Genomic DNA, 288,358 nt, shown 5'->3' with positions numbered 1-288,358 from the left:
TTAAGAGGGCTTCAAATCCACTATTGGGAGATTTGCCGTACATCTGAGCTCCTCTATGGTCAGCCCTATTGTTGACTTCAAGTGTTGTATTAATCTCACTCCCAGAGGTCCCCTTGGAGCCAAGTGCCCTCCCCCTCATACTCACACACACACTCGCACACACCCCCACACACACACACGCACGATGACGAAATTGTGTTAATTTAGCCAGCCAGTGGTATTAACCATATTATATCAAATAAGTGCCACAGACAATTGGGCAGCCAGCTCGCTGACTTCGTTTTAATTGATTTTTTTACATGCTCTCAGCCACCCGTGATTTGGTTTCCCTCTGACACTATGTTTATTAAAGGCATATTGCATAAAGGAATACATAGATATTGTTGGCGGGCTTCATATGAGCTCTGAGACGGGGTTTTAATATTAGGGCAGGAGTTTATTTTGATTGGAGTCGATGTGTACGTTTCACCTCCGAAAAAGGGGGTGCACCTTCACCCTATCTTTAATAGTCCGTCTCACTAGACCTCCTTTCAGCTCGCATCAGGAAGAACTCCCATCTAAAGCAGAAAAGCCAATCCAATTACTTTTGAGTGGTTTAGTGTCACGATTACCAATCTTCATGTGGCGGTTTAAGCACCTTTTTTTTTTTTTTCTGAAGAAAAGGACTTTGATTTGGATATTGTGCAACCGCCGAGCGGACATCCGAGTTGTCTGTTGGTGCTGTTTGACGAGAGTTAAAATAGGATTAAGATGTAGACTACTGTATTAGCTTTTCGTGTAATGTTCCTAACTCAGGTACGGGGAACGAGGCCACATTTTGTTTTTGCTGAGGAGGAATTGAACTAAAACATTTCTTTATAATAATAATATGTTAAATACACTCCAGCCAGTCAAAACAATATAAATTTTATGTTTGCGGACTATTATTCAAGCAGCAAAACACATCCATTTTTATGAATCTCAGGGGGCTGCCATTTGCCATAGAAGGGCACTTTATCCTACGGTCCGTCTTACGTCCTCCTTCAGCGACCTCGGCATTCCACCTTCATGACCCCGTCCTTATTCTTAAAATGAATCATCCTCCGTCCATGTCCATCTTTGTCCGCAAGTTGATGAAGTGGGAGGGATGCTAACGGCATAATTCATTCATAACCATGATTTACAGCTCATTAGCTGGCTAATCTTATAATCAAATCTTCTCATTGTAATTTCCGAACTACAAAACATACCTGATTAAAAACCAAAATAGCTAAATTTAGCCATTAAAATCAGACAAATAGCAACATTATTACAAGGGGTAGTTTCTTTACTTTAGGCAACAGCAGACGCTTATTAATTACCTAAAAATGACAATGGAGTCTTTCTTAGACTGTTGTTGTCACACAAGGCAAATTCACAGACGAGCTCGGACTGGGGTCACAATGTAGAGATGGCAGTATTAATTGCAATTTGTCCCTTTTATCAAATTAAACACAATTTATGATGTCTATTTTGGCTCTCAATTGCTTCTTCACACAGGCGTGCATTTCGCTTCCATGTTTTTGCCATTCTCTCTCTGTCCGTCTCATTGTCTCACTCGCTCACTCACTCACTCACACACTCACTCGCTTGCTCAATTGGATTCTCAGTTAAAGGGCCAGTACACGCAACAACATTTTAAGATTTCATTCTGCTCCAAGTGAAAATATTTTAAATCTATACACGCGGGACTTGATCCATTTAGGGACGATTAAAGGGACGGACGAAAACCCACTTTCGCACTTGCTTCTTCCGTCCCTTTTAAAAAAAAAAAACTTCTCATCCTCCATCGTCCATCCCCAAAATGGCGTCAGTCCGTCTGGACAAAATGCCTTTCCCTGCCATTTGCTGTTGACTGAAAATGACATCACAGAGCCTAAGGGTTCATCTTGCGAATGTCACATGAACAAACCCCGAAAACAAGAGAGTCTTGATGGTGGCTCCCTGAGCCCTTAGGCACTGTGATGTCATTTTCAGTCGACAGAAAGTGCAAAATAGTTAAAAACAGGTGTGTTTTCTTCTTAATTCATGTTAAACAAATATTTTAGATATATTCTGTATTTCCGTTCACTTTACGGGGTTTTTAACGATTTAATGTGAACAACAGTTTGGACGCTGGGTTATTACATAGTTTTTCTTGATGGACTATGTCGCACAGCTGTTTCTGTAGCCTTGGCAAACTGTTCCTTTTTTTTTTTTAATATTTATTCTATTTCCTTCAAGTGTATAATGTCCCTTTCTTCTTGAACATCTTTTACCAGCTGTCTAGGTCTTAAAGGCATGCTGTTCAGCCCTGGAGAAAATCCCCCCTAATCATCTTTTTTGTGTTGGAGGGCCACAATATGCTGAAGCAGGCAGGGTACATGCACCCCCACACACACTCGAACGTTGCTAGCTCGCCGCTCTCTTGTCGCCCTCCCCGAGGGTGAAAAGAAGGCGGGAGATGAGGTAGTGCGGAGTGTTGGCTATAATCACTTGTTAGAAGGTCTGCCTGAAAGATCGTTACCACTTCTTTTGCCTTCTAACTGGTGCCCAGACCTACTCTTTGAAGTGTCTTAGGGTTATTTGGAACAAATCTGTTTTGATATAGATCAGATAACAAATTGAAAGTGAGCTCAATATGTCATCAGCTTTGTCATCAATCACCCTCATTATTGCCATCTTTTTGGAAATAAATGAGCCTCACACTCACGGCTTAGCTGGTTTTCATTCGATCATAGAAATCAACAATTAATAAAACATGCAAATTAATGAAAAGAACAATGAAAATTTTAGGTTTCATGAAAATTGTAATTAATTACATGACAACAATGTTGTAAATTATAAAAATGTAAAATAGAATTTTAAATGAATGAAAAATCAAATTCATTTCAAAATACTATTGAAACATTTTAACATTTTAAAAAACATAAATGTCAATGAATAGAAATTTCATTGCTGAGAATTTTTTGAATGAATATAAATCTTTATTTAATTTATACATGCATCCACAAATGTCATTTGATTTTAATGAGCAAACCATTTTCAATAAGTTTCGATTCATACCATTCTCTGCGTAGTGCTTGGTAACGTATTATTTTATCAGCTCCTCTTGTTTCCGTGATGATCATATCTGCATTAACTGTTTTGTAAAAAGGGGGGGGGGTGGAATACCACGACCTAGGCTACGCTTTAAGAGAAAAGCTCAGGTACCGACAGACGGACGCGCTCGTCGTCGTCCTGTATTATTTTCATCCCTCACATCACGCCTGGAATGAAAACTGGCGTGGGTATGTTGTTATCCAATGTTCTCTCTCCCGGGCTGTATATCACATCATAAAGAATACATAAAACTCCTTCTAAAAGAGAAAAAAAAAAGTGGGGAGGGAAAAAAAAAGCCTCCCCAGTCTCCAAGGCATCAGCGCTGAGCAGCAGCCCCTTTTCTCAAACTCTGAACAGAAACAAAAGAAGTTTCCTCGGAAGGAGCAGCAAAAAAACAACCTCGCTCGCTGTGACAGAAAAAAATAGATGCAAAGATAACGCTAATAATAATAATAATAAAAGTGTAGAATGCAGCTTGTGATGAAATTGCGTGTGGATTGATGAGCAGCTGACACTGAACTGAAATGCTGAAATGTAGAATGTGTATCTGGTAGGTGAGAATCGGTCAAAAATGTCAAAGGGGGCGGGAAATGTGTAAAATATCTTTCAGTTTGAGAGTTGTATTTTGAAAATTTGAGAATTTTGTGAATGGGATTTGTTCATAAAATGTCCTAAATGAGCTGAACAGTGTGAAGTTGGAATGGTTTGAATCGGAAAAAGAAATGTCGAAGGGAGTCGGCAATCATCTCAAATAAATACTCATTTGGAATCAAATTTGGAAAATTTGGAAAATTCGGTGAATGGAATAGTTCCGAAAATTTCTGAAATAAAATACACATTTTCAAGTTGGAATGATATCAATCAGTCAAGAAATGTGAAAGGAGGAGGTAAATATATGAAGTATTTTTTAAATTTGGACATTTTATTGTTAAAAGTATGGAATGTGGGAATTCTTGGAATATGGAAACTAGTTCCAAAGATATTCTGAATGAGATTTGAGAGTTTTTGAATTTTTTCAATATGTGAAAAAATGGAATGCTTTGGATCAGTAAAGAAATGTAAAAGGAGTAGAACATCAATATATAATCCATAATAATATAATAATTATCATTTGAATTTGTTTTACTTTTATTTTTATCATTATATTGACAATGATCAATTGAAATGTTGAATATGAGACAGAATGGTTGGAATTGGCCAAGAAGGAAGAGATAAATATTGAAACAATCTCTTAGTTTGGGAATTTGGGGAATGCAATCATTCCTACGACAGCTCGAATAAAGTGAATATATTTGAAGATAGCATCGGTCAAGAAATGCGGAAGAAGAACTGATGTCTTGACATATGAACACATGCGCTGAGAGGCATCCTCCAAAAAGAAAAGGCGCCATTAGATGCGGAGTGGAAGCTGTGGACAGAAGGCGTCTTTGCTTGCCAAGCCGAGTGCGCTCGCCGCCCGCAGCACGCCCGGAGCTTGTCTTTGACTCAAAGCCTGCGTTTCACTTCTTTTAGCCTCATTCGCATGTGGCGCGCTACACAGAAACCCGGCGCGCTCGCAGCCTGCCTCCTGTGCGTGCGTGCGCCTGCGTGTGTGTTTCCGGTGTTTGTGTGAACTGGTGAGTGGCTGTTTTCGTGCCGGGACAGCATGTTTATCGACATTTGCAAATTCACCTGAGGCACACCTGTGCAATAATCATGCAGTCTAATCAGTAGCTTGCCACACCTGTGAGCTGGATGGATTATCTTGGCAAAGGAGACGGTATCACAATCACATATTATGTCAGATTTGTGAACAATATTTGAGAGAAATGGGCCTCCCTTGTGTCTTGAAAATGTCTAATTGGATCTTTGAGCTGAGTTCATAAAAAATGGGAGAGTCCGGAGTTTATATTTTTGTTCAAAGGTGTTTTCCCATTTGATCGCAATCGGAAAAAAATATGACGACTTCAAACCCAAACTCCGGACTGCTGTCTTTCTGAGCATGCAATTTTGAGATTTCTTTTGAGGGTCAACTCAGGATAAATATTTCTCCTAAATCAACCAACATGTCTCCAAACACAACCCGCGACATTTGTTTTGTTGTTGAAAAGAGGCAAGAGTTGAGGCAGCACAACTCCCTCTTTACAATCCCCCTGAGCATCTGACAGTTCCTGTCCAAGAAAATAGTTACTGTGCAAAAGCAACCTTTTTAATCACAGGATATTTCCTCTTTGTCAAGCTCATGGAGAGGTCATCAAGGGGACCTGTTTTGAAGAAGCGGATGAACTCTGCACTCAAAAAACAATTGGTTCGAAAAATAACCTAATTTGGGTAAAAAAAAGGACCGACCAACTACTTGGGTCAAATTGACCCAACTTTCTGTGTTTGTACAAAACGACCAGAAAATTGGTCAAATTGAGACAAGTAATGGAACAGACCATTTTGGATTCAACTCTTCTTATACTGTATGAAGCGAAAGTGCATTAGATTCTTGGGTGATTATTTCCATAGGATCTGCAATATACACTCTTCAAAATGCTTGGTCAAAGTAACCCAAAGTAACCCAGCGCTGGGTCCAAAAGTGACTGCATTATTAATAACCTGTGCATTGGGTTGAGGATTTAAATCAGTATATTTAAAACCAAGTATATTGGGTCAAGATTTAAATCAAACAAGAGGTGAAATCTATACATGGGAGTTACAGGTGTATATATGGTTTACTGGGTTATCAGTGTAGCTGCGATTATAAGCAATTCAAATTTTAAAACCAACATTTTTTAAGAAGGAAAAGCAATTTAGCTCCCTCAGGACTTACCCCACCAAGCCACTTTCGCAATATGTTTGGTTTAACACTCGATGCCCTTCCAGATGCAACCCAACCACTTCACAAGGGTGGGCCATACATTCTGATCAATATTTGAACCCAGATCCCTGGGCCCAAAGTCAGCAGCATTACCCACTGAGCAAGCCAGCTGCCAACATTTTCTGTTACATTTACTTCAACTTCAGTACACTGATCAGTTTCTGCACTTCAGCCTGTCTAAATCATGCCTTCAACTCCAGATCCAGATGCTCGGTCAATATAATGAATCCAAACCAAGGTAAAAGTAACCCAATTTGCTCAAACCCCACAGCTAGTCAGTTAGTGTCTTAGTAAAACCACCCATCATTTTTTAGTGTGAAGCTTTAGTGGCATCAGTCCTGGGACTTTTCTGACAATCCTTGTTTATAGTCTCCTTGACGTGACTTGGCATGTGGTTGGGGTGGGGGAGTGGGGGGGGGGGGGGTCAGGCGGAGTTGCCGCGTGGCCGTCCTCTGGCCACTGGCTTCTCGCAGCCTGGTGCTCTGAGCAGTGAAGTGGAAGTGGAAAAGGGCCATTTGAACGTAATCGCTTTTGACTGGCACGCGTTACACGCTCGGGCGCGTCATTGATTAGGCGCTTGTTTGCTCAATCACGGCCCGGTCCCGCCCGTCTGCTCGGTTCCGGCGGTCACTTCACGTCCGGTTTGCCGAAAGCAAACATGATGAGTGAAAATGACGGGTGGATGATGACGATGAAGATGAAACAACCAGCTTGAATCATTCGCTAATCTTAGCACTTTGGCTTTTCCTCCACGGACACTCAGCATAACACCCTTCCTCCTCTTCCCCTCTTCCATTTCACTCTCCCCATCGCCGCCCCCCCCCACCCATCCACCCCCACACCCACTCGCCGGTGTTCCAGACATGCTTTTTACAGCTTGGAGGATATGGAAGAGCTTGGTGTCATGGGTCAATGTCACTCAGCCAGATGTTTCCTCAGGCACACAAACATTCAACGACAGAAGAGATGGAATGTCCAGATGTGCTTCAAACCTGGAACTTCAGAGATAAATTAATTGATAATGATACTGATCATAATTGTCCCAATGGTGGACAGTTTGGTGATTTTCCTATTTTTATCCCAAGGACAGCGGCGTCACTTCAACCAGTTATTTTCCTAACAAAATGTTTCAATTTTATCCAGCATAAATAAAAATATGTATTTCGTTGAACCTCAACATAAGGTATTTTATTTTATAGAGTTTTTTTTGCATTTCAATTCAAAATACCAAAAAAGTCATTATAGCCTTTTGCTAAAATTAGGGTTTTTATTTATAATTACACACTTACACAAGGAAATGTCATAATAGTCAGTTATTCTGTCACACCTGGTCCAGACACAAAAGGTAGAAGGGAGCTGATTGGTTAACACAAGGGACACAAGCACAGGTGGCCCCAATAACGTAATGAGACAAACAGCAAAAGGTATGTAAGAAAACATGAAACTGAATACTAAACCTCATTTCATTTAATTATTAATCCATGACGGGTCTCCCCAAAAAAATCATGTGTGCTGTGTTTTTAAATGAAAAAAAATTCTAATTCTGTACTTGAATAAAAAGTCGCAGTGAGAATACAACCATTTTTGTTACATTTCTACTTCAATGGCTATTGCTCTACAGGCAGTATGAAGACATGGTCACTCCTCAAAAGGCTGCAGTCATTTTAGTTGTTCTTCACAGAGGATAAAGAATATATGTCTGTGAGTATTTTGATATCTTTCTACATGTTTGTTGCACCATTGTTTGAGACCAAATATCGTATCTGTTGCTTGAAGGGTCATAAACCAGAAAATCATATGCCATTCTTTAACCTGTTTTACGTGTCTTTACATCGTGTGTTAGCATTAAGCATTAAGCAAGAAAATGTTCCCAAGACCAAGTTACGTGGTGGCTTTATGTGCAATTTTCTTCATTTTATGTGGAGTGACTTTATGGAAACTTCTACTGAGAGTGTCAATAAAGCCTCGACATTAAAAGGCAGATTAATCAGTTTGACCCCAAAATTCTTTTTATTCTTTGTTGTTTTACATCTTTTTTCAAAATGTTGACAACTTTTGTTTGAATGGCGTTTTGATTTCCGATCTTACAGTATTACACTTTTTTCAATCGACACGTAATACCGTGGCTTTTGTTACTTTTCTCCCCTTCACAACATTTCGCAATCAAAACGCTGAACCTTTTCCACAGGAAGAAGATCCAAAGACAGAAAGGCAACAAGTGCAGGCCAAGACACCACAAAGAGCTGCGGTGGCTGTGATGTATTATTATTTTAATCCTTTATTTGGGATGATAACTCCTCTTGACAATGGCCGGTAAACAACGGTGTCTCTCTCTCTGCAGTGAGGTGAGCTATTACACTTTGATCTGATATTGATTGCCTCCCCCTCCTCTTGCTCCCGCCTTCTTCAATCACTCCCCCGTTAAAACACTGGCGGCGGCCTGAGGCGTTGAAGCGAAGCAACCAGGTTAATTGATACTCTCTATGCGCTGTAAAAATAAAATCAAATCATAAATAGCTAAGGATATGCACCAGTTGGCATTGAATCATTTGAATTGATTTTATTTTAATCTTAAAAATGCCGCATTCAAATTAAAGGTGAGGTCCGTAACTTTTTTGACGGATTGACACATAAAGTGACCAAGATGAAATGTCTTGCCTGTCAAAAAAAAAATAGCTCATTGGTGTGTTTTGATGCTTTTATTGTGACAGTTATGCAACAGGAAGTACAGTAATAAAATTAAAACTCTGGAGTGTTGCTGTTTCAAAAAAAAAAAAAAAAGATTACACAAGTGGTTGTCAAATATTTAAAACCACGCACCAAGTACTAAAAATTACTTTGCCTCAAGTACCACCGTAATGACCAACATTAAAATACAGTAATGTAGTAGTCGTAGCCGTTTCTTATTTTTAGAAACCTGGGGGATCCAAAATAGTACTTAATATGATATAAAACAATGAATGCTCGAATAATGAATACATGAAGATTAATGCATACGACATTGAGCCATAAAATAAACACAACTGAATCAAATGTAACAAAATGAACAATCACAAGAATCAATAAATAAATATAATCCCAATTAATGAATATGATTAAGCGATACAACACTGGTCACTAAAATCAAAAGGACATAATCACTGAATACATGTGTGCATAAGTATTCAAATAAAAGAAATAGACAAATGCATGGTGCAATATTGATCGTTACATAAAAAAATATATACATTAAAAAAAAAAGCTAAAATTGGAAGCAAGATGATTGTGTAGATGGTAAAAAAATAAAGCACAATTAATTAACTAATTAATCCACACAGTGATGCAGCATTACATCTTAAAATAATTATTAATAAAACATATAAACATACATGCATGCATATATGTACACATGCAGACACACAAACTCAGGTCACAAATCCCCACATTGATAGTACGACGTTAATAATTAAAGTAATAAACTAAAATCCAATGAAATTAAAAGCTATTTAAATAAACGGAATTATTAATCAGCCAATGCTAATCATTCAAACATGACACAATCACCATAATGAAATTCATTAGGGGATGATTCAGCACTCACAATTCTTTTATTGCAATTTAACATAAAAAAAAATATATTTAACATGTTCGCAAACTTGAGTGCAAAATTTCCGTCATTGGACATTCATTGATGATGATTTTGAGGAAATATAATATCTAAATCAATATGCTTGCTTGTTCTCTTATTGATTGACATGTGAACATCAAATTAAGGACTTCATTATGTTTTCACATTTTCATCACTTTTTATTTTAATGGGAAAAAAGTTTGCATGTGTTGGATTTTCTTATTTGTGAGTTTCATTTCTCTCTTGGCAGGAGCGGTGTGGGGGTGTGTGTGGGGGGGGGGTGCAGGTGTGTAAGGGGTGAGATGATGAAGTTTCAGCATTCAGGTGGATGTGTCATCCATTACAGCGGGCAGAAAGACGGCAGATAAATCACCTTATCAGGCCCCGGCCTTCTCCCCGCTGAGCTGAGGCGGGCGGGCGAGGGGGGGAAATCCATCACGCTCCACAAATAGGACATGACTCAGACATCAACGTGCTTGTGTACACGCTTAGGTGCGGCTTTAACGCCGCACTGCACCTCCTCTCCGGGGCGTCGTCCCGGAAATCTGGGGTTACCATGTATTTACATCCTGGTATCTGGACCTTACAATTTTTCTTCAATTCTGATGCGTGGGAATTGTTTCAAAACCAATTTAAAGTGCAAAAATGACATTATTTTCCTAGTTATGCCGGACTGCTGCTTCTACTGGGATGAGGGAACTCTTTCCTGAGTGACTGGGATCATACCCATCACCAGAGAAATTAAGGGGGGGGGGACATGAAATACATGGGAGGGGGAGGGCTAATTAATATTATTGTTCCATTGAGCACTGCTGCTCTATTGAATGACAACCTTTACCACAAACTCGAGCAATTATTATCATAGACAACATTTACAATGCATATGCAAAGACACTTTCTTGAGTATGTCAACACCGCAGCAACATTGGATGTGGCAAAGTGAAGCAAATTTTTACAAAGCCTCATTCAGTTGCTCCTTAGAGAGGTATCTTCAAGAAAGAACTCAGTGGATTGATACTGAATTATTGCTTTTGAATGCATTATGTCATTCTAACTAACGTTTACGACTATTATTTGCCAATTTTATGGCTAATAAAATAGCCACATCCAATATGGCGGATGCGCTTACATATCACTTCATATGCACAGCATATTGCAGCTTTCTTCAGGCAGTAGACGGGGTACATCCTGGACTGGTTGCCAGCCGATCGCCGGGCACACATAGACAAACAACCACTCGCACGCGCACTCACGCACACACCTAGGACCAATTTAGAGTGTCCCATTAACCTAGCATGCATGTCTTCGGAATGTGGGAGGGTACCGGAGCACTCAGAGGAAACCCACGGAGGCAAGGGGACAGCATGCAAAATCCACACAGGAAGGCCGGAGCCGGAATTGAACCCGCAACCTCTGCACTGTGAGGCCATCGTGCTAACCAATCACCCACATATATCTAAAACACAGGTGTCAAACTCAAGGCCCGAGGGCCAAATCTGCCCCTCAACTTCATTTTGTGTGGCCCGCGCAGGGAAAATCATGTGCGTCAACTTCCTGTTTTAAGCACATTTTCTTCATGTCCATTTTCTTCAATCTAAGGCGCAGGTGTCAAACTCAAGGCCCGAGGGCCAGATCTGGCCCTCAACTTCATTTTGTTGCCCGACCACCAAAATGACTCTGACACCCCTGATCTAAAACGTGACATCTAAGTGCCAGTCTAACTCAATGTCCCCGGCTTCCATTCTTTACAAATCCGTCCATTTTTTTTTTTACAGTCATGGTGTGTCCCACACTCAACATGGACTAGAGGAAACAAAGAAATGCTCTCAGGAGATTAGAAAGAAAATTATCATGTGAAGGTAGAGGCTGCTTTTTAAAATAATCGCCAAGTTGTTTGATGTTCCCGTGACCACAGTTGCACAGATTCCACTGAATTCTTCCTTTACAAATGTTGGGGTTTAGTTCCCCTTTAAACACAAATTTCCCAAATGTACAATAACAAATCTTAACACGCACACACACACACATACACGCACACCCAAACATACAGAGTTACTGTACATCTATGGCTTCCCATGGCCGGTTGCCAGGCAACAATAATGACAGTGACCTTTTAGAAATCAGTGGGATACATCTCACTTGTGGGGCCTTGCCGCTTATCACAGCGCTCACACGCACACACACTCACACATACACGTTTTTACACAACACCGCACAAAGACATTTTTTTTTTTATTTAAGCGCATTTTTGCCCTTGAGGAAACCCGGAGGAGTTAGCGTTCCCCCCGCTAGCTGCTTGTCACCATACCCCCCTCCCCTTGCTTCTTCCTCATCCTCTTAGCGTAAGAGCAGCCTATTGGTATTCAGCAGCACAGGTATGTTAAGACAGCAGAGGGCTTTTTAAACATCTTAGCCGCTGTTTGTTCTGACTCCGGCGGGGGGCCCTGGTGTCGTACACCGGGGTGCTTTGGGAATAAGACAAGGAGAATTGCAAATTTGTTTTTCGCCGGCGACACGTGCTATGTAACTCAACTCGAGTGTTTTGTACATAAACACGCTCAAAGGAGGAGTCTTTTGTTTAATTTTTTTGCGTTTTATTTTTTTCTTCCAGCACAACCGGGTGGTTCACTGTTTTGATTAATGACTTGTCTACAAGGCATGTTTGATGCTGTTGTTGTTGTTTTGTGGAACAAAATGGCATGATATGCGGTATATGCATCGTTAAAAGGGACGTATTATAAATAATTGACTTTTTAATCGCTCGTATACAAATAGTTATAAGGCGCCCTTACATCCATCAAGGCTGAAATGAACCAACCAGGTAAATCTTGTTTTCTGACTGTTTCTGTGTTTGGTTGTAAGTCCTGTAAACAGGCCTCTACAGATTAGACGGTATCATTGTTTGAAGTTAAAAATGGAAGAAAATGTGGTGTGTCTATAAGTTTGGGCCTGTGCTTTTCCCCCTGGTTATCCAGCAGAACATTTGTGACACTGCTGCAAGACCATTGAGCATGTTGATTGATAGTCTTCTTATTGTTTAAAGGATGAGCTCTACATTTCTAGAAGATATACGGATCTAGTACAGTTCCGTGAGGAACTCCACTCAAAATTGAAAGATTAATTGATTGGTTGATTGATTTGTGACTCCTCATCGCGCAAAATCATTTATGCAAGCTACACTATATGACAATAGTTTTGAGACAATTAAAAATTTCATTTGTGCAAAGAAAAAACAAAATTAAATAGATTTTCCCACAACCTTTCGAGTAGACCTACAAAATGTTGGAGTGGAGTATATGTATGCGGATTAACACTGGGCCCTAATGGTTTTTGAGATAATATTCCACAATTTTTTAATTTGGCTGTGGATTTTTTGTTTAACCTTAATAGAAAATGAAAGGCTCTATTACATTGCCTTGTGCAACTCCTGTCAAAATTCTTTCTGGCTGATGGACAGTGAAGCTGTCATCTGCTAAAATTATGAAGGAAGCATTGTGACAAGTGAAGATTCCACAAACAGGAATAGAAAACGGATTGAAATAAAACAAAATATGAAGATGGTTACATTATTTGGGTTAAAACGTTTGGACTTGAGATTCCATGTTTTTGAAATGTGTCTGTGAGAATTTTAGTTTCAAAATTCATCAAAAATGAATGGATTTAGCACATTTCTTTGAGGGACTCCACTCAAAATATTTCTGATACATTTCTGTTACTTCATTGACAGAAAGATTCAGTCAATAAAAACAATCACTCACAGGATGTGAAAATCAAAATTTGAATATTTTTGTGGTCATTTTATGTCTGTTCATCTACAATAACATCTGTGGTACTGATGCATTTTGAATTAAAATTAAGGAATAAGAATGACCTAAAACCTTTAATGATAATGAATGGATCTATTACATTTCCCTGAGGGACGCCACTAAATATTCTTCCAAACTGTTTGTTGATTCTTTGAAATGAATGTTGGAGTCATTGCCGCGCAAAAAAAAAAAAAAGAAAAAAAGAAAAACCACATCTCTCACAGAGTCCCACCACTTGTGCCCAACAGAATATGTTAGTGTCCGATTTAAGCCGGACACAACAGGGGAGCAGTTGGAACGAAAGCAAGAGAAAGTTTCCCCGGGCGTAGATCATGTACAGAATCGTGAGAACCTTCTGAGGTTGTCTCTTAAGTCCACCTGGCTTGCATGTGAATGACAAAAACCCGTGTCTGTCGCCACTTTTATGAAATCCTTTACAAGTGCCCTGACACTGGGGCCTCTGCCTTCTGCAGGCTGTATATTTCTATTCATAATTGATGGCCGGGACCCAGACAGACAGAGCGCTACACATGTAATATGGATTCGCTCTCGGTTACAGATGCATGCCCTCATCTGGACTTGACTCTCAGCTGTCATTGTGTGTGCCCAAACAGGGAACACGGTGTGGGAGTGCGAGATGGGCTTTTGCTTGGCAATTACTGCTGTTTTTTTAATGCCTAGTTGGTTTGTTCCTCCCAAATATAACGGGGTACCTTTGTGAGTTCTTGGGTACTCTTTGACTTAGTCATCCAAGGCCAGTCAATACTACGCAAGAAAGGGTGGAACAACGTGGACACTCCGCTAGCTACCACCTGGGGGGGAAGTGTTTGATAAACGGGATTGTACTGCAATTTATAAAATACATACAACTAAAAGAATTAACAACACTACGGAGATTTTTGTAAGCAAAACTATACACTAGGCCAGTCAAGAGAGAACTGGCATCCACATGTGTTTATTTATTCATTTGTCTGTTTGGATGCCGCCAAAATGGAAAAAAAAAAGAAAAAAGACTTAAGTGACATTTTGGCCTCAGTGGAGGTCTGCGCCCTCGAGCACTCACTAGCTTGAGGGCGCAGATCTCAGTTGTGGATTTGAAATTTCATTTGGATTTGTCACGAATGTCAAAGTTCTCTCTTGTTTCATATTGAAGTTTGTTGGAAATTGGTTAAGTAGTCTTTAGATGGCAAAAAAGGGTTGCAAATGTGTCTTTTTTTCTGGCTACTTTTACTGGTTCCTGTTGGGGCTGACTGTATTTTGCGGACTACAAGTCGCTCCAGTGTATCAGTCGAACAGCGCAAAAATGCAGAATGAGGGAGGAAAAAATACATACATAGGTCGCACTGGAGTATTAGTCCGATTTTTTGCATGTAAATTATTTGACAAAATACTAGATCAAAAACAGACATTTCATCCTGGAAGGCAAGAATAAAGATCTGGCTGAATCGATTTAAGATATGATAACACAATCAAGGTTATTTAGCCACACGAAAATAAACATGAACAGAAAAGATGTCCAGTGTTAATTTCAATGTTTTCGATACACCGCTGTCCGTCCTCTTGGTAACTAACTGAGCATGAAGACGTAGCGTAAGCCTGTCCTGCAGCACGTTGTTCAAGCAGCCACTGGCGAACTCGTTACTTTCACTGGGGCCAACTCTTTCGGGTTTTTTTTTGGTTTGTTTTTTTCATCGCAGTAGGAGTAGTTTGCCTTTTTGTCGTGACTTTCTAATTCACTCTAAACTTTCTCTCTCCTGCTCAATCGGATTTCAGCTGCGTACACAATATGATTCTTCTGAGGGGCGTTTGGTCCAGTCGTTCTCCGTTGTCTGTGTATGGAGTTGGAGATATCGGTGCATAAGACTAGAGAGCCCTCTTGTGACTGACGGTGGAATTGAGGTTTTTTTCCATGAATAAATCATTCCAGAATATAAATTGCAGGAGCAGCCAACCTATGTAAAAAAGTGCAACTTATACGGAACTTGGGCAAATCACCTAATATGAGTTCCACAGAGTACATAAACCAAGAAATTCCTCCAAAATATTAAGTAACCAACTGGTTTCCACTTGGGACTTTTTCATGCATTCTGTTATGATAGACATGTCCACCCAGTTTTGTGAAACTGGTAACAGGGCTGAATAACTTTCCAGGCCTCACTTTTCATGATCTCTCGAAATATTTTGATGCCACATTTACGCTGTGTAAATAAAGTTGTATTGCATTGTATTACATCAGTTGGCCAAAGCTGAACAAATCTTCACACCTTCCTTCTAGAATACCTGCTACTACCAGGGACTAGTAGTAGTCGTAGTTTGTCCAAACATAAGCCTTGAAATTTTTTTCCCAAAGTAGTTGCTTCAAACCAAATTGACTGATTTCCTGTTCATTTTGAGGCTTGAGTTCTTTCGGCTTTTTCGTACATCCTGCTTACCGTCATCTCCACCGATTTTTGTGTTAAGCTGTGTTTGATTTTTAAGGAGATGCATTTTCCATAAATGTAATTCCTTGCCATTGTTGGCTGTGATGCAACATGTTCTGGCAGAATTTTGGTTGGGTCTTGGCAAGACTATGTGAACTCTGTATTGTGGTGACAACTGACTGGGTTTGTCTTGTCCTCCTCACGCATTAGCTGCTTTTGTGCCAATTGATTGAATGCTTCAATAGCTCCTTGCAGTAGCCACCACCAACCCAAGAGTCCCGCTCTCCCTCGGTCTTCCAATCTCGGCTGGAGTTTACAGAGACCAGAGTTCATAGTCCGTGTTCCCATAGCAACACACGACATGTCACCCATCAAAACAGACACTCTCTCAAGCCTCAGTAATGGGTTTGACCTTTGAACCCTGTCGCTCTAGCAGACCGGCATACAGCTTTGAGAGCTCTAAGTCTGTGGCGTCGGAGTGTGCGTGTGCGTGTGTGTTCGTGTTGATTCTGAGTGTTAAATTGATACATACACACAGTTACTAGATACCTGTTAGAAAAAAATTGTAATTTAGTAATGTCATCAAAGTGGCGTAATATTAAGGTCATGTAATTTAAATAAATTTTATTACTTTTGGATTGCTCCAATACCAGATATGTGGAAAGAAATGAATCCAAGAACAAAATTAAATAAATATATAAATATGATGTTTATTTTTATTTATATTTTTTCTCATCTTATGGCTGTATAATATGCATAGTTTTGGAATAACAGGGCATGCCTGAGCTCCCACAGTTCAAATCCAAAGCACAAGAAATGTTTCGAAGACATACTAACCGCTTGTGCACCATGCTGCAGGGTCAGAACGTGAGGGAAAGTAGATTTTGGAGCTCCGTGAAGTAAAAGGTAGAATAGAGAAGTTTACTTTACCTTTTGTTTGGGTAGTAAGTTTCGAGCGAGACGTGGACTCGACCGTGATCTCTCTCCCCTACATTAAAAAACCTAATTCCGGAAAAATTATCCACATTTGTATTAAATGTACCTGTAATCTGATCAGTGGTGGGACATCAAGGCCTTTAAGGCCTTCTCTGCTGGCCTAACATAATCAAGAAATCATGAACATATTCTTCCCATTGATGTCTTATTATACCCTAGTGTTGTATTTTTGGTGAGAGTTTTTATCCAATCAGAATTCAGCTAGCTCGTGTTGCCAGGCCGATTTCACAAGACCAGTAGCACGCACTGTTCGGCCGAGGCCTTCAGATACAATCGTGCAGGCGTCTTTCTGTCAAAGCCGATACGCTTTCAGAGTTGATAGACACTTGCGATTGCCAATCAGATCACGAATTGGTTACAGTGAGCCTTCTCGCTGGCCTTATGCTGAAGACGATGAACGCGTTTTGTGATTGGATACTCACTCGTGAGGGGGCAGCGCTAAGCAGGATCAACACATCCGGAAGTCGTAACTGACGACCGTTCAAAAATGTAAAATACATTCTTGCATTTTTAACTACAATGGCCGAAGGAGGGAAAAGTGTGGTTTTAATTGCAGATACACTTGCGAGGCTATTTTCAAGACGACCTTTCACGAGAAGCTAGGTCGTCCAACACTCAGTTGTGTGTAAGTGTCTTTCTATACATTATTTCTCCAGCGGTAGTGTCATGAAACAGGAGGGGGATTTATTCAAGTCGGACTAAGTACGACTTCACTGAAGGCTCACGTGTGAAATGCACGGCCCGACACTGAATCTGATTGTTTTTTCTGCAATAGTAAAGGAATACTGTTCCATGTTTTTTGTGTCCTGAATACATACCGCCGTTATATTTATTTCCTTACCCCACGAGCTTGTACACTCGTCTTACCCACCAGATGGACCAGATGGTGCCCTCCATGGATGATGGTGCCCTTCGCATTGTGCGTTCTCTGCGTATAGGGAGCGCTGGTCATGCCGGCATACCTGGTGCAAAAAGAGCACCTTATAACGGTAGACTGCAGCCACGCAAGGGTTAATGATCCATGAGACGCTGTCATGTCTTCTCAGAATGCACAGGTGAGGCTAAAGCTCGAGGCTATAGGAGGGAGTCAAGGAATAACATCTGATACATTTCTTTTCCAAAGTTGTCTACTATTGTTTTATCAGCTCCCTTCTTGACAGTTTTGAGAGTCTTTGCTTAAAATCCAAAAACTAACAACACAATCTGTGAGGTGAGAAGCAGAGCAGAACAAAACATTCATTTCACAAAGTTGCGAGAACTTGTATTATGAACACAAAGTAACAACTGTCAGCTCCATTATTGATGAAAATATGTGTTCACTATCCATCCAGAAAAATAAGTATCAGGAAGGGGGATCAGCCAAATGTTAAAAACAATAACGGTCTTTAAACAAAGCTCAGCTCAATTAATGACAATGATAATGAGTCTTATCTCATCCATTATCTGTACCTCTTCTCCTCACAACGGTCGCCGGGGGTGGCGGAGCCTATCCCAGCTGTCTTCGGGCAGTAGGCGGGGGACACCCCGAACTGGTTCCAGCCAATCGCAGGTCTTATACTATATGTTCATTAAAAAAAAAAAAATCAAAGGCTAAGCAAGTCCAGGAGCAGCCAAATGTCCAAAACTTAAATGTTCTTTTCCCAAGAGTATCAGAACTACTTGGTTATGCATCATAAAATAGTACTGGTCAGGTTTTTTGATTGACTTAAAAGTTGCGACCTCACACAGGTCCCCCGTATCAACACTCCACCGTACCCATCCAATGAGCTTCTCCCGCTAGCGAGGCCCGCTGCATTATTTATGTGCACTAATCAGGAACCCCCAGCTCCGGTCTGCTAGCTACCCTACAGCTAACATCACTTCCCTGACCCGACCCTCCCTGTTTCCCCACAGCGGCAGTGAGTGTTTACGCTAACGTCTGCTCATTAAGGGCTAGCCATACTAGGCTAGCACTGGCTTGCTTTTTAATACTCTCTTAACCAGCCAAGTCATCCGGTGTAGTCCAGGTCAGGGTACTGCTTTGAGAGGATCTGAAACAACAGGGGTAATACATATCAGTAGCCAGCACGCATCTATGCCTACATGCAGATGTGGCCCACGTGGACCCGCGATCCAGCTATTGTCGTAATTAGCGCTGCCCGGTGTGGTCCACGCCGCCAGCCATGTGAGCCGTGACCTCCTCCTAGAAAACAGACTGAGGGCAGAGGGCTCTGAGTCTCTGCAAGCAACACAGCTGTTTGCTCATTTGAAGCCTGGGTTTTCAAAGCATTTCATTTTGCACATCGCGGGTGTTTAGTCATGCCAAATGCAAGCATGCAGGAGCAAAAACGGATCATCTAAATGCTAACATGTAGCCACATAACAATCGTGACATTAAGTTGAAGGACAGACATTTGACATGGCTTTTGAAGTTGCCAGTGTTAGGTCAGGTTTTAGGAATGTTTATATGTAGCCACCTAGCATAAGCGTGGGAACACACATCTAGCTCGACTAGCAATCTTTGGAGTTCACTCATATAAGTAAACCAGATTTCCATTCTTAATGTTAACACATAGCCACCTAGCATTGTGGCTAAAAGGTCCGTGAGAACGCAGGCATGGTTGGTGTTAGCAAAGCTAACATGTAGCCACCAAGTATTGTAGCGTAAAAGTCGGCATGTATACAATTTTCACTAAGGCAAAATTGTCCCATTTCTGTAGAGCTTAGTAATGCTAAACATATTTTGAGAAAGGCTTGGTTGTCCCATTCAATGAGAGTTGGTGTGGTTTTACGAGTTTCCCAAAGTTGAAAGCTCGTGTCCGTGTTTGAAATGTTAACACGTATCCACTTCGTATTGTGATGTAAAGGTAAAGGGTGAAAACACAAATTTATCCGACGGTTAGGTCATTTTGGAATGATTTTACAGAGTTTTCCAAAGCGTAAAACATGTCGGTGTGGAACATAAATACTGTAAGTTGTGGTGATCACTTCTGACTCACAGTCGAGGCATTCTGGGTTCGAATCCCAGGACTTTCTTCGTGGTATGCATGTCTCCCTGTGCTTGAAACGGTTTACCCCAAGTTTTCCGTCTTCCTCCCTCATTCCCTAAAATAAGCACTCTAAGTTCAGTGAACACTTTGAACTGTAACAATTTCAGACACGAGAAATACATTGACCATTCATGATGCTTTGATCTGTGCTGAAAACACATAAAACTGAGGCGAATGACATTTTTGTGCCGTGAATTGCATGTGTGATTTGGGAAATCTAGTTTCGTGTTAGTCCAAATTTCAAACACATTGGAGAAGTTCTCTGATTTAATCTGAAACATAAAAAAGTGAAAAGTCTTTGGTACCATGATTTGTTTGTGGATTGAGGAAACCAAAATATTTTTGGGAGAAATCAAGTTACTACTTCATTTCAATTTTCGCAGAAGTTTCTGACAGACATTTATACCACTATCATCGCCAATTCATCCGATCAGTCGCAGTCCCCAATCGCTCCACCGATCCCCTCCACAACAAACCGCACCCAACTAGACTTGAAATGCCTTGAAACACGTTTGCTTGCGACTCCTTCCTTGTGCCTTGTTCCTGTTCCTGTGCTCATCAAGGCAGGTAGCAAAAGGCGCTAACAGGGCAGTTCGAGGTGGAGGTCCCGTGAAGGACACGGCTCCCTCGGGGTAGCCTAGCAATGAGCGCGCGAGCGTGAAGGGCTGCAGCGGTGGGCTTCACTAGCGACGTTCTATTTGTTTGCGTAGCAGCTTCGGCATTTTGCACCGAGATGGCACAAGTACTCACACGCTGTACTTAACTAGAAAGCAAGGCAACATTATTTGTATAGCTTATTTTTCACAGAAGGCAAATTAATGTTTCACACAATCAAAAGAACATTTAAAAGCATTCACAAGCAAAACAAAAGACATTCAAAAGCGAAGTAAAGACGTATAAAAGATCGAAAGGAACGTACGGTGAAAATTCTTTAAAAGACTGTAAACTTGGGTCTTTTGTGTGCAGCCTAACAGTTAACGGACCGCAGTTAAGTGCAGCTTCACCATGTTTGCTTTGAACTTTGGGCCCCACTGAAAGGAAATGGAGATGCACTCATTCAAGTATTTCACTTTTACTCACTTAAGTAAAAATACAAAGGTCCAAATTATTCCACCCAACAACTAGGCCCATTTTGGGTATGTGTGACACACTAGTAGCCTCCTTATCAAGGATATCGATACTCGTACCACTTACTTTCCGTTAATTTTGCTGCACATATTATTTAGTATGTTCTTGGTCAGTTTAGACCTTGGCCAAATATATGCTCAAGTTATTTATTTTACACCCCCTGTTCTTGTTTTTGGATAAAAACATCTGTAATCCCTTGTTTTTAATGTTTAATGGGGAACAGTACATCGTGCCAAAAGGTAAAATTTTATTTGGAGAGATTTACGCCTCTTGTACGCCATTGTGATAATGTGAAAAAAGAACTTTGACTAAATTGCAACTCGGTATTGTCATTAAGTTAAGCCGTTCTAAGACAAACTTTTACAAACATTTTCACTTGTCCAATGTTTCGTCGTGCTGAGCGAGGGCAGTGCATGTCGGGTGGCTGAACGGGCCCCGCTCACAGCTTCTGAACACAACTGTTTTCTATCTGGCTCCACTCTGACTAACGGAACAACACATTTGAATAACATAATGAGTTTCCGAACAGAATGTTCAAAAGTGCCGTTCGTTTGTTCAAGTGGACGACGAGACTGGCTAGATAGAACAAGTGAAGATGCCAGCTCATCGCAGCCAGTCAGCTCACTGGATAAATCCACTTTGATCCATCTCACGCCGGGAACCAGAGGTGGTGGGCACAAAGGCAGGTCTCAAGACTGTTTCAAGCTTCCTCTTGAAAACTTTTACTACTGTCCTGTAAAAAATACACAAATTTATGGCATGGGCGTTATCACAGATAGGCACTATAACCACCGATTTATTTAATTTAGCACGCAGATAAATGGAAAATCCATTTTACTTCACGCAGCTCAAATGCGGCCTGCAAGAATCTCAGTGTACACAAACTAAAAAATTTAATTTTAAAATTAGTTTGTGTATTTTTGTCCGCTTTAGGAGAAGTCGTGAAATTTCAGAATTAATAACGTTTAGGTAATTTTTAGATCTAGGCACTTGACCCTTTTTTTGCCAGTCAGTCCCCCACCCTCCGGCTGGTGTCTCAATACGGTTCCGGCCTCGACTCTCCGGCCTTTTCATAAAAATTGTCGGGCCCCGACCCCGTCACCACCTCGCCAACAAAAAAAAAAAAACGTGTCCGTGCGTGATGGCGCCGTGGTAAAGATGCTAACGGCAGATGTTTATTTCAACATCATTAGCTGGCTAATTTAATATTCAAGTCCGCTTACCTTATTATGGGCCTATTATTGTCTCATTCGTCTCCTTCTTCTTCTTTCTTCTCCTCCACGAACATGCCCAATGCAAGTAAGTAAGTTGGTGTTATAGGTGTTGTGGTATTGTAGCCCCCCTCCCCCCGCATCTTGTAGTGGTATGCCCCATTTGCAGGTGGGAGGCGCGGGTTACGTGATGTCAGAATAAGAAAACACAGGCACGCTCGAACGCACACAGCTGTCTCATGTCTCTTCACACGCAAACAGTTGGTAGTGGGACCTTTGACGCGTTCTGAAGCAATTTTTGTTGTTTGCCCATTTTGCAAGTAGGTTCTGTGCCACCCACCCTCTACATCAAAGGCGTGTGTGTGGAGAGGGTCCACACATTCGGGTTCCTGGGAGTGCAGATTTCCGATGACCTCCCCTGGACACACAACACCACAGCAGTGATAAAGAAGGTCCACCAGCGTCTGCACTTCTTGAGGGTCCTCGGGAAATTCAACCTGGACAAGAAGCTGCTGCTGGCCTTCTACCACTCGTTCATCGAGAGCCTGCTGACCTACTGTGTCTCCACCTGGTACAGAGGCTGCACTGAGGACGGTCAAAACGTCGGACATCTACACCAACCGGTGCCTCAGCAATACTCACTCGAGCTCACACCCGACCTGTTACACTCTGGCAGGCGCTACAGGTGCATCAAGACAAAGACTAACAGACTGAAAAACAGTTTCTTCCCGAGAGCCATCTCCATGCTGAACTCTCATACACGCCTACACTTACCTTGCAGAACAGAAACAAAATGTTTTTATTTATCCAATTTCATATTTATTTTCTATTGAATTATTTAATATTTAATTAATCTATTTTATATATATAATTAAATTATTGTTGTATTGCATTGGAGCAGGGAGCTCTCTAATGTCGTTGCACACTTAGTACAATGGCAATAAAGGGCATTCTGATTCTGATTCCGATCACACACATGAGGGCCGATTCGTGGGCCGGACTAACATCAACAGCCTTTGTTAATGGAACCCTTTTTTTTTTTTTTTTTTTTAATTTGTCACCGCCAGCCCCCCCTCCCCAAAAATAGGTGTCTGGCTGGGTTGGAGGGCCGGACCGTTCCGGACTGCCCAGCTCTGGTTATTTTTATTGCTGCTAAATATGGCCCAAGCAGTATAGTAAGAAAGTTTTTGTCGTTGGTTACTTCTCACCACTGGTTGTAGCCTGCGATAACGGCCTATCAGTATGAGCACAAGTAATGAAGTGTTAAAGACCACCACCACTGGGAGCCTGAGCCCCCCCACACAATGACGAGAAGCAGCGATTTCCACGGCGCTTCCTTGATCCTTGCTCTCTGTGTGCACCCGATACACCAGAAAACAAATGCTTTACATTCAAACGGCTAACAAGGATGCTATCGAAATGTATATATTTTGACTGGAGAGTTTGCCAGTGTCAACCCACACGCTCCATTAAAGCAGACAAATGCATAATTCACGCACGACAGCAAAAGGCTACAGCGCGTCGGATGAATAAACTATAATGCTAAATATTTGACAGAATGCTAATAATTGCAGAAAGAATTCATTAGCATCCACCAGGCATCCTTATGAATAATGGACCTCGAGGAGTCCGGGAACATCACGCTGGATCTTCCCATATGGGCCTGATACCTGATCACTTCATTCATGGCACTGCTGCTCTGCATGGGCACCATGTGAAGGGCAAAAGCACCATCTGGTGGTGATGTGGAAGGCTAAATGTGGGGGATTTTCTTCCAATCGTGCACTTAGTGGGGATCCGGGATCATGATATACACAGGATAGGTGAGTCTCAATGCAATTATGGACTATGTCATTTGTTTAAGTAGTTCAATGCAAAATAGTTCAGAATATATAGATACAGTGAACATAGTGACATGGTTCCCAATTTTGATTAATTTCATTTTCAGCATACGAAAACCCCCAATACGCCATTTCAGGAATATCAACCAGGAAATAGTCAAAAATGATTTTGTAGTAATTGATAATACTAGTAATTTATTATTACTTTAGTGAGATTTTCGGAATATTTTTCATCAATGGAAATGGAAGAATTCGACTGTAAAATTCAGTTACCCAACTGAGTCATTGACAACAACAATATGACAAGTATGAGGCAAGAGGTTGTTTTAATTGCTCTTTAGTTTATGTTAGAATTAAGTCAAATGTATATAGCACATTGTCATGTAATTTTGTTGAAAGATGGGGTTATGGTTAGGATAAAGACATTTGAGGAAAATAATAATTAAATTAAAGATATTTGCGAGTCAGCTAAGTATTTAGCTAGCTAGTTAATTAGCTAGTTTAGAAAATGTTTGTTCATTAATTCAGGTCTTTTTTTGTTTCAAGTCTCAATTCTACAAAGTTCTTTGGAAAACAGAATTTTACTGTAATATTGTTAACTAATTGGACAAAAAAACACATTTTTAATTTCGGTTTAGTTAGTGTATTTATTGTTAGTTCATCATTACACTTTCAACCAAGCCACTCACTTTTTTCTTTTTTGTGGAAATGGTTTTGTTCTCCGTGTGTAATTCTACAAACCGACCGACTAACAAACTCGTGCCACCCATCTACAACGTTCTATGGAATTCAATTGCAGCGTTACTCAGTCGTTCTAGTGTAACTAACTGACGGACTAACTAATTAACTAGCTAACAGATCAATGAACTTCCTGACAAATGAACAACTCAACTAAGAATCTTGCGAGGATATACTTACCTTGATAGTTAGGAAGACTTCTATTTTTTTCTGATAAATTTGCAGGATTAAGCAAAAGGTACAAAACTGATTTCCACATAATCTTATGGAAAGGTGACACAATTTTATTTTCATGTTTCACAGTTCCAGTCTGTATTTGCAGGGGCCAAATGGGGACGCGACCCAGTTCCAGGTGATGGTTAGTGAATCCCCGGTTAAAAGACATCACCGCATGTGGCAATATAATTCTCCCACCCAGTCAAGATTTTTCAATTTGACATATTTAGGGTTGTGTTGCTTTGGTGCACGTTTGCTTCCTATTGAGTGTTACACTACGACATTTACGTCTTCACAAAACGTGAGAAAGAAAGAATGTGCAACAAGCACGGAAGCTCATTTGTTTGCGTCGTCCATCACTTTTCTAATTTTTTGGCACGGCTGGTCTCCGTCTGTGTCCTTATTAATTGGAGCTGTCAGGTGTCCCTCGGCTGGCTTTGCAAGAAGAAGAAGCTAGCGTGTGAAGCAGGTTTGATGGAAGCATCTCTTTTATAAGTAAATGCTCGTATATCAGCAAACAACGGTGTGATCAGAGGTGTGTGTGTGATAGAGAGGGTGGGCTGGGTTCCAATGCAACTTGACAAAACTATCACTTTGATCAGGCGTGGGCAAACTACGGCCCGGGGGCCACATGCGGCCCGGTAAATGTTTTAATCCGGCCCGCCAAACTTGAAAAAATGAATAAACCTTGTTAATTTTCTAAATACTGTGGTTTTTCAAAGACATATATATATATATTGTTGTAATGCTTTTGTTCACTCTCATTTAAAATTAAATGTATTTTCTTTTCTCCGATGAGGTGAGATGACCAAAACACTCCATCCATCTGATCCTGGTCCGACCCCTCTGTCAAATTTTAGAACCCATTGTGGCCCGCCAATCAAAAAGGTTGCCCACCCCTGACTTTGATGGAACTGATACGTTTGCCCCTTCCTGCTTAGGAGGTAAATGCCTGCGATGAGATGGAATGAGGAAGTAGGCAAGCAGCTTTCAGGCACCAGCTGGCAACAAAATGACTAATAAGGCAACCCCTTTTATTTTTCCTTTACTCTTGATTTTCTTTTATTTTCATATGTTTGAAGCAGCAAGTAGGTTTGCATAAATTGACTGTTGTTGTTTTTCCGCTCACTGGACATAATATTAGGTACACCTGTGCAACCTTAAGAGTAGTGTTTGGAAAATAAAATACTTAGCCCAAAACAATGTGCACAAAACAGTGAGTTAGTTTGTTGGTTATTAAAGATGATTATTTGATCATTATATGTTTCTTAACAGGATAGCAAAAAAAAAAAAATAAATTTCCATGAAATTTGGTTTGTTGGTCGGTCATGTTAGAATTACGGTAAATCTATAAAACTTTGTAGATGGGTGGCCAGTTAGAAGGTTTGTTGGTGAGGAAGAAGATCAGTTAGTCAGTCAGTTAGTAGGATTACGTGCTTGAACGACAAAACCATTTCCGCAGAAAGGAAGTTAGTTAATTAGTGAGTGAGTTAAATGCGACAGAATGACATTGCCAGGTTTATTTATATGTTTGAGCGGAGATGCCAACAAAGTATGTGGTCTTGGTTGAGGTGATCAAAGGTGACTTGTGTGCTCGTCCAGCTTTGTTTTCCTGTGGAAAAAAAACCTGATGTATATTTCAAAAGAATTGACTCCCATTTTCTATTCCTCCCCATCTTGTGAAGACTGCCCTTTTTTTGGATGAATGCATTTGCAGATTATTTATATCCGGGAATGCCGTGAAAAGCCGCTCCTGTCACAAGGAGATGGGAACGGCCCACTTCCGTCTGCGAGGTGCAAATGTTAGGAAAAAGGCTTCGGCCAAGGCCGGGAAAGCCGGGGAACACTTAGACGTTGTCATCAAGTCTCCAGTTTGTTGAGAGAAAACAAGGAGTCGCTCATTTCGATCCCGCTATACATTCAATGGTTTATGGCTTGAAACAGATTCCAGCATTCTGTTCTCAGTTTGGTTATTAGTTAGTAGAAGATTTGAACAAATAGAATGAATTAAATGTATTTATTAATTCTGTCCATGGAAGGAAAAGAAGGAAGTCCCAAAATGAGGAGCTAAGTGCTTTTCATTGATGATTAAGACACAGTATGCGGCACAAGGCAGCACAATGCTGTTAATTAATATGATTACATCACGGGGGACCTCGTCTTATGAATAGTCGGTGTATAATTAAAAACCTGGGAAGACCACATGGTCCACTCGGGACTTTGTGGGACGTCCAGGCATGGGAATTGGAACATAATGCAACCTTCTACTGTTAAATAATCACGTTAAGTCGAAAATTTGTGCCACAATTTGAAGAGAAAGCGCATGAGGCCTTGTAATTTTTTACTGCTTGGCCCCCGAAGAGCAAGCAGCGTAAATAGAATAAAAGAATGTGTGTAAATGAATATTAAAAGCAATGTTCTCGTCATCATTGCTGTTTTCACATCCCCATTACCCTCTTCTCTTCTCTCTCCCCTACCTTTCACTCTCTTCCCCGAGGCTACGAAACACTACTTTTACATATATTACCTTTTGATTAATGGAGCCGTATTCATTATTCCGCCCCGTCGCTAATTAGAAAACGCACTCCCGCTAATGATATACAGTCGGAATAATACTTGCCCACGAGGCATTGCCATCGCGTCGGGTTTCATGCTCGCGCGAGCTCTCAGTCCGGGGCGGCAACGCAACTTTTGCAACTCCATTAGCACGAGAGTCACGGTGTCATTGTTGTCTGCCGTAATGAGGCCGTCTCATCTCCTGAGAGGGGACGCTTGATGAGGTGCGAGTCAGTCTTAATCAGTGTGTGACCATTTCTGTGTGACTTTCTGTATGTGTGTGTGTGGTCGCAGCCGCTGCCTTGTTGCGCATATTTATTTTTTCCTCCAGGGTTTTGTTCCATTCAAGCCATTGTCGTCATATATATATATATATAGATATATAGATAGATAGATAGATAGATAATAGATATAGATATGGATATAGATAGATAGACATTTATTAGGGCTGTCAAAATTAAAGCATTAACTCTCGATTGATTTTTAAAGAAATTACCCGATTAAATATGTTAACTCAGTTTAGATCGCATTGAAGGATGACGCGCTTCATATTTGGCGATTTTGCATTAATTCCAATATATTATTCAAGTAAATACCTGTTAAAATCCTCCCAAAAAAGTAGTCAAAACAAATCCGATTAATCGCAATTAATTACGGATTTTTTTTGCGATTAATTAGTTAAAAATTTAATCGCTTGACAGCACTTATATATATTATCTTTAGACTCCAACAACTACTCAAACTGATGACCGATTTCTTGCATGGCTGAATTATGATACAGGATTTCGAGATGATGGACAGTGACATTTTACATGTCCCCACCTTTCTTGGACTATGAGCTGATATAAGCAATGTTTTGAAGTAGAATTTTAACATAATGGTAAAGATAATTTAACCCGTTAATATGTCGACTAAAAAAAGAAAACAATAGAACACTCTTAACATTTATGAGGTGAATACAAAATAACCAAAACAGGCGACGAAAAGCTAAAGAAAAAGCAAATATTTGCATTGCACGTTGTCCAATCACCCTCATGTGGGTTTTCTGGCCCTCTCTGCTCTAAAAGTGAGGACCATCCATATCACACCTACACACTTCTTCCCCCTACTAATGCAGCCTATTCCCCGCGGCTGCACCACGACAGAGGTAATGGCTGGAGGGGTGTGATGGAGGCAATGGGTCACAGCATGTTAGCGACAAGGTTACAACAACTTTGGGACCGAGGGGGGGGGGTTGGTGTAGTAGGGGGAAACAACCTTGCGGCAGAACATCAGCAACAAAGCCACTACAAATTCTGCCAAAACGCTCAGAAACAGACTCCATGAACGCGGTATTGCACCCTGGCATCCACAAGTGCTCGCTCCGTAGCCAAAGATCGCTCCCAGCGATTAGGATATATTTTAATCGAATGTATATGACAGAAATGTTAGTCATATCATTATCTAGTGGTGTCTCTGACTATGTGGCGGTTTAGTGTGAAACAGATTTAGTCGTCCATGGGATTCTAGTCAAGCGGTTTGCTCACTTGTCTCCCACATGGTCAAAGTAGATTTGAATCCAGGGTTGTTGTGTATTTTCCACCCCCATTTTTTAAAAATGTTTTATCCCCATGGGTCTCTCAGACAATTTCTTTGGGCAAAGAAGTATGCATGAGGACAAGCGGTTTAAAAAAATGGATGACTGGATTGATGTTGTCTGAATGTCTCCTGTGATTGGCTCGTGACAATTTCAGGCCTTATCGTGTTTCTCTTTCCAAAGATCCACTAGAATTGACTCCAACTGGCTTCCCTTGAACCCTGAAGAGGTGAAAATCATAGAAAATGACATACCGCCTATTTTTCGGCACTCAGGGGTCAGCATTTTTTTTAGATTACGTCGACTTATTTTCTCCTTTCCACTCCGTCCAAACGCCATTAGAGACTGGTGCGTTGCCATAAGGCCATACAGTATTGTAATGGAACCTTCTTGTGTAGCTCAGGTCTCTCTCTGCTGACTGGGCTCTCTTGTCAAATAATAATGGCCACCTGATTGTGGCATTGATTCTCATCGGAAATCACATATTCCTCTAAAGTTTGCAAAATGTGTGCTCAGTGTTCTTGACAAGTGTATGTGAATTTTTGGGTGATTCAATTTCATTATATTAACTACACGTTCAATCTGTAACTCACGCTGAAATCGATGCCTGGATATCATATTTGATTTGTAGGCCTAACTATGACATTGCGGAAATGTACGAAAATGATCCAACAAGTCTGCCGCACCTGCAATGTAAAAAGTTTTAGCCAGTTGGATTGCACTGAACGTCTGCATAGATTCACAAAACTGGTGGGTAGATCCAGATATGCGAGGTGCAAAAAGGCCCCGATTGATAGATGTTCACAGCCGTCCTGGATGATGGTTTGTTTTGACAAAAGGTGCAGGGTAGGTCTCATTTTTCCGAGGTCCACACAGCTGTAAGCATGAATCGTCTGAGGTTCCAGATGAAGAGTAAATTGGCAAAGATTATTATAGAGGTGTTATTGGCATTGATTGTGCATGATGGAACAGGTGGCGATTGTTTTTGGACAACATTGCGTGGGTGCTTGCGTGGTTTTCCTCCAACACAAAGGTGGTAGGTTCGGTTCTCTTGTGATCATGTCGAAGTGCCCTTGAGCAAGATGCTGCACCTTTACTTATATAGCACATTTCACAACAGCTGGAGCTGTAATAAATCACTTTCCATATGTGAAATATTAATTAAATTAGAACACAAATTAAAACATTTAAACACATATATAACCGATACCAGAAGAACAGCAGAACAGTGAAAGTCTCATGTTGAGTCGAAAGCTAAAGAAAAAAAAAGTTTTTTCAAACTTTTTGGTATGCTTCATTTTTGCACCTGTGAACATAAAGCTGATGTGCCGTGCTTTGAAATTCCACATTTTTCCCGTCTGTCCAAATAGGACATTCTCCCAGCAGCTTTTTGGCTTGCCAACATCCAATTTGGCAAATTGCAGTCTCTTTTTTTATGAATTATTTTCAGGGTAGGCACCGACTCTCCCCGGTTTTGGGTCCACATGCATATTGGCACAGATTGTTGAAGCCGGGTACGCACGGATGTTGGCTGATTGTCTCGGTATGGGACGGGCACAGATTGTGGGTAATGGTGGGGCAGGCGCAAATGTTAACAAGCATCCGTGGGAGCAGCTGACGGATAATAAATCACAAGCAATGTCTTCCTGCGCCACTTGTCGGCTTCGTGTGCCTCCCCTCCGCCTCCCGTGGCTCCTGTCAACCAAAAGTTCTGTGATGGCAAAACCACTTTTTCCTTTTTTTTTCCCGCTCCGCCCCACCACCATCACACAAGTGTTTGAAAGCTGCCACATTTCCTAACAGCGTCGACTTAAAGGCAAACACGGGCAAAGTGACAACCCGAAAGAGGCGGTGAGAGCGCCACAGTTGACATATTCCCCATCCTTTCAGCGTGTCATCTCACTTTCTCTGGACACCTGATGGATTGTGACAGCCTATATTGCCTCTTTCATATGAAAGAGAATTTGGCCATGAAATGTTAATGAGCTGGAATTTCTTGCCGCACTTTTATTACAGGCCGCCAGTTTTTGAACATTATTCAAAGCAACACGCACAAATTCCACAGTTTGCAATCAATTAATCATGCTGACTTGTCACTGAAGCAGCGCGCATTCTTTAATCAAGCCCGTCGCGAGCTTCTTGAGAAGTGTTTCTTTATGATCACAACAATTACAAACTTAAAGACGATTATTTTATTACTTTTATTTGTTTCTGTCGTGCCAGGGGCAGAGGGAGACACACCGGGGCCGATGTGAGGGGAGGGGGAGGAGGCAGTGCATTTGAGAAGACGGGCTAAAGGCTGCGCCGACACCACAACAGAACCAATGTCTTTCTTCTTCTCAAAACTTTTCAAATAAACATCCCCAAGTTTAACTTTTGATCCAGATATCACTCAAAATCGATTGCTCTGACTGACAAAAATCCATCCATCCATTTTCCGAGAACCAGAGTACCCACAAAACTCACGCACATGGGAGAACATGCAAACTCCACACAGGAAGGAATCGAATTACGCACCTCTTTACTGAGAGGCAGACGTGCTAATTGGCCCCTCTACATTGGACAAATAAATTGTCAAAGTGCCATAATAGAGCAGGCATTTGTTCTGAGCTACCAGGTCCACATGGGGCTGGATAGACTTGAACTGAAAAATACATGCATGAAAAAAATCCCTGAGAGTTTGAAACAGAGACTTTTTCTTTTCTCTTTGCTCCCTCAGTACCTTTGAGCCACATATTACCCATAAACAGAGATCCTGTTTTCATAACAGGGCAACAGCACAAATTCAAGATCAGTGGAATAGTTTCGTACTGTTTTGAGAGTTGAACCGCACTGCCTTGTCTATCTGGGGCAAAAAATTTAAAATCATTTCAAAATTCAAACTTCCAAAAATTATCTAGATCTTTGAAATAAAAACAAAACAAAAATCACGAGTCAGATGTTTTCTGGTATAAATATAGTTATTGGTTCAATTGATGGGCAGTCATCTGAAGAATATGATTTAAAATCATAAATGACTCTTTCGTGATTGGATTCTCGTCAGCCATTTTCTGCCAAATATAAATTAAAAATCAGTACTGTTCCTTCTGCGGTATTGTGAAATTATACCCAAGGACGGGACCTTGCACTGGCTTGGAAAAATCTGCAGTCTTTCTCAGCATGCTAGTTGCTCTGTGCAGAAAAAGCCTCATAATTTCGCATTGTCCATCTGTCCCGAATGGCTACATCCAACTGGTGCTCATTTGGCCCAATTTTAATTGGAGTTTGTCAAAGTAGGTGCTCCGCAGTCTTCACCCAAAACAGCTCCTTCAAGCCAAAATTGCTGACTTCCTCTTTCAATTCATGTATGCGTCATTGACAATTTTTTTGTGATTTCAAACTCTCTCTGCCTCTTTTTTAATGGTTAACTTTCTAACTTTCCAATTCCATTTTTAGGGTGATATTTAACTCATTTAAATATAAATTTAGATAATATTTAAGTAATACGTGACCCATTTGTTCAGGAGACTGCTCATAAACACAACAATTCCGGGGAAGAGCAAACTTTTTTCTGCCTCTATTTACTACTGCTGCATAGCACACTGGCGGCCAGGGAAGAACAGCCAGCGCCCTTCAATAAGTGATGGGCACAGGAAGACGCAACAGTCTGGAGGAATTTCAGGGTCCGTCTAATTAGTTCCTATCAAAAATGTAATTCCTTTTTTTTTTTGCAGGAATAACGCCGCCGGGACCGAGTAGCCCAAAGCGAACATACCTGGCCGAGGACAAAATATATATAATTATATATAAAATAATGAATGAAAATCTTGTAACCCGGAGCTATGAGTACATTTATATGCCTGACACGAACACGCCATCAATGCTGGCTCCCGTTCTAATTGAATCCCTCCGACGTATGTGTAATTTTGCCATTAATATGAATGCCGGCCGCGCTTAATATTTCACGCTTCTCGCAGATATTGTGAGCGTCTCATACATCCTTCAAGGGTATATTAATTAATAAACTTTTTTTCTGATACTTTTTGGAGACTTAATAAGCAGGTAAGGAGGATGATGTACTGCGTTGGAACATAGTTTGTCTGGCACCTCATTAACACATACACACGCATCATCTTTTTTATAATGTGATAAAGGAGAGTAGGCTTTCTGTTCAGCTACTTTCCAAATTAATATACACTACATATGACTAGTTACCGTCATTTGAGTTTTTACTTAAATTTCTGTGATGTAAAATCAAGGGCACGGTGGATGACTGGTTAGCAAGTCACTGTACGGAGGTGCAGGGTTCGATTCCAGGCTCCGGCCTTCCTGTGTGGGGTTTGCATGTTCTCCCCATGTCTGAGTGGGTTTTCTCCGGGTACTCCGGTTTCATCCCACATTCCAAAAACATGCATGGCAGGTCGATTGAACACTCTAAATTGCCCCCAGGTATGAGAGTGAGCGTGAATGGTTGTTCGTCTCTGTGTGCCCTGCAATTGGCTGGCAACCAGTTCAGGGTGTCCCCCGCCTAACGAAGACAACTGGGATTGGCTCCAGCACGCCTGCGACCCTCGTGAGGAGAAGCGGCTCGGACAATGATGGATAAATGGATGGATGGATAAAATCCACGCTCCTATTATAAGTTAGGACCAAAGATGGGCATTCTGTCCTCTTACGGAATGTTTTTTTAAGGCTAATTTTAGCGAATATTGTGGCTTTTATTCAGGTGTGTTTTGTCGTCTGAAAATTGGCCAGTTAATCAGCTTTCAATTATGTTTATGTATAAATTATGAAACCTCTGCCATTAGCTTCTCTCCCATGCATAGATGTTTTTTTTTTTGGACCGAGTGCATTTCTTTTGACAATCAGTGATATTTTTTTCCATACAATAAACACATTACGAATATATAAAAAAATAGTCGACAAACAATATTATGAAAAAAAAATGTGCAAAGTTTTAAAACATTTTAGCCACTGTGGCTTTGGTTTCATCAGAACATTTAGGGACTAAATAATACAATAAACAAAACCTTAAATTGATATACCCCCAAAATATTGATGACAATAATATGAATATTAAATAATAAATCCACCACTTGGGCATTTTTCCATTAAAAAAAGTAATATAATAAAAGCAAAAACATCTTAGGCATACAACTTGAATAAAATCTAAAAAGAATTATTTAAAATTAAACAAATATTAATGCATATATGAATATAATTACATATAATTTTTATTGACATGATCAATATGTCTTAATATAGAAGAACTATTATTTATCCGACTGAATCATCAAAATTAGCGCATTATTTTCTTATAACTAGCTATTTTTTCCAAATTAAAAAGTTTGAAATGATAAAAAGTATACATGTTTTATATAAACGAATGAAACATTTAAACCAAATGCATTCTTGTAACTTTTTAGCGACTCCACCCATTGTCATCATTTTATACCATGCCAATATAATCTTATTAATGATGGCTCAGATCACCAAATATTTACATAATAATTGCATAATTGTTGTCATATATTTCAATGAATGAACTCCCATAAGCAATGGCTTGTTTTCCATTTCATTTTTTACCTTTTGATTTTTAAATTAGCAAAAATATGCACGTCATATACTGTACAATATCTAAACATATTTATAATAATAAAAAAAAAAACTCAAGACACATTGTAAATACTACCCACTACTTTATTGCCTCATCCTTCTTATTTTCCATCTTTTTTGTTTTGTCATTTTTAAATGACATTCCAGAGATTGGGATTGCAAGTCCCTTACACTACTATAGTTACTGTAATTACATTTATAGAATTGCTGTTCAATAATGAATCAATTAAGTACACAGCATTAATTCCTTGCTTGTTCAGTCATGAGGCCAGTCCGTTGGGATTTGGGCCCTGATGGTTGAGCCCTCCCACTTTAACAAGGCTGCCTTGCTCTTGTTTCTGACAGTTCAAGACAAACACACACACACACACACACACTCTATACACAGATAGAGGGAGCGAGAGATCTAAAAAGCCCGCTCGCAAGTGCCATTTGTCTGCAGGTTAACAGAAAGACGAGATATAGGGCGGGCGTGAATAATTCAGGCTCCCACAACACATGCACTTTTGCTTTTCAAGCATGAGTTATAATTTAATTAGCAACTTCTGGTGCCTCTGCTGGCCTATTTAAATATTAAAATCTTCCGCCGATCACATTGGATTAGCTGGCACCGTGAAATTCCCTGAGATGTCAGTTGTTGTCTCAGCCACTGACTACTACACCCCCCAACCACCCCACCATCACTTTAACTTCTCCTCGTCTTATCACTCTCGTCACCTTTTGTTGTCGTCGTCGCAGTCGACTACTCATTCGAGACATAAGGGGGATGTGTGTTGCGGACCTTTGGGGGAGGCCTTAATGCAGTGGTGTTGCGTGTTAACACGCGTTGGACCAGATGTGATTGCGAAAAAAGCTGAAGAGGCTACGCTCATTAGGAATGTGTAAGGTTCCTTGCCTTAATTTATATTTCAACAACAAGGGTTGCGTTCTCGCCTCTTTTCATCACTTGTTGGAGGTAAAGGACTCTTGGTATTTTTTTAATCACGACACGCAATGCAAAATGCCATAGATGGGCTAATAAACAAACGCACACGATGGCAGACGATATAACCATGCTCACAGGCATGAATTGTTTATCCTCTGCAAAAAATAATTATATGAACATTATAAATACAGTTGACCCTTGGTATTCGTGGGGGATTAAGTAGTGGCCGGTCCGCAACTCGCAAAAATCCACTTATAATTGACACAAAGTGAAATGCATTGGGAAAAATAAAAAATAAAAAGTCTTCCGAAAACGCTGACAAACATTGAATATGCATTTCCCATGAAAAACAATGGGGGGAATTCTTCCTCCAAAAATGAAAAAGGGCAAAAAAAAAAATGCGAAGTTTTAAATCTACTGGTGCCAAACTGCAAATTGTGAAGATCTCTGTGGAGATTTCTCTTCTTCATGTGTGTGTATCGGTATCTATGTGTTATACTGACCTCTGTTGGCCGAGGCACATACATGAGATAATGGTACAAAATAATGTCATGCCCACCCATTTCAATGAGGAAAGTTTCTTTTTCTTTAAATTACAAAAGTGCTGACGGATCCAATTAAACTTAAACATAAATCAAGCCACCACTGTTTATTACAGATATGTAAAAGATGATGTATCCATTTTCATACAAATGTACAAAAATATAATCAGAATAAAATGTACACCAGTTCGACCCTTTGTTCATAAAAGAAAAAAGAACTAAATAAATACAATTTTAAATAACGGTTTGATTCAGTGTTACCAATATTAATAGTAACTATTAAGGCTAAACCATAATAATTCTCCAATATATGACCCCAAAACACAATATAATTTCAAACTCATCCTACATCATAAGCATTAAAAATAGATGGCCTCCTGATTTTTTGGTTTTGAAGAATGAGCATGAAAAAGCAGCAAAGTCTCGCCGAAACTTAGTTCCTCCCAGACATATAAAGATGTTAGAGTGTCCAATCAACCTGCCATGCATGTTTTGGGAATGTGGGAGGAAACCGGAGTACCCGGAGGAAACCCAGGCAGGCACGGGGAGAACATGCAAACTCCACACAGGATGGCCGGAGCCGGGATTGATGCTGTCTCTCACTGTGAGGCCATCGTGCAGCCCCCTTTCTGCAACTTAATATATATATATATATATCTTTTCATTTTAAAGTGATTTGGGTGTTCGGGCTACTTTTTTTTTTACACTTCTCCATTCAGACCCCACTCCCATTTGCCACCTTGTCTCTGTCTGCGGGTAATGAGCTCATCCCCAAGATAACAGTTGAAATACGTCAAAAGGAGCGTCGGGTCACCGCAACGATTAATACGGCTTCGGAGGCGAATGAGCCCGGCTTGAATTATTAACCCCTGCGTTCCGTTTTGAAAAATGCTGGGTGGGCGTGAGATTTAAAGGGAGCTAATGTTTCACCATCAAACCATTTTAGGCTAATCTTGCCAGCTCGATATGTGTGATGAAAATGCACTCGCTCATCATCTGGGGCTGGTGACTGTGGCTCTTGAGGGGGTCTCAGAGTGTCTCCTTGTGACTGGCCATTGCTTTTAAGTGGCTGGTGCATTTTTCATGCCCGAGCGGTCGCCGGGAATGTCTCAATTAAAGGCCTATTCAAAATGGTGGCAGCGTGGGGGGCCTGAAATATTCATTGGGTATTGCAACGCTACACCACAGAGTGAGTGTTAATTAAGGAAAGAAGCTATACTGTATGCCGCACATGGGATGGCAGGGGGGCGGCGGCGGGGCTTTCAACGCGGCCTCATGGCGGAAGATGACTTAAAGGAGAATGACATTCGGCTTTGCCCACGCGTCCCGCCGGACGGCCATGTGTTGGGTTTTATTTTGGGCCCTGCTTTTAGCTCAGAAAGAGGAAATCATCGTTTTATTTGGTGGGTTGGCAATAGCACAGTGTATGACTATTCAAGTGTTCAAATTACAATACTGGAATAAAATTCAAATTTATATTATACCGATGGGAAAAAAATTAAAAAAAGATGACTTGGAATGGATTTCTGGTTCTATTTTTTTTTTCTATTATGTATGTTTGTATTGTATTTGCACTATATATTTCTTTTAGAATTTCTTAGTTTTTTTGCTGCCAATATTTTTTTTATTTCATTGATATACACAATAGATTATCACATTTTTGCAAGCTTTGCCATATTTATTGAGCGTCGTAATTTATTCTGTTACATGACTTGGTGAAAAATTACTTTTTACTTTAGTTATGGCTGCAATTTTGTGTCAATAATCAATTATGTCTTTGGGTGTTTTCCACAAAAAAACTGAAAATAAAATACTAATCTGATCAAACGTGATCATTTTTGTAGCATTAGTTTTACCTGCCTTGGTCAAAAGCCCAACAGAACCCAAGCCCGAACTCTAACTAACCCCAACCCTCAACCCTAACGACGTTCCAAAAGAAACCTGCGAAACAAAAACACAACCTGAAGTCTGACACAGCTTTCCTTTTTTTTATTTTTCAGGTAAACTGATTAAATGGGGAGCATACTTTGTGCATTCCTGATTCTGTTTGATTGGTCAAATTGAGTCGGACATTGCTAGTCGCTACATTGTACTGGCAAACCATCTAAGACAAGCAAAAAATAATTTTTAATTCGTAACAAAAACATGCAAGCAAAAATAATAAGTATGTTGCGTCAAAACGACTCTGAGAAGTACAGGCTAGCCAAAATGGTACTAAAATAAATTTAGTGCCTGTCTTACCACCTTTACGACAAACCCCTAACCTTTACTCTAAATTTAACAGTCTTAGGTGGCACTGAACCTATTTGAACATTTTTTTAAAACTTTTGTTATGCCTGTTCAAGCCTCCATCGCAGATACCCATTATTGCCCGGCCCCCAACAACCGCCGCAACTTGTGCGCGTTGACACGCAGGTGTAAGCGCCCGCAGGTATCCTTCCTTAACTGTCGGCTCGGCACGCAAAACCGCCGAAAGAATCAAAGCGACACCTCTCTCGTTTGATATGCCATCAGAGTGAGCAGGAAAGGGGGTGGGGGAGGTGATTTTCTTGAGACAGCAGCGACACGTTTAAGTGCCCAAAAGTCTAAAAATGTCATCAGCGAGCAGCCAGGCGGAACTACCGTGAGCATTATACTGTGACTATACCTTTAAATTATTGAAAACCACTTTTGAAATGCCAGAGTGTTGTGGATCAACTACACCTATGGAGGGGTCACGATAGCTGCCATTTTTAATATATTCATAAAACCCGATGCAGCTGCGGCTGATAATTAGGAATCTGTATTTCCGCAGGCAACGCGCATTGCTAAGTTTGCACCTTGTATGAAAAGCATAATTCTACGACAAAGCCAGTTTAAGGGGGAAAACCTAATGTTATATTAAAGCTGAGTTAATCAATGCGAGACGAGATGCATTATTATGCCGCGCAAACGCTTTAATGTGCAAAAAAGACACAAGCACAGATTATTATTAGTAGTAGTATGACGACAGGTTAATAAAACTTTGGCTTTCTTAATTTTTCAGACGGGTGAGTGTGTGTGTAAATGTTTAATGAGCCCTTTATGCTCCAGATATTCCAACAAAAAGGTTAATAAGCCCTAAGATGGAGGAGCGGGTATATGATAATCGACCCGCAAAAAAAAAAAGGGAAAAAAAGGAGCACTGTGGGGAGAAAGAAAAAGACACTTAAAATGCAGAATAATTCCATAAATATATAGAATTGTGTTCTTTAAATGTTTTATACAAAAGATGAATTCTGAGTGGTGCAAAAATAAATTAAGAATGAAGGTTTTTCTTTGAAGGACTTAATGATTTGCCCTCAAAATAAAATAAAAGGTGTCTGATTGGGGTGCTACAACAACCATGTGTGTAGCCCTCACACCCTTGTGGAGCGTCAGTGTTGAGACCGAAGGTTGTGAACACACGGGAAGCAGGGTTGTCATAGTTTGAGACTTCTTGGCACAGACTGCGTGGTGGAAGACTCAAAAGCATGGAGACAAAAATGGAGTGCAATCAAACGTATTTCATTTAAGGAAAACAAAAAGATACTGCGATAATAATTAAAAGCAAAAGAACAAGTATTACAAGAAATGAAACAAACACTAGGGCTGAGGACGGAGACTTGACATTGATTTGACAACTGACAATGAAGCCATCAGGACTGAAAGGAAGCAGAGAACTAAATACAGACAAACTGACGAGACAACGGGGAACACCTGGGCAACTAACTAACACTAGAGTCCAGGTTGAGCACAGGTGGACACAATAAGATAATGAGACTAACATACAAAGGAACACGTGGAAAAACAAAAAAAATGGGAAAAAAAAGTCACAAACCAAAATTAAGACAGGCCATGACATTTTATTTCATTTTGACTTTTGCTTTTTATATTTAGTTGGTTTTCGTTAGTTTTTAGAGCAAGTTTATTTTTGTTTTTAATAGTTTTTATTTTTGGCCAAAATGCTTTGTTTGGTGTTCATTTTTTTGTTTTGTTTTAGTATTAATTTTAGTAGTTTTTTAATATATGGCATATTTGTCAAGTCCAAAATACAAAAAAAAAAGGAAAAAACTACAAACTACAGTTGTCAAACCAATGAACTTATTGCTTCAGTATACAGCAATACCAAAATCGATATTCAGTATTGTAGATTAAAAAAAGAATATAAAATATAATAGCTTTAAAATTAACCCGAAAGCTCAAGTATGATTTTAAAACAAAGGATATTTTCATTGTTTTAAACCAGTCATTTTTTTATCATTTCCTAAAATGTTTGTTCAATATTAGTATTTGTGAACTATAATTGAGGCTGTTGCTGATAACCTTGTTGAGCAGCTGTAGCCGACTTCAGGCATGGTGGGATGAGGGATTTGGACAGTGACGACCACGACCAGTTGGTCGGTGCATTCTTTGAGGACCCGTCCACTCACTCAATCTGGTCAGCAGCTTTCGTTGGGTACAATGACTTCAGTTTGCATCTCATCTTGTGCTCCTGCACTGTGAGACTGGAGCTGTTCTAGTGTTGGGTAGTCTGTGACCAATATGGTAATTAAGGTAAGACGGGCAAACAAGTCAATGTTAGAGTTTGGATTAGCGGTAGCTTTGCGTTTGGTTTGGTTATATTGGGTTAGGATTTAGCGTTTGGGTTTGGTTTAGCTCAATTCTAGGTAAACTGGGACCCCCTTCCCCTGTGAGTGTATTTCACTGGACAGCATACACTCCGCTTTAGCATAAAAGTTGTGTGTTATTTGGCAGCAAAGTTAAGAATAAAAAATGGAATTGCACCGCATGATGAAAATCGCAGACAGACAATCCGAACTCTACGCAATGCGACAGAACTGCGCCGAGTTGTCGGTGTAAAACTTTGATGCCTCTTTGCAAGCGGTGGAGTAAGAGTAACAATTGCATGGCGTAGCGGTAATAGGCACAGCAGAAGGAAGCGAGGAATACGGGGTTGGAAAAATGAGACGAGGGGAGGGGGATCGACGTTATAAGATAGCGGGGAGATAGGTTATCCATGATTTAACGCCGATGAGATGAGCCGTGCCGGTTCAAGCTGCTGTGATTCTAGTCAGCGCTTGGGCCTTTCAGCTCGTTTCATCATGGTGCTCCTAATGAGGCCCGGGCCTACTCCCCAATGTACATTGGAAGATAGTGAGAGCGGGTGCATCGGTAACAACAGGTTCTGGAGTAAGTGAGGTTGGGTCGGATCGTGGGGGGAGGGTAAGAAGTGGTGGTTGTCGCTCCAGGGCAAGCCACTTTGTCCTGAGGCTGTGTGAAAAGGTCACTGCCCCTGAAGACTCACCGCAGGCAGGCGCTGTAGGGCGTCTGCAGGGGGCGACGGTGGGGGGTGACTTGTTTTGGTTCAAACAGGAAGTGGCAGGTTAATGGGAGCATGTCCGCCAAAATGGGTTTTGCCGAAGCAAATGGCATAGAACGCTAACTCTGCGAACTGGTTTCCTTGCAAAGTTTACTTGTGGGATAATAAAAGCCAGATAGAACTAGCTATCTCATTCGCTAGCTGTCCTGCTACCTATGTTAGCCATGCATCTTTCTGCTGTAGCGAGTTCCCCACTTATGTGGCTACGATAGCTATGCATCTAATTAATTTATTATGTTATTCAACAAACCCTCTATTGCTCTCTCTAGATAGAGCAGCTTACCTCCCTATCTAGCTAACAATTTAGCGGTGTTGCTAGCTTACTTGTGGCCTATCTAGCTGGTTTTCAAGATATGTAGAGCTATTTTGACCATAGCTAACTACCTACAATCAAACTTTTTATGTCTTTAGGTTGATGTCCTTCACCATTTTCCTCTCTCTGGCTAGCTATCTGGATATCCCTCAAACTAGCATATGTGGGGTGTATATCAGGCTAACTTTCTACTGCTTTTATTTCTATTGCTACCCAGGTACGTAGCTAGCTATGTATCTTAGTAATTTGCTACCAATTTAATCGCTATCATCCCAAGTAGCTATCCGCTTATATCATTACCTGGTTACAGCTCTAGAATGCATTTTTTGTCTCATCACTCTCACTATTTGTCTTTTCAGCTAGTTAGTACACTCTCTCTTTGGCTGGTTATCTAGCTTCATTTTTTCTGAGCTAAGGTTTCCATAGTTATAATTAAACATGTCATGCAAGCCGCAAACGCCTTAGATCTCAGTCAAATCCATCCGCGGGACACAGTCAAACTGGTCCCCCTAATGAAGGGTGGCTCCAGGGGATATGAAAGAAAAGAGCGCTCGGAGTGGGTGGCAGGAGGGTGGGGCAGGGGGCCTGCTGGTGGGGCGACCTGTCTATTGGCCTTTGTGCAGAGTTAATGATGCTGCTAATATGTTCTTTTAAAAAGAGCACACGGTGGTGATTCATGGCTTTCATTAGCGCCCGTGTGCCAGGGTAGGCGTCCCAGCCTCGCTTTCTCTTCCCTGTCGCCTATCCACCCCTTGTCCAGCCCACCCCACTTTTTTTAATGAGGGCTTGGAGATGAGGTGGCACACTTGACCCTTAATCATACGAGGAGGCTGTGGGGGGGAGTCCGGAGGTTTTTCAGGGGAGACGATGGAGGAAATCGGATGGTTGTTCGTCATCATTCCAGTTGGCCAGGGGCTGGCTAAGAAAGGGTTGGGTAGCATGAGCATTCATTTCAAAACAAAAAAGCTCGGGTGTTCCCAAACATGTATATCTTAAGCCCTGAATTACATATTTCAACAAGATGTTTAACATACTAGCAAAAGCATCTCGCTAGTTATGATGTCCACTAGTGAGAGGCTGAGCAGCACTGTATTTGTTTATAGAGTAGACCTGTGGTTAGAGCGCACGGTAGTTGCACTTTATGTCCCCTACCCAGTCCGTGTTCAAACTCGTCATGTTTCTGTCGAGTATTGAATGTTCCGCATGAGAAAAAAAAATGTTTTACTGTGTTTTAACAATTTTAAAAATGTTTAAAGAGTGTGGTAATGGTAAAACTACGAGAGGAATGCCCTTTATATCGTCTCCCTATATCACAAATATGGACATTGGTCCTAAATTGGAATTGGGCGTATGGATCTACAGCATACAATCCAGCCTAGAATATCTCTCACCTCAGTCAGCCCATGGGTAGGCGACCAAATAAATAAATGAAAATGATGTCTAATTTACACACGGACATGCGGTTTTTGCGCTCACCGTGCACCGAATTACTCTTGTTTACAAGAGCTAGACAGGTTTTAGACAAGAAATATTCAATAATTTACACAGCATGTGTTGTGTGCGTTGCTTTTTAAAAATGTAAAGCAGACTGTGATAAACCGCAAACACATCATGTAAGCATCCCATAAAGAAAAACCTTTTCTATTCTTTTTCCTATCTGTCAATTTTTCAGAGACTTAAATGCACAAGTTCGGGCCTAAATCTCGCACACTTTGGGTGGTGGCCTTTTATTTTGAGAAATGAGAAGCACAAAGTAGGCTAAGGAGGATGTAGATAAAAATAAAGCCAGAAACGAAGCGACTATACTGAAGGAGGTAAATGTGATTTTGTGTCCTATCGGGCATAAAATGTTGAATAATTTAACTTGACTGCTGGGATGACCTCAGGTAAAACGTGTTTACTGGTTGTAGGTGAAACACTGCTCGCTTTCCTGCAAACCAGCATGATATTTGCTTTTTTAATAGATAAAATGTCATTAAATTAATTAATAATACACTGGCTTTTTATTGCTTGAACTGATCAAGCGTCTATCTCCCTTGTGAGCTGTCCAGCTACTTATCGAGCTATTTAGCTATCAAGAGAGCTACTTTATCTAGTTCTTCCTTGTTATACAACTATTTCCCTAGTGAACTCCTATGCTAAACCTCTCTTTCTATCTGTTAACATATCTTTACGAGCTATCAAATAATCTTAATTATCAATGCTGCAATTTCTGTTTTTTCTTTTGTTTTATTTGCTTCTTGCTATATGCGTAGCTGCTAGCGAGCACAACCTGGCTGAAGATTTATCTCCCTAGCCTGCTGTGTTGATCTCTTTAGTGAGTTAATATAGTGTTTCCATTCATCGTTCTCGTTATCTATGTAGTTCTCCTGCTTCCTCATTAGAGAGTTATTAGTTAAGCTAATTACTCACCCACCAATAAGTTGTACGACTACCGTACTCATCTCTCTAGCTTGTCAACTATTTATCTCGCAAACTAATGTCCAGCTAGCTAGCCTTTTATCATACCAGCTAACTTGCTATCTCTTTAGTTTAGTGAGAGTTGTTTATGGAAAAAGAAAATCTTGAAAATCAGTTAATTTCTCTACTTTCTGGTGAAACTTGCATCTCCACCGCCTTCCTGGAACACTCGTCGTAAACAGGATGTGAGAAAACGGTAGCGTGGCTCGTCAATCCGCCGTAGCGCCTCTCTTGCGGCCTCGTCTCCAGTTCAAAGCGCCATGATGCTAATGAAGATTCACGATTACAAAGGGGAGCTTATGTAAATGTTACCTCTCTCCAGATGTGCGGTATAGCTCTCGCACAGTGCTTGCCCCAAGCCGCTACTAATGTTAGTTAGCATGGAGACAAACCTTTGTGCCTACGGGGCCTACTGCGGTGCCGTCGCCCGAAAATCAATGTGTCTAATGAAGTTTCGCCACACGTTATAATGAAGCCGCAGCCAATTTGCATTTAAAAGTAAAAAGCAAGGGAAATGGGTTCATTTTACAGCAATGTGTTATTTATTGTCCTTTTCAATAGAAATCAATGCCGCTGTTTGTTGCTTGTACTACTATTGGACACAATAGTCAAGTGTCTTGTTACAATTGTAATATAAATACACTGGAAAAATAACAGAAAAACATGTGTATAGTAGGATCGATATTCTCCTCACCATGATGCCAAAAATGTCAAATCAATGTTGAATTAGTGTGAAACTGTTGATTTTTGGTATTTGGGGGTTTTAGTTGAAGACTGATGGTCAATCAACGTTGGGTCATCAACATTTTGTCAGCATTGAAGTTTGTGATTCAAAATCTACATTGACTCTACATTGTATTTTGTTTGAATTCAGCTCAATGTTTAGTTTCAGCGTAGATTCAACACTTAAGCCGAACCATATTGCAACGTTGATTCACCATATTTTGCATCAGGGAAAGCAATTTTCAAACTCTACATTTTCTTTAAAAAATATGTGGCTTACAGAGCATTTGATTTTGAAAAATGTCCCAGTAAGCCAAGGACGCTGGTATGTATTTTGTCACTTTGCAACCCCTAAATTAGAATGTTCGTGCATAATCGCAATTTGCTACTAGAGCGATTATTATTACTACTATATTTTATTATTTTTTTTTTTCGGGTGAGTGGGATCCTGTTCTCCTTTGTTTGCTAAAATTGTTGTTTTTGTTCTCAGGCCAAAGCCCTGTCTAATATCAAAGTTTTGCTTTTCTACTGTTGTGGAGCATCTTGGTGTCGAGGAAGAGCGATTATTAAAATGCACGCTACAAATTAGCATCCCTTGAGCTTCCGTTGCCGTCTTATCCAATATCGGTACACAGAACTCAGGTTCTGGTCTGCGGTTTTATCAACATTGTAAAAAGTTATTAGATATGTATAATTTAAATATAAAAAATATAATAGATGAAAAGTGACCCTCATACCGTGAACATCAGCTAACCTTAGCAGTGGAAACACAACTCTCCGTGTTCTTGACACCAATAAACGGGTTATCACCGCACTGATGTACGCTTCCAACACTCGATGTTAAACATCCCATCCCCGGAGGTCTTGATTGTTTCATGTACTGTAAATACCGCAAACTCGCTCACTAGGAGGAGATCTTCATGTTCCGGGCATATGTAAGGCAGGCAAACCTCGCCTCCAGCAAGACTAAAAGTGTGCATCAGAGTAAAACAGTTGTTGACTTTGTTTGAACGTCGGCGTGTCAAAACCCGCCCTGGGGAACGCATCGCTCCCTCTCGACATGTGACAAAGACTCGCATGAATAACAATGTCATTTTCTCACATACACTTCTCCTATTCGTCTTCAACGCAGCCCCGCCGACAACCTCTCGTCCCCCTTTTCCTTCTTTTCTTTCTTTTTTTTTTTACAGCTCCTCTCCAATTATTCATACGCGCTTTGAAAGTTTGGGCGTCATGCCCCGGATCGACGGTGACACACAAACTGCATTATCCTCGCCATAAACTAACTAGCGCCTGGTTCATGTGTTTTTAATTGAGCACCAGTTGGGGACGCAGATGCGCGCACAGATGCGAGCGAGAGTGGCAGAGATCGGTGGTCCTGAGTGGCTGTTACGTGGACACGAAAAGACTTGCTCAAGTTCTGTTGTCATTTGTTAGCAAGGTGACGCCCTAAAAAAAAAAACTGTTCCATAAAACGTAGTAGACCGGTGGTGGCAAGTAAAATTTTTTTGGCGATTTTTTTTCAATTTTGCGAGGTTTTATATAATGAAGTGTATATGAAAGCACATTTTCTCTTTATGTTACGGTTACAGTCAACTTATATTGGGGCCCAAGTAGTTGTTTGATTGTTTGAAGTTAGAGTACAGACCTGTTTGTCTATAAGCATAAATGTTTAGTTGATGTGTTTATTTCAAATTATGAGTTTGTTGACATTAGGTCAAATGTTAGGTCAGTTCAAAGTACAACTTTTAGACCAAGTCTTTCTAAGAATTTCAGGTCAAAATTCGCCAATTTTGCCCTTTTTTGGGAGGTCAGAATTCCAAATTGTTTGACTTTTGGATAGAATTGTTGTTGAAATTCAACATCGGAATTTGGAACTATTTGACTTTTTAAATTTCAAGTTGAAATTCAACATTATTTGAATTTTTGGACCAAATTTTAGGTCAGAACTCTGATTTATTGGACATGTATGGGCCACATTTTTCTTCAGATTCCTGATTGGAGTAGTTGGTTGACCAAATTTCAAGTTAGAATTCTGGCACTTTTGACTTATGGACCAACATATTGCTGAAAGTTCAGGTTGAAACTCTAAGTTGATGTACTTTGGAGCAGATTTTGGGTGAGAATGCCTGGTGTTCGACTTTTGGAATATTTTGTTTTCTTAAAATTATTTGGTAATACCCAATTTAGGGTAGATTTTGGATTTTTTTTTTATTCTTTTGGGTTGGTTTAAATTTTAGGTTGGATTTCCCAATTGCTTGGTGCTTGGAAGAAATTCAAAATTTTAATCTTCAATTGTTTGACTTTTGGACCAAATTTGCTGTCATATTTCCCAGTTAATATTACTGTTGCTTTTTGAAAGATTTAGTTCAGATTTACCGGTTGCTTCATATTTCTGTTAAAATTTTCCATCAAAATTTGTATTATTATATTATTTTATCAATTTTGGGATGGATTCCAGAGTTTGTACCAACATTTTGAATATGTTTGTTTAAGTAATATCTCTCTGTCAATCAAATGTTTTCGTATTTGTATTATCATTCTGCTACATTACTTTTAAACATGAACATTTTCCTATTGTTGTGGGGGCCACCTTTGCTGTGATTTATTTTCTTTTTTTTTTTTGCGACATCACTTCCACGAAGGAATGAATAAATCATACGTGATATGGAATGCGATTGAGGGGGCACGAATAGGGAGTAGAAAGGCGTGATTATTCTTTGCTCCACTGAGGTCTTATCTTCCAAAGTGCCACTAAAAGCACGAGAGACTTTGTGTCACTTTGCTGCGGGAAGTTGGCGGCTGATTTCGATGTGAAATGAAAGGCGGCGCGCGGACCTTCCGTCTCAAATTCTGTATCCTCCAGCAGAGAATGGGTGATATTGATGGCCAGGTGCTCGCAGCCAAAGCTAACATTATAAACCATCCATATTGTTTTACCTATCGTTGCCCGCGGTGGCCAATAAACGGGCGAGCGTCACCAAGCGGGCTCAACTATCATTGCGGTACGCAAAGATGTGAAAGAGCTGAGCGCTTACTCGGCTATACAGCGGGAACAACTACACTTTGTGTCTGTGGATTATAAATCACACAAAGTAAAAAAATACATATATATATATAAAATATCTGAGCCACCTTTCTTCACAAGGGTGGCGGGGGGTGCTGGAGACTACCCCAGCCGTCTTCGAGCAGTAGGCAGGGTACACCCTGTACTAGTTGGCAGCCAATCACAGGGCACACAAAGGTGAACAACCATTCGGGCTCACACTCATACCTTAGGGCAATTTCGAGTGTCCAATCAACCTGCCCTACATGTTTTTGGAATGTGGGAGGAAGCAGTGAAAACCCACGCGGGCACAGGGAGAACATGCAAACTTCACACAGGAAGGCCGAAGCCGGAATCGATACTTACTTGATTCACTTAGAGGAGAAGAAGCTTCACAATTAATTGGGTTGCAGCATTAAATCATGATGCGGAGTTTCTTTACACTTGATTTCATTACTTTTCCTTCCATCCATCCATTTTCTACCACTTATCCAGGGTCGTTGTCACATGGGTAGCAGCTTTAATAGAGGAGCCCAGATTTCTGACTCCCCAGCTACTTCTTTCAACTCCTCTGTGGATTCTGTTTTTGTCACCTAAAATGAGCCAAAAATATGTCATGTCATTATCCACACCGCTCATCCTGTACAGGGTCGCGGGAGGGTGCTGGAGCCTATCCCAGCTGACTACAGGCAAAAGGCGCACTACACCCTGAACTGGTCGCCAACCAGTCACAGGGCAGACATAGACACCATCACTGAGTGGGAACTGAACCCAAGCTGCCCGCATACAACTCGGGCGAGTGTACCACTACACCATCAATGACTGCCAAAAATATTGACAATATTTTTTCTTATCTAAATTTTACCCCCAATTTTACTCAAAAATGATCAAAACTTAGATTTCTGCCCCAAAATTCAGTTAAATAAAAACAGGAACAAAAGATTCACATTGTGACAAACCTTTGAGTACTGCCCTAATATTTTGCCCATAAGTTAAAAACTTGAATCGTCAACCTAAATTTCCAAAAAGAGTTGGTTCCAAAATGTTTTTATGTAGCCTACATTTCAACAAAATGATCCAAGTGTATAAATTATTTAATCTCAAATGTCAACCTAATTTAAAATGACAAAAATTGAAATTCTGTTCCCACCTGAGATTTCATTCTAAAAAATTAAATCCAATTTTTTTTCCTACTTCAATTTTCAAACTCAGAGTACCAACCTAAAATTTCAGCCAAAATTAGGTCAAAAAGTCATGGTAATTTTGAATTTTCTGCTAAAATTCCAACCAACGTTTGCGTCAATACTTGAACAACTAGCATTTGATGAACTACTTTGGATTAATTACAATCTTATTTTCAAGAAGGATCTACCACCTAGATTGGATGGGGCACCACGCCCCCACCAAGTGGGAGTGTGGCCAGCTCGTACATTAGCAAGGATGCGCTTGGGGACGCGACGTCGGATAATGCGGAGTCCGTCCTGACGCTGAGTGCTGCTCATCTGCTCGCACTTGTCTTCCGTCAACCCCCCCCCCCTAGTCCCCCGTTGTCGCGGTTAACCGCCCCCCCCCCTCCACCACCACATCCCTTTCCCACATCACGTTTCTGCGCTGAAATGACTTTAGTCAGTGAGGGAAGAATCCATTTACAATGTGTGCTTTATAACATCTTCTTGACAATGCAGTAGTGGATTAGAGACATTTGTGATGAATCTTTTATAAAGAAGCCCGACCCCCGCCCTACTCTCATCCTCCTCTTCCTCCATCATCTTTCTTTCTTCTCCGTGTGTACAGGCCACATGTGTCTGTTTGGATGTCACTGCAGAAGAAGACAAAGAAAAGAGGAAGAAGGGTGATAAAGAATTGTCAAGAGTCGGGCGGGGGGCATTAAAATTCATCCGCGCCGAACTTCTTTTTCCTTTTTGAACAGCGCTCGTCCTCTCAGACGCCCAAAGACGCGCTCTGTCCTCATCAATTCTTCACCGCCATTTTGACACCCGCGCCGCTTCATGTCTTTCGTGCGTTTCTTTTCAGAGACGTTCGCCTTTTTCCCCTCTGCTTAAGAAAAAAAAAAAAAAACACTCCCCCCCCAAAAAAAAAACACTCCCTTTCAAAATTAATGTCAGCCCGAAAGGAAATATAGAAGTGCGTTTCAAAGCTGACATGATGTTGTTCTACGTCATTCCCTTTGAAAAGCCATTTTGTTCAGCGAGCTCTTTGGCGAACAAACACGCACACGCTTGTCTGGTCCGACCACACGGCCCGTCTTTCGACTCTGCCGCTTACATGTAATGTGGACCAACACGCAGACCTCCACTTGTTAATTGATGACTTTTGAAAAGTACCTTTAAAGAGCAAGGGACCATATTTGGGAACATACATTTGAAGAATTTCACGAGGTTTGCCTCACATTTTAGTGCGTCCGGATATGCTTCCTTTTTTTCACATTTTGTTACCTTACAGCTATCTCACTTATATTCTTTTCTTTGATGTTTTATCAAAATAAACTATTTTGATATATATTTACATGTTTGCGTGTCATGCCAGAATTTTTTTTTCCATGTAATTCATTTATCAGAAAGTTTTCAGAGTTGTGAGACTGTATAAAAATGTTCTCAAAATTTTTGATGGAATTAAAAAGTTTCTGCACAAAATTTGTGTCAAGTCTGAGGTCAAGATTAACATTTTTACAACTTCTGAACCTTCTTTTAGGATGTAATTCCGAGCAGTTTAACTTTTAGACCAACTTTTCTGTGAGGTTTAGGGACATGGGATTTTATTTTTAACTAATTTCGTTGCAATACTTTGGACATTTGAACAAAATGGTTATTGAAATTTTGGACAATTTTAGTATTTTATTTAAATTTTTATGAATTATTATTATTATGTATTATTTTTTTATTTTATTCACGAGTCCAAACATGGAATTATGATTAATATTGTGCTTGTGGAACATGAGTTTAGCAGTAAAATCAACGCCGTCTTAGCCATCTCAGGGCCAGAAATGGAAAAATTTCGCCAAACTTCTCCAATACATTTAGTTCTGCCCGTAAGCAGCATACTCCAGCAGTGTTGGTTTGCAAGGCCCAGTGGTAACTTGAGCAGGGTGTTTTGTTCTGAGAAGATCTGATAAAGATATACAGCTAATATGGTACAGTATTTGAATTTGGCTTTGCAAAGTATATAAAGTAAATAAAACTGAGTTAACTGTGTTACTTTTTTTTTTTTTAGATTAATCTCCAGAGTTAACGCTTTAACTTTGACAGCCTTAGTCTTCTTCTTTCCTGTCGGCTTTTCCCTTCAGGGGTCGCCACAGCGAATCAGTTGTCTCCATCTAACCCTGTCCCAACTACTTTCATGTCCTCTTTAACTACATCCATAAACCTCCTCTTTGGTCTTTCTCTAGATCTCTTGCCTAGCATATATATTAACTTGGCATAAAAGTTGAAAAACCAAAAATTCTGACCGATAAAAAATTCCAATCAAATTTGGCTCCAATAGTTAAATTCAAAACAGTTTAAGAAGGTTGTTCAAAGCACAACTTCATATGTCCCAAATGTAGTCCCAATGTAAAAAAAATAATTAAAAGCAAAAAAAAAAAAAAAAACCTCGAAAGCCAGAACTAAAATTTGGTCCCAAAGTCAAATAAATTCAAAGAAATGTAATCAAAAAAACCTCAAATTTGAACCAAAGTTCAGTACAAAAGTAAAGAACCTGAACCTAAAGCGGAATAGAACTCAAATAAAATGCTAATGACGATAATTGTTGTGGAGGCTATTACGCACTACAAAAAGGAACTCGTGAATGAAGTGTTCATTATTAAAGCTAAGCTTAAGCACACATTTTTTCACCCAAGTTTTACTTTCAACTCCTGTTGACGGATCAAAAAAAGTCAGATGATTTCATTGAAAAACTATTTCCTACCGGAATACGCTCATCCCTGATAAATTACACACAACTCAATTTAAACATTTCCTGTTTAGTTTTTAGAACGTCACTCAAATCTGGAGAAAAAAATATTTTTCAAATATATTTCTTTCTTTATTTGTGGCCTTTCCAGCTCACCTCCCGTCCTCTATTGTCCGGATTTGGGGAAAGAAAAAAAAAGGATGCAAAATAGAGAGAGCAGAGCGCAGTACCGCGCGACGACGCAAACGTCGCACGGGAGAGGAGGATGAAAAATTGATGGGCTTTCCATTTGAATTCAAGGTAGGCATCACTCTGCGTAAGTAGGCCTGTCTCTTTAAATCAGAGGAACTGTCGCCTGTGTGACTGCCTGTTTACAAAATAGCAGCCTGAAAATGAGACCTGCTCCCCGTGGACAAGCCAACTTGTCTAAATATAAATAATGAACATCGGATAAATAATTCCCACCGCTTGAATAATACACACAGCGACGGAAATTCACTTAGAACGATGAAACGGGAGGACTCCAGGTAGTTCATGCGCCCAAGTACGATCGGGGTGCTGTGAGTTGACCCCACGGTCACCGCTGAGACTTTCGACTGTTCGTTGTCTCACCTGTCGAACCACCCCCTTTGCTCCCAGGCAAAATGTGGTCCACAGATTTAGTGTAAAAATTTAGAAATTTGACCTAAATATTTCCAGACAAATTTAATCCAAAAAAAGAAAGTTGGAATCCAAACCTTAAATTTGGTCAAAAAGTAAAATATAAAATACAATAAAAATGTGTAATGGCAGCTAAAAATTCAACTAAAATACGAAAACAAAAAGATCTTGAAACGCGGTCGTAAACATTTCTAAAAAAATATATAAAATAATTACACAAAAATGGTTAAAAAAAAATAACTATAATAGTCAGGATCTCAACCTAAAATCAGGTCCAACGGTTAAAATAGAAGAAATCTAGAATTTGGTCCAAAAGTCACTAATTCAGAATTCTGAGCTAAAAGTAGAAAAGGTAGGAATCTTTCCTTTAATCAAAAAGGTAAAAAATTTGAAAGCCAATCTAAAATTTGGTCCAGTTGTCAAAAACCTCAACTTCTGATTTCAGAAAATTTCAACAGAAATGTATTCCAAACGTTTTAATGTTTCAACATGAAGCTCACTCAAACAACGTCAACGATATTTGGTCCCTATGTAATAAAACTCCTAATTCTGACCCAAGATTTTGTCTAAAACGATCAAATATTTTGTCAAAAAGTTGTTCAACTTTTTTTTTAATGTGAACTAAAATGTAAATTAAATTTTAGTCACTTAACTCTGGCATGACTAATCACAAGGACACTGATTTCTATTAATATTACTATCACAATTCAGCTTGTTTTATTCCACTTCCCCCAAAAAATATTTGATGTGCCGATGACCCTCGCCTCAGGCCCCGCCCACTCACTCTTCCACTTTTAAAGAGAAATTTAGAGGACATCAAAGGTGGGAGTTTGCCGTCCTTTTCTCTCGTGCCTGGGTGTCCTCTGCAGAATAAGCCTTGTGATAAATGGATCATTACGGGAAGTGCCAAACGCTCAAACTGTAATTAGCCTTAATTGGCTAATTGGATGGAGTTGTTGGATGGCGTCAGCTTAATTGTCGCCCACCCCTCCCTTTCCCATCTCCTTTAGTTTCCATGCTTCCCTCTCAAAATGAAGTTGAACCGCGGCTCCGTTTGCCAGAAAAAAAGGCCCACAGAGGCTTTTTTTTTTTGTCTGCCGATCCGAGTGACGACGGATCGTGCGAAGATCCTCCGCACGCGTCGCTGAGCATACAAGCTGGAGGTGCTCCGAGTTTTCCGCTAATAACACCATCACAAATTCACGCCCTCCAAATAGGTTAATGTGTTTTTGCCCAGAGGGGCCGATCTACCTGCACGGCCATTAAGCAACAGCACTGTTAGCAGACTGCTCGTGAAAACTAGTGGAGACCATCTTATGTGGGAGGCACAAAGGGGCTTTGTTGGTGCACTGGAAGGTGTCACTACTAAGGGAGGGCAACCTGCGGCCCGTGGGCCATTTAGACAACACAAGAAGCCCTAAAATGGCCCCTCGATTGGTCAAAAGGCGACCTATAGAGAAGCAATGCACTTTTTGAGAGGTATTAGTTTAGCAGTGCTTCATTTTGTAGTTAGCAAAATATTACAAACAACTAAGCTAAACTTGATCATCATGATATTAAAACTAAAAAGCATTTACCCTACCATTTGGAAAATAAAGTTGTTCCTGGAATGAAATGTCTGGATTCTTAGAGGACAAAAAAAATGTCATTGAGTTAAGTATGATCTTGATCTATGATTTTTAAGAAATGTGATGTCTGTGCAGTGAGTAAGTGCATGATGAAGAAATTGCATGTTAGACTATTTCATTCAAATAAATATTTTGAATAAGTCAATCTCACAAAATGTCTCCAAAACAAACCTAATGAATTGAATACGTTTAAAAAAGAAAATGCTGTTCAAAAACACGTTTTAACGTTTACATGTGGATTTAACAAAAATGCCTGTTTGTAATGGAAAAACTATATAAAACTTTGTGTATAATTATTGATTTATTTGTAGAAAACAATACTTAAACTATTATTTCAAAGTAAAAATCTTAATTTAATGAATTGTGCTGCTTATAAAAGAAACAGTTATCATGTTTGATTCTGAACATCTGAGAAATATTTTTTTTTGTCTAAAATGGAGTTAAAAAGACGTTAGTAGAATATTTTACTTTAAAAAATATGATTTCAAAAATGTTTTTAGACTGGTAAAAATATTTTTAATTAACACAAAAACGTTGAAAAAGGGCTTTTTCTTGAAAAAAAATCTTACAAATATTTGTGCTGATTTATTCATCAACTTCACATCTACATGGATAACTTGACCTGTATGCATTACAAAATGACTGCCAACATATTAATTTAATCATCGAATCTCCAAAACCGTGTTCTATTGTTACTTTTTACATTTTAAAACCAAATTTTACAATATCCTGAGCTTTACTAGGGATATTTTCTCTGTCACCTTGCTCATAAGCGCTGCTGCATTTGATGATAGTTGGTGTCAGTCTGACCCCTTGTGGTGCCAAAATGCACCGCATCCATCACAGACCTAAAATAATAATAATAATAATAAAACAGTAAAAACCCCCAAAAAGGTATTTGCAGCAGTAAAATGGAATAAAAACATTTACTAGGGGTGACATGTGTAATTGAGTCATTGCAGGGGGCTAAAAAAAAGCTGTGGGCCCTCGTTCTACTTGGTGGAATGTTGTTCTTTGTGAACCGTGTATTTATTTTGGCGTAAATGAAGACAATATTCATCATAGTCCAGGCACAGGAGCTACAAATTAAACAGAAATTGTTTAATTATTTAACTATAGGAAATAATGGACATGGAAATAATCTGTTCCTGGATCAAACTTCGCTGGAGCTTTATGAACTCGACAAGAAATATTGGTCGGTAACATTTACACATTCTTTACCCTGTTGTTATTATGACATTAAAAATGGTCATACAATGAAAAATGCTTTTCATAGTTTTCTTTGGTACAGAGGCGATAGAACCTGGGGGGCACTAGGGGTACGAGACCTCTCACTTTCTAACCTTCCTTTGATGTGCCTATATGTTTGCTAACACAGAGAACACCAGCCAAATTGCACAAACGCTTTGTGTAAATATAGTAACACCCTGCTATTCATGAGGATAGTTAAAAAAAACATAACTGCATCACACTTTTTTAAAATAATTGTCTGTATTAATGATTTAGACCGTTAATACGCCACAAACTGTGATTGCCAAACAACTGTAAATCACTTTAAAGTCATCCTGCAATACCCCCCCAAAATGACATACAATTGTTTGTAGAAGACAAAAGATGGCAGGAAAAGACTATTTTGGTCTAAATGAAACTCGCAACTCTTAGTTCCTTCTCACCAAGATTCCACAAGAATACGTCAAAGCACTATTTTTGCTAAAATGAAACTCAACACACTTTACTTTCGTTCCCCGACACCTAGATGCCACAAAATGGCGGCAAAGTATAAAGACTATGAAGGGCATTTTTATACAAGAAAAAAAAACTTTAAAAAGAAAGTGTCATGTTTTCAAGCAAAGTAGCAATAAAGTGCGGATTTTTTTAAATGTTATTTATTTATTTTTCATTTTTTATCATTATTTATTCATTGAGTTATTGAGTAATTCTGACTAAATTGGTAAATTGGGAGTATCCTGTTCGCTGTGGTGGTGGGGGGGGGGGTCCTCTGTTTTGGCAGAGTTGTAGATGTGCTCATTTCGAGGTAGAGGGCGCTGAAGAACAAACTGCCAACTCGCCTGGCCTTGACCCTGCACTTGGGGGAGGCTGGCGTTTATTTTGGGACGTTGTGGTGACTGTGACGGTGAAAGAGGGGGGCTGTGGGGTGTAGATAGATGAGAAAGAATGCCAAAGAGAGTAAGATCACACAAGCAAGTCTAAAAGAGGACTGAGGAGAGATACAAGGAGACAGCGAGGAAGCAGGCGCTAACCTGACATTTTCTTTTTTTTAACCAGGCAAAGTTATGTTGTCTCAAAGACACGAGGTTCACAGTAATTGTATTTATTTAGTGTGACAGTAAAGTTCATTTGGGTGTCGGGTCACTCTGTGGAGGGATTGGAGAAAAAAGACGGTAAGGAGTGGCATAATGGCGTTTAAGAAAGGAAAGGTATAAGGAGGAAGATTACGGGGGAGATGAAAGGAGAGACACAAAGGGGTGATATAAGAGAATGAGGAAAAAGGCTCATGTAAAAAAGGAGGTAGGGAAGAGAGGTGAGGAAAAGTTTAGATTTTTTTTTTCCTCTTAAATATAGCGAATGCAATTTAGTAGGCGATTTTTTTTAATCCAAATTCCTCTTCCCGGGTATTTTTAATAAACACAAGCATTAATTAACTGTATTACAATAAACAATGTAATTTTTATTACACGTGAATGTTTTGCGCATATAGGCCAGATTTTAATTTGATTAACAGTTCAGGTATTGTAAGCAGAGAGGAATGCTGTAAAGCAGAGGAGACACTCAAAGGAGGGGAGAAGGACACGGAAGAAGAAGAATGTGGTTTTAGAGAATTAGGGTAGCGACACACACAGCACGTTGTACTGATTTAACACTCGTGAGCTTTCTCTTCTCTTCGGCCCCAGACGCACACATTAGCTCACACTCGACGCTCGTAAAGATGTCTGCCGACTTTACAGTTGAGGATCTGCGACGTGGGTGAGTCACTACGAGTTAAAGGAGAGCTCAGTGATTCATGATTGAGGCGTGGGAGGGGGACCTGCGAGCAAAGCGAATAAAGCCAACGAGCCGACGGGCCAGAACTCATCCTTAAAGAGGATTTTTATGTGGCCCGCTAGAGCGCGCGGGAGGGGACGGCACCACGTGACACTCTATATCTTCATCATTTACACAGCCAGCATGTGGGGCTGAGCTACGATTGGACTCTCGCGGGAACGTCCTCAGGCACTCTTGAACCCGGTTGGACTCTGTTGAGAACCAAAACCGCAGCACCAACCAAAGTGCATTGACAGTTTTTGTAAACGCAGTAAACCCCTAATATTCAGGTATATATTTTTTATTTATTTTTTTAGAATTGTCTATTTTAATAGTAACAACCATAAATACACCACAAACTATGATCCCGAAACATTTTATTATCCCTTGAAACTCATCTTGTATTCCTTATAGATGCCACAAGATGACAAAAAAAGGACTATTTTTGTCCAAATGAAACATGGTGGTCAACTGGTTAGCGCGTCTGCGTGTCTGTGTGGATTTTCTCCAGATACTCTGGTTTCCTCCCACATTACAAAGACATGCATGGTAGATTAATTGAACACTCTAAATTGTCCCCAGGTATGATTTTTTTTCAAACAGTACATACGATAAAAATCTTTAAGTAGAAAACATATAAATAATATAAAAAAAGTCCCTCACTGGTTTTCAATCTCTATAGTAAGTTTAACATGGAGACAAACCGACAGTGACTCTTTTACAGTCTCCAAACAACCTATCAATCACACGCACGCGCGCGCGCGCGCACACACGCACACACACACACGCACACGCACACGCACACGCACGCACACGCACACACACTTAAATATGGGCCTCCTCAATGAATTTACATCCTCAGGTTTTAAAATCCCTATTCTCCATTATCCGGGAATGCGAATTCCTTAATTATTCATGGCAGCGCCATTGAAGCAGCCAGGTCTTTTAAATTTTTCATTTCTGAGTGGCTTCAAACGAGATGTCTCATAAAAAAGGGGACCCACTTTTTATTATTATTAGTATTTTCAGAGGCTGGATGGTGGGAATAGCTGCGGGGAGGAGCTGACAGCAATTTGGCATCTCAGGGTGACTCTTTGCTGTCTGGTGACAGTGTGGAAAAGGGAAGAAATCCAGGTCAATTGGCAGGAGGAGGCCTCGCTTAAAAGGTCAGGTAACGCTGATATTAGCCACTAGATGGCGCAAGATGACCGGAATTGAAAACAAAAATGTAAAATGAAAAATGTAGTTGCATGAGCGTACTCTAGAGGACAAAAAACAATTAATAAATATATAATTTATTTATTTATAATAATAATAACTAACAATAATAATTTAATTCTAAAGTATTTTTAAAACAATGGTTCTTAAGAACATTTAAATAAAAATCATAATGAAGATGATGTCATAGCTGCAATGTAGGTTGACCTAAAATAAATGCTCCATCAAATACGACATTGAATTTTGCATGAAAAACATAAAAGCCTTCAAATGCCAATGTCTCGCCACGCCCGCCCTCAAAGTGTCTTTTACCATAAAAATAAATAAGAAACTTATTATGTGAAGTGTGTGTGCGTACATATTGTATTTAAAGTGTCACCTGGAGAGCACTTACGGTGCACTCTCCTGTGTGCCGCTTGTTAAGTGTCAAAGTGACACACACGGGGTGGGGTGTGCGTGTGTGTGTGTGGGTGTGTGTGTGTGTGTGTGTGGTGTCATTGAATTTAACAGGCTGTTTGCATCTTAATATATTGTTCCACACAAATGTTCATAATACACAAGGCCACCCACATACACTGGCCCACATCCAAATCGTGTGTGCGGTCGTAAGTCTCCAGTCTGACCTTGTGACTCATCCGGTGTTTTGTGCAGTACTGACCTTCAATGTTACAAATGTAACAAAATCTATAATATTTGACACAAGTCTCAATAGTCTCTTTTTATCTCAGATTTTCTAATGTCGGGGAGTGTGGAATGGGAAAACGGGAGATAACTACACTAGTGGTGTATTGATATTTTGATATTATACGTGATATCCATTTCCTTTTCCTTTCATGAACAGTGACACAGTAGTGACATTTAATTTGGAAAAAAAAAAACACTATATTTTTTTTCTTTCCCCCACCACCGTAGAAACATATTAGAGTTTTGGGTGCTTGCCAGACAAACCGTGGATTACCTCGCACCGCAGTCAAATTGCCAATTGGGGTGCCAGAGTAATGGAGGCTAATTGCTTGAGTGCTGGCTGAGTTTGTGTTTCAAACACAGATTGCAGGCCAACCTGGATGAGAGCACAAGTAGCCATTAGCAAGCGGAAAAAAAGCCCTGTTAAACATTGACTCTATTGGGTAGCAATATAACAATCCTGTCAGGCAACAATTTCAAGAGAGCTCAGGGGGAGAAAAAAAAGTATGAAATCCTAATAAATTCTCTTGAGACCGAGACATTGTTAATTCTATTTTCTTTTGATAAAAGATTTGTTTTTGACTATGTCTTACTAAATTGTTGTGTATGTTTCTCGTTTGTGACTATTTGTTTGGAAACATACAGGGAGCACAGAACAGTTGTTCTCCTGCCGGTTTGTCCCGCTCTGGCTTGTGCTAACTAGTCAACAACATACGAGGCCCAGCGAGGGTTAGGATATTGTTTGTTTTCCGGCCCCCCGAAGGCCACACACGGGTCACGCACCCTCCGACCCTCGCCATCTGCATGGCGCCTCCGCTAGCGTGGCCAAGGCGGCACGGGGGAAGCTGGCACGCGTGGCGAGAGTAGCTGTTACCCGTGTTAAGAAGGGCGAAGGTTGCATTTTTACTGAAGGTCGACTTTCCTCCGGGCAACACGCTTCGGCCTTCGCACGCAATTAAAATCAAAACAAACACCAGCATTTGTTGGTTTTATTTCGAATTGGAAGCTAGCATGCTAGCAGTGGGTATGCTAACATGTAGCAAAAAACCTAACAACTATGTCAAGTAAATGTACTGAATGAGCTGAAAATTTTGAAGTTGGAACGGTTTTAATCACATGAGAAATTAATAAATACATAATGTCTTAATTTGGGAATTTTTGTGCGAAAATGTGAAATTCTGAAAAGTGTGTATTTTGGGATGTGGAAAAAAAGAAAATAATTCTTAAGATACGCAAAATGAGCTGGACATGTTTTAGTTGGAATGGTTTAAATGAGTAACAAACAGTGGAAAGCGAAAGTAAATATGTAAAATGTGTTGAAATTTGAGTGAAAATGTGCAATTTGGAACAAGTGTGAATTAGTGGGATGTGAAGATATCGTGAATAAGATGAAAAATCGAACTTGGAATGGTTTTAAACGGTCAATAAAAAGTGAAAGTAATAAAGCCCACACATACTCCAGTAGAGGCTGCTGTTTTGGTGAGCAACAAACTTCAAGCATCGAGTCACGGTCCAAAAATCCATTAGTGTAGTTCTGCGGTTTCGACAGAAGGTGGTGCTGTCAGCTTTGACTCGTTTCATTGCGTTTCCTTCACACAATTCCAAAGTGGCCAACGGACACCAGTCTCCTTTGTCCTCTCGACTCAATCGATCACCTTTGTGCAGTTGCATCCTGGCCAAAAACATTAGCGACACAATCCAATGACGCTCAGTATAAATCTTTCTCACTTTTGATTGTCACTGTCAGAGGTTGGAGGTAACAAGGTAGGTAGGTAGGTAGGTAGGTAGAGAATGCTAATGCTCAGATTGGTAGATGGATAGTTTAGGATGAAACCTGCTAACAGATGTTTAGTGCTATCTGTATAGTCTAGCCTCAACAGATTGATGAGAGGAAAAATATACTTGTTCCCAATGTTGCTAATGCCAGCTGCTAGTATATACTGTCTAATGCTGAAATAATCTATTCATTTTTTAGATTCTTTAGAATAAATAAATTACATGACAATATGTATGTAATGAAGTCACTGATGGTGTATTGGTACATCTGCCTGATTTGTGACCCTGTACAGGATAAGCGATGTGGATAATGACATGTATGTAATGTGCAAAAAATCTACTGTATTCCCTGCATATGTGCAACGGGTGGATTTATCTATTCCCAGATTTTTGGGAAAACCTACCCTTTGTTATTTGCCGAAAAACTCACTGATTTGCTGTTTTTGTAGTCTGGCTAAAGCCAGGGAACTATGCGTTGGTGAGTTGAGGAGGTCCAGTAAGACAAACGGTATGCTTTGCCACAGCCCTTGTGGCATCAATAGGCAAATATGAGCCTTTTTAGGAGGTGGTGAGCGTCAATTACACCGATTTTCATTATTTGCAGCTCAGCTCGGCTCTTATCCAGAAACCAAATTTAATCAGAGAATCGTTTTTTTGTATATATGTGCCACATTTACAGTACTGACAAATTAATCCAAAAATTGTAAACTCATTGCTTTACACCCTCTTGAACTTAGCCGTATCTTATACAATCGTAATCGAAATTGTTCCACTTTAAAATGTACCATCCTTGAATCAAATCAGACTCCATTTATTGAGATCTGAATCAAATGACCTTTTATTGCAGAAATGCAAAGCCTTTAATTCTAACCATTCAATAGCGCCAAATCATTGCCAAGTACAATTACACACATGAGTGCTAAAGCATGTTTGCTTGTCGTTTTTCTTTTTCTTTTTCTTTTTTTTTTTTGCGACATGATGTCATGTCACGTGTGTGCAATGTTTTAATTAAAAGGGTTCACTGCGGGGTCACACTCGGCTATAGCTCCAGTGGGTAAATATTTGCCTCACACTATCACCGGGCGCCATTATGGCTCTCAGTACTGCACAATGCATTTCTTTCTGTCTGTGTGTGTACACATTAGTCAATGCCTACATCTTCCTGAACAACCCCCTTCCCTCCCTCTCTACCTCCATCCCTGCACTCTTGTTTTTTCTTTACAGCTGTAGCCCCACACGGTTTGATCAATAATGTGTCCTTCATTGTCAAGCTGGGCCTGCTGACCTTGGCAGCCTTTTGTCTCCTGCCAAGGGGCCATAGTACGCATGTACAGGTTGTAAAACAGGAAGGAAAAAAAAGAGATGAAGCAAAAAAAATTGCCTGCCTCTTGAGGAAACACTTTTCCCTTGATACCCACGGAGCCTAATGAAGCACATGAAAGAGGTCTTAGTTTAATTAGGCCATGCGGAGTGATGTTCAACTAAGTTACAAAATGATCATGCAGATAAACAGTGTTCACTAAATAGAGTGCGGTCCGCTTTGCAAAAATTCCGCACCTCTCCACAAAATACGACGTCTCATTTTGCTGCTCATCAGGTGAAACAATAAAAGGGAATCAAAAGTGTTTAACTTCTTTGCTAACCCAAACCATCCAGCTGTTTTGGTTAGCAACAGAGTTCAAATGTGCACAGCAGTTCAACCTTTCATGTCAACGTTGTGAACAATATTGCATCAACTGATCTATCAGTGAATGTCAAGTTATTGTAAAATTAGGGTGAGGAAATACTTCAGGTATATTTAGGCACCTACAATATTTGAGTGAGCAAATTTTTTATTACAGTGGACGAATTAACCTGGAATTAATATGTAATCTGATTTTTAATAGAACAATTTAACTTGAATATTAAACGCCTTACCCATTTAAGGAATGGGAAAAGACAGCTTGATTCTTTTCACAATTTGGAAAATTTGTATTGTTTGGAAAAAATAAGATGTACAATGGATTGCCGCATATTTGTGGTTCAGCATTCATGAATTCACATTCTTTTTTGACAGCAAATAAGCAAGCGTCAATTATTTGTGGATTTTCACCGCGGGCATCTGTATCAGATATTGTCAATACAGCCTAATAGATGCTCGCCCTTCTCTGCAGATGAGTAAACAACCGACCCTGGCCACGCTATGAGTGCTTGTGGAAGTCGACGTGTTATATGTCCCGCAGTCACGCTCCTATTGCGCTATAAGCAGTAATGGATTTTTCAATGGGCGTCTAAGTGACAGATTTCCGCCGCACTGCGCGGCACTAGAAGAAGCGTCAATATGACGTGACCACTAGCACATAGCTCTATTATTTGTCCATATTCGTTAGATATTTTCAGATTTTTTTTTATGTCCATACAAAAGGTCATCCCATAAAAAAATAAGGCAATTAGCACAATATTATTAGCTTCTAATCCCTCCTCTGAAGCCCTGTGGTTAAAACAGTAGTCAGTCTTTTTATTGCTTGCTTCAGGGATAAACTGAATAATTGCTTCATTATGTTGCCAATGGCAACGTGATATTAAGGCGTTTCATCTAAGGGAGTGGTTATTTCACTTTTTTATACCAAGTACCAGCAAAATAAGGAATACTTAGCTCCTCAAGTGTTGCCGTTAATTTAAAAGTTTTCATTTAAAAATTGGACAGCTTTTATTCCTATAAAAGCATTTAGATTATTAATAATAATAATAATAATGCCTTTATTAGTCCCACAATGGGGAAATTCGAGATTCAAACCCAGGCCTCCTGGGGAGACTGGGTACTGAACGCGGCGCCTTAGACCACTCGGCCATCCTGGCAGCCACGAGATTCGAACCCAGGCCTCCTGGGGAGACTGGGTCCGGAACGCGGCGCCTTAGACCACTCGGCCATCGTGGCAGCCGGTTTAAGCCGGTTTAACGTGCACTTTTTTAAAATATTGAACTTAGAGTTAAATACAACTGAACTTGGGCACTGATTTTTTTACGTGCCACTTGTGGTACCACACACACTACGAGACTCGCTCATATTTAACAGAAGTGAACGCTTAATTTTATTATTCAATATTGTCTCTTTCGGCGGCACAGTGGCCGACTGGTTAGCACGATGGCCTCACAGTGAGAGACAGCATCGGGCGTGGGTTCGATCCCGGCTCCGGCCATCCTGTGTGGAGTTTGCATGTTCTCCCCGTGCTTGCGTGGGTATCCTCCCATATTCCAAAAACATGCATGGCAGGCCGATTGAACACTCTAAATTGCCCCTAGGTATGAGTGTGAGCGCGGATGGTTGTTTGTCTCTGTGTGCCCTGCGATTGGCTGGCAACCAGTTCAGGGTGTCCCCCGCCTACTGCCCGAAGATAGCTGGGATAGGCTCCAGCACCCCCGCGACCCTAGTGAGGAGAAGCGGTACAGAAGATGGATGGATTATCTCTTTTAAAATAAGACATTTTTTAACCATTTATTTTTTAACACATTTACTGGAGACAAAGAAATTCAAAGGTTGTCCCCGCTCCTAAAAAAAAAATCTGTTGTTAAATTAAATAATTAAGGACAAAGTACTGTAAAACTGTCAAATGTATTGCCTGTAATTCAATATATTTATCATTGTAAGCATTAAGGGACAAAAAAAAGAAATAATTTTATTCCTAAATGTGTTATCAGAATTTTAGTCTGCCAAATATCGGAATTATTTGTTAACAAGCAATTAAAGACACTTTTGCGCAATGTTCTGCGTCAATGTTTAATCCATGTCTTCATTATCTGATCCGTTTATCCTCATGAGGGTCGCGGGCGTGCTGGAGTCTATCCCAGTTGCCCTCAGCCAGTAGGTGGTACTTGAATGTTACTTAAAAAAAATGTCTGTGCTGTTAATAAAGACATTCTCATTAAGACCACAAGATATAATAAAAATAAGGTTCCAAACTCAAGATGCAACTCGAAACTCAGGATTTATTCACAATTCCATGTTTACAAAAGATTCTTCAGGTGTCTTCAACACAAAAATAACAGCCACAAGAAACAAACTGAAAAGGCACAAAAAAAATTAAAATAAAATAAAGAGAGCATCATTACACTTTCCTCTTCTGTGTGCTGATATAGAGAACTGTGGAGACATAAAACATACACACAGTTGAGTTTTGGGGTTTTATTGCACAACATCTTGGCAACACAACTTCCTTTTTGGTGGTCCTTTGATGCATTGTCATAAATTAATCACAAAGTCAAATTTCTGTTTCGGGGGTAAAAAATTAAGCCAGGACATAGAAAAATGTTTACGCTCCTTTTGTGGCAATTGAAATAATTTTTGTGATGTATTATTTGCATCCCAGATGATTGAGATGATTTGAAAAAAAAAACCATAAAAAAAAAAACAAAACAAAAAAAACTTAAGTTCAACATGTGCAGATTTATTGAAATGTTACAACAATTCAATGTGTACCGCAAGTAAACGCCAATGAACTGTTGATTTATACAAGGAAACCATACTTGAATTTGCAAATTTGCAGCTTTTTTATATTTCAAAATAACTCATTTCATGTTTTTGTTTGGTCCGAAATGAAATTACATGATCCCAACGTTTCAAAGAATTGAATATATTTTAATATGTTTCACGTTGAAATGTGTTCTTGTTTTGTACCAAAAATAAATTATTGTTTGAATAATCGTGGTTTCAATTATTGTCTAGGTAATTGTGATTTTTTATTATTTTTTTTCAGAATCGCGCAATCCTATGTTGCAAGGAGGAAAAAAAAAAAACATGAGTCACGGAATGTAATGTAATGACTTTCTTACCATTGTTTCCTCTCAGAAAGGCATCACCGTATTTGTTCTTGAGCTGCCCGTTGACATACTCCTCGGTCTGCTCTATAGCAATGTTCATGTAACCATCCAGGCAGGCCAGGACACCTGTAAACATGCATGACTGTCATTTAGTTCACGACTTGTCAAAAGCAATCAGCAATGGAAGTTGAACAACTTAGGTTACCTCGGTAATCGACGCCCGAGTTGAGCTTGACCACCACCGGCCTGCCAATGATCTGCTTGAGGAAGTCACTGGGGGTCTGCTTTCTGAGACTCATCTTGGATCAGCGTTAGGAAGCTTGAGTATGAGCAGAAAGGGTTTGGTTAGATCAGGTACAAACAATCAAATTATGGGTTGATTATAATTATTTGATAAATAAAATAATACATCTATTTGATAGTTTAAATGATCAAATAATTTAGTAGGTATTCCACTGATTCACAAAAGTGTGGCACAGGTGCCCACTCACGGTATGTGGCCTTTGTCTTATGAAAAAGAACAGAACACGGAATTGAATATGAATAAAATATATGTAATACAGTGAAATATAATAACGATTATGAGTGTTTTTTATTTCATAGATATATTTTGGGAGTGTTATATATAGTATTCACAAGCTGGCCCGATCCTTTTCCCATGTGAATAGCGGGCCGGGTAACTTTGTACACTTAAGGGCGTGTTGTAATTTAAATTCAATACATTTGCATTAACTCCTTAAGAATGGTACGTTTTTGAACATTTATTTCGGTAACATTTAAACAATTCAAGTTTTTTCCCCAACATTTAACTAAGCACAATGCAGAATGTTAGAGTGGCTTACAATAATAACTACTTCTAAAGAACACCTGTGTCTTGTTTTTGTTGAAAATTTGGTGGTACTCTATTTATTCTGTAATTATGTATCTATTTAGGTTTTAGGTATTCGGTGTACAAAGTTCAAGATCCATCGACTTAATCTATTAAAATTAACTAAAATATTAGTAAAATAAATCACAGATTACATTCATATCATATCACATTTTCAGTTAATTTAATGTTTAATTCGAAGAAATTACTACTTATTTGAACTAATTGGTCAATTTATTACAGTTAATGATGAACACATTAAGAACATACGTATTCCCTTTTGTTAAAATAAATGACTTTATTCTATCACACTAGCATCTATTCTCGTTTAGCCACACTAGCTCCTTGTTCCGCCAGCCACGTTAGCCGCTATAGCTGGGCTAACTAACGAAGAGGCTGAAACACTGAAGCGAGACGCACCGCGCTAGACCGCAAACGACTTTGAAAGTCTAGTTAATGTGTTAATTCAATGGTGCAACTTACCAAGCAAGACATTAGCATGTAGGGGCTAACAGGCACGATTGATGGGATTCAATGCTAATTAGCGGCTAACCAGCTAATCGAATTAGTTAGGACAACCTGAGCGCTTAAAGATGGGTGTAATTACACGGCGAATGCTGTAATTGTTTTTATTAAGTATCATCATAGTACATGTCAGCGAAGGAACCCCACAATACCTTTCAAACGTTGTCCAGACGATGTGAAGGTAGTACTGGACTGGGGGCTGCTCGACCAATCAGATACCAGTTTGGTACGGCAACTTATTGAGGCCAAAATAGACGAAAACGCAAACATTAACAAAGGTTTAGGGTGCAATGAAATGCATTAAAATTATATTAATTGCCATAGCTGATTAATATGTAAGATCTTTTTGTTCTCTGTGCGCGAAGATTGTCTTCATTGTAATTTTTTTTCATTAATGCTTTTAGCTTGTCATTATATTCCAAGTTTCAATCTGTTCTGATAATTCAATTATTGTTTTCAACATAATAATGCAAATATTTATATGGTTATTAACAATTTCATACACTGCACTTATTTGGTGTATTGTAATCTATCATTCTATCTTTAAATATCATTGTCATTAAGGTAGTTTCCACATTGCACATGCTGTATTAATAATAATGTAGCATTTAGGCTATAGTATACTTGTAGAATGTCTTATTTTTTTCCCTTCATATCTATATTAAATCATAATTTCATACCCATCTATCAATGCATGCATCCATTTTCTATTTTTTTTACAAAATCAGAATCCTTGTGAAATATACAATAACTTACTGGATAGAGAAAAGAAACAAAATCAAATTTTGAACTGAAATGTTTTTTGTTACAATGCATCCCTCCAAATAAAAACTAATTCAATCTTTATTTGCATTCATACGCTGCGCTCCACAAATGTTAAAGCTTAACATACGCGACAAGTTTGACCTTTTTTGGCAGCATAAAAATAGTTACAAAATACTGACAATGTTTGTGGACACTGAGGATATTCTAGTTTAAATTCAAATCCTCTGCGAAAATAGATTTTAATTTCACCAGTGTGTGTTAAATTAAGCAAAATTGTGTAAATAACAAAACTATAAAACTGCACATGCTAGAAAAGTTTGTGGTCAGTGTGTTCAAGAGGGAGCTTGAGACAGTCCAGAGAACTTTGCACATTTCCACTAAAACACACTCATGATGGTCTTTAAAGGGTAATGGGAGAAACTCAAAGTCGTGAAATACTCCAATAATTGTAATTTTCATGCGACAGTGGTGACCGTGTTGACGGGAGAATTTGAATCAGTCCCCAAAACTGTCTGTGTTACCACCACGTTTTCATAAGAAACAGAATTCATAAACACAATTTACTCAGAACATGTAATGAAAATGGAAAAATAACAAATTAAAAAACCTGTGGACCATATTGAACGAATGAATGTGGAAAAATGGCATAGCATGCCTCCTTTAAGCACTTTAACGTTTTACTTTGTATTGTTTTTTTTTTTTTACTGTCATTGTTATTGCTGCTCCGTCCAGACTGTCGAGCGAAGGTTAAGAGATGGTGTCGCATCTGATAACGCCGCAGTCGGCCGGGGTGTGTGACCCAAATGGCGCACAGCTTGGGTGCTACATGAAAAACGATGTCACAGGAAGGAAATAGGGCGAAAAGATACAGGAGGACGGACGTGCGAATGTGTGTTAAAATACACAAAGAGAGAGAGAGAGAGAGAGAGACAGAGAGACAGAGAGAGAGAGAGAGAGAGAGTATGTAGACAGGTTGCTTGTTAGCAGGGCATGGCAAGTGCTGCCGAGGCTAGAGGTTAATTCACTATCTGCCGCTGCGTTCAACTTGGGTCACTCCAACAAGTCCTGAAGTCATAAACACCAGTGGTTGAGAGTCATGTCTACACCGAGGTACTGGTTAATGAATATTCAATGTTTTTTATTCGTCTCGTGACTCCTTTACCTTTTATTTTGGAAAAAGAACAAACATGACCCCTAAAATGACCCCCAAAAATATTGTGATGTTATGGTGCGTTAGCGTGTATGCTGTATTTTTCAAAACAATTAGGTTGGAAAATCAATGCTAGCTGACACCAAAATGATTATTACTATTAGAGCTGAGTGATTAATACATTTTAAAATATCATATATACATATATATTTAAAACATACCTTCCAAGTGACCACAACAATCATTAAAAAAATAAAAATAAAATTGGAACCATTGCAAATTGAAAATTGCATCTCGACATCATTGTGAATTTGCTTAATTCTTCAGCCCTAATACAATTGTGTCGAAGGTAACGCGTTTACATGTTACAGTAATATATTACGTTTAGGTGGTAACAAAGTATTATAAGTTACTCATTATATTTCTGTAATATTTCTGTTGCTGAGTCCAGCAACGCGCAATTTTGGGGCGACAAGACGACACTAGATCCAATTAAAAAAAACACAGGAAGAGAAAGCGGCCCATGATACCATTTACAGTGTGGATTGAGAACCAATCACCATAAATACAACTTAATACTTGTCAAAGGCAGTCAGGCATCATAATAGGAAAATGTGGTGATTTTTTTACGAACCATTTTATTTCCAGGCCGGTCAAACCACTCAATACTATAATCATGGGAATAAACAAATCACAGTTAAAAAAAATTAAAAAAAAAGATTAAAAAAAGCAATCTGACTTGACTACATAACATTACCTCTAAACTTACCAAAGAAGGTTTTACTGTTTTTTTTTTTAAATGTACCTGTGGAATTTTGAGCGCGTTAAATGCAGTGCTTTGTGATTGTACAGGTTTTGTAATTTAGAAAAAAAAAAACCTCATTGTGTACTGTCGCTTGCCACCTCGGATAAGACTCGTTGGACAGAAAGCGCCATTGCAGCGCTATCAATTGCGAGACAAATCTTTGCTCCATCTCCAAGCCCCTTAACCCAGAGAACGTGCCTTGTGAAATAGAAAGATTACGCCGACTGGAGATGGCATTGTAGGTGGGAATTGGGGAAATCGCAGTGGTGTGGGGTGGGGTGGAAGGACAAGGCACGAGGGGCTGGTTGGGAGGGGCGGGGCGCCTCGCATCCTACAGCAATAAGCAGTCCGCAGGTGGGGGTTGGTGTCGGCGCAAGATGATGCGATCGTCTGGACTGCGGTGACCCCTCCGAGGCCAGGTTTTCTCTGGAGGTCAAGCTTGATATGGAGAGGATAATGGAAAAGCTTGGGGGACTTTTCATATAAAAACTGATATGTAGCTTTAGAGAGACCCAGTAGTTGCTTCTATAGAATCACTTAACAGTTTAGTAATAGCTTGGAAACTTTCATGATGGGACATTTGCAACCTTAATTACAGACTCTTTTACTATGCTGAGCTTCTACGAAAATGGTCGGCAAAACTCTTATGACTCTATTTACTTTATTTGCTCTCTTTCATCACTGGCGTGAATTCGGAGGCAGGATAGACCCGACGTTGGTCATTTCACAGAGGCTGTCGGAAGCTGTAAGAGGGAGGGCTGCGCCGCTGTGTGAGTGGTGACAGTCGACATCAATCGTGCCTGTCATGGTCCGTTTTGAAGTCGTCAGCCATTGGTGACATTTTACAACTTTGAATAAGATTATGAATCCAGTCCTCAGAGATTATTCAATTCTAAATAAATAAACAAGTAAATATTTTTTAATGACTAGGTTGTTCATTGGTCTGCGTGTGAGTCCTGATTTCATGGCTAAATTTGCACACAATTGCGCATGTGCAAGTCAATACGCCGTGGCATTATGGTGGGCGGCACAGTGGATGACCGGTTAGCACAATGGCCTCACAGTTCAGAGGTGCAGGGTTCGATTCCGGCTCCAGCCTTCCTGTGTGGAGTTTGCATGTTCTCCCCGTGCCTGCGTGGGTTTTCTCCGGGTACTCCGATTTCCTCCCTCATTTAAGCACGGTAGCTTAATTGAGCATTCTAAATTGCCTCTAGGTATGATTGTGAGCGTGTGTGCTCATTCGTCTCTGTGTGCCCTGTGATTGGCTGGCAACCAGTTCAGGGTGTACCCCTCCCACTGCCCGAAGACAGCTGGGATAGGCTCCAGCCCCCCTGCGACCCTTGTGAGGAGACTCAGATAAGATGATGGATGGACGTTCCAATGACTTACAATACGTTCAAAGGACTTGACAATATTTTCAAACAACATAACCAAATAATCAAGTGATCCAGTGAGAAATGTTTACGCCACATTGGCAATTCAATACTTCCATACTTTTGTCCACATGACTACATTTTACCAAAACGTTCAGACGATTTAATCATCACATTTGAATGCCTTTATCAATACGTTCGAATGACTTTATCAATATGTTTGAATTTCTTTGCAGTATCTTTGAAGGACTTTTCTACCCCGTTCAAATGTCTTTGGTGTTTGAACGACATTGCCCAGTCAAAAATGTTTACTCCACATTGGCAGTTCCACGCTTCCCGTACTCTTGCCTTTGCTTACATTTTACCAATACGTTGAAACGATTTTACCAAAATGCCCAAATGACGATCAAGAAGTTCGGACGACTTTGCTCTACGCTTGAATGACAGACCTCTCAAAAATGTTTACACCACTTCCTGCAGTATTTTCACGACGTATAGTACCAATACAAATTGTAGTCATCCAAATGTGTTTCGGGTGATCCTTTTTGGCCCTTTAGCCAAATATTAACATGAAATTGGGATTTTTCAAGGCCTTAGTGCAGGGGTTGGCAAGCTTTTTGATTGGTGGGCCACAATGAGTTCTAAAATTTGACTGAGGGGCCGGACCAGGAGCCGATGGATGTTTTGGTAACCTCACCTCATCGGAGAAAAAAAATACATTTCATTTTAAAGGAAAGTGAACAAAAGCATTACAACAAAATTGCTGTCTTTGACACACCACAGTATTTTGAAAATACAACATTAATAAGGTTTATTCATTTAATTTTTTTCAAGTTCGGCGGGCCGGATTGAAACATTTAACAGGCCGCATGTGGCCCCCGGGCCGTAGTTTGCCCACGCTGGCTTAATAATTCCTAATCATTGAAGCAAAGCTGGAATTTTCTGATGTTTACCATTCGCTTTCTGTATTGTTTCCACAGAACAAAAAAAAAAAGGCAGCACATTGTCAGTTTGTACAGGCAGGATGGCTTTAGGTTATGTAATATGTTTTGGTCAGTGTGCGTACAAACCTCAGTGCCACATGCTACCCTCCCCCTTGGGCTTTGCTCCTGATTATAGGCATGCCAATGACGCATGGCACCCCTTCCTTTGAATGACTGCCTTCTGACAACTGGCTGTTGACAAGCCTTACGGGGCCATGCAGGGTGGCCATAACCTTGCATATTGTTAATTTTGCATGCCCACAATGCACGTTTTCAATCACTTTTGTTTACGACTCATTTTCCTCATGTTTGGTATGTATGGTTATTGTTATGATCTTCTGCGCTTTCACGCTTTTACAATTTCCCCATTACCCTGCAGGGAACTACAGATGTAATTTTCTGTTGGAACTGCGCAATTGTGGCAGGCAGACAATCATTGGGTCCGTTGTAAAATGAGTTTAATCGATTGAGAGAATAATCAAAGGATAAAGCATTTATTAATTAAAATAGTCATTGGTTGCAGTTTCACACTTTCAAAGTTGCTACTATCACCACTACTTTCTGAATTGATTGACAATCCCTTTCAATCTGTCAGGGCGGCGTGGAGGTTGAGGAAGTGGAGGACCCAAAATGCAGGAAAGGGAGGCAGGAGTAACTTAAAGGCATTTTTAATTGACTAAATGAAAGGCAAACAAGGAACTAAAACATAAAAAAGTGCACAACAACAGGGACCAACAAAACACAATGACTTGACTAAACTTTTCTTGTCTTGGTCAAACAGGAAGAGTAAAGGGGGAACTAAATACAAACAAATTAACGTGACAACGAGGAGCACCTGGACAAGACAGGTTCACACTGGGGCTTGGGTAGACGAACACAGGTGGACACAATGAACATGACGAGACACACCAAACACGAGGAAAAAACGTGAAACTATTATGACACGATCCATTTTTCAAATTTGATCCAGAACATCCTCAGGGTTTGTATCACCTTCACAAAACAATGCTATTTTTGATAAATATTTTCATTCTTGTGGATTTGGGTCCACTTTGGGAAATTTCATCAGATTTTAGGCCGAATGAATGAACGCCGGGTATTTTTTATTGCTGGTAAACTCCCAAGCAAAAACTGGCAGCAATACAGCGGAAACCCACCTTGCTGGTTTTCTCCATAGCTTCCTAAGCAAGGCCCGAATAGTGACATAGACAATTCCGTCTGCTGCACATTCCCCCGGGGGTCTCAGCATCTCCGCTCGGCTGCCACCCCGGAGCCGAGTTCCCTCCCTGAGGATCAGTGCGAGCAGACAGTCAGACTGGCCGGCCTGGCCTGCGCTACACGGCTCAGACATAAACCTCTTGAGGTTTTTGCGCTCGTGGATCTTGCTCTCCCCCCTCCCCCCATCTTCCCTCGCGTCACCTCATCTCGTATCAGGCGGCGATGACATCTCATCAGGGGCAGAGAAGAGAAACGGTTCCACCTGCATTTTGTCGCAAAACATGATAGCATATTTAACATTTTAAAACATCAATTATTCAACATTTTAGATTAAATTTTCATGAAATTGGGACAGCAATACAAGATTATGCAGGCATGTACACGATGTAGAGTGAAAATACATGCTAGCTTTGCCATGAAAACTGGTTAGGGGTTCTTTTGTAAGGCAATACGAGCTGTACATCATAAAAAAAAAGCATTTTACAGTATTCCCAAATTTGTCCAGCACAACCCATCCTCCCCTGCACGTTTTTCCACTTTGTCACTCTGCTACCAACTTGTCAGAGTGACGCTGTCATGATTTTTTTTTTTATTTATTTATTTTTTTTTTTGCTTGATAGATGGTGAATGGTGCTTATACAAGAAGCCACTCCAAGCGCGCCCATAAATATGCATGGTGACATTTGGAACAAAGCCACTCGTCCTCTCCTTTCCTGATGAGCTGTGCCGGCGTACTATAACATATTGCCATACTGTCCCACCTTGTGTTTCATAGACAATCTCTCTGTTCATCAACTTGGCAGATAACCTCTAGAAGCTGACAGATGACGTGCATGCAAAGCCCTGGCGAACGTTATTTGCCAAAATGGATGCTAATACAAGTAATTAATGGGCTGTGTGGTGTCTGCTCAGATGAAAACGACGGTGTTCTCCAGACAGTTTGGAGGTGAAGGCCGTAACAATTTCTCTATTGATCACCGGCGGATCGGAGGTGGAGGCATGTTCTCACATTCATAGACCGCCGCGTGAAGAAGAATGCCCCTGTGTTCTCATTTAAGAGAGAGAAGATCTCGCTCACTTTTCTTTGTCTCAATATTGCGTTAAAGGCTGAAATTTTAATACGGCTATTGTACTGGATCTGATTAAATTGTGCAAGTGTACTGGCAGGAGTGCACTATAGTATAGTCTGATTTAATTACAAAAGTGGGCTAAATAAAAACATTTAAAAAATAACACACACACACCAAAAGCACATATTCCAGTCCTGAGTTCATTACAACATTTGTAACACATACATTATATAAAAGCCAGGAGGAAAATTCTATATCCTTGTTTTGATTTAAAAAAAAAAAGAGAGAAAGAGACACCAGAGTATTTTTGATAGACAGTACAGACATTAAGGTTCTACCCCCCCCCCCCCCCCCCCCATCTTGTTCCAAACATCGCACCAGGAAGGAATAACTAACCGAGAGACAGCTCCTTTTCATATCCCACACGCATGCATCATATCTCTCCTCCATCTTTTGACCACAAGTAGAACTGTGACTCAACAGCCGGGATACAGTACAGCAATCTTGCTTGGCCAGACCCTCTTGAATATTCATGGCTATCAAAAGAGGCGAGGACCATCCGTCTTGCATTGTTCCATGCTGGTATCAAAGAAAGTGCATTCGGGTGTGCGTGTGTGTGTGTGCGTGTTTTATATATGAAAGTAATAGAACGGCGCAATCAGGGAAAAAGAGGAGTGGCACGGCAATAGGAGGCAAACATTTGAACAAAGTGAAATTAGAACCTACCTCACCTGTTTGCATAGCAAGGCTACAATGTGCTCCTAAAATACAGCATTTAAATATCAAGAAAAATCCATTTCAGGACACAATCTTGCAAAAGTGCCGAATGGATTTTTTTGGTGTATCATTAGCACTAACAATTGACTATTCAGACACGGTTCAGAGATTTGCACCAAAATAGAATAGCTGTCTTGCTGGCCTGTTTTCCACACCAAATCAGGTGTGTCTAGTCATGTAAATGCCTGATAAATTCGACTTATAAATATTACATAAGTGGTACAACTGTACAGTATGAATTCCTCCATTCCAGTCAAGATTTTATGACCAATTTTTCCACGCGGGCATGAGATGAATATGCAAACTCCCCACAGGAAAGCTGGAGCCGGTCCTATCAGGTCCTCGGTCGCAGGCCTCACGGTTCGCAACTCCCGGGTCACGGGTCTCGTGGGTTGCGGGATCACCGGCGTATTTCCTATGAAGGATGAGCAGAGAGTCAAGCAACACGTACTGCAGGCTTGGAGCCAGGGTTGTGCAATTAATCAAAATTAAATTACGATTATGACACTCATTGATTACAAAATTGTTTTAATCGTAAAAAATGCATACTTGAGTTAAAAATTTTGGCGTTCCATTGAACTTGTTTATTTAGATGTTAAAACAGTTCTTGGCAATTTACTAGTGTATAGAAAGTAAACTCCAATGCACTCGGTTTATACAAGGAAACCATACTCGAATTATTATTTTTTTCATGGCAAATAAAATCTATTTGATTTTTTCTTAATATTGTTTCCATTTATACATTTTAATTTTGTACCAAGAAAATGTTTAATAATCATTTGAATAATCATGATTTCAATTATTAAATAATCATGATTAATATTTTTTTTCATAATCGAGCAGCCCTACTTGGAGTATCGGCTTTACCATTGCCGAATCAGGGAACGTGTACTTGTGACGTTACTGTTTGTCTTTATTTCACACTGCACTTGCTGCCATTCAACCGTCTGTGGAATATTTTTCACGAATGTGTGCGCCATATTTAATCGCAGTAACATTTAGAAAAGTCACTTAAAGTGCACAGTGGAGTCTGGTATGCACGGTGCCACAGCCAACATACCGCAGTGTTGAGCAGACTTTTTTTGTCTTTGTTGCTGTCCATTCACTTGTACAGAGGTAACTATTTGGCTGCCATAAAAACATCACAAATTCTTTACTGATTTTGAAGCAATTGGTTTCTTGGAAACATCAGACATGAAGTTCTGATATCAGACACCAAGGTCATATTATTGAGACATTTTCTAACGGTCAGAATTGAATTCTAGTCTAATTTTTATATTTTTGCTTCATATTTTTATCCGTCTCCAGGGAGGCAGAGTGCCTCACCATGAACTTCCCTGCAAGTCACTGTGACATAACCGCTATGACATCCATTTTAAATATAAGACACACTTTGATTGTGAAATTAACTTACTAACGGTAATCCAGCGGCCTGGCGGGTCACGGCTCCTGTGACACGGGCCTCGCGGTTCAATAGTTGCGGAACTTGCAGGTTGCGGACCTGATGGGTCCGGTGTCATGGGTCCTTGGACATGGTCCTCGCGGGTCGTAAGTCCCGGGTCGCGGTGCCGAGGTTTCTTGATGAAAAATCATCAATTCTAATCTCAATTTCCTGAAAAAATGGCTAAACTACGGCATAGAACACAGCACACACCCACTGAACGTGTATAGCATTGCTACAATTAGGCATTGGCTGATTGTCGGTTTGACGGTTTACCGTGATTTTAAAGTCAAGGTTTCAATAACTGCTAATACTGGCTGCCATCAGTAATCAACCCTACTTTTCTTTTTTTGAGGGGACGTCAAGTCAGTGCACAATCTGATTGCGGAGTTGAGTAAACGAGCCAACTTTTTCGAGTTAATTGCCTCTAATTTACTTTTTTCCCCCCTTCTATCTCAACGAGCAGTGAGACACGGATGAGGAGGGAGAGAAAGAGCAAGATGAGAGACAATGCAAACAAGTATATCTTTATTCTGTGATTAGTGTGCATTGCCCTAAAAAATGAAATACAATAAAAAATGTTAAAAAAATACGTGCCCGCATGTGTTGGATATCCCCAAGGACAATATGAGTAGCACACGGGTTTACTCAGAAGAATTAAAATAGAAGAATTTTAAAATGTATTGATTTGTTTTAAAATAACTTTCTTCTGCACTAAATATTCAATATTTTATTGAAAAATCAAATAGAAGATGTTCAATGCAAAAAAAAAAAAAAACAATTCTGCCACATTTAAACTGGAATACAGTCCAGCAATTTTCTCTCGCCAACCCCTCTTGAATATTCATTGCTATCAAAGGAAGCTACGACCCATCCGTCTTGCACCCGTCCGCGCTGATATAAAACCAAGTGCGTTCAGGGAGCGGTGGGGAATATATGGAAGTAATAGAACATCTTAAAATGGTGGTCGAGGGGAGTGCACAGTGGTGGGGGGACGGTAGGGGGGTATGTCTTACACTAATTCCCTCATCCCTTTTCGCAGGAGTGCCATGTTACAAGAGAATTCCAAAGGCGAGCCAATGGCCCAATAAATCTGCCTTAGCGCCGCTCTCTCTCAATTTGTCTCTGCGGAATGTCAGCTGGCCAGCATCCAGACGGCAGAGAAGCGCTTTTTCACAATGCACCAATCTAGCAGAGGAGATCCGGAGTGCTAGATAGATACACTTTAGAGTTTTAATTGCACTATTTTCCTTGCCAGCGCAAGCCTAGCGTAAAGTGCAGACTAATTGTGTGCTTGGGTGGATTTTTATTTATTTTCGTACTTTCATAGACGGAAGGAGCTAGAAATGGGTGGGGGGCGGGGTACGCCGTTGTGGGTGTGAACACAGCCGACTTACTTCCTGGTCTACGAAGTTGTCTCCACTCATTTCCTTTCAATTCAGCGTAGGAGAGCCACTCACTGGTGTTCATGACAAAAGACCGAAGCGCGCAAAGTACGTTTAAAATGAGCTCCAAGCAGACTGCCGCTTGTGCCAGTGCAATCACATGTCACCATTGTGCAGTACTTCTTCCAACCCGATCATTCATGTTTGTGTCTGCCGCAAAACTGTGCTGTGACTGAGTGGTTCTGTGATTCATTTAAATGATGATGTTAATAATTTTGCATTCAATGAATTAATTTATAAAACAATTCAGAGGCTTTGATGCATGCTGTTGTCGTATTTTCGAATGAAGGATAATTACTTGGCTGAGCGCAGTATCTGTCTGCATGTGCCCTGATCAAATTCACCAAAATCACATTACACCCCAACTTGGGCCACAACCGAGCCGTTTACACATGCACAACATTAAAAAAATGCTATGCTTTGTGCATTTAGCCTACATTGTTTTTTATCAATACATTTCAATGACTTCCTCAATATATTTGTAAGGCTTTATCAAAACGTTTGATTGACTTTGTCTTCTGCTCAAATGGCATAACCTAATCAAAAATGTTTACACCACATTAATAATTAAATAGAATGTAAAAAAATTATGTGCATTATGATTTATTAATTTTGGGCTCATTCTGGTGTGTGCATGACTCACCCGGGGACAAGATAATAAAGTCATGTAGACACAAACAAAGAAGTGTTTGGCAACAACTATAAGTGACTTAGTTTTTTTTGCAGAGGATAAAGAATATACGCGTGTTATATTGTCTTTGTACACGTGATTGAGAATGTGTACAACTGAAAGATAGGAGTACAAACATATCTTGCGACTGAGTAAGGTTACATGACTTGCTTAACCCAAGGAATGCCTTACTCGAACTTGACTTCCTTGAAATTTAGAGGGGACTCGACTTGAGTTTTTTTTTTTTTTTTTTTTACCACAGTAACTTGGGACTTGTTGAAAGTTGAATCTGAAGACTTGAGATATTTACTTATTTACTCCCTTATCCATATGTGACTGACTCCCACTTCTGATATTTACTGTCGGCCTATATAAATCCTCATCATCCGAGTGTCCCTACACGGCCTCGCAAGGCCCACGTCCAGTTCCCGAGCAAGTCCATGCGGACAGAATGTACCACGAAAAAGAGGAAGCTGCGATGCGATGCACAGATGCCATGCCAGAATCGTCTTGGAGCGCGGCGTGAAACACAAAATGGTCGTGTTTGGTGTCGCTCCCACATAGCTGGGTCCAGGTGGCGGAATGGCAGAGTGGGAGAACAGACCATGTTTGTGTGAAGACGCAACAACTCTCTCTCTCTCTATCTCTCTGCCTCTCGCAGCCCCCTCCCTTCGTCTTCTTCTTCCGATCTCTAGTCAAACAGTCTTTGTTCTGTATTTAAAGGTAGAAGCTAGCTGACAACTAGTTGCCTTCCTACACCAAACTGTACTGATAGAACCTCCATTCCTATTGCACATAAGGAACACACCCTTTTCTAGTGACAAAACGTGGCTAAAGTAGCCTCATGTATAGCATAGCAAGGGTGTGCATCTCTCTCATAAAAGAAGAGTCAGTACGACTCTGGATACATGGGGTACACTATCATACAAGGATGAATCACTTTAAAGCGAAAAATTCAATTCGGTTTGATTCAGATTTATTTATAAATCTATATATATATCGATACATCCATCCATCCTATTATCTTTTCCGCTTCTCATCACAAGGGTTGCGGGGGGTGCTGGAGCCTATCCCAGTTGTCTTTGGGCAATAGGCGGGGCACTCCCTGAACTGGTTGCCAGCCAATCGCAGGGAACACAAAGACGAATAACCATCCGCGCTCACACTCACACGTGGGGACAATTTCTAGGGCTCAATCAAGCAGCCATGCATGTTTTGGGAATGTGGGAGGAAACCCTCGCAGGCACGGGGAGAGCATACAAACTTCACACAGTCCAGACAGTTCCATTAAGGTTGTGCATCTGTCCAATTAAAGATTTTTGGAGTGTGATAGGATACATTTTAAATTGGAACCATTGGATTTGATTCTATGCACTCACATTGCATCCCATTCAGTCGGTTTTGGGTACACCTGTCACAACCATATGTTCCTAATATGCATCATGTTAACCAGGAAACTAAGGGCAGGACAAAAAAGACGATTCAACTGGATATTCGTCCATAAGCGCGAGTGATACGACAGTGGCAGTAGGCACACTCCTGTATCGATACAAAATATGCTAAAGTCAGTAGATACATCGATTTTAGAACGGTTGTCCAGGTGTCGTGAGGCTAGAAATCGGTTGCCTTTACCTTGTTTTCCTTTAAAATAACACTCACGCAGTCACCACGTCTGTCGCAGTCCTGCAGAAAAAAAAACAGAACCACAAGAAGTCAATGACGTAACGTAATAGCAAGTTAACAAAGTGTTTGAAAACAATGGCCATAATTGATAAAATGGATGTTAATATTAGTGCGAGGGCCTAATCAACTAATGATTCACAGAGAACGATTTTCAACACATTAGGGAAGCAAAAATCCCAAGTATGGAGTGTTTTTGGATTTTATAAAAGAAAGGGAAACCTTGATAAATGTCATGCTGTTTGTTAACTCATTCACTAGCAGCCCAGGTAAAAAGAATGCAATTTTTGACGTCTATATCCGTCAATGGCAGTGAATGAGTTAACGATGCCAAGCAGCTCTCAAGTACACCGGTTCAACAACTGCCATGAAGAAACAGAGACAAGTATGGCGAGCTGAAATGAAGGAGCAAACAGCAGCATGCTGACAGCGCTGACACAACGCCGATGTCCTGACAGTGGAGTAGAGTGTGAAAGATTTCAAGACTCGCTGCATACCTCACATTTCCATGCCATTACATTGTTTACCCTGAATCTACTTCAGTCTATTTTATTTTCTTATCCAATGCAACAAAATGTTGCTAATTAGCATGTCTATTGTTGTCCATGTCTAAAAATAAAAACATTGACTTTGCCATTTTCTTTTATATAGTGCCATAAAGCAACAATGAGCATGGTGGATGACTGGCTAGCACAATGGCCTCACAGTGCAAACGTTGTGGGTTCGATTTCGGTTCTGGCCTTCCTGTGTGGAGTTTGCGTGTTCTCCCCGTGCCTGCGTAGGTTTCCTTCGGGTACTCCGGTTTCCTCCCACATTCTAAAAACAGACTTGACAGGTTGATTGAACACTCTAAATTGTCCCCATGTGTGATTGTGAACGCAAGAGAATCAGAATCAGAAATTAGAAATCCCTTTATTGTTAATGTACAGTTTTTTGGGGGGCTTTGCGTGCCCTGCGATTGGCTGGCAACCAGTTCAGGGTGTCCCCCGCCTCCTGCCCGAAGACAGCTGGGATAGGCTCCAGCACCCCTGCGACCCTTGTGAGGAGAAGCGGAAAAGATAATGGATGGATTGCCTGTCACTATATATCTATGACATAGCTAGATAAAGATATACAGTATTTGTAATTAATATGTTCTCTGAGGAAATTAAGTGTGACCGTGTACAGGATAAGCGGTTTGATGATGACACCCATGACATGACAAAATATGAGGACATTCAACGCCCCACACCTCCAAAAAAATCTACCAATCAGCCGATTTTCTGCAAATTTTTCTTCATTGTGAAGTTCAACAAATACAATACACGAGGACAAGTTATTTTAAAACAGTCAAATGTTCTACCTGTAATTCTTATATCTGTGCTTCATTTTTTATTTGACTTCTTATTCATTATTTATTTTTACAATTAATCATCCAATTAATTGGTTATCAGAATTTCATTCTGCCAAAATATCGCAATTGGCATTTGGCCTAAAAAAAATCAGATGCTACCTTCAACCTACTAACCCCAATGCACTAACCATAGCGCTTACCCGTGCAGAAGACACAAAACTCTCACCCCAACCCCTTAATACTAATTAAATAATTGTAAGGAGAAAAAAAACAAGGTCACAATACCCCCAAGAAAAAAATAATAAAATAATTTTCTCTTGTGGTCCTGTATAATCATTCCTTTCAGATTGTCCTACTTTTTAGATCATGTCAGTGTGGCTTGATCATATTAAAACACTCCTGTGTAATGACTTTTTTTGAAAATATCCAATGCTGCGACCGTTTCTTTGTCCCGCAGCGACCCGACAACAAACAGAGAGACAGCCACGCAAAAGCTCTGAAGGGGTTCATGTTACTGCATGACAGTTGGCACGGGTGTCAAACCAACGCCTTTGCCAAGCTGCGCTGCCAGGAGCTCAGCGTGGCCGCTTTTAATATTTCAATTGCCTCTCGAACACCCCCCACCCCGATAGCCCGTGTTCCTGTCCGCAAACCAACCAGATTATAACAACGGGCCGCCTTGCCGCTTATCTGACGGTCGCCTAGCGACAGATCCCTGACCTGGCTTTGACCTCCACCAGATAAGGTCAGCACCTGAAGGCACTCCCATTGGAGGGCTGCCTTGGAGGGGGTGGGGCTTGGGGGAGCAATGCGGAGACACAGGCGGTGGCATAGTCTCTCCTTCATCTTGCTGATAGTCATGAAAAAAGAAATGAGTTGAAAACTCATTGACAGCCTCCTTTAAACCTGCTTGTTTGCCCAAAGGTGATCAATCTGCTTTCATGGAGAGTGACAGAAATTGCAAAATATTTACTGATGAAAGGCTATAACTCATGATTTGGCTCATTTTAAATCAAAAGAGGTGTCAAAACGATTAACTTATCTTGAAAATAATCATCAAATCACCTCTAAACATCTATGCTAATTTCTACTCGCCGGCAGTGACGAGTGGTGAGGTTCATGACTGGTGAGCCACTGACTCCTCTGGGGTTGGGTATGAAAATGTGAACCCAAATTAGAAGATGAGCCTATATTTCAATTTTGAGCTTGACACCTATGTTGTTGCCGGTGCGTGTGTGTTTTTTTTTTTTTTTACTCTTCACATTCGTTGGAGTGGACAGGCTGCCACTGCCTCCTCTGCCGGCCCTGGCCGCATGTCCCTGCTTACCCGTCACCCATCTCGAGTACATAATATGTTAGCATTAAGCTATCAGACGTTCAGGAGACAAAGGTAGATCGTTTTGTTGAATATTTTGTTGGTTGAAGGATTTGGCTAACTATGTGAGCAAGAGTGTCATCTTTTTTTTTTTTATTGTAATTTTTAGCATAATTGCCAAAATCATTTTTTTAACTCACTGTCACCAACTAAATAAATAAATGATAAATACCAATGAGCTGCACGGTGGATGACTGGTTAGCACGATGTCCTTCCAGTGCAGACATCGTGGGTTCAATTCCGACTGCAGCCTTCCTGTGTGGAGTGCATGTTCTCCCCGTGCCTGCGTGGGTTTTCTCCGGTTTCCTCCCACATTCCAAAAAAAAACAAGCATGGCAGGTTGATTGGACACTCTAAATTGCCCATAAGTATAAGTGTGAGCGTGGATGGTTGTTCGTCTCTGTGTGCCCTGCGATTGGCTGGCAACCAGTTCAGGGTCTTCCCCGCCTACTGCCCAAAGATAGCTGGGATAGGCTCCAGCACCCCCGCGACCCGAGTGAGGGGAAGCGGTACAGATAATGGATGGATGGATGGAAAATACCAATGTTGTTGTTTTTGTTTTCCGAAAACATTCAAACTGGAGTGAAACAACAATGCTATTAGGTGAGCAAAATGTATAATTTCAGCAATATTTATAAATGGCCACTAGGTGACAGCATTTCTGTTACCCTTCCGAATGTCCTGTTTTAAAGGTACTTTTACCATATTTAAAATGCATGTCACTCATTTATTTTTCTTACATTTGTTGAACGGAAAACCCGTGACATTTTTTGGAGTGACATCAATGCAAGTGCCCTCGATCATGCCACTTCAATCATTCACGATTGTGCAACCCATGTTGGCTATCCACCATGAACCAGGAAGTAGTCTGCTTAGCAACACACTGATAGACAAGCAAACAAATATAAATAGAGTTTAACTTTGGCAGAGGCTCTTAGATAAAGGATGGACTGAAATAGGTCTAAATTGTATATGATATACTGCCGAACATGATGTTACTGTACGTATGATATATATCCTTGTTTACAAGCTTTAAAATAACACTTGTCCTCGTGTCACAAGACCTTCACTTCCCTCCAGGGCCTTTCACAAGACCTCTGGCCCAGTTCACCCGGGGCAACCTAGGCTCCTCCTCTGCGTGTGTTGAAGAGAGAAACCGTTGAAGGTCAAAGGGCAGGAAGTTGGCCACCTGCCTCTGTCACAGTGGTGTTGGTGAAGAGCGAAGAGGAGAGAGGAAGTGGCTCGCACAGACTTTGACTGTGTGAGTGAGCAAGGTTATCGCCGGTAAGACGTGAACGGCAGGGTCAGGAAAAGTGCTTTCAAGGCGTTGCTGTCCAATGAAAATCATTTATCTACAATTTAAAAATAGATTAATAAAATGATATATGAATATATAAATGACATTTTGTAATGAAACATATTCGATATTAGGGGGCTGGTGAGCACAGAAGAGCCCAATTGAAATGATTTTTTTTAATTAAATTGAATTTATTTGACAAAATATAACAAAAACATTGTTTATGAATATAGCTATTGACATAATTATTCTGAATATTAAAATACATTGTGAATGTAATTAAAATACAAGTTTTGAATTCAAATCCCATTTAATCAATCTAGTTTCATTTCAAATTAAATAAATAATAATAATAATGATAACATGTATTGTATGTTGTAATTACATTTATGTAAAAAATAATATTTGATTTTGAATTTTGAAAATTAAATACAAAACTACAAGTTTGTGTACTCAAATTTACTCTTTGAGTACACAGAGATAACAATCACAGAGTTACCGATACGTCTATTACGTTTGAAAAATAAAATTTAATTTAACACAATTGCAAAAAAATGAGAACAAAGACCTTTCTTTCATTCGCCGATGTGCCAAACTGCCGCACTATAGCGCCAATTATTGCTGAGGAGGACTTGCTTGATGTCAAATTATTTTGAGGGGGATTTACGTATCAATGGCGGGTATTGGAAGCCTTATTGCTTAGAATAAGAATGGTATCGGCCCGATACAGATACATGGTATTAATCTTTGTGTGTTGAAGTTTTAGGTGTTTGAAGATTTGTTTGTTTGTTCTGTGGGTAATTGTGTGAGCGAGAGTTGTCGTTTCCTCAAAGTGATGTTATAGAGTTTGTCCGTGTTCCATTTCTGGACAGTGAGAGTGCTAGTAATTGAAGTTTACATGTGTCTGAAGTGTGTGGAAGAGGGAAAGGTGTATAAAATAAAATTGATGATCTTCCAAATTGTAAAATTGTGTTGCCCTGAAAGCATCCCCAGCCATAAATGTAGGTTGAATGTATAGCAAATACATTATCGTGCAATAAGTCATTATTACTTTGACACCATTGTGATTGTCAGCACATAGGAGGCTCCATCATACACAGCAGGCCCCCTTAAATGTAACAGCTGCTTCCTGAGTTCTACCGGAAAAGTGTCTTTTTAAAGAGAACGTAATAAGGTAAAGTAAAAACACAGCTACAATACAATTATCCCATCTCATTTTCTCATCAGAGTGATCACTTGATTTTTTTTTTTTTTGTATTTTTTCACAGCTCAGGTTGTAACCCCCCCCCCCCTCAAGGCTGGCCGCCGTTGGAGTCCTGCGGGCCACCTCCTCCTCAGCCTGCCGTGTTCATTCACACCTCGGACTTCTTCTGCATCCCTCCATCCATCTTTCCCTGCTTCCTTGCGTCCCGCCATGCCTCAGCCTCACACCCTGCCTCCCCCGCCCCGGCGCAGGAGGCTTGTTACCGTGGCAATTAGTGGGAAAAACTCAAATTAACCCTCTTGGCCGCCTCTAGGTGACAAAGACACGTTGGATTTTCTGCTAATTGGGAAACAGAACAACATGATTAAACAGGGGCTGAGCAGGATGTGATGGGACAGGTTATTTCACATCCCGAACTAGCATGGCATTTGAGTGTAAAAATAAGTTAACCACAGTTAGACCTGCACATGTATATGTCGCAAAAATTGTCATCATCATCGCAATAATGACCCCTGCATGTCACAAATACATGCAAAGAATTAACACTTGCATATGGAATTGTATTTACCTGACTTTGACCAATCAAATGCAACCTGAAATGAACATCTTCATCCAATCAGACAAGAGTATCTAGGGGCACATATATATATATATATATATATATATATATATATATATATATATATATATATATATATATATATATATATATATATATATATATATACTGCAATTGGCTGGCAACCAGTTCAGGGTGTCCCCCGCCTACTGCCCGAAGATAGCTGGGATAGGCTCCAGCACCCCCGCGACCCTAGTGAGGAGAAGCGGTACAGATGATGGATGGATGGATATATATAAATATATATATGTATACCCCGCTTCCTCTGGCTGGAGACGGCTGAGATAGGTTCGCATGCCCATGTTCGGGTAAACGACTTAGATAATGGGTGGATGGATAAAAATGCTACACAAGGCAATTGTCTTGTCAAGGCGATCTAGTTTCTTGCAAAAACTAAACTAACTAGTAAACTAAACTCCAGCTTTCCAGGTGCCACATCCGCTGACACCACCACAACATATGGTGGTGTCACACACAGTTCAAATCACTGCTGCCAAAATGTTTTTTTTTTTTTTTGTTTAGTTTGTCAATGGACGTATAATTCAGAATTCGTTAAAAGATGTCCGGAAAACTATGCGTTTAAACATCCTGTAACAACATGCAGGCCATTCTGCACTGCAATTTGTTGGACTTTTTCAAACTGACAATCCTCAGGACAAACTGTTACAAGTACGGGAAGAACACCATCACTATTCATCATATTTGACATCAACCTGCAACTAATCTACCAACATTGCTACGATCATCAAATGGGTGACACAAAAAGAGGAACAATTTTCACTATCTCTTTTCATTTTCATCGACTCAAGTTTGTCTCCAACGTGTAGGTCACAGCCTGTTTTCTGACCACTCTGACAAAGCTCGTCAGCAGTTTGCATGCACACTGATAGTCACCATGGCAACGCGGACACGACCTTGCTCGGGTGCGCACCTAAAGGTCGTTAATCACGACTCCAGGGATATGTAAGCATTGACAGCTCTCAGATTTCCCAGCTGGAAGACGAACACGGGCTAATGAGGAAAAGATGGCACATATGAATAAGATGTGGTGAATGCCAGCGTCTATTTCACGTAGACGCAAGGTCAGTCAAAACCTCTCTAGAAAAGAGGTTCTGGAGTGAAGGGGGAAGGTGCGGGGGAAAAATGTGTCCCGTTGAATGCAATATTCGAGAGGAGACGTGCTTACAAATTACAGCAATGACGATCAATAAAGGTATCCTGTATTTACTTCGCTTTATTTAAAATGAGATTCAGGGCAGCCATAAAACGGAACACATACAGGACACTTTATTCAAGGACAGCGAGGGCAGCTCTTCAGCAAAGTGGAGACTCTGGAGCATAATACTGAAAAATGAGCATCACTGAGTCACCCAGTCGCACGGAGATGCACTAAAAACGTAGAACCAAACAACAGCAGAGAACAAGAGAAACCAATTTTATTCAAGAGGAGACTGTGGACAACGCTGCGGCAAAGAGGACATTGTGGCACATATTTATGCAGCAGTATAACACACCTCATTTAATGCCTCAGTCAGGAGATTCGTGAACAAACAATAGTGGAGGGAAACTAGTGTCTCCTGTATTCAAATTTAAGTCGAATGGAGACTGAGGGCATCACTACAGCAAAGTGAAGACTGGGGAACGTAATAGTGCAGTAACAAAAGTGCCTTTTTGCTGGAATGAAGCAATCGGATAGATGTTGCTAACAAACTACACCAATAGAGGACGAGGGTCTCTTGTACTAACTTCAAAGGTGACATTTTTTTATCCAAGAGGAGAATAAGGACAGCGCTGTGTAACAATGGAGGCAGCAGAGAATAATACTGCAAAAGGGACGTCATTGAATGCACGAGTTAAAATGAGACGAACAACAAACAACAATAGAAAAATCAAAAAGTAATAACAATTCTATTCAAGAGGATACTGTGGACAACGCTACAACAAAGTGGACACTGTGGCTCCTAATACTGTAATAACAACGCACCGAATTGAATGTATCAGTCAGTAGATGCGCCAACAAACAACAGTGGAGGACAACTTGCATCTCCTGTATTCAAATTTGAATCAAAAGCAGACTGAGGGCATCAACAAGAACAAAGAGGAGACTACGGAACACCAAAGTGCCCAAACAAAAATGCATTTTTTAATTGAATCCATCAGTCGGAAGTTGTCTCTATCCAACTACAGTGATCGAGGACAACGAGGTTGTGCTGCAGCAAAGTGCAGAATGTGGAGCATAAAACCCCAGGAACAAAATACGTCTAGAAGACAACAAGGGTCCATTTATAGATAAATTTATCTCAAGTGGAGACTAAGAGCAGCCAGAAAACAGACTGTGGAGACTGTGGAGTTTAATACCACAGCAATGGGACAACATAATTTTCCTATACATACATTTCATTCAAGAGGGGAGCACTGCAGCAAAGCAGAGGTTGTGGCGCATGATAATGTAGTAACAAAAAGTGCCTCACCGTGCACCAGTTGAAACCAGACATACTAGTAAACAACCGCAGAGGACAAAGTGAAAGTGACATGGGTCACTTTAAAGTGGGTGAATTTTATGCAAGGGGAGACTGAGGGCAGCAGTGTTGCAAAGTGAAGACTGTGGCGCAGAATATTACGTTGACATAAAAGTGCCTCACCAGTTGAAAAGAAGCACAGTAACAAACAACAGCACGGAACAAGGAGTCTCCCGTGTTTACTTTAAGGAGGACATGTCATTCAAAGCCCTGTGTCTAAGTGGAGACTGTGGATCATATAATACTGCAGTAATAAAACACGCTCATGTAATGCAACAGTGAGAAAGAGATGCACTAAAAAAAGATAGATAGATAGATAATTAAATGCAATCCGAAGCCTAAAAAAAACACAAGAATAAGATGTATATGTAAGTAATACATATGGATTAATTATCCATATCAATAATCTGTGTGCAATTTGTGCAAAACGGGAAGTATAACATTGACAGTGGAATACTGTTCAAAATGATCCAATGGCGATTTAAAATTGGTCCAACGTGTAGATGACAATATGGTGAACAAGCAGGCTGCTATAGTCAATACAAAGCTTTTGGGGGGCACCTTGCTGGTCGCGGGGGCGAGCACCTAAACCACTCGCCGCGTGTGTGCGTGCACGGTTAAGCGAGGACGGCGTGCGCGCGCGCGCGTGTGTGAGCGAGCGTGCGCGCGCGCGCCCGTCTGCTCTGCTGTTGCTGCCCTTTGATCCCCCGCATTAGTGTTAGTTAGGGGGGCTCCGAGGCGCACAGCAGTCAAGACAGCCGAGCGAGCAAAAGCGGCCCAGGCGGCGCCCCCTCCTCCGCGGCCCGGGCTCCCCTGTTTCCCCTCTCTCTCTATCTCTCGTCCCCACCTCGACCGACGGTCCCACTCTGAACCGAGCGAAGCCAGCCAGCCAGCCAGCCAGGTGCAAGACCGAGCCGAGGAGTAGCGGCTGCTCGCCCGCCCGTCTTCCTGCCCGCCTGCCGTCCGTCCCCTTCGGTCTCCTTCAAATGGGAGCGAGGCTCTTTTCTTCCGTCTCCCCGCGCCAGGACGAGAATGTGATTTAAAAACAAGCGTTTTGGGGGGGAAAATGCCAAGGAGGAAGCAGGAGCAACCCAAGCGCCTGCCTTCACGTAAGTCTCGCGGCTTGTGTGCACCATTCTCGGCGGGGTTAAAGAGGTGAAAGAGACAAAAGAGGCTAGCATTTATTCCTCCCCGGGTTCTCCTTTTTTTTTTTTTTTTTTTTTTTTTTTTTGCGGGTCCGAGCGAGGCAGCCATGTTGTTGGCGACGCTTTAGCCAGCCCCCGAGAGCGGCGGGAGGAACCGTAAGCGAGCGAGACGTTCATAATCGATTTTTCTTCCCTTCCAAAAAAAAAAAAAAAAAAAAGAACCCACACAGCTCGCTAAAGGTTGCGGGTTGTATCTGTGCGGGGGACAGAGAACGAGGAGGAGGAGGAAGATGAAGGTGGTGGTGGTGGCGGTAGCTCGGGGGAGAGAGAGAGAACGCCACCGCGGTGTTTTCGCTAACATGTCCGCCTGGTTAGGTGGCTTCTCCGGGGGTGGAGGGGGGAGGACCCGGGGAGTGTGGCCGCAATGAAACGAAGGGTCAGTCGGATCAGACGAGCCGGAGTCTGTCTTGGTTTGCTCCCCCCATCGAAGCTTGGTTAGCATTAGCTAGCACCCCAACTTCACTGCTTGGGAAAAAAAAAGTATGGAAAGATTTTTTTTCCACCATTTTCTAGCTACTCGCCTGTCAAGAGTGGCCATGGTCGGTCACCTGAAGTTCATGGTCCCTCCTCCTCCTCCTCCTCATCTTCCTCCTCCTCTTCTTCCCCGTTGCAGCCATTCATTGCAGACAGACTTGGATCAATAACGCGGATGAGACGAGGGGGGAAGCGACACAAATGCCAATGTCGTGCCGCAGTAGCCCCCTTTTTAATAATTACAACACGAACCCCCCTCCCCCGTTATTCCTGTGGCGAGCTTCCTACTTTGTCTCACCATCATATGTTTCGGCTTCCTTTATTGGCACAGGCAGGGGATGAGTGGAGGGGAAAGGAGGGATGCAGTTTCACACTAGGGTCGCTATAGGTTCATGGTGGAGGAATGATTGGAGAGTTTATGTTGCTTGTATTGCTGTGTTTAGTTGTGACACCGTACTGTGTTTTATGACACCATCTGGGGTTAAAAAAATTCAGTTTTGCGAGGTGTACCGCTAGTTTGTTTTGGGTTCTGGCTGACTTTTGAGTGAATGAAGTGGGAGGACATTCGCACAGCACATGTGAGCCGGGTTTTGAATCCAGAACCTTGAAGGCATCTGCCATCAAACTTTCATTAACTGTTTGAAAGAATATTTTGGTGTTACAAATTTAAAAACTGGACAGCACAGTGCACTAGTTGTTGTTATTTCTGTCTCACAGTTCTGAGGTTCAGCGTTCAAGTCTCTAAGTTGCATTTAAATTAAATTCATGAGGAATGTAATGCTATGCATGTACAAATCTTTTGCAGCAAAGTCGTACAGAACATTAGTCTGGATGATGCATGTTGAATAAGAGTTCAAGAGTTTCATGCGCATTTGCAAAATTGCATCACACTGCTGTTCACCCAAACCGCCCGAGTTATTTTCTCACTAGACACATTAAACTACCTGCTAATTTGCTCTTTGTAGTTGGTTACGATCTGTTCTGACACAATTACGGCATGTTAACGGTTTACTGTACAATCTCAGAGCGGGATGGGCAACTTAAATGCTGGACTGGGTCACGATTTTTCATTTGTGCTAATGGGGGCCACATAGGACCGCACACTTCCTCATCAGATGGATGACAAAAATGGCAATTTGAATACAGACAAAAAATGTGCAAAATATGTCCTCTGCATATATTTATTTATTATTGATAATAAATTTTTTAATGCACGTATAAAGGGGTCGCTTTCCTAACCCAACAACAAAAGGTTTGACGCAAACTACAAACCAACCACATACTCTTTTTTTTCCTGTGCAAAGGGCTTTCTTGCCCCCCCAAAAAACATTTGAGGAAGGCACAAAGCTGCTGATTTAAAAAAAAAATCCAAAATGAAGAAATATGACGACTAATAGTGTACATGTTTTTCACAAAAAATAACTTATTCAAAATGTTATTTTTCTAGAGGTACCATGTTTATCCTGATTTTAAATCTGCAAGAGAGTTGTTAGTCCTACTCACGTTGTACTATCATCCATATTCACAAATCGGCCTCTGCATATTCTAATAGTCCAAGATTTTTTTCCCAATATTTTTTCATATTTTAATTTTCCTTGTTTTTTTCCTGGATTTCTTCCCCCCATTTCCTCAAATTTTTCATCCAAAAGCATTGTTGAATGTTCGTCAGTCTTTTGTGAATAATTTTGGGGTGATTGTAAAAAAAAAACACAGAGAGTTTGGTTGACCTGCGGGCCGCTAGTTGACCATCCCTGAACTAAGCACTTAGTCCGGTGTTTTGCGACATCATTTCAAGATAGCTTTGCAGTGAACATAACTTCTTCCTTAATTACTCCTTGTCCTATTTTAGTGGTAACAATAATTGTCAGAATGTTGTTTATTATCCACCATGGAGGCGAGGATTAGGGAGTACATGAATTATCAGTTCATCGGCTGACACTTTTTATTTTTTTTCTTCATCTTCTTCTTCATCCTCTTCCCCCCTTGCAACTTTCATGATGCTTCAGTTCCCCCCACAATGTGCACTCACCAGCTGACAGTGGTGAGGCGGCCATCCCAGCCCGAGTGGTCCCTTGTTCTTTTTTTAAATTCATTTATTTATTTTTAATTTCCTCACAACCTCGCCTCTACTGGCTTGCTGGTGCCCTTGCATCGTGCACACACTCGTGGCAGCGGTGTGGCACTGCAATGTGAAACAACAGTGTCCAGATGCTCGCTACTTCATCTAGCTGCGCTCGTAGCTTGCTGGTGCGGCAAAAGCAAGGATTCCCACAGTAGTTCCCCAACAGCTGAGAATGCAAGGGAGAGGACGGACATGGACACATCGGTCGTTTAATTAGTTTGGAGCTGGTTAGAGAATTTGCACTGGCAGCTCTGTGAACAGAGGTGCTTGAGCCATTTTTTATTCCGAGACATCAAATGGCATCATCAGTAAGCATTATCATGGTTGGTTGGTAAATGCTAAGTTAATAACATTTACTGATGATGCTGTTTACGTACACCGTGCTTCCCTGGGATATTTTGAAACTATCTTTTGTATTTTATGACGTCATCTAGATTTCAGGTGAAGAAGAATAGAATGAGTCTGTTCCTGGGCCAGCCTGTCTTTGTCGTTCATCCCTTATTTTTTATAGTGTTTGTCCTTCATGAGGATGACGGTGTGTCGGAGCCTGTCCTGTATTGACTTTTAAAACAAGCTGTCACCTGTCATGGCCTACATTAAGCCACGGCCATCATGAGCCATATTGTGGTGGCCCTGCCAGAACCGAGACTGGCCCTGTTATTCATGATATGTAATATGATACGTTCCAATGCTTGTTTCTTTAGGCTGTTATATAAGTTGTTTAATAAGTAGTTTTCTGCATGATAGTTTTTTAGCAGTATAAATTCTAACTGTCCGGGTCCGGCCTTCCTGTGAGGAGTTTGCATGTTCTCCCCGTGCCTGCGTGGGTTTCCTCCGGGTACTCCGGCTGCCTCCCACATTCCCAAAAACATGCGTGGCAGGTTGATTGGACACTCTAAATTGCCCCTTGGTAGTGTGAGCGTGAAGGTTGTACGTCTACGTGTGCCCTGCGATTGGCTGGCAACCAGTTCAGGGTGTCCCACGCCTACTGTCTGAAGATAGGTGGGATAAGCTCCAGCACCCCCCCGCGACCCTAGTGAGGAGAAGCGGTACAGATGATGGATGGATGAAATTCAAACTGAATATTGAATATTTTATATTTTTTGGGCTTTATATCTTGTTCAGGTCATTCCTTGCGGAAGGACCTAACATGGAAAAAAATGTTTGCTGCCCAGTTAAAGACAATGATGATTGATCAATTTAAGTGCATGAAACTCAAAATACTGACTAATAAATATTTAAAAAGCAAAAACGTGCTTATTTCATCATAATGTAAGAAATGTGTAATGGCCCAATCGGGCCAGCTAATTATGAATTTATTGTCAAGTGCAAATCATGGCCTCCTCTGTAAATGATGCCCAAGACTTTATTTTGTATCTAAATGAAGTTGATTCTTGGGTGAGCGAAGGCATGAGCACTCAGAGGGCACGTGACCCAATATTCAAACCCAGAACATCGCAGTCGTCAGGCAGGCACACTCTAAAAACAGTTGGGTTAAAAATAACACAATTCCGGGTCAAAAATTGACCAATCCACTAATTGGGTCAATTTGATCCACTTTCTTGCTTTTATTTTGTACAAAACAGCACAATTTATTTGCGTTGTTTTGTACAAAACTACCCATTTTTTTGGGTTGTTTTCTGAATAAATAACCCAAAAGTTGGGACGTATTGACCCAAATAGTGGATCGTCCATTTTTTTTTTTACCCCAAATCGTGTTATTTTTAACCCAAACTGAGGTGACCAGTACTCTGCCCCCTTCAAAAAATTGTACTAAACTGTCCAGCTTGTGGTTTCGGACGTGTTACCGTTAGTTGTTGTTAGCTTGCTTGTCCCTTTAATGCATTTCTGGATGTTCCGTTTAAATGGCATCCACCCACAATGTAAAATTGAGCAGCTGAGACAGCCAAGCATGTGCCTAATTTGCACAATAAATCAAGCAGACTTGTGTTCTCTGACGAGGTGCGTGGGCTCTCATTTGGTCAAAAAACAACCTTAAAAAACTCAACACTGCACATCTTCTGGATTCCATTCCATTATTATTGACTTTTTGCTACGTTGTACTGAGCAACCAATCATTTCTCTCTTTGCCATCACTTGCTCCCTACTCTGGTGCCATCACAGAATAAAAGCCAAAGAAAAGTTTGGTTCTGGAGTGTTTTGCAAAAACTTTCAAAAATGACAAAAACAGTGTTATTTGGCCAACGATATGTTGACGTTTTACTTGATTTGCTGAAGTCCTACCTGAATTTCTAAGCTTCCGTGAGCGCCAGATTTAGTTTCCTGCTCTGGCAGTGTTGTGGTACACGATGCAGACTTGATTCCTAGCCACTGTTGCAGTAGCTAACCACTGCCGAATTCAGGACAGTCATCTATCTGAAAAGAAATTGCCGAACTGATCAAATTAGCTTGTTAAGAATCATAATTGCTGTCATTGTATTCATGGATGACTTTTTTTTGCATCTTCTAGTGCTGTGAATTTGAGTCCACCCGTTTGCTCTGTTTGACAAGATGGAGAAGTATGTAAAAAAAATTACGACTCCTAGTACTGTTTGTTGTATGTGAGCTTCTCACGCTAACTGACTAGCTGTTGTGTTCTTGTCACCTGTGATAGTGAGAGAATGTGCTTCGAAAGGAATCCGTAAAGGCTCTTTTCACACATGAATGGCCGACAATGCGGGAGGAAGAAACCATGTTGTTGTCATTTCACACGTGCAGCAGACAACGAGAGGTTGTCCTTGTCAGAGTAGTTGTCACATTCTGGAGCTGTGGGTTACTTGTGTAGTATGATGCAAAACTACCGTCATACCAATGTTTGACCAGGATTGCGTTTGTCAAACATGCTATTTTGCAACACAGTTAATTTTGCGCACCGTGGAAGGAGTGAATGCGAATCAACGATTTATTTTGATTATATTGCTCAAACCGAAGGTGAATTGTGCTGGCTGACTTTGCGTCTTTGAAATACCTGATCTGAAAGGCAGGTGAAAACCAGCATGCAAACGTTGCCAACGGAGCGGGGAGAATTTTTTTGCTCCCATGAACAGTTTTGAAACGGCAACAAAAATGACAACATAAGATCTATTCACAGCAGTGTAATTTTGGGGCTGCTGACTGATCTACAGTAAAGGTTGAATTCTTCATCAGTCACAAGAAGGGGTCATGTCATATCACCTATGACAAATCTTCTTTGAATATTGCTTAATGGCTTCCCCAAAATTATTGGCGCAATCAATTCATTTTGTTGAACTCAGTAATATGATTGTTTGCGTTGCATTAACCTTTGCAATTCCATGATTTCAAACAGTATTTTTATGCTTGCGATGCTTTCCTACATTTCCATGGTGAAAACCATCAGATCTAAATAAAGGGCATTAGTGCATTAGTTCAGACTTGTCGGATCATTTGTCTTTGTCACGTCTTGTTTCCTGGCTCGGTGACCCCATTGCTGGTTTTACTTGTGTTCACTTCGTATTTCCGATTACGCGCGACATGTTTGCCTTTTTTGTTATATTTCTGGGGAATACATATATTTTGCTTTTTGAATATATTTTACCCTTGTGCCTCACCTAGCTGCTTTCCTGCACTCGGGTCCAATGTTCTTTCTAAGCTGCATGCATGAGCAAGTGCGCACCTCTGTCATCCTCTCAGCAGACACGATGATGTTGGCGCGCACCACGGACATACGGTACATTTCGATATTCATTTCCACAAACAGGACACCGCACTAATCCCACTTCCCTTACAGTTTCAGTAGCGCGACTGAGGGTGCACACTCAGTTGTTGTACTATCGTTTACTGGGAAGCTTACATTCACACACATAACACTCACAATGAGTCACGACTGGCGACACGCTGGAGGCTACACGCAGATCGCTCCATTCAGGAAGTCCCGAACAGTCCTGTAAATGAGGCTGCTTTGCACGTTTCAGAGGTCGGGTGACTAGAATTTTGTTTTCTTAACTGATTTGTTTTCCATTATTTATGAGTGGACAATGCTGGACCATATTTATACTGATTGTATTGAGACGTAATTAATTATGGTTAAAATGACCTTTGTGCTAATGTTATGAATCTCTATTCAATGATATGTTCTATTTTGATGTAGGGGTGTATTGATTTTTTTTGTTTTTTTGTAACACGCATACTTTATGCAACTTGTTACTGGTTTGGCCTCCGTGTACATGTCGGGTGTTGCTCACCATGGTCCAATGAATGCTCAGGGAGTTTATGTGAATGCTCAGACCCATTTGAAAATTAGAGGGAACATTGTTTGGGTCCTGAAACATGCTGAAACAAAACAGTCCCAAAAGTTTCCGGACCTCTCAAAAGTACCAAGCCACTATTAGGGTTTTTTTTTGTTGCGATTTATATGCACCTAACAAAATTCATTTGATTCTTGCATTTTACCATCTGTCTGGGCACTGAGTAAAAACGTAGACTGCAGTGCTCCATTAGCATTGGCGCGAACGAGCCAACCAGCATCCGACTGGTTAGCTGCTCTTTTTACTTGTAATGGAAATTTGTTTTACATTGAGTGGTTAATTTCTTTGTATACGGATGACGCGCAACTCTTTTTCATTGTAATAATCTGAAATCTACTGTGCAGTGGTTTGAAAAGTCACTGTGCACTAGGGCTAAATGATTTTAGGAAAAAATTGTATCGCGATTATTCAGACACGTTATGATTTCAATTTGCGATTTTCTTCACAATGTCTAGGGACATTTACAAATATGACAGAAAATGCCATTATACCATTAAAAATTATAAAAGCTGAGGACATGAAAGATGCTTTGTGAAGGGGGCAGTTCTTTCTCAAGTTTTTATAAACTACTTGCCGTCAAGTATAATTTTGTGCTCGTGTAATGGTGCAATATGAAAAATCATTTTTTAAACCCCAACCGCAAAATGTTTTACATTTTGTACCAATGTACATATTCTTTGTACATAAATGTCAGATTACATGTCAATAAGATCATTGTCCTTTACCAAAGCAGAAGTGATCAAAATATATAATTTTGGGACCTATTATTGTGTAGATCTCAAGACTCAGTACTCTGTGGTGCAAAATAGTGAAAATATTATTGATGAGACTAGAAATATTTCTGTTTATACTATGTAATTTAATCAAGCTCTTCGTCATGATGACGTCAGCCGTTTACGCATTCCGTTCTGAGAGCGTCTACTAAATTGCTAATGTAGCTGTCATCTTATTTTATGTCTAGATACGTAGTGTTTGAAATGCAACATTTCTGTTTGTTACGTTTTCTCTGGCACAGCTTGTGAAAAGTGACTATATCACGGCAGTATGTGTGTGCATGCATACGGCGTGTGCGCGTGTGTGTGTCTGTGTGTGTGTGTGTGTGTCTGTCTGCATAAGTCAGCTATGGAGGTCACGGTACAGTATGGCGCCGTCACTCTTGACAAGTAAACATGACCTTTGTTGCTGCCGTAAAAACCACTCTTATTTTTCCTCTGTGACCTTGTTGCGCTCTTTTTTTGTTTTGGGTGTCATTTTTTACTTCCTTATTACCTGCCTGTCCGTAAATTCCACAAGGGAAGTATCAAACAAGGACGCCACCGCTGCACATTGTTTATCAGCATCGGATGCCTCGTCGTGTCAAGAGGGAGTGTGGCCTTATAAGGCATCATGACAATTATAAACTGTAGTTTCGCACGATTACATCTGCAGTTCTAGGTAGTTATTTGTCCTGGAACTGAAAGTTTCCAGACAGATATGTTCTAGAAAGGTTCCTGGTCCACTTAAAAGTAATACTGCATTAACGGGGTCTTCCTTTGGCCCTTGTTTTTGCAGGTGTCTTTATCCTAGTGAACAATTGTTATTTGTCTTTATCTCCCAAACCCGGTTTCATTTAGCATCCTGACATTTGACAGAAATTTCTGTCATGAGCCGACCCTCAAAAGTCTCACAGAGCCGTGCTTGAAGAGACACAGGAAGTCTGCCATTTTGGTTCGAAGCAGCCAGATGAGTTGTCAGTTTTCCTTTAAAGACCGACTAGTTCTAGAGATTTTTTTTCTGGTGCCTACAAAATAGTTTTCAATACTTCTATTCATTCCATGTGTCAAAATTTGCTTTCTGTCGCAGCTTCTTGACTTCATTCATTAGCATAGCAAAGAATGTGTCGTGTGTGACTCACAATCTAGTAGGAAACGTAGCCCAGAAAGTTGACCATTCTTGAGTCCGTGTCAAGGCAGGGAGCTCAGTCGACAGGAAGTTGAGCTTTGGTGGCTTTGTAGAAGGTCTCCATTGTTTCCATTGATTGTACCAGCCACGTTTCGCCAAGGAGGTAAGCGCTATCTTGGAAACAGCTATTTTGTTTTATAACTGAGCAGCATATCTGCCTTAAAAGGGGGGGCGGTATTTGTCCTTATGAACTGTCTGCTTAATGAGATTTCACCTCATTATGTTATTGTCAGCTGGGGTAAAACTGCTTATTGTACCGTGTGTCGCTTAATTTCTATTCATAGACAATTGCGAACAAAATTTGGGCAGTGAATTTTTTGCTAAGGTTGCTGCTCGCTGAGCAATCTTGTCTTGAAGTAATTGAAGCAACATTGCTACTGTTGATTTAATGAAGCATGCTATGCAGCCATGAGAAGTTGAGATACAAATGTTTTGGTCAGCACGAGTCCGGTATGGAAACAAGAGTTAAGAACACTCACATTTTCCCCACCGGAATTACAATACAATATGTGAAAAAAAAAATACAATCAATGCCACGTGCAATTTCCTAAGACTACACTTCTCTCATTAGAATACATTTTCAAAATTTCTAACAATTTTGGCATGCCCATGCGTTTTTTTTTCATAGGCTTAATCAGACAAGAACGTTTCAGTCCTCCAGCCTAAACATACAGTAAACCAAACCTGCATTATAATCACATTTATTTAGGGTTGAAATGGTACACTAAAACTTGGGTTCGATCCATTTTCGCCCATTATGCTTTCCTTTTGTCAGCCCAACGTCCTGTTCGGCGTCTACCTTAGTGCCATAGCGGGCAACTCTCTGGCTGCCTTCCACTCGCTATGATTATAATGACCTTGCTGCGGCCTGCAGTTGAAAACGTTGGATTAAGAGGAAAGGAAAATGAGAGGCGGTTTCCATTTCGCCCTTGGCATGAAATTTAAGGGGAAATTTCTGCACCGGAATTCCCTTTCCCTCACTATCACAACCCCCCTCCTCAGATGGATGGTCATTGGGGTCTCTGGATATGTCGGTCGATCGCAGCTCAAGCGAATAATGATACACAAGCTTGAACTGGGAAATGAATTCACCACGCGCTGTCACAGCAGCCTATTGCTGCACTGTAGTGTGTGTGTGTCTGTGTGTGCGGGGGTGTGCGCGTGGGGGGGGCGTGTGTGTGTGTGCGTGTGTGTTTGATAGTACCTGAAATCACAGAGGCTGATGAGGATTAACAGTTAGCAGGCTAAGGTTTAATGGGCCCGGTTTCACAAATGTAGCAAGGCCCCTATGTTTGGATCGATGGCGACACATAAATGTTAACCTTATTTTCTGCTCGAGACAAATGAGAGTGCTCGAAGACAAGTCAGCCGCTTTTGTACTTGAACTTGAAAGAACACTTTACACACTCAACTTGGTGTTTTATGTGAGGAATGCTACGTGAAATACTTTTTAACGTCCAGACAGGGATCGGACAAAGTATTGACATCACAGTGTCTGTGCACTGATGACCGTGAGCTAGTATGGCACTGTCGGTACTGCTTACAGATACTGAGGCCCATCTGGGCCATTACAAATTTCATAAGTAAATGTAAAATTTAAGAATGATTGCATTTTAATGCAACAGAAGACTGTTAGTACAAATAATCTGTTACTTACTGGTTACTTACTAGAGTGTAACAGCAAGCCAGAAGTCAAAAGTTGGTTTTACTTTGGTTTTGCGGTTGCTGTTTGGGTCACAACTTCACTTTTGGGACTCACCACAGTTTCCGTGTTGTCTGACCGTCACAAAAAATTGCCAGACTTTTTGCTTCCAAGTCATTGACAGAGAAATTGTGTCTCGAGCTGTATGTAAATTAGCTGCTATGGTACAATCCAACTATATTCAGAACAGCCCACTCACATAATATATACACGCATAAAACTTAAAAACTTACACCACAATAATCACTTGAACCACACTGTTACCTTAAAACCCTTAAACCTCTAGGTAGGAATGTAACGATTCATTCAAACCTCGATTCGATTAGATTTTCAAGATTTCAGTCCCCAATATCAATTCAATGATATTTTTCTTTAAACTGCAACCATCCACAAAAGCAATTTGCATTGATGCGTAAAAGTTTAGTGTATTTTAAATGGAACCAAAAAACTATACGTGACGCTGAGTTGCACTGATTATGTGAAACTACCTATAAATGCTAAAATAAATACTCATAAATGTATTTCACTTTAGTTGGCTACCAATCCATTTTGTTTTATTTTTTTATGTAGATGGGACTGAAATCATGTGAATAAATTTAGGGAAATGTACTTTGCTTAAGAAAACTAAAATAAACACTTGAATTGAATACGTAGTGTTTTATTTTGCTTTTCTGGTATGGATGATATAGTCTACACATAAAATGCAGCATGTGCACGAAGAATCTCCCTCCTATCATTTTTTTTTCACTGTACCTTCGTATATTCTAACGACCTTGGTAGGTTATGCTGTATTGTTACGTGTTGCCTTTATTGGCTTGTAGCAAATGGCTCGTCATGTTATTGTTCCTATGAGTGCTGAGTTTTCCGTGTTCACGTGTGGCGTTCCATCAGATGCACACGGTAGCCTTTGTGCGCTAACTACAGCTCGCTTTCATAGACGAATGTCCCTATGTCAGAAATTAAAACGGGCATCAGCTGCAACGTGCTTCCTTTTTAGGATGCCCGCTAATCACAGCTGTCCTGCTTGTAAAGGGAGATTTACTTTGTATTAAATTATTTGGTGAAATGCGCCCACTTTTGGACTTTGTTGCTAACGTTAACATGGTTTAGCCATGAAACTACACGACCCACAATGCTTCTGTTCTCCATCACCCGGATGACCTAGATTATCACTTTTGCGCATCTGTGTTGCAGACGAGGCATTGTGGAGTTTGCAGTTTTTTTGCAGCTGAGACATCAGAGAGCAGTTCCGGTTAACTTGGCATTGGGAATCGATACTTTCTTTTTGCATCAATCCGTATTTTTAAGCAGTTTAAATCATTATTATATCAATTTTCAATGACTCTTTACATCCCTACTAAAAGATACGAGATGAAGATCCACGAGTTTAGAGTATTCTTGCAAGTTTTTCATAGTTTTCATCTCAGTTGTAACAATGTGGAGTGAAATTCTTTCAGCTGCCAGTGGTCGCCTCGCAATGTGGAATGTTCAGGAACCAGAGCCACAAAAAAGAAGCTGCAGCGCAAGGTTGCAAAGGCAACAGTGCATAAAAGTTGCCAACTGACTTAATAAGTGCAGGCTTCCAACTTCCTGACTTTAACATCAGCCTAACGAGTGTGCACCTGAGCTCCATAGCAGCAGTTGAGCGGTTGAGCTTAGATAGAAAAAGCAGTAAATGTCAATGAAAATTGTGGATAACTTTGACTTAACAACTCCAGTGGTGCCATGAAATAAGAGTTTAATTTATTCTGTGACCACAGTTGTAACTCAAAGCATCTCTACTTCCCTGCATATCAAATCATCACTCCTCATTGAGATGAATGGAAATGCCATTTTCTCTTTCAGCCGCGCCCCCCCCAAAAAAACCCTCAACATTTCTGTTTGTTGTTCTAATATGGAAAAATAGTGCTCTATAATATTGTACTTTATTAAAATGTAGAGTAATAAAATCATGAAATAGAATTAATCAGTTTGTGCATTGTGGTGTGCTGTGACGACTAATTGGTTAGTCCAAACTGATTATAGCTGACTTTAACGTACGAACATGTCTGCAGCGATCTGCACACATTTATGTGTTTAATAATTAGCATCTCTGGTTCCTGTGATATATCTGATTCAAGTTTTTATTATTTTTTTGCCATGTTGTTCCAAAATGATTTATTCTGAACTGCTCCAGATATAAGTGCTGCTTTATTGTGTTTGTCAACTATTGATGGGGTTTTTTATAATTGCAACTTGATCATGGTTTTATAAAGAGATATTAAGTTGGTGTTGGACTTGTTGGCTTGAATCATAAAATCCGTTTTGATGTATAAGATGCAAGTGTGTCAAATCAGACTGAAACGAATCGTTCCACTTTTAAATATATCGATAAATGTATTGAATAGTCTTTTTTTGGCGTGTGGTACCTTTTGAAGGAAATTCCACATTTACAGTACTGATGAGTCTTTTCATATGTACTACTGTATATAAATTGACAACCTTCTCGAAATGAGCCATACCATGATGTAATCCACTGAATCGAATTGTTCACGTTTTAAAATCAAGTCGTCCTTTAATCGTATCGCACCCCATGTATTGAGATGCATATCAAAATATCTTTTATTGTAGTAGTACCAGATTCACCGTCACACAGTTTTTTACATTATTCAAACCTGTATCACACAAAATACCATAAAATTGCAGCACTATGTTCGTGTCAGTTCCATTTATACAGTGACTGCAAGAGTTTTTGTACCGTCTGTGCCTTCTGTGTTATTTATTGACCAGAAATTATGTAGATAGGTTCAACCTGCTGCCATAAACATTTTAGTTGCGACATGGATCTTATTAAGAAAAAAAAAAACACTTTTGTAATGTTAATATTTTCCTAATGTCCCTGCCTTTCTGATATCAATCAGAACACCCGCCAACCCTCCCACCCACCTTCCTCTCTCTGCATGGTATGGAAGTGCCCGAGTCCCGCTAACGATTTTCTCAACCCCCCCTGTGTTGACAAGTCGCAACACGGAGATCTACAGCTCGCAGAGCAGCCCTTTTTGGCGAGCAGCGGCAATCTCGCAGGAGTAGCGAGGCTTTAAGCTGGCAGCGTTTCACACGGAACAGCTCGCCGGTGCAGCTGGGAAAGACAGAGCGATAGAGCAAGCTGCTGGTGGCGGAGAGAGTGCGCGTTAGATGGATAGATGGAGGGAGGGTGGGAGAGACCAAGTGGAGAGGAAGAGCCGCTAAGAGCTTTGGGCGGTTTCTCTGTTGTTGTTGTACCACACAAGTGCATCCAGGCCCTGCAGGACAAGCCTTTAACAGGCATGAGCGATGGAGAGCATGAGAGGAGGAGGAGGAAGTGGAGGAGGTGGTGTTCTGTGCCAGACGCCCGCTCTAAACAGCGCGGTGATTTATCGCTGGATGCTCACGTTTCACTCCTAGAAAGCCGCAAAATGACTTTGTAGGGGAAATAAAAAAAAAAAAAATACTACTTAAATCATCTGAGAGTAGCGAGTGGCCATTTGATCAATGCTGAACATGCGCAGCATTGCCTAACCGGCGTGTGAAATTGGAAAGATTGTGGATCAAATTGTTGCACCTGTTTCAACTTTAATTAAGTTTTTGCATTTATTGTACATGGCGCGTGGCTCCACGTCACAGACACTTTAGCACACCATGGAGCCTCCGCAGCGGAATGCTCTAAAAGCGGGACAATTTCACATACAGAAAGGCGAGAAAAACACATCTCAAGTCATATAAAGTCTCATCATGGATGTTGTCATGTAATTAGTGCAACTGCAAATCTCGTAAGACTTTGGTTCACAAAGCATCTTTGCGTCCTATTTGCGTTTCTTTTCTCTTTTTTTGTGGGTGCCACTGATGGGGAAAAGACGGTGCGTGTGATTTGCTATAAAAGAGCAAATTAAACTTTCTGTGACATTGGAAAGTTCAATATGAGCAATGCATTTTTACGAATAGATTACGCCGACAAATTGGTTTTAACAAGCCGATGCTAACATAATTAGTAAGTAGCTGAGATCTTCATGATTAATGACATGAACCACCATGCTTGATGTCTGCAACTCTTGGGCGACCTCAGCTCAGAGATTGTCGATTTACTCTCAATGCAGTTAACTTTTTCCTTGGCCTTTTGAAAATGATGGTAAATGGGAAAAGTGTGATGACAACCATCGAACAGGAACTAAAAACAACTGCAGAATTGGAAAAGGTTTAGCTGTGCATTATCCTATCAAGTCCTCAGCTCAGTAAGCATCAAAACGCCACATGTGGTTTGTTTTTTCCTTAGCTTTTTTTGTGATGCCACAGCAGCAGGCTACCAACTACAGTACATTATATTGTGACTTAAAACCAAGGATGTGCAGTTAATCAACATCTCTTTACTGTAGTGAGAAAATACAAGCCTTAAGTAGTGGTAATCAGCATATGGATATATATTTGCAAGCTCCTTAAAATGGCTGCCGGCCAACACGATGATCTTTGCCCCCTCATCCCCCTTGCCAGACGAACGCATTCTGCTTGGCACGGCACTGAGCTGTGACCTCACTTCCTGTGTGGGTAGACGAGTGCGGGAGGCATCTCATGCGCAGGCTGCCTCTATTTAGCCTTTAATGCACTATCCAGGCTAAAGCAGCACCAGCACCACCCTCAGCTCTCTCCTTCCTCTAAGTGTGTTTTCACATTGCAGTCAAGAGGAAGCCATGGGGCTAATGTCTTTTAACCAGGCCTGCTCACAGCTGCCTGTGTAATGCAGTTAAACGGGGACAGTGCATGGAGATTTTTTTTTTTTTTTTTTTTTTAAATCGATGTGTTAATAGCTCTTCGGTCAAACACTGTATCACCTCTAAAAATTGTTTGGCCGCTGGAAAAAAATCCGAAGAGTTTAAAATCATTTAGGTGGCGCCACCCCAGAAAGCCGCCGTCGACGAGGCAGGAGGTTCATTGCGAGGCGGGAAATGCAGAGGGAAAAATGCAGGGATCTAGTGATGTGAGTAGTAGAGTGTTTTGAAAGTGAAGTGAATTATGAAAAAGTTACAAAGTATTTGCCCCCTTTTAATATTCTTAATTTGTTTGCAGTTATTTTTTTTTCTTGACGTTTCCCTCCACCAACACACCTGATTGAAATGATCAGGATCGTTAGCAGGTTTCTGCAAAGCTGGCTGATGAGGTGAAGGAGAGGTAAATCAGGTTTGTAGGAGGAGGGAAACATTCAAAACAGGGCTCATGAGGGCAGAAATTGGGCACCCGCGATCTAGACAAACCCTCTTCTACAAAGAACATTCTGTACTTGTATATTGTAACAACATTCATTTTTACCAAGTAGAGCAGCTTTTTAAGCAATGCAGCCCTTACAATACCATGACGACGTTGAACAACAGCGATTTTTTTATTTTTGTTTGAAAATCTTAACAAAAAGTACAGGAGGCGCACAGGCTTAACCGCATGTCTTATCAAGTTAATTAAATGAGAACTTTAAAATAAATTAAGAAAAATGAATTCCTTGAGGTCTACCCAGTTTTAAGATGATCTATTTTTAGGCAGCGGATTAAAAATGGCAGATGCTGATATGTGTCACCATGTCAATATGAGCTCCAATAATCGGCCTGGCCTATACTCAGTCTATCACCAACCCGCCCAAACAGATAAAAAAATAAAAATGACTCTTTAGTATTCGCTTACGTTGATGTAAAACCGTAGAATAGTCTTTCCTAAACTTTTAAAGCACACGGACAAATGTGGTGCACCACTACATTCTGTTCTTGTCACCTTATTACCAGGACCATGTAATTGTTTGAAAACTCTGTTGCATCCCGGGCATGTCGCGGGCATCCACTCTCTCCACACTTTCAGTGCTTTGACCTTGTCGTATCCGGCAGCCAGAAATGAGATCATCAGCACTGAGACAAGAAGCTGACACGTCTCCTCCACCTACCCGCAGCTCTAAGTGACGGTTGTCATAGCGATCATTATGCCACCGAGCCTACTCGGGCGAGTGAAGGATGGCTTTGAATGCAACAGCCTCGGGTCGCAACCTGTCTACGCCAAGCGATGGGGAGCCGCGTTTGCAGCGAGTAAACAAACGTGTAGTTGCCCATGTCTCTCCATATAGGAAAAGCGAGGCAGGTATCGATGTAACAACATGTGGCCGACAATCCCTCTCATTCCCATCCGCTATCCTGGTTTAAAATGAAGATTGGAAAAAGAATAACACCTCCTCCCTCTGCCCTCATCCTCCCTGGACCTGCATGTAAATTAGCGGTTAGCTTTTCTCTCTTTCTCACTTGCCTTTTTCGGCAGAGGAGTGCTAGTGGGAGTAGCGACCAGGACAAATCCTGATTAGTGTTCTCATCGTCCGTCAGTGGCGCCCTGGCCAAACAAATGTCAAACCAATAGCGGGCGCTGAACAAAAGGTGCTCATTTCACCCAAAACCAACCCCCTCGCTCATCCTCTTGGCTCATCTACTCATTGCGGAGGATGCTGTGAGACAAGCTTTGGGGGTGCGTTCATTCGAAAACGGCCGAGTAAAAACTAGATGTTTTCGTTTTCATCTATAAAAACTACAGTTGAGATGAAGTTGAGTTGGCAGATTTTAAAATAATCAGAGCAAACCCTCTTTGGCAATTTTTTTTTATACCCCTTTTAACACCTTGAGTAAACACAATTGATCCCTGACAGCTCTCAGCCCTCCAAACACTAAACAAATACTTTGGTTATAGAACATACGTTTTAAGCTGTGTACCCTGTTCAACACCCTTACAGAGTTAGCACACCCTTATTCCTGTCTCAACCCAACAGCCTTTCCTCGACTTTTGATGCCACACAGCCCCTTCAACACCCCAGCAGAGGTCCTTAACGCCTCAACGGTCGGAAAAATCAAAACAAACATTGTTGAGTGTTTTTCGTAGAACGGCCTTTACCCAAACCTTTTTTGGCCACGCACCCCCTTCTTCACCTCAACATAATTGGCGCGCCACACTGCACCTACTTTGTATCTTGTGACGACTCTGAAAAATTACAGGACTCGGACGGCGCTGCTGATAAACGCATCTTAATTCATTCACAGCAGACACGGGTATCAAAGTGGCAATCTCAAGAAGACAGGCTGCAATTCTTTGAGCAAAAAAAAGTGTGAAAAGAACAGGCCATCACCCTGCTGTGTAGTTTTTTGGCATGCCGAAGCTGCTCACAGAGGCGATTGTGTGTGTTTGTGCGTTAATGTCCGTATGTGTGTGTCAATGCGCTAGAGAAGTGAGAGTGAGTAGGAGGGTGGTAGGTGGGAGTGTTTGAGGCCTCCATGTATTGTTTGTAAATCACCATAACGGCAAAAATGGGACATTCTGCGCTCGTCGCTAAAAGCCTATTCCAGTTGGAAATGGATACACTGTACAGAAATATTTATATTACAATGTTTTTATTTTTAAATATTATTTATGTATTATCTTGGTGTCGGAATCGTCAATGGTCTTCAGGTACATGGCGCATTTTGTATGTGTAGATTATATTATGCGTACTAGAGAAGCAAAATCAAGTGAAAGGCTTGAATGAATCGTTACATCCCTCGTTGTTGGCGATCTTTTCCCATGCTTCTTAAGCCACGTCTCCTTGAACCCGAAAGAGGCTGTGCACACCTATTAGTACATGAACATGATCACCTTTCACATTCAAGTTTGGCCACCGTCAGTGAACTAAAATGGCGCACGCAACAAGCAAAAAGCAATATACGTTTGTTTTATTTTTTTCAAGGATTTCAAGGTGGGCCTGATTGTGGCCCACAGGCCTTAGGTTCCTCACCCTTGACCGCAAGCAGATACTTAACTAAAACCCTCACATCGAAAAAATGCTTCACCACACATCTTCCCCGTAGTGGTGTCTTTCTTGCGGGTGGGTTAAGAAGGTCAGGGCAAGGGGGTGAGAACGCAGGAAGGAAGGCAGCGAGTATGGATGTCGTGAAGAAGGAGCTGTGGCAGTAATTAAGTGTCCGGCTGGGCCCTGGCAGGGGTTGCTACGGCTGCAGGCTATGCTAATGAGTGCGCCCGGCGGTCAGGACTGCCTTATTAGCGCTTGCTGGACAATATGGTGGGAGCGACGCTCCACTGGCGGCCACCGAATCTCGGCAAATGACTAACAGTCCTCCTGAGGAGGAAGGTAATTCTATTAATTGGCACACCGTGGATCAGGATGGCTTAGTTGAGAATCCTTTACTATAGCTCTCTCGCGCTTTTTAATGTCACCATTTCCCGTAGCAGCTAACTGGGGGGAAAGTCGCAAAATATCCCACTTGGAGCTTCCTATTTGTAGGTCTCATCTTGAAACAACGTCAAGCCAAACAGGCACAAAAGCATCCCTAGTGATTTTTAAGGTAACTTCAATTATTGTCAAATAACATGTGGACCAAATTCAGCATAACCTTTACAGCAGGGGTCAGCAACTTTGTTCCTTGAGGGCCCCTATCCTGCATGTGTTAGATGTTTCCCTCCTCCAACACACCTGATTCAAATGATCAGCTCTTATGCAAGCCCGGCAGAAACTTGATTTACGATCCTGATCATTTGAATCAGGTGTGTTGGAAGCAACAACCATGGTAGGGGCTCTGGAGGGCCGGACTTAGTAACCCCCTGCTGTCCAGTGCAATGCCCCTAAGGTTTACCATTCGGAATCAGATGCCTCTTTGAGGCTGCTACTAATAGATCCAACAAAAACAACCTCAATCACCTTTTGGATCACTCCCAAAATATACAATATAGCATGACATTTTGATAGAGTACATGCACCAGTTTCCAACAACGACAACCTAACCTCTAACTCGTAATGTCCTGAAGGCCATACTCGTCTGAATTAAACCAGAAATTTAGGAGTACAGTTATTTTAACTTATTTTATACTTGGCACTTAAACATCATTGACCCAAAAAGTGCATCTTTTAGTTTGTAATTTGAGGTGAGAGGACACGCTCAACTTTGAGGATATATGGTATAGTCTATATATAGTACAGTACATTGGTTGTTGACTTATATTGAAATGTATCACAAATTACCATGTGTGTATTTTTGGCTTTGGCCTCTGAGGTCTGTGGCGCCGTCGGGCGTTGTGCCAGAGGTGAAACAGGAAGGAGACGTGTTCTTGGAGGGGAATGAGAGGACCGAGAACCCCCCATAAAACCCTGTAAAAGGGAACCCGGCCAGCGCTCTGAAATTTCTCATTGCAGATGAAGTGCACTTCACCCGCTACCGTTTATTTTTCTCCTCCATTTTTTGGCATCACACATTACGGGGAGAACAAAAACGCACCACGCGCTTACTTATATAGCCAGAGATGTGTCACAGAGTCAACAGGCCTAAAATAATGGAGGGGAATTAAAGACTTACAGTACCTGAATATACATCAAGTAACCACGTTAAATCATCCAGTTAGGATCGGGTGTCCCAAACTGTGAGGTGCACAAGCACCCACCCGTCAACATTCAGAGGATATTGAAGAAGTGTGTTGCTTGAAAAAACAAGGATTCCCAAAATGGGGGTGCACAAGTGCCCTTCAGAGAGGTGCATCAAAATGGATTGGTGGTCTGATATAATAATTAGACGTGAATTTTTTTTTCTTCCCCGCGGGATGAGTGCAGTCGATGCGGACAAACCAACAGGACAGCATCAAGTGGACAGTCGGTCTGGTGGGTGTAATTATTACACATTCTCTCACATCATTTCCCGAGAGTTTGTATGTGGAACAGGGGGTTTGCCAACTTCATTGAGATGTTGAAAGAGTAGCATGGCTTACAAACAATGATTTCCAAACTGGAATGGCCCTCTGTTCTAATAATTACACATTTACACACATTATCTCCCCAGGGTGTGTTTGGGTGATAATCGGTGCTCCAATGGATGTTGAGCAGGGTGCGCAATGTCAAAAAGTCTGAGCGGCTGTGTTAGGATGTAGAGTAATTGTAATTTAACCTGTGCATCTTTTCAGAGGGGGGGGGGGCAATCAAGGTTTTATACAGCACAGCTTGGCAAGGAGAGCAAGTGTGAGGCAGCATTCATGTTTGTAAATAAAAAATAAAAAAAGAAAAAAGGCGGGTGTTCTACTTGTATATGCACAATGTGTCCCCAACAGTTGTAGTACAATTGCGCAATTCCTCCATTTTGTGCGTGCAGCCAGACATTCAAATAAGAAAAGCTGTTAAAGAGGGTCAGGGACTAATTTACATCATTGCCCCGATATGATTCATCTTCCTAGTTATGCAAACCTGCATTCATTTTGACTAATATTTCACTCTTTGAGCTTCTGTAATGGTGTCAGGCCAAAAAAAAAGAAGAAAAAAAAGGTGTAAATATGACTCACCGCTGGTGTTAAGTGTTCACCTGCCGTGCATGAAATAGTCTGTGCATTTTTGGAGCGAGTGCATTCTTAGCAGGCTGAAAACAGATTACAAAATGTTGGTTTTGCCGTTTCTTGACGTGACAGAATGTATACGTTTGTGAAAAGTTGGCATTTCTCTCTTCGTGCATTGCATCTCTCACGACTGCAGCCAAAATGCTTCATTCACAAGCGTAAAGTCCTTTTCACACTGCATTTAGCCGGGCGCAAACCCAGTCGTTTTGTGTGTGGTGAGTGGTGGGGATCACGGAGTGGAGCGTTGCTCAGCGGACAAGGACTTTTGCTTTGGCGGCAAGCGCCTCAAATTGGAAAACATTCTATCCGAGAGCGGTCGCATCAGAGCACGGCCTTCAATTAAAGAGGAGCAGGTGGACTGATTTAGTGTTATTTTGGCAGGCTTATTTTACAAGCAACGTCATCTTTGCTGCTCCTGTCCTTCTCAAAATCAAAGTCAGGGCTATCTTTTGCGACAATAAAAAAAAAATACATCTCGTTGAGGTGCGGTCTAACTCGTGACAAAATGTCTGCTTTTGCTTCCTGGTAGGTGCTACGGCAGCATTTCCAAATATGGACACACTGGAACCCGGTCATTTGTATTGCAGCGCAACTCTTTCATACATAACATTTGTTGTTCATGTGTCTGAGACACCCGAAATAGTTTGGAAAAAAAAATACCATTTGATTGTTTTCAATTATAGCAACATGCTATTTGGCATTTTGGTGATATTTAATTTGACGGCGATTGTAGCCAACATCTTATTTTATGTAGATCCGAATTGATCGAAACACAACATTTCTTCTGAATTAATAATAAATTGATAATTCATCCTCGTTAAAATATTATTAGTAAAGTACATCTAATACAGTGACCATTTAGTCGCTCACAAGCCATTAACAAAAGTATTGAATTACATGTGACTCCTCGGGCCGTTGGAAAATATTCCACGAAAACATCTTGACTTTAAAACTGCACTAAATAACATCTGATAATCTTAGTCATTGACTGCATTTGGTGCGACTCTTCACGGATTCAACTCATCGAGCTTGTGCATGATGCTGCTTTGGGTCGCAGCAGAACTGTGGTAATCACACATACTGCCCGTTTTTCTTATTCGGTTGTCAATTGTTGAGGTTGGAACTACCATTTGATGAGTCATTAGGTATGTTAAGATTCATCAAAAAGCAATTTCATATAAATTTAAACTGCTTAAAATATTCATTGATGAATGAATTTGTGGAACTTTTTTTTTTTCATGGGATGGGTCGGAAAAAGTCTGGGTTATCGGCTCTGACGTTTTCAAGGTTGGAGGTAATTTTCTTCCCCACCATTGGATGGCAGCACCACAGTGGATGACTCCTCACCCAACACGAAAAACACTAAAGGAGGACAAAGGTGAGTAGAGTGGGAGCCCAAGAATTACAAATGGCTGACCCTCGAGCGGAGTATAGTGAAGCGCTGAAGCCAAAATTGTCGTCCTCCTTGATAAAGACCGCAATCAAAGAGAAAAAGGAAAAATTTCGTTTGTGGACGAGCTGTGGTAAAGAGTCAAGTCAAACGTGATCCTGACGTGACAACTGAAAGACACCTCCATCCCGAAGAGGGAGGCAGTTCTTTCTCAAGTTTTTAAAAACTTCTTGCCGTCAAGTAAAATTTTGTATATGTGTAATTGCGTATATGAAATGTCTCATGACGTCAATAAAATATTGTCCCTTAACAAAGCTAAATTGATTAAAACAAAATTTTCAGACCTATTATTGTGTAGTAATCAGTGCTCTGTGGTGCAAAGCAGTGCAAATATTATTGATGAGTTTATAAATATTTAATATACGTTTGACATCGAACTTCTTTGTCATGATGACGTCAGACGTTCACGCGTTCCGGTCTGAGAATGTCGGCTAAATTGCTAATGAACGATCAGTGAAAATCCTTCGAAATGGCTGGCAAAGTGAAGGTCGCTGCTCTGGAAATTGTTGGCAGCGAATGAGTTAAACTCATCATGATGGCTTCAAATCTCATCATGATGACTTTCTATCTCGTCTTGTCTTTTGGAGGACTTTTGGTCACCTCAAGTAACATTATTATGGATTCATTCAGACTGTTTTTGTAGGGTACTGGAAAAACTAGAAAATCCTTATAAAGTGCTTGAATTTGACCGTGGAAAAGGTGTACGAACCTTGATGTATTCATATAAAGTGTTTGATAAAATAAGAAACAAACGTTATTCAGAATTTTGTCAATTTTACTAAAATAAAAAAAAAGAGTTCCAGGGACCTTTTTCATAAGACAAACATTTTGCACTTTAACTGTGAAAGTGAAAATTGTACTTTTGATAAAGTAAAAGCAAAAGTGGCTTTGTCTTTTCTGTAATTTTTTAAATTTGTTTTATTAAAAAAAAATCGTAAATATAGTTTTGTTTGAAAAAATCTGAGATTTTAGGGCTCTCAAGATTAGCCAACTCATTGCGATGACGTTGCCGATCATAATCGTCAACAATTAATTTTAATAGTGGATGCGTCATTTATTTATATATTTGGTGCTTTTTCTCTCAAAAATGCCTCGACTTCCGCTTCTCACGTTGGCTGTATGCCTGTCTGCACCGCACATGTGCAGTAGTGGTAATCCAGGTCATCCGTGATGTAAAAACACAAACATTGTGGGTACCGTAATTGAGTTAGGCCCATGTTAGCGTTACCAACATAGTACATCTAAAACGGAAGCATGTTGCAGCTAATGCCTGATTTCATGTTTTTGCATTGGGAGCGATGTTTCTGGAAGCTAGCTGAAGTTAGCAGACACGGGCTATCGTGTGCGTCTGATGGAACACCGCACACATGTCCTGTTGTGGTACACTAATTGTAGTGTCTACTCTGCATTATGGCGGCATTAGTCAGCAAATTCACATTTATTAAAAACCAAAACACTGTTTGTGTATGGCCACTTTAGACATCCAACAGCAAGAACACATGTGCTCTGTCCTGGTCACTCACGAGTCCCAACCATGTGCCAAGTGTTGTGTTTATGAACTCTGAAATCTCAGCACTCAAAATAAAACTTGAGCAATTTGCCACAAGCCCTTAATGGAAACACATAACAATAAAATACCTTGGTCTTTAGAATATACTAATTTACAGTGCGAAAAAATTATGTTCCTCCTAATCTTTGATGTTTTTTTTCCAATCCAGGTGCATACTATATTTTGAATATGTAGATTAAATTATGCAAATTTGAGGAGCAAAACAAAACGTTCTGGATAACGGTTTAATTTAAATAGAGTTAAAAACCAATACAAAGTGTTTATTTTAGTTGACTTTAGCACAGTGCATTTTCTGAATTTTCACTTCCTTCTACAGTTAAAATGCTTGATGCCCATTAAGAGTGAAATTTGTTTACGAGTAGTTGTATTTATAGATAGTTTCATTGTGTTGTGCAAGTCTGCATAGAGTATAGTTTTGGTTCCATTTTAAAATGCACTAAACATCCATCCATCCATTATCTGAACCGCTTCTCCTCACACGGGTCGCGGAGTGCTGGAGCCTAATTCCAACTATCTTTGGGCAGTAGGCGGGGAAGACCCTGAACTGGTTGCCAGCCAATCGCAGGGCACACAGAGACGAACAACCATCCTCGCTCACACTCATACCTAAGGGCAATTTAGAGTATCCAATTACCCTACCATGCATGTTGGAATGTGGGAGGGAACCGGAGTACCCGCAGGAAACCCACTTAGGCACGGGGAGAACACGCAAACTCCACACAGGAAGGCTGGAGCCAGAATCTAACCCACGACCTCTGCACTGTGAGGCCATCGTGCAAACCAAATGACCACCGTGCCCCTGCACTAAACATTTACAAGTAAATTTGTCAAGGCCACTGTACCACCTTCAGTTTCAGTCGCTGCCATCATTTATAAACATGTCAGGAATGCTGCAACAAGCTGCAAAGTTGAATACAAATTGAATGTATTATCATCTTAATTGTCTTTATTATTCATGTGTACATTTCTTAAAGAATTGTAGCTGCAAGCTACAGATGGTCATATAAGAGCAGCAGCTTCCTGGTGCGATAATGGGGCGATTTACATGTGACCGGATTAGTCGACTAATCGTGACCACTGTTGGTCATCAGTCGACTAGCAAAATAAATGTTTGTGGCAGCCCTACTTCTGATGTCAGCATTTGCTGCCCTCCGCCGAGGTCTTGTCTCTACTGTATTCACTCACGGACACATCTCTCTCCTTTTGACATCGCCGCTGTATTGATGCACACCCTTCTCCCCCGTCCACCCTTAATCGGCTAATGGCCTCCTCTTCTTTCCTGCCCTCCCCCTTTTCATCCTTCCATCCGTCCCTTTTGCCTTCCCGTCTCCTCCCTCTCCACTCTTCAGGGCTCGAGGTCAGTGAGGCCAATTTTCATGCCTGGCTAAGTGACAGAATGGCTTTGTGGGCGTGTATAAATGTGCGTGTGTATGTGTGTATGTACTAAGTACAGTATGTGTGTGTGTGTGTGTGGGTGTGGGAGCATAGCAGCCTAACCCAAGTCATGTGGTGGCTGACCTCCCCCCAACTCGACCTACCTTTAGTCCAGTCTTTTCTTTTCCCTCCTTTTCCCCTGACTTGAACTTGTCCTTTCATTGGTAATGACAGTCACAAGATGGAGCCTGCTTATGACCTAACATAATGGCTACTATTTTCATTGACAGCGGCATGTGCACGCCGTATAAAAACTGGCACATCTTCATTTTGGTGCCGGGGCAAGTCTAGTTTATCGTGTTTGGGAGTTTTGCAGACCGCGTTGCGCTTCACTCGGCGTTCCGGCAGGCTGAGTGCATATGACACGCCAGATGACAATTTTTGTCCCTTTTTATCCAAAACCCACAGAAGCGGCATATTATTGAAACTAGAGTGATAGGATCCCAAGTACATCAAATTTGTCTGGGACAATTGCTTTCAACACAACCTGAGTGTCTGGCATTAAACTTTACACACACACTCTTTTAGGGGTCCCAAAATACAATGCCTCTAAAGGCAGAAAATTGCCTGGTTGATGGTGTTGCACTTGTACAAAACAGCGACAAAGAAAAAAGGCAGAAGAATGCAATGCAATTTTACAGACAGTGCGAAACGGTCCTGATGATACCCCCTGACCTCAGGCATATTTCACGCAGCATGCCTTCCTGCGTTTTTTTATTTATTTATTTTTTCGCCAGAATGGCGAAAAGGAACTGTGGATCAAAAAGGCTGTCCTTGAGTTTTGAGAGAAATCTAGGGGATCAGCAAAAAGTGAGGTTCAAATCACTTTAAGGATCTCGTGAGTTGATTTCAGAGATTTGTTTTCAAATACATATACATTATTGAAGATAATTGCTGACCACATTCAAAGACGGAGAAGTGAAAAGTGCACGTAGTGTTCGAGAGAGCGCAGGTTACAAACAAACAAAAAATAGCATATTTTGGGACAGTGCGCGGAACATCATCGACTCACATCACTGTGTTGGATTAGCGTCATCAAACATTGCGGCAACGGTTGTTGTTTTGGCAATTTTGCTACTTAGAGTTAAATAAAAACGGCAATAAATTTGTCCGAAAATAAAGTCGTGCTTGGGCTTCGATGGCAGATATGGCTCCATTATTTGCGGCCACTGCAGTGTATGCAGTGCATGCACAAAAGCCTTGACGGGAACATGCAATTGAGGGGCACAAGGTTCCAAGTGTTGGTATTTGATTGCACCTATGTACTTAATTTTAGCGATACTGTATAGTGTTAATGTGGCTAAAATATGATTTCCCCACCTCCACTACCGAACCTAAGCGACTGCATTCGCATCAGCGTTTATTCAGCGTAGTTGCAATATGCAGTTAGCTATTTATCTATCTCTGAGCCCTGAAAATGGAACTTCCCATCAGGTAGTCTGATGCTACGGCCACCTTAGAGTGCCTTGTTGTTTGACATGCAGAGAAAAGCAGAAGTGCAAGGAGGGCGTGTGGACCAAGCCTTCAGCTGCCACAAGTGTGTGTTTTTTTTTTTTTTTCATGGCTCAAACGTGTTGGAATGTCTTGGCTTAAGGAAACCGCTAAATGGAGTAACATCCATTTTCCAGGTCGTATTTTATTGGAAATTGAGTTGTGGTTTCAGTACCTTCACTGGACAAGCACACACTGTCTGAGAGCTGAAAAATGATTTTGTCAACTTTTTTTAGATATTGACAATCTTTTGGGGGCGGTTTAACACTCTTCTTGTCTGTACCGTGTAAAATTTAGAAGATGTTTATTTTCACGTTACAGGAACCATCGTTGTTTTAATACAGGCAGGCCAGAAGTTAGAGATATACTTTTTCATGTTTCAGCAATCCTAGGTATTATTGGTATCATAGGTATACAAACCCTATTTATGGAAACGTATGGCCCGCCCTGTATTTAATTCTAAACAAAAATTACATACGATATTCAACAGAACACCTCAACTTAATATCCTTGCTCGGCCTCCTTGTCCCGTTATGAACCATGGCCTTCACTGGTCCACTCCATTTCACTACTCTTCCTAATTTTAGACCTGACAAGCAGTCACTCAAATTCCATTTGTTTGACTGCTTGTAATTGTCTGCGCTGTTTTACCGTTACTCATGACTGACTTATTTTACGAGACCATGCTGAAAAACCAAAAACATGGTATCTAATATATTATGGACAGTAGCCTTCAACACAATGTGACGGGTGAAGTACTCTAAGTGTACCGTGAATCATTTCAAACACTTGTCTCTGCATTAAGGAATTCCCCTTGTATATATCTTATTTCCTCCGAAGGTACAAAATTGCCAGGTAGTGCCATTTATTCGGAACAGCAACACGGTCACAGGCTGTGTTTTTGTGGCCATGGCCTTGACTGATGACACCCACTGACCTCAAATAATCAAAATGGTGCTGTCAAATCCACAAATAGAAGGTGTTTCTGATACTGAATGTGGCCGTTTCAGTTATATTTCCAGGCTTCGACTCCCCGTTGCTTGGCTCGTGAAAGGTTAATATAGCAAACACATCCCTGGCACAGCACTCCGCAGCCTGCAGTACGTCTACCATATTACCGACCCGCTATTTGTGCAGCCGCCGTTTGCACTTTGACTCGATAAGGCTCCCTCTTTGTCTACAATGCACCAGACTTATAACGTCCGTGTGACCCGGCGAGAACATTCCTGGCTGTCGTGCTGCTGAATAACCCTCATATGTGTGCGCGTGAGCGATAACGCGTCCAGACTGCTGTGCGCCCTGCAGGCTGTTTGCCTCGACAAAACGCTAAATGCTTCCCCTTTTCTGTGGCAGATGCTAGCTGCCGCGGCTCTTGTCGTCGCCACTCTGTCAGTGGAGGGACCGGCCGGCGTACTGCAGGCTAAGCAGTTATAGCTGTCGCGAATGTGCGATCAACTTTAAATCATCTCTGTGGCTGTGTAGTGTGTTCTCAGGGATGAGCTGGTGCCAAATGAAAACCTTGTCCATGTCACAACTTTGACTTTCATGTGTATACTAGGGCTGCCACAAACGATTATTTTGGTCGTCGACTACTCACCAACAGTATTACCGATTAGTTTACTTATCGGATGATATAATTTGTTGCAACAGCAATCATAAATAGTTTGCAGCTTGAATTCTTTAAGGTATGTACAAATTAATAAGATGCTGCAACATTCAACTTTTATTAAACTTTGCAGCTTGTAGCAGCATTTCTGAGATGTTTAAAAATGATTGTGCAGTTTAAATTGAAGGCAATATTAAAAGTTTTGGCTGTAATTGTTTTGTGCATTTTAAAATGAACCCAAAACTATTACGCGAGGCACTATTACTACAAAACTGGCAATGAATACAAGAAGAAAAACTTGAAAACAAATTTCTTTCTCAAATGTAAGAGGTCATGAAAGAGCACAATAGTAAATTTAGGAAAATGCACTGTGCTAAAGAAAAGTGAAATAAATATGTGTATTGGTTTTTAAGTTTTTGTTTTATTTCACCTTTATGGGTAATTTAATAGTCGTAAATTGGTCTACACAATCAATGCAACAGAAAAAAAAATCCTTAAATATTAGGTAGAACATTTTTGTTTTATTTTGTGTTTGTACTATAACATAGTATTTTGCAACAAACTTAATCATGTGTTTTGCTGTTATGTGGTGCCAATGAGGGCTTGTGGCAAAAATGTTATGTTTTGCTACTTTGAGTACTGGAATTTCCCAGTTCGTGAATACATCACTCCATTTGCGATAGGGTGCGCGATCTTTTTGCTTCGATGTCAAACACGACATACGCACAGTTTTTGTTAGTTTAAAAAAAAAAAAACGTGATTTCATTGACTACAGCCTCCGTAATCCATATTAGATGCTACAATATGATAACAAAAAGGACATTGTGTCCGTGTTCCTGAAACACACACGGTAACGAGTTTGTGTGTGCTAACTTGCTAGCGTACAGACACGACTGAATGTATCATAAATGAAAAAAGGCATATGCCACAACGTGCTTCCTTTCTAGATGATCGAGAATCCAGCTCACCCATGTCCAGTGGTGCAACCATCATCTTTGATCCGCAATTCGTGCGGATCAAGTACCACGGTTTGGGCCGGGCGCGATCTGCGGAATGGTTAAGATGTAGCTCAAAATGTCTGGCAGGACACCTTGTTAGTTTGTACACCGTACCATGTGTCAAATAAGAATCTATCCTGCCTTATATTGCATTAAATTGTGTTCCTAAATCATAAATCGCAATATTCGGAGTGGATTTTTTTTTTTTTATGGGCAAGTGTTCTAAAATAAATAAAGACAAAGTTTTGTTTATCATTTAAAAAAAAAAAAATTGCCGATCTTATAAACGATCTGATACGTGACTCTGAATACATCATCCGGTGTATTATGTGGTCCGTTGCAGCATTACCCAGGACCTTAACTCTTTGAACACTGTTGACGTGAAATGTCATCAAAGGTAATCTTAATGAGGAGCGCCAGCGGCGGTGTTTCTTATGGGAATGGGAGGAGAAAAGTCTTGGCCAGCTCAGATTTAATCATTGAGTTTGGAAAGTTAAAAAAAACAAAAAAAAAACGACAAAAAACAAACATCAACTTTGACAAGCTGATGTCAGCTTTGGGTCTCCATTTACCAAAACAATGCGGAACGTCGTGAACATGGTGGATCTTTGGAAATTCACTCGAAATTGATCAAATTGTTTGTCACGTAAAATCTACGACAGTTTCGCAAAAGAGAGAAATGATGATGGAGGTTATTGAAATGTAGGTGCTTAAGAGATTAGATGTTGTACGTACATACACACACACACACACGCTCACACCCTCACTCACATTCACGCACACAATTCAATACAATACAACTTCATTTCACAACAGCATAACACCTGCACGCACACACACTACTAAACACTATTGCAACTAAATATGGTGCTTGTAGTTTGTCAAGTCTGTCAAATGTAAAATCCTTACACTGGCGATAATTTGTTAATAGATTTTGCGCTTAAATCAAATTTTTGTTGTTGGTATTGAAGAGAAGAAAAGGACAGTTCCGATGTTTGAGGCGTCACTAAGGGTGAAATTAGCATGAAAGTCACTGTTATGAATAAAATGGATCTTTTTGCCCAAAACTTTTTTGCAAATTTTTATGTTCCCAAATAGGTGATGTTAGTGAAACCAAGCCATGTTCCACTGATGATTACTAAAAAAAAAAATCTTGAAACAAACTGTTTTTGTGTGTGATGAGAGAAGAGAGTCTTTGCTTTCATTTGGAAGTTTTTGTCTCAGTTTTGTACAAAAGAGACATTATGTTTATTAAAGACTAAATTGTATTTGTAAAAAAAACATGTATATGTTTTTTGAAGGCTGTACAGAGGTTCGAAAGCAGCGGACACGCCACCGCAGCAGCTACGTAATAAGTTCTACTTAATATTTCACGCCAGGTTAATTGATGACTACATTGTCATGTACAGTATGTTCTGTTCATCAAAGCCCCGGAATAGTTTTTAGCAACCTGAAAAAAAATCTTATTTCATGCTCCAGATATTGTGACCTATTCCATATGTTCTTTTTTTGAGTGTATCGACTACCACAAGGCGAAAGCCAGGAAGAGTTGTCTCAAAAAGCCAGGTTGACTGCGTATTTGGCTCGTAGCTCACTTGGAGGTTCAAGAGTAAGCTTCCCCCACAAAGCGTGAGACACCTCGGGTCAGCAATCTAGTGATTTGCCGCTAACCACATTACAGCCATTAGTGGCCCTCGCTGCTTTTCCACATGTCACATGGAAATGGGTCGAGCCCTGCCCTGCATGACTCACACTGGCACTTTCCTCTTAGACTTTCTTTCAGTACTGGTCAGCATAACTCAGTTTGCAAGGTAACCTTTAGATCCATCCTTCTGTTCACATTTTTTTTTTTTTGGGGGGTGGTTACACTGAGAGTTAATTGTCAAGTAATCGAAAAACTACTGTATATTATTTCAAAATTGTTCCCCGTTGCCAAAAATATCATAATACAGATATAAGACATATGGAAAAGTGGCTTCATTCGACTTCCTCCAAGAAATCGGGTCTTTGGAGTGCTTGCATTAAGTCTGACGTAACAGCCAGCATGTGGTCTAAGTATGGGCCGATAACCGTTTACCATGGTTTTCAAGACACTCTTTTAATAATCACTAATATTGTCTGTCATTCGTAATGAGCTTTTTATTATTATTTATTTTTTTAATTTTGTTTTTTAATTTGAGGGGACTTCTAAGGAAAGCACAATATGATTGTCTGCATGCAGAGTTGAGTAAAAGAGGCGCTTCTTTGAAGTCAATTGGAGGCAAGTCACTTTTTTCTCCTAGCAGAGAGCAGTTACACATGCAGGGTGAGGAGGGGGACTGAGGAAGGTTTGACGAAAGAGACACAAGGATGACTTTTGGTTAATTTGTTAGATTCTGGGCACCCACTTTCCCCAGTGGAGTTTGCATGTTCTGTGTGTCATTGGTTGTTTGTCTCTATGTGCCCTACGATTGACTGTCAACCAGTCCGGGTGTACCCCGCCTACTGCCCGAAGACAGCTAGGATAGGCTCTAGCATGCCCGGCGACCCTTGTGAGGATAAGCGGTTCAGTTAATGGATGGATGAATGAATTGTGCTTATTCAAAAAAATAACAAACCATGGTGCCAGCGCATTAGCCCCAAGGAAAACCTGAGTAGCTCATGGGTCTTTTCTAAAAATAGCTCGCCAGGGTTGGGATGTTGTGACGTTTAAAGAATTATACAATTAAAACAGAAGAGTATTTATTTCTTCGTTTAAATTTAAAATCATTATTCTGTAGCAAATATTCTAGATTTTTTTTCAAAAACAAAATAGATTGCGTTCGTTGCAAGTAAATTTACGAAAGGTGCTACATGAAGTGGCATCCATTTTTTGTTGTACACGTGGTATTTTCATAATTTTAAAGCTCGTTTATATATTGGATGATGAGGCATTTTATGCAAATGCTGTGATTGGCTGTAATTGTTGGCTGTGCCAATCTGATCAATGATGTACTTGATCAGATCAGAAAGCGGGTCTGTTTTTAGCAGTGTCTTGTGTTAAGTCTTAGTACTGGTTGGCAGAAGTTCCGCCTATGCATTTTCGACCATCCAATGCCAAAGTCATCATCTGTTTCAGTTTTGGGAGTGATGTGGTTAAAAAAAACAAAAAAACATTTTATTAACGTAAAAAAATACAATACGCATTTTATTTAATTTGAACAGCTCCATGAACAAGGCAAAGAACGGCTTATGTCGGCATTATCGCGTCAAAATAACTGTCAATGCTAGGCTCAATTGAATCGATAATCGGTTTATTTTAGATTTATTGTGTATGTTTTCATATCGTTAATTTGTGCTTTAATTTACTGCTTTATTTTGTTTGTGTTGTTGTGTAATGGCTGCATTAAATTACATGTAAATTGCTTTGTTTTAGCTGTTGTGAAATGTGCTTTATATATAAAATTGTATTGTATATTTTTTTTTGGTCGAGCCGTGATTGGCCCCAAAAATCCAGATAATGTAAAGCCTAATTTTCCACGTTATAGAGACTTTAATGCCTACTTGCAAGGAGCGTTGTCCTTGAGTGTCTGTTTCATGCTTGTCTGTCACCTCTGTTCAATGATCCTCAATGGCATTACTGGTTTTCTTTTGGGACGTTTTCGTTCCCCCCCTCAGTCAGAGCAGCATATTGACCATCCTTTTGTGAACAAGGAACTTTGAATTGGATCTGATGAGAACTTTTCTCAAGCAACTGAAGGTCAACAAAGCGACACAAAACTGATCTGCAGGTCTGGAGGACCCTGTAGGCGAGGGAGATACCGGGGGTGATGGGGTGGTGACTTTGTTCACCTTTTTACGACTACGTTGCACCGTTCAGGCCCCGATCATGAGCCAACTCAAATGATCCCCACTGGCTGCCAGGGCTTCGTTTCCTGGCAACTGTTTTGCTTTTGCCTGTAAACACAGAGCAAGTCGCTGGGCCTGTGAAAGGTGAAGAAACGTTTGAACAATTGCATTTTCTCAATCGGTTGAATCGAGTGTTTTGTCCAGTAACATGAAAAGGCAAGAAGCAGTCCCTTGACAGTTCTGTTAATATGTATCAGGAATGCTCATTCCTCTTTGTTCGCCCTTGTCTGGCAAGCTGTAATATTTTGCTTATGAATATTAATACACAAAGTGTATATTAATGACCCAGGGTGACCTTAACCCTATCCTTATTGGCTCCCCGTTGGTATCTTGTGGGCTCATAAATATTAATGGAGTTCCGTAACCTCCATTACCCTAATCTTTGCTGTCTAGCCTCCCAGATGGATTGGGTTGTCATGGTAACGCCGTTACTCCTTGAGACCAAGGGTGGGAAGAATAACGATTGGAAAAAAAAATGTCAGACAAATCAAAATTACTTAAAACATCTTGCACGCTTCTTGCGGAGAGCCAAGATTGTCTAAAAACTTTTTTTTTTCCCATTCGGGCACTCTCGAGTAGTGAGTTGAGACGCGTCCATTTTATTTTGGTTGAAGGTGGTGATTTGTCAAAATGGTTATTGTGGTCATTTTCAGTGTCTGACTCCGTTCCACCATTCTTACTACCTCTGCCCATAACTGATTCCCTCACTTCACAGATGCACACTAATTTTGTTGCAAACCAAAACAGAAGAACTCCTGAAATTTACATGTGGAGCGTTGTCCAATTCAGCAAACATTTTAAATCTCAGTGGGGCAATTAGCAGGCAGTCACCCGGGTGATCATCCTCCACTTAATATTATTTGTGAAGTTAAAGCCTCTTTAGCGCAGAGATCCCATGAAAATCCTGCATCAGAGCCATGCCAAAAGACACCAAATTACTTTATTGTGCTTGTGTCAAACAAGACCTAACATCTCTCTGGTACTGGCATCTCTGGTATTAGTAGCAAAGGTCTCCACAACCCCACCTTTTTTTATTCCACATCTGTCTTTGTGAAATAAACTGTAAATGAAAGTATTATCATAGATTTTCAACCTTCCATTACCTGTTCCTTGTGATAATTTAAGACTTCCCTGCTAATAATAACTTTGTCCTTATAGCAATCTTTGTACTGTGAAGCCTTTTCCAGGCTCTTTCACTTGTTAATGGTAAAAGGCATGCTCTATTGGGTTTAAGAATCTAAGATCAACTTACATGGACTGTAATGTCTTGATATCATGTTTTTCATTTTTATTCTCCGTGTTCCGCTAACTGGTGCTTAGGTCCACAGGTTTAGTCGAAAAAAAAGCATTTGACCTTAATTTTAGAGAGGAATGTATGTGTTACACCAGTTATCAGCATTTGCTTCGATTTTAATTGTCAAATCTCTCTCTGTAGATGTGGACAGCAATGACGAAGGAGGGCCAGACGGCGGCGCTGCGGAGGAGGAAGGCTGGTTCGGGAATGCGTCCGATACGCGCTCCGAGTGTTCGTCCTACGGTGATACCCAGGATGAGCTCTTCCTGCCGAGGGGCTCGTCTCCGGACACCAACCACGAGAGCCCGACAGGCTGCCCCACGCCCGTTCACCGTGCCTCCTTGGAACTCCTGGGACTGGGCGGCGGCGCCTTCTCGCCGCAGGACACAGTCTCGTCTGTGGTGTCATCGCTGTACGGCGAGGCGGCGTCCCGCGCCCTCGGGAAGCCTCTCAGCAGCAACCTGCGCCGCCTCCTGGAGGCCGGGTCACTGAAGCTAGACGCAGGGGACCTCCTGGGGCGGGCATCCCGGGGAGGCGAGTCCCCACCGATCGGCCTTGCGTCACCCTTGACCCTCTCTCCGTCTTCACACCACGCTCAACAGCTGAGCGCGCTTGCTCGCAAGCTGGCCAACAACAACAGTGGCTCTGCTTCGCCTGCGTCGTTGGCGCCCTCGCTCACCAACGTTAAACAAGAACCGCTGGACCACTTTAACTCCCAGAGCAACGGCGGCGGCTTCGTATGGGCGGGCGTTGCCGACAAGTGGCCGCCTACCGGCCGCTCCACACCGAGCGGGTCCAGCCTCTCCCCTGACTCTGCCATCCAGAAGTTAAAAGCGGCAGCCAACGCTGTGCTTCAAGACAAGAATGCCGTTTCTGCCGCCGGCGCCAACACCACCTCCTCCACCACTGCTTCATCCGTCGTGCCGCCCCTTGGAGGGGCCGGCGCCCGGAGCGATGATGTGGTCCGCTTCGATGCCTTTAACTCTCCGTTCAGCCCGCAGTCTGCGAGCTCCACCTTGGCCGCGCTTTCCAAGAAAGTCAGCGAGCGGAGTCACGGTCCGTCGGCGCCCTGTGCACCCGCTGACCAGCAAAACTCGGCAACGTCCTTCCTGTCGCTCGTGTCCATGACCTCATCGGCCGCCTTGCTCAAAGAGGTGGCGGCCCGGGCGGCGGGGAACTTGCTCAACGATAAGAAGGAAGGCTCCCCCCTATCGGCTGGCAGTGGCATCCTCCAAGAGGATGTAAAGCCTCTGTTAGACAAGAACCACAAAGCACCCACGCCGTCGACACCGAACCAAGGCCTGGAGCTGCTGTTGCCCTCGACACCCAAAGGAAGAGGAAAACCCAACAGCCAAGCAGGTAATTGACATGATCTACTGCAGTGTTTCCCAGCCTTTGAGCCAAGGCACATTTTGCATTTGAAAAATCTCACCACAACACAAAGGAAAAATGCCACAAAAATTGTTCATGTATTCTAAAATATCTGAATCTTTTCTGTTTACTCTCAAATTCACTTACTCTGTGAAATTTGGGTCTGTTTAATTGAGCACAAAGTTAACTCTACTTAATCCATGACATTTTGTTGTATGACGAGCAACAATTTGACACACAGATTTATTCTACTTTTAATGGAGATCATTTAATTGATCTGCTTGGAACTATATGTTGAAACTTTTATATATCAAAAGTACTGGAGGTGTCAGTACTCAATCTCAGCGAGTAATTCAATTGTGAATACCGAATTGGCCTGAAAAAGAGCTATTGGAAATCTAGCTGAAGAACCGAACATAAGAATAAAGACTTTAAAAAGTCCCAGTTTGTAAGATGTAGTTTTACTAGAGAATTTTAACTATTTGCATATGCGCCAGTTCACTCTGTCATTCATGATTGTATGATTTGCACTCCCTGAGTTATTGTTCAGTCAGCCACCTGCAGTCCGCTGTATAAAACAAGGATCGTAAGTGAAAGCTTTCTGCATCAAATTAAGCTTCACCTGAAATATATGTAAAAATATTCACCTAAAAGAGGACAAGTGATGATAAACATAACGAACTTGCACGATAAAAACTTGACTGTATATTTTGTCAAAGTTCCCAGCTCTCACCCCCCACCCTCATTGATTTCAATTTTTGCTATTCGTGGGCCGTTCGCTAATAGCAGCATGTGACTGTAATGTTGAAATATCATTTAAAAAGCTGTAGTTTATTACAAGGGAACATTTTATTTAGAGAGTAAAGAAAAAAAAATTTAAAAAGTTGTCTGAATATTGCAGGAAAAATATTTCTCGATAGTACCACTTTATTCTCTCTATTTATTAATTTTTTTGTTATAAACGTCCTTTTTTGCAGTGTGACTCCTTGAAACTCCACTTGGTTCAGCCACTGCAGTCTTAATTACCTTCACAGAAAGACACTGAAGTTTCAGTCAACCAAGCAAGTCTCACAAAAGGGCAGGGCGCGCTCCACAGGGGGCTCCCGACCGAGACCTCGCTGCCTTCCTCGACGGGCTCGTTTGCGCTATGGGGGCTGCCAAAAAAGCAGCGGGGGGAGCCCTCCCTCGCGCGAGTCTGGGCAGTGTGGAACCCCGTTAACCAGAGCCGTCGGTGCACTGATCGGGAGGGCAGACCTCAAGGCCAAACGCGTCATACTTTCCACTGACTGGATACAGATGTGTGTACATTCGCCGCCTGTGCGCCGTTTATTCTGGAAGATGTGGACATGTAACCCAAGCAGGGAAAAAGAGAGAGACAGAGAGACTAAGTAGCCTTTAGGGGAGAGCAGAATGTTTTCAAAGAGATGGATGGCCACTTTTGAAGGATTGTGTCGCAACCCCAAGCAAATTTAAAATGGCGGGATGAAATTGACTTCAGACGGATGTGGCGGCCGATGTAATATTGTGTGATCTGCATGCTAAAAAGGTGGTGGTGAAAGGGGGGGGGGGGGTTGCTGTAACCCGGCGAGCCGTCAAGGTCGAGCGGTGCTGTAAAAATGCAGGTATGTTGTTTGGTCGCCAGACTGAAAAATGTGACCTTGATTATTGACGGCCATGCCTTGTTTTTTATTGGCGTCCCCGCGCCACTCCCACCATAAAGCCCATTTAGTGTTCATTTCGTCTGCTCCTTTTTTCCATCTAGCACTCCCAACTCCATTTTGTTTTTCCTTCTCTGGATTTTACTCTCCGTCATCCTCGTGTTGTTTTTGCACTCTGTGCTCATACTCGCGCAAAGATACATTAATTAAACCTGATATTGATTTGACATATGCGAAGGACTTCTAGGATCATTATTTGAGTAGTAACTAACAAGAAAATAGTCCAGATGGATACAGAAGTCAAAATGAATGCAAAAGCTGCACTATTACAAAAAAAAAATTGGGGGACAATAAAGTGTGAATGTAATCAAATTCATAGTTCCACTAAAGTATATTTAAGTGAACCTCCACCTATGTGTGGTTTGAAATGTCAGAATTCATCTAGTCAACATTTTTTGGGGGGGAACTTTATTCCATTATTGTCTAATGTAAAAATATTGCTTTGGCACCTTCTTGTGACTGCTTGGTGCCAATCAACTGAAGGGGAGAGCTTCATTTAGTCCAACTATTGTCCTGCTAATTGAAAACCAAAAGTGCTTTGTTACCATACTGTGGCGTCTATGAGCAAAGGATGGACAAACATTTTTGGCCAACATAAATTACTAAAGAAAATTTTGAACCCCTATTATAACGGGGATACAATTGCCCATGAAATGTAAAAATCTTTGATGGAGAGACCATATAAAAAGCACTTTTGAGCAAATTTTAACGAATTAAAACCCAAATTAACGTATATATTGTATATTATATTGGATTTATCTTAATTTTTAGGTGTAAAAGCAAGTGGAAAACAGCAGGTTTTATGCTGCACCATGTAGCGTCGCCGTGCTGGTGCTTCATCCGTTTTTTGATTGATTTAACGCAATAACTCCAAATGTGCTGTGATCTGCATATGCATTTTGGTTGCGACACAATTCAAAGTGATGGCCTGGACTAAACGGAGCAACATAGAAAGAAAGCCCTTCACCATCAAAAAATGACTCTGTGCAATAAATCGTCATTTTCACCCTGGCACGGAGGCTTTGAATTAATTCTGTACATTTTCCGACGGCTTCGGTGGTGCTGTTAGTCGGCGTGAGAGACTACACAACACTTAAAAAGGTTGTACACTACGACATGATATATTGTACACAGCCGTATACCTTTGAAAGGAAGCTATTAAGACTCAATTTAAGTGCTGTGGTAGACGGCAAACTCTCGGGCCGCTCTCGGCAAAAGCCCTTAAAGGACACTTTTGTTAATCAACAATGTGCTTGAGATTGAATCAGTTATTGTTTAATGACGTCACTGTGTGGTTTCTTTTCCTATGCGAGTCTTGGTTCTCTTCCCTCACAAGTTAGCAAATGAATCTCCGTTCTGTAAAACATGTCAGCCAATGACTCTTGGTTCTTTTCTCTGAAACATTGGCTGATGATATTCTTCCTTGAAATATGCTAATAAATGATTATCTTCTTTAAAACACGTCACCAAATGAATCTTAGTCTTCTTCTCTAAAGCTTCAACATAAGGTTCTCTTGTCTACTAACATGTTTGTAAATGAATCTTAGTTCTGTTAAATATAGTAGCATATTACTCTTGGAACTCGACTCTTGGATATGTATCTTACTGTAGTTCTCTAAACCATGTCAGAATAAGAGACTGATTTCTCTAATGGATTTTGGCACAAGTTCTCCTTAAAACCTTGGTTACAATAGTTAGGGGCTTTTCATTATAGTTAGTTATTATTTTGTTTTGATATTTTTTTAAATTTAGTTAGTCTTCATTAGTTTTTAAAGCAGATTTGTTAGTTTTCATTCATTTATTGTGTAGAAAAGGCTTTGTTTTAGTTAAATTTTTATTTATTTATTTATTTTTAATTTATGACTTTTAAAGAGAGAGGGGGGAAAAGCTGTGGAATAAATTACTGTGTGGCCGTCCTTCTTTTGTGTGGACGTTCAGCAATACCGAAATAAATGTATTTAAGTTGTGTACCAAAAACTCACGTATGATGTTAAATTACAAAGCTGAAAACGAAGATCATTTTCATTTCAATTTTTTTTTTATTACCGTAAGAGGTCGTTTGAGTTAGTTTTTGTTTTTTGAAAGCATTTTTGTTTTTCCAAATGTTTTGCAATTTTATTGATACTTATTTCATATAACCCTGCTTGCAACATGATTTCATAAAATTCTTATTTCTCTAAAACGTTAGCCTATGAATCATTGGTCTCTTAAACAATGCATATTAATTTGCTCCTGTCTTGACCCAGATAGCATATAAATCTCAGTTCCTCTCTGTAAAACATGTTCGAAAATAAATGTCAGTTCAGATCCTTGAAGCATGTTTTCATTTGAACCTTACTTCTTGAGACCATGTCAGAAAACCAGTCTTTATTCTTTCCTCTAAAGCAAGTTTGAAGTTTGAATTTTCAGTCTCTAACACATACGTGCATGTGATTCTTGGTTCTCCTTTCTAAAACATGCTAGACTTACTTCTCAAAAAACATGACAGTTAATGAATCTTTGTTCTCTGCTTTATAAAAAAAAATCCTAGTTCTCTGAAGCGTCTTTGCATATTAATCTTGGTCTCTTGTCTAAAACCGGTTAGCATATAAATCTGAACATGTCTCAAGGTACCACCCATATTTCTTTGTGTTTCTGTTCCATACGATTCTGTTTGGAGTAAGCGTAATTCATTATTTTTTTATTTTTTTCCACCGTACCTCTCCGCTCCTGCTGCAGATGGCCATTTATTGTTGCAAATAGGCAGTCTCGAGCTTTTACACCTCAGGTCAATGAATGGCTGAGCACAGTCATTTCGCCAAACACTGATTACCAGATGTTTTTTCTCGAGGAACATGGCCAGAATACTCATGAAGCCGTCCTGACAGGCCCGCGTAGAATTTGTAATGCCATCATGTCTCTTTCTAATAAGACCAATTAAGCGGTAATGGATGCCGGATATAAAGCCAACAACAATAATCGAGACGTTTTTAAAAACGCCTTAAATTTTTGCACGCGTTTCCAGCTGGCATTTCCCGCGGCGGTCTTCATAAAGGTTTATTGCGGACCTGTGTGCAGTGAAAAGGCTTTGAATTTTATTTCTTGACAGGAACAAAGCTGCAGCATTATCACACAGTACATAAAAGACAGATTTTAATTGGGCTTTTGTAAATGTCACTTACAAGCATTGTGTCACCAATTCCCCCCCAAGGTTCACCGGAGGACGGTGGAAAACCATTCCAGTGTCCAGTTTGCGGCCTGGTCATCAAGCGCAAGAGCTACTGGAAGAGACACATGGTCATCCACACAGGCTTGAAAAGCCACCAGTGTCCGCTGTGTCCATTCCGCTGTGCTCGCAAAGACAATCTTAAATCCCACATGAAGGTGAGGTTGATGGTGACATAATCTGTAACACCCCGTCACAAATCCTGTTCAGTAGATTCTGAAAAATTCTGAATTCAATCTTAGATGCAAAGCAACCGGCAATAGTGGTACCCTATCAATAAAATGTTGAAAGTGCATCTTGTGAAGGTACCAATGTGCTAAAATGCTCCAGTTATGTAACTCGTCGCCTTTCCTCTTCCAGGTACATCAGCACCAAGATCGGGGTGAGACGTTCCAGTGCGAACTCTGCCCATTCACTTCCTCCCGTCACTTCAGCCTGAAGCTCCACATGCGCTGCCACCAGCACTTTCCCCGCACCGACGTCAAGGTGAAAGAGGAGCTGACCACCGACACGGAGGGCGAGGGCTCCCTGATGGGTGACGCCAGCGGCACAGCCGACCCGAGGGGGGCCCAGGTGTCCCCGTTGCACCCGGACGCCCAGCTCCAGTTGTCCCCGTCAGGCGAGGCCTCCTCCAATCACGTCCACATCAAGGAAGAGCCACTGGAGAGGGACCTGTCTGTGCTGTCCCCGTTTAGCATTGCCAGGGAGCGACCCAGGAGCGGCACTAACTCCTTGGACCTGTCAGGCGTTGGCGCAAGTGTCGGGCTACGCTCCAGCCCCAGTGGTCCAACCACGGCCTCCCTCTTCAGCCCGGACATCACTACCAAGACGGCCACTGACCTGCTTATGAAGCTATCAGGTTGGTACATTATCATTTTGCGCTCTATTCTAGTTGTACCAAGGTACTTCCAACTGGGCTGCCACTTCTGGCAACAGTCTTCCCAGAACTCTGGCGGGGCCATCACATAGTGGATCACTTGTCTCAAGGGCATGTCTAATGTTAGCATATGAATCTTAGCTCTGTAAAATGTGTTTGCATTTGAAACATGGCTCTCTTCTCTAAAACATGTTAGCAAATGAGTTAGAGGTGTCAAAATTAATCAATGAATTGACAACTAATTGATTAGCAAATTACATTGAGCTTAGAGCTGTGGTTCTCAACTGTTGGGACCTGCAACTTCCTGTTTCCTGTTTTTGGTTTTAAAATGGCCTTCAAAAAATGTTTTTTTTTTAAAAAATTTTTTGCCATTTCAACTGAGTTATACATACCGTCAAAAGCATATTCTTAGCTGTGACGTCCGTTAGCCAAAGGCTGAGCTACACTGTTTTTGTATACAGATCACAGGTGTCCAGAGTGCAAGTGAGTAACATTTACTGCCACATAGCCAGTATATTGTATGTTCTGTGTGGGAACCTGGCACACCTCATACTGTTCTGAAAAAAAAAATTGAATACAAATACTTAGCTGTCCAATGACCCATTTTTGGGTCATGACCCACCAGTTGAGAATCACTGGTTTAGAACCATTGTTTAACTTGACATTGCCCATATCTTCTGATTCTAGCCTCTCAACATGAATTATTCTGTGATTTCTGTAATCCTTCTTGACAGCAGACTGAAGTTTTGTGTTTAATCAAAAGGAGTTCTTTGCCAACATCTGCTCTTATGACTGAATCAGTAAATGAATCAGTTTCAAAAAGTGTACATCACTAACTCTTGTGTGATATTAATTGTTTGGTTGTTTTTTTTTCGTTCATAAACACACAGAAAAAAACAACAACCAACAATCACTGATTGATAAACAGTGAGGAATGGAATAATGGGTAGACTAATCGATTCTAAAATTATTCTTTAGTAATACCTTCATTCTCTTAAATACGTAAAAAAAGTCACCTTTTTTCTCATCTCTAAACAATTTAGCAAATTATTTTCAGCCAAATTAACTGAACCTTAGTTTTCCTAAATCATGTTGGCAAATGAAACCAAGATGATTTTGTTCTCTTAAAAGTAAAAGAATCTTAGTTCTCAAAAGTAAGCACCTGAATCTTGGTTACTTGACACCAAATGAGTTTGAATTCTTTCAAATGTACCATTTCTGACAGCATATTGTGATGGAAAAAAAACCCATCAGTGTAGCATAGTGACGCTACACTTTGTCACTCCAGTCCGTTTTAAAATATATAAACATACAACAGCGTTGGTATGCCCGTCACATATCACACTTTTATAGAGACCTTCACACTGAACTGTGAAACATTCTTTGCATGAAGACAAATTCATAGAATGCCATCCGGGGGTCATTTGACCACCTGGGAATTTAGATGCATTCTGACTGAGCATAAAAAATAAAGTGTTCAGCACAGGCTTTCTGAGAAAAATATGATTAGCTTAAACTGGGACTCCACGTTGGATAATGACGAGCCGCCATTCTGGTTGAGAATGGATTTTCATTGCCATTTGAACTTTGAAAGAAGAGAATATTGTTTGGGCGAACTTGACAAACATGCTGTTGTTTGTCAAGTCCTGATGCTGTTTAGAATCTTTTTTGTAGAGTTGCAGAATATGAAAAGAAGCACTCAGAGACAATAGGAAGATTGATGGGAAAAGGTGAGGTGAGGTTCGGCGGCGGGGTCGAGGCTACGGCTGCCAATCTCGCGCTTAATGCTGCGTAATTAGATTGAGATCTTCCGGGAAAAAAACAAGAACATTAGATTAATTAAAAATGTATGCATAATTCATAATTAAAAAGGAATTTATAATTTGAAATGATTAGCGCCCTTGGCTCACCATCCTGTGACCCAGCCAGGATGCGCCGAGGGGACTAGGACGACTCGGTTAACTAACCATGCCCAACACCCCCACTCCCTCTCCTTTTGTGCCCCCGACTCCAAATGGCTGCCCCCCCGGGTGCCAGTTGGACTTCACTCCCAGACTGCGCAATCAAGCCCAGGGAGGAGCTTGCGGTGACTCATTCCAATGTCAGTCCAGTGTCAAGTGGCGGACATCTTAAGTTAGGGCCGTCATTCAAGGTGAATGTGGGCCGATATAAAAATTTGAAACAGACGTGATGATTATGGACTTTAATGAATACCGTTCCTTTGATCACAAAAGTATCTGCTTTGTCGAAAGACTGTGTCTGCTCAGAAGAAGTGGGGCTCATATCTTTTGAAAACATTAGCGCAAGCACAGGGGGCAGAGAAGGTAAAGGAGTTCCCCTCAGGACTTCAGAGCTACATTTCTCCCTGCCATGCCAGATTGAGTGTGTTCACGGGGAGCTCATTCCTTCTACTTTTTACACTCCCGGTTCCCGTCCTCGGTCCCCCAAGGCCAAGCAAGGGAGGCGGAGGGTGAAAGATATAAAGACCAGACAGATGAAGTGACATCTGAGCAAGTCAGCGGGTGAGAGAAGGCAAAGCGAGGGAGTTGCATCCACCCGACATGAACGAGCCAGAGAACTACTCCTGAACCCTGACATAATAAAAATATTGAGGGGCCTTACTTTTACTGGACAAGCCACAGATCCCACTTCTGATACCATGTCCCATTCCAATCATCTATCGTATTCAACTGACATTGGGCCTCATTTACTAATAAATGCGTAGGATTGTTCATACTCCTGCAAAATAACCATCGGAGCCACTACACGTACGTACCCGCCCGTTTTCTTGGCACTTGTGTGTGTATTGATGAATCAGAATTCATCCTAAATGACAGTGCGTGCCTGCAGTGCGCTCATTTGCATAAGCCATGCCCACATTCCCCCCAAAATGTGCGTCCGTTTGGCTCATCTCAGCCAAATTTGCGTAGGAGGTTGCAAGAGATTAAAAGAAAAGAAAAAATGTTATGAGAGATTGGCCAAAAACATTCAGAACATTCTCAATTCTTATCCTTTAAAAGGTTTGTATCATCGGCAAGCTTGATGAAACAGTGAACCTGACCACATTTAATAATGGATGTCAATCACTTTTTAATTAATTCCAACTTAAATTAGAGAATGCTGGATACAAATGCACACAGGAAAAAATATTATGATCTGATAAATAAAAAAAAACTCTGCACCAGTTGTTGAAATGGATAGTAAGGAATAAATACAACACACTTGTTGAGTGGTTAATGTGATGCAAAGTGTCCTTCATTAGTCAAATAATGAGCAAACTCTAGATTTAAGATATTTCTTCTTATTAGTGTTTATATAAATCACTGTAGTTTGAATACATTGTGCATCTTGGGGAAAATTATTTTTTTGATGTTTTATCTGAAGCTGATCTTTGATTATTTGTGCGTAGGCATGGTCCGAGGCTGTTCTAAATTTGTGCTGAGAATATGCACCAATGCAAGTACGAAGATGTTGATGAGTCTCATTGGTGCATACACACGGTTAGGAAATGAGGGCCATTGTCTCCAGGGTCTTTGAATAGGGCAAGCCACGGATCTCACTTCTGACTCCATGATGAGATGAAAACGGACAACTTGTTATTTTTGCTGGGGTTCATTACACAGAGAAGGTCACTAGTCTCTAGAATCCTTCCAACTAGGCACTCCGTGGATACCACTTCTGACACCAGATTGGAATCCAAACACAGACTACCCATTCTTATCATCATCACATTTCGCAAGGGTCCTTCTAACAGAGCAGGCCACAAATCCCACTTCTGACATCTTTTTCGAATTAAAGAAAAAAAAAAAGAAAGCATATTATTGTGGGTGGACTTTCAATTGCACATGGTGGCGATAGATTGATTCTGTACCATGGCATGCTGACACAGCCGTCAGCCATCCAGCATGATCCACATTTTGATTTTTGAGATGAAAGCCACGCCGCCCCCTCCCTTCCCCGTGCCCAGTGGACCAGAGTTAATCATGTGGGCATCCTCCAGACATCACCCATCCCATCCCCCCGCTGCACTGACATAGGCACAGCCAGCTCGACCTTGGCTGGGTGTGAGTAATTGGCATGCAGGGCATTGTGGGAGGTGTTGTAGCTCTTATGATTGTTGTTCCCCCCCGGGAGAATACTGTGCATATAATGCTTTCCTGACACTGCAGCAAGCACCACAGGCAGAAATCTAACACTGTACAGTATATGGAACACCGAGAACAGTAGCGGTGTGCTTCTGTGCTGCGTATTTGAATGTCATCAATTTAGACTAAATTGCTATTAACGATTGAGTTAATTAACCTCCTTAACTAATCATCCACATGAAGAACACCTTGAAACCGGACATGAGGCAAATTATACAATTTTTTGGGGCACAATTTAAAACAGTTCCCAAGTGTGTGAATCTGACATTATTTGGTCAAGATAAAGATAAAGCCTGTATCTCACTGCGTATCAAAGGTTTACAAATGTGTGCACACGTAGCGAATGTTGTTTTTTTTTGTTTTTTTTTGTCAGCGTTCTTTCAATGTTACATTCTGCAACAATTTTAATGGGTGCAAATTGTTTTTCTTGTCGCCATCAATTTTTTAACATGTCCACAACTTTTTAACAACAAGGAAAACTGTTTGAGACCATAAACGCTGTTGGCAAAGTCTTTGTGACCTGAACGAACCCTGACAAAAAACATTTGCTACGTGCGCTCATCTTTGCCACTCAGTGACATACGGCCTTAAAGGATTCGAGTACATTTAGCATCCGCTTGTCACACTCTGGTGGAAGTCACTCGGTTTTAAGGGGGCGTTCACATTTCATTACCATTATGACTTGCAACAAAGTGAGGGCTACTCAGTATTTCCTACTTATCAACGTTGTTACCGCCAACACATGCCCAGCCCATAAATCCAACACACAAAAACTGCAGTAATTACATTTCATAAAAGCAGTATATTCTTGCCCTCTTTTATTATGGTGTGTGTGTGTGCAGAAATGTTCTGTAAGGACCTTTGCAACAGCTACAGCATAAATAAAAGATGTCAAATAATAATAAATAAAAAATGTATTGCATTGTATAGTGCTATTTTTCTTCCTATTATACAATTAAACTTGCAAGTCAAGGTCCCACTGTATGTTTAATCCACAATATGCGGTAGATGAACCGCGATTTATCAGAGGAACGCTGTAGTCTGTGCGATGACCTAAAAGCATCGCATCTGAGTAGACAAAAAGGTCAAAACGCATGGACAAATATTCTTAATCGAGTGGGCGAGTGCGATGAAGTGGGCGTACTACTGATATAATGAAAACAGTCTGTCCTTGGTGACATTGTACTTGATATATTTGGAGTCCTTGTCTCCTTTGTCGCTGTCTATATAATATGTCGAATAGCCTTCCCATTTCCTTCTCCGCATGATAGCACACGCACGGGAAAGGCCCTTTGAGCGTGACCTCTCTTGTCCATACATCTCCTCTGCAGCCATCAGTATCACTGTCCGGCGTCTTGCACGCTGTCAGCTCCTGTTGGGTTCTCAAACCTGCCCGACGCAGCCCTGCACTTTTTCCCTTCTTCTTCCTCCGGTATAAAACAGCAGCCAATTGTCAGAGGGAAAGCAGGCCGGCGTGACAGAGGTGGAAAGCTAATGAAGTTATTTGACGGCGGGCCTGGCCGCGGAGCGAGAGGTGAGGCTCGGCGGACAAGCGCCTGGCAGCTAGACGGATGAGGCGCAAGGCGAGAAAAGCGGGAGGCGGCGGAGGCGCAGGCAAAAAGAACACCAATGTATGTAGCGTCGGTGGCAGGTGTCAGAAGGCTGTGATAACACGCAGACAAACTGATAGCGTCGCGGCGGCGGCAGAAAGGGAGCTGACTCGGGAGCTCGAGATGGCCAGTCACCCAGAAAGACACCCTCCGTCTGCTTCTCGGCTCCATTTCACAAGATGACATGCGAGAAAAACTGGACACCCGTCTCCGTGTTGTTTGTGAGATTCTGACCGACAAAAGGCTGCAGCGTGAGCTCGGCTTTGGATGGAGTGAATTGTTACTCGTGCAGAGCGCTTGTTCTTTTTGTTAAGGGCGGCGTTAAAAGTTCAAAAGGAGCATTAGTATGCTATCAGGAAACGCAGGGTAATGCAAATTTGAAGTCCGTTACGGAGTCAGCACAAGTTGCCTCTGTGTTTTTAAAAATCCTCAGATAATGCATATTCCTTCCACAATTTCGAATGACTCGCACATAGCCTAATAAAATGACTTTCTTCTTTCATTCTTACATCAAAACACATATTAGATAAAGAATCTTAATGTCTACTGGTATCACTGGTTGAAGTTAGGCTGTTCTGAGGGGGCGTTCTTGTTTCATGTAAATGAAATCGTGTTGACATCGCCCCCTATATTGTGGGGCCAACGACGAGACAGCCTTTGCTACCGTGTCGACTGAGGAAGACACTAGGGGCAATTTAACGAGCCAATGGCATTATGCAAATTGGCATTAGTGGCAAATTTCCAAACTGCTTGCTCACAGACACATTTTAGTAAGTACACAGGTCACTGAAATTATTCTGATAGTAATTAACAAATAAAAAAAGGTAAATGGATAAAATGGCAGATAGATCAAATTCATATTCAAACCACTGTTACTACTGTGAGCTTTTTTATCGATTTTTCACCATACCACTGTAATTAATGAATTGTATATTGTTACATAAATTCTTTGGGGACGGGCTCCCTATTCATAGCGTCCGCCTGAAAGGTCACTGGAGTTCTGCGACTTTGCATCCATGTTCATCCTTGGCATGGTCCCACGGCTGTTGGGAGGAAATTTCAGCCAGGACCCTGGGTATTGTACATTCTTATGTACATATATGGGTTACTAAAAATAGAGTCAAGAAGTCCCAGAGTTTTGGATCGTACCCCCCTCCGGCTCCCCCCAAAAAGTTTGAATTTGCAGTCATTTATATTTGACGTCATGATGACGTCAGCCGTTTAGATATTCCAGTCTGAGAACGTCTGCTAAATAGCTAATGAAATATCAGTGGAAATCCTTCAAAGCGGAAAATGCAAACACAAAATTGTGTATATAAAAATGCATTTTTTACACCTTAGCATGTTTATCATTTTGTGCTTATGGGGTTGTTTTTGCACATAAATATAATGTTATATTATGATTTTAATAAAATCATTGTCCCTCAGCAAAGTTACATTGATCAAAATATATGTTTTTGAGACCAATTAAGTGGGCTGTCACTTGTATACCTTTGGTACTCAAAATGCTTCACACCATTTCCTCATCTAACTACTGATGTCATACCATCAGCAGCGACTGTGGGTTCGGTATCTTGCTCAAGAATACTTCGACATGGTCACAATGGGGATTGAACCCACAACCTCAGCCTGTGTAGATCTCAAAACTCAGTACTCTGTGGTCTTTGATGCAAAATAGTGCAAATAACATTGATGAGATTCCAAGTATTTAATACACGTTTGACGTGGAGCTCTTCGCGGTGATTACGTCAGCGGTTTCTGTGTTCCGGTTTCAGAGTGTCTGATGAATTGCTACTTTAGCCCTTGTCTTATTTTATGTCTAGATATGTATTGATTGACAGCTGTTGACTTTTAACGACTGTTAAAAGTTGACTGCACACCTAAGCACTTATTTTGGGTCTTTTCGGAGTCTGTATTTCAGTTTGGCGATTAACACGCTTAGCGAGTCCTCATTCGCCTCCTCGGTTAAAACGCTAAGTACGTTAGTGGGGTAGTTTATTTGTCACCACGGAGGAGAAGATCCGCATCACGCAGCTCGTGACTGCTGCTGTGCGCGGACTTACTTATACAGTACTATAAATAAAGTTCGTGCTGCTGCGGCGCAAGATAGCTTTGCGACTTGCATTCAAGCAGCGGCAAAATTAATTACTACGGTCGACGCAACGTAGACGCAATGCTTTTGTTTTTAAGCCGTTTGTCGTTAGTTACTGGTTAGTGTGACCTGTTCACAGTAATATTCCGCAGATTCGTGAGCATGGGCGATATTTGGGTCCCAAAAAGATAAATTGTTCAGCCCAATTCGCAGTCATATATTCTTTATCCTCTGCCAGGGGTTCAACTGTCTATACTGTACTGGAGAATGGCCATGAAAAATTGAATGCAGGCAACTGCCCGTTCGTTTGTGCTTGCAGCTTTAATTTGTCTACTGTTTTTACACGGGTGCATGTATCTGCTCATGTAATTTTTTTCAACGTGTGCTTTGTAAAGTAGAGGAGCAAATGTCCTGTCCCCCGTCTGATCCAACATGGCCTGACACGCTTCTAATTAGAGGACATCCTTCCAGGTGCCGACCAGGGTATACTTAGCCTGCCCGCCGACATCCGACGACGTGACATTTCCAGCTGGTACAGGCTGTGACCCCCGCACCACTGCCCATGAACTTGAAGGTCGCCATGCCACCAATCGCCCTCCCCCCTCACGGGTTTTTCTCCCTCTTGAATAACATGTAGACCCCGGCTTGCCATGGCGTGGCACTGTGGCATTGCTCACCATACGGGTGGTCCAGAACACCAGCACCTGTCCCCCCTTTTTTTTTTTGTGAGCCATCTACCCCTATGGCATGGCGGTCATTAATCAGAGGGGCCCGAGTCGGCGCAGATGGATGAGGCAAGATGATGGGGTTGGCGGGCCTTTGGCTGTTAGAGATGTTAGGTGAGATGGTCCAGCATGTGTGTGTGTCTGTGTGGGGTGTGGAGATTTTGGCTGTGGCCAGTGGCAAGTGGACGGGCTTCTGGTCATGAGCGATGCTGCTCAAACAGCACCTCCGTGAGAAAGATTGTTTAGGCTTTGCCGTATCTTACAGTCAAAACACGGTGTACTTTTTACTTCAATTTCAAGCTAGCTGTTTTTCGAAAGTCTTGTTTTAGCGCACTGTGTAATGAGATGCGTCATGAGATACAAAGCGGACTTCTATTGGAGGTTGCTCTGTGGCTAATTATTAATTATTCATCTAAGGCGGATTAGACGTGGCCCAGTTTCTCTTGAAGACGTCTGTGAAGCGGCGTTGGTGTGACAGCTCTCTCCAGAAGCTCCAGAAGGCTGCATCCTTCACAGATTGCCAGATAAGGATGACGAAGCCGTGATTTATATCGCCCTCAACGCAAGTTACTTATGGGTCACACTATGGAAGGGGATCACAGACTTGCAGAGGGGCAAAAGTTCAGACTAAAGTCAACGAAATAAATGATGTGAGTTGGGGATTAGTTGATGTTTCTCAAAGTGTGGTTCTCAGACTGCTGGTGTTCCCCAAGAAAACCTCAGGTCGTCACTGAGTGAGTTACTTATTTATACTCCTGGTTAGTATTTCTGTTTTTATTTGTGACTGACTGAAGCTTCATCTTCGAAGTGGTGTGAGGCACTCGTTTTACAATATTGTACTGTGTCAAAATGAGTTATTGGCCATTTAAGATCTGTAATTTTTTACTGTATAAAATGTAATGTCTTATTTATGTTGTCATTTACTTCAGACAGGATTTATAAATTGCAACTTTGTGTTATTATTTTGTCTCACCACGGAATGGGGGAAAAATAATTTGTTTCTGCGGTTTGAACCATTGTTGCACTTGACAGCCATTTAAAGACGAAACATGTTGATGTGGTTATTCAAATAAAAAAAAAAAATCAAGAACATTTAAAGACATTTGAAATGCTTGCGTTTCCTCCTCATGCATTGCAAATGTATCATATCGTGGTTTCTGTATTGGGTGATACTGATATTCAAGTGACTCCGACTCAAAATGTGAGTGGCACATCTCTAGTTTGTACGGAAGAGTGACGTAGTACAAAAGTGGAAAAATGTGGACTGTTACCAGTAGTGCAAAAAAATGACAAAGTTATCAAGCTTGGTTTAACTATTCAGGGGGTCTGAAACTTGGAATCCTCAAATCAAATTGTACGCTCAAATTTAGCCTTTAGTAATGCTTGCCTAATATTTCAAGGTGTATGCAGTTCAGATTGCCGGTGTATAAACACAAATGCTTCTTTTTACTCTCCACAGCGGCCAACCAAAGGGAGGCATTGAAGTCGCCCTTCCACGTGAAAGAAGAACCCAAAACAGAGGAAGCCTTGAGTCCTAGACCGGCCTCCCAGTGTCAAATCCTACCGAGCTTCCCCGGGACATTCTGCCAAGACGGGATAACGGGATCGGCGGCAGCAGCTTCCGAACGCTCGGGGTCCCTCAAAGTGAGAGAAGGGAGCCCCCCGGCTGCGAACAGCTTACTGAGCCAAGACATCAACATGAAAGTGGCCTCCGAGTTGCTGATCAAGCTTTCAGGTATGTGTATATGTCCGTTCAGATTCACACAATGGTCCTGGATATGGTATCCAAGATGACACTTAAAAATTATTAGCAAGATTTGCCCTCGACTGTTACTTCTATGGTCTGCCATTATACAGTTAAATATGTTCAGGAAAAATCCAGATGACAAGACACTCTCTTCAAATTTTGCCATCTCTGCATTTTGCTAGCAAATTAATTAAGACGGATTTATGTTTATCCCTGGCAAAGAACTAGTCAAAATACAGTAGAGGGGGGTCCTAGGTCTTCAATGGTCCCAATAAACATGGTCTCAAGGTACAAACAGCACGCAATGTAACACTTTCCTTTGCGGCGCAAGAATATGTGGACTTTCAGCGCAAGAAGTTGCATCACAAGTGGCTGCCATCTTCGTGGACCTTTCTTAAAACAAACTTCAAATACCTTGAAAATCTTCCATAGCAAATTAATTCAGGAAAAAAAAATTAATACTCAAGTACAAGACCCGCCCTACTGCGCACTGCTCTTCTCACCAATAATGTTTCATTTGCGCTGTTCAAATGAGGTTTTAGAGCCATCACCGTAATATTAGCGCGTCAACTAGGATAACTCCTCTGCATTTTGGTCCACGCAGCTTGTCAGCCAATCCAAGAAGGGTTTCTCTAAGTAGCAGAAAAAACAAAAGAGGGGCGGCGATATGTTGAGATATAATCAAGTTAGACTGTTTTACTCTCATTTGATGGGAATTTGTGACTATAGGTGATATAACATAAAAATGTTCCCCAAAAAGGCATTTTTTCCCCACTTAAAAAGAAAATTCACTTGTTTTTGTCAAATCTTGTCACCTTGCAAGTAAAAGGCACATTGGGTTACTGTGAGCCAGATCAGATCAGCTGCCGCTCAAGTCAAGGCAGAAAAAAAAGTTGCTGATTCTCTTTCAGAGATTTATTGAATGGTTTAAACGGTCAAACACGCGAATCCAAAATGAAAACACTCGCATGGAGCCGACGCACACACTGGTAAACGGCCATCCTGACTGGCTCAATCTGTTATCTTTTAAGATTTGTATTTATATTTTACAATACTATTAAAATGTGTAAAAGCCTTTGTTTTTTTGTAGAAATACTATATGAATGAAGGATAGTCATAAAACTTGCATGATAATTCGGGTTGTTTACGAAAGACTACAAGAAGTGCAGTCTGTAACTTGCATACCTTCAAGTGTAATAATAAAAAAAAAATCCAGCGCTGAGCCCTGTGAAACGATTAAAATCCTCCTTGACCCACACGCTAACCTACAGGCAGTAGTCTCTGTGTAAATCGGCTCAAACAACAACATGACCTCCCTGGTGGAGGTATCTCTTAAACGGTTGCATTTACTGAGAGAATTCTTGGAGACGCTTCCAGGTCACGCACTGATATTGATATTTTTACTGTGGTGTTATGCGGGCTAGCTGGATAGCTCTACTCCGCCGGGCTAAAACAGTTTGAAAGCTGTACAGTGTATATGGTTTTCCTCTGTGGTATGATTAACCAAATGCGTAAGGTATCTGTCATCTGAATGTACGCTGCAGATCCAAGCGTTCAATTCTGATTTCATTTTGAGTGACACATGTCCGTTATGGCTGTTGTTACTAAGGGTGTCCCGATACAACCTTTTTCAATTCCGATCCGATCTGATTCCTAGAGTAAAGTCCGATACCTATATTGTCCGATACAATATTATCTATCTAGCTATCTCTCTCTCTCTCTCTCTCTCTCTCTCTCTCTCTCTCTCTCTCTCTCTCTCTCTCTCTCTCTCTCTCTCTCTCTCTCTCTCTCTCTCTCTCTCTCTCTCTCTCTCTCTCTCTCTCTCTCTCTCTCTCTCTCTCTCTATATATATATATATATACACGTACATTTTCAATACCGCTTCTCCTCACTAGGGTCGCGGGGGGTGCTGGAGCCTATCCCAGCTATCTTCAGGCAGTAGGCAGGGGACACCCTGAGCTGGTTGCCAGCCAATTGCAGGGCACACAAAGATGAACAACCATCCGCGCTCACACTCATACCTAGGGGCAATTTAGAGTGTTCAATCGGCCTGCCATGCATGTTTTTGGAATGTGGGAGGAAACCGGAGTACCCGGAGGAAACCCACGCAGGCACGGGGAGAACATGCAAACCTCTCACATATATATATGTATATATGTATGTCTCACTCTCTCTCTCTCTCTCTTGAGTGTGTGTCTGTGTGCCTGTTTTGCCACCAACCCCAAAAAACGTTGTTGCAAAGTGCTTTAATTTCTTCTGCTGTTTTTTTTTTTTTTTTTTTTTATGTAAGACCAACAATTATAGAATGAGGTATGGTATATGGTGATGGCGCAAAAGTGATTTTGCCTCTGAACACTGGTGCGTCATTGCCATATCATTCCGCCGCTGCCTGTTTTAGTTCAAAATGAGCTGTGAATGCCAGGTCTAGTTGGAGTGTGTTGTTTGTCCACTGCTGCCGAGTGACTCTCAGGCAATTTAAAAATGTCAACCGTGTGCCAACGAGGCTAAGTTCAGCATTGAGTTGATATTTGGAAAATGTCTAAATTAAATACGAACGTTCTGGGTGGCATGTTTATAATGAACTCAGTAATAAGCTGTTGCAAGCAGACAACCTTCTTCGTATTCCACTGCTGTGGATTTGCTGTTTCCTTTGACTGCATTGTAGCTTTGTATGAGGAAAACTAGTTTGTTCCCATGGGGGGGGTTATAAAATTTTAATCTGAGAATTGGTTTTGATTGAATTGATGCGAGTGCGTCGTAAGAATTGGGTGGATGAAGAAATGTTGCTGTCATTTCAATGGGCTGCAAATAGTTTTCACTTTATTGTTGACAGGGAAATGGGAGAATCTCTTTGAGTCTGAGCTCCTTATTCTATGACAGCATCATATTTTGCAGAACGAGAATGCCCGATGGAGTTCCTGTAGCTTCTCTCCTTCAGAAAACTGAATTGTTGACCACTTTTAGAGGTCGTTAGAGAGTTGCGATAGAGCCTGCAATGCACAAGGTTGCATAGTTCAACACCCGACACTAACTGCTCTTGCCCTGGTGTGTTGAAAGCAATTGTCACTGTCCTGGTAATCTAATTATAGTGAAGTCCTCTTTGTCGTGGCGGATACATTTCAGACTCACCACAATATGTGGAAATCCATGATACCCTGAGACCATAACAACTTTTTCGATGAATGTTTTCGCACGTCCTGCTTCTCTCGCCGTCAAGAAATGGGTGATTATCATTTGACGGAATCAATTGAAAACGTACTTGCCTAGTATATTAAATGACAACACTACATGTGCTTCCTTCAAGCTGTTTATTTATCACTCCCAGTTGAAACGTTTTGTGGAGAACACGAGAATTGTTTTTGTGCAATATATTTAAACACCGAAAGGTTGAACAAAACCATCTCATTTTGTTGAACGAAAGTAGAGAATGAGCAGCAACATACAAACGGAACATGCAAAAATACTCACAAGCAATGACACATGAAAGAACAAAAGATGCACGCTGAAGGGGCGATCTCTTATACCAGCTCTTGATTATGCATCACGTATCTTGCTCCGGTGGAGCTCAACATTGTGGCACAGTGTTTTACTACACCAAATGCATGCAAGCATAGCGTGGAAGTAAGATCAAGTCTATCCCATTTCAGCGAGTTCCTGTGTAAAAAAGGCTTTCGGTTATGGTTTGCCGTGTACTGTGCGAAAGGCAAAGGCCGATAAATGTCATTATGGCTCTGAGGCAGCAATGTTGCTGTTCAACTGTCTTAGCTATTTGTGTCGACACATCTACTCTCTAGTTGTGCAACTATTGTGTATCTTTTATGTCATTTTTATCTTCTAACACTGTTTTTCCGTTCCCTGGCTTAGTGTGACCCAGGTTAGGCAAAAGATGGCGAAACCTTCATCCGATGCTCGCTCGCTCGCTCGCTCTCTGTCCTCAGAGCGCAGTGCCTGTGGTTGCCACGGCAACGGGCGTTTGCGGGAGGGTGGATGGAGAGGATTGTGGAGAGTGACAGCCTTGACAAGAGTCTGGACCCTGGAGTGACCCCGGCGTGGGGGGAGGAGGAGATGTGAGGATGAGAAGGGGGCCAGGGAAAGGTCAGCGCGTTCACAGTCACATGTGATTACAGTCATGAGGTTCAAGGGCGTCCGCACAATCACCTCCTCTCTATGTCCACTGTAGAAAGGTCAGCGGCAGAGCAGCCGTAACGCAATAAGGATGCATAATACGCAAATCACATTTAGGGCGGTGGGGGGGGGGGGGGATGAGATCAGGGATCGTTTTAGCCAGAACATACCAGTGTGTCTTACTGTAGTTGTGTGCTGGAAATCAATGCAGCCCGTGTTGTCATCATTCCAGTGTTTACTCTAAAACTGAAACATTAAATAAAAGAACTGTACATTGAGTAGTATATATGCGCAACATGTGCAACAAAACCATTAAATAACAAAAGTCCTCTAAATTACTGCGAACTAAAGTTGCAACGAGCAATCAATTCTATAATTTTTTAAATATTATTTTTGGTCTGTTTGCCTTTAATGGACCGGACAGCTGAAGATCAGATAGGAAGTGGGAGGGAAAGCATGCCTTGCAGGGAAGTTCCGCATGAGATTTGAACCAAGGTCGCTCACTAAGAGATTAATTGTTTTGAGATTTTTCTTTAATTTAAAATTGCCCAAATTATCAAAATGTCAGCCTACCAATAGTAAATATTCTGAGATTTGTGTCTACTCCCTTAAAAGGATCCCGATTAGCATGTGCTTTTACTTTAGAAAAAAATCATCATCAATTAGTATTTATGCCTTTTCTGTACTGTCAATTTAAAATAATGCCCAGTTTTACAATACAGGGGTGGATTAATTTTTTTTTTGTTGTTGATTCAACAATAAATCAATAAAATAATTATCATAATTGCCCTCTCTTCCATCCATGTCTTGGTGGCCGACGGAGGAGAGCCTCATCATAAATTGTCCATTCAAAGTCCTTGTAAATAACATCAAAAGAACGGGACCAACAGACCCCAAAATGTTTGTGGACAGTTTACGGACCTTGATTTACAATAAACGCAATCCCAATTCTAAAGTAAGATGCATGTATACGCCCAAATTAAAAAAAGCTAGGATGCCTTGTTTGCCAAGTTGCCAACTTCTAGACTGGATTGGAATTCTAGTTGAGAAGTAATAAACCCAATTTTTTTCATATATGAAACAAAAAAGGAAAGCACTTTTTACCAAGCATTGCATTTTGGTCTGAGTTAAATGTGAAGAGCAGGTGAGCCATTAAACGAAGGAGCGATGTCATCTGCTGCTACTTGATGACGTCGCTTTGGTGTGACTCACAGTCAGAGGATGTAAATATTGAAATAAATTCACTTCAAATCAACCCTAAATGCTTGACGTGTTAAATGAATCGCCAAATATGAAAACAAATAACATTTGGCTAGAATTATAGTTAATATATACAAACAAGCCATTCTACTTCACTCACTACATATCTTCTCTCTGCAGCAACAATTATTGCGAGAGCTTAGAAGTGTACCTTCTCTGCCCCTTCTTCCTGCAATATTGTGGGGTTTCATTGTAAATGATATGAACACAACCCATGTTGTCATGACTGCACATTGTGTGGTAACATGAGTTGCATCATCCATTTTTAACTGGGTCAACTGCCCCCCTATCCTCACCCCAAACTCATATTTCCTTACCCTGCACTTGATCGCTCCTCGCTTTTCTTATCTAATATTGGACGGTCATGCAACCTCCCACATCTGTTTCAGAAAAAAAAAAAAAAAACAGGCCGTCAGTGTCTGGGGGCTAATTACGCTGGGCTAAATAGTCCCTGGCGCCAACGGCTAAAAGTACGCCAGCAGATGGGCCCTGGTGTTCGTGGGGTAAGGCGGGGGGATGGGGGACCGATGCACTGGGGCGCGCCGACAGAGTGGCATCAATGCGCGTAACAGCCGTGACGCCCACTCGCCATCTCGCTGTCACTGCCATAGGTGTGAAATCACACGTTGTGCCGCTTAGGAACAGGGCCCACCGTCTTTTGAGGGTATTTTGCTGGCGCTCGTTAGCGGGCAAATTAAAAGCCACTCTGACCACTGAGGAGCTTGCAGTTAAAGTATAAATGACCTGCCTGCACATTCAGCTGAAGAAAAAAAATGAAATTTTCATATAGATACATACACACACACACACACACAGGTTTTTCCTTAGTCAAATTGAGGCAGAGGTGTTACCATCCTGACCACGCGCCGTGAAGTGCATGCATTTCGTAAATTCAACTCACCCACTTTCTTTTGCATGCAACGTACTTGAAGTTGAGTGTTCCGATAAGAATGTGACTTTAATCATGTTAAAACATTCATTTATTTAGACTTTGTACATACACTTTAAATTGAAAGTGCATTTTATCACCACATCTTGTAACCAGACACAAACCATTTCAGTCTCCTCTTTTTAATTCTGTAGACCCTCATCATGCAATCCTTGTAGAAAACTGCATTATTTTAGCTTTTGTAACTTTATGAGTTGAATGTTTTTAGGGTCTACCATATTTAATATACTGCTCTTCTGCTGCTTTGCGAATGGCCGTCATCTCATCTCTTTTTAATATGTCCAGCCTGTAGTTGGTTGATGGCTGTCTCACTCGGGAGGCAGCAATTGCCTGCTGCGTTGGGCCACAGTGCTTTTGGCATGAATAACGATGCATGCCTTCCTCAGTATGTCTGAGCCAGGTAAATTGATTTAGCCGCTGCTTGTCAAAGCCACTGGCTCTGGTGTTTTTAAGATCTGGAAAGCAGAATAAAAAATGTTTCAATCACAAAAAACGTTGGATTTCCGTTCATTTTGCTCCTCATTGGAAACACCTCACTCGTCTCGTCCTGTGCTGCATTCTGACCCTTGCAAGCACTTGTCCCTTGTTAACTATTTTCAGAACTGACATAAATTTACATGTTGACACGATTACAAATTATTGAATTTTAACTGCCTTTTACGTCAATTTCTCTTCTCTGTTTCACCCGGACTCTTTACTTTTCTCCTCACGAGGTCGCTTTTTAAAGTAGTGGCGGATTTTGCCTGACATATCTGCAAAGACGACTTGATTTGTTTCTTCTTCAGGAGTTACTTCTGGTCTCCACAGTGCAATGCTGCAACTGCACTTAAAATACGCAGCTGCGCAAAGGGACAAATTTAAAAAAAAAAAACTGCATGTAAAACTGAGTTAGTTTTGATCATTTTGGTCAATAGTTGTGAGGATAAGTGGTTCAGCAAATAGATGGATGGATGGAAAAATTGTAATCAAGGAGAAAAAGAAAGCTATCAGAACAGACTTTGAATTTAAATATACTTTCTATTTGATGATTTGACATCAAATTCAAAGCTTTTACTTAATACTTGTTTCGAGCTTCATTGAATAAAGTAGAAAAATATGATTAATCGTGATTAATTACAGAAAACTGTGCAATATATATATTTATTGATATCCACATCTCTCAACACACACCCCCACACACAGTAGGGGTGTGCATCTCCAATAAAAGACTCAACACGTATCTCGGTATATGCAGTATATTTTAAAGATCTACTCACACCTGATTAATAACAACCAATTTTCCAATTCCAACCGTTTTTTTTCTTATAGCCCTAGTAAAATCTAAGGCATACGCTTAGCTCAAACAGTCACACTCACTCACACACCACACCACGCAACGCAATGTAATCATCCGGCCATGTCAATTTACAACAATGGCGTAATCTGGCGTCATGTAAAAGCTGCGTTTGGTTTCGGGCGGCTGTCCTCCCCGTGCCCCTTTCGGTGTGTGGCCGCTCACTGACCCCCCCATCCGCTCCCAATCCCCCTCCGCTTCCCAACCTTAGCGTACTTCTTGCTGTCTCCTTGTTTATCACCACCGCTGACTCCCTTTTCGCTTTTTTTTTTCTTTGTTGTCGCCTCGACCTTATTTGGTGACTTATGTTTATGGTCGTTTGTCGGCGTCGGGTGCAAGCCGGAGCGAGCTGGTTAGCTGAGGATCAATGGTAGCTGCCGCAGATGTGTGTGAAGTCTGCAGGCTCCCACATGACACACCGTCTCCACACTGCAGCCCTTTGAAGCAGCGTGAACTCTTCACCCCCTGTCTGAGGAGCAGGTTGGAGAGAGTAGAGGAAGGAGATGCGCTTGTGGGGGGAGGGAGGGATGCGGAATAACAGAGCAAGGACAGGGGTAGACTCGGATGTACCAAGTAGGGGAGGAGGTTGTCACTTTGAATCGAACCGTCTCCCCTCTCCCCTCTCCCCTGCACTACCCCCAGGTGTTCTTTTTTTGGCACCGTTTGACAATGTTTCCCCTCTCTTTAGCCTTCCGTCTACTCCTACGTCGACGCTGCAGCCAGGTTTTCATTTCGACGCGTCAAAGATGTGCCAATGCGTTTTCGGTTATTAATGCCGTGACTTTATTTACCCGTCAGTGCGTGCGTGTGTGTGTGGGCTACACTTGACGGAATTGTTGTTGACATTGGGAAGTCAAGAGTTTATTGCTTAAAAACACAACAACCTCAGGCGCTTTCTGACTTAGTTTTACCCGAAATAATGGGTGTCTGTTGTAATTTATTCCTAATATATGTGTAATACATTGCATGGAGGGAGTGAGGCTCACTTTTTAAGTTGCGTTGCCACCGACAGTTCCACAAAGTTTTCGTTCGCCATACTTCCGGAGAGCAGACCCTGTTCTCAAACAAACAGAACCATACCGATTGGTGGAAACTAGGTCCCGGCTGATTGATTATTTATTTATTTATTTATTATTGTCAAGATGGCCAGCTATCACACGGTGGCCAACGCTAGCTACTCTTCTGCTAAAATGGTTACTTAGCACGATAACGATGACGAAAATATTTCATTAACGCCCCTTTTTTCCATGACCATAACAAGATGATGACAAGCTAAACGAGGTTATTTGATGAGGAAAACATGACGTGACCTACTTGAAATTTTCCTTGACGAGACGGGACGGGAGGAAATTGTTAGCGTGTGGTTCGTCAGACGCTCAAAATTTATGACATACCTTCCTATTGTACAGGTAATCTGTCTTTCAAAACATTGCAATGAAGTGCAACCTATCTTTTGTTTGGGCACGCCCACCACCGGGACAGCACGCAGGGCGCATGTGCCGCGCAGCCACCGTCACACATACTGGTGTCGCACGAACTCGTCTGCGGTCATTCGTCTCCGCTCACACACTGACACGTGTTCCTATGATGGACCATGGCGACAGTGACACTCACAAGGCTACTTCACTCTGATAAGCACAAGCTGGTACAAGTAAACTAGTCATATGTTTGATAGAGTTTGTACTTGTGCTACTGTACTACAAGTCTACTTCAAGTCCATGTTGCTAAAGCGTTTTGATTTTATGTTGCTTTAAATGAAATAAAGCCACAACAGTTCCCAAATAAAACGTATTGGTTCTCTGCTTATCTTGGAGCAATGAGCATTGATTCCACTGTTACGTTATCTGTTTGCTATTGGCTGGAAACCTTGTATGCCTTTTTTTAACTAAAACGGACTAAAACCTTTGGGAGTTTTGGTCTAATAAATTTACAAAAACTAAACTAAAACTTTTTGGGGCCTTTCCGTCGACTAAAACCAACTAAAACCTTTTCGAGTTTTCGTCAACTAAAACCTTTTCGGGTTTTTGTCAACTAAAACCTTTTGGAGTTTTCGTCAACTAAAACCTTTTCGAGTTTTCATCGACTAAAACTATCACGAATAGGAATGACTAAATCTGACGAAAACTAAAAAGCATTTTCGTCCAAACTAAGACTAAATCTAAAATGCCTGCCATAAACAACACTGCCATATTAGCAGTATCCTGTGGTATTACAGTAAACACAGATAAGTGAGTTTTCCAGGGAATTGCTGATGGGTTCCCCAGAACAAAGAAAACTCAGTGACTGGTGAATAGATGGTCCACTGAAATATGCATGCCAAGCCAGTAGTTGGTGATGTCACCTGTGTCTTAAACAAAACAGTTTTCCAAATACCCTTCGTACTGGTTGGTACTGTAAAAGTAGAAATGGAAGAAACATGGCTCTTTTGAATGTTATTGTCAGTAAATGATAGGTTTTAAAACTCGCCATACAGTACCGTATGTAGGTAATGCAACTCCACCAAAACAGAAGCGTACCAGTCTATGTAATAGACGCGTTCCCTGCAGAAATAATTGGAAACACTGTAATATGCGAAGGGATTACATTCTCTTCAATCTGTTTTCAGTTAAAAACAATAGTTCAGTAAACTGAATGTATTTTGCTGCTTCACACATTGGACTTAATTTGCATTATCTAGCTCAAGCACCACTCAAGCGTTCACTAGCAGAATTAATTTAGTTAGTTTTTTTTCTTTCTTTTTCAATTTTTAATCAATAACAAGCCACCTTCACGCTTGAAAATGCTTTGACTCGTTTACAGGTTAAACCACAGAGAAAAGCGTCAAGTGGCTTCAAAATGAAGGACGCCAAAAATGCCAGAAATAGCGTCGCATTAATTCAACTCATTTTTATGCGAGGGATATTTAGTGGGATCCGAATGGGAGCACTTTTCCTGTTTTTTTTTTTTTAAGCTTCATAACAGTCGCAGTTAGTTTTGAAATACTCAGAAGACTTGCAAAATTTTTCAGCACGCTCGCTAAAAATATTCAAACACTTTACTTGAAGTAAAGGGATGAAAATGTGATGTTTTATGGCTCTTTAACAGCTGTGGGTGTAATAGAAGCAACTCTCTCCACAACTAACCAAAGCAAAATGTGTATGTGTATGTTCACGGACCTCCCAAAAGTCATAAAAGTGTCTTTGACCACAGAGCTTAATGTATACAACAGTTCCCCGCATATCCGAAAAAACACCAATGGAAAGCCTCTAGAACTAAAACGTTCATTTGCAATTCCAGAAAATCGATACTTGTAGATGCACTTTACTAGATACACTTGCAGGAACTTATAATTCTTGATAAATTGTAGTTCGTCCAACAAAAATGTTCCCAGACCTGTCGAAAGTATTACCTACCGTTCCAGCAATGTCTTCTTTTGGACCCCAACATTGCCCTGTGAATGGTTCCCACAGACCCCATGGGGGTAAAAAAAACAAAAAACACAAAAACTCAGCTAAACCGTTTGCGGAGCCAGTCTTTTCGGTTATTACTCAGTTGTCTTGAATGCTGATTGTTTTATTTGACATTTGAGGCATGTTTTTCCAAATTGTACCACTTTTGGATTTGAGTAGTTCCGCTGCATTCTGAAATATGGCGAAGGCGTAAGTGGACTTCTTTTTATGGCAAGGGAACATTAGGTCAAGAAAAAGTATCATCGGCGTGGGAGTGTGGCCATATTTTCCAATTTTATGTGGTGACAAGTGGACTTTGGATAGGGGATACGGGTGTTCTCCATCAGATACCTCCCACCCGTGCCGTGCCATCTCCGGGTAACGCCGATAAACATGTTTGTGTCGGCGAGGCGTAGGAGTTCAAGTTCATAGCTGTGACATTTAGCGCGTGTTTTTTTCCCCCCTAGTTGTTAAGGGTAGCGATCCTGTGACGGATGCTCAGGCGTCCCCTGGTTGACCCCCTTATACCCTCTTTAAAGCCGGCCAAACAAGCACCGTCCCCAACCCCCACCGCCACACCACTACCAACACAACCACCTGATTAAGGGATTAGAGGGGTTTGATGCTTGTTTGCATCCCCCCTCTTTGTCCTGCCCACCAATCAAACTGACACCTGGACTTTTATTAACTCCCCCAAGGGTTTTTTTCTTCCTTTGTTTGTTTGATACCAGCATAAAAATGTTTTTTTTTTTTTTTTTTTCAAATGATTTGGTTTCTAGCTTTATGAGCTAAGGACGGATTGATTAACGTTGCATCATGGTTCATTTCGATTTCCCAGAATTAAAAAAAAAAAGTGGACATAATTTATAAGGGAGCGTAAAATAATTTGAAATGTTCATCATTTTTGGCTCATTGACATTAAGAGATTTTGATTTCTCGACAGACCAGGAAAACCTACAATTTAATGGTTGAAAAAAAGTAGATTTTTATTTTTTAAATTTCAATTATCTGACAAATGTTCATTCACATTACATTGGGGTATATGGAGGTTTAGATTTAAATTAAAAAAAATTTTTTTAATAAAGCCTCAACATTTTCAAAATGAATACCCCGCCGGCACGACCCCCGATGATAGCTGGGATTGACTCCAGCATGCTCGCGACCCTCGTGAGGAGAAGTGGCTCAGAAAATGGATGGATGGAAATAACTAACGATTTTCATTTAAATTATTGGACATACCGGTAATAAAAAGATGTAAATATCCTTGGTCAACAAGCATTTTCTGTTTTAGTAGTAGAAAACGTAATAGCCGGTCAACAGACGCTTTGCAGTTGTAGTGTTTCTTTTATTTTTTTAGGGATTATCTCCAGAAAGCAATGTATTTCTATCACCACACATTTTGTTCTTTTACTATTACAAAAGTAATGTCTCTTTGTTAAGTGAAATTTTGTACTTTTTGTAGGCGTTGGTCCAGAAAGTAGTTTCAACTCATCATCAGTCATTTCCCAATTTTACAAAGATTGTAAATTTCTGTTGACAAAGGATCCTAGCTTTTGTACACAATTCTACTTATTGTACTGAATGTCTGCTGACCAACGACGTGCCTGCTATAGATTCCTCAAACGAGCAAAAAGGGGCGTAATTAAAAAGCAAGTCATGTATTCATTAACACATTCAACTGTTGCAATCTGTTTGCCACCAAATCCAATTTAGCACATCAAAATTAATTGCCGTGAAATGTGCAGAAGCTTTTTTGGCCTTGAACCAAATGATCATGGCCATATTCACACATTATTACTAGTGCATAACAAGAATGTAATTCATCATATATATTCCTTTGAATAAATATGTCAACATTTCTGCCGGTCTGTCTGTCATTCATCTCAGCAGAAATACATCAAACCTGCTACTACTGGAGATTTTCTCGGGAGTGAATGAGTGGAATTAGAGCTTAAAAATAAGGAAGCAGTCCCAATAGCAGGATTTAGTCGTTTAGCATGGCGCTGTGCGTTTATTGGGGCAAGGGGGCACCGTGAGGTCACGCCACCGTCTGATGGCGAGTGTCTGGGTACGCAAAATAGCAAAACACTCCACATGAACCTGGCGGCCAAAATGTGTATGATAGCCACAACGTCAGTGTTGGGCTTCACTGAGCACAAACGCTGTTGACTCACTGGGCGAGTCCAGTTGAAAGGTGACATGGAGCAGGCACGCTAAAAATAGTCAAGCGAGATGTGGCATCTGTTAGGAATGTCCCCGCCGACTGACTCTCCTCGCTCTCTAAGGTTATACGTGAGTTAGTAGCGCCTTGAAATTATTGCCAGACAACTGGAATGCAGGTGGTGCTACAGATGTTAGCAAAATATAGGTTTGTTGTAATTGAGTGGACATCAATTCAAAAGCTGTTTCCTTCTGTGTGTATGCGTCTTGATGACATCATGAGCATCAGTCACTACAGTGGAGATTTATTTGAATGCAGAATCCTTCTATATGATAATGTTGGTGTCAAACGTGTGCATCAATCACAACTGTGGCCATTCAAAAGATATTTCCTTCAGCGTGCATGAGTCTTGTTAAAGTTGATCATCAGTCGCTGGCAGCTGAACGCTGGCAGTGGAGGAAATGACACTTTGTCGGAGAATAAAAATTGCTTGTGAATACCTTTCCATTGGAGTGACGTTGGGAGGACACGCTCGGCTTCATGTAGTGACTGATGTAAAACTTGGACTTTGGACTCGTGCATATAAAAGGAAATTATAGAAAATTAAAGGCAGAATTGGTTGAGTGTGTGTAAGTACGTAAGGTACAGTGATGGCTTGGAATGTGATTTTCAAGATACAAGCCATCCTTTGCTTTTATTTATTTTTTCCCCCTTTGACATGCAATTGCAAACTTGAACTACAAGTGCCTCGTGGTGGCAGTTAACTCAGTTCCACTCTCCTCAAACTAAGTAGCACGTTGCCAAATATTGAACTAAAAAAAAATGCTGTTTAATGCCACTGCCACCTACTCTCAAACTAACAAAAAAAAAAAAAACAGAATCACACGTGTATTTAAAACATTAGCTTTGCTTTGTGAATTTGTCAGCTTAGCTTCATGCTAACAAACGTTGCACAAATCCATTGGCATGGTAACATAGTTGTGGTTTCAGAAGCAGCGCATAATTGACCACAAACTGAAGTGCAACAACTTTTCCAATATGCCGTTTTGTGCTTCAAACCCGACTAGCAAATGTCTTCATCCCTGCACAGAGAACAACAAAGACGGCCACTTCCAGAAAGTCAAGGTAAAAGCGGAGCCCATGGAGGTGGACCCGGCGCCTGCCGAAGTCTCGTCACCCGTTGCCCCACCTGCTCCTCTTCCTCACCTGCTGGCTTTCGGCACTTTAGGGGCGCGCGAGAAGATGGAGCCGGCACCGGAGCCTCTGGCGCGCCCCCAAAAAGACCTCTTCTCCCAGGACATCTCGGTCAAAATGGCCTCCGAGCTCCTCTTCAAATTGTCAGGTGTGTTTTGAATGCGTTTGTCCGAGCAAGGACGGCAGACATGGTGCGTGCGTGTGTGGCGCGTGTGTGTATGTGTATGCGAGTGTGTGTGGTGTGCTTGTGTGGGCACGCATATGTGGGCTGTAAAACCTTCCATTTCCGTCCTCACCGTTGTAAAGTCAAGGACACGACATATCACGGGTGACCTCATGGCTGACATTGAAGCTGAAATACGCGTGAGTCTTGATGAAGTTGGGCACAGTCACTGCCCTGGACATTTATTGAAAATCTCTTTCTTTCTATATACACGAGTCGTGATTAAGTTGACAATTATTCAAAAGCATTCAATTATGCAGGAGTCTTCGTGTAAAGGTTTTGCACCAGCCTTTATAGTAGGGTTGGGCAATTCATCAAAATGTCATCATGATTTCGATTTTGTTTTCTCACAATCAAAAAGACATTATTATCAAAGAAAAACAACGTGCCAAACATTGCGCTGTGTTTATGCAAGTTCCTACGTTGTCAAGGTACCCTGAATGCACCATGTTTCATTGCAGCAAGCATGATCAGAGGCAATGTAACATCCTATTGACAGGCTAACCAATATTAACGCTATAGAAACACAAACAGACAGGTAATTTAGCGAAACTCAAAGGCAAATAATCTTCCTAATCTGTGAAAAACGACTTATATTATTGAAGTTCACCACTTTCTTCAACTTCTTCTCTTCCTAATGTAATTGTGCACTCCATGCGTGGCCCTCTGTTACAATAAACAACAGTTTGATATCAAAGTTGTGTATCAGCCGCTCGAGTGTGGAACTTCCTTTCTATACGCATGAGTCGTGATAAAGTTGCGTATCAGTCGCTATCGGGACCATGTTTTAACACTTCCCACCAATATAAAACCATCCATTTCCATCCTCTGGTTGTTTAGTCAAGCACAACTTTTGCTGACATCCAAGCTGTTGGGCCACGTGTTTGTATTTCTCCATGAGGGCCGACCTCCTTCCATACAATTCACACACAGGGCTACCTTTTGCACGTCGCCTTGTGTACATACCCACCTTTACACATTCCCCCCACCGGGCCTGTACAAATGTCCGCTCCAATCCCACCCCCCTTCTCTCATTCTGTCTCCCTTGACTCGTTTTCAGACATGCCGGCTCAAGCACACTTGGCTGCACACACTTCCCCATCCACCACCCTCCCTCCCTACTGCCTTTACATTTCTCCCATGCTGCATCGCCATGGCAACATGGAAAGAGCCCTCTGTCCTTGGCGAGTGGTGTGACAAAATGGGGAGGGGGCGGGGGGGTTGTTGGCGGGGGTGCCACCCAGGGAGGCCGGGGCATCTCTGGGGCCTGGCAAACTGCGACAACTGCCACAAAGGAGGATCTCGATGCAAAGGGAAAAGGTGCGGAGTGGGTGGATGGGGGGGGGGGATCTTGGTGCAAGGCTGTCACACAATGAGCAATCAATATGAATTACCCGCAGCGGTAAGACCTCAGAGATGCGTCGGTGGCAAGAACGCCGGGGGGGATGCTTGGCCGCTTTGGAGATGCTCCTCGTCTCCTTGAAAGTCGCACGTGTGGCTTCTTCTTCTCTTCCTTGGCTGTCGGCAGCATATTTTCTGTCTTATTTGAGTTGGCATGTAACTTCTGCTGGTAAATGTCAATCAGGTAAGGCCAGAGATGTTTGAGTGCATCATGACAAGAAGAGTGGTTTTGTAACCACATTTTCACAGTTCTGAACAAAAAAAAAAATCTTAAATCGATCTGACAGCTGCAACTCATCCAGAAAGCTGCTGGTTAAGTTTTTACTCACTTAAAATGTAGTATGCTGTGCCACCATGTTTTTAACATGTAATAATAGCAAAAAATAAATAAAAGTAACTCAAAGCAACACAAACGGTGCAGCAATATAGTTCACCATTCAATATGACAGTACCCAGATTGCAGGCATTCTATTATGCCATGACTAAATGTTAAGATCGGGGATGTCGATTGTGGCTATGTAAAGCCCTTTGAGACTGTCTGTGATTAAGGGCTATACAAATAAAATTGACTTGACTTGACTTGACTTGACTTGACTTGACTTATAAAGTACAATATTATAAAATGCTATTTTTCTCATGAACAAAGAAAGCACATTCCAAACTTTTTTTCCTGGGTGCAGGGGGTAGTTTGGTTGGACATCATTAATTCCATTTCCATTCATTTTATTGAGAAAAGGTCATTTGTGGTCACAAGGCACCCCTCTACTGTGTGTTTGTGACAATCCGACAAATCACCCACCACAAATACCCAAATCAGCTTGATTATCGTTATGTGTAACCTGCTTAAAAACGCTTGTCTCATTTTTGTTTTACAGAAAAAGTGAGCAAAGCCAACAACCACAAGGATGGTAATATGGTGGGATTTAACAGGTGAGTCAAGAATTAAAAAAATCAAATAAAATAAAGAGCAGAAAGAACCAGAAATATGTATTTGTTGTAAACACGGCTTTTGGTCTCCTCTGCGTCTTTTCCAGCCCGTTCTTGGACGAGTGCTTTCGACAATCACCCTTCAACTCGCGCTCCAAAAGCTCCTCCCCCGCAGAGGCCAGCTCCTCTACCCGGGCGCCTTTCCACGGTAACACACACACACACACACATACGCGCGCGCGCACACAACACATGCACTTTTGGTAGTAAAAAACAGAAAAAGACAAAGGCTTTCCACATCTCAATTAACTACATACTGTCAACCTCCAGCTCGCTGCTTGGATCTCAAACGAGCCTTTGGGTTCTGTGCGCCCCTTGCCCGGGGCGTCCCCCCTTAGTCTCCTTTCCTTTGGCAGCCGGCGGTCCAGAGGTTAATTAGCCTGTGCCAGCTTTACCTGTCCCACTGCCAGTTAATGGAAATCTGATTGGCTCCTGGGTGTCAAAGAGTGGCCTCAAAGTTAATTCAACACCCCCCCACCCCACACACACATTTTTCCCTTGTGTGTTTGAACCTCTGCTGCTCCCTTTAACTCCATTCCTCTTTTAAGTCGTTATCTGCTCTCCGTGTGAACACATCCGCACCCGCGCTTCCTTGTTCCACTTGTCTTGACTCAAAACATTTTGACACGTTTTATTGGAACTGTGACATTGTAAAGTGTCTTGAATATTTTCCCGTTGCTACATTGTTGAACAGTTGGAATGCATGGGGGAAAAAAATTAAGTTACCCCCACCCTACAAAAATATGAAGGAAGATCAAATATTAGAAAATATATTAAAAGATACAAAACATTTCAACGAAATATTACAAAATCACACGAAAATACTTGAAAATAATTATTAGAATGAAAATGAAAAGAATGGTACAATCGTGTGTCTCTTGCCGGTGCCCCAATGTGTGTCTTTGATGGAACTAGTTACCCACTTGAAGCCCCGCGGCACGACCTAATTGGCTTAATTGACTTGCTGTTTGTCAGGTGGCCGTCTCCCAAGTTTGGCCGGCTTGTTGTCGTCTGACGTGACTGGACCGTGCCTCACCTCTCACCCGTGAGGTGGATGCCTTCGCGAGCGTAGACCCAATAGAAAGTTATTCCCTGCACGTTGGCAATCCCTGTCCTAATCGGAACCTTGCTAATGTCAAGGCTACGCCAAAAATGTTCATTGGTCAATGTAGAAACACAAAATGATTTAAAAAGTCAAGAACGAATACTAGGAGGAAGAGTACTAACTAAGACCAAACAAAATGTACCCCTCTTTTTTATTTAGTTTTATTTATTATGAATTTAAAAACATTTGTTTTAACTTTCAAGCTAAAAATAGAATAAAATGATGCACAAATAACAGCAAAAATACCAAATGTAAATATATTTATTATACATAAATTGAAATATTGGATAAAAGAGAGAAATACTAAATATCAGAACAAAAACATTGAAATATTCAATGAAAAACTTACAAAAAATATGAAAAATAATTTACATCTTAGACAAGATTTAGTTTTTAATAATGAAAAAAATAACAACTATTAGAAAAGTGAAAAAAGAAAAGAAGGCACAATTTATTTTTTAGACAATTAAAATATTAGACAAAAATAGGGAAAAACATTTCACGAAAAACAAGTTTTAGAACAAAATACACAAATACTTTGATTTAAAATCTTTGCCACTTTGTCATTTGTCAAATACACACATTTTGTAAAAAAATAACATCAATATTTAATTAACAGATATTAACAATATTTAAAAAATATAAAAAATATTAGATGGCAAATATGCACTAATCATTAGGAATGAAAGTAATAAAAAAAACAAAAAGCAAAATATTATACAACCTCAAATCAAAATACAGTCTACATACACAAATATTTTGAACAGTTGTTGTTCTCAAGCTGTTGGTGGCATCAGTGCAATGAACAAAGACTGTCCTTTTGTTTGCGTTATAGATTCGGAAAAGGAAGCCGGTGAACCGGGCAACGGGATCTCCCAGTGGCGTCTCAACGAGCAGCTCTACACGTGTCCCGTCTGCGGTAAAGTGTTTGGGAGGCAACAGACTCTGTCGCGTCACCTGGCCCTACACACAGGTAACAGGGGAAACAATTATGTCAGCTTCCCGTGTTTTAATCATGTGTAACTCATTTTTTTCCCAGTGTACAAAAAAATCATTTGCATTTACTTGATTAACACATGTACATCATTTGTACATGATTAAAAAGTAGTGAACTGAATTGTCATTTTTTTTCCCCTCTTTTCCCCAAAAATAAATGTTACGTGAATAAAATGTGCAACGGTAATGCTAGCCATTTGAAATCGTATTACGGTTTATCGGTGAAATGTTTTGTCCATACGCAGCCACACCAATATGCACATCGGTAAATGAGGTTGAACTAGACAAGATTGCCCTTTCTTTAAAGAGATTATAACCGCGATTAGTCTCACCAGGAAACGTGCCCTATCTCATTACTCCATTTGAATGATGCATCCTCACACACGTGCACTAGAATTTCTAACTTCCCGTGTCCCCCAACCCACGTCGACCATCGATCTTTTCCGTCGTTGCTTTTTCTCGTCCCACTTCCGGGATTTCAATCAGAAGCCGATTAAAACAAAGGGGAAAAATGAATGCGTCCTCCTCAGGAGAGGGGGAGTGTGGAAATAGCATAGCGCACCTAATCAAAGAGCGCACAAATTGAGACCCGTGTTGAAAATGCCCCCCCGACACAATTGGACATGCACGCACACACACACACACACACACACACACGCACCCCAACAGACACACAAAACCATCTGAGCATGTTGGCTGCGAACAGCTTGGCCAGACCACAGAGAGCAGAAGCTAGGGCATATGTCACCGTGGTGGTCTTTTTGGTCTCCCCGGCGACATAAAGGTTGCCTGGCTTTGTGTCCTCCGGGCAAATGAAAGCAAGTGCGTGCCTGCTTCAACAAAGCTGGTATTTTGAGATATTAATAAAATGAATGAATCAGATAACAGGACATATGAGAAAGAAATTACACATGTGTATAGTCTTAAAGCTTTGCAGCAAAGTGCAAACAGCCGGCGGTCCTGTCTAGACCGTTTGAGGGTATCGGCAGAGCAACAACAAGGTTCGATTCTGTTCTAGGCGTCGTTTTCAAAGTAGCACATGAAAATTTTTTCTACCCTCCTACGATTAAATTGGCAGTGGGTTTAGCGAAGGTGAGGCACGGCAGAGTGCGACTCATGTGAGCTAATGTGTGTGCGCGCGTGTGTGTGTGTGTGTGTGTATGTGTTTTTGTGGCAGAGGAGAGGAAGTACAAGTGTCACCTGTGCCCCTACGCCGCCAAGTGCAGGGCCAACCTCAATCAGCACCTGACCATCCATTCCGTCAAGCTCGTCAACACGGACGCTGAGCAGATCGTCAGTGCAGTCGCCGCCGCCCCCGACGGCGCCGAGCGCAAGAATTGCGCTTACTACTACAGGTGATCATTATCAGCCATTAAGTTGACACCAGTGATTTTCCAAGTACAGTTTTTTTTATTTATTTTATTTAAATAAGAGTAGCTTTCAGCAATGTTGAATTAACTCTTTAGGAATAAAACACATGTACATTATGGTGGTATATACTGGGTAGCTGAAGTCTTTGGAGTTATACCAGAGTCTCGCGGGGTTTGCTGAGGTTTTTGTTCCTCCAATTTATACAATTTCTGTGGTGTTCAACTTAAGTAACTGATTGTCTACGTTTTAGAATTTCTTTTGAGGGGAAAAGTGGGCAAACACATTTTTAAGGAATAACCGATTTAATATACTTAATGGTGAACATACTATACCAAGTACTTAATACAACTATTAATATATGACATGGTATAGATAATTTAAAGGAACTCTCCAGTTCTGACACAAAATAATTAAAAAGGCTAAACATGTATTGAATACAAATTAAATGAAAGTATGTCAAATTAAAATGCAGTATCTAAAAAAAAAATCAATGTAGATACATAGATTTTGATGTGCCCTGCGATTGGCGAGCAACCAGTTAAGGTTGTACACGCCCACTACCCAAAGACAGCTGGGATTGGCTCCAGCATGCCTGCGACTCTCGTGAGGAGGAGCGAACAGATAATGGATAGATAGGTTTTGTTAAATAAAAAAAAAATTCTCAAATTCCAGCTAGTGGTTCAGTGCCAAATAAGTAGTGATTAAAATAATACATGCAATAATTATTGCGAGCTAAATGGAAAATATATAGAATTCCACCACTTCAAAATCACTAAACATTTGAGGACGCCATGTGCAAGATGAGGCGAAAAATCATAAATTCAAGTTCGTACTCATAATTTATGTGCTAAAAATATCATAAATAAATAGTAATTAATGAAAAAAAATGTTAATTGAATTCCTCCATTAAGTGCTGGCCGGCGCTAAAAATTTGGGGAGAAGGTGCAAAATTTGTCTGAATAATAAAAATGAAAAGAAAATATCTTCCTCTCGTTCTGGCTGTACACACATTAATAAAGTTCCCAATTTGTCAGTACTAAAATAGTTTATCATCAGTACACATTATGCTCAGTATTCTGTCGCCAAGAGACATAGGCTTAGTTTAGCATGAAGGCAGGTGTCATGACTCCGTTTAAGTGCACTGACTTTGCATTGCTTTTGCTGGCTCTAATGAATCCGTCATTCAACTAATCTGCATCAAAGCTCTCAAAAGAAGCCAAGCTGTGCCACTTAGCAAATGCGTGCTGGCGTTGGTTGACACATTGCGTCTCCCTCTCTTTTTCTCGCTCTCTTGCAGCTGCCATGTTTGCGGCTTCCAGACGGAGCTCAACGCCCAGTTCGTGGGCCACATGTCGCTCCATGTGGACAAGGAGCAGTGGATGTTCTCGCTCTGCTGCAGCATCTGCGACTTTGTTTGCATGGAGGAGGGCGACATGAAGAGCCACATAAGCACCGGACACGCAGGTAACCACGTTTGAAATCTTGTCTGTATATGCAACTTACAAAGCGGCAGCTGGGTGCCTTAAAATGGCTGACTCAAAACGTCTTGCCAGTCTCTGTGAAAACGTCTCCTGTGGTGGCACTAGGTTGCGCTGTGGAATGAAAAATCGACTATAGAATTGTTCAGTTAACTCGGTAAGCTTCCCAAAAATTTTAAAATACTCAAAGGATCAAGAATTGAAGCGCACCTATTTCACCATACATATTAAAACAACATAATAGCAAACTATGTTTAGAAAATCAAAGTTGGGACATACTTTGGATCATTCAAACATAGTTATGGTTAACTTGGTTCATTAAAACAAAAGTAACATTGAACTTGGTTCCAAAAAACAAAGTTACATCTAACTTTTTTTTAAACCCAACTTATGTTAAATTGGTTCATTAAAACAAAAGTAACATCGAACTTTGTTCAATAAAACAGTTAAATCAAACCTTTTTTAAACCCAAGTTATGTTAACTTGGTTCGTTAAGTCAAAGTTACAGTGAGCGTTCTTTATTGAAGCAAAGTTACTATAAACTGCAGAATAGTTTTTATGAACAAAGTAACCGCTAACTTGGTTCCTTAAAAACTTATGGTGAACCGGCGTCTTGAAAAAAAGTGACAGTGAACTTGGTTTATGAAAACAAAGTTGTGGTAAACTTGGTTTATCAAAAGACAGCTGTTGCAGACTTGTTTTAAAAAAACAAAGGCATGCAAAATTGTTCTCGAGGGCCATTGTTTTTTTTTTTTGTTTCAAGAAAAAGAAAAGATATGAACTTGGCATATTGAAACAAAATTACAATGGATGTGGGATTATTGAGTATTTAAGTTATTTCAAATTTGATTATTTAAACAGAGAACGTGGTTTACTTATGAGAGCAATTTTTTTTCAAAAATGAACTGCAAATTGAGTTTATTAAAATAAATTCATGACAAACTTGGTTATCAAAACAATAACAGTGAATTTAGTCTATGAAAAAATGGTTGCTGTTGTTTATTAAAAGCAGCAAATGTGAAATTGGTTCTTCAGAACAAGTAGTGACCAACTTGCTTTATTAAAACCAAATTTCATCAAACTTAGATTGCTCACTTTTGTTGTATGAAACAAAGTTAGATTGTACCAAGTTAGAGTAAAACCAAGTTTGTTATACTAAAAAAATTAAGTACAATATTAAGTATTATTTCCTTTGCCTTTGATATGGACTTTATTAGGCGTTTATTTTATTCAGTTTTCTTTTTTTTCTTCATTTTTTTGTTTTGACTTTTAAAGCTACTCGTGATCCTTTGCTGATGGATGGCACACATTTTTTTATTGCTGTTGTTTGTCTTTCCCCACTGTTACTCCAAGTGTGTGTGCGCGCTGGCGGGCTTATTGAGTGCGTACGCGTGGGAGTGGCAACATGAGGGAGGGTCTTCAGAGGCCACGGTGGCTTTGTTTATCTGGCAAGGCTGCTGGCCCTCATCTAATGTTTGTTGCATGAAGTTCCTCCGTCAGTCGGTGCCACGTCGACTGCGTGGATCCAGACCAGAGTGGCCGCGCTCAGCGGTGCGTCGGCAGTTCAGGGAGCTCGACCCCCCCGCAAAGTCCCATCCCAAGTGCACGCCACCCGACTCAGCGGGGGAGGGGGCAAATTGCTTCCCCATCGCAGACATTTTGGGCGAAAGCCCTTTGTTGAGGCGCGTCTCCGCCATCTTTGGCCGTGACCCTCCGTGTCCCACGGCACGTCCGTCTACTTCTAATTCCGTCGCTCTCGCTTCCTCGTGAATGAAGATGTGGATCAATAATAGCATGCTGCTTCCTGATTGGTCTGCAAAACAAAGCGGGGGCCTCAATCACAGCCATGTGTGTGCGCGTGCGCGCATGTGCACATCAAGCAAAAATGTGAGATTATTTCTATGGTAGCTCTCTGATGACAAGAAAGTTTTTCATGCTTCAATACAATACAGAGCTACTGCAGTATTCCCAAAATTTATTGAGGCAAGTCGCATATTTTACATTAGAAGAATCTCACAGCACACCATGAAACAAAAATGAACATGTGACTACACTGTTCAGTAATGCACGTCTGCTATCTATTGGAAGAGCGTTTGATTTGTTCTGCCTGTCACGACACCGCTGGAATAGATAGATGAACAAAGATTTGTTATTCAAGGATTAAAACATGTCTTATGGGCAGGAAGCGATTCCAAACTAAAATGGACTACCAGTCTCATATTTAAATTCCTCTTGGATTATTGATTTTACATTTTTAGTACAATTCTGCGGTTAATGACTAATTTTGCCACCACACCTATCAGATTTAATTCAGTGAATGTCATTCATTAGCTCAAATTATCCATCCATCCATTATCTAAACCACTTCTACTCACAAGGGTTGCGGGCAAGCTGGAACCTATCTTGGCCGTCTCCGAGTAGGTGGGGGACAACCTGAACTGGTTGCTAGCCAATCGCAGGGCACTCATAGACAAAAAACCACGACCGCTCACAATCACACCTTGGGGCAGTTTAGAGTGTTAAATCAATCTAACATGCATGTTTCTGGAATGTGGGAGGAAACCGGAATAAACCCACTCAGGCACGTGGAGAACATGCTAACTCCACACAGGAAGGCTGGAGCTGGACCCAAACCCTTCACTTCTGCACTGGGAGGCCAAATAGTTCGATCATGGACTGGTTAGCACGATGGCCTCACAGTGCAGAGAGCGTGGGATCAATTCTGGCCTTTCTGTGTGTTGGTTGCATGTTCTCCCCGTGTGCATTGGGTTTTCTCCGGGTATTCCACTTTCCTCCCACATCCCAAAGACATGTTTGCTAGGTTAATAGAACACTAGATTGTCCTTAGGTGTGAGTGTGAGAGTGGATGGTTGTTTGTGTTTGTGTGCGATTGGCTGGCAACCAAAGTTGATTAATGAAGCAAAAGAACAAACTTGTTTTATTGAAAAAAAAAATGTAAAGTTCATTCATTAAAACTAAGACAAAAAACCAAGACAAACAAATAAACTTTGTTTCATCACACTTGGTTCTGTAAAACACGAGTTTCATCTCGTGAAATAAAATGAAGGCAAACTTGATGAATTCAAACAATGTGATGGCCAATTTTGTTCATTTAAAAACAAAGTCATGGCAGACTTGGTTGAGTCAAACAAAGTGCATCTTGGTTCATTAAGACAAAATTGTGGTGAACTTGGCTGTTTAAAACAAACTGATGGCCAACTTTTATTAATAACGATGGCCAATTGATCCCTTCCAATCTCAGCTTGATAAAACAAACAACAAATACTAAACTTGGTTTATGTAAAAAAAATTAAGTTCGTTAAAACATAAACATGGCCAACTTGATATATTAAAAACAAAATAGTGTCAAACATGGGTTCGTAAAACAAGGCAGTAATAAATGTGTTTTTTTACACTTAAGACCAAACATAATGGTGACTACTCAAAAACAGCAGCAGCTTTGTTGCCGTCTGTTAACTTTATGTCATCTGACTTCCTGCCCCTTCTCATCCCGTACCATTTCAGGCCTGAATTCGAGGAGTCCACTCAGCGAGACCAAGAGCACGTCATCATCCCTCTCTGCGCTCAGCGACTCGCTCAACAGCTCGGAGGGCGGCGACCTCACACACGGCGCTGGCGAAGAACTCAAGAGTCTGCTGGCCCCGCCCTCCTCGGCCGGCAGTCAATCCAGTTCCGGGAGCCATTCGGGCTCGGAGGACAAATCCGATAAAGGTAAAGCGACTGAAATGTAAATACAGGCAGGCCCCATCTTCTGATTACTGCACACTTCTGAACATTGGGAACATTTTTAGACTTCCGCAAGTCAGTGTACAATCCAGTACAAGACACTAACTCAGCATGTCTGCATTTTTGTAGGACCTCTTATGTCGTGACAGTCTAAACCAAGGACTCACTGCTTCTGTCTTTCTTAATGGAACACTGAACACTAATTTTGATGTGTATGTGGCGTGGATTGAGTATAGAGCCTTGCGGAACACCAACAGGATATAATCACAGAGGGTCCTCATTCAATAATGAAATTCCGATCCTTATGTTACCCTCATCTGTACTTAATTCTGAAAACTTTTAATTGCCTCAGGTGTTGTGTGAGTCTAAAACATGGCCGCATAAATTGTTTTCAAGATCATTCAGCCCTATTTAAAAACAATTAACAAAACAATGGAACAGAATAACAATCGCTAACTTGTACATCCCTCTGCCCAGGATTCGAATGTGTGTTCTGCACATTTGTGTGCAAGACGCGTAGCATGTACGAGCGCCACCTGCAGATCCACCTGATCACACGTATGTTCGAGTGCGACGTGTGCCACAAGTTCCTGAAGACGCCCGAGCAGCTGCTGGAGCACAAGAAGTGTCACAGCGTCCCCACCGGAGGACTCAAGTAAGGAAAGCAAGTACAGTCACACCTTTCCTAAACTCCGCCCATCCTCCTCCCCTCCCTCACCCGTCACACCACGTAGTGTCATTGGGGGACTGTTTAACCTCACAGATTCATGTCATGTTGCCCAAAAGCCAATTGAAGTGTTTTCATCTCATGCGATTGTTGATTAGCACCGACACTGACTGAAAGAAGCTACGAAGCTAGCGTCGATGATAATATTGCTCTTCACTGTGGCGTGCAGTAGAAAATGTAATGCTTTGCACCTTTAGGGGAAGACCACAAGACTCCGTTGACATTTTGCTATTTGCTAGTGACTCTCATGAAATTCCATCTAAGTAATTCTAAACTTGTCTGTATTCAGTTACAGCAAAGTGCCATTATTAAAGTGGTGCCTTGAGTTCGGATTTTGAATTTGCTACATGACAATGCTCACAACTCAAAACAGCCATGTTTCATTTCATCATTGATTCATTTTAGCAACCCAGAAACAAATGCTAATCGTTAGCCTGTGTGCCTCTGGAGTTTCCTGTTGCATGTTAGCATTAAGCTCTCAAGCTATGTTTTAAAAACACGCGCAATTCACTTCATTTTATGTGTAGTTCGAAGGTAACCCCTAGCTGAGAGCAGAAAGAAACAACTTGACGTCTCTTTTGTGAAGAATATTTACTCATGTCTGCCAGCTGCCATTTGCTGTCAAATAAGTTGGTTCACCTGCCACCACACAGCGTGAATGTCTCAAGTTTTCTTTTTGTTGCAGTTTTTTTTTTTTTAATCGTTGATCAACAGCTTAAGTTGTTTAAGTCACGTCACTCGTATCTCAAGACACGCTGTAGTGGGTTGATTAAAAAAAACAAGTAAATAAAATAGGGCAACATGGTTTATTAAAACAAAGGTAACAGAGACTTTGTTTATTAAAATGTCCTGAAACAAAAACTGTCCGGTGGATTTGCCTTCCAAAAGTAAATCAGTCATTCGCGTGCCCTTTTTTTGGGCCTTTTTTTTTTTTTTGTTCCTCCTCCTTTTTTATGGTCTTCATCTTTGTCATCATCTGCTTCATCTTCTCCTTTGCTGTCTTCTTAGTCTTCATCATCGGCTTCCTCTTCATTGTCCTTTTTGTCTTGTCATCTCCCTCGCCGCCTTCTTAATCGCCTCCATCTCTGTCATTGCCTGCTTCATCTTTGCCAACCTCTCTGTCTTCCTTTTTGTTGTCGTCTTTGGTTTTTGGAGCAACTCCTACCTGTTTCTGATACAGCGTCACTGTGGGAGCGTATCGCAATTGCAGTTAAACATGACACTAATTTAGTGCAAGGCTGCGCAAATAATAGCAGTTGATGTCAGAGGTTTTCGAGCTGGAAGCGGCCTGAAATTAGGCGGTGGTGGCCGCCTCCAAATTTCATATGCAGGAAAAACCCTGTGATTCTGTTCTGCAGGGTTTGTGAGGCGCTTTGGGGCCCAGAGCAGATGAAAGGTGCTATTTAAAAATGTAAGTGCCACTCCATTCCTCACCCACGCCCCTCCTGTCCATCATTATCAATATCCGTCCACCTCCCCGCTGATCTCGCCAACTTTAACTATTCGCGTGTCCTCCCTCGGCCCCTTTTTGCGCCGCCCCTTCCAGGTGCCCATTCTGCATCTACTCCAGCAGTCGTCCGGCGGCCATGGAGTGCCACCTGAAGACGCACCTCCAGACGGAGCACCGCTGCCGCATCTGCCAGGGACTGTGGCCCGACCGCCCCTCCCTGGAGGCCCACGCGCGCGCCCACCGTCTGGGCAACCACTACCGCTGCGAGCGCTGCGGCTACCTGTCCAAGACGGCCAACAAGCTCATCGAGCACGTGCGCGTGCACACAGGCGAACGGCCGTTCCACTGCGACCGCTGCCCGTACCGCTGCAAGCGCAAGGACAACCTCAACCTGCACAAGAGGCTCAAACACGCGCCGCCCGCCCCCCGGGCAGAGGCGACGGAGGAGGGAGGTGGCGGCGGGGCGGGGCGGGAGACGCCGGACGGACTTTCCGTGTCCCGGGCACTGCGCTCCATTGTCTTGACCCGCACCCTGGGCGGCGGCCCTCGCCTGGCCCGCCCCCACAGTCGGCTCCCATTGGGCGGCGGCGACATGGACCCGTACAGGAACTGCGAGCGGGTGCAGCTGATCCCCCTCACCACCCTGTTCACCCACAGTTTCAAATTACACCCCCCGCCCCGCCTCCCAGCCGCCACCCAGTCCGCCGCCCCCCCTCCCGCCTCCTACAAACACTCCTTCCTGGCCTACCTGGGACTCACGGAGAGGGCTGAGACTGTTTGACTTGTTTTTTGGGGTTTTATTTTTCGCAGTCAGACTACAAACATTTCTAAGAGATGTACATTCTAACAGAAAAGAAAAAAAAACATTTATATCCAAAAGCTGCTTTTTTTTCTCCTAAGTTGACTGAATTTTACGACAGCTACGTTGGACGAGCGCTTAGCACCGGGAAGCTAACAGTTTTCTAGCTCGTTTTCAAGCTGCATCGAGATAGCATGCCTCTTTCTGTGTTTCAAGCTAGCTTAGGAAGCTAACGTTGACTTATTGGTCGGATTTTTTTCGCCGGTGAGACACAGAACCAATGAAACGGACAAAGGCTCGTTTCCAAAGCAGACGCCTCAAACCACGCACTTATTTATCAACCTTGTACATAGTTTTGTAGCCCCTTGCCCATCTTTTATAATTTGTGTCATTTTCTTTTGTATGATGGTCAAACCATGTTATGCTTAGCTGCTGCCTGACGTCACCCCCCCCCCCCTCCTAGGATTTGAGAATCAAACCTACAAATTCGACATCCCAATTGAAGATAATTTTTGCACTCATCCGATCCCCAACGACAAAACGATATACACCAACCTAATGGGTTAGCAGAGGTGGCCAGCCGGAATTCGGTTGGTCACCGCAGAGCCGATTCAAATGGTGCTTTTTGAAGCTTTTTGTAATTTTTGTGTACAAAAAAAGAAGCTAAATAACAAGGAAAAAATGTTCCAAAATGACTTGAATGAATGTATTTTTGTTGATGTAAAAAAAAAAAAAAGTGTGAACAGGGACATCTTGTGTGCTGGTAAAAAGATGGAAAATTGCCTTTTTAACTTTTTATGTTTTTGTTTCTTTTCTTTTTACTGAGCCTTTATCATGACATATGTTTTCACTAACAACCATTGATCATCCCTTAGCTTGCAGCAGATGCACTAACAACGGAATGGGCATTTGATGAAAAATGTATCAATCGAATTGAAATTAGAATTTCTTTTACTTTGTTTTTTTTTTGTTTTGTTTTGTTTTTTTAAAGGAGAATATTCCGAACACCAGTTGCCATGCCAGAATAATCATGGATGTCATAGTCAAGTCGTGCACTCTATTTTGCCTCATCAACAATCAAGTACAAGAGGTCCGGGCTTCACAACCGAGTTGTTGTTTGAAGGCTATGCTACAGTAACGCAGTTGTACATTCAAAATTACAGTAAACATTTCAATAAAAAAAAAACACTAGTAGGCTATAAATGGGGGGGGGGGCAATCAAATGAAGAACTGTAAATATGACACTAACTGATGCTGAGCCTTGTGCAATGCAAGACGTGTTCTTACGCCACTGCTCAAATAAATTAATTGCATGACATTTGTATCCTCGAAATCTCATGTCATTGTCGTAAACCAAGGACACTGCACTCTAATTTTCATACTGCCGAGTAATTTGGAGATTTATGTAGAGTGGACCTAATCTAGAGCTTTGTGGAATACCACCAGTAGCTCTCTATTGGGAGGCCTTGATTTACGACTTAGTTCGTTTGTACAACGTTGACCGTATTTGTACACAAGTCCGAACACAGTGTAGTCTATCAAAAACCTACATTAACAGCAAAGCCATAAATACAGTAAAAGTTTGTTTAAAAACCACGTTTTCTCCATGAACATAAAAAATATTATACAAAAAAATTGAAATGGCCCTATCTGAGCAAGCCTTTGTCTATTTTTACGTCAAAACCTTATATCTTGTCTAAAATCAGAAATCCTCTGTATCTACATTTCTTAATGAGATGCAAAGTAATTTGGACATTTATGGAGTGTGGACCTGGTACAGTCTCTGTCTATAGCGGGGGTGGGCAAACTTTTTGATTGGTGGGCCTCAATGGGCTCTAAAATTTGACAGAGTGGCCGGACCAGGAGCAGATGGATGGAGTGTTTTGGTAACCTTACCTCATCTGAGAAAAAAAATACATTTAATTTTAAAAGCAAAACAAAAGCATGACAACAAAATATCTGTCTTTGACACACCACAGTATTTAGAAAATAAAACATTAACAAGGTTTATTCATTTAAATTTTTTTTTTCAAGTTCGGCGGGCCGGATTAAAACGTTTAACGGGCCGCATGTGGCCCCCGGGGCCGTAGTTTGCCCACACCTGGTCTTTTATAATGAAGTTTTGCTCCCAAACTACAGTCGCAATATAACCCTAATTTTTTACGGACTTCTGAATGCGCCTTAATCTATCACTGACCTACGCTAACACAGCTGTTAAATTATAATTAAAATCCCTATGTTTTTGAAAAACACTTGTTGGCGATAAATATAAATCCATCAAATGATAAACAGTTACTAACCAAGTGGACCTCTTGTATTTTATTGTTTTGGAACAAGTCATTTTGACAGTTTTGTATAGAGTCTTGTCTACAGGGGGTACTTGGTTTACAACGCAGTTCCCTTTCGACGGCGGCGGCAGAACCCGAATTTGTAAAGTTGTAAGTTGGAACTCAGCAAAGTCTATCACTAGCGGCTGTCAAAACAGTTGCAAAACCGAGACCCTCTGTAATCGACTATCATGCCTATCCCTAATAGTAAAGTTTTGACCCATCCCTTAAAACATCAACTCAGCACTTAAATTCATGAACACGTCTAAGGCAAAAGCACTTAAAAAGCTTCAAATGTGCTGGCTAGAAAAACAACTCAATCAAGACACCATATTGCTCAATGGAGACACATTGTGTTAATTAGAGAGTCAGAGGAGAAGCTCATCCTGGGAGCTGAAAGGGACCCCAGGCTAAATTTGTGATCTACGTTTTGTTTTGCACAGCGCTGCACTTTGATTTCATGATGAGACTCAATGGCCGTGTTCTTTTGATTTTTGAAAAGTATCATGTTACTCGTTGAGTGAAAATGTGTATCTCCACATTTTGTGATTTTTTTGTAATGCAAGTAAACGTCAAAGTTTCTGTTTCACTTTTTTAATTTGATGATTGAAATGGCGTCAAAATTAGAAGTTCTCAAGTTCAAAGAAATGTTTTTGCAATTGCTTTTCATAAAGTGAAGAAAGCAAACTCAACTTTTTTTTTTTCCAAAATATTTTCTATTTTTAAGAAAAAAGCTTTGGGATATTTTTTTTTAACAAAAATTGACAAATGTGTTCTAAATCTGGAAGAAAGAAAAAGTCCCCCAACACACACACGCGCACACACACACACACACACATTTACTAAATTCATGATTATCACTGAACACCATCATCATGTGGCCTTCAAAGCCTGAATCCCTTGATTGTAAAAGGACTCCTCTACCCTATTTTTTTATCCATGACACAAATGCATTTTTTTCTAATTTTTTATTTAATTATTATTATAGTTTTATTTTCCACATTAAATTAAGCCAGATTGGACGAGGGAATTGTTTTCGACCAAAACGTGCGTAGCCGCGGGACGTGATGTTAGGATGCAATCCGTCACATCCTGTTTTGTTTTGTCTCCCTGTTGTTTACCAACTCGCGATCACGTTCCTTTTTTTTAGACGCTATTTGCTATTCAATCAAGCCCCCCCCCCAAAAAAAAAAATAACACATAGTAATAATAATAAATTTGAATATATTGAATAACCAGTTCTTTGAGCATTTCATAGGTTGTCATTAATTTTGCGATGAACACTTTGCACTCCCCTGCCGTTAGCATGACTTCTCAAAACTTTAGTCCCTCAGTTAGCATCTTAGCACTTCTTTTCTTGGTTGGCACCATTTTTACGATAGAGAGGGGAAAAAAAGGCTCAATCCACTGCATCTGCTTTGGTAACAATTGGTATATGCTGTACAAAGCTTTTTTATATGATTATTATTATTATTATTATTACTCCATGGTTAAGGCTGTACAGGGTTGTGACGATAACTGGTAAATACATCATTTGTACTTTTTTTTTTTTTGTATTTGTTTCTTTGGTATTCTCTTTATGTTCAACATGCCAGATCTAAATGTAACAGGATTTGAAAGTAAAGCTTACATCAAATATTAGCACGTTATCTTGTCTTTTGTTGTTTCCTCACACTTTTCAACATCCTTCAATTACTCTGTATTGTTGAGACACCTCAAATGGGTGATATTAAATTGATATTTATCGGTTTCCTTCCTTGCTAAAAGATAAATTTAGCATTGATGAGACTGACTGCTGATGATCATATGGCAATAATTGAAGTGATAATTATTGTAATAAATCATTAACATCTGTATCTTCACAAAAATGAATACTGTATATTATTAATGATCACATAGGGCAGCTCGGTGGACGACTGGTTAGCACGATGGCCTCACAGCGCAGAGGTACAGGGTTCGATTCCAGCTCTGGCCTTCCTGTGTTGAGTTTGCCTGTTCTCCCCGTGCCTGTGTTGGTTTTCTCTGGGTTTCTTCCCACATTCCAAAAACACTCTGGGTGTGAATGGTGAGCGCGGTTGGTTGTTTGTCTTTGTGTGCCCTGCGATTCGCTGGCTACCACTTCAAAGTGTGCCTACTGCCCAAAGACATCTGGGATAGACTCCAGCACGCTCGCGACCCTCGTGAGGAGAAGCGGTTCAGATAATGGATGGATGTATAACAATCACAGAATTAAGGGCACATTTGTTGTTTTAGAAGTTTGTACTTTGCTTTTATTGAGACCCCTGATATATATTTATTTTGACCTAATGATATATTTTTTCTATTCTTATATTTTAGTTTGTATTTATTTTTACTCCTTATACAGCACTTTGTATGCAGTAATGGTTGTTTATAAAGTGCTCTACAATTTAAGGTGAGTTGCGTTCTCAAATTTGGGGATACAATAGATGCATTTAACCCTTTGTGACCTTACCATGGTGGAGGTGTCACTGATCCTAGAGACTATGTTGTCTGGGCCTTTATGCCCCAGGCAGTCACCCATGGCAAGCAGGTCTTATTTGAGGGACCAGACAAAGCACAGCTCACAGACCCCTTATGATGAAATACAAAGCTGGATTCGGTTCTCCCTCACCCAACACGGGACAACGGAGCCCCCCCTTTGGAGCCAGGCCCGGTGGTGGGGCTTGTATCTGGTGGCCAGGCCAACCCCCACAGCCAAAAAAGGCAACGTGAGGCACCCTCTCCATGGGTTCACCACTTATGGGAGGGGCCAAAAGAGTTTGGTGGCATGTGAGCTGGGTGGCAGTCAAAGGAGGGGACCATGGCTGTGGGATCAGAAGCTAACTCTCATGGTCTTGGAATTTCATCTCTTTGGTAGGGAAGGAGCCCGAGCTGGTGAGCCAGGCAGAGATCAAAGATAATGCAATGAAATGGAAAAAAGTGTCAGTTGTGGAGCATACTTGGGGAAAAAAAAATTATTTTCAATAAAAATTGTTTTCCCTCCAAATTTTAAGAGACATGATGATACAAGCTTTCTGTTGGACGGCACCAATACTTGTACATATACAGAGTAGGCATGTCCAGATACCTTTTTTCACTTCGGATCCAATACCGATAATGGGGTACACCAATATCGTCCGATATGCTATCAGCAGGAATGATAGATCATTTCATTTTTTTTTGGTTGTATGAATTGTTAGAAGAGATTTGATCAAGTTGTACTATTATAAGAAATAAAAATAGTAAGCAACTGTAGCTATGAGAAAATATGACCCATTTAATCCAAACTTTTAGGTTGCATTAATTCAACACCAAACCTGAGAATGTACTGTACTTGAATAAAATAAACGAAAAATAAATCAAAGCAGTACCAAGACTGTTAGTTGTAAACTGGCACGGCCAACTTTTTTAGTTGGTCACCAGCGCTAAAGTTAGAAAGATTTATGACTGACTCACATTCACAGACATGGCAATTTTAGAAATTCATGTTCCTGTACAATTTTTTTCATTTGACTTTTTTTAAAATTCTGTGAGGAACATTACAGCAGGACTGCATGTGGTGTTTTACTCAATATTTAATATTATTGCTTCAAAGAATAAATCACTCACAGAATTATTTACTTAACAGCGAGCCATGACAGTTCCGCCCACAAGTATTAATAACTATTGAGAAAGTTCCAACATCGTCTTTGCGACTGCTTGCCTATGAGTGCTAATATCGGAGATTTTGTACATTGATCAATAAAATCCAGTACCACGTTACTTTATTTGCATGTGCAATATAGTTGTTGGAACTTATATTTAAGATTCTGAGCAAAATACATTACCACAGTGAGTAAATAAATACGCCCAGAATTTTTTTTTTATTAAAAAAACATATCATTTAAGACCGCTAATAAAAGACAAAACGGGAATTAAATTTTTTAAGTTTGGTTCAATTTCAGTTTAAATCTTTGCAATATTTTTGGCCCCAAGCGTGACTCAAACGGACACTTTCAGGTTTACCTGTCAAAGTCCTTCCAGACTGCGCTTGAGTTTGAGGTGGTCCACATTGCACTCTTTCGAAACCAATCCAATGACGATGGAGGAAATAAAAAAGGCAGCGTTAGAAAATAAAAATCGCATTTTTCCACCAAGTCCACTGGGGAGGCTTAAAATGTGAGTTAGTATCATCTCTGAGGGACATCACTTCTTCTAATTAATCCTCGTCATCGGAAGGAATCGGATCTGGCACGCTGTGTTTTTTAAGAGGCCGACAGGAGGGCGGGCTGGAAATTGTGCTAATAATGAAAGTTGCGGCACGTTCCCGGGCAGCCAAAGGTCGGCACTGCCTAATGAAAACAGATGAAGCAGAGATAAAGTGTTTGGCGACATTAAGGGAGTCATTCATCAGCGTTAGCCCCCGCGGCTACGGAACACCTTGGACAGGAGCGCTTCCTTTGCAGCGGGTACATTCACGTTATCTTTAACGCTAGTCAAGTGTTCGCCTGTTTTTCATCATCTGGCTGCAATGCAGGCCATTTGTGTCCAACTCATTTAATTTTCTTGAAACATTTTAGCTGTGTTGATGCAAATGAAATGAAGCTTAAATAAGCTAATCGTCATTTATCGCTGGGATTCTGGGAGGCTGACGGGACATTCAAAATTGGCCCTAGGTGGAAGTGTGAGCTTGAGGTTTGTTCATCTTCGTGTGCCCTGGCTGGAAAACACAACACACACACACTGTGTTGCACATTATTATGCAAAACTATCATTTTCAAGACTTCGGCTGTGAGAGTTTTTTTCAAGTTTCATTTCACAAATCTCAAAATGATAACTGAATTTTTACAAGAAATAAACACAAAAATGTCCTCTGTTCCATATGATTAAAAACAAGAGCATTTCAAGGTATTCCACAGGCTGTAAAAAAACTAAAAATGGTCAAATGTTGAATTTGTAGCATTAGAAGACCTGATAAAATAAAATATTTTTGATTGAAACTTTTGAATAAACCGTCCAAGTTGCATGTTAGTAAAGGACGCCTTGCTTGAAATCACTTTTAATAAGCCTTGCATCCATTGAACGTGCGAGCTCTTGGACAAGTTTCAGGTTTAATTGCTTTGCAGGATAATAAAATAGGGTCCCTGAGCAGCTGCTTTGATGAGAACTCTCTCTTAACCTCATAGATATTCTGATTGATGATGTTCTAGAGGTTCTCAATAGGGTTGATGTCAGGGGAAAATCAGTTTCTCCTCTCTTCTGCCCACAGCAGACAGTGACTCCGTGGTCATTTTCACACAATCAGGGACCCTAAAGAGAGCAACCAGCTCTCTCCCCACCTTCCCCGGCTTCAAATGCCTCTTTTGCTCTGGACTTTTAGGAACGTGCCTCAGTGAGAGGGTTGCAAATCGAGTGGCAGCATTCCGGAGCGGCAGATATAACAGCAGCACAATAAAAGAAGACATCAAAGAAAACAGTCAGGTGATTGGAAATCACATGATCCAAGACATTTAAATTTGACACCGGTACACCATAAGAATTGTGGCGCAGTTATCATGCCTGCATTGTAAGCGGAAATCAGCGTTTTGTACGCATGGAGGAGAGAGAAGCCGTAAGCGAAAAAGCTATTTTGTGCGTACGCGTGGAGGGTACTGTACAAGCACAAAACATGTTTTCCTACGCGGTATTTGACATCACGCTTACGGTCGTTCACATTACGGACACGCAAAACTCATTTTTGTACGATATTTCACATTTTGCTTACGTAATTGTAGCATAAATCCAATGCCATACACGCTCGGATGAGAGGTAAGACGGGTTCCAAGACGGTCAGAACTGTCCACATGCTATTGATATAATGCACTTACAAAGAAGTGACCTGGATTAATGACAACATTCACAGACATTAGGGTGGACTTTTGTTTGTCGAAATTTGCCTTGCGATTGGCTGGTGTGCCCACACACCCACAGTCAGGTCGGGTAGGCGCCATCCATTATCCGGGCCGCTAATCCTCATGAGGGTCGCGGGCATGCTGGAGCCCATCCCGGCCATCTTTGGGAAGTAGGCGGGGTACACCCTGAACTGATTGCCAGTCAATTGCAGCCCAATGAAGATCAGCACTATGAAGAAATGATGGCTGGATGGATGGAATATAATTTTTAAATGGATATAACTCAATATTCTTAATTGAGACAATTCTACGATAAGGCCGAGGTTTTCCTGCCTAAGGTCTGCACTGCCTTGCCCGTCCTGGATCGATAGTACATTAGCTTTGTTGTTTGTGGGTCCGTGGCTTTATTACGGTTGCGCACTGTCACAGGGGAGTCGGGAGAGAGAGGAGCTCCCGCTTGTTTGCCAAAAGTGTAATCCTGCCGTGACCCGCTGCGACCCAGCCCACTGAGGAAAGCTGCTTAGACACAAGTTCACATCGGCGGGAGCTCCCAGCTTTCCCTCCTGCCTTTCTTTTTCAGCGTCAGAACATCCAGCATGTTTGTGGAGCCCGCGGGCAGGATACAGGCGCCACAAACATGCTGGATTGCTGTGACGCAACGTCTGACAGACAGATAATTGGACGTCATCGCCCGCATCGGGTTTAAAATCACAAACGGGCGAAAAACGTGTCAGGTGCTGCATCTCTGTTACGACCTCCAATAATGAAATGTGCCTGAAATATTTGTCAGGCAAGGGAAATTACTTCCAACCGAAAAGGGTGAGAGAGTTTTGGTTCTGATACTACCTCCCAAAGCAGAAAATTTCCATCTATTAGTGGTTGTGCATCAGTAAAGATATTGTGAGAAGTTTGAAATTCGGCAGTAAATGCGTTCACACTTTTAAAATAATGCAAACATTGTTTTAGAGAGCGATGGATAAGGTTATTGTACCAACAGAGTTTGTTTACAGTAAACAATTTTTTTCAAAATCTCCCTATATATATATATATATAATCATGCCCAAAGATCTGCATTATGAAATGAACCAACAGCTGTTGCTTTTTTTTGGCGTAAAACGCAGGACTGAAGTGGAGTGACATTCAATAATCTTCAGCAAAAACTAGGGTGAGCTAAACTTGTTTCCAATCTTTATCTTGAGTCAAATTTAGTGTCAAAGTCAAAAGTTTGCCACCATCTACTGGTTGATATTTGAATTGCACCCAAAAAATGAACAGGAGGCAAAACACATTTGTTTTGTTGGGGGGAGCTGACGCGATAAACGGGTTCAACGCATGGAAGCTTGAGGGGGAGGTTTGGGTTTCGACTCGGACCTGGGTCCGCCAGCAACATGGCTGTTACCATGGTAATGACCTGACTCCAAATTCCTTTTTCTCCGGACGACACAAAATCAGTGAATGTGCTCGCCGCAGTTTTGCCGTGTTTCAACTGACATAAAATCAGAGTTACTCGCTTTTTTTTATCCTAACGGAAAAAGGGGATACATCGAGGATAGATGTTCATTTTTTCAAGTGGATGAGGTATCAGTGACGTGGCACAATTTTACAGCAAAGCATTTATTTGTTCAAATGGATGACACACACTTGGTGACTTTTTTTGAAGACAATTCGGTTGGTGAACGTACACTTTTTATGAACTATGATCATTAAAAAAGGGGGATGACGCATCCAATGAACCCACCGCCTTTCCTGCCAACTTCTTGAACTGGGCATTGGGCACCGCTGGGATGGATAAACCAACAATAACTACAGTTACCACAGCGTTATAATACCTATAGAATAGTATTTATTTCTTAATGGGAAAATCTTAGGCATCTATTTGAGGGAGGATATAATTTCTACAAGTGGATGACACACAGCAAGATTCCTCCGGCACCACCACCGTGACGACCGTGCTCGGCCCACCCCAGAAACTTCCAGGAGAGATTAACGGAGGACTACGAGGTCAAGACCAAACTAATCAAGCTTCTCATTTTCCCGCGCTGACTAATGAAGTAGAATGCCGACTGCCTCGGCTGACCTGCCCCCTCACCCCCACCCCGACCACCAAAATGGATCTCACGGCAGCCAATCATAAAGCAAATGGAATTACTCAAAAATGTGCCCGTAAATCTTTCAAGAAATGTCCAAAACAAACGGGTTTTAAGGTGGAGCCACGGCAGGCAGCGACTGTCGTGCCTGATGAGCTTCTAATGATTTCATTATGACAAAGTGAATCAGCTATCTTCCATCAATTAAAGGAAAAGCTGCACACTCATCCATCTTCCAATCAGGAATCCCTTCATCCGTCCTCATTTGAAGAAGAGGCTTGCTCACGTAAATTAAACACCATCCGCTGTCCCTCACAGATTGTAGTATTTGGGAAGGGAGAAACAATTGTTTCTCAATGAATTAGTTTCATCTAAATATCCTTAATAAATTGTCAGGAGACGCACAAAATCTGTTTGGCGCCATCAGCTAAAACGTGAGAGAAAAATTGCCTTTTGTGCAGAGTTCTCAACAAGTTATCACACCAAACACAGGCTGGGTCAGCAAGGCTACATAAACAACCTTAACTGCCACTAGAGAGCGGCCAAGAATAAAGGCCATATCGCTTGTGAGTTTCGTTTCTCAGAATTCTTGTACATAACCATATTGTGATAGTTACGGTATTTGACAACCCTGTTATAGCAAGTTGGTCGCCAATTTGCACCATATCAACCACCGAGACGTTCCAAAGAGCTGCACCGCTCACGTCACCAAACGCGGACAGTTGGGGGCTGAGGCAGAACTCAGTGCTGGTTATGCAGCATCAGCCAGCTAGAAACGAGCTCCAGCAGGCTGCTGCTTCGGCTAAGCACATCACGGTGTTGCTCCGAAGCCAGGAACCATTGCCTCCGTGGAGGTGAATAAGCTACATTTCTCATTCTCACTGAAGGGTGAAGCCATGCAAATTGCTAAGATAAGCTAAGATATACATGGCCAGCACATTCGACACTGGAACTAAGTGCTTGGGTGATCGAGTACTCTACACAGACATCTGGCTAGAATATGCAACAGTGAACAGAAAAATAGCCGGCAAATTAATATGTCTGTGGATGCCGGAGAGAAAATGCAGCTATCGTTACAGAGCATCCTGGAACCTTTCTCAGACGGTCAAACGAGGCAAATTCAATGATGAGTTTAGACAAAGGGTCGCACTGTAGAGATGGCTCTATTGTTTGCACTTCATCTCCGTGATCAAATTAAATATTATTTAAGATACCGTATTTTCCGGACCATAGGGCGCACTTTAAGAGTGTGGTGTCTTGGTTTTTATAACATGATAGCTTGTACCTCTGCGATTGCCATTGTTTTTAAAATGACAGTCTTATAGTGAAGACATCATCCTGCCTCTCCTGGAGAGGAGTTCATACGGCCAACAGGCGACACCTGTGCTTCCCCACAGTCGTGCCAGCGAAGGCCAACGTCTGGCCGACAGTTGGTGGGGCCAGCGATGCGCCTGGCTTCAGAACGTCTGGCGCAGACGAGTCGCCCATCTGCTCGACGCGTTCGCCGCTGCCCTGGCTTGTCCGGCGAGGACAGAAATGTGTAGCGTCGCCCTGGCAGAGTGCCTCTGAAATGTCGATCTGGTGTGACAAAACCCACACTGGCCTCACCGCCGTTCTCTCAGCGCTGCCGGGAGCTGCCCGGGATCAAACGGAGAGCTAGGCACATGCCATGGTTAGCAACAACCTGTGATGGACTACCGGGGTGTTATGATCTTGTCCGGGGCAAAGAGGACGCCTGGATGACACCACTGACAATAAACTAGACAGCTATATAGCAGCCGTTGCCACCAACTAGTTTCACGTCAAGCAAAATTTGGATTCCACACATCAAAACAAATGAATAAAGATTTGCCTCATTATGATTATGCTGAAAGCACAAATTCTGCACAGGGGCCCTCAAGGACCAGAGATGGACAACCCTATTTTAGACCAACCCGCAATCTGAAAATCATATGCAAGGCTCCACTAAAGATGATTCGATACAATTCTTGATATATGTGGTACAAAATAATTACGAACTACGAAATGTAATGATTCAATTTGATTTAGTGGGATTAGGATTCGATCTGGTACGTCTGCTATGGTCATGTCAAACTAATTTATATTTGGCGTAAAATGGGATTCCATATGTATTTTGTGACATGGGGTGGAGTACAAATCAAGGATTCGACGATTTTAAAATATAACGAGTCGATTCAGTTTGTCATATTGAAGCTGCTTTTCTGATTCCATTTTTTTTCTTTACAACCCGAGTATTTGGACATGCACACATGTATGATGCACATAACATTTGTAGAAAATTACCAGCAGGTAATCACCGAGCAAGAAAAGAAAATCCAGCAAGACTGCATGGACGTTTGTTATTTTATATGCAAAACAACGTGCAGGTAAAGTGGGTTCTGAAAGAAAAAAAAAAAAAAAAAAAAAACATAACAAAAACGCTATTGCTTGCGATCTAGGGGGCGTTCATTCAGTGGGAGCCCTGCACTTGTATGTCTGCAACAAGCCTGTCCAAATGTGTGGCAATGGGAGAAAATAACACGTGAAGTGTACTCAGTAATATTGTAGTCCGCTACACAAAGATAGAATGTTAGAAATGTAAGACTGCTGATAGAAGAGTCTCTTAAATGCAGCTTTTGTTTTCTTTCCATTTGTATGCTCTTCTTCCATTTCAACATTTAGCCTTCCACCTTTCTCCAAAAAGTTCATTTAAAAGCTACATAATGGGTTCACTTTTTAACATTATAAGACACGACGTAGACAAATACTAAGCCATGTTCCTGATTTTCAAAATCAAAATTATTTTAGACTGATGTCCCCGTGTACACTCAAAATTGTTCCAAGGTATGATTGTGAGCGTGTGTTTGTTTGTCTTTGTGTTTTGCGATTGTCTGGCAAAAAAGACTTTCTGTGCAGCCCGGTCAGAAATGGTTCATGAAGCAGTTGCAGACTGTGGGGATGTTGCTGTCGCCCCTTTTACTCACAACAACCTCAACACCTCCCTCCCGTTATGTTGTGGGTCAAATTAACCCCCAAGAAGAATCTAACAGTTGCAATCACAGCAGAGGTGCTTTTCTGATGATTGAAATCAATTCAACTTTACATTTTGTCATGTTAAAAAAAAAAAAAAGGTCAAATTCAATTGACTTGCAGGACAAACACATATTTCCTGCGTGATCTACGTCCTGTCAGTGCAGCTCGCTGTGGAAGGTTATTAACAAGTCCGCTGATAATCAATAGCAACCACCTTCACCGCGGCAAAAGGGACCTTCGTCCCGGACGCTGTGGTTGTTGAGATCCACAGACCTTTAAATAAAAGTGAATTTTAATAGTTCCAGTGACATTGAGGCACCATCCTCAGCGATAAGATTCGAGCAAGGGCTACCAACCAGTAAAGTGCAAGATGGCATGTGACGATTTGAACATTATCGGCATTTTATTGACAGGTGTTGCCAAATAGGGTTTAGGTACCAACCGACTTTTTTCAGCAATTTCATCTGAAAAACGCAGGAATCTCCAAATATGTTGAGTTTTGAAATGATGGCTTCAGGCTCCATCTGAAGTCGTAAGGGAATTGGGAGGGGGGGGATTGACAGACAGACACATACATTAGCCGGAGAGTCTTCGGCCAAGTGTTACCTGTCATAACAGGCTCCAGTGCGACGAGGCCACTGGGCAGCCAGAAATAATAGAGACTGGCAAGAGGGCAACGAGGGGTCACGCACAGCAGCGGAGGATGTGGGGATGGCGAAGGAGGAAGCGAGGGGGGTCCAAGGGACACATGACAGGAGGATAAAGACGGCGGTGTGCAAGGGATGCGAGGGGTGAGAGGAAGGTTAGGAACAGAACAGCAAAATCAAAGCTGCCAGACGTTTGGTCAAGCTCCTACCTTGTCCGGCTTGCTTATTAGAATTTCCCCTTTTATGACTCGTCATCTTTTCACTGAGCATTGTCGGGTCATGTATCTGTCAGATATACGAAATCGGTTCAAATTTGGTAGCAATCGGACAAAATCTTAGACACGTTCAACTTTTAAAGACCCCGAGAAACGAACGTGATGACCCCTAATTAGTCACATCAAACCAAAATCAAACAGACTTTAGCATCTGACTCAGTTTTTTAAGTTGTGGGTTTGAATCTGAGCTCTGCCCTGTCTGTGTGGAGTTTTAGTTTTACCCAGTCTTGCGGCTGATTTCTTTCCCTTCACATTTCACAAATATGATTCTGAAATGACGTGAAGACGCTGTCTGCCGGTTTTAATGTTCGCGTGACTAGTAGTTAATGTGTCCTGTGATTGGCTAGCAAGCAACGAAAGGCAAGTGCGATGCGCACCAGCTCACTCACAACCATTGTGAGGATAAAGCCAAAAAAAAACGGATGAACGGACTTGTCTGCAGTTTGCCGAGTTTAAACGATTGCTATTTCAAGCACTCCGCCCAAAGGCAAAGACAAAATTCATGTTTAAAATCAAGCATTGCTCATTTGTTCAGGATGTGGTCCAATTTTGACAGTAATCCTCCCCAAATCCCTCAATTAAAAATGGCAGCTTAAGACCAACATGGCGGTCTTACAGTGCCTTTTTGGAAATGTGTTTTAAAGTCTTTCTTCGCAGATATACTCATGATAAACATGTTGACCAAATTTCACGTTGCCAAGAAAGACTGGCCTGGAGTGTTGACTTTTCAAAATAGCTCTGACAAAGCGCGAGGTTCACCAACTGACTCAGTTCATTTTGCAACTCGGGTTATCGAACGAACGGGGGTCCTGGCCGCCAATTAAAGCAGCGGATTAAAACGTGATTGCCTTTCGTGTCCTGAGGAGGCGCTCCTCCACCATGATGAGCGCTGCCATTAACATGACTGCCGTGAGGCTGCCACAAGCGATGCCAGAAGGTGTTCAAAAGTAATGGGAACATCATCAAGCTTAATGTCTTGTACCAGGACCGGCAAGATTTTATAATAACTGTTGTGACAGAGCGTGGGCTGCCAGTGGCGCAGAAGGGAAGCATTCAGATGGCGATAACCTTTACACCCCAATCCTTAGCAGACTTCTGTATGCCGTGTGGTGCCCGACCAGCTGGATTTCATTAATTGAGCGCTGGCAGCGTTGGCGGCAGGGGTGAGTCACTGCCGTCCACCTTGATATCATCTCGTAACCATAACTACAAATAATTATACACTCCAAACCATTACCGGGGGTCAATCAAGCTCCCCAATCAGTTCTCAAGTCCAATTACCAGCGCCAAGGCTCGGTACGTGCCTTCTTGCCGAAGGGCCAGCCCCGGTAAATTACACAGCAAACAGCAGTGGCATGGGGCGGGTAATAGAGCGGAGGTGCACGCTGGTGCCTCCCTGCAGCGTCATCATCTCAACAGAATTAGTGCGCGTGGCCACACATCCTGATAGCTTGTCCATCAGCATGGAGTGTACACGAACACGTTGCCATGAGTGTATGTGTTTGAAAAGCTGCGGAGGGGGAAGATCTATGGGCAGAATGTCAAATCCCTGAAAAGTATTGTAGCTTCACCCACACCCTTTGAGGAAAACGCTAAACTTGGAGCTCATTCTGAAAGCTGCAGCTCAAGTTATGGTCAGAACAAAGAGATCAGAATAAGATCAGTTTACACTGGCTCCCAGGCAGAATGGACTTTAAAGTTCTGCTACAGGTCTTTAAATCACTGAATAGTTTAAGTCTTAAATAATGAAAATGGAAATGAATGAAATGCTAATGAAACGTAAGCCCGGTTGGGCTCTGAAGTCTGCAGACTTGGGTCAAATAGTGGAGCCTAGAGTTCAAAGCAGCATGGTGAAGCTGCATTGAGCCGTCATGCTGCACACAGATGGCTGCCAACAGAAGTCAGGGCAGCCTCAAGTGTAATTGTTTTTAAGTCAGTTATTTTTCCCTCATGCTTATGATTGATGTCTAAGATATCTTTAATTGTATCTCTGTACTTTGTTTTTAATGCTTGTTTTATTTAACATTTATTTTCAAATCTAGTGTACACATATTATGAATCAATATCCAACAAGTAGTCTCTCTCTCTCTCTCCCCCCCCTCCCTCCCTCCCTCGACTGGGTAGCACGATGGCCTCACAGTGAGAGACAGCAGCGGTCGTGGGTTCGATCCCGGCTCCGAGTTTGCATGTTCTCCCCGTGCCTGCGTGGGTTTCCTCCGGGTACTCTGGTTTCCTCCCACATTCCAAAAACATGCATGGCAGGTTGATTGAACACTCTAAATTGCCCCTAGGTATGAGTGTGAGCGCGGATGGTTGTTCGTCTCTGTGTGCCGTGCAATTGGCTGGCAACCAGTTCAGGGTGTCCCCCGCCTACTGCCCGAAGATAGCTGGGATAGGCTCCAGCGACCTCAGTGAGGAGAAGCGGTATAGAGAAGGGATATACATATATACACACATACATATATAGATATATACATATATATATGCACACATTTTATTTCTTAGTCTTAGTTAGACATTTGTGAAATGTTGGGCTTGTGCACTACATTCGCTCGCATCCAGTGCATTTCCCCCCAGGGGTTTTGCCCCAATGTCCATAGAACCAAGAGACATTCCTGGCATCCTGATCTTTTCTTTTAAACTTCCACATTCAGAGTGCATGCAAGTGCAAGGTTGCAGCAGTGGCAAACGTGTGCCTTTGTGCCATGGTAATGTCAGAGATGGTTTGCCTGGTCTAATGAATCCATCTGCATTCACAGGGCAACCCTGGTCAACATGCGCTCCGTCATCAAACACGCAGCAGTCCGTTCAAGACAGTGGAAGGTGGTTGTGAATTTCCAGATGAGGTTTGCTCTTTTAAAAAAAAGGAAGTCGATAGCATAAGAAAGATTGATTATATGTTTTCACCTCCGATTGACCCAAATAGGTTTGATAAAAGCTGGGCGTCATGTTGCCTCCTGCATTTGGGACAAAGGAGCCATCGAGACATGAATGGACGTAGGGCGACCTCTGGTGGCAAAAAGATATATTACATAAACCAGGGCCGAGCAGATGCCATGTTATAATCCAGGTCGATTTTGCGTGTAGATTTCTTCTGGCAATTATTCTGATTTCCTCTCAACCAGTGGTACAATTTGAGCAAAACCACCAAAATGTTTATGATTAAGCGACTCCCCATTGCGCAATTAGAAAGAATTCAGTTCCAATTAGTGCAAGATCAGATCCCTGAACATGTCTTACAAGCCGGTCCCATTTTCGGTTGTTCTTTATTTCTTGAAAAACTAAAAACTCTGATGCCAACTAATAGCACGTCTGTGCTTCCTCAGAGGTAATGTGTAAAAGTTTCTACATTTCTTTTTGAAGGTTTCTGTGTACAGTGACAGTCACATGAATTCTGAGCTGCGTTTCGGTAAAGGGAGCAAGAAATATTGCACTGTGGTAAAATGTCCCAAAGGGAGCAAATCAAAATTTTTAATCATTTCTAGCATTTTCATGATCATGATTTTTAACAATCTTCCAAGTAAAAGTGATGTGCAAACAAACAAGAATACACTGCTCAACTGAACAAAGGATTTGGGGCTTGGGGGTGAGATTTCAGACAACAAGTTTTACTAGAGAATTTAATTTGAACTTTTCTGAACGTTTTAGTTCTTTTTGCACACTCACTCAAAGGAAAAAATGAACAGCCAAATTCACAACAAATGTTTGATCCATCAATGGAGCAATACTTTCACCAGCCCTCGTCATCTTGCTGGTTGGATTTTGACATCTTGAAATCAAGATGCCACTTCACAACTTATCAGTGCGTCATCATTAGCTTGCAACAGAGATACTGGAAGAGTCACAGAAAGGATTCATTTGAATTATTCATGTTTTAAAACACCTGTTGGGTTCAAGCATGAGGGGGATATTGGCTCAATGATTTAGCACTGTTTTAAAGAGTCAAGGTCACGGGTAATCAGCTTTTCCTTTTAAAGGGAACTTCAAAACAAGCAAAGTCAGGCTGAAATATGATTGGCTGCTCGCAGAGATCACTAAACAAGACGCATCTCTAAAGTTAATTACAAGAAGCCAATTGTTTCTTGTTCTCTTCTTCTCGGCCGAGCAGAGAGGGGAAGGGTGAGCAGTTACACAGAGAGATAGGAGGAGGAGAGGAAGGATGCTGTCAATTAACGGTTTGTCCCAGGAAAAAAAGACAGCGGGGACTAGCAAGCCTCAAGGACAACATGAGTAGCACATGCGACTATTCTAAAAACAGCTCACCAGTGATTGGAAACTGACTTATTGAGAATAAAACCAGGAGAATGTTCTTATTTATTTTAACATAGTACATGCTTCATAATTTACAGGATCAATTATACTCTATTTTGTTTTAAAATTAAATATTGTCTTCAATAGAAGAAATGCTCATTTGTTTTTTTTTTTAAAAAAATAATTGAAAAAAGGACAATTGAGAGTGTGAAACAGCAGTATTTTTGGTGGTGGTTATCATTTGGTCAGTATCTAATCTCCCCCCAGGTCTACTTGGTTATTTTGCTGCTCAGATCATTGTTGAAGAACAGCAAGTTGTGCATTCAACAATTGTACAGAAAATCAAATTTAAGTCCTGAAGGATTTCAGGTTCATCCTGAAACTTCCTCCAAAAGCCCACAAGCTCCAACAGTCTCCAAGTAGTGTACTTGAGAAGATTTCCATTGAAATTGCTGATCGTCTATAAATTTGGATAGGCAGTCACTCTTAAAATGTTCCATTCCACAAGCTCCCCCAGCTGGACGAGGTGGCCCATCCCTCAACTGACTAAGAGGATGACAGAAAGGCTTTGAGGAGCAGGTCGGACGCCAGGCCGGGGGAGATGTCCCCCCGGGTGACCATCTCCTCCAGGCGGGGTAGGGCCTCCCGGACAGCGGGGTGATGCCGGAAGTGGGAGAGGACGTTCTCCTGGATCAAGGTCCACATCCACACCTTTTGCTGGGCCCGGCGGCGGCCCTGCAGCTCGCCGCTGGCCAACATGGCCTTCTGGTACGACCGCATCTCGGCCCAGACCTCCAAGATGCCCTCAACGTTGTGCGAGGAAGCGCGGACCACCTGAAGATAAGAGGAGTCGGAGTGTGGGGATGCCCGCGTGAAATCAACGAGGATTCCAAAATCATGGCAGATGTCTGGAGTGTTTCACCTGCTGCATTCCAAAGGTGAAATATGACACTGACGTCCATTATTGTATCTGAACGGGAGTCCACTTTACTTTTAAAAATACTGCACCCAATTTTTGCCTCATGTCAAAGTAAAAATACTTCTCTTAGAGTCCACTAATTAGCACTGCTGACATTTGTTTGGATTCTACCTTAAGGTACAGATAATTAACTTTGACTGTAACTCTGACGTTGGCATATTTCATTAAAACTTCAGTCAGAAGTTATTACAAGTATAATGGTACGCCGAAAAAATAAATCGCCATAGGTTACATACCTGGTTCAGTTCACTTTTGCACAAAAATTGAAGCTCGCACATAAAAGTGCTTTTCTTTTGTGTAAACAAGAACCCATTTACTGATATTTAAACGACAAGACCAATTCTCAAAAAGACTAAAAAGACAAAAATCAAAAACATTCAATAATCTACAACAGATTAAATGTTTGGTTTGTAGGAGAGCACAACATCAATAGTTGGTCTTGTTATTTATATGCTTTACGTCAACTCATTTGTTGCCAGTTTTAAAAGCAGAGTTCCACACACCAACAGCTATTTTACAGCATTTTGACTGCTCTTTCAAAACCGTAGAATATTGCGTTCTGTGCAGTAAACACCGAACCTCCCAAAAAGAGAGTCGATATTCTTCTTTGTTTGTAGCCATTTCAACTCTTTCGAAATCAAAAGTAGAACAGGTTTGTTTCACCAAAAACGGCGGATTCAGACCAAAAAGCGGGGAGACGGACAACTAGCCAGAAGCAATGCCTAACTATTTGTTTAAGTAGTAAACAGGCACGAGACAGTTACACATTCTGTCCCTCACCGAATGTTTGGGGGGGAAACTCCAAATATGAAAACATGTCCCACTCACCTTGGGGTTCCAAGACTTGGACTGCCTCCGGAGCAGCTTCATAGCGCTAGTGTATTCCGCCTGGATCCTCCTGGCTGGCACCACCAGGTCTCCGTCAGCCTTGGTCACTACTACCAGATCGGCCCTTTCGATAATACCCCTCTTGATGCCCTTCATATTAAACCATCATTGAGATCAGTAAAAGCTAAGAAGGACGCTAATTAAGTACACGCAAGATATTAGAATACCTGCAGTTCGTCTCCCCCTGCTGGCGGAATCAGCAACACAAACATGTCAACCATGTCTGCAACTGCAAACTCTGACTGGCCGACACCTGAAAACAACCACAACACATTTGATGCTGTATATTTTGAATGTAATGAATAGCGGGCCTATTCAGAGTTTTTTTTTTAAAGATTATCACGGTTTCAGTGATTATGACATGAAATGGAACACGAGCCAATTACTAGAAGGCCACAGGAAGCCGGCACTGTTACTGGATACAAACAAAGAAGGGGCCAGTTGTGTTGACTGTTCGGAGAATAGCCATTTACTGCATGTCATACCCACTGTCTCCACGAGGACGACGTCGTAACCTGCCCCCTCACAAAGGACAACGGCTTCGTTGGTCGTCCTGGTGACGCCGCCAAGTGTCCCCGACGTGGGCGACGGCCGGATGAAGGCGTTCATGTCACGGGAGAGCTCGGTCATGCGGGTCTTGTCACCCATCAGGGAACCTGCACACAAGAAGTGAACATATTATATATAGCACGTGTCCCAAAGGCTGGACTCACTCCTTGACTGGTCATTAATAATATAATAATAATAATATATTTCTGTTTGTTTGATTAACATGCCATGTCCTCTTGGAAAGCTGCCAATCTTAATGTAATTCACTTACATTTTATGATTTATTAAATATATCTTATTTAATCCTACTAGTACTATCAAACTCTAATGACTAAAATAAAAACTATATAACTAAAATGTAGGGCACCAACCCACTATGACATGTGCTCTCAGTGCTAAATAACAACATTGTGCGTAATTTACAGCATCGATTTTCAAACAATAACGCGAGGCTAATAAACGCAGCCTATAGATATATATCTTCCCATTCTTCCAATCTCGATGGGTCTCGTCTCGTTCGGTCGTTCAGGCAACACATTTTCGGCATTCAGAGCATCTGGCTCGTACATGTATGGACAGACATAATGCCAACAACCGCCTTTTCCTCCAACTCTTCCAACACCTGGACGCCCTTGGAGAAGTTTGAAATATTGATTTCTGACTGGCTTTGTTCATTTTCCATTTGGAGCCCCTATTTATTATTCTCGAAATTAAAAGAAATGTTCTTGAAATGGTTTTGTCACTTTCCAGGAAAATGCCTGTAAAGATGTCTCCATTTAGATCGTATTCAAGAATTAAAGAAAGCTATTAGAACAGCCTTTGGATTGAATATACTCCATATTTGGTGATTTTGCATGAATTACAAGATATTATTCAAGTAAATATCTGTTACAAGCTTTGGAAAAAATAATAGTTGAAAAATGTCATTATGGATTTTTTTGTGATTAAGTTAAGAAAAATTAATCACTTGACAGCACTAATTAAAATGTATGTATTGTGGTATGTCACTTAGGTGAGTCTTCAAGAAATAAGAACTTGTACTGGTATTGGTCTGAAAAAGAGTGGCATCAAACATCCTTGATCATAACAATAACTACACCTTATCAGAATGTAAATGTGGCCCACGTGTGGCTGCGATGTTACCTCCAGTCGTGCAGGAGGAAGGGTCAACTGCCAGCACTGACACTTTATGTCCACGTCCCGTCAGGATCTTGCCCACGACTTCAATAAATGACGACTTCCCAGCTCCCGGTGGACCCGAGAGACCTTTGAAAATTGTGTATAAAAACACAATTGTCTTCTTTTATATATTTTTAGACCTTTATATTTGTACAGTGGTTCTTTCAATTTTCACACGTTGAAATGAAGGGTAACACAATTAATCCATACGACAAATATTTGCACGACGTGTTGAAAAGAAAAATAGCACTCTTGTATAATGTATAAAAACATTTTTTGTGCATCATAACTTCGCCACCGTGATGGCGGCACACGCCTAAGTGACACACCTCCCGTGGCAGCCATGTTAGTGGAGGCAACGTTCCCCAGGAAAGGCAATATATGCCCATTAGGAAAATAAAACATCCATCCATCCATCCATCCATAATCCGAGCTGCTTCTCCCCACGAGGGTGTCGGGCGCGCTGGACGCTATCTTTGGGGAGTAGGCGGGGTACACACTGGACACCACCCAATCGCAGGACACACAAAGACGAACAACCATCCTCACTCACAAACTCATCTAGGGGTAATTCAGAGTGTCCAATCAACCTACCATGTAAGTTTTTGCAATGTGGGCGGAAACCCATGCCAAGACAGGGAGAACCTGCAAACTACACACAGGAAGGCTGGAACTGGAATTAAACGCTGTACCTCTGAACTGTGAAACGGACGTGATAACCAGTCAACCGCCGTGCAGAGCAAAATTAAAACATGACTTGATCTTTTTTTTTTTTTTTTTCAGCCAAAGTTTACCTTTTTGTCAACACTGAATCAAATGCTATTATCAAAAATGTTTTTTTACAGACTTACTCCCAGTTTTCTCATGATTGGATGGATATGGGTGTAATATTTAACAGTTTTACATGCTTATAATTTAGCGCTGCACTTTCTGGTGTGCAGTACTGATAATTAAAAAAACATTACCACTAAGCTGCAGTATTGTTACGTGTTTTTGAAGACAACAATGAATACAGGCCTATCAGATTTATGTTGTTTGCGTGTGGTGCTACCTTTTACATTCAATTACATTATTTAAAGGTCCTGAACTACCACACTATTGATGCTAGTTTTGTTAGCCCTTCTATGCTGTTTTCCCATCATGTGGTAGCATTGAGATACTGGACTTTTGTAGGCGTAAGAGAAATGTGGATTGATTAATGGGTAATTTTTTTGGTTTAGTTTAAATGTTAGGTTCAATTAGATCTCAGAGTATCAAAAATCAGCAAGCACCAGGCCTATTTTTTTTTTATAAATTGTTCTCTTGTCTGGTTCTTTTATTGAAATTCCCAGCTATCATTTAGCGCATACAATTCAAGACAAAAAAAAACCATTCACACAACAACAGCTCATATCTTGAAATACTTGTAAGATGGGTCACTCCTAATTTGAGGTACCGATGTACAATGAAAAAATGTAAAGACGGAATGATTTACGTGTGTGCCCTTACAATAGGCAGATGGAGCAGATCAGGGGTGTCAAACTGCAGTCCTTGAGGGCTAGTGTCCTGCATGTTTTCCATTTGGAAAGGAAGACATGCAGGACACCGGTTGCAACACACCCAATACAAATGAGCAGGATACTAATTAGGCTTCTTCAGAGCTGATCATTTGAATCAGGTGAGTTGTAGCCGGGAGAGATGGAAAGCATTCAGGAAAGTGGTCCTCCAGGACTGGATCTTCACACCCCTGGTGTAGATAGTTTAGTGTCAACAACAACCAGCCACACACCTACTCTGAAGGCCAGCGGCTTCCCATCATTGCGGTTCTCCTGCTCCCTCCTCTTGGCCAGCACCCTTTGTAGCAGCACCTGTGCAAGCTCCTTTTTCCGCGGATGCTGCGTCTCCACCAGCGTGATAGACTCAGCCAGAGAAGCCCGGTCACCTCCAATCAGGCCCGAGAAGAGTTTATTCAGTAGCCTCTCCTCAGGTTCGCTTAGGTCTTGGATATGCTGGTTCAAGGCTGTGCTCACAGCCCGCCATTGTTTGCATATGTGGTTGAGCACAGTCTTGGTGTGGGAAAGGCAAGAGATGGTGGTCGTGATATGGCGATAGAGCGGGGAGTGCAGAAGTCTCATTTTATCTAAAAGAGAGGCAAATCCGTGATTTTCAAGAAACAATAATACATGAAACAGAACATACAACATTTCAATGTACATACGACATGCAGAGTAATGAAGTGAAAATCCGGGCACTTTATGACGTCACCACATTGTTTGGCGAAGCCATGCAAGCTGCGGCCTGTTTTCATCTTGAAACGACACGCGTAACGAACAGCAACCAGAAACGCGAGTATCAGTTATTTTATCTAGCATCAACACAACACGTTAAATTCGTAAGTAGACCAAATATATACGTTTTTAACTATAACACTGACCTCAACACAAACTCCATGGAAGCGTTCGGAAAATGTACTTCCTTTTTCCGGCAGTGACGCTTTCTGTTTCCGGTGACGCCTTCGACAAACATTTCTGGGCGTTGCTGTTGTCATTTACTAATTCTCAAAATGTCAAAAATACATATATTAAATCATACGGAATATATATTTTAAAAGTAGCTAAAGTATATAGTGCTACGTAAAAAGAATGTTAGCGCGCTGTAGCAGCCCAGTTGATTGACGTGCCTTTCTGGCGGCCGTCTTAGTGGGGGCAACGTTCCCAAAGGTATCATTGAAATTAAATCCTAACTTGATAATATTTCAACCGGATTCAAGATATCTAAAATTTGGTCGATATCAAATCAATCTGTTATGTCTGCATACAAAAATATATGAGCGTCCAAAACAGTCTTACCAATGAGAGGTTAAAGCTCCGTAATTACTCCCAGTTCCCTCAGCACCATGTACAAGTTTCCTTACCATTTTGGTTTTCGTGCCACCCATAAACGTCTTGTATTTGTTGTCCACATATTTATGGACATGATCAGTGCCAGACAAATTGAACAGTGACGTGGTTAAACCGTGACGTTAAACCCTAACAGAAGGCTGTAGAGGCCCACTTTTTTTAATGCAGTATTGTATTTAGATTGTGTGTACTGTACTCGGTATAAATTAAATTTCAAATATTAATTAATTTACATTAGTCCAGCAATATCAGACAGGCAATTTAAAGGTGATTTCAGTTATATTATATATTGTATAATTTTCCTGAGACAGATATTTAGAAAATACTAGAAGAACAATGAAAATCCAACCATTTCTGACCCGTCTTATTTAATGCAAAGATAAAAGGGGGCTTGATTTCAAGGGTAACTTTTTTTGTGCTGTCTGTGTTACAAACTCAAAATTTTCTAAAGATTGGTATTGTTAGAAAGCATGCTATTCACAGGAACAGACAACATACTGTACGATGACAAACCTATAAAAAGCCAAAGTCTAGGCTTACAAAATAATAGTACCAGTGTTTGCGGTCGGGTAATGGGTTATGGTTCATTTAGCAGGCAAACATGCATAAAATTAATTTAAGTATTCAAAGTGGAGAATGCCCAAACACTCTATAATGCAAACTTCATACGTAACTTGTGTGTCTTTGTCCTGGAATTAAAAACACGTGTACACGTATACATATAAATGAAAACTAAAACGCAATACTAAAACAAATGTTATTTTAATTTTCCCGTAGAGTCTTGATATTCATGGAATAAAACTGCTTTCCTGTGAATTGATCAAGGCCCTCCCAAAAGTGGAAAAACAGCATAAAAAAGAAAAGTCAACATGTGAAATTGCAGACAAAAATACAAAAAGAATGTGTACTGTATAACACAATCAAATAAAGTAAGAACATAGTATTTTATTTAAAAAAATGATATGGGTGGGCACTTTAGTGAAATGAATTAAAATTGAATATTTTCACGTAACATCAGTCTATGATGTGTCTTTTCGTTTGCTGAATACATTGCTGAGCCATGTCAATATGTGTAGCACGACACTAACCAAACTACGCATGGCCAAACCTGACAACACAGCACCATACTCTAAAGCTGAATATAAAAACACTATTTGAACCTAAGTTCATGGGGAAAACATGAGAATAAAACATGATGAGCAACATTTATTCCTTAACGGAAATGCCTTTTTCGTGCAATAACCCACTTAGCGGACCCCCACCCACTACCTCAACCCCACCCCAAGATTTCCCTAATATTATCAAAATGAGATGACTGAAATTTCACACTAGTCATCGTCATAGTCTTTCTTAAATGCCGGGAGGAAGTTCTAAACCAAAGTCTTTGCAGTGTACCACCCGTCTGCATTTCCAGTGATCTGGAATGTCGCAAAAAAAAAAAAAAAAGTGGATATGGAAACACTGTCGCCAAGCGGGACACTTCGGTTCAGATGGCTTGGAATGGAAAACCCTGAGCTGGCCTTTTGTGTGAAAAGCAATTGTCGCTCTCCAAATGTTGTACATCATATAAGAGCGTGGTCATTGCCAAGTTGGTGCATGGAAGCCATATCCTGCTTGGCTGGGTTCTTCTGCATAAAAGGCAAAGGAGGGTGAATGCCAGGGTTTCACCGGACCTCTGTGAAAAAGAATCTTTGAAAGAAGCGATGATACTGGAAGGAAAGCACGTTGCTTTGTATTTAGCCTCGTCTTAAGAGTCAGAAATCTGAGGAAACATTTTACTCCTAAAATAGTTTTGGCAGTCGCCGACAGTTTGAAACACACTACTGACACAATGCTACACACTGATTGTGTTTTACAACAATAGTTAACGATGTTTATCATTTCATATGTACCTGTGGAAGAAACAGCCAAGCTCGCAGTCTCTGCCAAAACTCAGGTGAGAAATGTACGTAGCGCGGCCGCTCCGGCCAGTGAATGGGGAAGAGACAGTCTTTCAAAATGTCATGCAACTCGTTTTCAACAAGAACAACAAAGGCCACAAAAATGACAGCTGTGGAGGGAATCCAATATTTTGTCTTCATGACAAGAAGTCAAGGCGTCTTGTCTCATTGTCACAACTTGACAAGAGCAAAGCCAAGCTGAACGTGGCCTGTTGGTGGTAACCAGTTTTAAAACGTGGATGTCTTAGGGATTATGCAGATGCCAGCATGCAAGTGACGATGATGGGAATTAGAAAAAAGGGAGAAGTTTTGGGAGGACGCCTGCGCTCACCAAGAAAGAGTTTGACGGTTGGATTATTCGTGTTGGTCACAAAGATCAAGTTTCTTCCAGTTACATCATGCTCTCTTCGCTCGCTCATCTCCCAGTCTGTGTAGTTGCCCATTTTACAAGTCCTTCAAGTATAAAACCCTTGGGACTGACAGATTCCAGATCAGCCGCTTGTGCTTCAATCAGACAGTTTATCTAAGCAAGGCAATAAGGAGTCATCTGGTCTGGGATCTGCTCATCTTGCTACTTGGGCCAAAAACGCTGGGCTGACCCTGAGCGAGGTCTAGGAAACAGACGATATGGGGTTGTGGGGGGAACCCATCTGTGTTAGAACCTTGTCCAACCATTGCAGTGGGCCATGAAGGTGGATCTCAATCCAGCAGGGGGTGCTGGTCACATCCTGGCGGTGGTACTCAGCTCCCCAGCCCTGAAACGTAACATCATCTTTTCATTGACTTAGTAGGGCTGTATGATATTGGAAAAACATGCAGTATGTGATATGGTTGTTGAATATTGCAATTAGGGCTGGGCGATAAACCGAAAATTTACCGTTACCGAAATTTAATACAATGGCCGACATAATTTTGCCCATGTCGGTAAATTCTGTGTTGAAAAAAAAAGAAAAGAAAACTCTTTTCTGTCTGCGGCACTGTTCATGCCCCTTTAAGACGGCTACAGTGGCTGTAGTCACGTGACTCTACCCAGCTGAACAAGAAAGAAAACTGACGACGCGGTCGTAGCTGGCGATTCAATTCAGAAGCGGCTGACACGGCTGAAGACAAAGTAACGTTAGTCGAAGTTTTCAGGCAAGTTTTTCAAGTTTTCAAGCGCAACGCTTGTCCTGAAAAGAAATTCGACATCTGTCGTTTGGAAATGTTTTGGGTTCCATAAAGACGATGTTTGAGTAAAAGAACATCAACTGCAAAGTGCGTCGTAAGCACCCAAAACAGCGCGTCCAACCTTTTCTTTTTCACCACCCACAACACAACCACGCTGTGCTAAAAGTTCAAAGTGAGAAGCAAGGTTGGACAAGTGACAACAGCCCATAACGGAGGCGACACCATACGAGAGAACGTCTAAGAGGTGGACGCGATAGCCTAGCACATAGCTAAAGCTATAGCTCATCTAGCAGTAGTGGAGCGCACAGGATTTAAACGCCTCATGAAAGTAGCCGACAAGCGGTACGAAAATATTTGTCGCAAACCGTACTTGCCAATATGGACAATATTGGGACGGGAGCTTAGACATGTCACGCATTTTGCACCCACATCCGAATAGTGGTCGAGTCGCAACATGGATCCCTGTTTTGAGCCTGACGGTGCATTACATAAACGACAAGTGCGCACCAGAGTACTCGAGACGGCACATTTTCCCGATGATGCACACTTGTTAATTTGCATTGACTTTTTTCCCATTTTATTTAGCATTTTATTTACCGACCACACTAGCTCCTTTGCACATGGCATTATTTATATTGTTTACAAGAGACCTTTACACAAATCTAGGCCTTTGCACATGGCATTACAGCACCTTGGCGCAATCTATTTGCAGAAAAGATTTTGCGAGAGGTCCCCTTTTTCGCCTGTTCTTTGTGACATTGTTCAAGTCATGCAAAGTAAGATATTTGGAATGCTTATACAAATTATTTTTGTACTTTTATTTTCCATTGAAAGTAATGTGTACCAGTTGGCCAATAAAAAATAAACAGTTAACATGCATTTCCTGCATGTATTTTGATTTTGGTCCACGGGCGGAAATTTACCGTGCATTTATCGTTACCAAGGTAAAATTGCTCAATTTATCGCGATATTGATTTTAGGTCATATCGCCCAGGCCTAATTGCAATATTGATATTTTTGCAATATTTAATATGTACCTAAAGAAATTAAGTTTTTATTATCTAATGGAAGGATTACATTATTTGCATGCAGCAAAATAAGCAAGCTCAATATATCCTTCAGTTCTTTCTAATTAATTGTAATTACACGCACGCACACACACACACACACACACACACACAGACATATATACATATCTGTATGTATATATTAGGGATGTCAAAATTATCGCGTTAATGGGCGGTAATTAATTTTTGTAATTAAATCGAGTCAAAATATTTGACGCGTTAGACGCATGCGCAGATTAATCCCACTCAGAATCCTCTCGCTGAGCTGCCCAAGTTCATGTGACATTATTTGTCCAAACTGTTCAACCCTAGTACCGACCTTGACAAAGCTCATGCGGATGGTGCACATCTTGGTGAGCTCGTAGACAGCCTCGAAGCCGTGGTTGACCGACTGAGCGAGCAGCTCGGCAAACTCCTGGTTGTTGAAGATCTTCAGGCTACAGCCACTGGGAATCTTGCACACGGTGGTGGGATGGAAGCCGTGATGGAAGTTGCAGTTGCGGCTCTGGACAAAGATGCTGCTGTCGCTCAGGCACTCGGCGTAAACCTCGCCGCCAACGTAATACAAGTGGACGCCTGTGAGGTGTGCATGAATAAGAATGGTCGATACACTGACAACCAATTCCGTTTTCCGCAACGCACCTTTGCCGATGTGCCGCCGGGTGTTCTCAATGGTTGAGTTGCGGTTGACGTTGGACAGCAGGCCGAGACAAAAGCGGTTGCGGTTGTTGGAGGGATCCGTGAAGCCGTCAACGAGCACGCTGGTGGACGACGCCTGAAAGGCCTCACCAACGCGGTTGTTGAGCTCATAGTAGACAATGGAGCACCAGTGCTTGGGCTCCTCATAGGCCACGGGCTGCACATCTGCTATGGGGGACACATTCAAGGCAATGAGCATCGCGCAAGCGCACATTGGGGGTAAAAACAAGGCTTGATTCTATCTTTGGAGGGTTGATCTCAAAGACGTTACTTGACTTGACGAGCTTTCAAATATCCTGAAAGAAAAGCTAGGGGTCCTAGTGTATCCTTTTCTATCTACAATGAGTCAGTGAATCTACAAAGATAAGATCTTAATGCTCATTTAGGCTGAGGTTTGGAGGTAAGGGGTAGTGGGAGAAAGTTCCGGCAGGATTCTGAGAATAATACCAAAGTTGTCTTAAACGTAGCCTGCTACATATCTTGGAAATACACTTGGACATCTTAAGAGCTTTAACATGCGGTGAATTTGGGTAGTTCTTGAATCAACCATTTCTGAATGTCCTTCTCAGAAAAGCGAGTTTCACATGTCTCCCAGACAGCCCTAATTAGTGCACCACATTTAAGTAAATATTTATTGTTAAACATCATGACACAAGCAGAGGTGACATCAGAACTTTTATGGGTTTCATAAAACTGCTGGGAAACCTGGGCCGCAAACACTCATATTTATTTTGGTATTACAGCAGGGTTGTTAGCCAGAAGAGGGAAGGCCAAACAGGTCCTTTTCCTGAATGTCGCCTAAAACTGACGTTATCTAGTGGCAGCCAATAAAAAAAGCACCACAAGATGACATCACTCCTAGGCAATGAGTCGACATTGTAGCTCGCCTGTTTTTGTCACTTAACTACAGAAAATATATATTTGAAAAAAAAAATAGTACGCAGTGCAACCAGGTTTGATTTTCTTTGAAGGGATCATTCAGACATGGTCCATTTTTTAATACAAAGCTCAATTTATGGTAAAATAAATACTGACCGTGATGTTTTTTTTAATCTTGCACACAATACACACAATTTAAAAAAAACAAAAGCTAATGCCAAAAGGGGAACTAAAACAAAGCATTTCATAAAAACTAACAAACCCGCTCTGGAAACTATTTGAAAGTAATTACATAAAAAAAGAAAAACGAAAAAAAAAAACTCTAAACGAAATAGGGACTATAATGAAAATTCCCAAACCATTATAACACTTGTTTGTCTTTTTGTGCCCTGCAATAGGCTGGAAACCAATCCAGGGTGTACCCTGCCAACTGCCCGAAGATAGTTGGGATAGGTTCCAGCACATCCGTGACCCTCGTCAGGAGAAGCGGTACAGATAATGGATGGATATTTTAACCCTGCCCCAGATTCACACACACGCACATTTAATTTCAGAGAGCACTTAAGCAGAACTCAGTTTCTAAGAACACTTTTTACATCCATACTGTGAAGAGCAGGTGAACCCAGTTCTATGAGTGGTGTGGCTGCAATCACCTGCCCGGTTGTTATTCTCAATCGGCAAAGGCGGCACCATCAGGTTGGTATCCATCGGCAGGGGGCAGTCTTGAGTCATCTGCTCCTCCGGGGGCATGTAGGCAGGAGGGGGTGTCTCTGTGTTACCCACCCCCCAAAAAAACAGTTAGATGTCATGGAGGAAGAGGAGGCAAAGTGGCCGCAAAGGACTCACCCGGCATCTGGAATGGGCTGCCAGGGTCAGAGCTGGACGGCGAATGCGGGAAGGTGGCGTTGCTGCCACCCCCCGGTGAGCTTGGGAAACTATTTCCAGGCGAATGCGGGAAGGGCACGGGATTGGCCTGCGCAAAGGACTCGGGGAAGGTGGCGTTCTGGGGCATGTGGGGCTCGTTCTGCTGGAGTGGGTTGCGGAAGCGAGGCAGCATCGTGTGCTTGGCGTTGAATTCGCTGTTGCGTGGTACCAACACTGGTGGCAACACTGCAGACAAAGGAGTCAAAGCAGTTGAAACGGTGAGTGACCTACTGCGAGCTCTTTTAAACGATTTTTTGTGGGACTACTGTCTTTGTTAGACTTGACTTACAAGTGCCCCAACTTACGAATTAATTGAGGTACGAGTTCTTTCTTGGCCGATTTGATTTTTTTGGTCTATCAATGTATCAATTTATATTCCTATGATCCAACTAAATCGATTTATGTTTCGCAACTGCTGTGCACAGTAGGGAAAGTGGAGTGTGAGCTACATCGAGGAAGCGATGGCACAACACATAAATGTACTGAAGTTTGTGTGTGTGTGTGGGTGTGATGTGACAACTCTTCTGTTAATAAGATTTAAAACTATTTTCTTTACATTTTACAATACAGTGCATTTTTTTTTTCATTTTCATTCTGAGGCACCTTAAAAGTTACATTTCCGGGCTGTGCGGCGTGAGGCCCATTCAGGTGGACTATACAAAAATCACGGCAATATCATCCAGGTACCCAAAACACACACACACCGCTTGCTTGAGTCTATACATTGGGGATTGACGAACATAAACCCTGTTGATTCTGCAAAGTGTACTTATTCAAAGGCTTCAGACAACTGAGGCAGAATAGTGCAGGTTGATTGACTGGAAGTGTGTTTGTAGCCATGTGTTGTTATGTGTTGTTATGTGTGGGCTGGGGAGGCGGGTGGGGTGGCGTAGTGCGGACAGACAGGTGCTCGGAGGTTGAACTGCCTCCAACCCACTGTTGCTAAAACAAAAAGTGTGCAAGGCGGGCAAGCAACTCTTTCCTCCCATTGTGCGGGGATGGTGGGCGGACTTCCTGTTCCAGGCATCCTCTCAAAGAAGAAGATGAAAAAACTACAGACCTTTTCGTTTGCGTTTGAGGATCAAACGGGGTTCGATTTGTCGCGGAGATAAGATCAATTAACTAAACAAAAGACTGCAGTTAATGTTAGTATTGTGTGGTTTAATCACCAAAGTAATGAAAACAACTAAACATATGCTAAAGTTATTACGGTGAAGGAAATGGTGGCAACATTCACACCGCTACTTGAACAGTATATTTATTAAACTCAAGCTTTTTCCTCATCTCTTTATTTTCTTTTTCTTATCTACTGTATGAAGTCCTAATGTTGCGTCATAACTGAAACTCAAGACCGTACTGACCTGGGCTGTCTACACGTTTGTAGTGGTAAGGGTTGATGCACACGTCCTTCTGCTTGGAGCCAAAGGGATACTCGCAGCACTCCAGTGCCTTGAGCTCGTGGTGCGACTGCAGGTCGGGCCAGCGCCACACGCGACAATAGATGACGTGAGGCAGCCCTTTCCTGTGGGACACCTGCAGCCGGCCGTCCAGGGAACGGGGGATGGTGACGCAGCTGCTGGGCTGGCCAGGACAGCTGAGCGCCCGCTCCAGCTCCTCCATGGCGCCCTTCTTCTTCTTCAGCTTCTTCACCAGGGCGTCCACCGCCTTCTCGGCCCACTTCTCCTCCTCATCGCCCTGCTTCCAGCCCAGCAGGCGCTTGACGGCCGGGCTGGTGAAGGAGAAGAGCGAAGTGACGTTCATGATGGCCGGGGCAGCCTTCACGCCCGCCTTCTCCGCTGGGCCAAAAGGAGTTTGAAGTGGCAGGGGGAGGTCCAGCTTCAGGAGAGAATCACTGCTGAGTTTTGTGAGGGACTATTCCAAAGATTTTCTGCAGGGAAAAATAATGTGGATATGGATTAGCATTTTTTTCCCCCCATTGTGAGGTCACAGTAGAAGGGAAACACAAAAACTAATGATTTGAACTCGATGGGTATTAATTTTTGAGGCCAATGCTAAATCTGATATTTAGCAGGACAAAATTCAGATGAGCGAGTAATCGGCCATTTTTAAAAATGTCGTCTCACAACCTTTAAAACAATAAAGACATGAATTACAGGGAGGGCATTTGATTATTTTATAATACTGTGACCTTTGGTATTTGTTTAAATTCACAAGAGAGAGAAAAATCTGCTAAAATCAGATGATATTTTTTGGGGGGGTTGTCTGAATGTTACAGTTCTCTAGTGTCGTAAAATGTTAAGGTTTACTGTGCCCATTTTTAGAGTGCTAATGTCAACAATAAACTGGTCGATCTCTTCTAAAGCAACCAAATGATGTCATCAAGTCAATGGTTGGTTTAGCTACTTAACTACACCGCCACCCCCATCTCAATTTATTTTCAACCTACCAGAAAGTGGCCAGCTGACTAAAGAGTGCATTGACAAACAAAAACACAGGCTGGAGAATTTTCACTTTTTCGAGTTGGTCTGGGAGTGCCGGAGAAGTCGTACAACAATAGTCGGTATGAGTGTTGAACTCTTTCAGTGGGAAAAGTGAAAATTGAAAGACACACATTGGAAACCTTTAGAAAAATTGTAGTGTACAAACAGGAAAAGTATGTGTGTTTAATAGTATAATCCCCCTAAGTTCAAAGCCCCTTAGGTAAAAGTGTGCGGGCTGAAAAATTTAAATTCCCCATGGGTGTGCCGTTGTACAATTTGCATGTGATCTTCATGCTAGCGTTTGTTTTCAACTGCTTGCTCCCGCATCCCCAAAATACGCTTGTTAGGTGTATTCAAGATTAAATTGTCCGTTGGTGTGAATGTGAGTGAGAATGCTTCATTCGCCTATTTTTGCCCTGTGACTGGTTGGCAACGAGTGCAAGATGGACCCTGCCTCTTGCCCAAAGTAACCACGCATAAAAAAAAACAAAAAACAAAAGAAACAAAAAACGGATGGATAGTGAGACGACAGAAATCTTGTGAGCAGGAGCCACATTGGGTTTTGTCACTCTTGCAGGTGTGCATTCTACAAATGCCACTCTAAGTGATTGAGTTACATTTTGACTGCAACTCTTCTACTGTATCTCATTGAGATTTCAAAAGAATGCCTTTGAGTTAACAGAGGAAGTTCATGTCCAGGGAGCAGCCCCCTGAGGAAAATATGAGCTTCAATGCCGCCGACCAGCACAATACGAAGAAAGTGCACGTTTAAATCTGTCCATTCATTTTGCACCCGGCAGAGGCATTCACCAACCGGGGGGTACACAAAGCAAAGCTATACAAAGAGAAGATGGTGCGAAGCTCTTTATTATCTTTTTTTTTTTACATTGATAAATGCACGGAGAATGACTCACGGCTCCAAGTGCATCACTGACAGTAAAGCCTGCAGTATATTCTATTTCCCACAGGCAGAAACAAATAGATCATTAAGAATGTCCGTTAGTTATTCTTGGTCCCCTCAGATTATGGGATTAAATTTCGATTACTATCTTTGTCTGACTGCACACGTGTAGACAACATGGTAATGACAAACAGGCCTTAAAATATGGCGGGAGCAGGTGCTTTTTACTCGCTTGCTAAAAAACAACCATCCTGACAGGAACATTAGAGCTATACTTAGCCCGCCTTCCAAATTTACTGTACAATATCTTATCTACCGGACTGATGGTGACAAACTCATGAGGAGAATGTGTGTCAGTAGCCTTGGCAAGGGCGTTTTTGTCCGCCCCCACCCCTATTCTGAACAGATGCTGAACATGGTGGAAAAAGGCGGAAAAATGCTTACAGGCGGTCTGTGACTACAGTATAACCCCTGCTGCGAATATCTGACGTGTTCTAATCTGCCGCCGTGGAGCAACAGGAAACAGATGTCGAGGTTGTGTCTTCACGTCTGTCATCAAAATCACAACAACAGCATTGTTTCCTTGTGCTGAGCAGTGCAGGTTTTTCCACAGGTGCAGGATAAAGTATGTGCGTGTGTGTGAGTGTGTGTGTGTCGGGTGGAGGGGGTTTGAGGTATTTTCTGTTGTCAAAAGGTTCACACTTTGATTTCAGCAGCAACATCCGTGCGCGTACTTTTCTTCTCAAAACAGCGTAATTAAATGAATGATTTTTATTTTGCTCATTCAATTAATTAATCGTGAAACACAATTTTGTGGATGTGTGTTAATGTTACTAAAACAGTATATACAGTACAGTATAAGCAGTATGAGGTATAATACCAACTTTAACAATATAATGAATTCAAACTTGAAAAACATTTTTATAAAAACTGCCGATTATCTGGAAAAATATCAGTGTTGTTTTTGCAAGGATTCCATCTGTCAGCAACAATTTGCAAGTTATGCCCTACTTATCTATCTTCACTAACCATGGATGATACTCTATCTGTCTTATCAGGGTCAAATTCTCACTCTCCTTTGCAATAATCATCAGAAAATTCAATTCAACATTTTTATACTTTCACAATATATTTAAAAAAAAAAACAATTAGATTAAGTTTCGATCATTTTCAACGGCAGGAATTAAACTACACACCAGCAGCCAATTCCACCAATATTAAAAAGCAATGACAAATGAATATGTAAAATATATTCACCAAACGAGGAATGAGAATAACTGAACAGAAGTGTGTGGAAAAACTAACATCGTCTGGCAACCAGTCCAGCGTAATAACACAAACAAAAGAGCATCCGGTAGTTTTGCCGCAACATTTTGAATATATAATGAACAACAATTGTCTTGTCAAGCAATCAACGGGTTAAAAAGTGTCCTTAGATTCTTTATCACGCTTGCTTTTAAGCAGTATATCAGAAGGAAGATTCCAACAAAGGGCTGCACTGTAACATCTGGACCGCACTTCCGTATCGTCTATTGTCTTGCTGCTGCAGCTGGCAGCCATGCTCCAGGGACATCGCCACCCGCCCTCGGGCACTTCATAACATGCGATTGCAGGCTGACTTGATATGGCTTCACCAGTGTTATCTGGGAGGCATTCAAAATGCAAATACGGCATTTTCCTCCTGTTCTATTTAGTTTGGACGAGCGGGTTTGGTCATTTGGTTTCACACAGCCGTGAGTACACCAGCAAAATTTAAAGAGAGATGGGGATCGTTTCAGGGTGGACTTTGTGATTATATTTTTCACTTGGCTTTGCATTTCTCGTTTTACATAAATGAAAAATTACTTTTTTTTTAGAAAACTGACGGTGGAGATTGTTCAAAACCGGACGTTTGGTTCGTACCTTAGCTCGTACCATTGTTTAAAACAATATATATTAACAGCACACCATGTCTACGACCATTCTCATTCAGGATGAGTTCATTTCAAGCATTGGCAGCCACATTTAACATGATGTAAAGTGATTAGCAAATGTATGTCTTAATGGACATCAATGTTTGCAACCAAGGTTGTTTTCAGGTTTCAATGCGGTTCAAATGGATAAATTTATGAGACTTAACGCAGCAATCTGTCGGAAGTAGTACCAAATACCGATACCAAGTATAGGGGTGTCGCGAGGTCATGAAGGATGCCGATACTAGCCACTGACACTGAAGCCCAAAAATAAAAAATAAAATCTGGCATTCACTAAGTCTTCCTTGGCAGTAGTTAGTGCTGCAATGCAGCTATTTGACACATCAGTGAATCATTATGTGCATCAGAAAGACAGAGATGTCTTTATTCACAGTAATCTGTCATTGTGTTGCTTGAAATTATATTCATCATAAATACTAGTTGTATTGGTACTTGGTATCGGTTAGTACTCAAGAGTGAGAACTTCATACCGGTCAAAAATAAAGTGTTATTGAACAACAGCTTGGTTTGCTTTAATCTCCAAATTGTCCAGAGGTATGAATGCTCATTTGTGTGGCCTACAATAGGCTGGCGAACAGTGCAGGGTATAACCCATTCTCTCATAGCCAAGATAGGCTCCAGCTCACCAAGATCCTAATGAGGACAAACGCGATAGGAAATAGATGGATGTGTGTGTTGAGGCAACTTCATCTGTTTTCCCTGTCAGTGTGACCTTGTGGGATTAAAATCAAAAACACACACGAGTGAATGTATTCTTCAGGCCATGCCCTGTCACCCAAAAGCCAATCCTTCCATTTTCTTTTCAGCTAATCCTCATTAGGATTTGGGCAAAAAGCAGGCAACACAATGAACTTGTGTCTTGCCAAACACCAGGCACATATATATCACCATTCACATTCACAATGAAACGTTTGGACAATTTAGAGTATGAGGTCAAACATTTTCCATAGGCATGGGCATTACATTTTGACGGTATGATAACCACCTGCAAAAAAATAATGTGATATCGCGGCGAGTCGGTATTGCAATTATAGCTCAACAAGAAATTCAATTTTGTAAATTCCTCTTCAATGATTCTTATCTACTCCCATGGAAAGTTTCCAACTTTGAAAGATGCCATGATTTTGCAACCTTTCACATTAACACTGCGTAGCTGTTACGCAAAATACTTACAGGTTGTAAAGTCTAAAAGCAGCTCTCAGATTGACACTGCGCAGCGCTCAAAACCACAACCACAACAATTAGCATATTGTCAATTAAATAACTCAGGTTTGCCTACTTGGAGGATGTGAGTAAATGTTACACAGATGCCGGCGGCTGCAGTGGCCTTCCTTATAAAAGCTGGAAACACACCGCCTCATTTACTCAACAGGCTTGTAAAAAAAACAATCTGACATTTGCTACAGCTTTCTCTCCCTCTCTTACTATATTTCGTTAGTGGTAGCTTTTTGACGACCTAATGGTCAGCAAATGCGGCAAATGGGCGTGCGGCGCAACACGGCCAGGCGGCGTGTTCTGACCGGCGCGCGAGCCCCGTGGATCGCTTTGCGCCACTCCAGTGTCGGCTAATCAATTTAGACGCAGCCCGGCGCAGGACGATGAGCCACTAATGATGCTCTGCAGCCGTCCCCCCGGGAAGGGAGAGGAGGGGACGGCGCATTATAAAGAAGCTACATTATTTATCAGCAGGGTCCTGGACTGGGCATCCATTAGCCCCCCGCTCAATGGGGTCACTGACTATCAAGAGAAGAGTGCAGGCAGAGAGAGTGATGGCGGCAGAAAGGCTTTAATGCTAAGGGAAAGGGGAGTAAAGTGAAAGTGACAGTAATGACACACATCTTACACACTCAGCGGGAGCACTACACTATCTGGTGGTCTCGGCAATAAAGATCCTTCAAGTTAGGGCTGGGCAATTATGGAAAACATAAATTCACCATTATTTTTTATTGATATTGAAATCCTGATTAATAATCACAATTAATCATTGATTTCGACTTCTAATTACCTAAACTTAACTTTAAATATAATCTAAAATAACCAGAAATTATGTAATAATTAGTAACAAGCAAAATAATAAAAAAACAATTAATACCTGCTATTCCTGGTGTGCGTGCCCTGGCCTCATAGGGGCAGTCTCGTGCAGTGCATGGATGGTGATACAATCCTACAATAACATAAAAAGAGTAGAAGAAAGACACAATTGTGATGGGGGAGTTAACAAAATTCATGAATATTGGAAAATTATCTAATTCCTTTATCTTCTCTATCAGAAATTTCTGCTTGGAATGGAAAGGAAATCAAAGCGCATAAATGCTTCGTTACAGAACCCATACTGCATATCTGTATAAAAGATGACCAAAACATGATTAACATTGACTTTGAGCCGCGTCAACCCACAGAACACTACATCCGACACAATGTTGGTATCAAGCAAGCTATCCCAACCACGCTTGGCACTCGACATGGGAGTTAGAGTCCTTTTCGGAGGGACACCTCAATGCGACAAGGCGGCATACGCTGTCATCTGGCAAATGTTGTGACTTCCTCCCGCCATGCAGGAATGCTACTGACCTATATTTACACTGGAGTACATTTTGAAATGCTTTATTCCAAGATAACTGGATGTGATTTTGAGCACAAAGGATGACAAATGAGTGAACGAAGGTCAAAATGCAGGTCCTTTGAGTAATCTGATATGTCACCTTCAATGATGTCAGCGCTCACACACTAATTCACTGACATATGATGAACACACACACACACTTCATGGATGCTTTAAAAAGACACTTGTAAAAATTAGCTCAAAACGGCACAAAATTTGGTCTTTTTGAATTCTCTTCATTTAACAACACAGATAGATAGATAGATAGATAGATAGATAGATATTACTGTTAAAATGTAAAAGTTGACGATTTTCCATGTTAGCATCTATTTTGTATATAGATAATTATGATTGACTGAATTTAACGTATTTAACATCCATTTTGCTCATGCTAAAATGTTTGCTATAAATAAGGCTTTTCCCCAACAAAGTGATATGATAAAGAAGCCGTTATGAAATAAATAAATCAACCATTCAATGTCATAAGCTTAAAACAAAAACTATGCGGTGTGGCCTTACTTACTTAGGTGACGTTTAAAGGTGTTTTGATGCATTTGAAAGTGTACCTGGCATGTATTCAAGTGACTTTACACACGGTAAGAAGACTCAAATGACTCACTTTTGAGGACGTGATTGTATCCATATGTAAATCATGTATTGCATTTAAAAGCAGAAAAATGTGGAACTGTGGAGGGGGTGAAAAGGGGGAAAAGTTTCGAGTGCAGCCGCTGGGAACCGTTAACGCTCTACTCGGGCACAAAAGCAGCAAAAAGGCCGAGGAGGAGGCAAAATCAAAGGATAAAAAGATGGTTTTGTAGCGGTTTCAAGTGAACACATATGCATTTTAAAGAAGGTTGACTTTACCTTGTGCGAGTAGTGGAAGCAGCAGGCTCCGTCTCTCCTCCTCGCGACGCCGTGATGCGGCCTGGCGTCAGCGAGTCGCGGGGCCTCATCACCCTCCGCCCCGGCGCCAGTATCACGCCGCCGGGGCCGCCTTGGACAATAACAAGACCTACTTTTTTTCCAAACGCATCCCGGAACCTTCTTCTTGGTCTCATTCACTTCGAGAAGGTTATGCAACTGTGGCTCTCTCTCCTGGCCAAGTTTTAAGTGGTTGGCCCCTATTTGGAGTCTTTTTTTACGCCTCCCCGTTTTGTGGTTAGTTACCGTTAAAAAAACAAAAAAAACACAAATTTCAACGTGGGATGCGCAGGCTTGTGCGGGGAGCGCAATGCAAAGAGCATTCCAGGCCGCCGAAAATAAATATGCTGTGTACTTAGTCGTGTAATGATCTATGTGATAATAAATAGAACAGGAAAGAAAACTGCTGGAAAAATAGAAATAGAAACGGTCTGGCAGGTCAGTACAATATGACACATACACTAATTAGTTGTCTTTTAATGATTGTGTGTTCGATCGCTACTCGATCCACAATTTGATCAGAAGGTGGAGTGATCCAAACAACTTGTACTCTAAAATAAATATAAAATGTAAACAGTAAATATAACATGTAACGTTTCTAAAATCTCAATTTCTGACATAACTGAAAATAAAACTGCAGGTCATTCAGGTGGCCGTGGCTTTTGCTAAAACTATTGCTATCTTGGTTCAACCGCAATAAAGTTCATACACTTACTTAACAGCTACCTACCTCAAGAAGCCTATGACTGCTCTTTTGGAAGTTGTGGAAGCTGGCTGTTATGTTCAAGTCGCGGTGCCCACAGACCACAATGATTGTTTTGTCCTACTCTTATAACCTGGCGTGTATGTGACATGGGCAGCACTTTTGTCATTGCCGTTTGGCTCCGGCGTCGCTGTACTGATTTGGCATTATCTGCACAAACTGTATTGCCTTATATATGTAACCACTTCACGAGAAAAGCTCAACTCACATGACCGCAGTATAGAATTAGAATTAGAATTAGAAATCCCTTTATTGTCATTGTACTCAAGTGTGCAACGAGATTAGAGGGCTCCCCTCTCCAGTGCAATACAACAATAATACAGACAACTATATAAATTGGATAAATAAATAAGAGAGTGCAAAGGAATTCAGTACTGAATAGGGTATATAAAAACACATCACAATGCTGTTCTGCAAGGTAAGGGTGTTCTCGTGTGTGTGTGAGAGTTCAGAATGGAGATGGCTCTCGGAAAGAAACTGTTTCTCAGTCTATTGGTCCTCGATTTGATGCATCTGTAGCGCCTGCCAGAGGGCAACAGGTCGAACTGGTGTGAGTTTGGGTGGGTATTGTCTTTGAGAGCCCTGCTGAGGCACCGGGCGGTGTAGATGTCCGACAGTGAGGGGAGAGGGCAGCCAATAATCCTTTGCGCTGTTTTGACCGTCCTCTGGAGCCTCACTCTGTCCGCCTCAGTGCAGCCGCTGTACCAGGTGGAGACACAGTACGTCAGCAGGCTCTCGATGGACGAGTGGTAGAAGGCCAGCAGCAGCTTCCTGTCCAGGTTGAGTTTCCTGAGGACTCTCAGAAAGTGCAGACGCTGGCGGACCTTCTTTACCACTGCTGTGGTGTTGTGAGTCCAAGAAAGGTCGTCGGAGATCTGTACTCCCAGGAACTTGAACGTGTGGACCCTCTCCACACACACGCCTTCGATGCAGAGGGGGGGCGGCACCGTCTTGTTCCTCCTGAAGTCGACGACAATCTCCTTTGTTTTTGCAGTGTTAAGGTGCAGTCTGTTGTCCTTGCACCAAGCTGTCAGTCTCTTTACCTCCTCTCTGTAGGCTGTCTCGTCACCTTCCGAGATCAGACCGACCACTGTCGTGTCGGCGGCAAACTTGACAATGGTGTTGTTGCCGTGGGCCGGGCTGCAGTCGTAGGTGTAGAGGGCGTACAGGAGAGGGCTCAGCACGCATCCTTGAGGGGAACCGGTGCTCAGCATGCGGGTGGAGGACGTGTAGGGGCCGAGCAACACAGTCTGGGGTCTGTTGGTCAGAAAGTCCTTAATCCAGATGCGTGTGAGGGCAGGGAGGCCGAGAGTGTCCAGTTTGGCGACGAGGATGTCTGGGATGATCGTGTTGAATGCCGAGCTGTAGTCCACAAAGAGCATCCTTGCATAGCTCTGCTGTCGTTCCAGGTGGCCCAGCACAACATGCAGAGCAGTGTCGATGGCGTCCTCAGTGGATCTGTTAGCCCGGTATGCAAACTGGTAGGGGTCCAGAGTGGGAGGAAGGCAGTCCCTGATGTGCTGGAGAACCAGCCTCTCGAAGCACTTCATGATGACTGGTGTGAGAGCAACAGGACGGTCGTCATTCAGGAGGACTGCGGGTGACTTTTTGGGGACAGGAATAATGGTGGAAGTTTTCAAGCAGGAGGCGATGACTGCTTGAGCCAGGGAGCGGTTGAAGATCCTGCAGAAAACATGTGCCAGTTGGTGGGCACATGCTCTGAGGACCTTGCCTGGTATTCCGTCGGGTCCAGTAGCTTTCCTGGGGTTAACCGCCAGGAGCGCGCGCCTCACATCGTGTTCCTCTACGATGAGTGGGGGGGAGTTGGAGCATGAAGTGCGGGGGTGTGACGGTTGGGGCGAGTCAACAACGTAGCTACATTCATTCAAACAACGCAAACATGAGTGAACATGAGTGAATGGATCACTTCCTCAAATGATTTGTTCTTTTCTCACTTCATTTGAGATTAGTTTGCGAATGATTCAGTGAGTGAACGTGATGTCATTTACCCGTCACACACAATTCAATGAAAGAAAGTGATGTCATTTTCTAGTCATGAACGCGTCAGTGAGAGAACGTGATGTAATTTCCTGTTTGCCAACGATTCAGTGAGTGAACGTGCAAAACTGCCATTCCTGTTTGTACAAGTTTTTTTTTGCAGTATTAAAGAAAGGAGATTGAATTACGCGTATCAACAACAAATTTTAATCAGAGATGGCTTTATGTGTTATATTTTTGACGCAGGTTTCCAACGTGTCTTTATTCTTTTCTAGCTCGTCACGTTTTTGAAAAAATTTCTTTTTTGCGCAATATGGATTTTAACACATGATGTCATTTTTAGTGATATTTCAGAAATAAAATCACCTGTTGCTGAACATAACTCTTAATTAATTTATATGAATATATTACATATTACAGTATATTATTGTTATTATATTAAATATATTAAAACCTGATGTGTAAGAGAAAAAAAAAAACAAGGGCACATTTGAGCGCAAAAAAATCCTCCAGAATAGTTTAATTGGATCTCTGATTTTTTTTAAAAAAATGTTGACATTTCATGACCAATGTAATTGAAAAGTTTAAATATTGTTAAAGAACGGTGTCTTATTCACTTCACTTATTCAATTTTCATAAATTTCAATTTTCTGTCCAAATGGAATCAATCTACTTTATGAACATGGGGCCCTAAAATACAAAAATTCCATATTTATCTGATCAGTCAGCTCGTCAGTGCTTTATGATAAGCACTATGGTTGCTCTCAGGGCCTCAAAAGTCTCTCTCTCTTTCTGACACACACACACACACACACGCACCCACACCCCCCCACACACGCACACGCACGCACACACACCCACACACACGCACGCACACGGAGTACTATTTGTGTGTTGATGTGTGTCTTTAAAGATCTCAAAACACCAATCTGACGTAGGCCTTCGGAAAGTCGGTAAACACCGTCTGTTTGGGGTAGCGAGCTACGTCCAAAAGTGGGAGCCGTTGTTGAGGCATCTGGGGGCCGATTCAACATGTAGTATTGGTTCTGGTTGTCGGGTTAACCGAGCATTGTGATTGGCTGTTAGCGAGTGCACAGGACAAGAATCTGAAGTGACAAAAGTGGAAAACCGTAGAGCGCAAAGATGAAGTAATCACTCTTATTCATGAAAGATCGCCGTTACTGGACATCACCGTCAAAGGCGACGCATTGACTTTTGCGCCGATGGCATAGAGGGGTACGACTTCCCCACGCATGCGTCTTAAAGGCATGGAATTAATGCCGGCGTGTGCCGGGCTGGTCATAGTTCAGTGTTAAGCCCTATTCACACTGCACTTGGTTTTCATGGTGTTCCCTTTTAAGCCCTTTTCACACTGCACTTGTTTTTTTTTGTATTGGTGTTCCCTATGGGGCTTTTAATGGCTTCTCCATACTCCTTGCAATGGTTTTGATTTCTTATTTGTGTGTCCTGCACGACAGGACTTTTGAGAAAAGCTTGCCAGCCCGCAGACACAATTTGCCCACCCCTGCTTTATGCAGAGACCTCCAGGTGGATAATGCAGGCCAAATCTTCCGATATCACGAGTGAGACACTTCTTCAAAGCATCTCATTAATAATGCAAGCTAATGCAAGAAAATGGGCTTGGGTCAGAGCAGTGAGCTGTTTGGATGTGTCCCGCTTGCCTTGGAAATGAGCTGAATCAAGTCGGATGTGTACATTTTTGAGACAATATAAACTTATTTGGCATCCAATTATATTTTTAGCAATCAAATAAAATACAACCTAACTTAATTGGGAGAGTGTATCCAAACAAATCTGCGTTATTTTCTTTGTAAAAGGGTAACGTAATGTGGAGGTGTACCTAATGATATGGCCGGATAGATTGATTACAGTGCATTAAATCTCCATTAAAAATCAGATTTTAAATGATGTCTGATAAAAGAAAAATGGAGCAATGCTTCTTGTGTGTGGAACTAGTTTCTCTCTCGGGGACGCGGAGGGTCCTGCTGCAAATGACGTCACGTGGCTGGCGACAGCATGTCTGAGTGAGGCGGGAACGCGCTTCACGTGAAATGAAAAAAGAAAAAAAAGGAAAAAGGAGGAGCAAGAGATGGGAATAGAACTTCATCTTTTTTTTCTTTGTCTTTCTCGTTGTAAGCCACCTACAATGTTTTGTATGCTATTTTGCAGTCTTCCTCACCAACAGAAGTGTAGGAACATCCCACAATTCACTTTTGCACCAGCATCCAAAAGGACCATTAAAAAAACAGTCATGGTGATTGTTGGTTGGTTATTTTATTCAATCAGCTTCAATAAAAAAAGAACAGAATAGTCAGAATGGATATATATATATATATATATATATGCAAAGAACCTTTGCTGTTTTCGTTTTTGATGGGAAAATACCAGTTTGAAAAGACAGGTTACGGATATGTGCAATGGCTGTTTCTAAAGCACCCTGAACTCCAAAACAATACGTGGATTTTTTTATTTTTAAGCATTTTTACAATGTCTAGTACTTCCTTATCATTTACAGGAGTAATTCACATCGTGTATGGATTTTCTTTAATGTACTTATGTATTTTCTATTTATTTTAAGGCTCAGAGATTCCGTTTGCTAAATTCTAACCAGTGTTGACAGAGATATTGTAAAACACATTTGCTATATCTTTATATAATTTTTCAAAAACAACATCTTTTTCTTTTATGACAGGACTTGGATATTAATTTTTTGGTACAATATTTATTATACTATTTAATACCAGATTTCTTGTGTATTATTTTATTCTGGTCCAATAATGTGCAATAATATGGATTCTTACTTGCTCTTATAAGACTTACCAATTTAGATTAATGTTTTATCATTTATTTTAGCAGTTTTAGTCCTTGACATTCTATTTTTTTTATAACGTATTATTCTTTTACCTAAAACGTCACAGTTGTAAAGGCAATGTTTTAAAGAAACATTTCAGCTGGGGAAAGATCTAGCAAGAAACAGTGTTTGACTGTATTTTTAATATATTTCATAATTATGACTATTTTTAGCATACAGTTTAATTCAGTTTTACCATATACAGTATGTGACACATCATATTTGCATTTCTTTTTTGACTAATTTATTATGTATCGAAAGTACAAAATCCTACTCAAAGTATAAACCACGTGTTGACCAGAACAACATTTTTGTACAAAGTAAAACATGTTCTATGATGAAAATTATTTTGGGACAAAATTATTGTAAAAGTATAAAGTATCTGTTCACTAAAAGGTATGAGTTCTTCTTCAAAAGGGACAAAATGTGGACAGTAGTTTTTTAAATGCACTAAATTCAACTAAATGTACAAAAAGAAATGCACAAAAGATCTGTTGACTTGATATAAAGGGAATGACAATTCTCCTTTTTTTGCATCAATTTATACTAAAAGTACAACATATCTGGTAACTGAACTGGGACATAAAAAGGCCCCTTGACTAAAAGATATTTATTACATTTTGTATAAAATCCTATGAAACAAAACAAACATCTGGTGAGTGTTGACTAAATTAGGACATGATTTTGTTTTTGGACAAAATCTTACTAAATGTACCCAACGACTATGATGTTACTTTTTGTACAAAATCAGAATAAAAACACAAAATATTTGCCATGAAATTATGTTTTATACAAAATAACACAAAAAACAAAGCATTACTTTGATGTCCAATGGAAAACATATATGCTATTTTTGTGAAGTTTTAAATCATCTTGCATCTGGAACACAGTTTATTTCTATTACATATTACGTTTGTGATTACCAGGGGCAATTTCCTCCAAAATTGCTCTTCATTTTCGACGTGACTCACCAGATTCAGTGCTAGCTCACCAGACAATGTTGTAGTCTTCTTCATCTAAATCCCATGTCGTAAAATGTGACACCGTTGAGAAGAGCACTGACGCCCCCAAGTTCGACCCCAATACGGAGGGTGGTCTTCCCAGTGTTGCAGTTTAGGGTGGGAAGCATTTGAGTGACAGCAGCTGTCACAGTCACATGCCGGCATGGGACAAGAACCACACAGCAGCTGCCGCTCAACGCAGTCGGGACTCAACTCGGAGTGTGAAGAGAGGTTCTGATGTTAAACCAACAACGAGTTTGCGTCACATGATGGCGCACCTGTATCTTTATCAGCTGTCCTTCACACTACAGGTGTGTCTATATTTATTATTTTTAGCATCCAGCCTGAGATGGACAGGTTGACTCATGTTAAACTAACGTGAGCGATGGGGTCCACAGGCTGAGTTTACGATTGGTCTTTATCTCTGTACTGGAATGCAAATGGTAAAGTCTTGATTGTCCATCACAATATGACATTTTAAGTGTTCTTCAAGTTATAGATTCTAGTTAATTATGTAGCCATGTAAAACTAGGATCGTCCATACCACTTTTTGTCAGAGTATTCACTTTTTGACTACACGCCAATGACGAGTACCAATAGTAGTGTTGTAGCGATACCAGTTTTTGAGCCCCGATACCGATACCGCCAACTGACTGTGCAGTATCGGCCGATACCGATACTGTACCAATACTTTTGAAAATTCAAAATATTAGCACAATTGTTCTTCTAAAGAATTGCATACTCACTTGGATGTAAAATTATTCATTCACCATGCGCACAAAGGCTGTCAAATGTTAAACATGACCACCTAACACCATCACAACATACATGCTCTGATTACTTTATATCAGTTATGGTTTTCTTTTTCATGTACACTGGGGCCATAGGATTAAACCTGATTGAAATTTGATGCATATTTATGTGTAATTATGTATGTGAAAATGCATTTTCTGCGTTCGAAGCATGAAACCAATGTCGATAGTCGGTATCTGGCCCATACTGGTTGGTATCAAACGTCGCGATACCAGCTTTTAAGGCAATATCGATACAGTTACCGATACTGGTATCGATATCGGAACAACACTAATCAATACCTCTAGTTCTTTTGAGATCCAAAATTTTATTGAACACAATAACGAACAGACAACAGAAATCTTCCAACATGCGGTAACGTGTTATTGTCCAAATTCAATTAGTGTTAAGAAATAAGACTTCTTCTGGAAAGAATATAAATTGTCAAGAAAAAGCCTACTGAAACAGGTCAACTTTATTCGTGGGACATAGAAGGCAGGTATGCGCTGACTTCCATTCAACACAAGCTTGACTGTGATTGGATTCTGAACATAGCCGCCTCCCAGCTATAAGGAGCATGTATACTTGCGCAACCTCAAGTGTTTATATTTACTTCCCCACCAAAAGATGTGTTTTTTTCTAAAGTTGGACAAAACCGGCATTTCAAAAGGGGTGTGTAGACTTTTTATATTCATTATAAACTGTATATGGCAATCGAAAATTCACCATATTCATTTAATTTGTAATACTATGTGACCCAATGGCCAGTAGTAAGGTTGAGTACAGAATTAGCTCTTACAATGTTTTATACTTAGCAACTTTTTTTCAGTAGTGCGGGACACTTATTTCTGAACTCATCCCATTGTGAACGTTAACATTCCAACTGACTTGGAGGGGGTTGGGAGAGACACAAAGGATGATAGCTAAGGATGATGTCACCCATCCTTAAACCGTGCCTGAGGTCACGCGACCAGCGTAGATGATAGATGACAGCAGGATTGCATATAGACACACAAGTGCTGTGCGGTGTCATGTGTTGCTCAATAAAGAACACACCACCAGCGTGGCTTGGGCCAACAGAAAATACACAATTGACATTGCAAATCATATACATTTTACATTAGATAGTATTTATATATTTAATTTACAGTGGACCCGCTAATAGCAAAAGTTGATTATTGCCCATTATAAATGCATTAGTTCTTATATTTTTACTACCTATTCTTGAAAAAGAGGGAAAACTCCCACAAGTGGTTTTCATGAAAATCATGTGATGCCCCCTGAAACAAACAAAAATAAAAAAATGTATAATAAATATTTAAAAAAAGGAATCAGCAAATAGGTGAATACACGAGTACCTGGTGTAACAATGTAAAAATATAGCGTGCATGTGGAAAGTCATTTACACGCATTGTCAGAAATACAGTCGGTGTAAGCCGCCCATCCATCCTTTATCTGATTCACTTCTCCTCTCGTGGGGCGCGGTCATGCTGGAGCCCATCCCAGCCATCTTCGGGCTGGAGGTGGGGGACACCCTGGACCGCTCCAATTTTCTCATTATTCGCTGACTTTGTCTAGTACGCCATCTTGTGGCAAGACGGCGTCAGCACTTTTGATTGATTTAAATCCTCAGATGGATTTACATTTATTTCACGTGATTATTGTTTTAGATCCATCCATTATCAGATTCTTATTTAGATGATTTATTTAAAAACCTGAGTTAATTTTAGTGTTCTACATTTGTGAGAATAAATTGCATACCTCAAGATAAATAAATGCTAAGTTTCAAGTTTTTTCTTCCAATTTTTGTCATGCAACATATTTTACATTTTGTAGGATTATTTCTAGCACGTACGTTATATAATATTGATATACATTTTTGAATTACAGCAACAATAATTGACTTTCTGGTAACTGAGTACATTAACATTTATTCAGAGTTTCTTTTTAAGAAATCAGACTGATTTGGACTAGTGCTCTCAAGTGATTAATTTTTTTAACTAATTAATCCAAAAAATTCCATGATTAATCATGATTAATCACATTTTTTAACTACTATTTTTTGCAAAGCTTATCACAGATATTGATTTGAATAATATCTTGGAATCGATGCAAAATCACCAAATATGAAGTATATTTAATTCAAAGACTGTTCTAATAGCTTTCTTGGATTCTTGAATACGGTCGAAATGGAGACATCTTTGCAGACATTTATTTTCGAAACATTTCTCAAAATTGACCACAAGCGCAACACTCCAGCAGTGTTGGTTTGCAAGGCCCAGTGGTAACTTAAACACTGTGTTTTGTTCTGAGACGTGCAAAAGACAGCTAATATGGCACAATATTTGAAAAGTATGCAAATTATTTTTAAAGTAAATCAAACTGAGTTAGCTGAGTTAAAATATTTAACTGAGTTACATTTCTTTGGGATTAATCACCTGAGTTAACGCTTTAATTTTGACAGCCCTAATTTGGACTTTTTTTTAAATTTTTTATTTTTTTTTACAGTTTTCTTCCAGATCATGTGCTTTACATACAGTATATAGAAAGGTATAAAAGCTGCATCTGGTGTTTAGACTGTTAAAAAGTTCAGAGAGCACATTATTTTAGTAGTTTTTGAAAACAATTTTTCATTTCTTTACTTTACTTTTAAATGTCCACCTCTTTTGATTTTAAATGCTTTTAAATGTTGTTCATTTAAATATGTGAAGCGCATTGAGTTACCTATGGAATGAAATGCACCGTACTGTATAAATAATGCTTTAAAGCAACTTTGCCTTGCCTTTTCTTCGTCTTACGCCATAATGTAATGTTTTGTTTAAATATTTTCAATTTGTAGTTTGATCTATATGGATTCATTTGATATTTATTTATTTTGCTCTGCGGTCTGTAGCCAGGCCGGCATTCCAAATGCCAATCTGTTTTCAGTTAACGTGACTAGATAAACAAAGGTTAAATGAATGCTAGATGGTGGGAGGACTGTCAATCCTATAGTTTACAAAAAGCATCTATCATTTTTTAAGAAGCTTCAAAATAGTGAAATGTCAAGATCTCAGTAACATCGAAACAATCTGCATTAAAGCACTTCATAACGCTTGATGGTCTCTTCAATACTGGTCGTCTAAAACGTTCACGAAATATGAGAGGACTTCATGATGGCAATTATGTGCACCACCTGCAAATGGCCACAAGATGTCAGTGTTGTACCTGTAAAATCTGCTCCAAAAGGGAGTCTTGTGGTCTGGTTTTGTTGGCAAGCACCTGCTTGGACTTGTAACAAAAACACTGGAAAATCCAACACAGCTTGCCAAATGATGTAAACACTGCTGTCATTTTAATACCAATAAAAATGTTCAACGTGCATGCGCGGAGGCCAAGTGAAGAGTCATATATCTGCTATCATGAAAACCTCAACAATGCAGCGGTTTGGGTTTTTTTTTTTTTTTTTTGGGTTGAAGTTGCGTAGTTCATTGCGGTCCAGCAATCACAGAACATATTAACAATAACGGTGTTTGTGTGTAAACACTCCCTGTCAGTCCGTGCATGTGAAAGCAAACAATCCATGCGAGGAGGTTTGGAGCGTGCCGCTATGATCGGGGTGGGCCAAAGTGCACATGAAGGTAACGTAACACATCACCACCATGACAACTCACCACAACAACAACCCCACTACTGGCTGCAGTCAGCGGGTGTGATTTCGGGGTCTTGACAAACTGCAAGGAGGTTAGCCAGCGAGCCTCCTTTTCGACAGTGCAGCCACCTTGGCCAGCCTGTGTGTGTGCACAGGCAAATCTCGTGGGACTTGGGTGTATGTGGCGGGACTTCAAGAAATTTAGCATGACTGCGGTGTATCTTGAGACTTTGGTACATATCAACAGACTTCAGTAAATTTGGCAAAAGTTCAATGCCTCTTACTTAACTTTAGTAAATCTCACAAGACTTTTGCATAACTCGTGATGCAAATGTCAATTTTACAAGACTTTGGCAAACTGCGAGATTTTAGTGTATATACCTCAAGCCTTTGGTAAATCTCCTGAAACCTGCAAGGCTTTAGTAAATCTCACGTGTCGTAATTACAGTTTGCGAGGCGCCCACATATCTATATCTTACGCGAGTTAACCAAATTGCAAAGGTCAGTAACTCCCGTGGGTGTTAACGCGAGTTAACCAAATTGCAAAGGTCAGTAACTCCCGTGGGACTTCAGTACATCTCATGAAATTTCAGTTTCTCACATGGTTTCAATAAGTCCCACAAGAGATTTAAAAACTAAAGACAGCGGTGAAATTCAATTTAATTTACGTTATACCGGTTACGATGAAAAAAAAAATACATTCTTGTTTGTCTTATTCAATATCTCAGAAGACTTCAGTTTATATCACAAGACTTAAGCAAACCACATGAAACCTGAGTCGAAAGACTCCAATAAATCTCTCAGGGCTTCTTCAGGGAAGTCTTGACACTAAAGTAAATCTCATGAGAGGCTTCAGTAAACTGCTCAAGACTTTAAGTATATATCGTAGTACGTCAGAAAATCTTTCGAGACCTCAGTAAAATTCATGAGACTTCATTATCTCGCGGGACTTCACTAAATCTCACAAGACTTTGTTTTGCACGACATCAATGCATTTTGTGAGACTTGAGCAAATCTCAGGAGACTTAATCATACCGTGCAAGACCTATTTGTATCTCGTGATACGTCTGAAAATTTCAGATTTCAGTATGTGTCACAAAATTTCATGAGACTTGAGTAGATCTCGTGAGAGTTGATTACATTTTGTGATGAGTATCCTAGAAGTCTTCAGCACAGCACACAAGGTTGTGGTTCATCTTGTGAAATTTCTTGAGGGACATTCATTTCTATCATGAGACTTCAGTGAATTGCACAAGAATCTTTTCCTCACTAAACTTCACTAAATTCTATGAGACTTCAGCAGGATTTCAGTATATAATGTACGACTTCAAAAAATCTCATCCTTGCTTTGACTCTTCTTGTAATTTCTGCCGTGAGAAGTCTTCTGAGGGGGACAATAGAAACTTATTTGGCTCTGGGGGCACAAATTATCATGCCCCGCAGACTCTGCCAAGCAACAAGTGTCCACACTAAAAATTGACTTTCAGCTGTCATTTTTAAAAAATAAATAAAAAAGCACAGACAATTTATTAACCGTCGAGTGGCTTGTACTTTTTTCTTTTTGTTTTCCATCGAGCCAAAGACGGATCTCCTGGCAAGGGGAAAGCGGAAACACAAGCTACTTCTTCCCCTTGTAATTGGCGCACAAAAGGAAGAATAAAGTGCACTCCTTTGGTCGCCCTCACTTCCCTTCACCTTGTCCTGAGTGGGGCATTCCGCCGTAGCTTAAGAAGGGGGAAATCTTTCCTGCTTCATCCGGGATAATCCCATCCCTGAACAAGGCGGCGCGGCTCTCATATGAAGAACGATTTATTCGCGGTGAGAATTCCAGTCAGGTCAAGTCTCCCTCTTTCATGTTTTTTTTTTTTTTTTCGTGCAGCTGTGGGGGGTAACTTGTGTGTTCACTTCAAAGACATCATGCGGATTGGAAACATAAATTAAGGTCACTGATAAACGGTAGCTTGATGTTTGAGTGTTTTTGGGGGCCCAGGGGGAGGAAGAGGGTCATACAGGAGAGCGTGTGGAGCCCATATAATGTGATTTAAAAGTGACTCAGAGGGCACGGCCGCGTCTAAGATAACAGGAAGCTTTGATTATTCCCCCGTGACCAAAGTGGCTGCTACTTTGAGCCCATTCATTTTCATTTACCAACCTATTTTTATCCCTTTAATATAATACAGAGCCGGGATTTTTTACCTGTAATTTTTTTGTCATATCAACAGATTTGTGAACCCATTTTTAATTTACACTATCGAGTTAGCACAATTATGCGCCGCAAACTCTGCCTAGCAACAAGTGACCATTGCAATGATTATTAATAAGGCAATTTAAGGTGAAAAAAGAAACACACAAAAAAACTCTGGCGCATTGAAATGTGTTGGAACAGTAATGTCACAGAAAGTGTTTAGCATTTTCTTGAGCTTTTTTCTTGATTCAACCACAATAAGGTACGAGCAGATATTAGCATAAATACAGTAGCATTTAGCACGGCTAATGTAGATTGTTTAGGATTTTGTCATTTGTAGGCTAAACCAGTTTTTCAATGACGTTATGGGGTGACTATATTGCGCTCCACAAACGCAGCCCAGCAACAACTGACCATGAAACAACCTTTTCAAATTAGTGTAATAACTTTTGACCATTCGCTTGTCTCTCAACAAAACTCATCCAGTTTGCGTTTTCAAATAAGAAGTTACTTCAGTCGGCTCTATACTAGGAGAGGGCAAACATTTTTGATTGGTGGGCCACAATGGGTTCTAAAATTTGACAGAGGGTTTTGGTAACTTCACCTCATCGGACAAAGAAAATAAATTTAATTTTAGATGAAAATGAACAAAAGCATTACAACAAAATATCTGTGTTTGGCACACCAGAGTATTTAGAAAATCAAACATTAACAAGGTTTATTCATTTAATTTTTGTCAAGTTTGATGGGCTGGATTAAAACATTTAACGGGCCGCGTGTGGCCCGCAGGCCGTAGTTTGCCGACGCCTGCTCTATATGTATCTATCCTCAGGATGCATTTATTTATTTTTTTAACAAATGTGATGCCAGGCGGTTCCATTTTGGGTGACGCTTCTCACGTTTGGAACAATGTAGACAAACAGTGAGTGTCCAATAGCGCTAATATCTTCCGCTAAATGGAATATCGGCTTTGCCCAACGCAAATAGAAAAAAAACGCATGGAAAGTCCAAATAAAGGAGACAATGGAGCTGCTGGAAATAGGCTGACAATTCACAATCACAGCAAAAGTCGATATTGCCCACAAACTTATTAATACACTAATAAGTGCACATAAGTTTAGCATGATGGCAAACTAACAAAAACTGTATAAAGTGAGCAGAGCTCTTGTAACAACATGCCAACTCACCTAAGAACATTTTGTTTGTGATACATTTTAGATGTGATTTTAACATTTGTATTATGTCAGTCATATATAATTATTTTGTGTTCAGTTTATGTAATTATTTTGACATATGTTTGAAACAATGTTCATTTAATGTTTAATTTATTTTCACATAAATTGTATGTACAGCAATGTTTTTTTTTTTAATGTATGTTTTTTTATTTTTTTTTTTGGTGTTCATTTCAGTTCTGAAAATAACAAGGAGTTTCCAGCCCGCGGTGTAGTGCACTCACCACTTGTTGTCAAAGTGCTTTTTTTTTCTTCCTTTTCCCTTCCCGGGTAAATAAAGCAGTTTTCTGGTCAGAATTATACACCCTGTCTTGGTGTGAGGTCCTTTTCGGCGAGGGAGGGGTGCGCGCGTGGGGGGGCTGCCTGCTTGCTTTTATCTAAAATGTTTTCTATTTCTGCCTTTTGGAGAGACACTTTGGGCAGAAAGAAACCAGGTTTTTCCTGCTTTTTTCCGAGGGCGCGCTGGGGACTTTTCTCAGCATTGTGGTGAGATTTATTCGAGGAGGCTGCATTTTTCCCTGATTTGCCTCTTTGTTCTCGGTAAGTAGTTCCAGGTCTCCCACCACCGTTTCCCCCTGCCCCCCAACCCTGACTCACACACACGTTTTCTGACTGTGTGTGTGTGTGTGTGTGTGAGGCGGGACACGTTGTGACACCTGCTGTTGGGATGAATAGGGTCAGTGGCAGGGCCCTCCAAGCAGCTGCTTGTTCTCACCACGAGACCCCCAACAAGCAGGAGAATGTGACGCCCCCTAGCAACAGCACCTCTCATTACACGTATTACCATTATTTATTACAATGCAATACAACTTTATTTATATAGTGTATTTCACAACAGCTGTTGCTATTACTCCTGTTTACTTGCAACACGGCACCCGGGACTCACCTATTCACTGATTATTTTTTTTTAATAGTTGATCCAATCCCTGTCATTCGTGGAAAACGCTTATGGTTTATGCCTATTTTTTTTGTGACTGGTTTTAGTTATTTATTTATTAATTTTTTTATAAGGGCTGTCAATTATAGATGGATTTTTGCTAGTCGGGTCCCCATCCCCCATGAATAGTGGAGGACCACTGTACATGTATTGGTATTGTCCATTGTCACAATGGGCGTGGGCGTGCTGGAGCCTATCCAAGCGTGTTTGTATAATTACCAATATGTAGTTTGGATTTTTTTTTAAATTATGTTTGTCAACAGCAAATTTTACGTTTTTCAAACGTATTTTTGATACTAATTTGCATTGTTTTTTTTTAATGTATTTTTAGTTTTTGTTTTAAATCTTGACCTATAAACGCTTAACATGTGAGGTAATTTAAAGCTATGAACCTAAACCTTAAATGATATATTCTACTAAATACTGTAAATAGGAATTAATATATAATTACTATATTACATATTATATTATTGCTATTACATCGTTACTATTATTATCATTATGAAAACTTGAAGTGCTCAAGAAAAAATGAAGGTAAATTCAGAACCAGTAAAAAAAAAAATCATCAAGGAATCATCTGCTTTTTGTAAAAATGTGCTGACCAGTGTTATACAGGCCACTTTTCCGCTGTATCTTCCTGGTACTCAAAGCGCTTTTAACACATTTTTTTTCTCCGCTTCTCCGCACTCATGTTTTCTCGATTTTTGCCAAGTTGTAGCACATCCGTCGTAGTCTCTTCAAGAAAGAAAACCATAAAATCAACCTGGGATGAAACATAAAACAATCATAGCTTCTCTCCCGACACAGGAAGAGCTTTCCAGACGGGGATTCCCGGTTGGCGGCTGCTTCTGACCTGTCTACGCTCTGTCCCTGCCTTTCGTTCTTAGTCCAGCCGGCTTGCACCTGACTTCCGAAAAATCACCGCCGATGGCAGAAGACGGCGAGGTATGAAAACAACAGTCCCCAGACTGATGGTTAAATCCAGACAAAAGGACTTGTTTCATGCTCGTATATAATTGGGAGATTAAGATGTGGGCATAAAAAAAATATCAATATTCCAATATATTGAACATAGCACAAGGTGTGGCTTTTACTTTGGCATTCATTAATATATCTCTTGTTTGCGCTTGAATTAAATTGCTCCAACTCAAATCAGCCTGCTGTGGGTTGGCACCCATGTAGTCTTTGGGCTATACCTAGTGCCCGTGGGGGCCATGTTGGTGACCCCTGGCCAAGTGTGACACCTGTCCCCTTCAGCCATCCCCTTTGAAATGTGGTGCCGGCGTCAGAGGTGGCCAACTTCAATCATAGCCAAAGCGGCTCCTTTCACCCTCTTGAAATTGTCCCGACAGAAGCACAACTGCGCTGTGAAGTGGGCAATTGGGGAGCTCCCACCCCTCCTTTGCCCCATGATGTGATTCCCCATCTTGACTTGATTTGTGTATTTTATCCCAAAAATGTAGCAAAACTGACATTCCAAAAAGAAATACAAATAATTGAATTCTTTTAATGCATGACACCCCCCACCAACAAAACACCGCTGTTTTATAGTACCTTTTAAAATGGTCCAGCAGGTTTCGATCCGAAAAGTCCACTCACATTTTGGGTTTTGACTTTCGTGTGACAATGCCATGGGCCTCTGGAGAAGATGACAAGAGTAGACCACGCTTGGGCCTTCTGGAGAATTTGTAATTGAAGTTCAAGGCAGGCTTGGACAGGGCATCTTTCCTCGGCCAGCAGGTGTGTCCGTCGCCCATATAGGGCTGCAGACACTGGCAGGAGTAGGAACCGTCTGTGTTCACACAACGAGCATGGCGGCTGCACCCGTGAGACCCGATCACACACTCGTCCTTATCTGTGAGAAAGGGGGTCAAAAATATGGAAAGTCAAACTTACAACAATAACCAAAGAAAATAAATCAAGTCACATTTTTAAAGGAAAAAAAAATCATAATGTTTGGCTGAAGTTAGATGAACCAAAATTTCTGTGCAAGTCAGAATTAATCATTTAATCCTCCATAAATCTCTAAATAAATCTCCAAATTGTTATACTTCATAATGTTAAAATAAAAACAATTAAAATAAAAAATAAGACACCAGAATTATCAACACTGCCGAGAAGTGGTGCCAATCATATCAAAACGTTTTTTGTGTAAGCGTTCAAATTACATAACAAATGCAACCTTGCATATGCATCTCAAAGTGCACCTTGCATAGGTGTTTACGGAAGTAAATGTGGTCCAGTGTGTCGGGGCATTTCTGCAGAGGAGCGATTAGATAGGAGCTAGAAATACAGTATTTGGTGGGAATGATCAGGCAAAGCTTTTCGATCTTATTTCATTGAGATGTCATGTCAATGCCGTGCTTAAGCAATTAGTGGCTGAATTATTACTATCACCATTAACTTTTGGCTTCATGTTTCAAGTTGGATTAAATTAAAGTAAAATTTAAAGTCAATACTATTACTCAATACAACTTTGCAGATTCGATCGAACAGCTGCCAGCTCTCTTCATCCGCCCATGCGGAGCGCATTTTGGGCCTGGATGACATCAATGAGGAAGGGATACATACGACCTGGCTGTTTGGCTGTGGTCGCATACCAAATACTACAATACAATACAACTTTAGCGCATTTCACAACAGCTGGAGCTTCAACAAGCGTTTTCCATATGATGTAATATAAAGACACTGAACCCCCAGTTGCTCCAATACTTATCCAATCTTGGACCACAAATGAAAGTGGCCCAAGCGGGATTTAAAAAAACTGGAATTGAACCATTCAGATTATCATAAAAAAATAAAAAATTAAATCCATCCATCTACTGTTCCGCTTCTCCTCACTAGGGTCGCGGGGGGTGCTGGAGCCTATTTCAGCTATCTTCGGGCAGTAGGCGGGGGACACCCTGGACTGGTTGCCAGCCAATCGCAGGGCACACAGAGACGAACAACCATCCGCGCTCACACTGATACCTAGGGGTGATTTAGAGTGTTCAATCGGCCTGCCAATCATGTTTTTGGAATGTCGGAGGAAACCGGAGTACCCGAAGGAAACCCACGCAGGCACGGGGAGAACATGCAAACTCCACACAGGACGGCCGGAGCTGGGATTGAACCCACGACCGATTTTTAATATATACAGGTTGCTTTAATCTCCAACTAAATAATAGAGGAGCACCTCGACATCGCAGCGATCCGTGCAGCGTGCCCATCACGAAGCCTTCATGGCATACGCATGCGAAGCTGCCGAATGTATTCTTGCATACCCGGTGTAGTGGGCAGGACACCAGGCGACACTCGTCCACATCTGCAACACACACATGACCCAAATAGCAAACATTGAATGTTGCTGGGGCTTGCCCTAAAACAACGATTAGTCGCCCAAATGACTACCTTGACCTTGGCGGCGGCACTTTGAAGTGGGAGGCGCTTTGAACAACAATCGCTGACCCAAAACACTCAAACACGCGTCCCCTTTGGGTCCACGATAAATCCTTCATGACCTCCGTTGACCCGCTCACCCTCAAAGCCAAATTCCTAACGTTGACCCACAAGAGTAAAAAACGATGGTGACAGGGTGCGTAAAGGCGCATTTGAGGGCATAGCCCAAGTAAAAGCATTTTGTTTATTATGGAATTGCTGAAAGTTTTGAAAAAACAACAAAGAACAGAAATAAAAAAAAAAAGCCAGTTGCCTCAATTAAACTTTTGACCCAGATGACTAATTAATAATCTACACTAATATGAAGAAAAATCACAAATCTTAGTGAGGATATCGTTTTTATTATTTATTTATTAATTTCTTTCATGAATTTGTGACAGTGAGGTAAAAAAGACTCAAGCAATTATCAGGATAACAATGTGTGAAAAAGGGCGCTCTATGAATTGCGGAACGAATTGAAAATGTTTTGAATTATTCCTGTCTTCTTTTATGGGCATTCAGACGAGGGGGCGAGGCTCGACTATGTCACAGGGCAGCCATTGCTTTCATTTTTTATGTCAGCTCATTTGAGGTTTTTGAATAATCAAGTACAGGACACCGATGGCTACCACATCCTTGGAACAAAACAATTAGTTTCTACTACTTTTCTTTCATTTTTTTGCCTTGAGATACAAATGAGCCAATTTAAAGAAGTAATTGCAACAAATGCCAAATGAAATCAAAGCAAAGTAATAATACGACAATTCAACAAATAAAGCATGAAAAAAAATCATTTGTAATTGATATATTTGACAAAGTAGAGTTTTTTCCAAAGTGAGATCCCGTCAAGCGACAAATCCGGGAAGTGTGACGTCATGTCAGAAAAAAATAATGCGTGTTCTGATTTACCAAATAAAAAAAAAATCTAATTTAAAAAAATGCATTACTGTCACAATGGCGAAGCAGCTCCTTTGTGATTTCTGCCTTACGAAACAACATCAGTGGAACTGCGGAACTTTCAACAATATCGTGGTTGACTCGAGCTGGAAGATTGTATGAATTGTGTGAAATATTTTTTTTTAATAAAACATGTCCCTGTTTTCCCTCCTTCACCACAATCTGATTCCCAAAACCATAGATGTGACGTCTTCGGTTCCCGCAAATGTGGATGTACTTTATCATATTGTTTATTTTATGACATACAAACACATCAACCAGGGCTTCCAAACATGTAAGGCAAAGAAATATGTACTATAAATCTATGATAACGCGTAACGTCATCAACAGGCCACTGAAGGACCCCGATACAATCTTGCTGCCCGATCACATCTAGTACACACACGTCCACAAAAACGAAACACTGTCCCGCTGTGAAGGTTTTCTTTCGTAGGGAAGAAATCCATATAATTTCAACCGAAGACAAGGTAGAACAACGTTTACGACGTGCGACAACGGACACTCGACTTCACCCGTGTGAAATTCATTTGCTTTGCGAGATTGAAACTGCTCCATTTACGTGGCTTTTCGTTGTTACGTACATTGCAATGAATTTTTGATTAATTATGAATCAGGGTGGGTTGCGATGAAAAACCGAACAAACGTTTACTTGATACAATTTTAACCGTTGACCAACCATCCATTATTTGTTCGGCTTTTCCTCACAGAGGGTGCTCGAGCTGGTCATCCCTACCAGCTGTTTTCGGGGTACACCCTGAACTGGTTGCCAGCCAATCGCACACAAAGATGAACAACCACACACGCTCACACTCATGCCCAGGGACAATTCAGAGTGTTCAATCAATTTCAGCAGCCGTTTGGGAAATAGTGAACATTTCATCACACACACAAAAAAAAAAAAATTCAGGTACAGATTGAATTTGAAGGAAGACAGGTCTTAAAAGGGACACGCGAGTTGTGGCAAGTGGAATAATAAGTGCCGACCTTACGAGCTAACAGGCTGTCTTTTCAGGCGACACAGTCAAAGAGAAAATGTTACCTTGACAGGTTGAGCTGTCCTCGGCCAAACGGAGGCCGGGCGGACACAGACAGCGGACCGCTCCTCCTCGGCCATTTGTGTGGCAGCCAAACTGGCATCGTAAGGAGACGCATGAAACTTCTGGAAGACAACATACTCAATCACTAGACGACGCCTAGTGCGCATAAATTACTCAGACAGAAGACATGACTTTATTACATCCTAAAGTTCACTGACAAGAAATTAAAGGATTGTGTAAACAATTTTTGCTTTTGGGACACCTCAAACTATAAAGCAACAAACAAATCGGAGAACAGGCTTTTAATGGCTTTTTTTCTTTTTACAGATTTATACGGAAGAATCATTGAACTATTTGTCATTGGCATTCAGCGTCATCTTTTTCTCGGCTTGAGACGCACACTTTCTAATAGCGTGACACATACTCAGTGTACATCAAATGTCACGGTTGGGCTCTCTGGTCTCTTGTCAGGTCTAGGATTTTTTTGCTTTCTTAGCACCTGAGTGAGTGGGGGCATTCGTTCCAGCGCTGCACCTGTTAGGCATCATCGTCAAGGGACTACGTAACACTGCAGATTATTCAACCTTGCTCGCAACCATTGCACCAAGTGTTCTGATTTTCCAGACCGCCATAGCCATAGCTGTCGCGTTTTGTCTTGCAGGTTAGTCTTGGTGTTTTGTTCACGCATGTATTAATCCCTCGTCGCTTTGTGCTCTTGTTCAGATTTGCCTTTGTTTCGATTTCGTACTCACTTTTTCCTAGTAAATGTTTTTTTTTATGTCAGTTTAGTTTTTTTTTTTTTGCTAGCGTTCATTTGATGAACTTTGTCGATATTTGACTTTTCTGTAAGTAATCTTTTTTTGTTCACTTATCCATGTCCATGCTTTTGCGATCCTTAATTTTGCCTCACGGGTTTGCTTCAGAACCCGACACCAAGCATATGGGTCATTTATATAGTGTGTGCGGGTGCGTATGTAACGGTAAAGGTGTTTAAATGGTTTAAAAAAAAATTATGAAGACCACAGAAAAAGGTAACTTTTTGCACACATTAATGCCAAAATGTCTTTACTGTTAAGCCATATAAAATGTACTGATTTTATGTGTTCAAGAGATGCTAATTACATTTTGGGATATATTGGATGCTTATTCTATTGGTTACTGTGTTTTTTCTAACGAACACAAATGTATCTTAGTATCTTAAAAGTTCTTTTTTTTGGTTTGGTCCTAATGTCACTTGAGCCGTCTTAACGAATATATTCGTCAATGGCAAGCGTTCGGCTTGCAGTTGGTGAATATAAATGTCTAGCGGTGAATGAGGTAAAGAAGAAATGTGTAGTTGTGAAAGTGTTGAAGAGAGGACTCACTGGTGCAGGTTTTTCCGTCGGTACTGAGAGCGTATCCGGGTTCGCAGTAGCATCGATAGCTACCGAGCGTGTTCATGCAACGCTGGGAACACGGCCGTGCAGAGAAACCGCACTCGTTCACGTCTGCATATGAAAAAAAAATCGTAATTAATAAATTTGAATTATCGGATGCATTCATGTATTGTTTCAAAATGTGTCGTCCGGGTGTACCTTGGTCACAAAGTGGTCCTTTGTAGCCTGCGTAGCACAAACACTTGTTGGGTCCCGTGCATTGTCCATGCACACAAGGCTCCTGACACACCGCTGTTGAGAACGATTGAAAAACTGACAACTAAAGTGGGCAAAACACAGTATTGCTTCCATTTATATATGAAGTTGATTTATTTTATTGATATGGTATAACGTGTTTCATTTATAATCATAATTTATAAATTGGATTCAGGCAGCATGTTGGATGACTCGTTTGTCTGTTCACCTCACAGACTGAATGCTCTAAATTGTCGCTAGGTGTGATTGTGAGTGTGAAAGGTTGGTCTTTGTGTGCCTTGCATTTGGCCTGCAACCAGTTCGGGTGTACCCTGCCCACTGCCCGGAGACAGCTGGATAGGATCCGGCACACCCGTGACAATCGGGAGGATAGGTGCTAGGTGGATAAAGGAGGAACGATTAATGGGCAGCACGGTGGCCCGACTGGTTAGCACGATGGCCTCACAGTGGGAGACAACATCGGGCGTGGGTTCGATCCCGGCTCCGGCCATCCTGTGAGGAGTTTGCACGTTCTCCCCGTGCCTGCGGGTACTCCGGTTTCCTCCCACATTCCAAAAACATGCATGGCAGGTCAATAGGACACTCTAAATTGCCCCTAGGTATGAGTTTGATCGCGGATGGTTGTTCGTCTCTGTGTGCCCTGCAATTGGCTGGCAACCAGTTCAAGGTCTTCCCCGCCTACTGCCCAAAGATAGCTGGGATAGGCTCCAGCACCCCCCGCGACCCTAGTGAGGAGAAGCGGTACAGAAGATGGATGGATGGATGATTAATGGGTTCATATTTAATTGCAAAAGGAGTGCAAATGAATAAAGAAATAGGGGCGTGTCATATGTGTGAGCCCGATGAATTCTGCAGAGCAACAAGTGATTAGGAAAAAGAAATCCGGGTTTACCTACTGTACAATAATCTACAAAGTGCTGTCCCAGACTTCAATTTAAATTTAAGTTGGTAAATTCAATTTCCATCAGATCAAAGGCACTCGAGAAACAGTATTTTACTGCATTTGCAAATCTAATAACCTCTTAACTGTCAATGGACTTACGCTGACAAACGCCGCTGACCTTCATCCATCCCGGGCAACAGGAAGTCGTTGGCCGGTAACTGCAGAGCCCCAACTGAACCAATGGAGATCCTGTCACCTCATCCTTGTCTGACCTGCTGAGGGAGAAGGTAGCAATCTTCAAAACATTTCAATACATAAATAGTTCAAATAATGTGTAGAAATGATGAGTGAATTTTCATTGTGTCATGGACCTAGAACACTTCCCTGTGGGGTGCCACACAAATTAACTTTTATTTTTTTTTTATTTATTGAAGCTGTTTAATATCAATGTAGATCATATTTAGATGTAAACTCTTATTTGTATTATGTGAATCTTAAAACCATGATAAAATATGTTTGTAATTTCAGGTCCTGGGATTAGCCAATTTTTCAAGCGTGTGTGTGTGGGGGGGGGTGTGCGTGTGTGTGTATATATATATATATATTTATATATATACATATATATATATATATATATATATATATATATATATATATATGTGTATGTATACGTATATGTATAGGTGATTTTTTTTGTCCAACAAAACAAACACTTTGTGACCTTTTTTAATTTTTTTTACATTTCTTTTTTTTTAATGTTTTAAATTTTTTTTTTTTTTTTTTTTTTAAACGAACCAGCTGTTGGCACATTTTGAGTAAAAATACCCTCACATGTATTTTTAAATTTTGGGAGAAATACATTTCAAAAGCACTTTATGAAAAAATAAATAATAATAAAAAAATCTAAGAAAAAAATAATCACTACAACATGTACAGTATCTTTATTATTTTTCATCAAATAGTAAGCACGTTTTTTTGACTGTCCAACACAAATAAAGTACATTACGTTTAAAAAAAAGCACATCTGGTTACATTTTGTGGCTTAAAAAATTGTGTTTCACCAAATGTGGCTCCTCCCCAGGAACTGATATAAGAAAAATATATCATTACGTTGCAGTCATCCACAAATATGTACAACATATTTACCGTTAAATGTTCCAGCCCGCGACCCTTGTGAGGCTACACGGCTGAATAGAATCTTCATTAACAATAAAAACAGACACAATAGTAGTGTACATGAAAATCATGTTAAATTTCGTGGCATCCCACAGGGAAGTACTCTTTTTTTCACAATATTTGGAAGTAATTAGCAACAAAAACAAAAAGCAACAAACAAAAACCATTGGACTTTTAGCCAACGCAGTCCAACAAAAAGCGCCCATATCGCCAAATAAAAACATCAAATAACAACAATATATATATATATTTTTTACCTGAGTTGTTGGTTTGCCAGACACGTGGTAACGAGGAGTAGCAACACAGAAAAATCTTGACACCCTAACACATTCATTTTTTTCCCCAGCCTAGCTTTTACCACAAAACTTTACCAACATATTAGTAGCCGCAAACCATCAGTGGGAAAAAAATGTCGTATGTCTGTTGTCCTCTGGGAAGGGGAGGTCTTGAGGGAGGTTACCTGCTGGTGTAATTGCATGGTGCTGCAGGTGAGAAGGTGTGACTGCAAAATGAAAGATGAGTTGAAAAACGTACCAAACGCCTCAGAAAAGCATTTTCATTGTCATGTGCAGTTTAGCGTCACACTTTGTCAAAGACGAATATAGTGGAAGAATTGCATTGATATGTACCTGGGAATCTCAAAATTAAAAAAATGTGCGCTCTCACGCACACACACCCCCACACACCCCCACACGCACTAACCCCCCCCCCCCCACACACACACACGCGAACACACAAACTAGACATTAGGAGGGCATTATTGCAGTTGCCAAGATGTTTTTGCACGTGCGCTGGTTGTAGACATGCAGGTGCACATGAAAAGAAAATGTGAGTTGGTACAGACAAGTGGAGGAAATAGCTGAGCAAAGTGCCCACCAAAGTGGTCTGGATGCTTCAAGCCTACATGCAAGATTGGGGTTAGGGTTAAAGGGTGGGATGGGGGAGGAGGGGAAGCGGGGGGTCCACACGCTCCAGGGGACCACTGTGTTGGTTCAAGCGGCACCAGATGCAAGTCCAAATAGAAAGCTGCTTTTAAAAAAAACTAAAAAACAACAAAAAAAAAAATCATATTTTCTATGGATGACTTTTGCTTGAAAACCAACTAAATGTCAATGGCAAAACCTTTTGCAAAAAAATCACATTATTTTTGTGAACTACTTTTTACTTGAATTCAGACATTTTAATTGGACATTTTTCTTTTTAGCATAATTTTTGCTTTGTTTTTTACTTTTTGCGTTGAGAGTATTTTTCAGTTTACTTTCCATTAAATACATGTTTTGTGTATTATTTTATTTATTTGAATTATTTTGGGAGGCATGGTGGCCTCACAGCGCATAGGGTTCGATTTCTGCTCCGGCCATCCTGTGTGGAGTTTGCATGTTCTCCCCATGCCTGCGTGGGTTTCCTCCGGGTACTCCGGTTTCCTCCCACATTCCAAAAACATGCATGGCAGCTTGATTGGACACTCTAAATTGCCCCTAGGTATGAGTGTGAGCGCGGATGCTTGTTCGTCTTTGTGTGCCCTGCAATTGGCTGACAACCAGTTCAGGGTGTCCCCCGCCTACTGCCCGAAGATAGCTGGGATAGGCTCCAGCAACCCCCAGCAACCCCCGTGATGGGAAGCAGAACAGATAATGGATGGATGGAAGAATTATTTTGTTTGTGTGAAATTCACTGAAATGTTTACGTGCATTTTCATTCTTTTTTGGTTGGTTTTTTTTGTGCATTCTCTTTGCCACGTAATCCTACTTAATGTTCTTTTTTTTGCTTGAAACCCCCAATATTTTGGTGCTTGATGTTTTAAAAAAAGTTTATTTTCATGCAAAATCCTACTAAATTTGTTGTGCTGACCTTGCATTTGGCAATAAAATCTTCCCAAATCTCTGTACAGAAGGGTTTAATCTACATATTTGAAATATTTGTATCGTAATGATCACTGACATGGGTGAGAATGTAGACGAGTGCACAAGCTTCCATTTGCCGCCTCCTTGCTTTCCTTTAGTAGTTTGCGTCAGCGTGTTCTCCGTGCCGCCAGCTCGCCACAGTAGCAGCCTTTGGACACGGAGCTTTGCACAGATTAGCATGCAATGCAAGCGGCTCCGTGTACCAAAACAAGGATTAACGCTGTGGCGAAGGCGGCGTGAAGAAGAGAGCAGTGCCAAGGAAGGAGTGAATAGGTAGTAATTTTCTCGCCGTGTTGATGTTGATTAATCGTCTCCATTTTGGGATTCATTGAGTGTTCATTTTTGGAGCAAGATTCAATGCCTTTCAATCATTGTGTGTGGGTTTGAAATTTTGTTCTAAGAGCACAGCCAACTTTGCATTTTAGCTTGTACTCCTTGGTGTATTACAGGGCAACCTTTTGAGTTCCGCATGAAATTGGTGGTTGAACCAGGAGGGGAGTGTTATTAGCTTAGCATGTTGCATAGCAACTTCTCTCTTTTATGTCGACCTTTTCAGTTGTCCTGACTCGAGGTTATTGGAAGCAGAGAACAAGTGACATTATCTTAACATGTTAGTGTATACTGCTCTATTAATGTAGTACTCTAATTTGTTCTAGTTGAGTAGATCTTCTAACCCGGAAACAGGAAGTGACTAAAGTTAGCTTAGATCATTAGATCGTTAGTATGTTGACCTCACTCTATTAAAGTGAAACAGTTAACTTTGAACACTTTCAAGTGGAGGTCGTCAAGTGTGTGATTGAAGTAACATTGCATGTTAACATTTAACAGGAAACAGAAGTGAAAATGTTAGCTTAGCATGTTAGTATGTACCCCGTAGTCGATTACAGACCGACCCTTCCCCTGAGTTGAGGTTACCATATCGAACCCGGAAGCGAGGGGTGTTAGCTTAGCATGTAAAGTTCACACTATTACAGTCATAAATTTTGAGTTGTCCTGACTCGTGTTCATCTTAGAAAGAGAATGCAAGAAAGCAAATGACATTAGCTTAACATGCTAGTGCCTCCTCTCACTACAGTATTAGAGTAGGTTACTTTCGGAAATTTACTCTGAATCTCTTACACCACCATGAGAGTGTTGAATTTTCAGAGGCAGAGCGTGCGCCAATCCATTCATTTCTGATTGCTACCTCTCTAATGAACACATCTGAAACTCGTGCTTGAACTATTTCCATCTGAACAGCCTGACACACAGGATGCTGAGACATTCCTTTTTTGGTGAACTCTGAATAATCGAACAGCACATTTGAACAAGGCTCATGATTTCCAAATAGTTGGAGCGAACCAGTGTGCGCTCAGAGCGTATTCCATTCATAGAATCCTTTGAGTAGTTCTAGTTGACGTAATAGAAAACTGGAAGTGACCTTATCTTAGCATGTTGAAGAAAGCTGATTCCGGTCTTTCAAAGAATGAACGTCAGAACATTCTTCCTTAGAACGCAAGTCTTTTTGTGAATCAGAATGGCTGTGTACTTGATTTCTCACCGACTGACGTATTCCTATGAGACCAGGACACAATGCATCTTGGCATATTCTTCTAGTCAGGCCTTCACAAATATCCAACTAAGGCCTTCATTCAAGCTAGCTGACAAGAACAACATCTAGGTATTCTGTGCATCCTTGGTTTATTTTTACTTTCAACTGGTCAGTACTTGGTCCTGACCTATGAATGGACAAGACTGAAAATGGAGAAATGGCTGGAAGTGAAAATGTTTGCTTCGCATGTTAGCATGTACCCCATAGTCGATATAGTCTATTACCGGGCAGTCCTTAGAGTTCCCCTGAGTTGGAGTTGCCTTTGAACCAGAAAGCAGGATGCGAATGTTGTCAGCTCAGCATGTAGAATGTCAACCTCACTCTATTATTGTAGAATTGTTGAAGTTGAACCCCGTCAAGTGGAGTCAGAAAAAAAAAATCTCTCTCTCTCTCTCTCTCTCTCTCTCTATATATATATATATATGTATATATATATATATATATCAGAATATATATATATATATATATTATATATGTATATTGTATACCGTTTGTATTTTGGGTAAAAACAAACAAATTCACTAATTAGCATAAACATGAAAATAAATTAAGCCTTATTTCCTTAAAAAAAAATTCTGCTTCCTTTAATCATCCATTTTAGATTCTAGTTAAAACATTATAGTGATCAAAGATGTTACTTTGCACACATTTTCAGATGCATTTTTGTATTGACAAATAAATGCTATATCTTAATGTAATGTCACTGTCACACAACATTTTGTTTCAGTTAATATTTAGAAGCTGGTAAAATGGAATTGTATAATTTCTTGCCCTTGTCAGTCTTACCTGTGGTCCAGATCCCGGCGACGGGGGTCTTGACATGACAGATTGAGCCTCAGTGGGACACTTAATTGCATCACTTCATGGACAAGAATCAGTGTTGAGGTCTGAGCAAGTAAACAAGCGCAGAAGCTGCCATGTGATTAGAAAAAGGGTAAAGCCAGCATATTAAATCAAATATGAAATATAATTTGACAGCCACTCAATACCAACACACTATTAGCATTACCATAGCTAATTTTCCGTCTTTTCACCATAGCTCACTGTTTATGTTGTAAGCACAGCAGCAATGTTGTCAGTTTGAATTGGAATGAGCGAAGCTAGTTGTTGTGCCATGTGCATGTGTTCATATTAAAACCAATGTGCGACTGACAAGCTGGCTGAATGCTAATTCATTAAATTATTAGGACAGAAGGCGTGAGGAACAGAAGATTTTATATGTTAGTGTTCACAAATGTCAAATTCTCTTAGCTTGATTTACATTTGTGCGTTGCATATCATATAAAAGTCCCCCAAAACAGGTCCAAAGTCCATTTTTGGTATGTTTAGTTATGGCTTTAGGTAGGAGGCTGGTTTACTCCAGACAAAATGCATTTTGTTAACAAATGAAGAAGTGGTCTCTCGAAATCGCGACTTTTCACTGATCGTGAGCGGGTCAGAGCTTATCCACTGAGGGTTCACTGTAGTGTTTTAACTGCGTTAAAACGCCCAAAAAGCACATTAAAACATCAATGTAGGACATTTCTGTTGCTGTATACACCATGAGAGCCGGTTCAAATGTTTGGTATACAGTCCTCCTCCTCCGTGTTTATTCCTAGTCCTGTTTGGAAAGCAATAGACCACCGGACCACTGAGGCTCCTTTGGGAGGAAGAATGATTCCAAAAATGAAAAATTCTGATTTATGCAGCTGATATATGATGTCTAAACTCACATAGATTGGAGGTTTGGGATTAGATGCCAACAGACAAGGCTAGGATTGCATTACCACTCACAATATAGTAATGCGTGTGTGTGTGTGTGTGTGTATGTGTGAGGCAGTGAGGTGGGTGGTCTGAACTCGCTATCATTAAACAAGCCAAAACCTCATCTGTATTTTCAGAAGGAAATTAATATCTACATCGTGTATGTGTGTGTGTACTTCCGAAAAAAAAAAAAAAAAAAAGTAGTGAAAAAGGATCACCCACATTTTGCCATGCTTATCAGCATCGTTGCACTTTTTGCTATTAAAAAAACATTAACACAGACATTATATTATTATGATTTATGGACTAAATATAAGAAAAGAACATAATTACATATAAAGAATAATTAGACATACATTGTGTACAAAACATTTAGATTATTATTACTCCTTTTGATAATGGGTAATAAAGTATAAATATACATTTTGTATTTTTTTAATTTACATGCATTTGAACATGTTTAAATGTTCTGTATAATTTTAAAAATATGTGATTTTTTTGGGTAATTCAAAAATACACTTGAACATTTTTAAAACACTTTATGTTTATTAAATGATGTAATCAATATATTTTTTAATTATTCATATGTTTTGACATTTAAAAAAAAGCACAACATATGTGATAGTTTTAATAAGATGTGATTTGTTTGTGGAAAACAAACAAACATTTAAGATTTAATCCTAACTTTATTTCTTTCTTGTGATTTATTGGGAAATAAAGACATTGTGTTAAAAATATTTTATATTACAATTCCTTTGTACAAAAACAGTATCTTTTTTTTAATTACAAAAAAAAGAACAAATGCCTTTCTTCTAATGAGCACCTAACCCCCATTGGAAACCGATACTCTGCAGTTGAGGAAAAAAAAAAATATACTCTTGGATGAAAATACTGACTACTCACCTTTAACTCATTCACAACCAGCCCAGTAAAAAAAAATGGATTTTGACGTATTTATCCGTCAGTGGTATTGAATGAGTTAAGTTATCTCCGTCATTTGGCATATTTTCAAAATCAACAGTGTTCTTGCAACTGTCCTATTGGAAGCAAACGCCGAAAACCACAACTTGAGACATGCTATAAATTTTAATAGACATATTGATATTTCTGAAGAGAGAGAAAGTTGGCATCCCTAAGTTGTATTTACAATAAATGAATACAAAACAAATAAAAAAAAAAGAAAGAAAAAATACACACATACAGTACAATGACATACTTAAATAATTATCTCATTTTGTGTAACTACTACTTAAATAATGTAAATGGTTATTCTATTCACACCATGCCGTCTCAGCAGCTACAATGCAACAACGTTCACATTAAGTGCTAACAAAAAAAAATATAGACTTTTTTTTTTTTCATTTTACAGCATAAAAATTCCATTGTGGACTCGTTTTCGACCAGTTAGACTTATTATGTCAGCCAACACACCAACGAGGGGAACAAACAGAAACAAAACCAAATAAAAAACAAACATCATGATCGTGTTTGAACAAAAACAAACATTTGGATCTGTAGAGGAGCTTTGTGGAGCAGATTCTTGGGTGAAGGGCGTTTCAAAAGCAAGCTGCAAATACACCAAATGAACACAAAGCTTAGTGTAAAATGTATTTTTATAAACACCGATCTCTCCCATATATTATTACACTTAAAAAAATAAACCCCCCTTCTATCATAACAATTTTTTTTCTTTTTCTTTTTATTCACTTTTTTGTTTGTTTTTGCAATGCTAAGTAGTAGGGGGTAAGCTCTATAGGGGAATATACATCATTTGCTAGCTCCTCCTCTTCTTCCCTTTGTGGTTTGGACATTCACTAAACCCTTTTAAACCTCCTGCAAAACATTTTGCCGGAGTCTGTGTGAAAAAGGTGGAAAAACGGCAGATTTTTCTGGCAGGGGCCTGCATGAAGTCAATTGGGTGATTTTGTGGCTTCGAAGGTAGTACCAGAGCCGTAACAGAGGCGGAACGTTTGTAAGGGGGAACTCACTTCTCCCGCCCTGCTGCGTCGGAAACATCCATCCATCTTCTGTACCGCTTCTCCTCACTAGGGTCACGGGGGGTGCTGGAGCCTATCCCAGCTATCTTCGGGCAGTAGGCGGGGGACACCCTGAACTGGTTGCCAGCCAATTGCAGGGCACACAAAGACGAACAACCATCCGCACTCAGACTCATACCTTGGGGCAATTTAGAGTGTTCAATCGGCCTACAATGCATGTTTTTGGAATGTGGGAGGAAACCGGAGTACCCGGAGGAAACCCACGCAAGCACGGGGAGAACATGCTAACTCCTAACAGGATGGCGGGAGCCGGGATCGAACCCACGCCCGATGCTGTCTCTCACTGTGAGGCCATCGTGCTAACCAGTCGGCCACCGTGCCGCCGCGTCGGAAACAATCATTGACAATTTTATTTTTTTCAATGTCACAACAAGCAGCGATGGCTTTATATTTCCCTTACTGTATTTCTGACACTGATCTAAAAACATGTCTTTATTTTTTTCTAGCACATCAGGCTTGTGAGATATTTCCATTTTTTGTTCTTAAGTTGCGCACCGTGTGTTGGAATATTTACTTGAAATGTCATAGCTAGAAATTACACTCGTTGCTGCACCTAACCCTTAATTCATAAATATTACTAAAAAATATTACTGTATTACATTGTTAACATACTATTATTATTATCATCATTATTAAAACTGAATGTGCTAGAGAAACACCTGGAAATATAATAAAATAAGTTTATTTGCATTTAAAAATGTGTTATCTGTCACTGTCGCAGTATCCCATTGCTCCGTTACGGCTCTGACGCTGACCCTTTTGCGGAGTCTCCATGTGAAAGAGGCTGAGGTTCGTTAAACTGCAACTGTGCAAATGTGTGTTTTTTTTTAAAAAAGGTTTGTGATGAATGCAGAGCAGGGAAGTAGCAAGCCAGCATCTTTCTTCATCCTGCGATGAAAATGTCCAACAGTTGTGGAAGCAGTCCTGTGTACAAAAGTCTTGACGAAATCACGCCAAAATAAACAGTCGCTCCTTTGTGCTGTTTTATTTATTTGTCCCAGAGTGGAGCAGAAGTGTCTTGGCGGGGCGTTTTCCGTGACTTGGATGCCAGGCCTGGTGCTCAGGGGAGCAATTAGCTTATCGTCCAGTGAGGAACCAAAATGTCCGGTGATGTCGATGAAATGCAGCTGTGATGGAGATCCATGGTTTTTCATGTGTCAGCGTGGGCAAAAACAAAAAAAAAAAGGATACCTCGTTGGCCGGTGGTGCTAGGTAGATTCGTGTAGGGCGGGGGATGAAGGTGCTGACGAGGACGGGCCCCTCGCAGTCTCTCTATACGATGTAGCTAGTCAAGTCCAGGAGGTACGAGGTCATGTCGATGATGTGGTCCAGGAGGCCGTCCTTCTCCTGGTCGTTGGGCATGCCTCGCTCACTCCGCTCGCACTGGTCGCCCGAGTAGCCGCTCTTGCACAGGCACTTGTTGGGCTCCATGCACACGCCTCCGTTGCGGCAGCCTGGGTCGCATTTGGCTGGATTGGATTAGAAAAGACAGGAAGCGGTTACGCTGGGTTGCATCAAGTCATAAGAAAGGTTTTATGAAGGGAAGGTTTGAAGATGATCGGGGATATTGCGGCCAGCAATGCCAAACTTCCACTACAGTATTGAGACTTTTTGACGATTTAGGGCACAGGTGTCAAAATCAAGGCCTGGGGAGCCTTTTCTGGCCCGTGACCTTATTTTATGTGGCCTGCGAAGGGCAAATCACATGCGTCCACTTCCTGTTTCTAGCACATTTTCTTCACTTTTAACAACATTGAGATCCTGCCATTTGTTACCAATTCTGCCATAAATTGAAGAATTGTTGAACACACGATGAATGACTGGCTTCTGATAATGTAACGCGGTCATACTTTTATATTGGTTCACAGTCATGACGGTCGTCTACGGGAAAACATAACTACGATGCGGTCCGTTCACAAAAGTGAGTTTGACACACCTGATTTAGGGCAACCATACTTACAGTCGGGTCTATAAATATTGAGTTGTGGGCTGCAACCACCACCACAATTAATTTGAAATGTGAAAGGTGTAGGAATTGAAAAAGTTTGGCAATATGCCTAATACAAATCCTTTGCAGTTAATTACAGCCTGAAGTCTGGAACACAAAGTCAATACCAGATGGTGCTGTTCATCTATGTTGATGCTTTGACAGGCATCTGTTGGGTGGGTGGACATTACAGTAGGTAGAGCCACTGTTTTTAACAAGTCATATTACAAAAACAACATTTACTGGTCCACCTAGGAGCCTTAGGTGCGCTATGGGTCCACCAATTCAGTTTGACTCGTTTTCACCCTTTAGTGCTTCAGTACTTGTGCTAAATTGGGCCACAACTAGTTAAAGATGTTTCAACATTTTCTGGTTTGGACCAAATAGGCCCGTAAAGTGCCTCATATGTCATTTGTTTACTTTATGTAACTGTCAATTCATATTGATGCCAAATGCATGTCAAGAAAACATTGTCAGCGGTCTGGACTAAACGAGGAAGCCAGCGCTGTCAAAGCAAGTGGTTAGGTTGATTTGAGTTGTTTTGATCCCTTTGGGATTACTGGACTTCATGTGGAAGAGGTCTAAAACTAATCAGAGTTAGCTTCATCACACATCGAAACACACCTAACTACTACGACTTCTATTATTAACTACTATATACAATTTTTTTCCAAGGGTCACAGCGATGGGCAAAAGAATAGCATGCATTCGGTATGGAACAGAGGAGGATCGAGTTCCCATACTGAACAGGGAAAGGAAGTGTATCTGCTGAGCACTCTAGCCACTCCAAAAATGATGCATACTCAGCCTCTGGCTAGGAGACATTTTGGCAGAACTTCAGACTGCTGTTTTGCTAGGACTACCAAAGACGTTTGAGATTTTTGACATAATCGCCATGAAAGTCATGGCACATTTTTAAGAAATTTGAACAAAACAAGCCTCACCGATGCGGCACAAGGGCCCCTCCCAGCCAGGGCTGCAGCAGCATTTGCCAATGGGAGTGCAGTGTCCGTTCTTGCAGTGTCTGGAACAAGCTGTCATCAGCAGCTCGGGAGGCTCCACCTGACGCTGGCACTCCTTGGGGATGAGAGGCCTGGAACAGTTGGAAGAAAGGCCAGAGTCAGTTTGTGTTTGTGAGGGAGCCGGTAGGGGGGCGGGTCATGAAGTTGTGTGTCTGTCTTAAGAGAACACATGAGATAGTCACAAGGATTTGTGCCTGAAATTAAAGTGGATCCTCAATTCACAAACTTAATTGGTTAGGAGACTACATTAGCAAATTGAAGCGAAGTGAAAAGGAAGGCGGCTATTTTGGTTTGAAGCAGCTAGTTTAAGTGAATTCAAAGTTTTTGACGAGCTCCTACTCGGGAATACATACAATGGGCACTAATAAAAAGCATCCTGGACCAGTGGAAATCCCATGACAACCAGCAAAGAAAAGTGTGACATACCATGGACTGCACTTGTAATCTCATCTCACAACATATTTACGCAAAAGCAACATTATTACGTTATTTAACACAGCAATTCCATTTTATTATCTAATGAAAGAAGTATTTTATTTCAGATGGCAAAATAAGCAACCTCTGTGTCTTTCCTTTGCTTATTAATTATAATAATTCCGTGAGATAAAGTCCCAACTATTGGGTAGTGATGCACATTGAACTTTGCAGATAAATGGATTTCCATTGCGATATGCATGATGCGTAGACCATGATCAGATTAATTGGACTGTCGGCCATCTACTGGAAGATAGTTTTATCATTTTGCCTGTCACTACAGGTCACTGGCAGAGATACATTATGAAAATAATATTAGAATAATTTCCCCCCACAACACAGTGGTTTGGAAATACTGCCCTCCAGAGATGGGGAATGTGGTGGAAGTTGTTGGTGAAAGGCATGCACATCTTAAATGTTTGTTGATCACTGCAGCTACAAAAAGGCTAAAAGTTATTTTCCCACCAGATGACCGTGCCAAAAGTAGGGAACTCGAACTTGATGATCTTTGACCGGTGGAGTAATGGATGGTCTCCTCCTGACCCCGGACCAGTTTCTGTTTGTCTCCAAACGCTTTCGTGCTAACGCATCTTGAATTTTTAGGAGAAAGAGAATACGAGCGCCCTTTGCCAGACAACATACAATAAGCAACAGGGCAAAAACAAAACTTGTTTGTTGGCCCCGGCTTTTGTTGTAATTCAACACATTTGCTTGGAGCGCTGCCGTAGGAAGCATGCGGCGTTGTGAACCAAAACGTCCTTTGTCGAGCATATACTGTAGGTATCATCATTTATGAAACAAAACGGAACCTTGACGATCTTGGATTAGTCTCCTGCTTGAGTTTTGCTAAGGTACTGGAGCACTTTTGAAAAATCGTCACTTGTATCCTGCATTATGAAATCCTAATTTAGGGATAAAAGTACAGCTTCAGATAAAAAAACAGACCCAAAAAAGGGATTGTCGAGTGGGGGGACATGCTGTGATCATTCTGCATTAAGACAAACTCCACAACACGCACATCAGCGAATGGGCTGTAAAATAATTCTTCCATAACACACGCTACGAATCTGGAAGTAATAGGCCAAGTGCATAATCAAGTTCAAATGTGTCCGGCACACACACACTCACAGAAGAACTGCGACAGAAGAAACACTAACGAAAAGCCCAACACAATGCGAGTGACCAGGAATGGTAACTGGACTCTCGATGCTGGTTTCAAGAACCTGGAGGCCCGGACGCTGACGTCAGTGCGCTTGAGTAATGTCCACAAGAACAGGCGTCATCAATCACGGCCGGGGAGCAAATGGGCACTCGGCAGTCGGAAGGAACCCTAAAGATTGGATTATAGATTAACTACTGGAGAGATCCTGATGCAGATAAAAAAAAAAAAATATATATATATATATATTAGGCTCCAGTGTTGAGTTTAATTTATCTACACCACTTTAAAATCATTTGTCAGTTGCCTTTCAGATGTGAATTTTGGGCGCTAACGTCCTCCTTATACAATGTATCGATGTCAACTGATATATTAAAAAAAATCTATCGGTGGTGCAAAGAAGGTTGGGGACCATCGTACAAGAGAGCTGTGCCCAATCATCTGATCGCACATCTAGTGCTGTAAAATTTAACTCATTCACTGCCAGCCAAGTTAAAAAAAAAAAAAAAAAAAAAAGATTTTTGACGTCTATAGCCGTCATTGGCAGTGAATGAGTTAAGTTCATCCAGGTGGTATTGGTGGCTCGGGAAAAGATGAGCACCAAGCGGCAACCTCCAATGTTCCTTTGAGAATTTTTATCATACACAAATTGACAGCAAGTTAATTACAAATGTGTCAAAATCTTCTCCTAAAAAGTTTGTAAAAACAAAATATTTCAGATTTTTTCTGCGGCTCTCTGGCAAGCCTCTTTTTATCCTTTGTATCTTTAGTTTTTTTTTTTTTTTTTTACCAGAAAGGTGCTAATTAATGAATTGTAAAAAGAGATTTCCACACATTTCAGCTTCCTTTGGGTTGATATTGTAAGGTGGTAACTCAATTAAAGAGTTAGTGTAGTCGTGTAATGCCCTCGCATATGGACAACTTTGATTCGAGCTCCTGACATCAGTCACTCGGCCAAGCCCCTTAAAGGCACACACCCAACACACAAATAATTCAGTGTGTGTCTGACTTTATCTTGATTTCAACTAATAAATCCAATTTGTTCCTTGACATCCTCCTTGATGATGTTCTATGAATTTTTTCTACATTACATTGCTATATTAAAAGCGTAACAAAAAAGGGGAGGAGGGAAGCATTCACATGTTCCCATCAGCATCCAGCTTTAGATTCCATCCCTGTCTGCCTTTCGTTGTGGCAGGCTATTTTTTTTTATTTATTTTTTTTTATTTTTTTTTGAGGGAGTGAACAGGGGCAGAAGGGGAAAAATGGAGAAAGGGTCCCAAGAGGATTGTAAGAGGGAATGGTGTGTGTGTGTGTGTGTGTTGAGTTGTTTTCCGTGTTGGACACTGTTAATAGCAGGCAAGGGGTCAGTAGCGCAACTAAACAGTGTGTACGACTGCCAGGGTGGCTGAGAAAACAGCACCTGCTGGTAGCGCCACTTGACAAAGGCAGCTGGGTCAACAGCCACTGTGGGAATTTAGCAACTTTGGGAGGGGTGGGAGCCACAGAGTGCTCGCACATGAGATGGTTACACCAACACTAAGCATGCAATCAGATACTTCAAATGCTCACAGAAATATGATGAGCATAAGTGGCGATGTTACTGATTTTATCAGCGTGAGTGTGGTTGTTTTTAGCTTGTTGGACGGGTCTGATTGACACGAGGTGTGGTCCAATAATGGTTTCATCTTATGTCCCTGTGTGGTCTCTTTTGTCAACCATTGTTGAGGTGGTACCTTTTGTAGCACCATTTTGAAATTGTGCGAGAAATTGACCGTGTATTGTCATGAGTTCACATTCCACATCTATAATTAAGGTGATTCAAAGCATTTTTCAAATCATGTTCTCCAAAACCATCCTCTTGCACCGTATGATCTGTTAGTATCATTAGCAAGCTACTTTTATTTCTTTACTTTGCTTTGAAATGTCTTTCACTTTTTTGTTTGTAAACGCTTTTATTTGTTGTATTGTTAATTACAGAAAGTGAAGCACATTGAGTTAAATTTGTGTATGAAATGTGTGAAAGATGAGACATAAATAAAGCTGACTTGCCATTAATCAATGCGAAACAGCCAAAAGCCGACTGCGGTTCAAATGAAGCCCGTTTCACATCTGATTCAGAGTTGGCTCACTTTTTTTTTAATTGGACAATTTGAAATCTGCTTGGGTGTAGTAAGCCATGTAATGTACAATATAGGGTTAACATTTCCAACTGAGTTTTGGTTAAAAGAAAATGTGGTCGGCCCAAAAAAAAAAAAATCTATCTAGATTTTGGAATAGCAAATGAGAAAGAAACTCATAATAGTAGACACAATTCTCAATGTTACAGAATAATGTTGGTTAAAAAAAAAAGCTGAACACGTCTAAATTCACTATGAAGGCTACTGTGAATAGAAATGAAAGCATTTGTAGGTTACTGTCAAACCCTGAATAAAATATTGTTACCACCATTATTTAGCTTCTCCAAGAAAGTGTGGTTTGCTCTTCTTTCAATGGAACAGCAAACAAAACAGACCGACAGTTACTAGTCATGATTACTGTCAATATTTGTAGGAAAAATACTTCTTGGCACTAAATATAAAACCATTCCATGTATCCATTATCCAAACAAATAAAAGCAAGAAGTATGGCGCTAACTGATGCTGCTGAAACTTGTTCATTGCGTACTGCTTGCAAGGTTTTTTTTTAAGTTAACGAAAACTAACAAAACAACTAAAACTAAAATTTAAAAAAGATTTTTGGTGACGAAATAAAATAAAAATGAAAAAAAACAACTATCTGAAAGTGCATTTTACATTTAAAAAACTAACTAAAAGTAACTATAATTATAGCGAAATAGTCCTTTATTTTCGTCATTAGCAATTAATCTAAAATAGAGACTTTGGGGTTGACATTAAACGTATTTATTTCGATATTACTGCAGGCCATTAAAAGGGATGGCCGAACAGGCATCTGGGAGTTGTAGTCCTTTTTTATGTGTGCCGCAAAGAAGCGACATCATCAAACAGCAGCCAATAAGATAAGTGCCAGCAGAGGATGTTGCTTCTAGGAGACAAGCTTGCAAATGGCTTTGGGTCGAATGGCTGTCCTGTTCTCAGCCCGAAATGCAGCGCTAAATAAAAAGTGCTTTCCTTTTTTGTTTCATATATGGTATAGTATATATAGTACACTGTACAGATAGGTTTAATACTTCTCAACAAGAATTCAATCCACAAATCCATTTTAGAAATCGGCATTTTAGCTTTATTTAATGAGGGTGCATACATGTTTGCATCTCACTTTAGAAACGGTATCATGCATTACACTTATTGTACTGTTAAACTGTATCTTGTATTATTAAAATGTTTTAAAAATAATATTTTTGTTAAATGTTTACGACAGAATAATTACTATAGTGTTTTTCCGAATCCTGCACACAAGTAAATCCACAATTTCTTTAAAAACAAAAAGTAATACTAAAACAAAACTAAAACAAATAAAAACTCACAATCTTGAAAACTAATTAAAACTAACTTAATTTAAAAAACAAAACTCATCAAAAACGAAATAACTAAGTATAAATTAAAATTCCCAAACTATAATAACAGTAACTGTGTGTGACCTTGCCAACACCCTGGCAGTTTTGAACTCGACTGTACGTTAATGCAGCCTAATTAAGAGACAAGAAAAAGAAGCAGACAAGGTCTCCTCCGAAGCAGAAAGAATGGTTTGGTTGAATATTTTGGTATTTAAATATACAATGTTCTCTTTTGTTGCATGTGATGCATTAAAATACCAGTTGTTTGAAAGCTTACAATTACCGTAACCTATCAGCTAATTGATGTTGTTTAGATTATATGGTATCATTAAGCGCGCCGACTTTCATTAACATACAGTTTGAGTGGCCACTACACCACAGTGTTGAATTATCTTTTGTTTTATGTGGCAGCATTACAGTAGGTTTCAATTGGAAGTGCCCAAACTATCTTGAAACAAGCACACTTGACCTCTTATTTGGCAAACTGTTTGAGCAAGGGAGTGAGGCCTAAGGAATACTTAAAAAAAATAATCATTTAAAATCTGTTTAAAGCATGTGAGTGGGGTAAAATGATATTTAAAATGTCGTTTTTTATCTGTCTGTGTATTTTTCACCTATTGTCGGTAGGTTTGGAACGTATCCAAGAGGGTTCTCTATATAAGTATATTCTTGTAGTAAGAGCTGGAGTTGAGAAGAGAGCATGTAAAATATATAGAAGGAATTTTCCTGTTTGACATTCAACGTCACACAAGTCACATATCGGCAAATGTCTCCGGCTTCTTGTTTATACGTATGTATTTATCTGAGTGTGCGTGTGTATGTGTGTTTGCTGTGTACAGATATAAACTGTGTGGGTGGCGGGTACATGCGAACATGCACATCTGTGGGCCTGTGTGAGCGTGTGATATGCTCACTCCCAGCATGGTGTCACCCCCCCCAAAAAAAAAATCGCTTTTATTTTCCTGTCCCTCTTAAATCTTCCACCATCCCCTCTGTGGTCCTCACTTCGACAAAGCTGTCTGAATAGCGGCAGCTACAATACACAGTAAATATTCTTGCACAATTAAAAAAAAAAAAGAAGTGAAGCTACAAAAGACGGCCCACCCTCTAACAATGGTTGGGAAAAAGAGACCACACCGGGTCTTGGGACTTCCCGGAATGTTTTTCTTAGCACGTTAAGATGATAGAAATAAAGGTTTTTAATCATAGAGGGCAAAAGTCGAAATGTTGTGACAGTTATGAAATTTAAAAAATTAAGACATACAATTTTATGAGAATTAAATAGTACAGAATTTGTATCTTAAAGTGTTAATTTATGAGGAAAAACATAATTTTGGTCATTATGATACCAGGATAAAGTTGTAATATTATGAGTAATATTATGGTTATGAAAAAAAAAAAAGGAATTCTGAAGATGTTCTTTCATGAGAACAAGTCGTAATGTTACAAGGAAACACATCAAATCGTAATATTACAAGGAAAAAAAACACGAGTGTGCAACAATTGAGTTGTGGTATTATGAGAATAAAGTTGCAATATGAAATGTTGGAATTTTGCAAGAATAAAGTTGTAGTGAGAAAAAAAACGGAATTCCACAGGAATGAAGTCATTAAGTAGTGACATATTTCCATGAGAAGTTGTAATGGTCAAGACCGTTCTTTTATAACGATAACAATATAATATTATAAAAACATCATTTGACAACAATAAAGTCATCATAGTATGACAACATTGCCGCAATATAAAAAGTTGTAATTTTGCGAAAATAAAGTCTGTTATTAGAAAAATGTCAGATTTTTATGAGCGTAAAGTACTTTGATGAGAACAAAATTGTAATATCACTACAAAAAAAAATTTCTCATTTTATGAGAATATAAGGCGTGATAATGTCAGAAAACTGTCGCTAAGCGTCCCGCAGAGAGAATAAAGCAATACAAAGAAGAAGAATCATAAATTCAACAAATGAATGTTGGATTTACTGAGCTGATTTTGACATCTGCACATAAATCAGAATTTGCTAAATTAGCAGGATTGAATGACTTCAATCACACCGCAAAATCCCAAAAGCATCACAAGCATTGCCCTTTGTCTCTTTTTGTTTTACAACCCCCCCATTCAGCAGTTTTCAATGCATGGTGGCCTATTTATTATCAGAGGCGCACTTCCACTGACAAACAAATACCTCCAAATGAAGTCATCAGGCCAAGACATGTTTACACAAACACAACTGAGGGATTTTATGGCTAATGTTTCCCTGTAGGGCCTTAAGCGCTCTACCTAACAGCTCCGTCGTGTTCCCAAACACACGAGGAGAATAAAGTTGTAATGATATCAGAATATTTGAATAAAAGGATGGAAATTAATTCAGATATATTTTTAATACGACACATTGATTAATCCACAAAATTATCGACAGATTATTATTAAAATAATTGTTTGTTGCAGAAGAAAATCATTGTATGACAAGGATAAAGTTGGAGGGTTCTCAATACAAACTTTAAATCTAACAGAAAAAATACTTTTGAAAATACGACAATTTTGGGAGCAAGTAAATGAGGAGAGGACAAGGAAAAAACATGACGTGAAATGACATCATAACATAATTGTACCTCATAATGCTAATAAGTCATAAAGTACTACCAGCAAATAAATCGGTTTATGACAACAACTGTTTTTATATTATTTTATTTTTTTCTAATAACAAAATAGCGGGACTGCGGCAACACAGGTTCTGCAGACTAAACAAGTCCAGTCCACGGTGGAAAGAAATGTTCTGACGAGGGGAGAAATACATCCAACGCTCAGGCCAGAAAACATAAATACGGAGCAAGTCATCGGGGCCCCTTTTTGAAACATCTGCGGTGTAATTAATTGCGGCGATGCCTGGGTGGCACTGTCGTCACCCGCGACTGATCAGCTGCACAACATAATTCAAGTGCGATTGCCAGTCGGCTTTTTCTACTTAATCTGTCTCTCTTCATTTAACGGGAGATATTTCATTGCCGAGTCGTTCTTTTGGCTGTTGCTCGTTAAACGCCACCCATTTCCTGACATGGAAAAAATACACGCACGCATTGCATACATTTGGAGCCTCCAAAAGTCAAATGTGATCCGCTACTATAAGAAATACCTGTAATGTAATGCCAGCTTTTACAGGCAGTGTAAAAGGGGCTTTGATGCTATTTTGGAAGGCGGAAAATTGACGTGGTCGACTTCATACCACCAGTCCATGTCAGTGCCAATTATAGAGTACGCTGAAACCCTCCATGTTTACGTGTCAGCAAATTTGTGACTTAATACCGTTTGCGTCGAATGCTAGCATGCATTTTTTGTTTGCCCCTGTAAGTCAGTCCCCCGTCCTCCTGCCGCGATCTCTGTACCGTTTTCCGGCTATGAAATCAACCTCCGGCCTGTGTTAGTCGAACCCTTTTTAAAGATTTGTCACTACGCGCCCCCCCGCCCCAAAGGGGGCCGGACGATTCTGCCCCTGCAACGGACTGCCCAGCTCTGCTAATACTATGAATAATTTCATGATTGTATACAGCCAGTTATGTAACATGGGTTTGTGATAACGTATGCAATTACTACAACCCCCTTTAATGAGGGCTTCACTGGATATGTTTACATGCATGCAGTCGATAACCCTTTTAAAACCTAAATATTGTCAGAATTCTGTTTTTTCAACTCCATGTTAACGCACACAAAAATATGCTCGGGTTTTTAAAAACTTGAATAAGACCCCTGGGTTACTCCTTTTCCGACTCGAATATTGGTCTGTCTGCGCACGCATGTAAACGGGTTATTCTGAATGTTTCAGAAATCAGAATTTTGAAGTCACCCCAAATATCCATTTCATGTAAACATAAGTCAATTGGAGGTAGATTATCACAATTTGCGGCAGGTTACGGTCCTTAGCCCGGGAAAATAGCGGGAAAAAATCTGAGATAAAGCTATTGTGTACAGAAAATACCAGTTTTCATAGATGGCATGCAAAGGTCATGTGACAGTGCCGCATTTTGGATGACCACTTGGGTTTCCTACGCAAGGTGTATTTTAATGTTGGCTAATATAGTGGTACTTGGGAGAGTGGCTACTTGAGTTAAAAGGTTAGAGAAACACAGTGTTAGCGCATGTGCTGAAATAAATGACGAAACAGGTGCCCTGGTGATTTTCCCCCGCTCTCAGCAAAATAAAACCTGCTGTCCGACTACTCTGAAAATAACCGGCGTGCGGATACGTTGCCAGTTACAGCGCGCGTTCATCCATTAGCAATACCTGACGAACATAGTGAAATGCAACGCTCGCTCTCGGGTTAACGTTCCGCGCTGGCTTGGGCCCGGGCAGAGCGGGCCATCATGTGACGAGCCATTGGCATTAGTGAGGACTTGAAAGACGGGTGATTAACGGCGGCCTCGTGGGTTGCATCAGCGCAGGATCGTGTGACACTGGCCATTTTATTGGGTACACTTCCACTATGGCTCCTCTGAGTCTAATTTTGCCTCTCAAAAGATATTCAAGGCCACAACCGACTGCACACACCGGCAGGTTACATTTAAAAAAAATGTGACAGCCAACACCATACGTTTGCAAGAGAGTGATCTAATTCCCAATCTGTGGTACGTGCACCGAGGAGGATGTGCGAGATTTAAAAGTGGAATGGTGATTCGCTATTAATATTACACATTTAGATGAGGTTTTTCCCACGTGTGCATGATTGAACACAATACCTTTAGAATTATTTTTTTCAAGGCAGGAGAAGCAGTGCAGGATACCTTGACTTCCAAGTGCCCGATGTTTCATGTTACAAGCTGTGACTTTGTTAATTTTTTTTCTGCTGATTGATTGAATTCATTTGGTGATAGCACACAAGACAGCACACAAATCTTTCCGTCATTCTTCACCAAATAAAAACACAATAAATCCCAAGGGCCTATATCCATTGTGGTCCTCAGTGCTTTGTGTTGCTAGCCAAAATTTGAATAACGGATAAGTGGGTTAAAAAATGGAGAAGGGGAAAGGTTAATGTAGTATAAAGGTTTTTTTTTTTTCAGTCAAAAATATCCATCATGAAGAAGAAAAAAACATGTATACGTAAAGTCAATCAAGAGTATAATTAGCATTTTTTTGAGAAATAAAACCTGTAATATTATCAGACATAATATCACTAGCACCCACAATTCCCGTTCCTGAAATGTGTTGACGGAGTTCCGGTTGGATTCAAAACTTCCTCTTCTGACGATGGAAATGTTTTCCGTTTTAGTTTAAAATGGCTTAACTTAACTAGAATATTGCATCGTATTGAGGCCATAGGTAGAATCCAGGTCGGCGATTTGATGCTGTAAATAGTAAGTCCTTGCAGTGGCGGATGGCGCAAGCTACTACTTCCATTTCTTCTAAAACTCTCTTTTGCGGGGTGGCGTGGCTCAGAGGTACAGTTGTCATTTCCCAACTTAGAGGTTTTGGGTTTCCTCCCCGCCAATTGTGACCATGTCGGAGTGTCCTGGAGTAAGATACTGACTCTCGAGTTGCTCCTGACGGTATGGCATCAGTAGGTAGATGCGACAGCAGTGTGCAGCACTTTGACTGCCTTAATAAGGTGGAAAGCCGCTATACAAGTGAAAGACCATTTACCATTTTGGTGGCCTGCAAATATTTTCGGTGCATTACAACCATCTTCCTTAACATGCGAATGTCACAAGCGAAAGATGTTTCGAATCCAACCAGGATTGATATGCTACCGTCAATGCGATTAGGAAACAGTGTGGTTGGGTGCCATTCCGAGCTCTAATTTTAAGATGAACAAGTCAGATCTAAATATAAGTCGCAGAAAAAGCCACCAAACTATGAAAAAAAGTGTGATTTTTCGTCTGAAAAATACAATACTTGCGCATGCGCAACTCCTTCGATTTTTCAGTGTTTATGCCGGAATCTTTTTCAGGGTGTGCCGAGGAGAGTGTGAGTGCACCATCTTGGTTGAAATGCACATGGAGTAAAAAGTTTCATGACCTTGACGCTTTTAAAAAGCAAATGGAATTTCCAAATTGTCTGCTGACATCATTGTCGCATTGGCACTTTTTGTTAAGTTATGATTCAGGTAGAATGGTCTGATGAACTGTTGAAAGGGATTTTTTGTTTCATTGTCTATTTTTTTTTTTTTTATCCAACAGATTCTCCTCCCCCCACTTACTAACATTTTGGTTTGTAAATTGAGCAATTTTAGGAGTAGCGTTATGAAAATCATTATCTTGAGCATCACAATTGCGACAACAGCACTTTGTGATGAAAGTGTGAAAGGTTTAGAAGGAGTGCTGAAGTGTACCTTTTGGGGTCCACCAACTTGTAGAGTTTGCCACTGTGCGACTGTGCCATGCTTTTACTGCTTGCCAGTATGTAGCCTTCACCTGAAACCAAATGGAAATCGCCCACATGAGAGACGTTTCACGTCCGCATTGAACACTCACGGCCGTGAAGCATGCAAGAATTATTTAATGAAGAACAGCAAAATTCCATAAGGGGACAAAGTGTAAACATGTGTCTGCGGGGTCCCAACGCATTTTTGGGACACACGCCTGTGGGCGGGAATCTCAAGACCTCTTTAAAAACAGTGAGCGTGACAGCTGGCGCGAGTGTGGTGATCAAACATTTATGATGGCCGTTGTTGAGTGAGTGTTTGACTTAATCAGAAACACTGCAGCTGACAGTTCATAATCCCACCAGTGACTGGTGGGCTGCAGCTGGTACAATGTTCTGTATCACATTAGGCCGCTCACCTCACTTCACCCGAGCGTTCCTAAATTGACTGCAATACACGGAATCCGTGCAAAACATTGCGCCGTCGGTGGCCTAGTATGCAAAATGTGAGGGTTTTGTGATGTTATAAGGAAGAGATATTTAATCCACCAGGAAGTACGCATTTAATATCCTGCTGACTGAAAGTCAAAACCGTATTTCCTCAAATGGAGGCTGTCCCTCGAATAGAAAGCCAACAAGTCGCCGGCTGAGTCATCCACCGACAAAATAAACGCCTACCTCAAATAGTAACTTTGCCCACATAGGAAAATTCAAAAGAGTTAACTGCACTCGTTACATTCCAAAACAGCAGCATCTCCCGAAGCATGGCAAGAGTCACCAACAACGATTAGGGCTCAGTTCGACGTACTCACTAGCCACAGTCTGCTTCTGTTCGCTTAGTTGTTTTAAACCGTTTCTTTTCACATACATTATAAAACGGTAATATTTGTCCCCAAATTAAACACATCCCCTCAATAAATGCCGCCAACCATTGGTATGACATTACCAGGAAAAGTCACTTTGAAAAATAAACATTTTCAGGGGTTTATTTGGCGTCTTTCAGTCTTTTTGGTAATTTATAAATAATAAAAAAATAACGTAACATCCATCCATTTTCAAGATAGTTTGTCACTAGACTGCAAAAATGAAAATCTAACCAAAACAAAATTAAATAGCTCAAATTAGGCTATTTTTTTAAATTAAGACCATTTATTCTTCTCTGCCAAGAAATGACATTCCAATTATATTTTTCTCTTATACAGCTAAACTCATTATAATTTGCTTTAATATTGTATCATAGGATTAGACTATCTTAAAATAAGAAATGCATTTCTGTAGGGTAGGCGGTACAAATACGTGGAGAGTAAAATTAATTTGTTTTAAGGAATATTGCACAGTAAATATTTCCTGTTCTGTTGGCATATCATGTTGTTTTTCTTAGGCTGGCAATGTGGTGACTGATCAACTGTAGGGCAAGCAACTAATAAAAAAATTGTAGTATTACAGTACATCTTGCCATTGCCACACTGACCCAGTTCGTCTTCTCCGAATCCCAGGATGTGTCCGACCAGCATGGAGCCGCAGGAGCCGGCTGAGCCCAGACAAAGCGGTTTCTCTTGCCACTGGGCGCTTGCTGCCGACGGCGTTATCGATGACTTCTGGAGAATCCGAAGGTTGCTGGGATCAACGCATACAATGGATAGGATAACAAATCAATTAGACTAGATCAGTCAAGATGCATCACTTCAAAATACTTCCTTGAAACAATTACTACTTTCCTATCAGTCAAAACTTTGGCGCCATAGGTGAGTTTTACATCGAACAGATGATAGATTCCGCTGAGACTATCACAAATATATATATACACACTACAGTGACTGTGTTTTAGTTGGTTCCGTTGTTTTGTGAGCAACTGAGTTGACTTCAAGCAGTTCACCTTTTTGGTGTGAACACACTCGCAGCTTTGAACTCAGATCCTTACATTTGCTCCCTGTTGGGAAAATGGAGTTGCCAATTAGAGGGAGGTGTTTATTTGTGGGAATACAGCATATAATGTTGTTGAGGTAAATACCTTGTACATGCTCTGTACTTTCCACAGTATAGTAAATAAACACCACACGGGTTACTGTTTAAGTGCAACATGGTGACCACCCTTTCCCAAGACCCACATGGTGCCACTTGAGACGTTGCATCGCGACAAAGCCTTCGTTCAGCCAAAACAACACACCCGCAAATTGGAACGGAATTGAAGCCACCGCACATAGTTTTAAACTCAGTCCCACAGATCCCAATTTTCTCGCTATTTACTTCCTTTTTGCCTCTCCGAGTGTCAGTGTTTGACATCAGCAAACGAGTATGAATTACAAACCTAAGAAAAGTGTGCACAGCGGAAGGCAGGATGTCTCATCTCCATTTACACTCAACTGGCCAGGCCACTGTGGCAAGAGTAACATAATAGCCGTAACACAACCCCCACATGGTTGGAACTTTGTATTTACCCTGGCACCGCCTGATGCAAGGGACGGACTAAATAGGATGAGAACGTGAGAGCAGAGCTGTGATCTCAATGTAAACGCAATAATGGTGCTCCAAACTCGTAAATCTGAGAACCGAGAAAGTTTCGGAGCTATAAAAGGCTAAGACATACAAGTTTTCATAGGTTATTGTGGCGAGAGTTGAATGTGGAATATTCCCTGTCTGACGGACACGACTGTGTGTCGCGTCTTTAGCGTAAAATATACACATGGCTCAACAGCGTGACGTGGCATCTGTAAAGCTGATATCAAATTTCATGAAGAAAGTGCTGACATATGCTGCGCAAAAAAATTCCTGAGCCTGTCTGACGCATACTACCTGGCGCCACGTCTTTGCCATAAAACATGCGCTTCCTGGAGAGCGTGACGTGGCACCTGTAAAGCTGAAAGCCGAGTTCTGAGAAGCAGCGTGGAATTTTCTCGAGTATGTCAGACACAAGAAACACACCATATTCCCTCAAATACTTTAGATTTATTAGTCATTAGTCATCGGGTGCCTCCACTGGTGTCATCCATTTTAGACAAACTAAACACCTCCCGATAATAAATGCCTCTGACCCACGCCCAACCAGGAACACAAACGCAGATGACACGGTTAGCACACAAACATCATCATTAATGGGGGAGCTCACTTGTACTCTGTTGCCAACCAAAACAGCAGAACCTGCATCATGTGACTCATCGCAGTATGAGCAGTCTTAAGGATGACTGGATTTTATATGCATCCCAGTCGACTGCAAGGTGGTCACTCCGCAATGATGTGTGCGACCGTGTTTATGTTTATTAGCGTCACCCAGTTTATATTTTTCCTGTATTTCTTTATAGAAAGTAGTCCATTTTATGTTTTATACTCATTTCACTTGAAATAAATTGTTATACACTATTACGTGTCAACAACATGGTTTTAGTTGGAACATGGTTTGAGCACAGTGTCCTTACCCAAGCTTATCTCCAAACACGTAACTGCCATACAATCGTCTTGACTGGCAACCCCTATAGATGAATCCCCCCACTGGTGGGGCTCCTCCAATGGACTGCAGGTCATAGACGGATGGTTCATTCTCTGCACAGTATGAAGGAGAGGGAAATTGGGGATTTAGTTCAGTTGTCAGTGTGTGTACTTTGTGTACCCAAAAAGAATCTGCTTCAAAATAGATCTGCATGAAGCTGTGGAAACCATGCAGCATTGAACGTACAGGCTAGAGTGAGACGGCCCAACGTGTCTATAAAGTATAGAGCCACACGGGATCCAGTAGGTATGATGCTGTTTTATCGCAATATTTTCACAACAATAACGATAATATTGCGATGTGGTGATTTTGGGGGAAAATGATCGCAAATGGGAACAGTATTTTGTTAAAACACAACACAAATGACTTTTGTATTTGGTGGCATTACTTACAGAATATCTATTCTTAGTTTGTTAGACAGCGACAGTAATGATAAATGTTGTTGCTGTATCGTTTGTGCATGACAACAGATAATGATGCAACATATTGTAGACACACTAAATAGATTGTGCAAGTGTACTGGTGAGTGTATACTGTATCACTGTAAGTCATAATGTTACAAAAATAAAGTTATTTTTGTTTTTCATGGAAAAAATGTCATAAGAAGTCAACATTTTTAACAAAATACAATTTTCTCAGAGAAAATTTGAATTGAGGATAAGTAATATGTTGGGGGAAAAAAAGTTTAACTCGGGCAAATTAGTCGTAAGATATTGCTTTTTTTTTGGTTTCTTTTTTTTTTTTTTTTAAAGAAACTTCTTTTTTTAATCTATTCAGAAAAGGTATTTTTTAAAATGAAATTACCAAAGCATTTTTTATCAAGAAAAATGCCCAAACATTTTCAAAGGGGGGAAAAAAAACGGCATTCTGAAAAAAAAATAGCTTTTATAATTGACAACGTCAGTAATGCATCACTGAGTCTGTGGGAAAAGGGTGGTGAGCAACTAATGTTATTATAATATATTTTTTGAGACAGATTAAGCTAAATAACAACAATAGAGCGATGGCCATTAAATATGACAGTGGAGCTGTTTCTGGATGTTTTCTTGGAACAAGCCATTACATATTGGGTCTGTATTTTGTCCGTACCACAGGGACTTTGGAGGACGTCCGCATTGTCCCCCTGTTCGGTTCATAAGTTTGACGCTGATGTCATAAGACTTATTTTTGGAGTGCTGTGGTCTTGGCAATGGGAAACGTGAATGCCGGCTGGCGTGTTGATTTCCCCACGGTAATGACTTTCCAGTTTAGATAATTGGCCCCTGTCGCGGACCATCCCTCACGGGGGGGCAAGCATACATTTGAGTTGCCAAAGTCGTCGTTATTAAGACAAACACCCATAATTTATTTTTGGAAGAAAAGTGGGTTAAAAATGGTCAGGACTGCCATTTGCCTTTTTTTTTTTTTTGCTCTCATTGTGAGCGGAACCCCACTGAGAATTGCGTTTTCAACAATGCTAAGCGGTCACGCCTGCAGTTATTGCTGTTGACAGCTCTAAATCTAAAGTGAGGATGCAATTTTGTTCCCTCAGTATATCTGTGCGGTGATTAGGGCGGCGTGAATGTGAACGTGTTTGTGTTGTGGTGGGGGCTATTTCTCTGGCACCCACAACATTTTTACATTTAATCTTCTGTACCTCGGCAGTTGGCCCAGATCGTTTCTCAAAGTGTTGCCAAATTGCTGTTCTTACAAAATGACATTTGTAAAAAAAAAAATAAAATAATAATTGTTGGGTGAAAGGTTTTTAGAATGTCTGGTCAAGATTCAAAGACAATATCTCAGGCGAAGAAATGCGCTCATGATCAATGCTACGGAAACAAAAAAAAAAAATGTCAATACAACATCTCTTAAATAGTTCTAAGACGGTATACCTCCATTAGTTGTTGGGTAATAAAACAAATGGCACTTCTCAGGCAAAATTGGTTCGTAACAAAATTCACACACAGATATCAAACTGAGCCCATTTGAACTATGTCGCTAACCAAAATAGCAGCACCTACCAACAGGAAAAGGTTCCTCTGATGGATCCATGTGTGGGGAGGAGTTTCTCCCTTTTCGCACTCAGTCAAGGAAATATCAACATAATGAAAGAGTTCAATTGTGTAGCAGAGTTGAATTCTATTGCTAAGCAAAACAGCAACATGTGAGTTCCCTCAAATACTGTAGCCAACTCACTTATCCCCCAATGTGGATCAAATGTAGATGATTGCTAAAAGGATTTGAGTTGACTGCTTAGCCCAGTTGGACTCTGTTGTTAGCCAAAACAGCAGAACTCTCAGTGTTTCAAAACTCCTAGATTAAGAATAGAATCTTATCATGTGCACCCTGCGCCTTGAAATAGACAAGGACGGTTTACAGAGAGAAGTTGAACTCACCGTAGTCTGTCCCTTTGTGAATCTCCAATATTCTTCCCGTGGTGGAGTTTTTTCCGCTGGCGTCCGTGCAGAGCATGAGCAGACTCCCGTTCTCCGTTTGGAGCCGATCCACGCTACACCTGCGCCACACAAAACACAAACGAATAAGCACAGAAGGACACAGTAGCTGCTTTTGTTTTTTTTGTTTTTTCCCGTTTGACCAACCTGCCTGGGTCGTGTAAGCCTTGCGCAAAGATTTCCGGCGGCTGGTTGGTGCTGTTGAAGTACGGGTTGTCCCGTGGTATGGAATAGGGAGACGCACAGCTGTCTGTGTCCACGTCTACCCTGAGCATGGACCCTGTGAAATCGCTGCGTACAAATGCGCCTTTTAGGCTTTGGATCACCTTCATGCCTTGATACCCTTGAACCTTTCCTCACCTGAGTCCATCCATCTCCTCCATGTCATCCAGGGTGATCATCCCATCGCCCAAGACGATGTAAAGCAGACCCTGGGGGCTGAAGACCAGCTGCCCACCCAAATGTTTCCGGTGCAACTCGGCCACTTCCATCAGTACCCGGAGGGTCCGGGTGTCCACCTGGTTTGGGTTCTTTCTGAGAGAAAAAACAAAGAGATCCTGCGTCACAGAGGACCTTGCAGGGGGCCTCCTGCATCTTTCATACAGATCGTAGTGATGCAGGATGCCACGACTGTGTGTGCTTTTCTAAAACGACAGAGCAAGTACAAGATAGTAATCGCACAGTGATCATTGCTTTCAACACAACCGGGGGGCGGGAAGTGAGCATTGGGTATTAAACTAGCCAAATCCTCAACCACGGGTGACTTTATTATTTAGGATTTTTTTTTCAAGTTGTCAGCTGCAGAGGCTGAAGAGTAACAATCTGATTTTGCATTTTTTTTTTCAAGAATTTTAAACAAAAATAATGCTTTGCTGCCATCTTGTTGCGTCTTGGGATATAGGAATTACGTTGAAGTCATTTGAGGAGTTTAATTTGGACAAAAAAGTGATTTGCCGCCATGTGGTGGCATCGTGGTGTCAAGGAACTATTTCGAACTGAGTTGAGGAGCTTAAAGGAGCCAAAATACTGCTTTGCTGCCATGCTGTGGCATCCATAGGCAATTATAAACTGTTTAATTCTTTGCTTCGCCTTTATTTCATTACTGTATATTTTTATGAAGTACAAAACTATAGAGCGCTAGTTTCCTTTTTACAAAAGCAGTTTAAAAACTTTGTTGTTTTTTTTTTTTTTAGTCTGGAACAGATTAATGTCATTTCAATTCATTTTAGTGGGGAAAGACGATTTGAGATGCTAGTGTTTTGAGTTCCAAGTGTGGTCCTGTCTGACTTTGACTCCAATCTCAAGCCACCACTATTTTTTTTATTTTATGTTATTTTCTGCCACTGAAAGACAGAAATGCTGATGTGAGATCAAATAAAACGCAACAGTGACATTCAAGAACCTTCTAGAAATGTCAAGTTGAGACATGAGGCAGACAGTGGGCGGGCGATGACATCACACAGTCTCTTGCAAAGTGAGGCTTTGGCTTCGCTAGTGTGAGTAACATTCCATTCTGGCTTGATTTGAGTGTCTAAAGGTCCTGAAATTTGAAAAAAAAAAAAAAAAAAAAAAAAACTTTCCAAAGAAAATGACTCAGTAAAAGTGCCATTGAATGTTCTAATTGAGTTACGGCCCCATGCGCCGCAGTCAGTCACCGCGCCGGCGTGCCAAAACTGTAATTAAGATTAGATCATTAAGGCAAATGGACTGGTGTGATTGAAAAGAGGTTTGTGAGAGAAGATTGTTTTCGCCAACAACCTTTTACCATAGGGGAGTCAAATGAACGGCATACTTATAGCCAACAGAATGCTGATGAGACCACTTTTTATTGCTCCTGAACAATTTTTGGGGGAAATTGTCTCAAACCTGCGGGTGCTGGAGTTTTATAGTCAGTTATATTACGTCAATTTTATCCCACACATTCTAAACCTATTATTTTAGTGACAGAGGCTTACAAAATGTATAATTAAATTGTCGTGTGAATGAACTTATCATATAAATCTACTGGCCAGTTACTACTTCTGCTTGTCTATTTCACTGGCAAGGTAGTTTTGAAACTATCTAACTTCATTCGTATAGTAATGAGAGTTCGGAAGTTTCCGTACACTTTGAAATTAGTGACTGGAGTATAAAGTACTTTATCAGCAATAAAATTGCAAAAAAAAAAGTTATAAAGTCACAAGAATTTTTGGGGTGGGGGAATATTGGTATAAATTAGTATATGAAAAAAACACTTGTGGCTTTTGATCCTGGCTAGCCGTTATGATTTGCTAAATTAGAAAAGCAAAACGCAACCGTGCATTATTTGTGTCAAAAAAAGACAGGCATAGAAAAAGACTTTTATGCGTCCATCTGTCTTTGACTCTAATTATTCAAAGCACGGATTTTAATTTTAATTCACATATGTTTGATATTTTCTGGTTTAATTACTTGAGATGTTCACCAGCACAGGCTATCATTAACAAGGATTTTTGTAAGCATATTTCTAACATATATCTAATGTAACGACAACGTTTGGAACAATACAAACTTAAGAAGAGGTATAAAATATAGCTTGAATTTCTTGCTCAGGGCTCAGGATGAAGACTTACAAAGATAATGTAATGTCTGAGGTGGGCTGAGTGAGTTAGAGCAATTCAAATTAGAATTTGACAAAACCTGAAAAGACCAAGCTGTATTTCGTTACTCCAGGAGATGATGTGCGAAGAGCTTTTTTTGTGAGTTTGTGATCAACGTCAACTTGTGCTTGACCCGTCTCCCGTTACCTGGACACGGTGTACTCCACTACGCGGAGAATGTGGTCGTGTGGCCCGATGGCCCAGCGCTCCTGGTTGGTGGTGTAGGAAACGTAGAGCTTGCCATCCTTCTTATAATTGGGATGGAATGCCAGGCTTAGCAGGCCCCTTTCATCTCCGCCCTGCAGTCAGATGGCAAAGCACAAAAGATCCAGGAGTTAATTATGTCCCGCCTCTGCCTCTCCTTGGTCGTGTGGGTTCGGAATCGCAGCAAAGCACCCCCAACCCACCTCCACCAACAACCCACTAATCCCCCTTTTTATTTATCCATCACATTCCCTTTGACACCACTCGCATTCTCTCATTCTTCCTTTTCAAACCATCGCCTGTTTCACTTCACACCTCCACCAACATCCTTGAATATACCATTACCCGCCATTATAAACCATTTGACTCTGAGCGCAGCCGTTCGCGCCGCCTCTTCGAACTCCGCCCACTCCTCTTGGTAATGAACGCTTGTCCTTAGGGATCAGGGTCCCCGCAGCCGCCCACCGCACCCCTCCCATGACGCCCCGGGGCCCTCCGAGGTGGCCCCCCATTGTGCGGTGATTTGTGTGTGTAATCTTTGGGGGATATCCATGAATGCGGCGCTGAGTGGCTCAAAGAATTTATTAGCTCGCCCACAGTTCATAGAGAGCACAAAAGTGCAGAGTGGTTCAACGCCGTTCCACCCCATCCACACCGCCACCCCACTCGTTCGCGCTCCTTCGTGGTTTACACAAGATGCATGCAAAATTCACAGCTTAAGGGGAAATAGAAAGGGGGTTAAAAAAAAAAAACTAAACAAGGACTGGGCTGCCAACTCCCACTGTCTTGGCAACATGTTTAGAAAACATCTAAATTGCTTGTGTAATATGTAAACCTTTGTCTCAGCCCCAGAGGCAGCTCTGCCGCTTGTCACTACCCTGGTGGTCCTGCTGTCATAGCTCGCTCACTCGCTGTAATAATCAGCAAGAGCGCCAAGCTTGGCCTTGCCAGGCCAGGCCGGTCGGTCGGGCCAGGCAGCTTGGCCATTTATGTGGCGCTCTTATTCTCCACTAAAGAATGAGCACCAGCTTTTTAGGTGTGAAGCATGTTTACGAAGGTGCTTCTGGAAAGGTTTCTCGCTGCTTTCATTATCCATGAAGATGCTAAAGGGCTCAGGACTATTTTCATAGACAGCGCATGAGTGAATGGCTGTAAAAACTGCCACATCTTAATTTTTGTGCCAGTGTAAGCCTAGTTAAGTTTTACTCTACTGCTGTGTGGTTAACTTTATTTTTCCACTTCAACGACAGTAGAAATTTAAAAAGCGCAATGCACAAAGTTGCCTTGCTTCTCTATGTCCCTAAATGTTAAACGTTTATGATAAAGTGAGCTGTGATAGGATGGCGACCAGTCCAAGGTGCTGCTTGCCCAAAGTCATGCATTCAAGTAACACTGTACACTGCATTCGAAATGCAAACACTCCAACTATGCATTTCTAAATAATGGAGATGGATGTATTGGACCAAAGCTTGCACATTTTCTAGGGGCTTACTGCAACACAAAGTGTCTCAATGTACTAGGAGTACCGATGAGCAAGAACCCGAGACCCACACCAGGAACCTCATGGGTTCCATTGATGTTGTGAAAGCTGTTGAGTTGCAGGAGAGTCAGACAAGCAGCTCGCTCAAGTCAAATAAAAATGGCGCAGAGGGAAAAAGGTCACTTGTACCTCACCAAAAATGTCAGGATGTTTTATGGAGTTGTCCGTATGTTGAATCTGGGGATGCAGTGACCCACATCCCTAAAATAAACCAAAGGTAAACGTAATTCCAAAGAGGCCGTGATCCGAGGCCAAGGGGGCGACACCCTGAATAAACACTGTCGCAACCGAATGAACTATGTGCTCCCTTGCTAATAACTCCGCAGATTGCTTCATTGTACCGTCCCTTGATGGGACCCTAAATACGGCATCTGTCAGCACACTTGCAGTCAGGCAGGGGGCTCCAAATGAATCTTTCAATGTATTATCTTTTCTTGCTGCGTTCCTCCCTTCCTTCCAGTAGTGTTCTCCGGGGGCAAAAAACACAGAAGAATGTAGCGAAAAAGAAGCTAGAAGAGGGGATCAGAAAGGGTGTATAATAATGTCTTATGGTGAGTTAATAGTAACTTGGTCGTAGTTTTGGCTAAGACTACACCGACGCCCGTTCATATGGACCTCCAAAAACGATGTTGTGCATGCCAGTAAATGGCTACATCTCCTACTTTACAAAACTATCTTTTCAATATCCTTCATTGCTGTACAGGAGATTTCAATTTAGTATTTGACATTAACTGGATAGCGGTAATGTAAACTACACATGCACAGACAAGAAACTCATGCCTTCAGTTTTGACCAGTGGCAATATTAGACCCTATTGTTTCTTTAAAATGTCCTCAAAGAAATCCATTTCTGAAGGCTTTGTTTATTTTTTTGATAAGAATACAGAAAATATTTGGTTTTCCTTAGCATATATATTTTATGAACTGTAAACATTGAGACATATTTTCTACAATAACTAAACGAACATTATTTTATATCCGTAGTTAGTTAGTCGAAAACGCTTTAAACGCTACCTTTGGCTGGTTTTACACTCCGCGACAAAAGCACCGTAAAATGGTGAACCTTTTTTCTCAAGTTCATGCACAGCTGAATATGTTGTCACAATGATAACCAGTTCATACAAAAATATGGTAATGCTTTGTAGTTGGCAATGCATGCACACCAATTGCTTCTCCCTCTGTCCAAAATATCCGTTTGTCTGTTTCTGTTGCTTATTCGAGCAACGCTGTAAATTGCATTCGAAATCAAACTATTCCAACGATGTACTGTTTTGCTATTGTTGTTTTCCATAATTCCGTATGCCTAAAATAAACACGCTTGTCTTCCATTTTCATTGATGTCTGTTTTCATAGGTGCGAACGTGTCATCGTTGTTCTTCAAAAACTTTGATATCCGTTCTCGAGCATTGTACTTTGGTTATTTATCCTGATATTTTTGGGGAATACATACACCTGACCACAATGATATTGGAAGATGGATCACTTGATAACGCATGTAATGTGATGTGACGATGATAAACTCCAGATTGAAATGAATAAATCCAAATCTAAATTGTAGTCTTTGACCGGGAGTTTAAATCCAGCTAGAAGAATTAAAGCACGAGGATTGTCTTTATCTGCTCAATAAAACTAATATTAAAACAATCTTTTTGGCCAGGCTTCTACATATCCAAGCCGAGATAACGAGGACAACGCCCTGCACTCGTTTGAACAAACTGTGACATGATATTTCACTGCCGCCGATGGAAAACGGCTTATACGTGTCAATGGTCTGTCAGCTTTCTAACAGATGGCTTCATTGGGAATACTTCAAAATAGTTACGTAGATCGTGTTTTCTTGACTCAATGAGCTACTCTGGTACCATGAGAATATACAATAAATGAGGTGCAAATTTTGTACATGTGACTATCTTATCGCAACATGTCAATAGACTTCATTTCAGCCAAAGCAAAGCATATTTTTGACTACTAATACCAAGTAGTCCTAGCACTGATTCTGACTCGTTCTTTTTTTTATTTGGAAAGCTGTCTACAACTGTACGATGATATGATAGAATACCCCCAAAGTTTTGTGAACAAAAAGACTTTGATTCGGAGTTCCTGTGACCAATGTCATGCTGTCTGCTTGTGCTTTTTGACAAAAAAAAAAAGCACAGATGTTGATGGAGAAGATGCTCAATTACCCTCTTGGGTAGGTGCCATATGCTCGTCACGTTTGACAAAAAAGATAGAATTACTGGGTTATTTGGGCACCAAGCTGTGCTGAGATGACAAGGATTTTCCCTCTTCGCTACCTAATGCAGGCAAAGCAAGTTGTCAAAGTTTGATGATCATTTCTAGGCGAAAAAGGCGTTGCGATGTCCCCATCGCTGCTGGCTTGTGGTTTATTCCTCCTCCTAATTCATCATAAAAGAGAGTATTTGTCATACCAAGGGAAGAAGTTGACTAATTTCCATAAGTAATGATCCTAAAAATTGGCAGTGACATTTCTGTCCCCCTGAAAAAAAAGAGCTGCAGCTGTAAGTAAATGCATTCAAGCTGAGTCTTGTCCGATCACATTAGAGGTGAGGGAGGAAAATATCAAGCAGTTGCGGAGAGACCGCGGTGAGGATGACTGAGGATGGTGCGTATTTGCGGCAGGGACAACCGTACAGAGATCAAATTACAGGCAGAACACCCACAGCGCAGCATGCAGCCCACACCAAAGGAGCACGCCATTGTTTTGCTGCAGCTTAATTGGCACATGGAGGGGACGAGGAGGGTGGGCGTCCATAGAGGGAGTGGGAGGCTATTTTTTTTTTGAAAGGAAACAACACAGGGCATTACAATCAAAGCATGTGCATGGGACTGGTGATGATAAACCAGTTATCTGGCCTCTCTCTTGGGGGCGGGGGGGACTCTGTATTGAAGGCAGCTCCATCCTGTTGATGCTTGCCGGTAAACACCTTCTCCACTCTGTGCGGCTGGAGGGGGTTGGGTGGGAGGAGATTGCACAGAACAAGACTCACGGGATCGAATCATCATAACGATAGCTTCATCCACATCCAGCGATAACGCTGTCGATAAGAGAAGAGGGAGCATGCCGAGCAGCCCGCGAGGGGCCACTTACATATTCAAATGCTTTGCTTGCTTTGACTCCCTGTAAACAAACTGTGACTGGCATGCATGAGGGAACAAACTTCCTTTCCGGGAGCATGTGGACCCCTTCCTCCTCATCCCAGAAATATCCCTGCAATGCCATATCCTCATGCAATCTGAAGAATTCCAGACACTTCCCAACGCTCTTAGCCAGTACAGCCGAAAACATAAAGTTCAAACCTCATTTTCTGGATGCCAACCTAGCATCTACTTTAACTGGATTTTAAAACAATTGTTTAAGAATATTTTTTTCCCACGGTTAAAAAGTCACCATATTAGTTAGTACGCAAGCAAGTTAGTAAGTAAGTTAATTACTGCATTATTAAGTTGAAAATTGAAGAGGCTAGTGCTAATGACAAACACCAAAGTTTTTCCTTTTTTCAGACTCAGCTGTCTATGTGACAGGAAGCATTGTTATATTGCTTGGTTTGTCATTTCTGTTGTCTAAAACGGCAACCGATTGCCAGCAAAATTCAAATACACATTAGTAGCCTTGTCCACCTGTGAAAATATAAAAGCGTTTGGCACAATATTTTGGATCTAACGTGAGCTCAAATGAGCTAAAACACCTCCACAAAATCAAAAACACGGTGCCAGTCGCTTATTCATTTAAACAGGCTGAAGCAGACAAGAGCATGAATGCACACACGAACCACGGTGGCAACTGGTTGTTGTTTCGCACATTTTGCAACACTAACGTTCTGCTAATTCTCAGGAGGCAGCCAGCAGTTGCCCAGTGGCTGCCGACCGGCAGCTACCCGGCAGCCAGGCATGAATGTCCCCCCCCCATGGCTAACAGCCGCTGCAGTGTGGTGAAAAGTGACAGGACTGCTCAAGGTAGCAATTAGCTTTTGGCCATTAAAACAGACAAGGGTAGCATAACAAAAATCAGCAGTAAAGCTCCATGCCCGTCTGCTGCCCGCTGTCAGCCACCGTTTGCCTCTTGAGAGTTGACAGGACTTTAGCATTGTAAAATGTCAGAAAAATAACCAATCTGGGTTTGTGTGCACATCCTTGCTCTTGTCCGCGTCAGCCTGTGTAGGTGGAGAAGAGATTGGCTCGGCATTTTTGATTATGTGGAGGTGATCACATGAGCTCATTGTGCTCAAACTATTGTGAAGAACGCGTTTGTACTTTCACAGGTTGAAGTTCACAAGAGTAGAAATGCATTTGCATTGGTGGCAATCGGTCACCGTTTTAGACAACAGAATTGTCCAAAGTGAGCAATTATACATCGCTTGGCTCACTGCTGTGCCGTACGCGCTGAAACCGGAAAAAAAAATAACAAGCCACGCTCCATAGTATTTTAGGGGGGAGCATTTGCATTTTTACATGCAAACATGCCTATTATATATGTTGTTAATGTCAATGAAGCGACCCTTTAATGATGCCAAGAGGTTTGAGTACACGGGCCCGTAGAGCTTTTCAACCACGCAGGTGCAGGTCTCTAGCATCCAAAATGATTCCTGTCCTTATACTTTCTTAGCCACCCACCCAGGTGAGACGTGCACCAAATTTGGTCTTTACTGGCTTCAACAGATCAACAAGTATGCAAGGGGGCAAATACAGTAGATACAAAGACAAGGCCATAGCAAGAATAACGGTCACAGTAATAAAACGGCTTTGGTCTAGCTAATTAGGTGTGCCAAAAAAGTCTAACTCGAACAGGGACAAACAGTCAAACAAATACAAAATGAGAACACTTATGGGCAGCTTCTGTTGGCCATAACTTGAGCCACCAGACTCAAGCTCCTTAAGTCACTCACAAGGCCACACCCCTTGTAGGCACACATCCTACTCACTAATACTACAGTTAGTGCAGTAATTACACATGATAAAACCAGTTTATTTCTATATAGCGCTTTAATTACATTTTCTAATGTTCTTTTACAATACAGTGCTATTTTTCTTAATCAAAAACTGTAGTTACCACCACGCATCACAGAAAATACTAAAAAAAAGAAAAATGATTCTTTTTTGACGACTGAGGCCTACTTTTCCAGAATACGTTGCCGAACTCCCAAATCGTACCACTTTTGGGGGCTGTTCAACTGTAATTCAGCGTGACTCCTTAGAGGAACAATGTGGGATAGATTAGGCGGCCCATTAAGCCATCTTGTGAGAGCGAGCGATGCAGCACAATGTGAGCTGTATGTACAGTTAATTAGCAGAAAATAGCATAATGATTGGCTGCCGTCACATTTGATGAATGGTCCCTTGTTTGGCATAACAATATAATTGGAACGCTAATAGTGAGCAGGCACCCCTGAGATGTTCCTCGTGGTTCCTCATGATTCCTCCTTACCTTCAGGCCGCTTTGCACCAGCTTGTGGATGTCCAGGAAGGGCTCCTTGAGCAGCTGCAGGTCATGGGTGAGTATTCGGACAAATCCCTCCCGCTCCAGGACAAAGAGGCGCTGGGATCCGTCGCCGCAGTGCACCACGGCCACAGGCTGCCGCAGGCCACTCAACACCTCCTGGGCACAGTAGCAGTTGTGTTTGTGTTTCCTGGGCAGTGGCGGAGATACAAGAAGGTCAGAAAGATGCTGGCTAATCAAGTTAACAGTTGTTATGTATGTTGGTAATCATTAGCCTTCAAGCAACTGTTGCATACAACGTACATACACAGAGGAGAACATAAAACAATAATCAGAGGAACACATTCTGTTCTCTTTGCTCTTTGGGGGATATGACTTTCACAACTAATGATGTGATTGGGATGCCAACAATACACGTCAGCTAAAATAGGACACTAAGGACTCATGGCGAAATGTAGCAGGAAGTCATCCATTTTGGTATGAAGTAGTCATTTAGTAGCAAATTCCAATGCGTTGGCAAATTCCAATAAAGGAACTTGCCATATGGGTCACAATGGGAAACAGCGACCCTTGACAGGTGGAAGAGGCTAAAATGTGAAACTTTTATTCCTAAGCAATCTAAAGTGGTTTCAAAGTTGAGCGATATGTTCAGGATAACCAAAGTTATTTCCTATTGCTTTATTTGATTTTTGTTTTTATTTTTTTACATTAAAAATATTCGTGTCTCTGCAGCTACATTTACATTCAATATTGTTTTATGGTGCCTTAATTGATCAGCATAAATTTGTCTTGCTTTAGAATAGTTTTTAGTGTTTTGTAGTTTTTTATTTTTGAAAACACAAACCCAAATATGCCTGTATCTGCACCAATAACAATAAAGACTTTGTATTCCATTCTCCAAAAGGGCCTGGAAAGTTTTGTTAGCCCGGTGCTTCTCAAATAGTGGGGCAGGCCCCCCTCGGGGTGCGCGGTGCGATGCTGAGGGGGGGGCGCGTGTGACCCGGGGAAACATGATTTTTTTCCCACCGTACTACAATAAAGTGGAATACCACATCCACTCCAGTAGTTAGCAGTGTTACTCTCATTGCCCATTGTGCAAAGCGAGCATTTACTCAACAGTCTAAATTTGTTTAGATTATTTTTTTGAATTTCAGGCACAAATTGTATTCTTTTTGCTGGTGGGCCGTAACAGAAAATAATTGCAAAGCACTGAGTTAGCCCCTGATGGCAGCTTCACCCACTGACATTGGCAGGGCATGTCTATAATAACCGGGTAAACAGAAATATCTGAAGGACCCATGTCTGAAATTTAATAGGAAGTCGGCCATTTTGGTATGAAGCAGCCATTTTGGGCTTGTACTTTGACCAACTCATACAAGAAATTCCTCCAAATGAGTCCTAATCAGAAGTAGTTATTGTTCACAGATTAAATAGTATATTCATTTTGTATGGTTATAGAGCTAGGTTTGAATTAAAAATGTCTTAACATCAGAACCAACACCTCACATACACATTGAGGTCAAGGCTGGCGATCGAGTCATCACATTGACTCCATGTGTGCATGTTTCTGCTCTGTATTAGTCACTTGAACTGTCCTTGGATTTGAGAAACGGAGCAAATGTTGCCTGGTCTTATGGACCGAGTGAAGTGAAGATGAAAAGCCTGGCCTCAGAGAAGGGAGGCGACCACACTGACGCATTTGCGTTTTGAGAGCAAAAGCCCTCCCCGAACAAACTTCAGAACGTGACTCGGCTTGTTGCTACAACGCAATCAAGGTTTAATGCCTGAATCGGACCCCAAAAAGAAAACAGAATTGTGGCTACAAACCTGCTGATATCTTCCATTTTCTCATCTCCCAAGTAGTTGGAATCTTGGCCCTGTGCTTGCTTTCGTTGAAAATCTGGAAAGCACAGGCCGGCATCTCGCCTGCCGTAGTATTGGCAGAACTCATCCACATCAGCTTGGAACAATTCTGCGTAAAAAAAAAAGAAAAGAAAATGAAATAGAGGCGGGTAAATTTTATAAATTAGGCAGAGCAAAAATGAAAAAGCGTATGGGTTTGGTGATCTTTGGACAAGAAAGACGAAACAAGTGATGGGCAGGAAGTGTAAAAAAGATATGATACGTGTGTGTTGGGTCAGACCAAACTGAGCAGAAGAGACAGCAGGCCAAACCAAACCCAGACTGGCTCAAACTGCCAGGGGGAGAGAGACTATAATTTACACTGACATGATTTTGGCTTACGGGGAGCGTGTTTGTGCATATCAAATAATAAATACTCGACTTTGTGAAAAACATTTATTTGCAATGTACACCAGCTGTCAGTCTGATATGATTGCAATGCGGCGTCTCCTGGTGGGTGAGCGAGAAACGAAGACCCTTTAGGAGATTGAAAAGCCTCAGGAACTCAGGGAAATGTTTGGCCTTCGGTATATAATAAACAGGATGGAGTGTGTTTAGGATATTAATATTCTCTTTAAAACAAAACTATCATGTATCAGTCTGGGAGGTCGATTCAATAGCTGCGCCATCAATGTAACTTGTCTTTATGATCGACCAAATTCAGAGGAAGTCAAACTGGCCATTCCATGATGTTGCATATCCACTGGGGAACAAAACCAATGTGATATAGACTGAATCCTGACACATACATAAGGGAGAGGCAACGTTTTCTGGGCATTTGTGTATGTCATTTAATACATAATAGAGCTAGTTTTACAATAGAACAATAGATCATGTTATTTATAGAGCATTTTTTCAAAGAGTTGTTTTACATAACATAAAACAACAATAAGTAAAGATACATAATGTGAGGAAAAATACAGAATTGTCATTTAGTGAAATAGTATGGTGATAAATGCGAATAGCAACATGATGAATATCGTTATTGCAGAGGACAGATGTGATTAAATCATTTCATTAATATAAAAATAAAATTTGAATGAATCCAATTTACGTCATTATTTATCATCCATCCATCCATTATCTGAGCCGCTTGTCCTCACGAGAGTCACGGGGGTGCTGTACCCTACCCCAACTATCTTTGGGCAGTAGGCGGGGTACACCGTGAACTGGTTTCCAGCTAATTGCAAAACACAAAGACGAACAACCATCTACGCTCACTATGACACCTAGGGACAATTTAGAGTGTTCAATCAACCTACCATGAACGTCTTTGGAATGTGGGAGGAAACCAGAATAAAGATAAAGATAAAGATGTCCTTTATTAGTCCCACAATGGGGAAATTTGAAGTGTTACAGCAGCAAAGATATAGATCACACAGAGTCGGCGGCGTAATGTAGCCGTTAATGTATAACATTAGCAGCAGACATTCATAAAAAGCATGCAAATATACACAGTATAAACGTATCTAGTGTAAGAAACCCCACACAGGCACGGGGAGAACATGCAAACTCCACATAAGAAGACCGAAGCCGGAATCGAAACCTGCATCGTCGCACTGTGAGGTGGCCGTGCTTTCCAGTCCACCACATTATTTTTCATTGCAAGCGTTTTTTGTATTGATTGTATATTTTTAATGGATTTTCATATTCATGTTATTGATTTTTTTTTGCATGTAACATTGTGATTATATTATAATTTATTATAAATCTCCAATATTCCGGGGTCAAAGTGCCCTTTAGCAAGATTCTGAACCACCGTTGCTTCTCATCAACACATTGATGAGGACACAGTGTAAAAATGCTTTGAGTACCTTTTAGGGACAAAAACACACTACAAGTGCAATTCAAAATCCATTTAGAATTTAGAAAATGAATTGATGTGAATCATTTGTCACACTAAGCTTCAAGTTTAGTGTGTATATTTTATTTAATTGAGAAGCTTTGATTTATTGAAGAAATTACTGCTCGCCGGATTCTTAAAAGTTTGCTGAAACGTCACTTCATGTGTTGCTGTTTAAACAAAATTCAACCATGTTTTTTTTTGTCTTGCAACTGGTTCCCTTACTGTACCTAGTGTGACGTGAGATGTGACCTAAAACCCACGATACATGATTTTCATCACAAAGTATTTATGCATGTACGGTATGCAACCTTATTTCTCTTTGACCGCCCTTAGAGTAAAACTGATATCTCAGCCACACACATACAAAAACAGCACTGGTAAAACATTATACCTGGTGTGCACTACCTCTGGAGCCCCCATCCCGAGCTAAAGACAATCTTGCCAATACTGTTTCCTTTGGTCAAAGCCAGAGGACAGACAGACAGAGAGGCGGGGGTTTTGTCCAATCCACCCATGATAAAAACACAAACAGGGTCCCACCCCGAGCTCCCCCTTTCATCTGCCACACAGCCGAGTCACTGCAAGGGCTGACCGCAGCAAAAAGTGGAGGTGATAGGATATCCCCCTTGAACATCTAAACACAACACGGAGATCAAAGTAGCACAGAAACACAAGCGCACGGGGTATACCACCCACTTGCTTATGTCCGCAGTTATCTTAAGCACTGGTGTGGGAGCTTGGGTCGGGGGAAGGGAGTGCAAGGGTAAACGGGAATGGTGGTGGTGTGAAAGTGGGATTGTGACCTAACGGAGCGTTTCACATGGGCAGGTACAACATAAATGCAACCAAATACAAGTGGTTGAACCCAACAGTCAACTAGTTGACTCTCCTACTTTGCATTGACGTTGAAGTCTTGAAGTTGACTAAATCCTTAATTATGTGTTTTTGGCCAATTTACAGTGCATTTTTGACTGTGAAATGTCCCGCCGACAAAGCAAAACAATCTTTCATACATTTTCGTCGCCTCAAGATAATGGAAGTTTGCTGTTTGTGGACAAGCAAATTTGTTAGCCCTGTGTCACTACCTTCATTCCAGTCGACGCTAATATTCAACTCAACGTTAATAATAGAGCCCTAGAAAACTACCACAGCTGCATACAAAGTGCAGCACAAAGAGAAAAATCTAACATAAAATCAAAGACAATTAAAAATATAAATGATACAATAAACACAACAAAACACTAAAACAATACTGAGTCGAAAGACGAAGAATAAAAATGTGTTTTAAGATGAATTTTAAAGATGGACTGAAAGGGGACTTGCCTAACGTTTAACGCGAGTTCATTCCGAAGGGAATGACCAGCAATGGAAAGAGCTCGACCCCATCAGAGGCTCCGCTGACCTGAGGCAATGGGCAAGTACATAGAGGTGAAGGATTCAGAGAGCAAAGGTGGAATTGGTTGAGACCATTTAAAGATTTCAAGACATCCATCAACCAATCCATCCATCATCTGTCCCGCTTCTCCTCACTAGGGTCGCAGGGGGCACTGGAGCCTATCCCAGCTATCTTTGTGCAGTAGGCGGGGGACACCCTGAACTGGTTGCCAGCCAATTGCAGGACACAGAGAGACGAACAACCATCCGCGCTCACACTCATACCTAGGGGCAATTTAGAGTGTCCAATCGACCTGCCATGCATGTTTTTGGAATGTGGGAGGAAATCAGAGTACCCAGAGGAAACCCACGCAGGCACGGGGAGAACATGCAAACTCGGAGCCGGGATCGAACCCACGACCGCTGCTGTCTCTCACTGTGAGGCCATCGTGCTAACCAGTCGGGCCACCGTGCCGCAATTTCAAGATGAATAGAATAATTTTAAAATTAACGTTAAAAGTTACAGAGCACCAGTGAAGGGAGGCCAGCATTGGATTTATGTACTCCCTCCTACAAGCGCCACGATAGGAAGCGAGCAGCAACATTTTGGAGCAACTGCAGATGCTTGTGGGAGGACTGGCTGACTCCAAAATGAAGTGCATTACACTAATCTAGCCGAAATGTAATGAAGTAATTAATAAAAGCGGTAACTCGGGAACGAGAGCAGTGATGCAAAGTTAAACTTCTGAATGTAATGTCTAATGATGCACAGATACAAATGACTGTATGCTAACAAGACAAGGCAATCCCGCTCGCCTACCATCTTTAAAACCCGTTTTGAAACTCATTTTTAATCCTTGGCTTTTTACTTTGCATGAGACTTGGCTTTGGTTACATTGCTTTGTGCTTTTTACTCTCTTCATTATGAATTTGTTTGTTGTTGAATGACTTACTTTTGTTCCATGTATAACATATAGCGGTGGTTGTCTTAAAGACTCAAATCCTCTCTGAACATCAGAGCTGTGAGGCAGATGTACTAACCACTGAAACACCCACTCTGCTGCCAAAACACCATTTATGACTAAAAATCACATTTCAAAATTAAGGGATACTTCTTATCAGACAACAATGAAATACAATGTCAAGAACAATCGGAGGAGACCTGGTACGACCATGTATTACTCGTGCGCTCATGTCAATGTGTGCGAGAGAGAAAGAGAGAGAGAGAGAGAGAGCGAGAGAGAGAGAGTGAGAGAGAAAGAGAAAGAGAAAGAGAGAGAGAGAGAGAGAGAAAGAGAGAGAGAGAGAGAAAGAGAGAGAGAGTGAGAGAGTGAGAGAGAAAGAGAAAGAGAAAGAAAGAGAGAGAGAGAGAGAGAGAAAGAGAGAGAGAGAGAGCGTGAGCGAGAGACAGAGCCTTGTCCATATTCGTGGCTCCCCGGTGCTGAAGCTTCCATCTGGTTATCTTCCAAAGGCAACCTGGGTGGCCCGGCCCAAGTACTTGACATCTTGATGCACTTCAGCAGTTTTACATACACACTGGCTTTGTAGAAAAATAAATGTGTCATTCGTCACCACATATGCTGATCTGTGGCGGTGGGGGCCTGCGGAGCAGGGGCACAACACGGGGTGGGAGAAAAGGGAGTAAGTAAAAGAGGTGGGGGTGTGGGGGGGTAACTTGTCTTTTCAGCTTTTTTTTTTTTTTTTTTTTTGCTTTGACTCCCCGAGCCCACATGTGTGTCAGCTCCCGGGCAGTAACTTCCAACCAACCGCGCCTCCTCTTCGCGCCATGAGCTAATGTCGCAGCATGTGCTCACCAGCACAGAGAAGGGCGGGTTATGTTCCAATGTTTGATATTCTGTAGTGTAGCATATGCGGTAGGGTATTTGATCATGTTTTGGAACACTATACCTGCGATTTTGTATCGATTCGAGACAATTTTACAGCCACGCAACGAACGACGGTCTCTATCTTTTATAGTGGAGTTTTATGGATTCTGTCAACCGTTGGAAATGCCTTCTTTGAACCAAAGTGGCAGACATTCTGATCAATTTCAAGCATGGGTCCTTGAGACTTTTTCACGCATTCCATTATCATAGACAAGTTAATCAGTGAAACTCTTGTCCTGGCTAATAGTTTACCCCCAGGGAATGCTATTGAGTGAGTTTTAGGGTGGAGCGGTCATGTTTAACTAAAAGTTGAAAAAAAAAAAAAAAAAAGTGCTATATATATATATATATATATATATATATATAGACACATATATGAAATTATTATTATTATTATTATCACTAAAGATAATTTTTAACATCCTTATTTTAGGTATTTTAAATCTCACAGGGGTTTCTTGTTGTACGACGGCTTTCTTGTGTGGGCTTGTGTTGATTTTTGTTAGAGCTTGTCATAATCGTTGGTTTTCAAATCCACCTGAGCCATCCACGTTGTCGTCACAAGGTAACACAAGCCTGTGAGCGTGTGTGGTTGTGACAATCAGGGTAAGTAAAATATGTCCGTGTTTGTGATGCTAATTAAATAAGATTGCAACAAAAAGACACAAGAGAATATGAGGATGCATCGAAAACTAAAAGGAATAAAATGGAGGAAAAGCTACTAAATATACAAGGGGTGGTCGGCAACAAATGAAGGTGAGGTCAGATGAGGTAAAGCACTGGATAAATAAATCCACACGGAACATCTGACCGACTGTGAGTCAATCTTACAAGGTAACCAAACAAAGACTTGTGATTCAGCGATGGTCTGTGGGGATTATTTACCCGGTACGTGTCCTCGGCAGGTGTAGTAGAACTCGCGGCAGAAGTCCTGGCAGAGCTGGGGCAGGTCGGGCTCCCTGTGTGGCATCCTGCCAGGTTCCGACGGGTGGAACAACACCTGCGCGTTGGGGGAGCAGCGCGCACACTTGATCTCCTCCAGCAGACGGCTGCATTCCGTGTTATTGGTGGAGAAGATCTGGAGACCACACACACACACCAATACCCGATTAATGTTTAGCAGTGATTGATTGCGTTAGGTTGGAAAAATGGAGTGCACTACTTGGCCTGTTTGCTGTCTACACCCTGTTCCAAATTATTGTGCATATAGAATTTAAGATAAACACTTGAGCTTTGGTTTATCTGTGAAACGTTTTGCAAATGTTGTTTCTCCCGTCTATTTCTATTACAACGAATAACGGCCGACAGGTTTGATAATTAAAAGAATATTCCAATACCTTGCCAAAGCAATGAATGACGCTGAACATCTCAACAAAATCATTGTACTTTAAAGGTGGGTTAAGCAAATCCTTGTTCACGGATGAATGCCGTGCTATTGGACGGTTCAGACGGATGGAGGTCTAGAAGGTTGGCGGATGGCCAGCATGTCCCAATAAGGCTGCAATGTCAGTTAGGAGGCTGTGGTGGGATGTTTTGGGCTGCAAAAATAGGGAGTGAGATGATAGGTCCCTTTAGAATGCCTGAGAAGGTGTCAAAATTAGCTCCTAATTTCCCCGCCTTAGTAGAAAAAGAACAGTGTCTTCCACCTTCTGAAAAATATATTTAAGGCGGGGTTTGTGGAAGCTCTGTGGTGGTGGATGACTTTAACTCAGGTAGGCAATTCTTGTACGCTCAAAGGAGTAAAGAATTTGCGAGATGATGAGGCATCCATAAAAACATTCAAAATTGACAAAAATCAGTCAAGTCAGAGGGGCAAGAAACAATATTTTCAGAAATTACTGGGCTCTACACTGACTTTTTCACTGGTAGCACTGGTGTGACTAACTTCCTGAATTGGTTGCACCAGCACTTGATTTGGTCGGACCATTTTTTGCGGGGGTGGCAAGCATGACCATGCATGCTGATGAATAGTTGTCTTAGTGGCATATGGTCATTTCGTATGAAGTAAATATTGAACGCGACTTGATTTTTACAGTAATTGCAAAATATTTTACTTTGACGATCGAGTTTGTCTGCAACAAACAGTGACCAATACAATAAGTCTTTTTTTATAATGTAAATACTGTACTTTTACAATATAAATAATTAGACAGTACCGAGCTCAATAGTGGTCTCTCAGAAATGACTTCCAACTCTTATGAACTATAAAATGGCTGCTTTAACATAAATTGTGACCAAACCATTGATAAAAACTGAACAACTTTAAGTAGAAACAAATCAGCCTATCCAGAAAGACAGTTAAAGTCCAGGTATAGCACAACTATAATAAACTGTAAGATCACAGATAACACTAAGCAGCAACTTCATTATTTTTTTCCCCCTTGGTGCAATGCCAACGTTGTCAGTTTGTGCCCTAAAAAAAACCAAAAAAAAACAGCATCACTCAACTAATTGTTCCTGGTTACATTTCCATATTTTCTCCACGTAAAGTTAGACAGTAAATGAGCCCTTCTGGAGCGCCAATGTATCGCTTTTGGCTGGCAAAAGTCTTATTTTAAATTTTATTTTATTTTTTATTTGTTTCTGATAACTACCGGCCGTGCGACACGTGATACGAAGGAAGCAAAGAAAATACGAGCTCGACTTTGGGGGATCGTTAGTAGCCCGAGAGTTAATCCGAAAATAAATGAGCAGGATTATTTATGTAGCAAATTAGCTGCAACAAAACACAAGGTAATCCGGTCCGGGTCAAGAGCGGTTGCCGCTTGGGCAAGCAGAGGCAGAAGCAGAGGCAGGCTGGCAGTACTTTGCTCTGTGTGAGGTCCATGTGTAAACACAAATGTAGAGATAGACAGGCACATCGTTCCCTCTCTCTGGTATCAACAAATTAGCAGTCTGTCCAAGTCAATTAGCTGCGAGGACCCAAGGCCAGCATAAGGACATCTTACACTTTTCCCTGATTGCGGAACAAACTCCACTGAGGGGGAAAGACGTTCTGTTTACCGGAAAAAGGTAGCAAGAACCACCAGCGCCAAGCTGATTATGCTAACATGTACGGAAAATTTCTGAAAGTCCAGCATGACACAGTGGAACCGCAAAGTTTCGGATTGTTCTGATGATGCTCATGTTTAGTCCCTGTCCAAACAATTTTGCATGACAAACATGGAACCTTCCAGTTTGTTGTAGAATTTGTAAAACGGGTATGCCTCAAAAAAACCGAGGATCAACCATGAGCAGATACATCACGCATATTGAAACTCTCACAAGGTACAATGATGCAAGTGCACTCTTGTATGGAGTGGCAATGTGCAAGTAGCAACACATTTTTGTGAAATTTTCTAGAAAAAAAAAATCAAATGTCTTTAAAAGCCATAACAAGTACATTCAGCCTTTCCTACGCCCACACTACTGTTCTTCACACGTTATTTTAGGATGATGTCGTTTCAAAAGTCACAATAATTTTGACGCATCGACTTGGAGACCCCCTTGGAAGTTGTGAGGCCATTTTTAACTCAAACTTGTCAAAGAAGAGGTTCCCCGAGTAACAGACAAAGCGAGCGGGTCGAAAAGATGTGTTGAAAAAAAATAATGACATTTTGCATGTGCATTTTTTGACCTGATTTTATACATGCCATATAAAACGGAAACATTCTCCAGAACAGGCAAGATTCTCCGTGACAGAAAAATCTATTCTACGGAACCCATCATAAAAATTCTAGGTGCGTTGTACTTGGGTTGTCATTTTTAGACAAATACTGTATGTCACACAAAAACTGTGTTAAAAATTTGCCAGCGTAAATCGTAAGATGTCAGCAAATTTTGACAACATCAAGAGCTCAGTTCTGCGAGCATCAAAGGTTAACCATTTGCTTCTTTGCACCACTTATTCCATGATGTAAGTGCCATTTGCTGAGCAGCTTGCTGAAGAGGGACTTATTGCGAGTCAATAACAGCTATAAATGTCATCCATTGTTATAAAAACAAATTTGTGAATTCTTTTAACAATCCACGTCATCACTTGTAATCAAGGTGAGTGGAGTGTGTTTTTTACAATGCTTGTTCGTTAATAATTGCTAAAAACAATGCCTACACAGAAAAACACCCATCCATTATCTGAGTCACTTGTCTTCACGGGGGTCGGGGCATTGTGGAGCCTATACCGTCTGTCTTGGGGCAGTAGGCGGGGTGCAGCCTGAACTGGTTGCCAGCCAATCGCAGGGCACGCAAAGACGAACAATAGCACATGCTCACACTCATACCTAGGGACAATTTAGAGTGTTCAATCGGCCTGCCATGCATGTTTTTGGAATGTGGCAAGAAACCGGAGTACCCGCAGGAAACCCACACAGGCACAGATGGAAAATGCAAACTCCGCACAGGAAGGCCAGAGCCTGCAATCGAATCCTGCACCATTGAACTGAGAGGCAGACATGCTAACCAGTCGTCCACCGTGCCACCAAACGGAAGTTTTTTTTTCTAAATACGAGCATTTGTCTCCGTTGCCGAAAAAAAGAAAGCTCAATCTACACGTGTGCCTCCGCACGCCCTGCAGCGTGGTGGGCATGCCTGCCCTCCTGCTCTAAATTGCCTAGCGACTCAGAGTGGCATGAGCTGGCAAAGGTTCCACGGCGAGCAGCATTCGTGTGCTCTCATCTGTGCCCTGCGTCCATATGTTGCCGGGACAGACTCCAAATTTTTGCCGTCCAAGGAGCGGAACAAGCAAGGCTTTGTGTTTGTGTCCTTTTTTCCGGCGGTGGTCAAGCAGAAATGTAGAAGAAAAAAAAATCAATGATGGTGATGTAGATTGAATGCTTTACCATTTGAAAAAAATGCCAAACCGGACAAACATTTGGGAGAAAATTATGCCATAAATATAAATATTTTGAACACCAAGTTATAAGATGTGATGTCATGATATCACGGCCACGTCACTCGACCTCATTTCAACTTGTATGACAGAATTCATGGATGCAGAAGTGACTGCTATCGCGCATTTGACAGAATAACTTCCCGCTGGTTAGCTGAGAAGATTCTAAGCAGCACTTGGTGGAGAGAACTTTTCCATTTCCTGCAACCATTGTCTCTCAACTGAGTCATGCTTGAGCGGTGAGTAAAAACGTAAGCTGACACATTTACTGACATTGATGTCATTTTACACTTTTACGACGGTTATCAGCCCCCCCCCATGACAGAATGTTCTAACTGAGCGGTTGACCTCAACATTGCCTATTCAGTTAATAAAGGTTTTATGGTCAACATTTTAACATTTGAACACATTTTTAACCAAATATGATTCCCTTTGGAACAGTTTTAGGATACACCACCACTCGCCAGACGTCTGAAAAGAACACTTGTCATTCAGTGGCAGCAGTGATGTAGGCAACACTAAGCTCCAACAAAACACTTGTACTCAGGGGAATTGGTGTAAGTTGGTTGGCAAAAGAGGAGGCGGACACTCCCAAAGGCATTAACACTTGGACGGGGTTGATGACTGGAAGGAGAGGGGTGAGCGGAGTGGAGGGGGTGATGTTCTCCAGCTTCTCCCATTAGCGAAACCAACAAACACAATGGCCTTGTTATTCTTTGGCCATAATCAGAATGGGCTCCGTGTGTGGGCAGTGTAGCTGGGAGGAGAAGTCGACTCTTTCAACCAACCCCAAACTCCCTCCTCTCTTTCCTCGCTTATTTGCATGACTTGAGGAAATTAAATGATGCCATAATATGCCCCCCACCACTACCCCCCCCACCACTACCCCCCCCCCCCCACTACCACCCAGCGGCCCCTGAATGATTCCAGGAGTGGTTTTACATGAAAATAGTACTCAGGCAAGGAGGGTGAGAGGGCATTCAAGAATGACACATTTCAGAATATGTTCAAGTTGATGTTTTTGACTCACCTACAGTAAGTTACTTTACTTCACCGTGAATGGTGTTCAGCATACATACGTTGTATAGAAATAAGAATAGGTAGGACGGTGTGTTGGGGAAATTCAGAAACGACACACGTTTATTGCTTATGTTGTGTTAATCCACCAAAGGAATAATCTAGAAAAACGTCGCAAAAGCACGCACCATCACAGATGTGATGCTGCCAAAGTGCGTCAAGGACGGAATATTTGACAAGCATCTTGCAGCCTAATGTTTGACTCACTCAAGTGATTCCGCTTTATATGCTCATTAAAACCTTACTCATCATAGAATTAATAGAAAAGATGCGTGCAAAGTTGCCAAGCAGGCAGACGTGTGATTTATTGACGAAGTGACCAAACAAAAGCAGTTTAGTTTCCTGGTCGTTCCTTACATTTTACTTGAAAGAAAAACTATAGGGGGAGACATTCAAGAACGACTATAATAGCCTGGCAAACTTCGCAAAACTCAGAAAATAACCGACAATGTGGTGTCAAACAGACGTTGTTTACCTCGAAGCCCAGTTCTGTATCGCTTACCTTTCGCAGAGTACCGTCAAGCCAAACCGTGGGAGCTGTCACCTATAGCAACAACCCCGACGACCAGCCAAGCGACAGGTAACGTAAAACGGTGCCAAAATGACGTAACAACCATTTTAAGGATTTCCCGCACGCAAAAGTCGCTTTACGGTACAACCCAAGATTATAGCCGGGAGGCAAACTGACACCCTCAAAATGCACAATACAACAGAATGACGAAAGGTCGTAAAATGTTGCTAGACAAGAGAACCTTACCCGGGCATCCCTGCGGTGCGCGATCTGATACGCGGCTCTCCTGGTGGGGCAGCAGGACACTCGTGGGTAGAGCCGATGGCAAACTTCGCCTCCGCTGCCGGTGGCGGTGGTTGTGGAGGTGGTCGTGGAGCCAGCGCCGGCGTCCAGGAGCACTTTCCTCTCCCGCTTCTTGAGGCGCTTGGGCAGGCTGCCGTCGTAGCAGCGTCGCCTCCTGGCGCTCAGTTCACCGCTGCGCTCGGGTCCGAATTTGGCGTCGCCGCATTCCCAAACATTGACAGCGATGGCCAGCACTAGCACGAATTGCAAGTGCTTCATTGTTTATATATTTTTACCAACTTAAAAAAAATCCACGCAAATAAATCCACAATATTTCCCCAAATAGGCGGATGTACAAAAATAACACTAAAATAGCAATTTGTTATTATATTAAAACGCTATATATGTGGGAGTTTATTACATTTACAGGTACAAGCATTCTGCAGGTGTCTGTCTCCTAATAATAATAATGAATACAAGCCCTTTCCCAGAAAACAGCAAAAATAAGATGATAATTTATCCACAAAAGCAGAGCCCGGGCGTCCCTTGCCGATGATAATGATAATCCCTCGGTATGTGGATGCATTGAGGAATAAAACCCCCCAAGGAAAAAAAAGACAGTAAAAGTTCCTTCTTCTTTTCTGCAAGTCCTCAGGAGCGCTCACATGTTTTGCCCGTGCGCTTTCCTCCTTCTTTTTAACCAGCGCGCCGTGACGTACTGCGTGAAGGGGGGGAAGCACACTCTCACGCACACACGCCCGCACGCGCGCACACACACACGCTTGCACACACGAGGTCGACGGTCACCTAGCTGCAGGGAAGAGAGAGTGCGCGCGTCAGGACACACACGCACCATAATAGTCCACATTTCCAACGATATTGCCATTTATATTTATATATATAAATATAATATGTATAATATATCTCGTTGCACACTTGAGTATAATGACAATAAAGGGATTTCTGAAAAATATATAAAGAGTCAGTCTGAGATTTGTCTGGTACGGCAATAATGACATCCAATGCTATTATAATGTCCAATCAACAAAAATATGCAAGACTATGTGCTATTATAGTGCTTGAAATGCATTATTTATGAATACAGTCATTCTCCCACCAGGAATAATGGAACTTGAAATGTTCATGAAAGCTTTATTTTAACACTACAGGTGTTCCT

At 41.2% G+C, this 288,358-nt stretch overlaps 6 protein-coding genes and 1 long non-coding RNA gene across 16 annotated transcripts; 2 read left to right on the top strand and 5 right to left on the bottom strand.

Moving 5' to 3' along the window:
- Positions 1–64,912: 64,912 nt before the first annotated feature.
- On the bottom strand, positions 64,913–68,774 carry lsm6 (LSM6 homolog, U6 small nuclear RNA and mRNA degradation associated). Of its 3 annotated transcripts, none has more exons than XM_088303093.1 (4): positions 68,627–68,774; positions 65,969–66,082; positions 65,776–65,889; positions 64,913–65,086 (listed from the first exon to the last, which is right to left on the bottom strand). In XM_088303093.1, exons 2-4 carry the CDS (start codon positions 66,060–66,062, stop codon positions 65,052–65,054), a joined length of 243 nt encoding a protein of 80 aa, XP_088159219.1. In that variant the 5' UTR covers positions 66,063–66,082; positions 68,627–68,774; the 3' UTR covers positions 64,913–65,051. The 3 variants fall into 3 exon arrangements, with proteins under 3 accessions (XP_088159219.1, XP_088159217.1, XP_088159218.1); XM_088303091.1 differs by lacking the exon at positions 68,627–68,774 and adding an exon at positions 67,309–67,401; XM_088303092.1 differs by lacking the exon at positions 68,627–68,774 and adding an exon at positions 67,115–67,300.
- Positions 68,775–89,515: 20,741 nt separating this feature from the next.
- Positions 89,516–174,877, top strand: znf827 (zinc finger protein 827). Of its 3 annotated transcripts, XM_088302439.1 has the most exons (15): positions 89,516–89,989; positions 124,827–126,044; positions 130,965–131,137; positions 131,340–131,838; positions 141,888–142,163; positions 156,522–156,773; positions 159,125–159,179; positions 159,284–159,384; positions 161,177–161,314; positions 162,515–162,692; positions 164,006–164,172; positions 167,712–167,918; positions 168,411–168,588; positions 170,019–170,071; positions 170,207–170,350. In XM_088302439.1, the coding sequence occupies exons 1-14, from the start codon at positions 89,947–89,949 to the stop codon at positions 170,065–170,067; spliced, it is 3,534 nt and encodes a 1,177-aa protein (XP_088158565.1). In that variant the 5' UTR covers positions 89,516–89,946; the 3' UTR covers positions 170,068–170,071; positions 170,207–170,350. The 3 variants fall into 3 exon arrangements, with proteins under 3 accessions (XP_088158565.1, XP_088158564.1, XP_088158566.1); XM_088302438.1 differs by lacking the exon at positions 170,019–170,071 and having other exon boundaries at positions 170,207–174,877; XM_088302440.1 differs by lacking the exon at positions 170,019–170,071 and having other exon boundaries at positions 168,411–168,601; positions 170,207–170,329.
- Positions 174,878–189,443: 14,566 nt separating this feature from the next.
- mmaa (metabolism of cobalamin associated A) lies at positions 189,444–195,496 on the bottom strand. Of its 2 annotated transcripts, none has more exons than XM_088303879.1 (7): positions 195,408–195,496; positions 194,763–195,113; positions 192,959–193,081; positions 191,752–191,922; positions 191,434–191,519; positions 191,207–191,356; positions 189,444–190,233 (listed from the first exon to the last, which is right to left on the bottom strand). In XM_088303879.1, exons 2-7 carry the CDS (start codon positions 195,106–195,108, stop codon positions 189,946–189,948), a joined length of 1,164 nt encoding a protein of 387 aa, XP_088160005.1. In that variant the 5' UTR covers positions 195,109–195,113; positions 195,408–195,496; the 3' UTR covers positions 189,444–189,945. The 2 variants fall into 2 exon arrangements, with proteins under 2 accessions (XP_088160005.1, XP_088160006.1); XM_088303880.1 differs by lacking the exon at positions 195,408–195,496 and adding an exon at positions 195,192–195,378.
- A 1,665-nt stretch (positions 195,497–197,161) lies between these two features.
- On the bottom strand, positions 197,162–211,409 carry smad1 (SMAD family member 1). Of its 4 annotated transcripts, none has more exons than XR_015844653.1 (8): positions 211,331–211,409; positions 209,957–210,028; positions 203,911–204,437; positions 202,472–202,735; positions 202,279–202,395; positions 200,367–200,911; positions 197,766–198,568; positions 197,162–197,501 (listed from the first exon to the last, which is right to left on the bottom strand). XR_015844653.1 is itself a non-coding variant. In XM_088302938.1 (8 exons), the coding sequence occupies exons 3-8, from the start codon at positions 204,308–204,310 to the stop codon at positions 198,425–198,427; spliced, it is 1,407 nt and encodes a 468-aa protein (XP_088159064.1). In that variant the 5' UTR covers positions 204,311–204,437; positions 209,957–210,028; positions 211,331–211,409; the 3' UTR covers positions 197,162–198,424. The 4 variants fall into 4 exon arrangements, 3 of the variants coding, with proteins under 3 accessions (XP_088159064.1, XP_088159065.1, XP_088159063.1); XM_088302938.1 differs by having other exon boundaries at positions 197,162–198,568; positions 200,367–200,623; positions 200,690–200,914; XM_088302939.1 differs by having other exon boundaries at positions 197,162–198,568; positions 200,367–200,623; positions 200,690–200,911.
- Positions 211,410–228,393: 16,984 nt separating this feature from the next.
- Positions 228,394–236,377, bottom strand: LOC148331905 (nephronectin). The gene is made up of 7 exons (XM_088302308.1): positions 236,360–236,377; positions 234,883–235,018; positions 233,784–233,876; positions 233,574–233,696; positions 232,212–232,331; positions 229,974–230,102; positions 228,394–228,653 (listed from the first exon to the last, which is right to left on the bottom strand). Exons 1-7 carry the CDS (start codon positions 236,375–236,377, stop codon positions 228,394–228,396), a joined length of 879 nt encoding a protein of 292 aa, XP_088158434.1.
- A 1,578-nt stretch (positions 236,378–237,955) lies between these two features.
- LOC148331904 (uncharacterized) lies at positions 237,956–261,061 on the top strand. Its single transcript, XR_015844719.1, has 2 exons — positions 237,956–238,076; positions 259,201–261,061. It is a non-coding gene; the product is annotated as an uncharacterized LOC148331904 (long non-coding RNA).
- Positions 242,205–287,835, bottom strand: hhip (hedgehog interacting protein). Of its 2 annotated transcripts, none has more exons than XM_088303659.1 (13): positions 287,146–287,835; positions 281,330–281,522; positions 275,264–275,408; positions 273,425–273,626; positions 266,386–266,537; positions 263,981–264,154; positions 263,768–263,911; positions 263,564–263,682; positions 261,118–261,241; positions 259,176–259,321; positions 257,673–257,754; positions 246,126–246,274; positions 242,205–244,663 (listed from the first exon to the last, which is right to left on the bottom strand). In XM_088303659.1, the coding sequence occupies exons 1-13, from the start codon at positions 287,458–287,460 to the stop codon at positions 244,467–244,469; spliced, it is 2,142 nt and encodes a 713-aa protein (XP_088159785.1). In that variant the 5' UTR covers positions 287,461–287,835; the 3' UTR covers positions 242,205–244,466. The 2 variants fall into 2 exon arrangements, with proteins under 2 accessions (XP_088159785.1, XP_088159786.1); XM_088303660.1 differs by lacking the exon at positions 287,146–287,835 and adding an exon at positions 286,891–286,967.
- Positions 287,836–288,358: the final 523 nt, after the last annotated feature.

The sequence above is a fragment of the Idiotropiscis lumnitzeri genome, chromosome 8, assembly GCF_059441095.1.
Source record: "Idiotropiscis lumnitzeri isolate Australia: NSW breed Sydney's pygmy pipehorse chromosome 8, RoL_Ilum_1.0, whole genome shotgun sequence".
Classification (NCBI taxonomy): Eukaryota; Metazoa; Chordata; class Actinopteri; order Syngnathiformes; family Syngnathidae; genus Idiotropiscis; species Idiotropiscis lumnitzeri.
The sequence above is the reverse complement of the archived record's forward strand: the minus strand, read 5'-3'. Positions and strand labels throughout refer to the sequence as shown.

Bases quoted from the DNA above. Each gene is read 5' to 3' on its own strand.
- znf827 (XM_088302438.1), top strand. From the start codon at position 89,947: ATGCCAAGGAGGAAGCAGGAGCAACCCAAGCGCCTGCCTTCAC. The intron at 162,693-164,005 runs GTGATCATTATC...GCTCTCTTGCAG, and splicing joins AATTGCGCTTACTACTACAG to CTGCCATGTTTGCGGCTTCC. The intron at 167,919-168,410 runs GTAAAGCGACTG...CCCTCTGCCCAG, and splicing joins GGAGGACAAATCCGATAAAG to GATTCGAATGTGTGTTCTGC.
- hhip (XM_088303659.1), bottom strand. From the start codon at position 287,460: ATGAAGCACTTGCAATTCGTGCTAGTGCTGGCCATCGCTGTCAATGTT. The intron at 266,538-273,424 runs GTAAGGAGGAAT...ATCTGACTGCAG, and splicing joins TGGTGCAAAGCGGCCTGAAG to GGCGGAGATGAAAGGGGCCT. The intron at 246,275-257,672 runs GTACACTTCAGC...CAACTGTTCCAG, and splicing joins AAGTTGGTGGACCCCAAAAG to GCCTCTCATCCCCAAGGAGT.
- LOC148331905 (XM_088302308.1), bottom strand. The intron at 233,877-234,882 runs GTAAGTCCATTG...CGTTCTCAACAG, and splicing joins GGTCAGCGGCGTTTGTCAGC to CGGTGTGTCAGGAGCCTTGT. The intron at 232,332-233,573 runs GTGAGTCCTCTC...GTTGTCTTCCAG, and splicing joins CGACGGAAAAACCTGCACCA to AAGTTTCATGCGTCTCCTTA.
- mmaa (XM_088303879.1), bottom strand. From the start codon at position 195,108: ATGAGACTTCTGCACTCCCCGCTCTATCGCCATATCACGACCACCATC. The intron at 193,082-194,762 runs GTGTGTGGCTGG...CAATTTTCAAAG, and splicing joins GCCGCTGGCCTTCAGAGTAG to GTCTCTCGGGTCCACCGGGA. The intron at 190,234-191,206 runs GTGAGTGGGACA...TCTTATCTTCAG, and splicing joins CCAAGTCTTGGAACCCCAAG to GTGGTCCGCGCTTCCTCGCA.
- lsm6 (XM_088303093.1), bottom strand. From the start codon at position 66,062: ATGAGTCTCAGAAAGCAGACCCCCAGTGACTTCCTCAAGCAGATCATT. The intron at 65,890-65,968 runs GTAACCTAAGTT...GCATGTTTACAG, and splicing joins CTCGGGCGTCGATTACCGAG to GTGTCCTGGCCTGCCTGGAT. The intron at 65,087-65,775 runs GTAAGAAAGTCA...ATGTCTCCACAG, and splicing joins CTTTCTGAGAGGAAACAATG to TTCTCTATATCAGCACACAG.
- smad1 (XM_088302937.1), bottom strand. From the start codon at position 204,310: ATGAACGTCACTTCGCTCTTCTCCTTCACCAGCCCGGCCGTCAAGCGC. The intron at 200,912-202,278 runs GTGATTGCAGCC...CCCCCATAGCAG, and splicing joins TGAGAATAACAACCGGGCAG to ATGTGCAGCCCGTGGCCTAT. The intron at 198,569-200,366 runs GTCGGTACTAGG...GTTACGTTTCAG, and splicing joins TCCGCATGAGCTTTGTCAAG to GGCTGGGGAGCTGAGTACCA.